Source organism: Lycorma delicatula, chromosome 7, assembly GCF_047948215.1.
Source record: "Lycorma delicatula isolate Av1 chromosome 7, ASM4794821v1, whole genome shotgun sequence".
Lineage (NCBI taxonomy): Eukaryota > Metazoa > Arthropoda > Insecta > Hemiptera > Fulgoridae > Lycorma > Lycorma delicatula.
The window spans coordinates 138,761,718-138,989,571 of NC_134461.1; the positions used below are offsets into that span (position 1 = coordinate 138,761,718).

The 227,854-nt window shown below is 28.4% G+C and overlaps 1 protein-coding gene and 3 long non-coding RNA genes across 15 annotated transcripts; all 4 read right to left on the bottom strand.

Annotated features, from left to right (window-relative positions):
- Positions 1 to 25,898: 25,898 nt before the first annotated feature.
- On the bottom strand, positions 25,899 to 185,698 carry LOC142327363 (uncharacterized). 12 transcript variants are annotated; one of them, XM_075370343.1, is made up of 11 exons: positions 185,121 to 185,698; positions 173,930 to 174,075; positions 170,859 to 171,004; positions 115,068 to 115,213; positions 55,825 to 55,970; positions 38,015 to 38,292; positions 35,945 to 36,006; positions 33,650 to 33,802; positions 30,165 to 30,308; positions 28,561 to 28,830; positions 25,899 to 26,373 (listed from the first exon to the last, which is right to left on the bottom strand). In XM_075370343.1, exons 6-11 carry the CDS (start codon positions 38,226 to 38,228, stop codon positions 26,248 to 26,250), a joined length of 969 nt encoding a protein of 322 aa, XP_075226458.1. In that variant the 5' UTR covers positions 38,229 to 38,292; positions 55,825 to 55,970; positions 115,068 to 115,213; positions 170,859 to 171,004; positions 173,930 to 174,075; positions 185,121 to 185,698; the 3' UTR covers positions 25,899 to 26,247. The 12 variants fall into 12 exon arrangements, with proteins under 12 accessions (XP_075226458.1, XP_075226462.1, XP_075226463.1 ...); XM_075370347.1 differs by lacking the exons at positions 170,859 to 171,004; positions 173,930 to 174,075; positions 185,121 to 185,698 and adding an exon at positions 126,281 to 126,861; XM_075370348.1 differs by lacking the exons at positions 170,859 to 171,004; positions 173,930 to 174,075; positions 185,121 to 185,698 and adding an exon at positions 126,016 to 126,122.
- Positions 72,139 to 87,556, bottom strand: LOC142327596 (uncharacterized). The gene is made up of 3 exons (XR_012757024.1): positions 87,437 to 87,556; positions 85,379 to 85,608; positions 72,139 to 72,937 (listed from the first exon to the last, which is right to left on the bottom strand). It is a non-coding gene; the product is annotated as an uncharacterized LOC142327596 (long non-coding RNA).
- On the bottom strand, positions 128,642 to 143,386 carry LOC142327647 (uncharacterized). Its single transcript, XR_012757049.1, has 3 exons — positions 143,094 to 143,386; positions 141,204 to 141,433; positions 128,642 to 129,448 (listed from the first exon to the last, which is right to left on the bottom strand). It is a non-coding gene; the product is annotated as an uncharacterized LOC142327647 (long non-coding RNA).
- Positions 185,699 to 187,625: 1,927 nt separating the features above from the next.
- On the bottom strand, positions 187,626 to 202,585 carry LOC142327624 (uncharacterized). Its single transcript, XR_012757034.1, has 3 exons — positions 202,449 to 202,585; positions 200,403 to 200,632; positions 187,626 to 188,286 (listed from the first exon to the last, which is right to left on the bottom strand). It is a non-coding gene; the product is annotated as an uncharacterized LOC142327624 (long non-coding RNA).
- Between the last annotated feature and the right edge of the window lie 25,269 nt (positions 202,586 to 227,854).

The window sequence follows — 227,854 nt, forward strand, 5'->3', positions numbered from 1 at the left end:
TTTTAATGCTATTTAAATTGCTTCTTCAGTATTCTTGTTTTTATAGAGTATTCTTTACCTTTAACAAATTTCAAGGAAAAAATGTATAAATGTAAGGTCTGTTGACTATACTGGAATTTCTGTGTAATCCCAATCATTCAAATCACTTATTATTAATGACTACTTCATCAGTGTAATTATATAGTGTGCTAGCTAATCTGTATCATTGTCTTGAATATAAACATTTTTTAATATTGTCATAACTTCTTTTAACAATGAAACAGCTTAAATAGACTACCTGTTTTACTGCTGTACAGTGGAACTTCCCTTCAGAACATTTTCTGTGAATAGATTTTTGTATTTCTCCAAATTGATACAGATATCCTAATTGTATTTTCATGATTAAAACTATAAAAATTATCTTAAAGAACATTTAAAATTGGTGCAAATGTTGGAAGCACAGGCAGTAGTATGCTTTCCTGTTACACCAAAGGTCCTGAGTGCAGTTCCCACTGGGGTTTAAAATAATAATTATGTGATTTAGTGATTTTTGTGTGATTTATGTATTTATTGTTGTTACTCATCTATGTTTATTCTTTATTGTTCCTGTTTCTTTATCGTTTATTTTTGTTGTTTTATACAATACTACATGATAGTCTTACTTTAGTTGCTGCTAATGACTATAATTGTTGATGCGACTGTAAATAAAAGCATTAAAAAAATAAATAAATAATTATGCCACATCAACTTCAGAAATGTTGATGCCTTAAAAACAGCAAATTAAAAAAAATATATATATTCATAATTGCTCTTTTTTTTTTTAATTTTATGGCAAGAATTATTTACATTTATGTTGTTTTAGTTACTTTTTTCTGAGTTGTATATGTTTTTAAATTGTTAATTCTAAGCTTTTTAAGAGACTGTTAAATACACAACAGCAAGCAAAACTGAAAGTATGAAAAGGATACTAAATCAGATACTGAAGATTTGTGTATTATTTCATTTAAAATAATTCTGCTTAATTATTGTTTACAGTTGAAAATTAAATTGATAACAGAAACAGGGCCAGCTAGAATAGGTTTATCAATATTATGATTTAGGGAATATTAAAAAGAAATAAAATACCATTTTCATTAAGCTGCAATAATAAACATGTTTTGTAAACATTAATTTTAGGATTACTATTTTATATTTCACATTTTAATAGGTGGTGGCATATGGGGGCATTTTATTCATTGAGCACACCACTACATAAAGTAGCTGAAGATGCAGTGAAAGTTTCATTGACTTATTAATATCAGTTTACTTATTTTGTTTACTGATTATTTACTTATTATTATTAATACATTGGTTATTTAAAATTAGTCCTTTATGAATAATTGGCATATTTTATTAATACAGTTGTTCTATGATGTCAAATGCTATGAACAAATACACTTATCAGAAATTATGTATTGTACTCACTACAAACCTGCTAACGTTTAATAACGGTTTAGCCTAACAATAAGTAATTTTTTAAATTGTTCTTTTATTTTAACAAATAGTAGAAAATATTTTTAAATTTCTATTAAAATTTTTTTGTTAACAACCCACAAATTAACCTACATAATATTTTTATTTCAGAACTACAGAACTACTTATTTTGGTTATGTGGATACATAGACTATCTTCAACAATCGTGTACTATAATTTTTTTTAATTGCCTCAATTCTCTAAATTCTTAGACACTTTTTTAAATGTTTCTTTCTTGTTAAATTTTATATGTAATTACAATTTGATTTTAAACTGTTATTTCAATAATAGTTATATATGATTAGTATTTTTATTATTTTTTAAAATGAATAATTTAATTCCATTCCAAATTGTATGAAACAATTTGATTTAATAAGAATAATAATTTTAATTTTATTTATAATTATTTTGAAAATTTTATGTTACTAGTCTTATAATTTTTTTTTGTTATTCTGTACAAATTGTAAGATATTGTGATTTTGTTGTATGTATTTTTATATATATATATATATATATATATATATTAGATAAATAGTACTTTATTATGGAGATTTAACTGTATTTTTTAAAAGATCTAAGAAAGAGTATGTATTTTTATAAATCATTTCATTAATTTTTGGAATTATAAAAAAAATGATTCCACGGCAGGTTAGATTAATAAAACCCATTCCTACCATTGTCCGATAGACTAAACTATTTTTTTATATAAGCATTCATCAATAATGATAGGAAAAATAATAAAGTAAATAAATTCACCCATTCAGTCATGTTTGACCCTTGACAATTCCAATTACTTGGCATTTTCCTGGCAGATTTTACAGGTGATTTGCCATTGCCTTCCCAATGTTGTTAATTGAAACCCAACCACCAAAGAACACCAGTATCCATAGTTTATATAAAAGCATAAGTACAAGGACTTGATCCTTAAAACTCTTGACTTTGAAAATCAGCTGATTATGCAATGATGAGTTTAACCACTATACTAACCCGGTAGGTTAGTATATAGGAAAAAATACAGATAAATAAATAAAACGTTGCATTTATAATGAATAAGAAGCTGCCAGTAAAGAAATAGATCAATGTCATTTCCAAATATAAGTGGAATGGACTTTATTTCTGTTGGTATATTGATTTATGTATCAATATTTTTGATACCAAATTACCTAGCCGAATTTTATGACACTGCATAATTTAAAAAAATCTTGTGGTAATATATATATATATATTATGTACATTATCTCGAACAAAAGATTATGATCATGATTATGATTATATACATATTATTATGTACTTATCTACTTATACATATATAAGTAGATTAATATATAAATTTCTTATTAAAAAAAGAAGCTTTTAACTTTACAGTATGGTATTAAAGCTTTTGTGCTTCATTGCACTGATAATGTCCATATATAACATCTTTGATAGTGGCATAACATAATGTAATGATATAACATTTAATGTGGCATAACATTTATTTCAAATGTCACCAACAACTTTAACATTTGTTTCTTCTCATCTGAAACTAACACATTTCTTTCCCAACTAATATCTAAAGTGCATGAATAAATAAAACAAAAATATCTATTCGCCTTGGCCATTTAAGTAATAATTGAAATTACATTAATCTCAATTATCAGCAGCATTCATATCTATAAAGTCAAAATTTTCTGAAATTATTGTATTATTTTACCTGTGTTTCTTTATGTTTACTGTTTTAAGTGTTCTGTAGTGTTCATTACTTAGAAATTAAATTGAATTATTTACTTTCATGCATTCAATGATTCTATGACATATTTAAATGCACTTCTTTCTAAGCTCATGCCTGATTTTTTTACCTGGTTGAGGATGCCATTGTCCATGAAGCTATTCCTTCAATCTTTACCCCTCATAATTAGAACCTTGAAGGATGTTTTTGTAAGTAAGATAAAGGTGGAGGAATAGCACTATTTTTTCATAAAATATTTCATTTAAAGTAAAACTATTAAATTGGATTGTAGAAAAGTGTATTGAAGGGGTTGTTGAGTTAGTGAGGATATTAGTAAAAATCGAGAACAAAGGCATTGACATTGTTGCAGTGCATCATTCGCCTAACTGCTCTGCTTCTGAAACATTAAACTTGTTCTGTATTTGTGTGAATATCTTGGATAAAAGTGCTGGGGACTATAATTGTTGTAGGGGATTTTAATATGTCTTTTTCTTCCTAAATACTAGTGTTGTCCATTGGTTCGTGGTTATACGGAGAAGGTTTGGTCTGGGAAGGAAAATCTACCTTGCAACCCAAATTACCAAGGAAACTGAGACTTGTATTGATAACATATTTACTAATATAGTTTACTATCAAATAGAAGTTATCTAAAAATTATCAGAAGTCATTTTGGATCATGAAGCTCTTATTGTCAAGATCGGATCTATTACAGCTTAATTAAAACCGTATGCATACAACAAGTCTAGATGTATTGAAGATTTTTGTGATTTCAATTTGAATAGATTGAATTTTTTGTTAACACTAGAAACAAAGAATAATATAATAATGGAACATGATACGGTCAAGAAATTTCATCTATTTCTAGATCGTTTTTAGGAAATTGTTAATCAGTAATGACCAACTACTTTGAGTTACCTTAGGAGGTCGCATAATCGAAAAAACCCTTGGTTACCCACAGATTTGTATTAGAATGTGATTATCTAAGAAATACATATAATGCCTTTAAAATGTATAAAGATATCAAAATATGGAATAATTATAAAAAGAAAAAACCTTTGAAAAAATATTAAGTTAGTGAAACAAACTTATCTTGATTGTAAAATTTCCCTTGCCAAGGGTAATTGTAAGAAAATACGGCAAATAATTAGTTGTGAAATTAAACATTTTGTTTGTGAAAAGAATATTGAGTAACATAGCAGGAAATCTTCTATAACAGACCCAAGGTTCATTGCTTCTTTCTTTTTCCTTTTTTTAGCCTTCAGTAATTACTGTTCAAATATTACTTCAGAGGATGAATGAGGATGATATGTATGAGTGTAAATGAAGTGCAGTCTTGTACAGTCTCAGTTCGACTATTCCTGAGGTGTGTGATTAATTGAAACCCAACCACCAAAGAACACCGGTATCCACAATCTAGTATTCAAATCCGTATAAAACAACTGTCTCTTAGGACTTGAACACTGGAACTCTCGACTTCCAAATCAGTTGATTTGATCTAGTGTTCACCACTAGACCAACCCAGTGGGTTAATGGTCATTGCTGGAAGTTGTAATGGTTATTTTGTAAATATTTGTGGTACCAGTAATAGAACAAGGGTAGAATGTTAATAAAAAGAAAAAAAAAAAAAAAAAAAAAAAAAAGATTGTTCTGTATTTGTGTGAATATCTTGGATAAAAGTGCTGGGGACTATAATTGTTGTAGGGGATTTTAATATGTCTTTTTCTTCTTCTTTTTTTTTTTTTTTTTTTTTTTTAATTAACATTCTGTTAATGATCATGTCAATACAGTATGAATTATTTTACCCCAGTAACAACTTCTGATGTAATAAATATTGCTAATAAATTAAAATTGAAGCACTCGTCTGATTTTGATGGCTTGTTTGAGTTTTTTGTAAAGAAAACTATTAAAGCTGTAGTGTTCCCATTGGCACACATAATAAATACTTCTTTTTGAAGTTGTATGTTTCCAACATCATTAAAAATAGCCAAAATCTGCCCTATATTTAAAAAAAGGTGATCCTAATTGTGTGGAAGATTATAGACCAATTGCTGTTCTACCAGGTTTCTCTAAGATTTTTGAAAAGGCAGCATTCGTACAACTTCTACAATTTTTGGAGACCAACCATCGAACAGACAACCTATTTGGATTATCCAAATAGATCTGTTAAACAAGCTATTGTCCAGTTTATTGAGAGACCATTTGTTGCTCTAAACTCAGGTCAAAGAGTGATGGTGTGCTTCCTTGGCTTGAGCAGAACCTTTGAAAGTAGGGTCTTGGTATGGGGTAATGTTCTCTTTCATCACCTTGAGTTCTGTCCGGATTGGGGGGAACTGTTTCAGTTGGCCTAGGAGCTACACTGATCGGAAAAAATATGTTGAAAATTGGTATAATCAATTGGGCCATTTAAATTATTACAAATCAGAATTGCAAAGTTTTAGGGCTGGCCACAAGGATCAATTCTTGGCCCCCTATTAGCCTTGATTTATGTAAAAACAGCATTATCAAAATTGTCTCAATGCTAATTTAACAATCTTTGCTAATGATACTAATTTAATAAATTTTAAACCAACTGATGAACAGTTGAAATTAAATACATTTATTAAATGAATTGTTTCAATATTTCCAAAGTATTGGTTTGTCGATTAACTAGAGGATCCTGGATTATCTAATTCTAATCTATTATTAAATAGAGGATAAAGTCATCTTTCTTGAGATTTACTTTTTTCTAGACGGCCAATCTTTGGAATACACCAAGTTTTTGTAAGTCTCAATTTATAACCAACTGAATTGTCGTTACATTGATACATTGTCCTCAACCTCTCCTATCCTCTATCTGATAAGTAAGGTAGACTTAACTTGGTTTACTGGGAAGAGTTAGAATTCTTACATGTTGTGGACACGTGCTGACAGTTTGCTCTTTAACTTTTGTATTTTTGGATGGTTTTATTTTCAGAATTTATTGATATGTACGACTGGAACTTGTGGTTTAAATTTTTGTGGATGTGTTTTGTGGTTTTTGGACGACGGACTACTTTTTTATTACAATTTTTGTGAGTTTGACCTTATTGCCTATAGTAATAAGGTCTATAATTGATCGATTTCTTGCACTGTAAGCCAGGACAAGAAAACAGTGCTGTAAACAAGGACTTTGAAACTTTTTCACCGATTTTATTGGCGAGTAAAATATTCTAAGTGTTTAGACTGTATTATAAAGGAAAACACCTTTTGTCCAATATCTCCTTCACTGTCCATCTTAGCCCCAAATATTTCCGATTCTATCTGAATCGGGTCCGCTCTGACCTTCTGAACCCCTCCCCCATTTTTATTTATTTTTTTACCCTTTTTTGGGGTGAATACATTTTTTGACCCCCCATTTTTTAGACCCCCAATTTTTTTATTCCTTTTTTGACTTCATACTATTTACCTCCCCCCAAACCCTCCTTTTTTTAGAACCCCGAATCCTATTAAGTGGGGTATCAAAGTACGCGTAATCGAGCGTAGTACACATTGGTGGCAGTTAAAAAATGTTAAACTTCACCTGTGACAACGAGAAGAGGAAAACTTGATAAAGCATCCGCTGCAACTTCGGACGGGACTAATGTTTCTAAAATAGCCACAAAAGAAAAAGGAAGACGCTCCACCTGGTGACATAAAGGAGTCGACAAATCGGCTGGGCCTTGCACTACACATACTCACACAGAATCATGATACTGGTTTGGTCGGCTTTATTAATACATATAAGAGAAAACTTCAATCAATTCTTAGCGGGCTGTAGGCATTGTTGGAAATTTCAGCTCCATTAAATTTAACACAGTCGGTCGAATCACATACAGTCGATATTAAAAACATCTTAGAAGAAAAATTTACAGATGAAGAACTGATTGGGTTCGCGACAAGGAGGTGGCCAACTGACCTGTCAATACATGTACAACAGGTGACCAATGCAGGATCGGCTGAGGGCGATATCTGCCAATTTAGAAACAGAGAACGTCGGCAGGGCCTACGGCTGCACAGAGCCCAGAAATTATGTCGGGTGATACAATAAAGGAAGAATCAATAATAATGGGGATAATCGAGGGCAAATCTATTCGAGAGAAATACAAGATCTTCTATGATCTGGAAGTGGGTGAAGGGAGCATATTACAAGCTATTCTGAAGGTAGTCAAGAAAGTGGTAGAAAAATCTCCGTCACCGACGGAGCTTCCGGAAGCATTCGTGCTTCCGAAAGGGAAGCTGGAAGCGGCAGTAAAAAGGATGTTGATATATACCTTCAGAGGATGGATTGGAAAATCAAAATGGTAACACCTCTTGTGGCGGCAAAAGTACAAGGCGATACGGTTCCGGCGATAAAACTAGCGCCTCCGACAGTAACAGATAGTACTACACTGGTTGTCAAATCATCGGGTAGAACACATGCAGATCTTCTCCGCACCGTCAAATAGTAAGTAACAAGGGAACAAGCCGGAGAGGTTTTGGCACTACGCAAAGGAGGCAACTATGAAATATGCATCAGGGTAAAAGGCCACACGAATACCGAAGAGCTAAAAACTATCCTGAGGGACAGAGCTGCTGAACTGCAAATTGACCTAAAAACACGTGGCAGTCGCAGGACGGTGGTACATTTGAAAGACTTAAGACAGAAACACGACGGAGGCGGAGGTCCGAAATGCTGTGGCCCAAATAATGGGGGACCAAGACGAGTTCTAGATATCATCGATTTGTCCTATCGAATTGTTACAACTTATCGAGCAGCGATGAAATTAATACAGGCGAGAGTCCGTGTTGGGTGGATCTTATGCAAAGTACAGATCAGATCCGACACCCACTGCTTCAGATGCTGGGGGATGGGTCGGGTCATTCCTACTCCCATCGGACCGATAGTGGAGCCCGTAAACAACCGACAAAATGAATATAATGCAATTGACTGCATTGATTACATGGGATTAGGAAGCCTGGCTTAACCCAATAAGCATAATCCCTATTGAATCAGAGCTGTTACCTACAGCTTTTTTGTGACATTTACAGATATTGTTTGATATGACTGTGTTTGACATACCTGTTGGTATGTTAAAGATATCATTTGTCAAATTTAAAAGTTTTACTGTATATTTTTTGTACTTTTGTAACATCAATTGACATCTGCAACAATCTGTGAATAAATAAATTTTTATTTATTTTAGTTTATAAACAAGCTTACCATTAATACTTAATGAAATCACTAATTTTTTAAAAACCAATTAACTATCATCTTACGGAGCAATTTTTTGTTATTTCATCTGGTATTAGTGTTATTATTTATTGTTTTCATTTGAATTTCTTTACAAATTGTTTTGATTTGCTATAAAATACTTTTTGTGTTTGTTTCATAATGTTACACTTGTTGGATACTTTTGCTTTTCTATTTTGAAGCTATAGCAATATTTTGTCAGAATATAACATTTTGTGTTATTTATTCTATCAACTACAGTAAATACCACAGTACAATGGAGTATCAGAATTTTCATTGAGCTAGAATAATTTTTTAGGTTTTTAAAGGTTTTTGCTACCCTATGTAGCAAAAACCTTTAAATTTCTAAAACAGAAAAATATAACAAGGTTATTCATTTATACATACCAACAAACAGGTAGATCGAACATAAGATTTACTCATAGTAAATCTCACTTAATATTTTATTTTTTTTAGAACTTTTTTAAGAAATGATCAGTTGCTAATGAAAGTACCAATGTGTTAAATACCTATCAATTAATTTACATATTTATTTGAACGTGAAGTTAATGTTTTGTAATTGATATATAAGTTGTAATGTAAAAGTGTCAACTTGGCTAAGAATTCTTGATAAATGATTATTTTGTTTTCAGTAAAGATGTAAGAACTATTTGTTGCGATATTATTAAAAAAACTAATAAGTCTCTTTCACCTGAAAATTGTTGGTTTAAACCCTATTAATGCTTTGGCTCTAATTACATATGTCATGTACCACATTCCAATAGATAAGTGCACATTCAGGCTTTCAGTATGTTTGAAGCGTATTCAGATAAATTTAGCATAATCTTAAAAATAATTTTATTGAAGTATTCAAAATAATATAAATAGGTTGTTTTTTCTTAAACCAATAACATACATGTTAGAGGAAAAAATTGATTTGATTTCAAATAAGGTTACTTCTAGAAGCAAAATAATAAAAAAATTATCTAACATTAGTGCTTTTTCAGAAAATTTTACAATTATCAAATTACTTTGAGATACACCTTAAACAAAACCAAAATTCTTATCTAACAAAATCATATACATAGTTATTTTTTTGTGTAAGTTATTAAGTTGCGCCCATCATTATTTATGCTTAATGATACGGCGAATGATTCACTGCTGACATTTTATCAATTTTTACATCCTTTTATTTTCAAGATGCTACTTTGAAAAATTATCAATCTAAAGTTATAGTAGATGTTATCATTTACTTATTTATTTATTACTGAAAAGAGTAGGGTGGGGGCCACCCCATTTTAGTTCTTAAACCATTAAGGTGTAGATGAGTAGTAGTTTCCACTTATCTTTTATTTGTTTACTCAAATAATAATTTATTTTACATAATATAATATTAAGCATGAGCTCTGTTCAAAAACATCCAAACTTTTTTTTTTAAAAAAAGCTGTTGAAATCAAGAAGCACATTCTATATTTACCTTGTTATGAATGCTTAATTTTTCTAGCTTTATTGATAATCAGTCACTGCTTCACAATGGAATGTTAAATAATTTCATTTTATTATATTTTGAGTGGTGACAGTAGATGTTGAACAAATTTAAGATAAGTTTTATTGTAAGCTAAATGGTACCCAAACTGAAACAACATGTACTAGTGTTGAAAGTTGGATGAACCAAAAATCAAAATTCATTCATCACCCTGTAAGTCTTCAAACATGTTCAGACAATCAAAAGCAAAGAACAAAGATGACTGTCAGAATAACAACAATATTTTTTTTACTACTGTGGAGATGTACATTGAATACATTCCATATGTCTAAACAGTTAATTAATATTATTTTAAGTTCTCCATTATCTTCATGACAGTTATTATTGATGTTATTTCTCAGTTTTATTAATTCTCATAATTGAACATACATCAAAACAGATCTCATGAGAATGTGCTGAATTTACACAAAAACTTATAAATTATGTCTGGTCTGTAGTTCAATAAAGAACCACAGATGAAGAGCAGGTTCACAGCACACAAACAAAACCAAGCGTGCACATAACGCTTATGACAATAGATTCAACACAAAAACATTATGATCACATAATAATTATTAAATTGATAAACTGCAGGTAATTTGTCCTAAAATACATAATATATACTTTTATTATGTATTACTCTACAATGTGTAATAAATACTTTTATAAGAATAAAATTTCAGTTCAATCACACAACTTATGATAATTTTGTCATTAATTTATTTCTGTTATTTGAAACTTCCAAAATCATTGCATAATAAACCTGAGCATACGAATTCATCATATCAACTTTACCTGTAAAAGATATTGTGATAGTTACTTCTAAAAATAAAAAGAGGACTATGAGTTTATATTAAGTGTGTTATCAAAAAATATATAATTAAGATCGAAACTAGAACCACCATGGTGAAGTAATAATGTTTCACCCTTTCATCCAGAAGGTCCAGAGTTTGAATCCCTTCCACACTCTATAAAATCTGTTTCATATACCCACACACAAGCTCTGAACTTATTTAGATAAAAATAAAAAATCTATAAAATATGTTCTGCTGAAAATTATTAATGTATTGCATGTTAATAAATATACTTTACTATTTATCTTAAACTAATGTTATTAAATAATATTTATTATTAATATTTACTCAGTATTAACATATTTTTTAATTTAATTATTGTTAAATATCTAATTTTATAGTAATGATATAACATTATTTTTATTATGCTGAATGAGAACAAATTATTATATCAGCATTGTTTTCATTACAAATATTTGTGCTTTTTATTCTCTCTAATATTTGCATGATAATAAGTAAGTAGTGGTTATATTGTAATATCTATCATTTAGCGTAATCTTTTTTTTTTTATTATTAAAGTAGTTCACTTGAAAATTAGATATATAAAATTAAAGTACAAGTATATTTTACTTACTTTACAGATATGTAGATCGAATTATTAGAAGTCAGTGATGATAAGATGTAAAAAATTATAATTACTGTTAATAGATGACAGAATAGATGAATTCATCATTTAATCAGAATATCAAATACATTGACTATACAGGTATTGGAAGGTTTTAATAAAATATGAAAAAAAGGTTTAGTTAATCCTGGTATGATCAAAAAAAAATTATATATAATCCTTTAAACAAACTGCAAAATTTCAGTAACAATTTAATTTTTTTTTTACATACATTAATGATTGGATTATTATACACAATGATTGAATTTTGTTTTTTATTATATATTTGATACATGCAATTAATACTACAAAATTATTTTGATAGCCTATCCAGCAATCCATAATTATCTGGAACATTGAGATTATTTACTTTCTTGTACATGATGATCAGCAATGTTATTAATTAGAATTTTAAACTTTAACAAATTATCAAACCAAATTGTGTAATAAAACGTTTTTAAAAAGCTTTCAAATCATTTTCAGTCATGTTTGCAATCATCTGATCCAGTGTGAAAAGAGCAGCACCAGTCAATGATCACGTAGACAACTGAAAACCTTTTGAAATTTTTTAAAAACATTTTATTATTCGATTTCTTTCAGTGAATCATTAAAAATTTTTAATTTAAATTTACAATAAAATTAAATAATTTTGTAAATAAGAATAAAATTATGAAATAAATATATTTATAACATCTAAAATTACAAAAAAAAACTAGGCCTAATAACTATCAAAATGAAAATTTCAAATAACTTTAAATAGTACGATTCCTTTTTTCTTAGTTTTAATTTGAGATTTTGTAAACTTCAAATTGTCATATGCAATCATCTGAACTAAACTGAAAGTTTTTATTTGTTTAAGTATCACATCATACAAAATGATAATTACTAAAAACAAACAAGTTTTTTACACTAAAACAATTTGACTTAATGAAATAAATTCATCGGTTTGGTTTCATTCTTTATTAAACTTAACAGTTTCATATAATTTTCTTTGGTGACCATCATGGACAACAAAAGTCATTCCTTTTTATAAATGAAAAATATGTTTTGAAATTAAACCACCAACATACAACAGACGGAAATACTCAATTACTCTTTTTTTATTGGTCTTAAATAGTTTTAGGAATTCAATATCATTATCAGAGCACATCAATAGTAAGATCTAATTAAAAATAAATATATTTTTCTATTAAATGTTACAATTGGTGCACCATTACATAACAGTTATAACAATTGATTTACTATGGTGCTAAGTATAAATCCAACTGATAATTATTCCAAAATGCCAATATATATTTTCATATGAACGTTAACCTCTGTTTTTGGCTAATTCTTTATTTTATTTATTAAAACAATGAATATATACAATTATATAAGAAGTATGGAATCAGAATGTTTTCTTCAGCATGAAGATGTTATATTTGAAGATTTGAACAAATGAATAAGACCAAAAAATGTTACTTTTATAAACAGTAATATTCATACTAAATATGTTTCACTTAGTTATTTGTTTACCAGTAATAATGTTAAGACAGATCCAATGTGATCAATATAAAGTATTATTACGGACCAATCAGAATGAAAGATTTATTTATTTAATATTTAGCGCAAAATTAACAAAAAATAAAATTATAATTTAATTTAAGGTTAAATGAGATAAAAGGTAAAGTGAGATTTAGATACACAGATTTTTATGTTATAAAATGTAATATTTTTATTAGTTCTGACTTTTAACCAGCAACTTTATAATTAACATTTATATTAGAATTTTGGTTGTTATATAGGTTAGATTAATTTTATATCAGAATTTGATGAAAGTTAAATTAAGTTGTGGAGAAAATGAAAAGGAAAGACAGAATGAAGAATAGAAGCAAGTGGGGAAAAGAAGAAAAAATTTGTAAGAATGATAAAGAGTAAAAACATTTTGGGCTGAGTTGCCCAACAACCATCCCCAAGTAATAAGTCAGGGATATTCAATGTTATATTATTTCTTAACCTTAAAAAAAAATATTGCATCCTGGTGGATCTATCTCCATCTACCAGTACAATGTACTTCATGTAAGGTGTCTACTTGTTCATTTGTTTTAAATGTACTGGATATTCTAGTAGTGAGCCAAAGCACAATTATCAGGTAGTGATGAGAAAAGAATGGGATGTCGCTTACTATCCAAACATGTTCTCAAAGATCCATTGAATTGCACTTTTACTTCTTTTTTCTTCCATATTTCAGATAATTATTCAGTTTGGTAGTTGAATATGTCTAATCCATATTGGAATAGTCTACAGTAAATGATCATGGAAAGAAAAGTAGAAGAAAATAATTGTATTAATGCTATAAATTGCAAAATAACAGGTTAGTTAATTGGAAGGACAGCAAATGAAGAAAGATGCTCAAATCTAAAAATATGGATATAGCTAGTAAATCAAAATCAAAGAATATAATTTTTTTCCTAATCAAGTAACAATACAATTATTATTCACATGTATTCTATATAACATTTATTTAAGGGGACATTATAACAAAAAAAACAAATATTAAAATACACATTGGATCATATATGTTACTTTTTTAACTTAGTAAATGTAATCAATTTATCTATTTTTATTTACTGATGAAGTTTTTAAATTGAGATTTTTGCTAACAATCTTATTTTAATAGTATAAATATATATTATATGTAACTACATGTCATAATATTCAAACTATTAAACATTATATGGTACAATAGTTATGTCATAATCATTAATAACCACACAGTAATACATTTTAGATAAATAGCTTTTCATAATATTGTAATTTTATTAATATATAGTATTAGTAGATTTTAGATAACAATTATTTACAATTTTTTTTTTTTTTTTGTCTTCAGTCATTTGACTGGTTTGATGCAGCTCTCCAAGATTCCCTATCTAGTGCCAGTCGTTTCACTTCAGTATACCCTCTACATCCTACATCCCCAACAATTTGTTTTACATACTCCAAACGTGGCCTGCCTACACAATTTTTCCCTTCTACCTGTCCTTCCAATATTAAAGCGACTATTCCAGGATGCCTTAGTATGTGGCCTATAAGTCTGTCTCTTCTTTTAACTATATTCTTCCAAATGCTTCTTTCTTCATCTATTTGCCGCAATACCTCTTCATTTGTCACTTTATCCACCCATCTGATTTTTAACATTCTCCTATAGCACCACATTTCAAAAGCTTCTAATCTTTTCTTCTCAGATACTCCGATTGTCCAAGTTTCACTTCCATATAAAGCGACACTCCAGACATACACTTTCAAAAATCTTTTCCTGACATTTAAATTCATTTTTGATGTAAACAAATTATATTTCTTACTGAAGGCTCGTTTAGCTTGTGCTATTCGGCATTTTATATCGCTCCTGCTTCGTCCATCTTTAGTAATTTTACTTCCCAAATAACAAAATTCTTCTACCTCCATAATCTTTTCTCCTCCTATTTTCACATTCAGGGGTCCATCTTTGTTATTTCTACTACATTTCATTACTTTTGTTTTGTTCTTGTTTATTTTCATGCGATAGTTCTTGCGTAGGACTTCATCTATGCCATTCATTGTTTCTTCTAAATCCTTTTTACTCTCGGCTAGAATTACTATATCATCAGCAAATCGTAGCATCTTTATCTTTTCACCTTGTACTGTTACTCCGAATCTAAATTGTTCTTTAATATCATTAACTGCTAGTTCCATGTAAAGATTAAAAAGTAACGGAGATAGGGAACATCCTTGTCGGACTCCCTTTCTTATTAGGGCTTCTTTCTTATGTTCTTCAATTGTTATTGTTGCTGTTTGGTTCCTGTACATGTTAGCAATTGTTCTTCTATCTCTGTATTTGAACCCTAATTTTTTTAAAATGCTGAACATTTTATTCCAATCTACGTTATCGAAAGCCTTTTCTAGGTCTATAAACGCCAAGTATGTTGGTTTGTTTTTCTTTAATCTTCCTTCTACTATTAATCTGAGGCCTAAAATTGCTTCCCTTGTCCCTATACTTTTCCTGAAACCAAATTGGTCTTCTCCTAACACTTCTTCCACTCTCCTCTCAATTCTTCTGTATAAAATTCTAGTTAAGATTTTTGATGCATGACTAGTTAAACTAATTGTTCTGTATTCTTCACATTTATCTGCCCCTGCTTTCTTTGGTATCATAACTATAACACTTTTTTTGAAGTCTGACGGAAATTCCCCTTTTTCATAAATATTACACACCAGTTTGTATAATCTATCAATCGCTTCCTCACCTGCACTGCGCAGTAATTCTACAGGTATTCCGTCTATTCCAGGAGCCTTTCTGCCATTTAAATCTTTTAATGCTCTCTTAAATTCAGATCTCAGTATTGTTTCTCCCATTTCATCCTCCTCAACTTCCTCTTCTTCCTCTATAACACCATTTTCTAATTCATTTCCTCCGTATAACTCTTCAATATATTCCACCCATCTATCGACTTTACCTTTCGTATTATATATTGGTGTACCATCTTTGTTTAACACATTATTAGATTTTAATTTATGTACCCCAAAATTTTCCTTAACTTTCCTGTATGCTCCGTCAATTTTACCAATGTTCATTTCTCTTTCCACTTCTGAACACTTTTCTTTAATCCACTCTTCTTTCGCCAGTTTGCATTTCCTATTTATAGCATTTCTTAATTGCCGATAGTTCCTTTTACTTTCTTCATCATTAGCATTCTTATATTTTCTACGTTCATCCATCAGCTGCAATATATCGTCTGAAACCCAAGGTTTTCTACCAGTTCTCTTTATTCCGCCTAAGTTTGCTTCAGCTGATTTAAGAATTTCCTTTTTAACATTCTCCCATTCTTCTTCTACATTTTCTACCATATCTTTTTTACTCAGACCTCTTGCGATGTCCTCCTCAAAAATCTTCTTTACCTCCTCTTCCTCAAGCTTCTCTAAATTCCACCGATTCATCTGACAACTTTTCTTCAGGTTTTTAAACCCCAATCTACATTTCATTATCACCAAATTATGGTCGCTATCAATGTCTGCTCCAGGGTAAGTTTTGCAGTCAACGAGTTGATTTCTAAATCTTTGCTTAACCATGATATAATCTATCTGATACCTTCCAGTATCGCCTGGCTTTTTCCAAGTGTATATTCTTCTATTATGATTTTTAAATTGGGTGTTGGCAATTACTAAATTATACTTCGTGCAAAATTCTATAAGTCGGTCCCCTCTTTCATTCCTTTTGCCCAGCCCATATTCACCCACTATATTTCCTTCCTTGCCTTTTCCAATGCTTGCATTCCAATCTCCAACTATTATTAAATTTTCATCTCCCTTTACGTGTTTAATTGCTTCATCAATCTCTTCGTATACACACTCTACCTCATCATCATCATGGGCGCTTGTAGGCATATAAACGTTAACAATCGTTGTCGGTTTAGGTTTTGATTTTATCCTTATTACAATGATTCTATCGCTATGCGTTTTGAAATACTCCACTCTCCTCCCTATCTTCTTGTTCATCACGAAACCTACTCCTGCCTGCCCATTATTTGACGCTGAGTTAATTACTCTAAAATCACCTGACCAAAAGTCGCCTTCCTCTTCCCACCGAACCTCACTAATTCCTACTATATCCACATTCACCCTATCCATTTCCCTTTTTAAATTTTCTAGCCTACCAACCTTTTTTAAGCTTCTAACATTCCACGCTCCGACTCGTAGAATGTTATTTTTTAATTTTCTGGTGACCCCTTCCTTAGTAGTCCCCACCCGGAGATCCGAACGGGGGACTATTTTACCTCCGGAATATTTTACCAAGGAAGGCGCCTCCATTGTTGCTATGTGAAAATGCAGAGAGCCACATTTTCTTGGAAAAAAAGCAGCTGTAGTTTTCCATTGCTTTCAGCTGCGCAGTACTCAGAGGACTGAGTGATGTTGATACGGCCGTTTAAGTCATTGTGACTCACGCCCCTAACAACTACTGAAAGAGCTGCTGCCCTCTTTCAGGAATCATTCCTTAGTCTGGCTCTCAACAGATACCTCTCCGATATGGTTGCACCTTCGGTCCAGCTACTCTGTATCCCTGAGCACTCAAGCCCCCTCACCAACGGCAAGGTCTCATGATTCATAGAGGAGGTATTTACAATAGTAAGTTTTTACTGTTTAATGGGCCCAAACAGTGAACTTATTTTATTGTTTTGTTGTTATTATTGTAGTTTAATTAAATGTTAATAATATCAGATATTGTAATTAATTATAAAAAATTAGCAGCAGAACATATTTTGATACTTTTTCTTTTCCTTATCTAGTACCCTGAGTTGGGAAATATTTGATAGATAGGCCATCTTGTTCTATCCCTCCTGAATTCTTTTCTATTTTTACTCCCAATTCTCCTTAATATTATTTAGCTATCTTTTCCTTAGCTTTCTCTTCCAATTTCCCATCCACTTCACCCTTTCAATATTGTTCTTTCTTCCACAATTACCTTAACATATCTACATCATTTACTTCTTGCTCACTCTATTTTGTTTCAATACACTTTCTGTATTTGTGAGAGCTTTTACTTCTACATTCTTCATGCAGTCACATTTCTGAGACCTACCGTACCACATTTCTAAGAAATCTCATCAGCATAACTCATACTTTAGTTTCCTTTATTCTTTTGAAAACTTTTATTTAAAGACTTGGGTTACATTTTCATATTTATCATGCAATTTTATTATTTATAACTATTAATTGTTACTACAGCCTTTAGTTTCATTAAACGACCTAAATAATTGTTTATTATGAAGATTTTATGTTGTCCAGTTATACCCAACAGAAACTATGTTTATTACATATTTCTTCTATTTATTGGTAACTAAAAGAACATGCTAAAAATTAATAAATTTTACCTTTTGTTAAACTTCTATTCTTATAATCTTGGCTTAGCTATTGCACATATTTTAGAAAAGAAGATCAGATAGGTAAAAAAGCTATATCCTAACTTAGTTCAAAGAAGCCTAACTACTATATCACCTGGATATTCCTTTGAACTTCTGTCAGTAGAGCAATATTAATACATCACATAGTTTAATGAGCACAATATACTTAAATAATTAATAAAATATAGAAAAATGAAACATTTCACTTAACTATTTACTCAGATTTATGAACCATTAAACATACTAATATAAAACTTTTATAAACTGACTAACTCTCCTTGAATTTTTTCATATTGTTTTTCAATTCCTTAAATTATAAGTTATTGTTTAAGACACTTCATCATACGATGGAATATCAATTATTAACTTTCAAATTATTTTCTTTATCTAGGTAAAAATTGCATATTACTATTTTATGAAAATATAATGTAATTGTAAACTATTCTTTAAAAATTGATCAAAACTGATTTAACCCATAACCGATTCATTAAAAAATATCTAAATAAACATTTTTTATTGTTATCTTTTTACCTCTTAATAAATTATAGATAACCACTTAAATAAGTGGAAACAGTTTTCTGGACAGAAATCCAAACATTAATTTTTTGCAATTCACTACCTGTCCCAATGTTTCTTATCAATGTAATAAATTTTAACCATCTGTAACATAAGTGGCATTAGTCAAATGTTTTCTCTGAGAATTTTGAGACTCATTATACAGCCAATCCCTGTGGTCCACAAAGTGAACATCTCATTTATAGAGCTGAACATAGTTTGCATTATGTGGGGCTGTTAAGTACGAATACATTTACCTTAGTGAAGAAGGCAGTAGGAAACAGCTTCAATTCTCTTTTATGAGTAGGCCTGGTATTAGATAATTGTTAATCATGAGAATGACAAGATTTTCAGAGATGACTTGCCTCATACCAGCAGTTTTATTACAACCTATTTCCCAATTACGACTTAATAGATACCCAAAAGATACAGATAACTGAAGTTAACAGTTGATAATTTTATTTAAATCAATATACCTTTTATACACACAGGTAACATCTTTAAAATAACTGAATAAATACAATATACTTTAGGTAAAAATGTTTTACTGAAATTATTTAAAATAGTTCTCATCCTATCCTGCTGGATTTTTTTTTATTGTATCTTTATTATATGCTTTTTATACTGTTTTTAGCAAAACACAATAATCTATATTTTATATATATATATAAATAATTATTATTATAACTTAGAATATTGGTCTGCATATTCCCAGATGAATTGAACAGTTTCAAGGATGAATACAGAATTATTTTATATGACTACTTTAATTTATATGATGAGCTTATCAATGACTGATTTTATTATTAGGAAATTAGCATTAAACTTCTATGACTTGAGTTCTGATTACATCTTTTTATACAATGTGTGATTCTAGTAATTGCTCGTATCATATGTTTTATTAGCTATTTCAAAGTTAATGTTTCTTATCAGAACCTGATAATCAAGCCAAGGTGGGGAACCTGATTAATATTATATTCCCTGGCTTTGATGCACCCTTCTTATAGAAATCCTGAATCTACAGTTAAAACATTCATTCTGCTCTCTCTCTCTCTATATATATATATAAAATAGATTCAACTTGATCTACCCAAGTACAGAACTGAAAAAAATAAAATGACATCTTATTTCAGCCCTCATTTTCAGTTGTAGATTTTTTCTTTTTTGTAAAATATTTAGTGTTAACAAATATTTGTTATATATTTAGTGTTTACAAAAAAGAAAAATCTACAACTGAAAATGTGGATCACCGCGAAAGCACTTTTGTAGAGATTGTATGAAAAAATAAGATGAGTGTCATTTTATTTTATTCAATTTTACTTGGGTGGATCAAGTTGAATTTATTTTACACATGCAATAATTATTAGTACAGAAGGTATATGGGTCTTGAAAAGTCGACTTTAGAAAAATATATACATATATCTTGTCTATGTTTTCATTCAGAAAATTTCTTCTTCAAAGTAATAAGCTTATTTTTTTCTTTTCTTTTTTCTATTTAACCGTAGAGCAACATTTTATTGCTTTCTTTGTACTTTTCACATGGCAATAACCTCTCTGATTCTTGACTTATAAATAAAGAAGATTCTTTCTATAGCAAATAAATTTATAGTGTTTTTATTATTCTTTTGAAAAACTGCTTTTCAGTTTTGTTAAACCGTTATTGAAATAAAATTGAAATCGTAAATAAAAATGTTCAGAAATTGTTTATAAACACAAAAATCTCAAAATAAATGCATATTTTTATAGATAAACAATCATTTTCAGTTGATGCAGGGGAATAAGGTAAATGTAAATATTTATAAAGTCAAGACTTTCTAAGAGATAAAAAAATAAATTAGTAATAATCATAATAATCTAATCAACAAATACTAAATTTCACAAACAAAAAGAGTATTTCTACCTCACACTAATAAATTAGATAAAATATCAGAATGTAAAATAAAGTACTAGTGACTAAAAGATTATACAATATCATTTTAGATATGCCAAGCTCAAAGCAGAAAAAAAAGCTTAAAAACAATTTAAATCATTTAACCTCCTCAAACTAATCATCTGTTAAGTAATTCAGACCATTATTAAGCTAATTCTTTACTTTAGACTTACGTTGCCTGAAACTATATTGAATAATTTTTTAGTTAAAAGTTTCCATTTTTATTATTTGACTACTGAGAACACCCTCCTCGCTCAATATCAACCAACAACAGAAAATTTAATATATGAAAATTAATATTATTATTTATTATCATTCATTGCTTGTGAAACATTGCCCTAGAATCTCCAGATGAATGATGCAGATGTTACCACTCTGCCAGAAAGATCAGAGGAGCGGTATATAATACAATATTAATTTATAAGTTCATTATAAAAATGCAATTAATTAAAACAGAAATAGAAAATTGGATAAAAAACATATTTTTAAAGCAGTCAGCATTTAAAGAATATATCCGATCACTGTAAATAATTTTATAAATTATTTATTATGCACCTCATCATATATGTATATAAATTGATTTTTATGAAAGAAAAACTATATTATATCAAATTAATAAGGTTTTTGTTTTATATTTTTATAAATAAACATTTAAAATTTAATTTACTATGTTTTTTTTTAAACTAATGACAGTTTTTGTTCACTATTAGTATTACAATACGTAATTATGATGTAAAATATATATGTTTACAATGTACATAATCTGTGTGTTAAAGAATTTAGTTATGTATGTTGTGTCTATATGTATAAGTGTAAATGGAAGGAAATTAAAGAAGTGAGTTACGATTAATTATAGATTGAAGGATTAAGGTAGATTATTTATACTGCAAGCAAATTATTAATGTTCTGTAAAATAATGTTTACCAAAAAATGAAAATTTATTGTTTATCATATCGTCATATTATTTATTTTATAAGAAAGTAATGTAAGATATTATATAAAAAATGTTTTTTAAGGTATTGTGATTTTATGTAATCTATAATAAAAAAAAAATTAAAAAAAACAAAAATGTTGGATTATTGATTGTATGGTTTTGTAAAATAAAATACTATGTTATTATCTAATTATTTATCAAAATAATTATAAAAATAGTTCAGTATCTTGAATTATTATTACTTAGAATGCATCATCTAATAAGTATATATATATATATATATTCATTCCAGTATAAATTAATAATAATTGTGTAAAATATTACAATATATTGTTCTATATTTTGTCAAAAGTAATTAAATTAATAAATTATGGTGCTGTGGTTTATTTTTAATATTTAAAACAATATTGCTTAAAAACAAGATTGTTTTTATTGATTTTTTTATTTTCTTCGCAAAGTACATCGCTGTGCAGGGTGCCCATTTTGAATATCTTTTATAAAAATGTGGTAAATATGTAAACTTTTGCTAATGTAAGCACAGAATTTAATTTACTTTTTTTTTTCATTTCATTCATAAAATGTTATTACATGCTGCAACTATGTTTAGTCTGTAGCAGTTTGATTTTAAAATGTTCATTGTACATTTTACTTCTTTCAAAAGGGTTTGTGTTAATTATAATTAACAACAAAACTTTAATCCTGCATGGCTAATCAATCATGAAGAATTCTGAAAATTATCAACCCATTGTCTTTTTTTGTGATAATTTTGATTCTGAAAATGATCAAGTAAAGACCCGATTCTGACAACCAATCAAGCTGCTTACCTCCACCTAGGCTTGTTCTCTTCACTTGGATCTCCCTTTCACAGAGGAATACCACCTTTGAAAATTTACCTCAGAGTTACAAAAATGTTGTAAATTTACTTTCCGAATACTCCTTGTATTAATATAATATAAATATTTTCATTTAATATAAATAAAAGATATTCTTTTGAAAATTTCTTCAGTTAATTTAACACTAAATGAAATATTTACAATGAGTTAGGTCCTTTCTGGCAAGCTCAGTCGTTGGTTTTCAGAGTGGTATATTGGAACTGAAAATAACTGTCTTGTCTATGATGGTGTGATCATAAACTAACTTATCAATCTTATAGGTTCAACTCATTTGAAGAACTACATTTTGATAGCTAATGAACAGGCAGCACATTCAAGGTTGTCTGGGGCCTAGAACTACAAAATTCAGAGTCTCATCTTACACAAAGACCAGTTAGCAAACTGCAAGATATCATGTATCTACCCAGGTTTATATAAGGTACGTTCAATAATTAACAAGACAAATTATGTAGAGAAAAAATGGTTCACTCAATGGCAATGAGACTTTTTGAGGGTCAAGTTGGCAATCTTGGGAACACATTTAATCAGCTGTTTGATCAAAATAAATCTAAACATATCCCTCTTTTGTTGATTTCAGAATGTCAGCTCCACTAGATGTACGCTGGAAGGGCAACGTTCAGTGATAAGATTTTTGCTATCAGAAGGTATGAAACAGGTGGAAATTTACTAAACAATGTTGAAACAGTATGGTGAAAAGTGTTTAAACCACAGTAACATGTATAAGTGAGTGGAACAGTTTAAAGACAGAACAAGGGTGATTGATCTTCATCGCTCTGGAAGATCAGTTGAGGTTTCAACTACCGTGCTGCAAAATCGCATAAATGATCTTATTCGCTAAGACAGGCAAGTCAGAATTTCCCAGATTTGTAGTTGTTAGAACTGCACATTCAATCATTCATGACGTGCTGAATTATTACAAAACATGTTTGAGATGGGTTCAAAGACAGTTGACTGAAGCTCATAAAGATACCTGGATTCGCATTTGTTCTGAGCTCAAAGAACCAAACCCGAATCTAAACGAGAACAAATCAAACAGCAAAGTCTTGAGTGAAAACATCCAGGTTTACCCGCCAAAAAAGATTCAAAATTCATGTGTCAACCAGTAAAGTGATGTTGACGGTCTTCTGGGTCTTGCAAGGCCCAATTTTTGGGGACTATTTAGAACAACATACTGTGATCAGGGAATACTATTTAAACATGCTCCAATAGAAAGTGAGACCTACGATAAGGTGAAAATGTCTCTCTCAAAAAGTAAGATTCTCTTGCATGACAATGCGCATCCCCACATCGCTCAGAAAATGAGTGTAATACTTGAAAAGTTGGGTTGGTAGGTGTTTACCACATCATTCTTACAGCTCAGATCTCACCTCATAAAATTTTAATTTGTTCAGCCCACTCAAAGACTTTTTATACGGCAACAAGTTCGATGACAACAAAACAATCAAAAAAGCGGTACACGAATGGTTCAAACAGCAAGGCAAAGAATTCTATACTGTAGGAATCAGAAAGCTCACATAATGGTGGGACAAGTATCTAATTGTTACTGGTGACTATGTTAAAAAGTAGTGTAAGTTTCATTGTCATTGAATAAATCAGTTTTTCTCTATATCAATTTGTCTCATTAATTATTGAACATCCCTCGTATATAAAATGTGCTTCAATTTATCATATCACAATAATCCCATGAAAGTATATTTAATTATTTTTAAGCAACAAACATATTCCATTTTTATTTAGCTCCACCACATCTGTGTTTAGTGAAACTGCTTGTTAAAATTATTTTAAAATACATCACACAATAACCAAGGCAAGTATCTTAACTACCTGCGATGGTAATTATACTTTCACAAGCTAAATTAAAATTCATCACTATTACTGACTAGATAACAACTGACCCATGATCGCTTCCAAAGAAGTTTTTGGACATGCACCAGGTGAAATGTGGAAGTAAAGATGTTGAACACAAGGACAGATCGATGCCTGAAAATGTACCTGATGAAGATGACATAAAAGTATAAGACCCGTTTATTCAATAAGCATAAATTCAAGTTCTGCCTCAGTTGATCAACTATAGTATCTCGAGAAGAACATGATAATGAGCCCCACGAATAACGGTGGACATTGCCAATTATTAGGCAGGGCAAAGGAATCTGTGAAAACAGATTGGGCAAATCATCCTCACTGATATCAGAGTTTGTGGAAAAGTATAAGTTGCAGATCTTCATTTTAAATGGGTACTGATTACCTTCACTGAGATTGTAGGGATGTTTGTAATCAGCAGAATTCACATGGCTATTACGACTTCCTTCAGGAAAATAGCCACATCTTCATGACCCCACCCTCCATTTGATAGTTCCGTCTCACAGGCGTAACCGCGAAGACATTCCACCTTGGAGACAGAGATGAGTTTCCTGCAAACACAGTATCTGAGGATTTTGACATCCTCATGGCGAGAACAGAGACTGAAAACATTCCACTGAATAATATTATTTGTATTCATAAAAATTAATTTTTTTCTGTTATAAGTAAAACTCTGTGTACAGCTCTTATTTATCAAGTATTATGCAGTTTTTCTTTCTGATGTTTAAAACTTTTAGGGAGTGTTTTGTTTTTTTTTGGGTACTTCAATCACCACCTTATCTTTGAAGAGAATTCAATGGTGGGGATTTTGAAGTCTGGGAGGCCTGAGATAAATTATCAGGCAACAATCTTTTAATAGATCCCTTCATAGGGATCTTAGTAGTTGGTGCAAAGGCAATTTTATTTGGTGGTGTACCAACTAAGGTAGTTTTTAGTTGACTGTCAGTTTTTCCACCAAAAATATCCTTCTTCTTGCCTATTCTCAATGCTGCAGCAGCAAAAGTGAGGGATTTTACTAGTACGACAAAGCCTGAACAATTTGGTCAGTTCTTTGTATGATGTACACTCGTTCTTTTGTGCACTGTTAGAAAGATTCTGGACAAAACTAATAATGGGCTGTACCAGATTCCTCATGTGTTGAGGGATTTTCTGTATTCCCAAAGAACCACAGGAAAGGACACTTTCTGTTCAGTAAAAATTCTTAATAATTGTCTGTTCCTTCTTATAAAGGGGACATTCTCAAGACGTTGCCAAATTTGAACTCTTACAATACATTTTCCAATTTCAGTAATGCGTTTTCATCATTTCCTATACAGCTGCAATGTGCACAAACTTGTTCCCTCAAGCAACCAATTTTGTTGTGACCAAAACCCTGACACTGATAAGTTGGTACTTAATAATATTAAATAATATAACATTTTTAATGAAAATAATAGATTTATTCATTAATCACATAACACATAAATAAATAAAAAAACTAATCATAATAAATATTAGTTTATCATTAGCAGCATTAATATATATTTTACCTTTCATTAATCACATAACACATAAATAAATAAAAAACTAATCATAGTATAATCATAATAAATATTTATTTATCATTGGCAGCGTTATTATATATTTTACACCTTTATATCGGCAGTTGAGAGAAATTTTTTTTCTAAAGCACATAAAGAATTTATTTTAATATAACATACTATCTTTAAATTAAACATTCTGTAACAAAATATAAATAAATATATCTTCCATGATGTTCAGAGAAATATATTTCTACACTTCCATAATTCCTTTCAAAGCATGTATATATGACAAAAGACTTTTTACAGCATCTTCATTTTCAATAGATGTCAGAATTTTATTTGTTTCCTCTTTTATTTCTTTAAGACTACAAATAAACTGCAAAAAATAACAAAAGAACTATATTAAAAAACTATATAAATAAAACATGAAGTAAAACAAATCAGTACCAAATGTAATCATATAATTAGGATTAACAAAAAAGAATGCTAGAATTAAAAAAAAACACAGCTCTACAAATATTGAGTATCAATTATTGGATGTGGTAGAATGTAAAGAAACCTTTTAAAATTTTGCCTTATGTACAGGAAATGGATTCAACATGACTTTGAGATATATAAACGAAACACATTCATGGTTGCTGAATCATGGGTACAACAAAAGTACCCATGGGTGTGCAACAAAAAATCAAAGTGCATTCAGCAGTGCGCAGAATTAGAATCAGTTGCATCTGTTCAACATTAATTTTTATGAATACATGAACAAGGAAAATCTGTTGATAAGGCTATTCAAAGATAGATTTAACATTTCATGAAATGGGAGATGCAAAGAAACAGAAATCTCCAAGAAATGAATTTCACAAAAATTGTACCATTTTAAATTTTATCAAGAAAATTTACTTATTCTTCTATATGAATTATATTCCCTTCAAAGTAGTGTTTCTTCCAATCCTCAAAACATTTATAGAAAGCATTTTTTAGTATAGCCTAAAGTTAGTTACTAAGCAATTTTCCTTTATCTCATCTATAGTCGCAATTTTTTTTCCTTTTAATCAGTGGAAACAAGAAAAAATGATGTAAGGAGAATGCAGAGGCTAAACAATCGGTCTGTTGTTCCTTTGTACTAAATAATCACAAATTAACAGTGAAGTATAAGTTGGAGCGTTATCCCGCTGCTAAAAGTGTTTCCTCACACATTTGTGGTTGTTTTCTTCAGAACTCATTTGCCTCATGTAAACAGCATAAAACTTCTAAGTAACACTTTTTGTTAACTGTATAATCTTGTGAGAAGAGTTCATATCACTGTAATTGATAAAAGCAGTAAGGAAAACATACATTCTTTTGAATGTGGCATGCTTTTTCAGTCTTCAACCCTTTTGTTCTGCTTCCCTTAGAATGATTGGACCTTCATTTCAATATCCTAACTGTACATCCATATTTCATCACTTGTTATGACATGTTCAAGTAATTCAGAGTCAACAGCAATTTCATCAACAACTGTTCTGCAATGCTACTTTTGTTAAAATTGAACAGTTTTGGAGTAAACTTTGTTCCTATTCATTTCATAACCAAAATATCAGTAAAAACTGTTTCACGAGCAACAAGAGATTCCTACCTCTTCAGCAACTTCTCTAATAGTAATTCGATAACTGATCTTATGTTCTTTATTTTGATATTTTTATTGATTGTAGTTGTGTTTGGATATCAACCCTGTTGTCAACTTCAACAACTCCACAGCCTTCTTAAAACCATTTTTAACACTCATAAACCCTTGTTGTCAACATAAAATCCTCACCAAAATACTTCTCTAACATCTTCACCATTTTACAACACTTTATTCAAGTTTTAATAAAAATCAATAGTTCCATCTTTTTCAGACAAAATAAATCATCACTTGTAATAAAATATGACCTAATTACTTGGCTGCCAAATTTGAGCTATGTGTTTAATATGGCTGAAAATATTACTACACATTGCAGATATTATTGCCATCGCATAGGTAAAAGATGGAACTCAGTCAAAAACCATAGTGAGCAGAATTAAAAAGTTCTCATTTTTTTATCATCCCTAGAACATGAAATTTATTTTCTAACATTCATGCTTATTTGGAACTGAATCGGCCCACATTATTTTGGTTAAACAAGGTTCTGTCTGTTGTACCCATTTTCTCCAATTTTTGTGCAAGTTCAAAATTGAAAAAACATAATTTCCATGACAAAGTAGTGAAATTATTTTAAATACCACCCCTAAACTACAAACAGTCTGGCTCCAACATTGTACACTATTCAGAATTTTCACTTTTTCAAGAAGTTATTACATCTAATGGAGAATTAAATTCTATAAGATAATAAATATATGAAATTTTTTTTTAGGAATTATGGATGTCACAATCCTGTAATTAACTGAATTGGCAGAGCAAAGAATAATGATCAGTAGTAGATTTTTAGAAGCATAAATCCAATTTTATTACTTATTCACACATTGTTCATTTTCTTCTGTAAAAAAAAAATATATACATATAAATTAATAGGCTTAATTCTAAAAATATATAAATTTCTATATCTACCTCTGAAACTGATTTACAATTATTATATAATAATAGTATTTTTGCACTGAAATCTTTATGAAACGAATCCTCAAAATTTGACTCATCATGGTCAGATTCATAACCAGATGAAAGCTGAGAAAAGTGAGCTACGTAATTCATGTCATGATGAAATGAACCTCTTGATTTGATATTATTAACCCATTCAGTTAAAAGTATATGAACAGTTTCATGATCACTCTTTTTTAACTCCTCTGTTACTGATAAAGGTGCTGAACTTTCATCAATATCCTTAAAATGAAAAGCTAACATAAGTACATTAAAAAACAAAAATTCTCTGTTTTACTAATAAATACACAGTAATTAATAACTTGTTCCATATTTCACTTTCTAGAATGCTTCAGGTAACTAGACATTATTGGAAATAACTAAATCTGAATTTTATAAAGATCTTTTATAAGATATGGAAACTTTACTTATAAGGCAAGCTGAAAAAAATTCTGTAAATATGCTACCAAAAAAAGAAATTCTTTATAAAAATATATAATGGATTAACTTATTTCACCACATCAGCCTAATACCTGATTATTAAGCATTAGCCCAATAATAAAATAGTACAGGTACCAATAAAAACAAAATGTATTTTTTTTTCAATGATAATAAAACCCCAGTGGGAAATAAATCCAGGACCAGCTTACAAGCCAACATGCTAATCACTATACAGCCTTAGAACTGCTCTATTTTTTATAAGAAAAATCAAATCAACCAAAAATACAACATTTTCATTAAATAAAAAACTTGGGAAAAGAGTTTTTCCCTTCATCTTTTCAAAGACAATTTTTGAGCTTAATAACTTTCATAAAACAAATCTGAAAAAGATCTAATTAACAAATTGACTGAAAGAGTTATTTTTATCTTCATTAAAATTCAGGTTATTTGGGTAATTATTTTATGAATAGTAGATCTTTAAACAATGATATCGCCAATAATCAATTTAAAAAAAGTTTAACAATATTCATCTGTATTAAAGCAAATAAAAAATCTAGTTCTCTTTCAATTAAATATTATTTAACAAGAAAGTCTAAAAGGTATTTATGCAGTTTTCATAAATTGTTTGTACAAAAAAGGAATTGAGCACATTGCATACTGCATAAATTCAAACCTACTACTAAAAACATCAACACTCTTAAGGAAGTGATCAGCTGAAATCACTGAAATAATAAATAATACATTGAAATTAATTTTTTTTTTAATTTCACAGGTAGTATATCAAATATATAAAAATATGTTGAAATGTTTTTATCAAATAACAATAAGAAATAGTATTATCGATATAGCTGGATCAATGAATAGTCTACAGTTGATTAATTAGATTCTGCAGATGCCAGTTGAAGTACATCTCTTACCAGACTCCTGCCATCTGCAAAGGCGTAACTCAAATTTCAACAAATTTTAATCCAAAATCAGCTAAGAATTAAATCAAACTAATTTCTTTTCTAATCTTCAGCACAACTGATTTTGTCAAATATTTTATCCTAAAAAGAAATAAGATAATTTATCAAAAGTTAACAACATAATAGTAATAGTAGGTTAGCTTACAAATAATTTAAATACATAAAACAAACCTCTTCATGTGATAATAGAATTTCATTTAATTCATTTATACTATTGTTAATTTCTAGAAGTTCTTCTCTAATATTATTTATGTTGATTAAATTTTTCTTAAATTCAACATTATTAACAACTGTTATACGTTTATTTAATGTTTCCTGTAAACATAAACAAATACACATTATTTTATGAAATCAATTCTCTTTACTACAAACACACAACGGTTTTCATTCTGGTAAAAAGTAATGAACCTTTTAACACATGATTCTACACATACGCTTATGGACCTTCAGTGTAACTTTATTCTAGTTAATCACATAAAACTTAATATTTACTACACTCACGCACTATTCATTCAATTATCAATCCAAATCAGAATAATTTTTCTGTTCATTTGTGAGCATAATCAGTTTTGTCAGAATTACAAAAATCATCAAAAAAGAAAAAGTGATCACACTTTTCAGTCTTTCACCAGTCTAGATCATATTTTTAAAGATATTCACATTTTATATGTCATCAGCAATTTTACCACTTTAAGATAATTTTTTTAAATAAAACAATAAAAGTTAAAAACTCTTAAAATTAAGTTGTCACACTAAATTGTTATTAATATAAAGCAGTATAAAGTAATAATCTAACATTAACCCACATTTTCATAATTAATTAACCCACAGTTTCTCACAATATTTCATAATATATTCATACGGTAATAGATTTATAAAGTAAATAATTAAATCATATAAATGAAAATTGATGTTTTTAATTGAACATTAAAACAGTTGAGTTAATTCACCTAAGACCATAGATAAATTTTATTAATCTAAATATAACGGTTAAAATGAATACTATATGTAAGGAAATGATCAGCTATCACTGAAATAATAAATATTAAATAATACATTCAAATTAATTTTTTTTTTTTTTTTTAATTTTGCAGGTAGTATATCAAATATATAAAAATATTCTGAAATGTTTTCATCAAATAACAACAAGAAATAGTAGTATAGATATATAGCTGGGACAATGAATAGTCTACAATTGATTAACTTGATACTGCAGATGCCAACTGAAGTACAGCTCTTCCAGACCCCTGCCATCTGCAAAGACTTAACTCAAATTTGACAAAATTTAATCCAAAATCAGCTAAGAATTAAATCAATCTATCTTAAATGCTATTGAAATAGATGAAAATGTGAATTTGACCACTTACTTCATGTTTAAAAATGTTTTTTTTTATTTCAATGAGTTGTTAAATGTAGAAATTAACTCACCAATTTAATCTAAACATGGCTCCAAAAAAAAGTTAAGTTTTAATCCTTTTTCAGCTTCATCCCATGAAAGATTATTCTGGTAATATCAGAAATAGTACTTCCATCATCAGAATTCTTTGTTCCTTCTGATGTATAAGTAGAAATTTAAATAAAGATTTCACATCAATATACCAGAAGTTGTAATGCTTTTATTTTAACTCCATAATCATCTAACTCAGCAAGTACATTTATCAAAAATATTAATGTTTTGGCTCCTAATCCACTCTGATAAAGAAATGTTATTCTCACTGAAGTCCATAACCAGGTTGAAATGGAATAAGTTTGCTTTTTTAAAGCACTTCTGCATGTAAATTGAAGCTAAATTGCACATTATTTGTAAATAAATTATAAGATATGTCTGAGATAAAATGAATCTCTAAAATATTCCAATCACACCTTGATCCATACATTGAAAAACAGATTTAATGTTTTGAAGTAAGAAACAAATTTGGTACACTGCTAAAATTTGTCAATTTGGGATGTGCGTGGTAGTTGCCTACCGTAACATTTTTTTTTTGTTTATAAAAAGCTTCTTCCCATTAATGAATTTTACTCATCATCTATGCTTTATTATTTGACAAATAAGTAATCAGGCTTTACACGATCCTTAAATGTTTGGGCTTTACTGATGTATCACATAAAGCTTTTAAGCTTTCATTGTCACTGCCCATCATATTTACATTAAATAGAACTATAACCATATTCCTAATGCTTATCTCCAGTGCACTTTTCATTTTTACTTGTACAAAGTAAAAAAAGTATTGTGATCATGAAAAATTTCAGATTTCAACGGAAATAACCATTTTTACTAGTTTCGATATGACGTCTATACATACTTATGTATGTACGTACATATGTATGTATCTCACATAACTCAAAAACGATTAGCTGTAGGATGTTGAGATTTTGGATTTAGGACTGTTGTGACATCTAGTTGTGTACCTTCCCTTTTGATTGCAATTGACTGAACCAAAAGTGTCCAAAATGCCCAAAATCCAAAAAAAAATTGGATTTTGGACTTTTTCCTAATTGCAGTAATAAGAACTCATTGAGAGCTTTTCAACAATATAAGTGGTACTTATATTGTTGAAAAACTTATAACATTGGACCAAACATTGCATTGTTCAGCTATACCCATATTACCCTGTAATAACACGTTAAGGTATCAAATAAATAACATTTTAATAAACATTAATTTAGAGCTTTTCAACAATATAAGTGGTACTTATATTGTTGAAAAGCTCTAAAAAATGAAATAACTGGTACTTATTTTCATCGGTTCCAGAGTTATGGCCAAATTAAATTTTAATTAATGAAATATTTGGATCTTAAACAGGGAAAGTACATTGGTTCGAATCAGACTTCATCCACTTTTTTATTTTTATTTAAATATATTGATTTATTAATAATTCTTCTGACTGAAAAAAAAATTACAATAATAATAATTCAATAATAACAATAAAAAATGAAATATGAAAAAATATCAGAAGTTATTAATGAAATAAAATTTTATGGACTTTTCATCTTAAAAAAAATGTGTACATTTCCTACAGCACCTTTACAGATGTTTAAAAAACAATACAATATGAAGGGACAGTAGTTGTGAAGAAATGACTGCTACAGTATTTAAGTATTGTTTATAACCGTTCAGTGTAACCGAATAGTTATTTACTCAGTTACAATTATTCACTCTTAATATTATATATAAGTTAATTTACTGCTAGAATATTTACAAAATTCTGAGGTTTTGTCATTTCCATCAATCAGCTAAAATCTGTTTCACTGTACACAAACAGATACAAAAACATTTTGTGCAAAACTAGTGCATGTAAATCCTTACAAACCAAATATTTTACTCAGATTTGTTCATTTCAACCAAAAATTACATCCTTTTTTAAATGTTCATTCAGAAACAACAAGATGCCCAATACAGTTTTTTCATGTTAGATAAATTTTGTAAAAAAATCATTTTTGAAAAATGTTAAATATTTTTAATACTTTTATCCCTTGAATGCATATAAATAACAATTTATAAGTTATTCTAAACATCACTAGATGAATTATTTTTGTTATAATTTTAACTAAATCTAAATTTTGAAATTATTTTTTATTTATTTTTATTTAAAAAATTTGTTTTTGAAATGAATACTTTACACATACCAACTTGCATATCACAGAATAAGTAATACCTTAAATGCAGGATTATGAATTATTTTATTAATAATTAGTCTCTGGTTACAGTTTTCATATTTTTCATTTAAACTGGGCTGACTCTGAAGACCCTTCAGACAACTTATAACATTGGACCAAACATTGCATTGTTCAGCTATACCCATATTACCCTGTAATAAAACGTTAAGGTATCAAATAAATAACATTTTAATAAACATTAATTTAATTTCTTTTATTTATTAAATTAATTTAAATTAAACTTACTAAATATTTTGAGAAATTATAGTTCAATAAAATGTTCATATTTGCAGTCAAAATGAAGTCAACCTATCTGAAATTAATTTGTTGCTTAACAATTAAACAACATTTTTTAGGATCATCTTGCAAACTTAAAAAATTTTGAAAGGAATTTTTTTTACATTTATTTATAATTTTAATTTTCTATAATGGCTATTTTTTAATAAAATTAGTGTTTACATAAGTCTTTAATGAGAGGCAGCTGAAATGTAATGCATACTGGACCATAATGAGAGAACAAAATGTCGCACAAAGCAACAGGTGCTGCCATCTGTGGCTTTATTTCCCCCTACTACTAACTCTCCAAAACTCAAAGAACCATGCCCTCTCATTTTTTCCAGCCCCCATTGATATGGAGTCAAATATTCCGGCTATGTCAATGCAACTAAATTAATGTGCAGCGATTTAGTTTTAACAGGCCAAAAAGTAACATTCATCATCTTCTAAAAGCCTTTTACAGCGATAAAACTGTGAATAGGTGGGCAATAAAATTTTTTACATCAGATGCTGATAAAGCAAGTATTAAGGATGAATTTTGCAGTGTTCAAATGGTCTGTAACTAATGAGAAGCACCAAAAGGAGATGAATATAAACTGATGAGTCAAAATGACCTTTGCATTACACAACAATGCATCCACCATCCAGGTACGCCTAGCCTATCGAAAGAACAAGAAGGGCACATTATTGTACAACTGGACTGCTGAAAAATCATGATGGGTGCCATGTAAACTCAAAGAAAAGAACAAAAAACGAAAGGAATGTTGTGAGCAGCTTCTGAAATGTTATTGTGACAAAGGAAATTACTTCCTTTGCAACATTGTGATGGGAATTGAAACTTGGACACTTTATTACATCCCTAAAGAAAAATGTTCACATCAATACAAAACAAGAAATATTCTTTCCACACACTAATTGGTGTATATTTTACCTTACACAATTTTTGAGCTGTGATAAGAAAATGCCCAAAAAGTCTAATGACAAAACATTACTTTAGCTTTTGTTTTCACTATAAAGGAAGAATGCCTCATTTATGACTACAATTTGATCTTATACAGTCTTTAAATAGGATAGATAAGGAAATGCCCAGAAAATTTATCTGAAAATAAACTTTAAAAAACACAAAGACTGAATTAAAGTTGAATTTATAAGTTTATAGAAGTTTTCCTGAATTTTTTTAATAAATCCTTATTTCTGGAAATATTTGAAAAAATGGAAATTTTCTCATTTTTCCCTATGGCTTCCCATCTCAATCATGCAGTGGACATTGATTTGTACTTTTTTCTTTTTAAATCTAATATTTTACCCTTAAAAAAACTTATCACATTACATCTCAAATCAGCCAAGTTTTTGTAAAAAGAATTTAAGATCATTTAAAAATCTTAAATTACTCATAATTTTGAGATCGGTAAACATTCTTAAGATTAACAATAAACTTTGAATTTTATACTTTTCAATTGGACTAAGCATGAGATTCAATTTTATTTGCTAGGCATGCTACAGCCTACGCAATATAGCTGTCAAATTAGTATAAGTCAATAATCAACAATATCGTACGTGTTTTAAATGTACAACAGGTTCAAGTTTGACCACAAAAATATCTTTAAAAATTTAAGCAATATTATACATTCCTCCTGAAAACTAGTAGTCACTGAGGGCAATTAGTGTCTTGTTACAGATACTTCTTTCTATACTTCCTACTTTTCAAATGTAGAGTATGCTTAAAAACTAATCAGTCAGGCTGAATAATTTAATTTAATAATAAAATTACAGATCATATTATTAAATATATAAATAATTTGTTTAAATACCATTTATGTCACTTGAAACTCTTAAAATAAACCCCCAACTTTGACAAACAATGTAGCGTTTCCATTTCCAAGCTTACATAAGTTTAGGCTTAAAAGGTTAATGTTACATAATTTTGAACAATAATAATTAATGAGCCTACTATGTGCAGGAAAATAAATGAAATAGAATCCACAAAAAAAATTTCAAGAACAAAATTTAGGACTCACTGATATAAATGGTTCTTCAGACTTTTTAATAAAACCCAATCCGAAATAAAACTGGATCAGTTCTGAAAAAAGACAATAATTAAATAATTTAAATAAAATTAAATTAAAACATCTCAATCATCAATCATCAATCTAAATAACTTGTGTAAAAACTTACATCAGAAATGGCTACAACTTACAATAACAGAATATCCATTGTATGAATTTGTACAGTAATGCCTAAATTAACAGAATGGAATGAACTAACACTAAAAAGATGAAATATGTGTATTTCAGAACAGGGCTTTTTTTATCTTTTGCTTTAAAGAATATTCTGAAATGGTTTTTCTAACAGGTAATACTTATACTAATATTTATTAGATAATTTCTTATTAACATTCTTCAATTTACTGTCACATTTTCTTTTCTATGTTCAACCAAAAGGTATTTTGTTTATTAACACCTTCTTCAACTTGATTTTCAATTAAGAATTTGAAAAAATTGTTAAAATTAATATTGAGAAATACTAACTTTATAATTAGTAAAAATAAGTTTTCAAATACATCACGTCATTCAGATGTTTAGAATGGATATAATGCACTACTATAGATTCCTTATACATAATTTCTTCTGATACCTTTTACAACACACATACTCTCACAGAGTATGAGAGGGAGGAGAGTGTGACTGAGAGATCATCAAATTCATTAAGTAACAGTATACAAAATTTGCTCTACTAAAGATAAATATTTATGAGAATGATTGGTCAATCTTATTAACACAATAAGACTCTTATAAACATAACAAATTTAAAAAAAAGTTTCTGCTTTTGTTTAGATCATTGATTCCCAAAGTGGTCCAGGTGGACCTCCAGGGGTCCACGGGAGACTCGACGGGGGTCTACGTTGACGTGACATAAAAATGGGGGTTCACAATTCGTAAGCGGGGGTCCACGAAAATTCATCTGGTTTCGATAGTGAAGAACTAAAATGTTGGCTTGACTTTGCGTATCAATCCAGGCAGATAATGTTTTAATTATATTATGACAACTTTATTATATTACATTGCAATATGATTAACAATAATAATTAATAGTGTAATGATTTTTTTTTTTTTGTCTTCAGTCATTTGACTGGTTTGATGCAGCTCTCCAAGATTCCCTATCTAGTGCTAGTCGTTTCATTTCAGTATACCCTCTACATCCTACATCCCCAACAATTTGTTTTACATGTGTAATGATTACATATTTGAATAAATGCAACACAAAAAAATATACTATATTTCTTTTGCTTTTTACCACTTTGAATGGGAAGTTTTCTAAATAAAATAAGTGAGAATTGATTGCTTTCTTGTGCTGTGAGTAGATGTCAAAAATGTAAAGTTGGATGGAAGCATTTTTTTTGATTTGCCAACTTTACTTTTTTGACATCCACTCACAGCACAGTCAATCAAAAATTAACCAATCAATTCTCACTTTTTTTCGAACCTGGTAGTTCGTGGAACTCAGCCGTAACGCAAATTTTCATAGTTAGATCTAATCTTCACATTTTCAGTTGACTGGAAATATGGTAAAAATGTAGCTGCAGGGGGTCCACCGGAACCAGCAAAATTATGAAAGTGGTCTATGAGAAAAATAAGTTTGGGAACCTCTGGTTTAGATAACAATGCAAAAATAAGTTACTTATATACCTCATTTATTTCAAGGAATGATATATAAGAAAATACATTATGATAACATTTTTGTTGTTTAAAACTCATAGCAAAGTACAAATTTGGAATGATCCACAATTTTTGTTTTTATTTTTTTAATGATTACTTGTGTATCCAGTTATGACAAGAATTCAAACCAAATACAAGAAAGCCATTACTCCAACACAGAGGTCAGAATTCCCTAAGGAAATTGTAAACAAATACCAATTAACAATAAAACTGGATAATTTAAATTACATAAAGACTATAACAGAAGAGTACCCAAGATTAAGATTAAATCTAATCATCAATACAAAGCAATAACAATACTGATATTGTAACTTAGTAAATTAATTTACACTGCACACAGAGCTAAATTAGAAAATTAATTCAAAAATATACCATTTTCAAGTTCATCCTTTTCTATATTTGCCAAATGCAATTTCAAATCGTTGTCAATAAAAGAAATAATTTCACACAATAGTTCTCTTCTTTCTTCACTTTGATTAAATAGAACATTATTGAATTCCACAATTCGTTCTCTCAAAACATTTACAAAAGGCAAATCCAATAAAAGCAAATTGCCAACAATATCGTCTGGATTGCAGCACATCATACTTCTTACACGTAGAACGGTTATTAATTAAACTTGACTATCTTTTATGCAGTTTTGACCTGTTCTAACAAGAAATACACTTTATTTTATGAAAAATACTATCTGTTCTAACCTCAAAACATTACATTGTACAAAATCCCTTTTCATGGATCAAAATTTTATACTTCACAACAATGAAAGCAGAAACTTTCATTTAATACTACGTACATACTACCAAACAAAATACCAGTGCAATACTTTAAGACGAAAGAAACTAAATCTTCCTGCATTCGTAAACGAAAATAACTACAAGAAAGTGCTTGCCGCCAAATTGTTTACATGATGACCAACATCTAATATTAAGTTGACGTTATATAAGTATTCAAAATTAATAATTTTATATATATATATCTAATAATAATAATAATTATTATTATTAAAATAATATATACTAATGATGAATACGTGGAATGATTTTTTTTTTTTGGAAATCAAACAAGAACTTATTGAACCCTGCATTTCAACTGCATGGGAGAATTTTGATAAAAATGTACCAATTTTAACTAATTCAAACCCAACAGTAGCAGGAATTTTAGAGGTAGTTAAATATATAAATGAACCGCTCATCTCAAGAACACAAACTCCTATCTCTTGGTGGAAAGAAAGGCAGTTAATTTATCAAAGATTATTCAAAATAATGCAAACTAGACTTGGCATTCCTGCTACCTCTGTTTCCTCTGAACGAATGTTTTCAAAAGCTGGATAGTTAATAACTGAATGGCAAAATAGACGAATATCAACAAATTTCAAAAAAATTATATTTTTCCATGTAAAAGTATTTATAATTTCTTTGAAAAGTATTAATAATTTTTTATTATTATTTTTCATTAATTTTTTGTGATAATAGAACCAACAAATTTTAAAAACAAAATGTTTGTGTGTGTGTCTGTGTAAGTATTAGTAAAAACATCAAAGTAAGTATAAATCATAACTATCGATGTAATAAAAAAAAAACAAAGACGGAATGAATGGCTCGCTCAAAAATAAGTACAGTACAGGCTATATTATTTTGAATGATTGATTTTGTCCTGTACAATTTGACATTGATGTCAGCTTAATTATTTATGTCATGTATAATAATTATTCATCTTGTCATTTACTATTTTAGAGAAATTAATTTAAGATAAATTTTCTATTTTAAATACTTTTACCTACCGGGTTGGTTTAGCAGTGAACATGTTGCCAATCAGCTGATTTCAAAGTCCAGAGTTCTAGTAAAGGCAGTTACTTTTATACGGATTTGAATACCGGTGTTCTTTAGTGGTTGGGTTTCAATTAACCGCACATCTCAGAAATGGTCAACTTGAGACTGTACAAGATTACACTTCATTTACACTCATACATATCACCCATATTCACCTTCTGAAGTAATTCCTGACGGTACTTCCAGAGGTCAAACAGAAAAAAAAGATATAAATACTTTTAATGATTTGAAATTTAAAAATATGTTACTTAGCTCTCATTTCGCTGTAGTTGGTGATAAAACATAAAAAATGTGTTTTGGGGCTTACAGATAAAATTTAATTGTTTAAGATTAACTTTGTTAAATAGCACAGTTACTGAAAATATCTTATAATCAGCAGTGTAATAAATTTGCCGAATGTTCAATAAACATTAGTGGTGGTGATGTAATAAGTTATGCATCACTTGTGGATATGAAGTAAACAATGCAAGCTAGAATTTATTATGGCAGGAGGATCCCCCATCACAAGCTATGCATAAGAAAGATTGATACGTATCTAATCGAATCATAACTGAGATAGATTTGGTTTCCTCTCGCATATCCAATTCATTGTTCATAATCGTAAAAAGAATCGGTTTCTCCTGCAAACCGATTAAAGAATCAAATCGAACGAATGACTCATTCCACGATTCTTCCAATTACTAGAGTACAACTATCTGTACAAAAAGTAATGCACTACGTAAGTAATGTAATTACTGCTTACCATCCTTAAATTATAACAAAATAATTATTATTTAATGGTAAAAATACCATTAAACATTTTGAAATATCATTATTTAATTTTTTTTCTCTCTATAACACCTAGTAATTACTAGTGTTAAATATTTAAGGATAATCTAGTATGTAATATCAGTCAGTGACATTGATGCATACATTTTGTACTAGAGTCAATACTTTATAAGGAAGGAAATATAAAATAAAATGAATATTTATAGCTGATTGTGTATGTCGAAAACTCTACAATACATCAAATTGTATTATAAAACATTTTTAAAAACTTGAAAACGTTTTCAGAGGTCTTTCAGACAACAGTAACGGTTTGAAGGGGTTCTTTTAACTTCTATTATCAAATTTGCTTCGGTTTTCATTGCTAAGTTAAAAATTTTAAATTAATGTCATCACTAATCGACATGGACAAAAACATAAACTTTATATACAGTTACCTCCCCTATGAATCATGAGACCTTGCCGTTGGTGAGGGGGCTTGAGTGCTCAGGGATACAGAGTAGCTGGACCGAAGGTGCAACCATATCGGAGAGGTATCTGTTGAGAGCCAGACTAAGGAATGATTCCTGAAAGAGGGCAGCAGCTCTTTCAGTAGTTGTTAGGGGCGTGAGTCAGGACGACTTAAACGGCCGTATCAACATCACTCAGTCCTCTGAGTACTGCGCAGCTGAAAGCAATGGAAAACTACAGCTGTTTTTTTTTTCCAAGAAAATGTGGCTCTGCATTTTCAAAAGCAATAATGGAGGCGCCTTCCTTGGTAAAATATTCCGGAGGTAAAATAGTCCCCCGTTCGGATCTCCGGGTGGGGACTACTAAGGAAGGGGTCACCAGAAAAGTAAAAAATAACATTCTACGAGTCGGAGCGTGGAATGTTAGAAGCTTAAAAAAGGTTGGTAGGCTAGAGAATTTAAAAAGGGAAATGGATAGGGTAAACGTGGATATAGTAGGAATTAGTGAGGTTCGGTGGGAAGAGGAAGGCGACTTTTGGTCGGGTGACTTTAGAGTAATTAACTCAGCGTCAAATAATGGGCAGGCAGGAGTAGGTTTCGTGATGAACAAGAAAATAGGGAGGAGAGTGGAGTATTTCAAGACGCATAGCGCTAGAGTCATTGTAATAAGGATAAATTCAAAACCTAAACCGACAACAATTGTTAACGTCTATATGCCTACAAGCGCCCATGATGATGATGAGGTAGAATGTGTATACGAAGAGATTGATGAAGCAATTAAACACGTAAAAGGAGATGAAAATTTAATAATAGTTGGAGATTGGAATGCAAGCATTGGAAAAGGCAAGGAAGGAAATATAGTGGGTGAATACGGGTTGGGCAAAAGGAATGAAAGAGGGGACCGACTTATAGAGTTTTGCACGAAGTATAATTTAGTAATTGCCAACACCCAATTTAAAAATCATAATAGAAGAATATACACTTGGAAAAAGCCAGGCGATACTGCAAGGTATCAGATAGATTATATCATGGTTAAGCAAAGATTTAGAAATCAACTCGTGGACTGCAAAACTTACCCTGGAGCAGACATTGATAGCGACCATAATTTGGTGATAATGAAATGTAGATTGGGGTTTAAAAACCTGAAGAAAAGGTGTCAGATGAATCGGTGGAATTTAGAGAAGCTTGAGGAAGAGGAGGTAAAGAAGATTTTTGAGGAGGACATCGCTAGAGGTCTGAGTAAAAAAGATAAGATAGAAAATGTAGAAGAAGAATGGGAGAATGTTAAAAAGGAAATTCTTAAATCAGCAGAAGCGAACTTAGGCGGAATAAAGAGAACTGGTAGAAAACCTTGGGTTTCAGACGATATATTGCAGCTGATGGATGAACGTAGAAAATATAAGAATGCTAGTGATGAAGAAAGTAAAAGGAACTATCGGCAATTAAGAAATGCTATAAACAGGAAGTGCAAACTGGCGAAAGAAGAGTGGATTAAAGAAAAGTGTTCAGAAGTGGAAAGAGAAATGAACATTGGTAAAATAGACGGAGCATACAGGAAAGTTAAGGAAAATTTTGGGGTACATAAATTAAAATCTAATAATGTGTTAAACAAAGATGGTACACCTATATATAATACGAAAGGTAAAGTCGATAGATGGGTGGAATATATTGAAGAGTTATACGGAGGAAATGAATTAGAAAATGGTTTTATAGAGGAAGAAGACGAAGTTGAGGAGGATGAAATGGGAGAAACAATACTGAGATCTGAATTTAAGAGAGCATTAAAAGATTTAAATGGCAGAAAGGCTCCTGGAATAGACGGAATACCTGTAGAATTACTGCGCAGTGCAGGGGAGGAGGCGATTGATAGATTATACAAACTGGTGTGTAATATTTATGAAAAAGGGGAATTTCCGTCAGACTTCAAAAAAAGTCTTATAGTAATGATACCAAAGAAATCAGGGGCAGATAAATGTGAAGAATACAGAACAATTAGTTTAACTAGTCATGCATCAAAAATCTTAACTAGAATTCTATACAGAAGAATTGAGAGGAGAGTGGAGGAAGTGTTAGGAGAAGACCAATTTGGTTTCAGGAAAAGTATAGGGACAAGGGAAGCAATTTTAGGCCTCAGATTAATAGTAGAAGGAAGATTAAAGAAAAACAAACCAACATACTTGGCGTTTATAGACCTAGAAAAGGCATTCGATAACGTAGACTGGAATAAAATGTTCAGCATTTAAAAAAAATTAGGGTTCAAATACAGAGATAGAAGAACAATTGCTAACATGTACAGGAACCAAACAGCAACAGTAGCAATTGAAGAACATAAGAAAGAAGCCATAATAAGAAAGGGAGTCCGACAAGGATGTTCTCTATCTCTATCTCTATTTAATCTTTACATGGAACTAGCAGTTAATGATGTTAAAGAACAATTTAGATTCGGAGTAACAGTACAAGATGAAAAGATAAAGATGCTACGATTTGCTGATGATATAGTAATTCTAGCCGAGAATAAAAAGGATTTAGAAGAAACAATGAACGGCATAGATGAAGTCTTACGCAAGAACTATCGCATGAAAATAAACAAGAACAAAACAAAAGTAATGAAATGTAGTAGAAATAACAAAGATGGACCACTGAATGTGAAAATAGGAGGAGAAAAGATTATGGAGGTAGAAGAATTTTGTTATTTGGGAAGTAGAATTACTAAAGATGGACGAAACAGGAGCGATATAAAATGCCGAATAGCACAAGCTAAACGAGCCTTCAGTAAGAAATATAAGTTGTTTACATCAAAAATTAATTTAAATGTCAGGAAAAGATTTTTGAAAGTGTATGTTTGGAGTGTCGCTTTATATGGAAGTGAAACTTGGACAATCGGAGTATCTGAGAAGAAAAGGTTAGAAGCTTTTGAAATGTGGTGCTATAGGAGAATGTTAAAAATCAGATGGGTGGATAAAGTGACAAATGAGGAGGTATTGCGGCAAATAGATGAAGAAAGAAGCATTTGGAAAAATATAGTTAAAAGAAGAGACAGACTTATAGGCCACATACTAAGGCATCCTGGAATAGTCGCTTTAATTTTGGAAGGACAGGTAGAAGGGAAAAATTGTGTAGGCAGGCCACGTTTGGAATATGTAAAACAAATTGTTAGGGATGTAGGATGTAGAGAGTATACTGAAATGAAACGACTAGCACTAGATAGGGAATCTTGGAGAGCTGCATCAAACCAGTCAAATGACTGAAGACAAAAAAAAAAACAGTTAATCATTAGAGATAATCCAACAAGGGAACTTTGCAACACATTGAAAATAGATTGTTGCAAAGACCATTTTGTTACACTTTAGAGATGGGGAATTTTAGATGCTTCTGTGATCAAGAATATTTCTTAACGCATTTATATTGTTTTTTTGTCATTTTAAAAATTATTAATTATTTTTATTCCTCTGTACTTGTTATATATAATGTTTTTAAGTACTTTATAACTAAAATTATCATATTTGTTATCGTATTTGTACTTTTACATAACCTTACTTTTGTTTTAATCTTGTATCAAGGTGCATTTTCTTTTTTATAGAGATAATGAGAACAGTACCTGTGTTTTTGAGTTCTAATATAAAAATTAATTTTGATGGTTTTTGAGAAGATTTTTTATGTCATGCTATCCAGAAAAGAATAGTAGCTTTTGTGGTGTGACTTGATTTGGGAAAGTATTACTTTATTTTATTAAAAATCTTTTCTTTTTTTATTGAAATGGAATTATTAATTCACTGATAAAATCTATTTTAAACTACTGTACTTTAGATTCTAGATACTGACTTCTTATAATTTCAATTGTTTATTGTTTCAATTGATTTAATATAATTATTTAAACTGTATGCTGGTATGACACAGCTGATAGAACATTTAACGTTTTGGTAATATCTTATGATTTTATTCATGTATGACTTCAAAACAGTGCTGTAGATAAGTGACTATAAATGATAATTTATTGGACTGAAATTATTAAGAACTGCTTACTAAAGCTTTATTGTATATGAGGTTTTATATAATAGTCTGTGTTTAGTATATAAACATTTATATATTGGTATACTGATAATTATCATTTAATCTCACTTGATAATATAATTAAATATTTGTTTGTCATTAAATTTAATTATGGCATTCAATTATGTGTGTTTAATCTGTAATAGATTTGTTAAGGCAGCTAGTATTTCTTGTTTGAGGTGTCATGCGTGGGTACACTTTAAATGTTACAATCTGAAACCATTGAATTTCCCCAATAAGGGCTCTAATTTATGTGTATATGGGGCATGTCAGATTAATTTGCAGTACCTTGCTGAGATGGAGAATGAATAGTTTACTATTCATGAATGTAATAATGATGCACTTATTGACTTACAGCAAGAGATTATAAACTTAAATAAAATAATAAGATTGTAGTTGCAGGATTTGGATGATCTTAGAAGGCAAAATGTTATCTCTCTAAACTTGTTTTAGTTAAAGAAGAAATTATATTGGCCGTGGAGCAGAGGTTAAAGAGGACATCTATTCAATGTAGTTGCAAATATTTAGATAAACAGAAAGATGAACAATGCACTTTTTCTCCTCTTTAAGTGTCATAGTAGTGATGAGATTGATAGTATAACTGAATTAATATTAAAACATTATCAGATCCAAGATGAATTAAAAACATTGTGTAATAACTCACACAAATTAAATAGTAATGATTTAGCTTTAAAGAAAAATTATAATTTAATGGTTGGTTGTGAGGATTCTGATGGTATTGAATCTTTCAAAGCCTCATTGAATAAGCTGGTAGGTAATAATGGGAATATCCACAGTAGGGAATTTGCAGCAATTCTTGAAAAGAAAATGGATGACATATATTATGTGGAATCTAAGATTTTACCTGGGGCCCCAATAAATACTGTTGCTCAGGAGGCTGTTCAGCTTGCTGTGAGACTCATAATTAATGACTGTTTAATTTTTTTTTGGGAGTAAATGGTGTGCTTTCTCGTAATAATTACAGTAAAATATTGTAGAGGCTTTGCATAAAATACCTTCAACTTTTTCAGTTAATTAAATTGTTCATCGCAAATCAGTTGATTTTGAAGTCGAGAGCTCTAAGGTTCAAATCCCAGTAAAGGTACTTATTTTATAAGGATTTGAATACTACATTTTAGATACTGGTGTTCTTTGGTAGTTGATTTCAATTAATCACATATCTCAGGAATAACAGACTTGAGACTACACTTTATTTACATTCATACATATCATCCTCTGAAGTAATGCCTTACGGTGATTCCAGAGGCTAAACAGAGAAAATTAATTTAATTGTTAATTGTATTCCATATCCAAGGAAAAATACAGTCATTAGTTATTTGGTGGAACATGCTAACTGTATTATTCATAAAGAAATAAAAAATTATTTAGGAAAAAAGTTAGTTTTATTAACAAAAGGTTATTGGAGAACTTTAGATATAGCAATCATGCTAATAAATAGAGTAAACAAATTATTTGTAATAGGTTGAAGGAAATTATTAATTTTAATAACGTAAATGTAACTAAAATGAGTGAACCTGGTAATTTAAAGTTGCATAAAAATTGAATTAAAAAAGGATTTGATTACATCTAGTAATGGCAATATTAAATGACTTCCCTTGAAAAGTGGCTATATACAAGTAGTATTAGTAAATTTAAAAACAAAAAAATGTCTGAAATTATCTAGTTACAAAAAGTAATAACAGGAAATAAATTGACAGCTTTGAATAGGTAGTTGCAGACTGGTAGAATTGTTAATGGTTCACAAAACAATTTTGTGTGGAAAATTGTTTATAACTAATGAATTGTCACATCATTAAGAAATTAATGAGATGAGTGATTAGGACAGTAATTTTTTAATTGTAAAATTCATTGTTTAACCCTTATTTTGCCGCACTCTACTTGCAAAATGATTTCTTAGGTTTATAGATGCTTACAAATCATATATGTGATTTTTTACTATCAGATATTTTAATGAAATGTTATGAAAATGCAACTTCAACAGGAAAGGGTATCTAAATTAACACAAACTCACTTGGCTTATTATTTTTTTATATTTTTTAAAATCTAGATAAAAACTAAACAACAGAAATTAGGATGCAATATAAATCAAATGTTTACATTTTAATTTTTAACAAGTCTATTTTTTATGGTAATCAATAAAGCATTTTGGGTGAAGTCCAACTTTACACTTATTATACAAAAATGCTGTTGTTCTTTTTCAACAGAAGATTCTTCTGTTAATTTACATTTTTTTCAGGAAGACGCTTGTCAACTTAGTGTTGCTGAGTTGTTGCAGTTGAAAACTATTGGTCACCTAAGTCTCTGCATTTATGGAATAGCAATTTCTTCCATGTTATTTGCCTTTGATGATAATGCGATAACTACAAATCATCAAAATTTTAGTTTCTTGACTTTTTCTTTGTGGACCTATTGATAAAGCTTCCACAAATTTACTAAAACTACATCAAGAAAGTTTAAAACAAAGGCCACCACATTTTTTTCCTTTCATTGTCACTCTATAGTTGCTGACACCATTGTCCAGTGAATCAACACCACCTGTATAGCAATACAACTGTTGGATTGAAATTTTCATTTTTTTTTACCTAAGAATAACTTTTGGAATTATTCAGAGGTTCACTGGAGTGAAAATTTGTAATTACAATAACAGGAGAGTTTTCATTCCACTTTATAATAAAAATTGAATTGGTAGTATCAAATAGATAATCATATGTCCCATGAGGTTCCTTATACACAGATAAAGTATCTTCCAAAGGGCAAGCTTTAATTCTATTTTCATTAACTGTTCCAGTTGCAAAAAAGTCTTCCTTCTTCAGTAAACTTAACAACTTATATGAACTAAAAAATCTAAATGCTGTGCTTTCCAGGATTGTCTACAAGTGCAATAAATTTTGAACAACTGAAGCACCTAATCCAAGGCTAGAATTTACTTCTGCTTCTTTTACTTGAGGAAAAGTTGAAAAGTATTTTTGTGAACAACATAAACAGTTTACCTTGTAGTCAAAGCACAAATGTTTTCCTTTCATAAACATTTTACAAGAATGGCAACCAAAGTATGGTATCATCTGTTCATCTTCTGAAAGGTGTTAAACAAATCCATACATATTAGCAAAGGTTTTTCTTCAGAAGATCAATGTAAGACAATGTTTTATGTGATGAATAAAGATGTCAATAACAATGAGACATTCTGAATATTCATTACTGCTGAAGTTGCAAAACCGCAACATTAATTTTTTTCTATCTAGATGTAGACATAATAAATAATTAAGGATAAGTTTACATAAAAAAACTATCGCTATTTTTGAGTATGTAATAATCAGTTAAAATAATATTGTACATCGGGAGTTATTCTAATATAAATTCATCTCAAAAAAAAAACAACAAATTATTAAATTTAGTGAACAATAAACATAAAATACTTATTAACCACAAAAAATGTTTTTGCTATTATTTAATATTATGCAAGATTGTTATTAAAACAGGTTCTTAAAAAGAGCAAACAAATATTATTTCGTGTAATAATTATGCAAAACAAAATACGTAGTGTTATTGCAACTTCAGCTGTATATGGGTTACGGAATAAGCTTTTGGTTCTTGGGCAGTTTTGGTATGACCATAAGCCTTGTGCAAGTCTTATCATAATGATAAGTGTTATCACTGTGCCACTCACCACAAGGGGATTTGGATGAATTACACAATCTTCTTAATCAAAGTTTAACCGAATTGGATAGGGGAAGGCGTAATATTGTCCTTTGCACTAATTTAAATGTAGATTTTAATAAGATTAACAAAAAGAGTGGCAGGATTGTGGATATTTTTAAATCCTATAATTTATATGTCTCTAGTTTAGAGCAGATTTGAGGACTCCTGTCTTCAATACATTATTTGTAGTTTTGCTGTAGGTAGATGTTAATGGGTGCAAGAGGTTGACCTTGGTTTGTTATTATTATTTTTTAAAATATGAAATGGATGATTAAAAAATTGAGGAGTGTGTGCACAATTGGTTGACAACTTGTAAACAACTTTTTATGACTTCAAAAGTTTCATAAACAAGGAATATTGAGACCTCCAAATCGGTGGCAAAAGTGTGTAGACCATGAAGGAGACTATATAGAGAAATGATGAAAGTATCAATTGTGAATATTATTAATCAAAAAATTTATTAAAAAAAATGACTGTTTATATTTGATTCACCCTCGTATTACAGATTCATGATTGTCTGGGCAGAGATATTCTTTATTTTCAGTATTTAAAAGTTAACTGTTTTGTGCACTTAAACCAACTTGTTTCTATTTGTTGTTCAGATCCACCATTTAAAATTAATATTCTTCTACTGAGTTAAATTTGTTGTTCTGTTTAAATATTGAGTTTGTATTTATGTATTTTGCATAATGTATTTAAAAACAGTACAAAGAGCTACAGGAAGTGTTAATTGCTGTATTTGTTGTAGTAATTTTCATGGTATGTTTGTTATGTTTTCTCAAAGACTTTCAATAAATACGAAAATAAAGATTGGAAGCAAGTATTAAAAAACAGAAGAAACACTATCTTGGAATATGCTGCAGGAGGCACTGTTTTTCTCAAGGATATAATAGAGAAATATTAAATAAAAAAGGAAGAGAGAATAAAGAAATGGAGAAGAATTTAGGTTCTAATTCACTGAAAGTGTGTCATGGTCAAATTGAGATGATTCTAAAACTTAGTGCTTTATCAAACAAAATTGCATGTATTAAACAGAATAGAGTGTTTATACCTTTTGTATTATGATAAAGGTTGAAAAAATTAAAGAGTGTGAATTAGTTTAATGGAATATTAATGTAGCAAACATGGAATACCTAAACAGAATAATAAAGACCTGGTATTGTTCAAATGTAGCTAAGGATTGGATTTTCCATAACTGAAAATGAGATAAATATTTATCACCAAATACCAAAAAGAATCTGGGAAAATTTCACTTTACTTGAAGAAATGTTAAAGAACATTTAATTTTTTTTCATTTCAAGAACATTTCAACATCCTGAATAGAGATGTGTTAAAATAGATTTTTCCTCAAAGGATTTGGAACTGACAGTTCTTCTGTGTATTTTAATGAATCTTCAGGTGATTGAAAGGTAGTACATGCTTTGGTAAGAGAAGTGGAAAAGCAGATAACATAGTAACAACATTTTTCTGCATAAATGGAGATTGAGAGCTCTTCTGTGTAAGATATAAAAAAAATTTGATTGTGTGAAATAAAAGAAAAAGTAAATTATTTAAGATACTTATCTCCTTCTTTTATTTTTTTATTTGTATATATATATATATTTGCAGGATATATCTTTTGCAGTAAGATCTGGAGACTATGATGCCCGGCAATCCACCCTTCTCATCTGACCCATTGCTGAGGAAATGTTTTGTTAAGAAAATGCTGCATGATTGTGACAAAATGTGGAGAAACTCCATCAAACTGGAAAATGGAATTCTCTGGTATTTGGGGTGCTGCATATCATTCTAACATATTGAGGAAGATTTTCCCCACAATAGTTTTTTCAGCATAAAAGAAGGGGATCAATAACTCTGTCTCATCCAATAGTGCATCACACATTTACTAAAACACATTTCACTTCATGCTGATGTTCAATAACGTTATGTGGAAGTTCAGTATCCCATATACAAACATTATGCCGATGTACTCATCCAGAAACATGAAATGTTGCTTCATCAATAAAATGAAATCGTTTAAAAAAATCATCATCCTGCTCTAACCTATCTGAAATGTCTACAGCAAAATCAAATCGTTTCACTTTGTCATGTGGGTAATATTGTTGTAACACCTGAATTTTGTATGCAGTGAAACATAACTATCTTACTGACATGATTTTGAAACCTAACACATTGTGAACAGTTGTTTTAGAAATGCCCAACTATCTAGAATAGTTCCACACAGATTTGATTTCTTCAGGCTATGCAAGAAACTTGTTCACACTGCTTCAATCCTTTAATCAGACACTGATGCCATCCTGGACGTGTTTGCTTCAGTAGACTGCCTGTTTCTTTGATTTGTTTGTTCCATTGTCAAATGTTATTTTCATTGAACTCACAATGGTATTCACTCTTAACACGTTTAACTTAAACTTAGCAAGCTACAATACACACTGAACATTCCTCTTCACCACAAACATGATGATTAACACACACATGCTGCTTGCATGTACTGAAAACACAATGCGCATGCGCTAGCTTTCACACACATAAACTTGGAGTATTTCTTTTTTATTTAACAATTCATATCTCTGCAGTGGTTTGTTCCAAAATTATCTCTATTTAAAACCTCACTATTATTTTATGAACAGACTGTATGTAAACTGCATATTCAACAATATTTTTTTAAGATCAGAATAATACAGGATACATATATAAGGTGTTTCATTGTAATCGCCACAGGTGATTTTCTCTTAAACTATACACAATACAAAAAAATAAGCTAAACAAAAGTTACTCAGATCAGAGGGGAACCCTTCATGGTGACCTTGATCCTACTTCAATGTCAATATGATTTTTTAAAATGGGATAACCTATTTCTGATCTCACCAATGAAAAGAGCAGAAAATTTTACATTGAAATATGTAGTCACACATATGACCATGGATCTTTTTTGAAGATCATAGACTAACAATCAGAGATAGTGTTGTACGAATTACACGTTTGTAAAGGTCATACAATATTCCTGGAATATTTATATTCCAGGTGGAAAGGAGCATAAAAATGACTTTACACTATTGTATAATACTATCTCTGATTGTTACCAATATGACCTTCAAAAAGATCCAAGGTCATATGTATGACAACATATTCCAATTTAAAATTTTCTGCTCTTTTCATTGGTGACGTCAAAAATCGGGTATTCCATTTGAAAAAATCATATTCAACATGAAATAAGAGGTCACCATGAGATACCCCTCTTCAAACTGAGTAATTTTTGTTTGGGTAACTTTTTGTGTTGTGTGTAGTTTACAAGAAAATTGCCTGGGACGATTAAAATGAAACACTCTGAAAAAAGGTCCAAGGTCATATTCTGACAACATATTTCAATGTAAAATTTTCTGCCCTTTTCATTGGTGGGGTCAAAAATAGGTGATTCCATTTGAAAAATTGTGTTAACCTTGAAATAAAGTTCAAGGTCAAGTTCAAATCCAAGGTCACCATAAGGTGCTCTCCTCCTATCTGAGTAACTTTTGTTTAGTTCATTTTTTTATATTGTGCGTAGTTTACGAGAAAATTGTCTGGGGCTATTAAAATGAAACGCTCAGTAAATAATTTATAAAAAAGTCCATACAAACATATGTCCAAAAACACTTTGTTTGAGTTACAGCTAGAGAAACATTTGCTCAGATTTCAGTTTCCCTGTGGAAATGAGTTCATAGTGAAATTTGTAAGGCATTACATATAAGAGGCAAACTTGTTGGGTTTTAAGTATTTTGAAATGAAAAATCAAATAAAATAGCTCTAAGAACTGCATCTCCCATAGTATTCATGACATTCAACATAAAACATTAACATGTGTTGATGAAAACACTTTATTTTATTTGAAGTACTACAACTTTTTTAAATGACTAATAAATATGTAAAGCCAATAAAAAACAAAACAAAATCAAATTTTATTAAAAACAGAACTAAATAAAACTTAACAGAAGAATGTTATGAATTTGTAAAAATTAAAAATCTGAGTGGACAACATACATGACTTCCTTATACGCCTATTAAATTATATTTACACATTTTTTTTTAATGAAAAGTACATAAAATTTTATTTCATTAAAAACTTCTGATATTTTTTCATATTTTTTTTTTTTGTTATTAATTATTATTCATCGTAAATATTTTTTTACAATAAGAAGTTAATAATTACACCGAGACAAAACAAATTTTTGTTACTGTGCCATTTTTTGAATTGCTTTTTTGCATACATTACAGATCTGTACAATTTAATTACAGTAAAGTACAATTTTTCTACACCTGTAGTTTTAAATAAATTATGCTTAAAAAAAATTAAGAGAAAATATAGTTAAAATCTGTAAAATTTATAATTTTGCATGACCATACCTGTGTTAGAATGATTTCGCTGATATTAGGTGGTTGATTTGCCAGCCCTCTAAATCCAAATCCATTTACCAGTAAATTTTTCATCTAAGAATTGTCTTACTTCATTTATGAAATTTGTAACGCTCCACCAAGATGATAGTACATGAAATGAATTTCATTTCACTGTAAGAAATTCATTGTTCAAAAAATAGATAATTTCTCCCTGTGACACACTGTTTTAGTGTCAAAGTGCCTACTAATTGGTTATCGATCATCCCACACCAAACAATTACCAAAAATCGTTGCTGGAAAATTGATTCAACTACAGCATGTGGGTTTTCTTCATATCACTATGCGAATTCCACGTGTTCTTTATGCCAATACAAGTAAAAATAGCTTTGTCTGAAAATTTTATGAACAGAATTAAGTGATGATCATTATTAACCCATTGACAAAATTGCATTCATCTGACACGGTCACCAAGCTAAAGGTCTTGAACTTTCTATACATGATAAGTCCATGAGCATGTAATGTCCTCCATATTATACTTTGTATAAGTGTTAAATCATATAGAGATTTTTCGCATGCTTGTTGTGGGACTAAGGTCTATCATCTGAAAAATGTTTTCCCTTTCATTACTATATATTGGTTGATGTTCAGATGAAACATTAGCGCTGGGAAGTGTACCATGCATACAAAGATTATTAAAAATTCTACAAAATACTTTACAGTTTGGAACTACTCTTCTGGAGGAAGAATATCTACATCGGTATTCTTCCTCCGCAGCTGGAGAATTTCCATCGTAAAAGCTGTACACAAAAAATCAGCATATTCTGCATGAATGAAGAGAGAGGCAGTTTTCGAAACAAAAAGTTCAAAATGGAATCTCACTTTTTTAAATTCAGATTCAGTTGGATAAATGTAGGTAGAACTATCGGCACGTAAGTTGGCACAAAAAACTAATAGCATTTAGCAAACATTTGGCACAGTGCTAGGCCAACTGAAAACATTGTCAGTTTAATATGAACGATATTTATAACCAAAAATACATACGATGCTATTTGAGTAAAACTAGTTTAGTATCCCAATTAATATTATTATTATTATTTTAAAGTATTTTAAATAATTATTTTTTCTACTCACTTTATTGCTGAAACTAGCAAATTTCAAAGTTGCTGTTGTCCATAGATTCTAAAGAGCTTGTGTCCGATTCTGAATTTGCATTTATCACAAAGTTATCAATGTGCACATCATATAAATGTTCATCTTCAATGTATTTTTTTCAAAATTGACAATATGCTCGCAGACATTACTCCACTCAGCTTCAGACACTTTATGAAATTCCTCTTCAGCTAACTTAAGAATGTCCAACATGTTAAAAGTTGTTTTTTTTAGCCACTTGCCCTTTCACTTAACTCCAAATCATTTCAATGGTATTAAGTCAGGGTGATAGGGTGGCAAGTGTAGAAATGTGTGACCATAATTTTTGAAAATGTTATCTATTAGAAATAATATGAAAAAATTGCCTTTTTTCAAAAAGCAAATGTACTGAAATCAGCTGTTTTTAATTTTTACAAATTCTTAACATTGTTAAGTATAATTATTCTGTTATATTTTTAAGAACGAAAGTTGACTCTTTTTTGCTTTTATAGATTTTATTACATTAATTTTCTTAAAATTAAATTTCCTAAAAGTTAAATGATCAAAAATGTTATCTATTAGACATTTCTTTTGATTTTCCTTATGTAATTTTATAATATCATATAATTCAGTCTTCATCACAGCAGAAGAACAGTTAATTTGTTAAGTGTTCTTTTACTGTGATAAAGAACACCAAAGGCAGCATGAACAATTATTAATAGTGAGCCCTTGGATACTGGTGTTTTCAATCCCTCATGAAGGTTTGTTGTGTCTACCCATGATTTTGGTGTCGCATGATTAGAGTAGACTATAAATAAGTATATGAAATTCTTAGAATTCCGTGTTGTGTTCACAATTCATAAATAGCACATTAGCCATGAATGAATTTATTTTGTTTGAAATTATGCTTCATCAGTTATTTAATAAAGTTATTGTACTTCAAAAATAAAGAAATTGTTTTTTTTTGTCACAGAATTTTTCTGTTTGATGTTAAATATAATGAAAACTACGGAAGATACATCATTTGATTTGGTTTTTCAGGTCAAAAAACAAAAGACACCATCAAGTTTATCCCTTACCCAAATTTCAGTATTCCCTTATCCAAATTTGCAAATTTCAGTATGACCTCATTTCAGTGAGGGATCTGAAATTCAAGCAAAATTCTTCTCTAGCCTTAACTTGATAAAGTGTTCTGGAACATAAGTTTGTATGAACCTTTTTCCTTATTTCAAGCTCTAAAATCAATTTCCAAATTATTTACCTTTACTCCTGAATCACTCTGGATAATATATAGGGATAAGTATTAATAGATAAACAAGTCGTAAAAAAAATTAATGTAAATTGTAAACATTAAATTTTGGGTTCCAAATTTGAAAGTATGATAGTATGTACATAGAAGGAGTAAACTTAAAAAGGAACATAGGGTGAATATAAAATATATGGATACAGTGGAAAAAGGAAGGATAGAATAGGATTCTTTACTTAGATCCTTAAGTTTTATTTTTAGGTACTTCATAGGTATACTTAAGTCTCTTGTATCCTTGGACTTCTTGAGTTAGTGAAGTTTTGCTTCAAAATAAATGGAAATATATTGTTATACTTACTACAGAGTAACTATGCAATGTAACTAGATAAAACAGTAATAATCAGCATGTTACTTCAAGCAGCTTGGTTCTAAAAAGTAAAAGAGCCGCTTGTTTTCTAATCCATCAGATTAGACTTAATAAATTTTGCAATGTAAAAGAATGAAATCTACCGATCTAAAAATTTGTTCTTTAGTAAAATTCATTCAACCAGTTTTGAGATAAATTATCTGCTAATACTAATTAAGAGCTTGACTGATTATACACCATTAATAATTATATCTTACATATTGATCAAATGGTGCAATTTTTGATTCAGAGTCCCAAAGCTTGTCACATAAGTCATTTAATCCAACTGCAGAACATAGCTTTTTGCTGCCAATTGATGATATAATAGACTTCTCTTCTCCATTTATTATAAACTTAATATCATCTAAAAATGAAAAAAGAAAAATGAAAATACGTTTACTGAAGAGAAAAAACACTCATACTAATTTGAACTGGAAAGTTCTAAAGATCTAAGTTAGAATTGACATTCTAAACATGAATTTTATTTTAATGCCTACTGCAGTATAGTCTTATTCCTAACTAAACTTTACTGCTTAACTCTCAGGAATCCTCTTGACAGAAGATTTTGTTCCTTTTCAGATTTAACTTTCCTTTAAACTTTCATAACTTTACTACAGAGGACCCAAAGTTTGTTAATAAAACAAGTTTTTTATCCTACAAAAACAGGATACATTTATTATTGTTTTTTTATTGATAAAAAAAAAATCATTTGTTTAAACATGAAATAATATTTATACATAATAAGAAAATATATATATATTTAAAAGATAGCTGAAGAGAACTAAATTTTTCTATGATATAATATTGGGCAGTAGAATAATCTTGTTGTAACCCGATTATAATTGTGAATGTTAATTCACCTTCTGTGTTAATTAAGAAGAGACTTTTAGAATTGTTTAATGTTAAATGTATAAGTTTTTTTGACTTATAAATACTAGATCGATCTTCAGTTAATTTACCCTTATAGAGTCAGTTTCAGGTATAACTTGTATACTATAACCTACATTAATGGTACATTATTATACCCTGAAATAAACAACAAAAAAACCACACCTAATTGTAACCATAACTGTTAAGATTGCTAACATGATATCTTGTTATAATGAAATTGATTAAGTTTTGTTCATTGTGAGATGTACATTTGTTCAGCTGAATCTTATTAAATGGATCTATTTTTTTATGAGATATTAAGGAACGTAGTGGGATGAAGTAGAGTGCTAATGCTAAAACTCTTTGGAATGAGGGAATATATATTTGTTTTTTACTCTGTCTTTGTAAAAATAAGAAAACAAATGCAGAGAAACAATGTAAAGAGACTGTTACAGAATATGAGGTAATTTTGTGAAACGCAGAAATAAGGATTATTTTTTCTTTAACTTGTTCCATTAATTTTCTTGAATTTTCACAAGAAAATACTTATGAAAATCACCATGACATCAGTCTATATAATATACTATCATCATCGCTTAATATTAGCTCTAAAGTAATGTTATGGTACAAAAAGAAAAACTAAGCAGTAATGACAAAAAAAATTTTCAAATTATCTATTTACTCAATGTAACTTTTTGTTTAAAAAATCTTTCACTTAAGTTACCTGGATACTAACTATGCAGTAACAAGTATCCTTTACAAAATAAAAAAAAAATTAAAATCTATTCATTCGGTACTGAGAAAGGCTTGAATGTATATGCAGCTACATAGTATGTAGTTAATGTTTTTTTTAGTTTTGAGGGGTTAAAATGATTAGTAATAACTACAATAACAATAAAAATAGAAAAAATACAATTTGAGTAAGTGGAATGTAGAGAATTTGGGAATTCTTTAATCTAAATCCTAAAAAAAAAATATTCTATAAAAAGTGTGGTAAGACAAACTAATGTGGAAAGTCATCTGGCAGAATGTTATACTCTTAAGTGAAAGCTTCCCTGGTTTCAAAAATTTTTTAAGCTTCTATTCCTTTTCAAGTGCTGAGCCCACTGTTTTAAATTGATCAAGTTCTTTCCTAATGGTGTAAGCTGGCAAACTAGATACTGTTGACAAATTGAAAATGAACCAAAATTCAGACTACACAATTTTCATATAGTCATTGTTTCTATAGAACAATTTTATATTTCTCGTAATGGCATGTTGTTCATCCCATCACAAATTTTTAGCAACTAAATGGCATGCTTTGAGATATGATTAATATTAAAAATCTGCCATTACTAGGTGTCATTTCAACTTAACAATTCAAAGATTTCTCTTTTCTCAAAAATCTTTATGTATAAAATTAATTCAATAATTCTTAAAAGTAAAAAAAGAAATAAATAAAAATGAAAGTAGTGGAAAAATTTTAAATAAATCAACTTGTTCCATATAAAAATACGGGTTATTAAAATAAACCAGAAAACTAGATTGACTAATTTATAAAGCTGTTTACAAAAATTTTACTTAAAATCTAAAACACAAAGATGAAGTATAAGAAAAAAACTGTTTATATGTCAATTAATAATTACATTTGCCTCTTTTATCACACATGTATTCATATTAATAATTTTTATAAATTGTTTTTGAATGGAATTTAATTTCCATCTTATGACTTATAACAATAAAAAAAAAGATCTTCCCTCAGAACCTATGGCATTAATGTATATGTGCATAGTTCCCTTGGAACTATGATATCACCTATGGCATCAGCGGCATTACTGTAGAGTGATATTTGCCTAATATTATTTATTTTTCTGCTAGAGTGTAGAATGGGATGAAATACTGTAATTCATGAATCAACAAGTTAGAAAGTTATTTATTACAAAATTACAAATTTGAACAAACAAGGATGAATTGGATTCATCACCATAATTCTTGAATTAGCTCAATTCTAAAAAAAGGGGACCTCCAGGAACTAATTTACATATGAAAATTAATGGAATTCACCCCTATAACCTTTACATTAAAGAAGTACTGATTCTACCATTCAGAAATTTTAACCCTTTAAATAATGCATAATGAATACAGCAAATTTAATAACAAATTCTTCATTTTAAAGCAATACATACAAACCTGGAAGCCAAACAAGTGTGAAATTCCTTGTTCCACCCATTAGAATTGTAAATTGTTTTATGTTGTTTATAGATGGAATCACTTCCACCCATTAAAATTACACATTCTAAAAATTTTCTGCCAATTTCATTTCCTACTGTCATAGCCCTCCTCTATGAAACATGAGACCTTGCCGTTGGTGAGGGGGCTTGAGTGCTCAGGGATACAGAGTAGCTGGACCGAAGGTGCAACCATATCGAAGAGGTATCTGTTGAGAGCCAGACTAAGGAATGATTCCTGAAAGAGGGCAGCAACTCTTTCAGTAGTTGTTACGGGCGTGAGTCAGAATGACTTAAACGGCCATATCAACATCACTCAGTCCTCTGAGTACCGTGCAGCTGAAAGCAATGGAAAACTACAGCTGCTTTTTTTCCAAGAAAATGTGGCTCTGCATTTTCATATAGCAATGATGGAGGCGCCTTCCTTGGTAAAATATTCTGGAGGTAAACTAGTCCCCCATTCGGATCTCCGGGTGGGGACTACTAAGGAAGGGGTCACCAAAAAATTAAAAAATAACATTCTACGATTCGAAGCGTGGAATGTTAGACGTTTAAAAAAGGTTGGTAGGCTAGAAAATTTAAAAAGGGAAATGGATAGGATAAATGTGGATGTAGTAGGAATTAGTGAGGTTCGGTGGGAAGAGGAAGGCGATTTTTGGTCAGGTGATTTTAGAATAATTAACTCAGCTTCAAATAGTGGGCAGGCAGGAGTAGGTTTCATAATGAACAAGAAGATAGGGAAGAGAGTAGAGTATTTCAAAACGCATAGCGATAGAATCATTGTAATAAGGATAAAATCAAAACCTAAACCGACAACGATTGTTAACGTCTATACGCCTACAAGCGCCCATGATGATGATGAGGTAGAGTATGTATACGAAGGGATTGATGAAGCAATTAAACAAGTATAAGGAGATGAAAATTTAATAATAGTTGGAGATTGGAATGCAAGCATTGGAAAAGGCAAGGAAGGAAATATAGTGGGTGAATACGGGCTGGGCAAAAGGAATGAAAGAGGGGCCGACTTATAGAGTTTTGCACGAAGTATAATTTAGTAATTGTCAACACCCAATTGAAAAATCATAATAGAAGAATATACACTTGGAAAAAGCCAGGAGATACTGCAAGGTATCAGGTAGATTATATCATGGTTAAGCAAAGATTTAGAAATCAACTTGTTGACTGCAAAACTTACCCTGGAGCAGACATTGATAGCGACCATAATTTGCTGATAATGAAATGTAGATTGGGGTTTAAAAACCTGAAGAAAAGGTGTCAGATGAATCGGTGGAATTTAGAGAAGCTTGAGGAAAAGGAGGAAAAGAAGATTTTTGAGGAGGACATCGCAAGAGGTCTGAGTAAAAAAGATAGGGTAGAAAATGTAGAAGAAGAATGGGAGAATGTTAAAAAGGAAATTCTTAAATCAGCAGAAGCAAACTTAGACGGAATAAAGAGAACTGGTAGAAAACCTTGGGTTTCACACGATATATTGCAGCTGATGGATGAACGAAGAAAATATAAGAATGCTAGTGATGAAGAAAGTAATAGGAACTATCGGCAATTAAGAAATGCTATAAACAGGAAGTGCAAACTGGCAAAAGAAGAGAGGATTAAAGAAAAGTGTTCAGAAGTGGAAAGAGAAATGAACATTGGTAAAATAGACGGAGCATACAGGAAAGTTAAGGAAAATTTTGGGGTACATAAATTAAAATCTAATAATGTGTTAAACAAAGATGGTACACCTATATATAATACGAAAGGTAAAGTCGATAGATGGGTGGAATATATTGAAGAGTTATACGGAGGAAATGAATTAGAAAATGGTTTTATAGAGGAAGAAGAGGAAGTTGAGGAGGATGAAATGGGAGAAACAATACTGAGATCTGAATTTAAGAGAGCATTAAAAGATTTAAATGGCAGAAAGGCTCCTGGAATAGACGGAATACCTGTAGAATTACTGCGCAGTGCAGGTGAGGAAGCGATTGATAGATTATACAAACTGGTGTACAATATTTATGAAAAAGGGGAATTTCCATCAGACTTCAAAAAAAGTGTTATAGTCATGATACCAAAGAAAGCAGGGGCAGATAAATGTGAAGAATACAGAACAATTAGTTTAACTAGTCATGCATCAAAAATCTTAACTAGAATTCTATACAAAAGAATTGAGAGGAGAGTGGAAGAAGTGTTAGAAGACCAATTTGGTTTCAGGAAAAGTATAGGGACAAGGGAAGCAATTTTAGGCCTCAGATTAATAGTAGAAGGAAGATTAAAGAAAAACAAACCAACATACTTGGCGTTTATAGACCTAGAAAAGGCATTCGATAACGTAGACTGGAATAAAATGTTCAGCATTTAAAAAAAATTAGGGTTCAAATACAGAGATAGAAGAACAATTGCTAACATGTACAGGAACCAAACAGTAACAGTAATAATTGAAGAACATAAGAAAGAAGCCGTAATAAGAAAGGGAGTCCGAAAAGGATGTTCCCTATCTCCGTTACTTTTTAATCTTTACATGGAACTACCGGTTAATGATGTTAAAGAACAATTTAGATTCGGAGTAACAGTACAAGATGAAAAGATAAAGATGCTACGATTTGCTGATGATATAGTAATTCTAGCCGAGAGAAAAAAGGATTTAGAAGAAACAATGAACGGTATAGATGAAGTCCTACGCAAGAACTATCGCATGAAAATAAACAAGAACAAAACAAAAGTAATGAAATGTAGTAGAAATAACAAAGAAGGACCACTGAATGTGAAAATAGGAGGAGAAAAGATTATGGAGGTAGAAGAATTTTGTTATTTGGGAAGTAGAATTATTAAAGATGGACGAAGTAGGAACGATATAAAATGCCGAATAGCACAAGCGAAACGAGCCCTCGGTAAGAAATATAATTTGTTTACATCAAAAATTAATTTAAATGTCAGGAAAAGATTTTTGAAAGTATATGTTTGGAGTGTCACTTTATATGTAAGTGAAACTTGGACGATCGGAGTATCTGAGAAGAAAAGATTAGAAGGGTTTGAAATATGGTGCTATAGGAGAATGTTAAAAATCAGATGGGTGGATAAAGTGACAAATGAAGAGGTATTGCAGCAAATAGATGAAGAAAGAAGCATTTGGAAAAATATAGTTAAAAGAAGAGACAGACTTATAGGCCACATACTAAGGCATCCTGAAATATTCGCTTTAATATTGGAAGGACAAGTAGAAGGAAAAAATTGTGTAGGCAGGCCATGTTTGGAATATGTAAAACAAATTGTTAGGGATGTAGGATGTATACTGAAATGAAACGACTAGCACTAGATAGGGAATCTTGGAGAGCTGCATCAAACCAGTCAAATGACTGAAGACAAAAAAAAAAAAAACTGTCAGCAATATTTATTCTTCCTGATATGAAGTGAGGCCCATAAAATTCATTCTTGGGTTCTAGTGACAATTCTGTAAAGCAGAAATAAAGATACTTGAAAAAATGTATTATATTCTAGCAGATACCAACAGTTACTAATCATGATCAGCAAATAAGAAAGGAAAGAAAAATAGATTCAGTAATGAAGTTTGAAAAGTACTATTTGTTTTTCTTAAACAGTTCAATGAGATGGTATTTCCGCTAATACTGATACAGTTCTACTAAAATTTTGAGGCCTTATGATTGTAGAATGAAATCTTAACAACCAATAGAGAACCTCACTGGCAATCAAATCCTTTTACATTTTAAGGTGGTGCATTTCATTTATTAGTTTCAATGATTTTAAAGTTAGAACTAAACCTCTCACATTAAGTTTTCAATAAATTCATGGTAGTCAATACTATGGGTCATGGTCACAGTTTTTTGTAATCTCCCTCTCTATGATTGATTGTTTGGTTGTAACTTTTTATTTTTGTGGTCAGATTCTATTAAGAGTATGGAAGACAAAAAAAACTTATTGTATTACAAAAAAAAGTTCTCAAATTGAAATAATAATGAAGGGTTTTGTTTTCTTTAATGTAACCAATGTTTCATGCACTCTTATATACTAATTAGAAAATAAAAACACACTTTACAGAAGATTTCCATTAATCTACATACTGGTATGGAATATTTAAATAGTTTAAGCAATTACCATAATGAAGTGAGTTTGTAAGTAAGTTTAAATTTGAAGTAAGTCCTGTATTGACTGGTGAAATATTAAAGAATTTGATTTTTTCACAAGTATTCACTGATTGTTGTGGATAGGCCAAGTGCAATTTATGTTATGACTTTAACTGGTACAGAATGTTTGGAATGCTTTCTTGTTTTAGTGTAACAATAGAACAACCATTATTACAAAAACTGAACATCTTAAATTATTATCAACAATAAAAATTACACTTACAATTCAATCTATTTGAAGTATACCAAAAAAACATAAGCTGGTTGCTTGACCGATTCAAAAATAATTGAAACTTTCCTACTTGTTTCAGGACCTTAAAATTATTTAAAAATAATTTTTTAATTATGCAGTTTACCTGTAGTGGGGATTTTTGTTATGGTGCCCACACCTATTTTTTTGTGATTATAAGGAAACTTAAAAACTATTGGTCCTGGAAGAATGAAACAAAAAGCAATTTATTCATATTTTCTCAAAGTAAAAGATTGGTCTAGTAGTTTATTTACCTATGTTTCTTATTTCTATGAGAAGATTACCCATAAAGTTGAACATGAAAAACAGTGAAATTTCTTTTTTGGTCATTTTTTTCAACAGGCAGGGATGGCATACACAGTTTGAATTATTTTGTTGAATGTAGGTATATGTTAATAATTTTACCATAAATAATATTAATGGTAATTTACTTACCTCTAGATCTTTATGATTATTTGAAAGCTAATTTTTTTAAAAAAATTTTAAATTTGGTTTCAAATAACTCTGAAGAGGCGGTGATAAAAATCTCAAATTTGCATAACTTGCAGTGTTTTTGTAGATGTTTATGGCAAATAAAAAAGTTTGTTGTGTATTGCATTAATAAAAAAGTTATAACCTCTCAAAAATCATGAAAAACCTCTTAAAAGAGATACCATTTTGACTCACTAAATAAGTGCTCCAAGGGGGTTTCTTGTCTTCTTTACACTTTACATTTTTTATATTCAGCCCTACGTTGTTGAAGTTGATATTTTCAATATTTTTAAAAGATTTTTTTTTAATTGTTAATGATAGGTCGTAATTTAATTATAACTAGCCAATACCAGTATCCTAATAAAATTTTGATTCAAAAATGCTTGTTAAACTTACCGAAACTGAAATTTCAATGAGTAGCCTACATCTTTCTACAAGAATTCATTTTTATTTTTATACTGGTTTATTTTTGTAAACATTATCAAAGAAAAAATTTATTGTAGCAAAATTTTAATTACTGTTCAATGAAATAGCCTGTTTTTGTAAAAATGAAAGTTTATTATTTAGTGTACTTAACCAACACCTGTGATATCTCTTCTGATAATTCTCTTGAAATTGGGTGAGAATGACCCGTCACTGTAGTTAGTTCAAGTGATGTCAACTTTCTCAGGACTTTAATAAGTTCTTTTGGCACTGTAACACACACTGTTTTATGACACTCTTCATTCAGATAAATTCCTGTGGAACATTTTTCTTCAATTTTTTATGTGAAATTACTTGAAAATAATGTAAAAATTTAAACTATTTTAAAATTTGCAAATATAATATTATTAAGTAAAATTTATTTATTTAATAAACATTTCCAAACACAGTTTGAAATTTGAGCCACTCGGTAAAGATGTGAACAGGTCACTGACTAATGTCAGACTGACCAGTCTGTAACTGTAAAGTTAAATAATGATACAAGCATAAATGAGAATGTTGCAATATAAATTTTCCTGACAACTGGAAATAACTTCAAGCGCCTATTATAACATGAACACTACAGTTAAATGGTACAAACAAGTCTATTTCAACTGTAGTAATAAGTAAAAAAATATTAAAGTGCCAAGAAGGCAAGAAACCCCCATGGAGCACTTATTTAGTGAGTCAAAATGGTATCACAAGAGCTTTTTCATGATTTTTAGAGGTTTTAACTTTTTTATTAGTGTTATACACAAGAAACGCTTTTATTTGCCATAAACATCTACTAAAACACTAAAGTGTGCAAATTTGAGATTGTTATCACCATCCCCATCACAGTTATTTGAAGCCAAAATCTGAATTTAAAAAAAAATTAGCTTTCAAAAATTCATAAAAATTAAGGGTTAAGTATATTACCATTAATATTATTTATGGTAAAACTACTAACATATACCTATATATAAAAAAATAATTCAAACTGTGTATGCCATCCCTGCCTCTTGAAAAAAAATTACCAAAAGTGAAATTTCACCATTTTTCATGTTCAACTTTATTGGTAATTTTCTCATGGAAAGAAGACATATAGGTAAATAAACCACTGGGCCAATCTTTTACCATGATAAAATATGATTAAATTGCTTTTTGTTTCATCCTTCCTGGAGCAATAGTTTTTTAGTTATGCATAAACCCTTACAATCGCAAAAATTTGTGCACCATAACAAAAATGACCGCCACAAGTAAACTGAATTAATTAAAAATTAAAAAAATTAGCTTTATGGTCCTGAGACATGTAGTAAACAAGTGGGAAAGTTTTATTTTTTTTTGAATTGATCAAGCAACCATCCTTGGGTCACTTCAAATGGTTTGGACCCTGCTATATTTTCAAAAAATGCACCTCTATGTGATTTTTTCATTTCTTTTTCGAGATGAAATTTCAATCCAGGAAATCTGTTCTTTCATGGAATCTGATCTTACCAATGCCATGAATCTACAATTTTTCTGGATAAACTGAAAGGAAGCGTAGGTTATCAAAACACATTTTGTAAAGTTGTCAAATTGGAATGCTTCTAGCTAATCTTACTACAGAATTGGCACAAATGCCTAAATTGGATTCATCAGGTAGCATCTAGCTATTTTCTTGACCAGAGTAGATTCAAAATTATATATGAATCAAGAGGTACCACTTAGTACAAATATTTTAAAACCCCCACTTAAGGGGTTTCATACAGTTGTTCTTCACCTACATTACCTACGTTACTTACATTAACATCCCAATATGATCTAGTATTTTCTAGTTTAACAATCAACATCATAATTAATATACTTAATAATTTATGCAATGTTGGGACAGAAAATATAAACAGTTGGTACTTACGTATTAACGCCACCGCAGCTACAGCTTTAATTAAAAACAAATTAGTCAATCTGATTTTGGTGGAAAATGGGCCGATATATAGAGTTTAACATAGATTCAAAACAGTCTCTTTATTAATTTTAATAAATGGTTATTTATATTTATTTATTTTATAAATATAATTTAACCAAACTTAACCTATGCTCGCTAACCTTGACTAATTAACAGGAGTGTTTTGATTATTTAAATAATAAATAATTGCAATAATTACTGAATTTATTATATAAATACTCAAAAAATTACGGTGCTAATTGGTCAAAGTTAGCGTGCAAAGGTTAAGTTTGGTTAAATTATATTTATAAAATAAATAAATATAAATAACCATTTATTAAAATTAGTAAAGAGACTGTTCATTTTCCACCAAAATCTGATTGACTACTTTGTTTTTAAATAAAGCTGTAGCTGCGGTGGCGTTAATACATAAGAACCAAACAGTTTATTTGGTTTAATTGTACATTAAGTGGTACATCAAAAAAGTATGAAAAGACTTGATAAGGTATGTAAATCATTAAAATCATATAAGTATGAGCTACCAGAAAAATCAATGTCGGTCAGTGCCTCAAATACTTTGGTTTTTCCAGATAGGTCTAACCTATTGAGAGTTGTACAGTTCAAATCCTAATAAAGGTAGTTTTATAAGGATTTGAGAACTAAATCATGGATATCTGTGTGTTTTGGTGGTTGGGTTTTAATTAACCACACTTCTCAGGAATGGTCGACTTGAGACTGTACAAGAGTACACTTCATTTACAATCATGCATATCATCCTCTGAAATTTAATACCTAACTGTGGTTCCAGAGGCGAAACAGAAAAAAATAGGTCTAACCTGGATGTTGAGAGGATTTGTTACCAAGTAGCTTTTCATTAATGATTGCATTATTTATACTATTGTCGGTATTGCAAACTTGTTGGTTTACATTATTTAAAAATAAGTTTTGCTTACATTATCACCAGTAATTCTACTTTGATTGTCAAACTTAACCTCATTATTTTTATCTTCGAAAACTTCTGGTAAATTCGCATTACTAAAACTAGGTGTTACCTCATTTTGACTATTAACAGTGTCTTAAATACTCTCAAAGTTTACTTACCAAAACAGAAGTTGTTTCGCAAACCTAATTATATAGTCACTGTCTACCGTCATTTCAAAATTTGTATTAATTAGCTCATCCAAAATATCATCACTTTAATGTTTACGCTTATCAAAAAAATTAATAAAAGATGATCATATTTTTTCACAAAATAAACACCTTTTAGTTCAAATAAGATGGTAAATTCAATCACGTACCACAAAACTACGAGAAAAAACTAACCTCACTTTTACAAAACATTCACATTTACTACGTACCGTTTGTCTGTTACACAATATTACAATTTTAGAAGTAGAATGCCGAAAAGTTGTTTAAATGATGTATAACATTTTTTAACTATTACAATTTTTTTATACAAGTGCAAATTGCAAGAATATTCAATTGTTTTTACCCATTATGATTAAATGAAAAAGGGACTATTGTTTGTTTGCTTTTTAAATGTTAAATTAATTAGCTGCAAAACGAAATAACAGTACATTATTTCTGCGCACATTCGTTAAAAACTTCTGATAGTTTTTTGTTATTATTGAATTATTATTATAATCCAAAAATAATCAAAATAACCTTACTTAACTACACGTGAGGTTATAACAGCTGTATGCACAAAGCGCCAACTGAAAACTGGATGTATTTAAAAAATGTTTAATTTTTAAGAAGTAAAATCAGATATTAATTAATAAATAAAATACTAATAATGTCTTAGTACATGTCTGGTAGTGGTCAGGTGTATACTTGTTATATTATAATATATATCGATATACAGCACATATATATATATATCGTAGTTTGGGAAAAATTTAGTACTTTTTAACAGGATCCGAATTTTTGGAAGAAAATCGCAAATATCTCAAAAAACGATCGGTCCTAGCCCTCTGAAAAATTGTCTCAACCCCCCTGGGCGATAATCCCATCCGTTCCCATCGGGGTGCCGTTCGGAAATTGGGGAGGGGGTGTCACCGTAATATTTCGGCAACCGCTGGTCCGATTTTTACGATTCAAACGGCGTAAGTACCGGCAGGTCGAACCGTTTAACTCATCGGGTACGCTCTTGATCGACCGGATCTCGGTTATCCGGAAATTAATTCGTTTAGCCCTGCGTTTTGATCGCACTCACCCGACGTAATACGTACAGATCCGATCTTTCGCTAAACACGCTCAAATCTGTGCGCTAGCGATTACCGGTCCGCAGGGTCTAGCTGCGGAGGGCGTGCCACAGGCATGCATCTGCAGCTAGTATATTCGCTAAATAGGGGCGACGGAAGCGTAGAAGAAATATAATCGCCGAATCCTTCGTAAAAAAAAAAAACAAAAAAACGTGTAAATATATTCTAATTAGAAAAAAAAAACGTGTACGCGCGCAGAAAGAAATAGGGATCAGGAAAGTTAAAAAAATCTGCATTACGGTGGGTTTTTAATTTTTTCCGCCGTATTGAATCATACTTAATTTTTTAAATAGAAAGGTTGACGTATGATACGTGATTTCGGTTTAAAATTTTACAACAAAATAATGGTGAACGCCGTTTTTCTGTTAACGCCTTCGTTTTCAAGTTTTAAGCGTGCAAATTTGGAACGATGGAAAAATCGTGTCAGTAATAAAACGCGATGCACGATCAATTTTATTGCATTTTCCATTCATAATGCAGACAATAGCTATGCTGTAATATCGGTAGTAATAAAATAACTAATAATTAACAATGAAACAACAAATTACATCGACTTATATCATTTTCTAAATAAAAATTAAGTTCCACTGCCAATATCGGCTGATATTTGTAAAATGAAACAAATCGGCTGGAAATAATTAAAAAATCTGATGTGGACACCACATGACTTCCTTGTACTCCTATTAAATCAGATATACACATTTTTTTTAAATGAAAAGTACATCAAATTTTATTTTATTAAATTTTTTTTTTTTTGAAGTCTCGAACCTAGGTGCCTTCCCCTTGTAAGATCCAAATATTTCATTAATTAAAATTTTATTTGGCTATAACTCTGGAACCAATAAAAATATGTATTTTTGACTTTTTCTTAATCGCAGTAAGCCCTCGTTGAGAGCTTTTTAACGATATATTATAAGCGGTACTTATTTTCATCGGTTCCAGAGTTATAGCTCAATAAATTTTTAATTAATGAAATATTTGGTTCTTACAAGAGGAAGGCATATCGGCTCGGATCAGACTTAATCTCTTTTTTTTAAATTTAAATATATTGATTTATTAATAATTATTAACCTCTGATTGTAAAAAAATTATAAACGTAGGGCTAAAACTGTGGCAGGGTTTGTTGTCTTTTCTCTTTTATACTTTTTTTTTCCTATTTAGCCTCCGGTAACTACTGTTTAGATAATTCTTCAGAGGATGAATGAGGATGATATGTATGAGTGTAAATGAAGTGTAGTCTTGTAGATTCTCAGTTCCTGAAATGTGTGGTTAATTGAAACCCAACCACCAAAGAACACCGGTATCCACGATCTAGTATTCAAATCCGTGTAAACGTAACTGGCTTTACTACGTCTTGAACGCTGTAACTCTCGACTTCCAAATCGGCTGATTTGGGAAGACGCGTTAACCATTAGACCAACCCGGTGGGTTAGGGTTTGTTGTCTGATGAAGTTTTCGGCAACGTTTACCTATCGGACAAATATCAGCCTTCAACTTCTGAGTCTGAAGTAGAGGAAGATGAACCACCTTCATCTTGATGAAAAGAGAATGTTCATTCAAAAAAACAGGTAGGCCTAGTCCTAGTATTACTATTGACAAAATTGATAATAATAATCATCCTCTTTTGCCGATTCCAAGTACATCGTTTGCGGAGATGATAAAGGTCAAAGGTCTGTTGCTACTAAAGTAACTATGGCCCTCATGACCGATCTACTGGATAAGGGGCGTACACTCTGCACTGATATCAGTACACCTCAGTAGCACTAACCCATGAGCTACTAAAACGAAACACTCACCTGGTTGGTACTTTGAAACGAAACAGAAAGAATAATCCCCAAGTGTAGTTAAAAAATAAATTCAAAAAGGGGAAAATTTTGTTGTTGAAAGCAATACAGGTGTAGTTGTGTTAAAATGGCATGACGGAAAAGATGTCCTAATGTTGACAACCAAACACACCGATGATAGAAGTTCAGAGACGAAACAATCCTGTTCAGAAACCGAAGTGTGTCATAGAATACAACACAGGAAAGGCATCAACAGTTATTGCTCATCTCTGAGACGTGGAGAGAAGTGGTACAGAAAACTTGCTGTGGAATTGCTTCTTGGAACCGATGTAGTAAATGCGCTATACTTATACAATCAGCTTACAAATGGAAACATGCAAATCATTGCATTCAAAGAATTGACAGGAATCAACGTTAGTGCCGTTGCTCCTCCTCCGACACCAGTAGACCAACCTCACCGCCTTGTCGATGTTGGCAGACAAGGAAGAAGGCGATGTCATAAATGTTATGAAGAAAAGCCAAAGGACGAAGGCAGGAAGATTGCCATGCAAAAAACTACTCAAACCAAATATAAATGTGTGGTGTGTGAAAAACACTTTTGCTTGGACTGTTTTTTGGTGTACATAAATATTTTGTCTGAAAAGTTTTTTTTTTTCTAGCAGATTTTTTGCAATTTGAAGATGAAAATTTTCCACTGTTTTTTTTAGAGATACTACCGTAAGAGCTTTAAAAAATTAAGATTTTCACATTTTAATGCAGTGGGTAACTTGCAAGATGGTTTTACATTTGTAGCCTAAAGAGTGGGATTGAAACACGCATAAGAAATGATTGGCAAAAACATCAAATTTGAGTCATTGTCTGTGATAAGGCATTGACCTCACTCCCAAATACGGTACAGAGCAAAGAGAGAAGGGTATGTTTTTATCAGACGCTTACTAAGCGTCTTTACCTTGTAAATCTGTTTCGAGGATTCTGAGTAAATTGAATTGTAGGACAAAACCGAGGTTGTTGCAGGCAAAACTTGTTTTGTTGCCATGAGGATAGTATTTTTGGCGTTTACAGACACTCAAAAATGACGAGTGCATCGTCTAATTGAAGTTAGGTATAGGAAGAATTTTTGTGTGAAACCTTTGCTGTTAGCAAAGGCGGGACCAAATATATCCCATTTAATAGAAAATAGTATGTCTGGAAATTAATTTATAACAAAATTAATTTTACATTTAGCAATTTTCGCTGATATTAACAAATTAATACCTTATTCTGTCTTAGAGAACATAATGTTACCAATTTTTTTTCTTAACTGAAAAAAAATATATCGGTGCAAAAAACAAAAGTTCAGTTCTGTAAATTACTATTGAAAAAAAATGTCTGTTAATTTTCGACTAGATCGGCAATTGTGATGACGTATTTGTTTTTATTAAGTAATATTATAATACAGGTAAAAGTTAAAAAAAAAACGTTTTGAAATTGCTTCCTTCTTTTATTTTAAATTCAAATATATATATATATATATTGAAGATTACTAAGTTAAGTCAGGAGGGATTCATTAGAACAATTAAACAACTGTAATACAATTGACCAGACACACAGAAAAGTAATTAACTTGTTTTTCAACTCTTATAACAAACAAAGTTGTTTGTCAAAATGTTAACGTTCGACGGATGAGATATGTCACGAGGGAGTCGCTCGGGTCTGTAACGAAACACTCCGATATGATTGACCAATCAGAAACGCAGAAACGTAATTAACTTGTTTTTCAATCTTCTAACCTCATACGAAGTAAAGACAGTGTCGTCGAAATCGTTGGACTATGTACATCTACTTCATGTGGTAACCTGAACAATCTTCTAGACTGGATAACCACATAATTTAGGACATTATTTTAAAGTGAGGAACATTTATTTTATTGCATACAACATAGTTTTATTTTTTTTTAATATATCGGTTTTAAATTAAACATTTTTTTTCTTAATTACAGTTTAATGAAAATTAAAATTTGAAGTAGATTTTTTAAAGCACGTTGCTACAGTTTAAATGATGATCTATTTTACGAAAAAAGATTTTATTTTTTGATGATTTTTAAAAATTTAAAATCTATTCTAGATAAATAATAATCTTCCATTTTACAAAATTTGTTTTATTAAAAAAAAGAGGGGTGATGTAATCTTTTTTTGAAATGGATTCATCAACATGGCAAAATTTTTATAAAATTAATTACCGATGAATTTTATGTAGGAACTAAAATGAATTTTATTCAAGAAAATGCTATAAAATGTATTAATATTTTCAATAATTTTATAGGAATTGCCTAATTTTTATATTACATCTGGATGCATTACTTGTATAAATAATTAAGTGTAATTTATATGTACTGAACAGGCATGTTTTTTCTTGCGCTTGGCTACCTTTAATGTGTACTGAAAAGAAGTACAATACCTTAGTACGATCAATATCTTGCAGGAACTATCAAATTTTATTGTTTGATGTATCGAACACTTTAATTATTAGGAAATACTTTTTAGAAACTGTATTAAGATAAGATTGTAGTTTGAATTAAAAAACAATAATGTGCAGTTATGTATCATATTTAAAATACTCTTATTCTTTTTTAGTTTTTTCAGATCATAATAATTGTGTTATTTCCCCACTTGAACAATCTTAATTTTCTTTCATACAAAATCATTGAACCAAATCTTATTGGACATCCTCACATTTTCACATCTATGTTGTTCAATTTCTTTTTTCTGTAATTCTCTAGAAAATTCTAGAAATAAAAGCCAATTATCACTTGTACAAATATTTTCCATTATTGCAGAGGTATTCTTCCTTTATTTCTCAAGAGTTTATAATAATAAGAAATTATCTTTTATCTTGATTAAAGATAATTTAAAATTTATTTTTGTTTCCCATATTTCTAAATTTTTCCTGGACGTCAGTTGTAGTTAACTGCATTCATTTCTGGGTCTCTTGATTGTAACCTGAAAAAGAAATCTTTTGTAAAGCTGTTTTATTGTGTAATCAACCAAACCTGTTTAAGCTAAATTTATTTTAATTTTTTTCAGCTCACTAATAAATAAAAACAGAATATTCAAATCCAAGTAATACTTGTTCTAATCCATTTTCAATATTTTCATTTGATCCATTATCATTTGTAGTGAATTGCCAACCGGCACACAAATTTCTGAATACTGTAATACAATCAAAAAGGTTTTATCATATTTTTTAATTATTTTCAAGCAGGTGCAATTTTTTTTATTTATTCTGATTATACAGATGACTAGGTAGAAAAAAAAATAAGGACTAAATTTTTTTAATTACTCATTTTTCTTCTAAATGAATTTTAGTCTACGCTTTAATATATTTTTGATGTAATTCTTAACTTTGTTTGATTAGGTACTTTGGTGGTTATGTTACTGATGTTACTATACCTTCTGATGTTACTATACCTCCTTTGTCACTACATCCATATCAAAATGTTAGCCAATTATTTCAAATAATTTCTTCATTAAAATCATTTACAATTTTTTACTCTGCTTTTTTCTTTTCAGTTACAATTATTTTACTGGAATTTATTTAATTATATATAGCCGTTTGTAAAACTTCATACAGGAAGAAAAATACAATCCCAGTTTATATTCATACCTTTAAGGAAATAGTGAAATGACCATATACTGTAAAGATTCCATTTATTTTCATAACAAGTAGTAGACTATAATCTTGTTCTTTATGTGAATTCTCTGTTTTTTAATGAAATGCAAACAATACAATTTTTTCAAAAATATTAATAAGCATTAGTTTCCTAACCTTTTAATTAAATATTTAAATTTAACCTCTTTGGAGAGAGATAAATGTTTTTACTATGTATATTTTGTATACAAATTATGTTTACACGGTTTTGTTGGCTCAAATACAGTAATTTTAATAATATACATAAAATAATTAGGTAGCTTGTAATTGCATGTACTTGTTATGAAGCTAGTAATTTCACGTGGCTTGTAATTGCATGTTTTTTTATGTAGCTTAGAAATATAACTGTTTTATCATAAAAAATTGTTTTACTAACATTGAGTAACTTACTAACATTAATCACTCTAATTTAAGTTTAGTTGATGGGTATTTTATGTATATCATTCATTCTGCTGTATTTGAGTTGAATATCTAAATTTAAATGTAATATAAATTGATTATCAATTTATATGATATGTGTCTTCAAAGAGGTTAAATTATAATATAATTGATTTTAAGGAACAGGGTTCATAAACCACTTAAAGGCTGTTCATACATTTCTCCAGTTTTGTTTAAATTTATTATTTTTAAATAAGGAGAAATTTGTGATTTACTAATTCATAGTATTGGCTTTTTTCAATCATATTTGATCTGTTTATGTAAAATAGCCTCGCATCTTATTTTCTTTGTGGATTTGCTTTTATTTTATAATTATCCTAAGTAATTTCTTAAATAAATACCCATATTTAACAAAAAAATTAATTCTAAAATGTCCCTTTGATTATCTATATGTAAACAAATTTAAGAATACAACACATCAGTTTTTTGGCATTAATTTAAAAAAACTTTTCACCCTAACCATCTAACTTTTCATAAATCTATTTTTGACACCATCAAACAGTATTTGAAAGTATACTGGACTTCTGCAGAGAACCATCAAGGAACTATTACAGTATATCCATCAGGAATCAGTCAGTGTTACCTTTGATAATTTTTACAACCTAAAAGTACACTATATTAAACCTTTCGTATGAGCAAACTATATATATAAACCCCCTGGTTTTAGTCTTCTAGAGTAGTATATGCCATATGCTGCCTGGTGGTTATCCACTGAAATTATTAGTTTATTTCTATAAATGTATATTTTTTATAAACCATTTTCCAAAACCATGTAACACTGAAATTGAGCACATTCTCTTTCTTATACAAGATTAGAATTTGTAATTTAATTGGTACCTGTCGCCTGCTATTAATCATTCTGCACCTCCCACTGTTCACATATAGAATTTCTTTGTAATTATATTTCATATTTTTGATGAAAAAAGACCTCCTTATAGATTACTGAATAATAAAATTTAATTTTTTTCTTTCATCAGACAGATAAAGGTAGCTTCAATATTACATTTAGTATTTGCATTATATAATACCCCCTTTTCACTTGCATTGTCATCAATCACAACTTGATTCCATTTGCTACCATTAGCAACTTACCTTTTTTTTCAATAATATAAATTATAGACTTTTTTTTAATTCCAGCCAGGATTGACCATATTATGCTGTGAAAATGCAATCTTAAGAGAATCTTAAAAGGGGTAATTAAGAGGTCTGGATAGTAATGCATACACCTGCCAAGTACAAAAGGGAAAAAAAGAAATATGTAAAATACAAGTAAATTCAATATTATTAAATACTCTCTGAGTAACTGATTTCTTTGAAAAATCTTCTATTTTTAATATTGAAAATAATAGAAAAATCCCTTAAGTTATGTTTCTTCAAATCCATAACATTTTTCTATTAAAATTATAAAACATCTTCTGATTAATATTTCCCTAGTTCAATCTTCTAATTCGGTTTCATTTTTAGAAATACAGCTTCAAATTATGTAACTGTAAAAACACATAGATTAGACTGTATTATACAGACAGAAAATTTTATATTCTCTGACACAGTTCAAGGTGTATCATTTTAGATTTTTTATCAACACAGCAAATCTGATATGCTCCGAAACAGTTCAGGGTGTATTATTTTAGATTTTTGCTCCACAGATGGCAAATCTTATATGCTCTGAAACAGTTCAGGGTGTATTATTTTAGATTTTTATCAACACCACAAATCTGATATGCTCTGAAACAGTTCAGGGTGTATTATTTTAGATTTTTATCAACACAGCAAATCTGATATGCTCTGAAACAGTTCAGGCTGTATTATTTTAGACTTTTGCTCAACATATAGCAAATCTTATATGCTCTGAAACAGTTCAGGGTGTATTATTTTAGACTTTTGCTCAACATATAGCAAATCTTATATGCTCTGAAACAGTTCAGGGTGTATTATTTTAGACTTTTGCTCAACAGATGGCAAATCTGATATGCTCTGAAACAGTTCAGGGTGTATTATTTTAGATTTTTATCAACACCACAAATCTGATATGCTCTGAAACAGTTCAGGGTGTATTATTTTAGATTTTTATCAACACAGCAAATCTGATATGCTCTGAAACAGTTCAGGCTGTATTATTTTAGACTTTTGCTCAACATATAGCAAATCTTATATGCTCTGAAACAGTTCAGGGTGTATTATTTTAGACTTTTGCTCAACATATAGCAAATCTTATATGCTCTGAAACAGTTCAGGGTGTATTATTTTAGACTTTTGCTCAACAGATGGCAAATCTGATATGCTCTGAAACAGTTCAGGGTGTATTATTTTAGATTTTTTATCAACACATAGCAAGTCTGATATGCTCTGAAACAGTTCAGGGTGTATTATTTTAGATTTTTATCAACACAGCAAATCTGATATGCTCTGAAACAGTTCAGGGTGTATTATTTTAGATTTTTATCAACACAGCAAATCTGATATGCTCTGAAACAGTTCAGGCTGTATTATTTTAGACTTTTGCTCAACATATAGCAAATCTTATATGCTCTGAAACAGTTCAGGGTGTATTATTTTAGACTTTTGCTCAACATATAGCAAATCTTATATGCTCTGAAACAGTTCAGGGTGTATTATTTTAGACTTTTGCTCAACAGATGGCAAATCTGATATGCTCTGAAACAGTTCAGGGTGTATTATTTTAGATTTTTTATCAACACATAGCAAGTCTGATATGCTCTGAAACAGTTCAGGGTGTATTATTTTAGATTTTTGCTCCACAGATGGCAAATCTTATATGCTCTGAAACAGTTCAGGGTGTATTATTTTAGACTTTTGCTCAACATATAGCAAATCTTATATGCTCTGAAACAGTTCTGGGTGTATTATTTTAGACTTTTGCTCAACAGATAGCAAATCTGATATGCTCTGAAACAGTTCAGGGTGTATTAGTTTAGATTTCTGATTCACAAAACGCAAATTGCTGTGACACAGTTCACGGTATATTACAACTTTTTCCTTAACGGATAGTAAATTCGATCTGCTCTTACACAGATCAGGGTGTATTATTCACATCTTAGCTTATTAGGTACCAAATATGATGCACAATTATTTTTAATATAGTTCTTGATTACATATTGAAATTGTAAATATCTATGTTGTATGCAATGAATAGTTTTCGCGATTGCTTCGTACATAAAGCATTCGTACCGCGTCAACCGCGTCGCGATCGTATTTCATCAACCCGATATCGTTGATCGGGTTCCGGTTGGGGGTTGCTGTGTATATAAATGTGTCTATATATTGTGGGGGGGGGGTGATATATAGAAATATTTTATTCATAATATTTATAATTATTGTATGTTTATTATGTTTCTTTGTCTTTTCAGCTCATCACTTCGCTACCAGTGGCTGAAGTCCTCCTTATAAATCAATTTAAATTCATAAAAAATTAAATTTTATAATTTAAATTTATATTTTAATTTTAAATTTAATCACATAAAAATTCCTTTGTGTAGTTTAAATTGCTTTATAAAATTTTATTTGAAATATTAATGAGTGAGTTTTTAAATTTCCTTTCTTATAAATTATTTAAATTTTATTCATTTGATTGACAAAATTAATCATTTAAATTAGTTCATGAAATTAAAAAAATAAGTAAATATATAGAGACAATTTCTTAATTAAATTCAGCTTTTAAATCTGTTTCATGTAGGATATAATATGTTTGTTTTTAAAAATATGTTTTTTTTATTTGATATTTATTATTTTACATAAGCTTTTTCTTAAATTTTTTTGGTAGGTGTTTAATTGAAGGTTAGAGCATTTTTATATCTAACTACAGTTTTAAAAATTTTATTTTTTTCTTTTATTTGAAATATTTAAAATTTTGAATACCCCTTTGCTTTCCCCAATCAGCGTTCAGCCACCTGCTTCAAAGAAGATGCATGCTTGCATGGTAGTTTAATTTTTTCAAACCAGGGTCAGCTGATTTTAGAGGTGCCATAATAAATTATTACATTTTATTCGCTAATTTTTTACTTACTTGCAAAATTAACCATTTTTTGTGGTAAAATCCTAAGTAGAATGTGAAAAAATCCATCTAGCATAACACAGAAATCCAAATTATTTCAAAATTTAATAATTTTTATATGTAATATATTTGCCTTGCATATTAAAAAGACATGAACTGACCCTGGTTTTTAGTATGTAATTATTTTATCTTTTTTACATATTTTTGAAATTGTGGGGGAAATAAGTGATTGGTGTAAATAAAGTGTGAAATTGAAGTGCGATCAAGATCAAAGTGTGAAATTAACATTATCTTCCTCACTACACAAATTTACAAACTATAAATATAAAAATGAGACTAGAAATAATACAGATTACCAGATTACATTCCACATCTCATCAACTCTTCACTTCATCCTGCATCCTATTTCTTCAGACTACCAGATCGACCGATCCTTTCAGCTGCTCGATGGATTTGATCTTTGGATTAGCTGTGGCGATAAATGTAAAGCTGTGTTGCCAAATGGTAAAATATTAAGGTACTACTAATTCTTTACTACATCATATAATTTCATGATAATACTAGTATTTATTAAGACTATAGTCTAGTGGTTAACTCATAATTGCAAGTCAAGAGTTCTAAGGTACAAATCCTAGTAAAGACGTTTAAATGGATTTGAATACTAGATTGTGGATATTAGTTTTCTTTCATGGTAGGGTTGTTTCGATTAACCACACACTTCAGGAATGGTCGACGTGAGACTGAACAAAACTACACTTAATTTGCATTCATACATACCATCCTCTGAAGTAATACCTCATGGTGGTTCCAGAGGCTAAACAGAAAAAGAGAGGGTCAGGGCCATTAGTTTAGACTCCAGTTTACATCATTGATAGGTAACTTTCTCTTTTGATACTGCAGTTACTTTTATTTCTAAATTTTTTAAAAATTTTAGGTAGATCTGGCATTAAATGTCATGCGAAACACAGAAATTTTGTGTGGCAAATTACAACATAAATGCAATAAAGGAAACAACAGTATAATAAAGAAAAGAAACTTAATTGCGTTACATATTAAGAAATACCAGTATCTGGTCAATGCCTAATTTGTCTCTGATAAATATTTTATTTGAAATATAAACCACCAAAACACAATAATTAGATAAGTTAAACTTGCCATATTAATTTCCACCGACTGTTTTTTGCAGTACCCTGCATCTCCAGTATGTATTAAATTCTATTTTTATTACATTAAAACTTATTTGTTTTAATGACATCTATTTTTTTATTATAAATTATAATGTTATCTATTGTGAAATTTTAAATGATATTACGAACATAAATGGGGTATACAACGTGTACCCTATTGTACAGGTACAATGTATACCAAAATGAAACGACTAGCACTAGATAGGGAATCTTAAAGAGCTGCATAAAAAACCAGTCAAATGACCTAAGACAAAAACAAAAGAACATAAATGTGCTTGTGAAAATATTTATAATTTACACAAAAATAATACAAATAAATTAAAAAGAATAAGATAGAATTTAATAGCAAGTGAAGGTGTAAGATACTGCACAAACCAGTTATTGGAAATAAATAATTAATTACTGTGTTTAGGTGGTTTATATTTCATATAATATATTTTATATATATATATACATATACAATATATATATATATATATATATATTTATACAAATTTTTATTAATTTTGTTAGTTACAGCAATGAAACTTCATTAGCTTATTATGTACATTTCTTGGCTTACGATATTTCAAGAAGGCTGTTCATATTTTTAACCTTTCTAATAGTATTTTGAGTATTTATCAGTTAACAGTACATCATTTGATTTTTTTGATCTAAAAAAAACTAATTTCAGAACCGCTAATTGAATTTGTCTTATTTTCTTTTGTTTCAGGTAACTCAACGGTTCATTTAATATTCTAAGGGAGAGCTGCAATGTAAGTGGCCCTCCTTACATTGCGGTACTTCCTTTTACTGTAGGATAATTTTCTACTAAAGGTACTTACTTTTGTTATTATTGTTTAATATTATAAATTTGCATGTTAAAAATAAGTTGTGTAGTTTTTAAGTTGATAGTATAATATTCTGATAAAATCGCGGTAGGTCCCAAATCCCAGTAGGGTTCCCTGATAGGAACTTATCTGTAGGAATTTTTTATGTGTATTTTTGTGTATGTTTCTATTTCAGGTTCGACATAAATTTTGTTTTTGTTATTATTGTTTAATATTATAAATATGCATGTTAAAAATAAGTTGTGTAGTTTTTAAGTTGATAGTATAATATTCTGATAAAATCGCGGTAGGTCCCAAGTCCCAGTAGGGTTCCCTGATAGGAACTTATCTGTAGTTATTTTTTATGTGTATTTTTATGTATGTTTCTATTTCAGGTTCGACATAAATTTTATTTTTGTTATTATTGTTTAATATTATAAATTTGCATGTTAAAAATAAGTTGTGTAGTTTTTAAGTTGATAGTATAATATTCTTATAAAATCGCGGTAGGTGCCTAGTCCCGGTAGGGTCCCCTGATAGGAACTTTCCTGTAGGGAATTTTTTATGTCTATTTTTGTGTATGTTTCTGTTTCAGGTTCAACGTAAATTTTACATTAAAATTACTTAGATAAGGAGTGTAAATTAAGTTTTATGAAAATATATTTAAATTTTGTATATGCTGTGTATTTTTTTCAGGTACAACATAGTTATTATTTTATTATTAGTTAGTTAAGTAGCGTCCGCGATCCCAATCCCTAATAGGGTCCTCCTCCCTAAGGGGGAGGTTTTTTAGTCGGTGAGAGCCCGACACTACCGTCTGTTGCGGGCGCAGACGGTGGCTGGAAGAGCTTTTTCCTCCTCCTACGCAAAAAAAAAAAAAAAAAAAAAAAAAACAAAACAAACAATTAACAGTTCATATTAAGTGCATTACTAATCTTTTTGCCAAGTGATTTTGAGTTGTAGGTCTGTACCAGGAGTACTTTTAAATTCATGGAAGCTGTGACAAAAAAATGGTTACTGATTCTCAAATGTAATATTGAAAGTGGAGAATAATTATGGAAGATAAGGAAAATTTTAATTAAAGTGACTATCAACCGTAGTTTCAAATCTGGATTGAATAAAAAGTAAGTACCGTAAATGTCTAATAGAATTTTTAAAACGCAGTAAAACATGAAAAAAATATGTATATCTAGAATTGTACATGGTGATTTTAACAAATTTTGGGTGCTGAATTCAAAACTTATAAAATTTTGTGTAATACATTGCATTTTTAGATACATACGTTTTATTTATCAATAAATGCATAATCAGTAGGATAACAATATTCCAAAAAAGTTATTTTATGTGTATTCATTTATAATTTATTTAAATCGCCTAAATATTTGTTTATTCAAATACAAATGAATTGAAATATATGCAATACAGTTTTTAAACATTTAAATCATTGGAATTGAATTTTTAAAATATGTTGACAAATTTTTTCACTCGTGCGATGTTTGATCAGTATCTCTAAATAAAAACCAACAATAGTCGTCAATCATTCTAGATCCCATCTTCCTTGGTACTGATGCTTCATGGTCAGAATATCCTGACAGAAACACTCTCCCTGCTCATCAGTGACAGAGCCCAAATTTTCAGGATAAAAGTCTAAGTGGAAATGTAGAAAATGAATTTTTAATGACATCCTACATGCTAAATGTTTGTAGTTTTTTAATAGCTTATTAACAAAATAACATAGTTTTCATATTTTCTGTTGCCTAAGAAATCACCAACAACGTCTTTGAAGAACTTCCATGCAGCTAATTCACATTTGCTAAGTTTATCCTCAAAAATATTTATTCATCACTCGATTTAGGAAAACTTATTGTTAAATAATTGTTACATAATCTATCACAATCACAATGCGGTGATGCATATAAAGCACAACAGATGCAAGAGATCTGTTGATCTGTCACTTTCATTAAGAATATCAATTTACATACGCGATCAGTCCCAGTGTTGAACAGAGTGAAGGTGTCACTTGTACAGGTGAAAGATTTCTTGTCTTTTAGTGGGCTTGGCCTACTCTGGGTAGAAGATCGCTTTCCTTATTAAGCCTGGCGTGAAATGCTTTTTTCTTGACAATGGCAATGGCATTTTGTGAGACTTGTATCTCGTATCTTATCACATTCAATACTTTGTTTATGGCAAATGACATATATAAATGTCTCTAATTATTTTATTGACTTTTTTTAAACTACAATTTCTTCCTAAGTAAGTAGAAATAAATTTTTAAAAAATTACCATAACGGCTGTGGTGCCTCTATCATGTTTTAAAATAAATATCTAAACTTCAATCAGGTTTAATGTAATTCTTAATTACAAAAAATTGTTCAGATCTTCTTATGCAATGTTAGGACAAATGGATAAAAACTGGCAAGTTTTACTTTAGTAAAAATCTAAAGCTATCGTGAAAAGTCCATTCTCCACAATGTATAGACAAATATGGCATTTACATGAATTCTGGTAAGAAAAAAAACAGTGTCTAAATATTTTGTTATTTGGATCACTATATCTTATAAACATATCTGCACTAGAGTTTCCTCTAGTCGATTTTCACTCTTGGGCACTTGTTACACCACAACACCGACTTTTGTAGAAATGACTTTAAAAATCCACCACTCATCCATTTCTGAGCCCCTTGTTAGTTTCATTATACCGATTAACAGACAAATCTTTATCTTAATAAAGAGAAGGTATTCAAGCAGTATCCAAACAATAAAAATCTTCAACTTCAACCGACAACTAAAGCCTTTGAGTGGCTTATAGCGTAAGGTTATGCATTTTCATTCAGGAAAATAACAGCCATCGAGAGCAGCCTGCACAGTTTGATTTGTCTAACATCCTTCAATTCATAATAAGACTCTGATACGGCTGCAGTCCCAAGCTCCATCAATTCTGCTAGTAGATTCTTTTGTTCCCAAAATGTTGTGACAATCATTTTTCAGTTCAATAATATCATCTGAATTTGTATGGTTCACTCTCTGATTTTCTGGCATCATGACTATGTCGCTCATAATATTAGTATAAACATGAGATTATCATCTGCAGATTTTAGTTTCACTGTATGCTTGCTCATAAAAATGAATTGCAAAACACTGAATTACAAGTTGGAAACGGCGATAACATCATGTCTTTCATCAATTGCTCCTTTACAAGCACTAAACAGAATGAAGAAGCGGTTGAACAAGTGATTACATAATAAATTCCTGATCTGTGACTTCTGTGTTATAAAAGTCATGCAAGATACAAGTGATACCACATAAAGTTGATTTCTTTACATTTATTATGACACAATATAACCATTCAATGTGAATTAGAGTAAAAGGACCAATTTCAGGGCTGAATATCAGCTACAGTTTAGTTAACTTCGTGCTGATATGCAATAATTTTGAGGCAAAGGCATCAGAAAAACTATTAAAATATCCATTTTCCTCAGCAAGCCTAATTCGTGATGTTGAGTTTTTATTAAGACTGGCTCAGCGTGTTTTTTTTGGGAATAGATATGTGTCATGTCAGGTTATCTGTTGAATTGCGACACCTTCAGAGACATATAAATATTAATTATTATTATTATTGTGAATTAGACTTCTTGAGTCGATTGGAACCCCTTTTCCTCATATGGATTCCATGAATATCAATTACATCTTTGAACTTCGTCTTTGATAAAATTCTGGATTTATCTCTTGTACAGAGGCAATAGCTACTTTCTTAATGTCCCCTTAACAGAGTGATATTTGTCTGCTTATGAAACTTATTTCCCAGGCAAATTATATATAATATAAAGCACAACATACTAGACTTGGATATCTTGATGAATTAATTTACATTTCTTATAATTTAATTCACTGAATTTCTTCATAACATAAAGCATAAAGATAATTTTATAATCTATTTATAAACTGTATTCACAATTATGTGTGAACTTATCATTAAACAAATATTTATACTAATACAACTTGTAGACTTCTTTGTTATTTATTTGCAATAATTTAATAATAACTAAACTGGTAATTTTTCTTTTTCAGCAATGTCAGAAGGAGTACTGATATGGAGGACTTTTATCCCAGAATTTAATCATAAATAGAATCTTCATATTCATTAAATTAGATTGGAGAGGAAACTGTAAATCGGTAAGTTTTTAATTTAATTATTATAATATATAAAATGTGCAACACAATAAGTAAAAACCATAAAAAATTAATGTAGAAAAGTGGTAACATCAACATACATTTAAGTGTCCAGCAGCTGTTAGAGAGGGGAAGACAGTTGTAACAGAAGATTGGAAGGGCTCTAAGAAAAAACATTCTATAGTTTTTTTAAGTTCAGAGAAAATACTTAAAAGGATTATGAAAACCTGGGATTAACTCATCGCTTCTTGATTCTACAAATTTTTATTTATTTTATTATATTTGAAGGATTAGCTCTATATCAAAGTTTATAAATGTAATTAAATTACATTATATCAAAAATTATTTGTCTTGAAGATCAATACAATATTAGTAATGAAGCGATTAATTTGGATAACATTGAAAGTTCCAAGTTAACTTCAAGTCTTTTAGATTACTTCATATAAGAAATGCAGCATATCCTGGTGGGTTTCAATCTATCTACCAAAGAGAGAAACGATCTACTTAATTTTAAAGGAAAAATTTTTTAAGTTTTTTGGGATAAGAGTGACATTTACACTTTCATCGTCCAGAAATTTCATTTATAATCACCGATATTCTTTAGCAGAATTTACAAAATTTGCTGGAATATTATAAGTTTCAAACAATATAAAAATCACTTATTCTTTTGAGTAAGTGTTAAGAGAATCAAGCTCATCAAATGAAAACACCTTTAAATCATTAATTCACTTTCAGGCATGATTTTTATTTGTAACTTACCTGTAAATTATGGTAGAAAATAATCTACTTTGTTATCCACTAAAAATTTCTGTACCTGCATTTGCATGTAGAATCTGCCATAACTTAGTTTAAAATTATATTTTAATAAATGATGTCATTTTGTTATTATAACATTTTTAACAGTTAAGCCCAAATATATAATTTTAATAGAACATATGAGATGAAGAGGTAATAATTGTTTGAAAATTAACATAATCATCACAGTTTACTTATTAACTAGTAAATAAAAATTTTATTTTAAACCAGACTTTTGGCATTTTGTAATATTGTTCAGGACAGGTACAGTGGTGGAAAGATTTGTTATCACACCATAATTCAAAAAAAAAAATGAACAAACCTTCCAGCTGCTGTTGATGTAACCTACCATAGACGTAATCTGTCAGTTCCAATCTATTCTCGGCAGTCATATAAAATACACTTTCATGATTTATTACACCTTCAAATCTAACATTTTTCTCTGAGATCATTCTGTTATTATGTAGCATTACTTTTTTCTTAGTAGTATATTACATTCTTAATTTTACAAATATTTTATTTTTCATTTGACCTTCAAATAACTTTTGTGAACTAAAAGAAAACAAAAACACAAAAAAATGGGGATAGGGTGGTTGTAACTTTTAAAATATTGTTACCATAAATTTATATGTAAATTACAATACAATACTATTGCAAACAATAATTCCATTTTACAATTTAATTTAATCTTCACTGTAGTTATTCTCTCTTTTTAGAGCTTAATTTATTGTTAAATTTATTACAAAATGAAGCTTTATTTGTCACAAATACTTGTTTATCAGAAAATGTAATAACTATATAAAATATTATCAAGATACCTCAAAACTTACTGAGAAATAAGTTTTAGAAAAACAAAAATGGGCAGATAATGTAGATACATAGAACTTTTGATGGTAATAAATGAACTTTTATTCTGTTTTTCATATACTGAATCTGTTCTTAAAGTATGTTCAGCATTACCTATCAAGTGCTACTTGACCAGAGTAAGATGTGTATATCACGTACTTAAAATATCATACTCAAATGTGTGATAACTAAAAGAAAGTATATACTTATATTGCTATGTTTATTCTTGATAAATATTATTGTGCAGTGTACTGACGGGGCAGCTTAACAGCAAATGCACCATTATATTTATAAGGTAATCTAATTTTTATATTTCCATTAGCATACATGTCTTAAAAGACGTAGCCATTTCACAGTTTTTGGAAAATATTTTAAATTCTTTAAGACAAAAAAAATTTCATTTTCAATTTTCTGAAATATTGGAAAACATTTATTTATACCGATAAAACAACTTAGTAGCTGTGGTATCAGTATCTGAAAAGAAACTTGCTTTTCAAGTCTTACCTCACAATTGTACACAAGTAGTAAGATTTTATCATTTGCCAAGAATACACATGTAAATTTAGGTCCTCGCTTCAAGATGTAGAGTGTGTAGTGCCTCAGGGAAAACTTTTTGCTTTCTTTATTGTTTATTAATGATCTGCTGCAAATTCTCGAGCCATTCATTACAACTCTTTTCACAGATGACACAGCTGTATCTATTTCTGAAGATAATTAATAAAAATGGATTGAATCTTTCACAATTGCAGCTTAAAAAAATTTTCACTGGATGGATTGAAACAATGTAACTTAAGATATGGATAAAACTGTCACATTGTGCTTCTTGGTTAAACATAACATTGCAGATTGTGTGGCCAGAATTCTCATTATATATATATATATATATATATAGTAATTTTGTTATTCACAAAGCAAAACTTTTGGGTTTTATATTTTATAAATTCTTGTGGGATGAAAATCTGATTTTGTTTACCAAAATGGAGTGAACAGTTTTACTCTGAAGCATCTTTATAAAACACTAAGCTTGTACTCATTATCGATTATTTTTATGCCTAAATATTTTCTCGTATAATGTGTAAAGTCAAATTTGTGGGCTTTTTAAAAACATAACCTTTTAGAATACAAAAAAGTGCTTTCAGATCATTATTGAGGCATACTTTATGAAAAAGGAAAACTATAATCAGTTACCAATCAGCTTATTTTACAATTAAAAGATTTAGTTTTACAGAAACAATATTGTTCTGTTGATGAATTAAAAAAAAGACGATTACATGATTTATCTACGTCCACTTCTACATGTACAGATATTAGTATATGCTCAGAATGATTTTCAGTAGCGATTTCTTTACTGTTAATATTTTATAATTAATTAATTTACCTTAACGTAATTTCATGTGTTTGATTAAATAATTAATATGAATTTTAAACACATCTATTTAGTTTTAATTTTATAATTTGTTTTGATCAGAAAAAAAACATTTATTTATAAAGTAGCAAGTTAGGTTAAATAATTTGTTATAAAAATCAACCTTACCAACTGTTTATATTATATCCCTAGCGTTTTGGGTCATTTGACCATCATCAGGAGTTAGATTTTTTGTAATTAAAATTTTAAAATTAAAAACGTAAACAAAAAATAACAAAATACGATTAACAAAACAAGACGTCATAACTAGATAATCAAGTTAGGCAACGTGCTAATTATTAATTTAAATAGAAAATCATCTTCAAATTTTATATGTCCCTTTATTAATTTATTGTTGTAAAAATATACATAATTTTTTTGAGATTGCTGGTTTTATAAAAATTGTTGGAAAATCTGATATATAAATAAAATTATCCGGGCTGTAATTATGTATATTTTATAAAATGTGTTTAGCATAATTGGATTTTTAGAAACAGCCTATCTTATACTATAAATATGTTGTTTAGCTCTAATAGAAAAAGAACTGTTGGTCATAACAATATATTGTTGACGGTAGTTTTCACGTTTTAAACTATACCAATCTTGTCTATCTAAGATATTTATTTCATTATTTTAGTAGAATCGCTATTGTATATAAAATTTATGTTCTACAAAGTAAACTTGAAAAGTAATAGAACTTTTAATACATCTTTATATATATATATATATATATTTTTTTTTTTTTCTTTAAATTGAGATTATACCAACCGGGTTGGAGTGGTGAACATGTCTGCAAATCAGCTGATTTCGTAGTCGCGAGTTACAACTTTCAAATCGTAGTAATATGATTTGTAATAAGTAATACCGTCTGTGATTCACGGAGACTACAGAAAACAAATTAGAAATTAAGATCACGTTATACAGATTGTGTATATCAAAATTTTTTCCGTGATTTTCATAACTTATTCTGCTTGTGAAATTAAAAAAATTAAAAATTTATTAAACACGGCTAAAATGTTTCGTTTGTAAATAAAGGTTAATGAACGATTTCGCTCGTGTTTCAGCAATCCCAGTGAAAGAGGTCGTACTGAAAATTTTTAGGACAATAATTAAGGGGCAGAATTAGTGATTTCTATGTGTTTTTTACCTTAAAAATAGAATAAAATAGCTACCAAAACAGTATCTGCAATAGGTTTTAAGAAATCTGGGATGAAAATCAATAATTTAGAGTAAAAAACCCGTTATTATGTTTGATCTAGAATAACTTTGTTAAATGCGTAAGAAACATGTAAAACCTTTTAATAAAACTAATAGAGAATGTAATTCTGTACATAATGGTGCAAGATAAGTCAAATAAAACAAAAAAAGTTTAGAAAAAATACAGTAAGTCATACCTACCAGTTTATAACAAATATTCAAAACCAAGCCCACCAGTTTTAAAACCTCCCTTCTGTACTGCTTTTGTAGTTCTTTATAATACTTCAGGGCTATCCTTAAGTTTCTCAGCAGCATCCATAATGCAAACAATTAATTCCTCACGAGAATGTATTTTAGTTTTATATATGATATTTATCATCTGACCCTAGATGCAAAAATCTAAAGGTGTTATAACAAATGTTCTTGGTGCCCAGAAATGTGGACCTCCACGACTGATCCATTTCTCAGTGAAATGATTGATACATTATCCTTTAGGTTTATTTATTTTATCTTTTTTTATTTAATGCAAGTATTTGAATGACTATTTATTTATCTTTGCAGATTTCATCAAGACAGAGAGAGTACAACACTTATAATTTAAGATCTGATCATATGATCATTGGATTCAAGAATTAAGAAGCCAAATCTTCCAATAACATCAATTTAGTTATTTCATATGGCAGTCATAAACTTCAAGATGATAAACTTCATAACTAAATTTTATGATGGCTGTATCATTATATTGATCGATATTACTGTGAAGTCAAGTAACAAACTTTTAAAAATTAAAAGCGTCAAGTACCATAAAACAATAAAAGTAAATGAATTACAGTCAAACTAAAAGAGATTGATGTGAAGTTAAAGCAAAATTAAGTAGGAACAAGTTTACAAGTTATTACAAAAGTAGATTCTATAGAAAGCCAAACGAATAAATTTAAAAAATAGAAATAATAAAGTCAGTAGAGTTAATATATTAGAAGGAACATGGAAGACAAAAGATGCAGTGAATGGTATCAAGTTAGATACATTCAACAGAAACCGGCTAAGGAAGATCGTTTGAAAGATACTGAGGTATAGGAATGACAATAATTAAAGGAAACTGATGTAACCAAAAGTAAGGAAAATTTTAGAGAAAACAAAGGTGAAATGAAATAGCAAAAGTGCATACGATAGCGTTTAGGGTGGAAGAAACATAGCAAATGACTATACAGAGTGTAAAGTTATAGTGGTGGTAGAGAAAATGAACCGATTTTGAAAAATCAAAATTTGATTAAGCATAAAGAGACTTGAACAAGTAGCAAGAACTGAAATGTACAATCACAGCAACTATGTTGTGTATGCAAAAGACATAAGACCTGTGTTGGCTGTGTAAGATGAGTCTGGTGAAGTACCATCAAGAATTTCAATAAAGTGTTTTTTTTTCTATATAAAAGTAAAGAAACTCCTGGTTTCTTGTACAAAGAACAAGAAACCAGGAGCATCAGGATGTATAACAGTTTTAGTGATTAGATGTTGTTAATACCTAATTAATATATAATTCTTATCATCTGTATTTCTGTTATTTTAACTCTTCTATCTGCTTGAATTTTTATACAGCTTCATTCCTGATGACCTAATATAATCGTATGGAAAATCATTAGGAAATTATTTAAATATAAAAATTATTAGTAAATAATTATAAAATGAATACAGAAAATCAATGTTTCAAGTAAAATGAAAAACATAATAATATATGATTTTGAATCGTGTTTTGTTTCATTATTAAATGTATTGTAATATTTTAAATTCTTATTTGGAAATATTGTGGAGAAATTATTCATTAAGATTACAATACTTAGTTTTATATTATGTAAAATTAATTTTTCTTTCGCTCTCGAAAGTAATATTGTTAATTATTATTAAAAGTACAATATTTTTTTATATTTATTTAATTAATTTCTTTTGGATTTTGTTGTATGTTTAATTTATATTAAGAAATATTTTTAAAATATTTTATTACTAAAAACATTTATTAACTTTTATACTCTTTATTTATGTAAATATGTTGTTATTTCTTCTACAAAAGAAAAACTAAAAATATTTTAAGTGTTATTACAAATATTTTGAAGAAAAATTTTCATGTTGCCCAACAAATATATTTTAAGGTACTAAAATATAATTTCTTGTATATCAAAACAAGGGTTTGTTCTTATTTGTATTTATAATCATAAATGTGTAAAGACAATTGTAAATGTTTGATGGTCACTAATGTAGGGCCCCTTCCTGATAAGAATATGTTAAAAAAATATGAGATTTTTCTTTCTTAATTGATTTTATTTCAGAACATAATATAATTGGAAGAACTTAAATTATTTCTGATTGTAACTTTTATTTTTTTTGTATAATGAATATTTTAAAATATTTTTGATGTTCTAACCAAGGTTTTACCATGGTTTCCGTTGGTTGTAAGACAAATGCCAGAAAAATTAATTTTGCTGCTTCCATGGTTTGTGCTTAAATTTTTTTGCGAGTGCATATTATAATTTAATCAGAATAATAAAACAATATTTGTTTTGTTATAACACAAATTTGTTCAAAAATATTTAATAATAATAATGAACATGTTATAAAACCATACAGGTAATTATTTAAGTCTATTTATTCAACTTCACCTTGTATACCTTTATTTATTTACAGTTTCTCTATTTGAGTAGGTACTCAAAATATAATATAGCGCAAATAATTATATTTATCTCCATTGCCTATTACATGTCTAAAAGTAAATGAGGGGCAGAGCTTTCATCATTTCAACACTGTTGTGAGAACACCAAACAACTTTGTTCGACGTTGCCATTCCATGTATAGTACAGTAGCACCACATGAAACATTAATGACTGTGTTGTTTACTTAAAATGTTACCGATAATTATCAATTTTCTAATCTTTTATCAATAATTACTGCTTATAGTAGGAAAACCAGGTTCATATACTATTCCTATAGTTTAACCTTTACAGGCCCTAATGTGTTTTATGCCATAATATTAAAACATTGATTGCGATTAATAAATGCATTTAAACCAAACCCAAATGAAAAAAATATCTTCATTTTGTATGCTATTTTAATTAAAATGAAAATATTACAAAGGTAAATTTAATGTAAGTGAATTTATAATGTAGATGTTTGTCACCAGAAGCATGCTGTATAAATTATGTTTTAAAATATTCACAACATCAATACTTAAATCGCTAGAAAATAAATTTTTTAACAACCCACTAATTTAATTTTGATAACAACTTATAAATAAAAACAACTTCTCCAGCAAAAATTATGAAAATGGATATTACAGCTAATAACTGATTTAGATTGTATATTAACCCAACAATGCATGAATTTTCAAATTTAAAAAATGTGTAATTTTTCAGAAAAATAGTTAAAAAATTAAAAATTGAGTTTTTAAATTATTTAGAAATTTTTTTTATATGGCTGACAAAAAGCTACTTTATGCATTTTGAACCATCTATTAGGTTCTAAATTATTTATATGTTGTTTATACTGTTAAATTTTATTAAAAAAATATTTTCTAATGGTAAATCTTATAAAAAAACTATCATTTTCAACAATGTAATTAAAAATGTGCAATTTTAATAAATTTGAAAAAATAAAAAACAAAATATAAATATAAATGTTAGATATTTTTAAAAGATGAATCTCAAATTATTTTTATTTTTAATTATTTTTTAGTTTTTAACAGATGCCTATAATCAGACTTTAAGAAAAACACTTTTTTAAAAATTAATACTCTATTTTTGATAAGCCACAAGCTATTTTTTTAAAATGATTTATATTGATAATTTTTAACATTATAATACTATCCTTTAGCCAACACAATAATTATTCTCTAAATCACTTTACATTATCTTCACAAATACACAGTCTAATTATGTTCAACAATACGACATTTCATAAAACAATTATTTTTGTTATTGAAACACAAAATAAAGTAAACACTGTGCACAAAGGATTTACAAGAGTAAATCCTTTACAATTTGGAATTTTACATTTTAATTTTTTTATACGTACAGGCCCCATTGTTCATATTTATCCAAACGAACATCAGCTAGAGTATCAGTTGACGATTTTAATTTTTTCTTTGCTGGAACTAGTATGACCTCTAGTCGATGTTGTATTTATACCAATTTTACATAATAATTAAGCTATCTCCAGTCTGAAAGCAAATGATGACAGGGTTTTTTGTTTACTACTGGTACCTGTATTTTCTAAAACTCTTCCTGTATAACAAAATATTTACAACAGTTTTATCGATTGTATGATAGAACAAACTGTAGTACCATTTTCTTGTTCTCTTCACAATTCATCCTCACCCATTTGAACTATTCATTAAGTCCACTCCACCTACGTGTTTATGTGACGATCATGTTTGGACAAGGTACCTATTCATGGGACTTTGTTTTTCTATTATAATGCACAACATTCTTCACAGGTTGGGTTCCAACAAATGATTAAAACATTGTGAAAACATGATTTTAATTTGTTTTTTGATGTTGAAAACGGATATGAACTCAGAATCTTTATATCACCTACAATTTTTGAAAAAAATTTAAATTTTAATTAAAAGATTTATTTTCGTTTTTCAACATATAGTTAGCATTTTAAGCTCCTATATTGTATTTTGTTAGCTCATTTTTTATTGTTTAACTTTGTTAACATAATTTTTAAGCCATAAATAAACAATACTAGACAAAGAATTAAATCATATAATAATCGCATATTATGACATAATATCTAATACTGAAAAGAGAGCCGTCATGGTCAAGATTAAACACGTCTGTGCTGGTCAAAATATGTAGCTGAAAGCACTGTTGTGTTGTTTGTATTAAGCATTGGATTTAAGAATGAATTAATTTTGTTCAGTCTTATTGCTGTCTAAAGTTTGTTAACAATGACTCAAAATTGTGTAAATGATGTGGATGCCTTTTTTTATGTATGTGGTGAGTTTACTGTAAAATTAAATTGAAAAAACATTACACCTTTAATTAAAAAAGCATATCATTTGTATTTTCAGTGTAAATTTTGATAGTAGTACAACTGAGGAAAAAATCATTGTAAGATTGTTTGGCGGGCAGTATCATCAGTCCTGAATGTTTTCCTTTCCTTTTTATTTTCAATATTACGATGCTTACTGTTCTTTTCTATAGATATAAACAAGTTTGTTATGTTGCTGGCATGGTTACCCAGCTGTTTATCTTTAGCATGTATGTTTCAAAATAAAAAATAAAAATTAATAGTTCTTCGTTTGTCCCCTTCCAAAAGTTTGCAAGTTTTTCACCTGGAGATAACTGAAAACAGCAAGACTTAACCAAACTTAACCGACGCTCAATTCGTTCGCTAACCTTACCGATTAACAGTAATGTTTTGAATATTTAAATAATAAATTGCGGTGCTGTGGTGACTGGGATCCCGCCACTACAGCAGCTGGTGGCAGCTCGTGCACAAATTTATCAGGGTGTGTCTAGTAACAATGCCAACACAACTGTTTACAGGGATTGGAAAGCCAGGTGGGATTTGTCCACGAAAGGGCGGTGGACGCATCGTTTTATTGCGCATATTGAGCAGTGTGCTGAACTGGAATTCTGGGAAGCGAGAAACTTATTGGGAAGCGAGTGGGTGAGGGACAGCTCCGTACGGGACTGCCGTTCGCCCGTTGACGGCGGTGATGAAGTGCGGGGACTCTCGAAAGCTAAAAGACTCTAAGCAATAATTACAAAAAAACTGTTCCCTGAGCTTAAAGACTGAGTCCCGGCGGGGTCGTCCCCATTAGAGGCGAAGCACAGAGAACCGACTTCCGGTTGCTGGGTGATGGAGGCTGGGAACGGCATAGCCGAGTCTGGCGACTTTATCTTTTTCGATATTTCCGTTTTACTTTGCTTTGATCAAAAGTTTCTTTTTACAACTATATCACCTCCAGGAACTTAAGACTAGCTCCTTTGGGATTATCAGAAGACAAGAGTAAATGCTACACACCCTTGGACATAAGATGATTTGAAATAACATTATGCGCAAAATCAATGGTATTGACAAGGCAATGCTCCATTGAACAACAGGAATGTTTCTCCTATGACTTACAGTCACAGCAGGAACATTGGAACCAGAGTTATGAATTGAGATGGATGGACATTTTCAACAGATGTAATAAAAATAAAGTAATCTCCAAAAGATACGTTACATTTGAAAACCAATTAAGCATTTATTGCACCATTATTGTTAAAATAACCACAATAGTAAAAGACAATCATGAGTTTTATATGAATCACCTAGTATAACAGTGTGTTGGTGATGGGAAGTCTATGATTAAAAGAACACATAGAATGACAAACAAATCTAATAAGTAACAACAGCTAACCACCCAATTACAGTTACTTATGAAAGATAAATTATGTAGTGTATGAAAAATGCCATTGTTCACTGGGATTCAAAAACCCATAACATTCAGAATGAAAGGCAGATGCTATTACTCCACTATATTGTTTATGAATTAATTAGAAAGTTTTCATTAATAAATGCTTTAACCACTGCTATCCTGTTGATTATTTTTTACATTTTTTTAAAAGTAATTTTCCTGAAGATAATCCAAAATGCAGTTTTTTATACCTAACTTTCCAAAATCTATTTTGTTAAATCCTTTAAATGACAAGTTATATTTCCTATTTATTTTATTATCTTTGTTTGTTGAAATAGGTAGATTAATGATGTACAATTTATCTATGTACTTACGTATATTTAGAAAATAAATTTTGTCATTATTATTTTTATTCTTATAACCGATTTTGGTGATGTTTTATAAAATATAACTGTATGTACGGTCTGACGTTCAACTGTCTGCCTTTCTCATGGTAAAATAAGTGCTAAACTTCCGCACCATGCCAACATCCTTTTTATAGAGTATTTATTTTCATATTTATCATTAAAAAGAAGTAAAAATCATTCTCTCTGATTAATATAGTAATAATGAAGCTTAAAAAAAAACTACAGTACGATTAAGTATAATATACTTATTTTATTTTAAATATAATAATTACATTGTATATTATGTACAATAATAAAATGGTAATTGCAATATATAACTGATCGCCAGTACTTAACATTTAAATAAATATACATCCTAATAATTATATAATGATAATTTAACTTATCGATACACAAATTCCATATTCAAAATTTTTTCTTTTAATTTTTATAATTACTGTGATATATATATGTATATACATATATATATATTTTAATTTCTATTTACAAAAATAACTTTAACTAATTTACTATCTATGTACACATTTAATGATCCATTAAGTGATTGCAATTTTACCTTAGTTATTATTAGATTTCTTAATTACTCCAATAACAAAGAAAATTTTTACTTACATTAAAGTATTTTACATTTATTTATTTACATATGAAATTATATTATTGATAACATGATAACAGTTAAAAAAAAAACATACATATTTTTTCAAAATTAGTAACTCCAATAACTTAAGAAAACAACAATTAAGTATTTTTACAAATTGTATGTAAGTAATCATCAATATATCTCATAATTAATCATTTATGTTTTGTGATTTTAAAATCACAAAAAACCGGTAAAAAATTATGCTGGTATTGGTATCACATTTATTATTTTTTGAAATAAAAAATAAGTATAAAAATTTAAGGAAAATTAATTTCATTTGAGTTTATATAGTAAAAAGATTGTATTACTTTTATAAGGACAAAATGATCATCATTGTTTTTAGTTATAGTTAAAACTTGCAAAGTTGTGATTTTTTTTCATTGATATATATTATTTTATATCCAATGGTTGTTTTACTAATAATTTAAGTAAGATACAAATTACTAAATCAAGCTTTAAAAACACAAACTATATCTAGAAACTCCTTTCAAGAAGTGTACAATTTATTGAATGTGTCAGGAAAGGATAGCGAAAATTTATTTGAGGGGTGCAGTCCCTCCTAACTGAAAACAAGTTGTTCCACTTTCCCATACAGGATGTATTCCACAAAAAGATTAATATAACAGCAATCAACATAACATTAAATTTTTTTTACATAAATCCTATTTTAAAATAATAAAATTGGGCTCCAACAACCCATCTTATCCAGAACAACGGGTTCACTATTAGTTTTGTTTTGCTTTTTCTGTTTACTTTTATATATTTTTGTTTCCTTAAAAAATCCTTCACTTAGAAATTTAAATTTTGTTATTTACTTTTGTCTTCTATTAACAAATTGAAAGCTAATCTGAGTAACTGTATTTGATGTTTACTTTTCTTCTCTATTGTTTGATTTTTTATTAACCTTATTTTATTTCCCACTGTCCTTTTAATAGTTTTGCTATTTTATCTTGTAATTTTGCGGCCACTTTAGTTTTATAATCACAAACAGTAACTTTGAGAGTTACTGATTACATTTATTATTATTAATTATATTTTAGCTGTAGCATGAAAAAAGTTGATTGAAAAATCGTAACCGATGCTACGCAATATATCACTTGAAAATAAGAAAAAAATGTGTTACTTTGTTAAATATACTTAATTCTAAAGAAAAAATTGTAAATTAAGAAACACCTTACACAAATGCTTACAGACATCTAAAAACTGTAATAAAATTGTTAAAATAGGTTAATAATTTTATAAACCATTCTCACTAAATTATAATTTTACATTTAATTTTTGGTAATCATTAAAAATATTCACATTCAATGATTCTTTTTTTGGAAGAGAGGCAATTATCCTGCAACTTTTCCCAGATCTAACAATGAAAGTAAAATGCATTTAAAAATTTTGCAACTTGTTCAGTCCAACAATCATCTAGTCTAAAATAAAAATAAACTCACTCCAAACATAATTTATATCACAATTAGAAAATTTGGTAAAACTTACATTTAGCTAAAAAAATTTCAGTTTTCTTGGAAAACTTTTGTTTTTTGTAAATTAGAAAATACTTCACAGTTTAACTTCAGTTTACTTCACTGGACAACTTAATCTAAAAGATTTAGTCATTTATTTCAGGGAAACAGAGAGTGAATGGTGGTAACCAGCATAAATGTAATGTAAAACATTATAATAAATATAAAAGTGAAAATAAGCAAAATATGTTTACTCAATTTTATTACACAAAATAACAAATGATGTTCATTTACTTAATACAAACAATTAAGCCTTCAGTCAAAAATTCTCAAAGTATTATGACAGTTAGCCAAGTTTAGTATGGCAATATTAGTACATGGAGATGTTTATTAGATAAGATATAGTACAGTGTAATATAGTAAAATAAACCTTGATAACTTGTCAACCTACATTGCTGTTTTTTCTCTTTCCAATGAATGATTTTTATGTGAAATAAACAGATGTCTACAATTAACTTTTTAACATGTTAAGTTCCACAGGTATTTTCATACACTGTAACTACAGACAAGAATTTCCATGACATATTTAGCTCATTTTTAGGTAATTTTTTAAAAAGAGAAATGGGGGTTTTAAATTCCACACTTTCTTTTCTGAATATTTTAACCCCCCCAGGAGTAATCGGGTAGTATAAATCTATATAAATTTAATTGAATAATATTTCCAAATTGGCTAACCCTTCTTATCACATATGATTAACAATATTTTCTTGTTTCCTACTTTTAGGTTATGGTTTTGTTTGTGCTGTTGTACGTTACTGTATTTCTGTGCCTCTTTTTAGTTAATTTCAGTACCTTAATTTTTAATTAAGAATCTGATGTGGACACTACATGACTTCCTTGTATACCTATTACATTACATATACAGATTTTTGCTGCACTTCACTTAACCTTATTTCATTTGAAAGGGAGATTGTGTTGGACCACATATCTTGTGGTGTCTTTACCAGCATTTTATATTAGTTTACATATTAATTTTGTTTCACGTCACTCAATTAGTTATCTGGTGTAAGTGAGAACATGTCGGATCTGTAGGCATGTATGCATAAATTCAAATCTGACTTCATATACATATTTTTTTTTTAATCTAAATATATTGGTTTATTAATAATTATTAAACTCTGTAAAAATTGTAGAATTAAAATGATCAGTACACAAAATTTTATTTCAGTAATAACTACTGATTTTTTTCATTTTTTTTTTTAATGTTATTATTGAATTATTATTGTAAAACTTTTTTACAATCTGAGGTTAATAATTATTAATAAATCAATATATTTAAATAAAAAAAATTAAGTTAAAAAATATATGTATATGAAGTCCGATTCAAACTAATGTGCCTTACCCTTGTAAGATCAAAATATTTCCTTACAGTTAGTTTCAAGCCGAAGCTAGCCAAAATGAATTCAGGGATGGTCAAAATGGATGTTTCCTTTGAAATGTTACATGGGCCATTAGATTTCATTTGGGATCTCATAATTTTAGATTTTAACTGTGCCGAATGATTTTAATTACAATAAATAATAATCAAAAAAAATTATAAAAATGTGGCATGACCTGGTAAACACTAACACAGTTCTGTAATGTGGCCAGTTAAGGAACCTGGGTGAGATCCCAAATGGGTTCTCATGGCAGTGAAGGCATTAATATGCAAGATAATAGATAACTGACTGTAAATAAGCATTAAACTTTTTAACTCATCTAGGGATAATTATATTAATGATTCTGTAAATATGTTTTTTATACATTTAGTATAGGATTCATAAAATACTCCAATCTATATGTATACACTACACAAAATACAGTATCTTTTTGAACAAATAAATTTTTTTCAGGAGACTAGGTATCCTAAAGCAGGTGTTATAAATAAATTGTAACACTGAGAAATAAGGGTAAGCAATTCAGTTATCTGTATCCATACAAGATGACAGTCAAAATTTTTGACAAATATCAGTCCAATAAAAGTTTTTAATTTACAATCATGGTAGTTATTAAACACGAGATAATATGAGATTAACTCTAAATAGCTTAGAATAGTTCTTATTTTGTACATTATTTTATTTTTAAATTTAATAAAAATTTCTTTGGTTTCCATGAGATCATGTACGCTTGCATAGAATTTGGTCCTGCACATTTTTAGCGCCAAATCATTTATTCACAATCATTAAGAATATGACTGAATGCCAATTGAAAAGTTGGGATTGTTTTTATGAAACTTAATAGTTTTTTACTATAAATTATTGAGGTGTTAATTTCATTTGGCTCAACCATGGGGCATCTGTTGTGTTCATTTTCTGTAATAAAATTCACAGTACACATTACATTGTAGATAAACTGGAGCTATTATCACTGTTATATCTGCTATATCACTTTGTTACTACTGAAAGGTAAATGAATTTACCTGAACAGAGTTTAATATCTTTCAGTTTTAGTTTTATATAACAATTTTTTGTTTGACTAATATGAAAAAAAAAAACTTATGTGCAGTAAATTTTCTATTACGTACAACAAATCCTTTAAAAAAATTTAATAAAAACAAGCAAATATTTTTTCCCAAATTTAGCAAGTTCTAATGACTTGTCATTTAAGTCTTGTTGTTTATATTCCTATAAAAAAAAGATTCATATAATGGAGTAGTGACTAATGTTATAATTACAATTTGCACCATTCTCATATCATTAGTTTAAATTTCTAAAATATTTCAGCAAGTTTATTAAAATATCTCTGAAATTTCTGTATTACATCTATATACAATCAATTTGAGACACGGTGTGTGTCACTCCAGCTAGGTAATGAATGTTCCAGTCCAGATTCAAGGAAGGAATTGTAAATTATTTGCCTATATTCATTCATTTCTCTTGTTAAATTTTTGTAATACTAAATTTTTTCTAAAATGTTTTTGTATTTGTCATTGAGTAGATAGTATATTGAAAAATTATTCCTTACTTTTATAGTACAGTAGATGGTATTCTATAGTGTATCTGTAATCTGGCTTGTCTCATCCAATACAGAAAATCCTGGAAATGTTATTTGGCATTTGTGAAGCGTTTAACAATGTAAATTGTAAGCAATCTGTCACAATTCAACATGTTTCGTTTAAGTAATGTCTATCTGCTTTACGTTTTAAATTAGTCCTAAATGGTGCAGCAGGTTCTATAATGCGAAGGCACAAACATTTTTACTGTTAAAGCAAGGTAAAAGAATCTATTCTGGGGAACAAGTTTTTATACTTTAGTTTTCTATACAGCATTTCAACTAAAAACTATCTTTTGTTGATAAATAAAAATTATTTTTAAGGAATACATATATATTACATAGGAATACATTTTGTTTATAGTTTTTATATAATATTTATCAAAAACTTTCTTTTTAGTTTTTTTATGTTATATTAACAAAGTATCCCACCCAAGATTATTTTAGGATTTTTATGGAAAAAACGTTTTATGTAAAGTCAATTAAAATATCTGGTTATAAAAAAAAACTGGCAAATCACACTGAGCAAACCTATCCCCAACTTTCAATGGACAAAAAATTTGACTTTCAATTAATAGTTACAGTTACTGAGCTACTTATTCAACTAGGAATGCTTTTTGAGTGGTCTTAATTTTGCTTATGATACTAAAATATAAAACTGCAAAAACTGAATGTATTTATCTTTATTTACATAAATAAGGATTAAGTATTTACAGAAATAGGAATAATTATAACTCGCATTAGTATAACTCACTCAGCTTAGTAACATGGACATTTTATGAGCTTTAAAAAAATTCATTATTTTTTATAACAAGTCTGGTTGAGCAGAACAAACTTTTTTTAAATTAATTAAACCAACGTTTGTGCATTGATTAAAACAATGCTTTAAACGATATTAAATGTAAGTAACTTCTAGGTAAGCCGTTTCTTTTTTCACTGATGTATAAATGAAAAAAAATCAAGAAGGTATGACTTAATTCGTTTTTAATAAATATTTTTATTTAAAGTACTAAATGAGACTCTTGCGATAATTATTAACTATTTTTCAAGATATTAAAAAAATACCTTACAATTTACAGAGTGAAAAAAATGGTTTTATAATTCACAAAATATAAATTGGAAACTATATAGAAGCAATAGTTTTTATACTGACAATACTATAAAAAAGTTACAGAAGTAATTCTCACTGCCGACAATAATGGATTTTTAACATAGGAAATAGCTTCTGAAAAAGCTAATGACTACATGTGATATGTTGTGTATATAAGTTTTATGCAACACCGATAGATTACTTTCATTGTATCAATGTATTCATATGAAATTGAAATTGATGAATTATAAATTAGGGATGAAAAACAAAAATGAAATTCCATTAAAAAAAGAATAGAATATTTAACATGAATGTAATTATACATTTTCATACAATGATAAGATAGTATTAAATGATCAATCTACAAAATAAAAACAATTTGTAACATGCAACTTTATTGATAACAGTCAATAAAATAGTACTAAAACTGTAAATCAAGATATTTGAAAATTTGTGTCCGAGGAATACGTTAGAATTTCAAAACTAGATTCAAAATACATAACCAAATTTCTTTAAGTCATTTGGAAGTTACAAATACTTGTTTTGAATAATTAAGTTGTTTTACTCAACAGGGTTGAGAGAGAGATAAGAGGGGAATTGTTTATAATGAAGTAGGAAACATAATCTACAAATTAAATATTAATCTACTGGAACTTTTCCAATATAAAAATAGCAAATAAAACCTTCATCCATCTTTATGACTTTAAAGGCTGACCTTGTGTAAAAAGGGAAAGATAAACAGTGATTTTAAAAACACTGAATATTAATTGTACACTCTTGTGGTACTAGGAATAAATGAACAAATAAAGTATATGTATCAGGTATAGCATCAAACAAAAGTAAAGAGATCGTATTAATTCCCTTATAAGTCCAATATTTATTGTTTCAGAAAAACAACAAATGTTTTGCTCATCAGATCAGATTACTGGTCCATTGATTAACCAGTACCTGATATTTTGGATGTTAACAAAAATCTAATTTATTTATTTTTTTCTTTAACTGATAATTGTACTTCTTCATCCCAAATCATTAGATAAGATGCTGGATGGATTTGCCTGAGGTTTGTATGTTAAACGCTTTAGCATAAAAATATCGTGTGTTAAATTTTGACAATGATTTTGTGTTTCATGTTTCTTTCATTATATTGAAGATTTTCATCCACGTAGATATTTATATATATTAATAATTTTCATAAAAATAAAATACTCATATTAAATTAACAGTTTTTAACTAGTAAAATGTTGTATTATTTTACAAAGCAAAGTAAATGACAAGTAAGGAGAAAACCTATAGGCGACTCCTTTTTGCTCTAAAAGAAAAAAGGTTCTTGAAGAAATGATCTAATCCAATAAATCCGATAATTTTAATTCATGGCATCGATAATGGCAGAGAATGATAATACAATTTAATTTTTATCTATTGATGGACAATACTTTTTTTGTAGATCCTCATCTATCTGGACTTTCTGCTAACCTAACTGTTACTAATTAGTAGTTGGCATGTCCTAGAATTGATCGATATAATAGCAAGAGTGTTGAAAATGACCTATATTGTCTGACCCTAAAGAGTAGAAATTCAGAACTCATTAACTTCAACCAAAATAGTTACATCAGAATAATTACCTACTAAGCACCACCATATGGGGAATCAAACTGTGAATGTTTTAACTATTATTATTCATTGTTGTTTTTACATTTTTTTTTTTTACCAGAGTGCTAAATCAAAAATATGTAAAGAAGAAAGAAAAACCATAGGCCTGGCTTATACAGCCGTTATAAAGATTTTTTAATTGTAATTATGAATAAAGGCTTTCATTTGGTCACAGAAACTTTCATGCTGATATCTTTAGTGAATTTTCTGTATCTTATCAAAATAAAACAGCATGAAATAGAATTACAATTAGACAGGGATTGTAGTTGATTGTAATTACAACTACAACATTTGTGCTTTTTTTACCGAAGCAAATGATTTTAAACATAGAATAATTAAATATTAAAAAAGTAATTACAAAATAAAGCCTAAGATAATTAAAAATGGTAATTAATTTATGGAAGGTTCAATGCAAACTGATTAGATGCTTAAAGGCTATCTTGAAAGGTGTACAGTGGTACAGCATGGTGTGCCTCTTTCATTGTATATGAATGCTGCATTCTTCAAACTTTGAAAACTTTCAATAAGTTTTAAGGAATATTTAAAATTTTTATTAAAATTTTGCAATGTAATGCATGAATTGCATTGCATGTACTGCTTGCAATGTTGTACACAAGATTTACAACAGAAGTTATAAAAGGATGCGCCTACTAAACAGAAAATTTTGAAAGCAGAACACAAATGAAGATCCATCCCTGCACAGGATAAAGTTGTAAAAATAAATATATTAATTAAAAAGTAAATAAGTTACATACATGCATAACCAGTATGTAAGGAGAGAGTGTAAAGAGCTCCCTGAAAAAATAAAATGAAAATAAATTATAACTCTCAACTAATTACAAGCAATTGAAATTTTTTCAATTTCTGCCAAAAACAGTGCCAAGCCTATGAGCTAATTTAACTCTACGACTGCATAATGCACACAAGTAAGTAGTATGTAACAAACATTTATGCAGCAATTATCTAGATCACATGAGAAATCTGTAGTTACTTCATGGTCTGATGACTTCCAAGGAAAATATATACTGAATAGAATTAGAAATAAATAATACTTAATAAATCAAGAATAAAAAAAAATATAATTATTTACTATTGCAAGAGTGGAAAAAAATTATCAATAACATATTATAAACCATTGGCTGGGGATCAATCCATCGTTTCTATAATCAAGAACATAATTGATGATTGGCAATTCAGCTTTACAGAACACACAGTTATTCCCATATTCCCAAAGAAATTTTGGAGAAATTTTCTGGTAAAATGTAAGAAACACTGTACTGTTTGCAATAAGATAAGTCTTTACTATTAGAAACGAGTAATATTACATATTAGTTTGTAGAAAATAAAAGTAAGGACTGTATTTGATACATTTTACAAATAATTTTTGTTAAAATTCTGAATAAATGTTTAAAAAAGTTTTTTAAGTTTGTTTCTTAAATGCAACAAGCATAAAGCAGTTTTAGTTGGCCAGGTCAACATTATTTTTGTTTAAGGTGAGTGTTATTAGAATTAATTAATTTTAACAAATACGTATGGCACTATAAACCTTAATAATTATTATTTTATTTTTATAAATAACAAAACAAGTTTATTGGGTATACTCTAAAGTTGTCTTTACAGTCACATCAATATTTTTCAAAATAAATTTAATACAAAATATAAGAAAAAAATGAAATTTTTTGTAGACAAGAACAGATTATATATATATATATATATATATATATGAACAATAGTTTTTTCCAAGAATCAAACGGTAGACATTTTTTAAAGTAATATTTTTTTATTATTAAAGAATTCAGAAAAACCTCTTTGTCCTAAAATCTAAAACTGGCTCTTGGAAGGATTAATTAAATTAATTATCTTTTATGATTAAAAGAATAATTTTAAATATTACTACTATCTAAAAATGAGGATAAATCCCTTAAATTTTATCACATTATAACAATTGTACAAATTATACTAAAAAGTAATAAAAATTAGGCACACATTTTATTTTACAATGGAAAAAACATTTTTTTTCAAAAAATCACAAACCATGACTAATAAATTTTATGATTCTAAACAATAAATCATAAAAGTATATCAAAAAATGTCAGAATAATCACAATTTAACTTAAAACTAAAAAGAAATTTCAGTCATTTTTCAAAGATTTACTTTTTTTATACATAATAACTTTCATAGAATGACAAAGAAAAAACTTTTTCAAGTTTTAACTTTTACTATTATGTATCATACAGTCATTACATTAAAACTAATTATTGTATAGTTTTAAAACACATTGTATAAAATAATGGCATACATACATACATACAAGTAATTTAGGGTAAATCATATTTTAATTTTTAAATGCTACATGATGGCCTATTTTAATCAATGCACCCATTTTTAATTTAAAAAATAAATAAATATAACAGTATAACAAACGTAGAAGTTTTTTTTTTAAACAAGACAATACTACTTGTTGAAAATCCTCACTATGTCAACCAATTAGATAATATATAGTCATTAAGAATATATTTATTTAATATAAAATGTTTTTAATGAAACTTCACTCACTCCCATTAGTACCAAACAAATTAAAGAAGCAAAAAAAATCAGTAACAAAATAAAAAGTTAAAATTTTAAGATTTTAATTAATTTTGTAATAATATAATTTAAAAAAAATTTTAATACAGTATTAACATCAGACTATCTGTGGTATACACCATCCTTACAGAGGATAATAGCAAGTATACAGCATTTACAAGCTCTTCATTAATAAAAAAAGAAGAAAAAGAAAAAAAATTTAATTTTATTAAGTGATTTCAAATAAGTTACCAATATGCTAATTTTAAAATTAAATAAAAAAATCACTTTATCACACATCAAATGAAAACAATTAAAGTCTTATTTTTTTAATCTAAAGCTAAACAAAAACATTAAAAACAGGGACTATAACTTTATGGCACATGTTTTTAGTCAAATAATAAACAATTCATGGTAAAAAATAATTTATTTAAATTTAAAACACATTTTTATGTTTTCCAAAGAAAATGACTAAAAAATGACCTGAAAATTAAAAAAAAGATGCTTTAAAATCATTTTAGCAACAGAAAAGGTTGATGGTGCAAACGTGTGAAAAAATAAAACCTTACTGATTTTTAGGCAGTTATTTTTATATCAAAGTTTCTCATTAGAACTTTTATCAAGTTTTTGTGATTCCTTTGTATTAACATTTTCTGAATACTATATACTATCAATCCTTGTCAGTGCTAACTAAACATACTGCATATTATAACCATTACTTTTGCAAAAATAAACTAAAGGTTTAAACTAAAAATATAAAATACCAATGATTATACAAATAGTAACATAATTATGGCATTAATCACTTTCTACTATGGACATGTTACCACATAAAAAAATTATTTTTAACAAACCATAGATGTTTGGCTGCAAAATACACTACTCAAATTTCAATACTGTTGACAATGATTCTATCAATCCCTTTCAAACAAACATTGAATTATTAAAAATAAAATGGAAAATCATTTTTTCCTATATAAATAGCTGTTTCAAACATCAGAAATTTTATTCTGTGTTCAACACAGAAAAAAATATAACAATAAACTTAATATTATTTTGTGCTATTAAAATAGATGGCTTTTCGAGTCACAATCTCTTTTGTTTCTAAGATACATAATGAAAAATATGACTGCAAAAATAAATTGGAAATATAACTCAATTTATAGTAAGTCAAAAATAACTCAATTCAATAATATAATTGTGAAGTACAAGCTATTATAAAACATTTGACACTATTATATATATGCAAATATTTTAATTTTTCAAATATTTTTTGACAAAAAAAACTTAAATTACAAATAATTTAAGGAAAGTTATTTTACAGAGTTAAACTAGGGATATCAATAAAAAATTTAAGTGTAAAAATTTAATTTTGTCTTTGTATCAAGGCATTGCCCATCTAATTTTTTTTATTAGAAGTGAACAGGTTATTAGAAAAACAATTTTCATCTTAAAATGGAAAAATTACATCTTAAAATTGGTAATTATAAAAGTAAGAACAGAAATTTTTATTAATAAATTAAATAGTAATAAAAAAGATATGCCTTTGCACTAAGAAAGATTGCACTAGTAAGCAATATGATTTTACATGGCAATAAAATTAATCTCATTAATTAGAGAAATTTAACTAAAATTGCCTTGTCTTGCAGTTAAACAAGAAAACACTACCAATGATCTAATTTCAATAAATTTTTTTTGTGCTCCTAATTCATAGATATATCATACTAAAAATCTTAATTTTTCAGGTAATGAAAACAATCTACACAGTTTTCTAAACAACCCAAATTATTCAAAATGAATTTTTTTTTCTTAATTATTAATTTCCTTATTACACAAAACACATTTGTAATAAAAAAATTCTAGTCTTTGATATTTAAGTTTCTACTTGCTATTTATCAAGAAAATTAATAATGGATAAGATTTGATCAGAGAAAAAAGGCAACAATTCTGACTTACTATACACCAATCTTGACTTAGTAGACAAGATTACATCATGGTCCATTTCTGTTTAATTTATTTTAATGGTCCTCAGATTTCCTTCAAAATTTAATTACTGCTCCCATATATATTTAAATTAGCAGTGCATCATTTCAAAAAAAAATCTCTATAACTAATAATTTCAAAAATTAATTTATTAAAAAATATATATACATTGCTATTTATGGGGGTGGGCTGAGAAGTTTCAGGCCTGACATATAGATGGCGCCGCAGGTTTAATTTCTTACTGGTATTCTATAGTATACTATCCTTCACTAGCTTATTCCTTCAAACTTATTGCAACGTTTGAGCAATCAAGTATAAAAAGAAAACGACCCAATCTAGCAAAAAAAATCTTGTTTCATATGACAATGCACCAGAACATTCATCAATTGACACAATAGCTAAAATCAACCGACAAGTTGTAATTGCTTTCCCAAGCGCCTTATTCACTAGATTTATCACCTATTTCCTAACCTCAGAAAAATGGCTTAGTGGATGATTTGAGAGTAATGAGTCACTGATAGTGTAAATGTATATTTTGAAAACTAGATGAATCTCATTATAAAGTTGGTGGTATAACTCATTACAGCACTATTATGAGAAGTATATTAGTCTTTGTGGAGATTATATTGAAAAAATAAAAGCAAAAAAAAAACAAAAACCTGTTTTTTTCTTTTTCAGGTCAGAGATTATTCAGCCCATCCTCCTAAGTCAACTAAATTTAATGATTCTGTAATGTTTTTCTAAACTATAAAATTTCATTATATTTTAAGAAAAATTAATAAATAATAACTTCATTTGTATGTATTAATAATTTAATTTATATAATCAGAACAATCACTTTTTTTAGAATAATTCATTAAATTTATGATTACAATTATTTCATTTTAAAAATTCAGTCTTCAAAGAATGGCATGGAAAATTAGCAGAATATAAATATAAATTTCAATGCTGAGATTTATTTTCACTCTCCTGGAAATTTTTTTTTTATACTATTAGTTAAACCTTTTTATGGAGGTCACTAGAGAATCATGTATCCAAAAACAAAGAATAACTTTAAATTCCCTTTAAAAGGGAAAGGTGACATAACATATTTCTCCATTATGATGCTTCAGGCAATGTAAATCTCAATTGGTTTCCAGCCTACAATGTATCACTGCATTAATGATCTTGGAAGAGAACAATAAGTTATTGATGAGTCTTTAGTATGTATATAGATTGTATTTTTATGGTTAACTTTGAATTTGTGATGGGTGTAAATGTAAATGGGCTGCATTAAGTGTTCCTAATGAAATATTTTGGGAAAATTAAGTAAAGGTTCTAGAGGCTCACGTTTGGTTCAGGAATATTGGTAATGTATTAATATAAAAAACAATTCTATACATTCATGGTGAACTAATTAGGAAGATGATACAATTTTTAAAAAAAATCATTTAATAAACTGGTTGATGAAGATTGGTAAAAAGCTGATCAATTATCCAGAAAACTGACTTCATCACCTTAATTTCCACTTTTTTTGGTTAATCATTATCTGTATTACTTCACAAATTTATAAAATAATAAAAATGAATAAAATCCAATTTATCATAAGTCATTTGAAATTTTAAAATGCTTTCTTATGCACTAATACGAGAGTTGTTCATTAAGTCCTAAGAAAATCCAAGAGATGGCGCTCGTACTATCGAAAATGGTTTGCTTTTAGTAAGCGTCATTTGTCGCTAGAGTGCAGTTAAAGTTTCAGCTTTATCTTCATCACATGGTTTCAAAGTCATAGTTGATTGAAGCAACAAACTATTGTTTATTTAGAAAAATGGAAAAAAAAAGTTTTGAATGATGATTAAACACTTATATTTAAAAGGCTTAACACCGAAAGAGATCAAAGCTGAGTTGGATGAAGTTCGTGGCACATCTGCTCCTGTGTTTGCAACCATTTACACAATTGGGCAAATGAGTTTAAACGTGGCCATATATCCACAAAAGATGAACATTGTTTAGGACGTCCAGTGAAAATGACCACCCCTGAAATGATTGACAAAATTTATGATGTGGTTTTGAGAGATCGATGAATCAAATAGTGCAAATAGATGAATCAAATCTGCAAAATATTTGAGGCCACAGGCATATCACAAGGTGTTTTCAATTTTGCACAAAAAATTCGGTGAAAAAAATTTTGGCAAGATGGGTGCCGCATTTGTTCTGTGGAGAATAAATGTAATCGTGTGGTCGACTCTGAGGATGTTTTGGTGCTTTTCCGTTGCAACCCTGATGAGTTTCTGCATCGATACATAACTGTGGACGCTACATTAATACACTATTATACTTTACACACAAAGGAACAGTCAAAACAGTGGGTTTTTGAAGGGGAACAGGCTCCAAAGAGGGTGAAATTGGCTAGCAAGGTGATGGCCACGGTTTTGTGGGATGCATACGGTATCTACACTGATTACTTGGAAAAAGGACAAACAATAACTGGAAAGTATTAAGTGTCATTATCGCACCGGTTGAGCAAAGAAATCAAGAAAAAACATCCTCTTCCATCAAGACAATGCACAGGTGTACACCCGTGCAATTTCGATGGCCAGAATAAAGGAACTAAAGTTTGAATTATAACAAATTCACTGTACTCATCGGATTTGGCCCCTAGTGATTGTTTTTTATTTACAAAATTGAAAAAAATCACTTGGCGGGCAACAGTTCATGTAAAACGAGGAGGTCATCGCCCAAAAAGATGCTTATTTTGAGGACCTTCTGAAATCCTACTTCTTGGACGGCTTAAATAAGTTGGAGAAACGTTTGGAAAAGTACATAGAGTTAAAGGTAGATTATGTTGAAAAATACAGAAAAATTTACACAAAATAATTTTTTTCTATCTTTTTCTAAGGACTTATCGAACAATCTCATAATTATTTTTAAAAAAGTAATAATAATGTATATATATATATATATATCTGCCAAGAACTATACTTGGTACAGCGCTAGCATAATGATGTTAATTCATCAGTAACCAGATTATAAAATAGAACCAGACAAATACAGCCTAGTGTACCTTGATGTAATGAAGAAATTTTTCAATGTAAAAGGAAAAAACAATAAAATAAAATATGAAGTGAAATGAGTTACAATTCTGCTCATTTGAGTTAAAACAAAAGAACTGACAAACTAAATTATCATAATTTAAGTTGTGTACTCAAGGACACCAGGATACCTTTCTTGTATTCAATTAGTAATTTAACAGATCCCACCCAAACCTTCTTCAAGGATCTCTTTAGTAATAAATATTCCATAAGTCAGTACAAATTGTTTTAGGTCTAACAAACATTATTATCATTAAATTACTCATTTTATCAGAAAAAATTATTATTTTGTTTTAAGTTTGATAGAATCCTAACTAGTTAGTACTCTTAAATAGAAAAATACTAAAAATAATAATGTCACAAAATTAATCAAATAAAACGATCAACAGAAATAATGTCATATTTTATAATGATAAATTTTAACATTAATTTATGGCTTTATATTTAATAATAAGGCAAAAGAGAGCAGACTAACAGAAATTTAGAGCTTGGATTATAATAGTACCAACCTGTATAATCTATTTTACCAAATTTTGTAAAAAATAAAAAAATTTAATACTTATGTTATTGAATATGCATTGTGAAAATACACCAATGTTAATTACATGCAAAGTGACTGAAAAACATTACAAATTTTAATGATAATAACTTTTACATTTTCATATAGCTAACTGTGAAGAAATATGATTCAATTTTTAAAAAAATCTAATTTTATTAAAATTTATAAAACACAAAGAAAAAATTTCATTGGGATATTTTTGCTGATGTAAGACAGGATTTAAACTTTTAAAAACTGATGTCACGTATACATATCAGCTATACATTTAGCGTATTGAAGAACAAACTTATTTTAAAACTTTGTCACTTAATAACATGAACAGAATAATTTTTGCATGTGATTATTAGATTTCACTATTGATTTTAAAATATACTAATTATTTCTCATATGAATATACTAAATTTAACATCAAATTTACATATGGTGAAGAAAATCAGGTCACCAATATCTTTAATGTAATCAACAAGCACTATGTGTAAATAAAACTAGTGGGCAATTGTATTCATTTATTTACGTTTATGAATTATATAGATAGTACAAATAATTAAAATTAAATTTTATTAAAGGTTGCATCAGACTAAAGATAAATAAGTAATTATTATTATTAGTTCATAAGTAAGTGATGATTAGGCTGGGAATAATGAGAATTATTCACTTTTCATGAAAAAAACGACTAATAAAATTGAAAACTTTCAAAAGAATTAGTTAAATTGTGAATTTTCAATTTCTAACATAAAAAAAAGTAGTCTACATACTAATAGCTTACTATGTGTTATCTATTGCACTTCATAAAAATATAGTATTGAAAAAATTAATGTTACCAAATGCTACAAATAAAATATACCATATTGCAACATTAACTGGTATCTAAGAATGGTTGCACTCACTTCATTAAATCAGTTCCCAAACCATATCTATTATAATCATTCAGTTCTTCAATGAAAAGTATACTGCATTTTGCTAAAATGCAGTATACTACATATAAAAAAATGAAACATTATTCGTAATTTAAAAAAAATTATTTTATAGAAAGGTGGATCTATAAAATGGTGGCCGATTAATGTATTATATAGGACCACTGAACATTTTTTTTAATTTTATGTTCTTATTAACAGTTGATGACTGATAACTTTCAAGTTAAGATCTGCAATGTAAAAAAAATTAACTTCAACTGAAATTACTTGTATTTCATTGACAGCAACACAAAACAATAACATTATTACGAATAAATAATATTGAATAATAATAATAATATAACAATATTTAAGTATTTATATAACAAAATAAAATTTTACTGATAAAACAAAATTATACAATAAAATGTACTAAATACAAGGAACTAAAATAAAATGTTTTTAATAATAATAAAACAAAAAGTTAAATAACATTTAAATTCTATACAATAATACAGATATAAATAACAAATTAATTACAACTATCAATAAAATAATATTAATGAAATACAAAATTAAAATAAAATTTACATTCTTTCTCCTAAAATATTTTCCTTTGCAATAGAAGAGAATTATATTTAAAAAAAAATTATTTATATATATATGTATATACACATGTAATCCTAAAAAGTAAGTAAAATATAATATATAAGTAGAATTTAAAGATAGTTTAACATTAAAATCATCACAATAATATTACATTATACTTAAACAAATGTTACTACGATAACTACAAACTTTTCCGCTTTCTGAGCAAAATACAAAATATTACATTACCAACCAAAACTTACTGTTTTTACAAAAAAACACCATGATAATTTTAAAAAGATAACATTTAAAAAGCAATGGCTGAAAAAATTATACGCTCAAGTAATTCTAAAAATGATATTATTACCACATGATCGTTTTTCTTAGATTACCACACACTCTATTTTAACCAACTTAAAAAACTATTAATGACAATTAAAATTAGGTATACTATTAAGTATATTAATTGTTTATATTCTTAAATAAATGTAACCCAAAAAAAATATATATATAAATTATAAACTTGATTTTTTTTCCAGTATGTAACCTATAAAAACTGAAAGTATTGTAACCTATAAAAACTGAAAGTATTGTAACCTATAAAAACTGAAAATACCCCTTTCTATATCACTAAACTAGGGATGGTGAATTCATGGCACACATCCTGTGAGGAAATTATGTAAACATGATGTAGGAATATGGTAGGAGGGGCATGCAATATACGTAAGTATAATTTTTTATGTTACATATTTTAATTGGTAACATTTCAATCTATTCAGGGCAATAAGTTCAATAAAAATAACACAAAATAAATTAACTAAAAAATAGTTCTCTAAAAATCATCAAGGTTAACCTTATCCCATTGACCAGAACACTAATACATTTATGATACCTACTTGTCTATAAATTACACTCGTAGCAGAATCTATAAAAAAAATTAACAATTTTAAACATAACCTGTAAAAATAAAAACATAAAATTTAGAAGGTTATTGTGCATATGATACCACCTGAACCAGGCTAGCTTTTATTTAGATGTGTAAGGGGCATTCTGCTTAATTCTCCATCACAATTTCATAATCTTTATGAGATGATGAAATAAAAAAAAATGATTTTTAAAAAAACAGATGAAAATTGTTTGAATGAACACCAAAGGCAGCATGAACAATTATTAATAGTGAGCCCTTGGATACTGGTGTTTTCAATCCCTCATGAAGGTTTGTTGTGTCTACCCATGATTGTGAAATTATGCTTCATCAGTTATTTAATAAAGTTATTGTACTTCAAACCTAAAGAAATTGTTTTTTTTTGTCACAGAATTTTTCTGTTTGATGTTAAATATAATGAAAACTACGGAAGATACATCATTTGATTTGGTTTTTCAGGTCAAAAAACATAAGACACCATCAAGTTTATCCCTTACCCAAATTTCAGTATTCCCTTATCCAAATTTGCAAATTTCAGTATGACCTCATTTCAGTGAGGGATCTGAAATTCAAGCAAAATTCTTCTCTAGCCTTAACCTGATAAAGTGTTCTGGAACATAAGTTTGTATGAACCTTTTTCCTTATTTCAAGCTCTAAAATCAATTTCCAAATTATTTACCTTTACTCCTGAATCACTCTGGATAATATATAGGGATAAGTATTAATAGATAAACAAGTCGTAAAAAAAATTAATGTAAATTGTAAACATTAAATTTTGGGTTCCAAATTTGAAAGTATGATAGTATGTACGTAGAAGGAGTAAACTTAAAAAGGAACATAGGGTGAATATAAAATATATGGATACAGTGGATAAAGGAAGGATAGAATAGGATTCTTTACTTAGATCCTTAAGTTTTATTTTTAGGTACTTCATAGGTATACTTAAGTCTCTTGTATCCTTGGACTTCTTGAGTTAGTGAAGTTTTGCTTCAAAATAAATTTTTTGTTAATCATAAATAAATGGAAATATATTGCTATACTTACTACAGAGTAACTATGCAATGTAACTAGATAAAACAGTAATAATCAGCATGTTACTTCAAGCAGCTTGGTTCTAAAAAGTAAAAGAGCCGCTTGTTTTCTAATCCATCAGATTAGACTTAATAAATTTTGCAATGTAAAAGAATGAAATCTACCGATCTAAAAATTTGTTCTTTAGTAAAATTCATTCAACCAGTTTTGAGATAAATTATCTGCTAATACTAATTAAGAGCTTGACTGATTATACACCATTAATAATTATATCTTACATCTTGATCAAATGGTGCAATTTTTGATTCAGAGTCCCAAAGCTTGTCACATAAGTCATTTAATCCAACTGCAGAACATAGCTTTTTGCTGCCAATTGATGATATAATAGACTTCTCTTCTCCATTTATTATAAACTTAATATCATCTAAAAATGAAAAAAGAAAAATGAAAATACGTTTACTGAAGAGAAAAAACACTCATACTAATTTGAACTGGAAAGTTCTAAAGATCTAAGTTAGAATTGACATTCTAAACATGAATTTTATTTTAATGCCTACTGCAGTATAGTCTTATTCCTAACTAAACTTTACTGCTTAACTCTCAGGAATCCTCTTGACAGAAGATTTTGTTCCTTTTCAGATTTAACTTTCCTTTAAACTTTCATAACTTTACTACAGAGGACCCAAAGTTTGTTAATAAAACAAGTTTTTTATCCTACAAAAACAGGATACATTTATTATTGTTTTTTTATTGATAAAAAAAAAATCATTTGTTTAAACATGAAATAATATTTATACATAATAAGAAAATATATATATATATATTTAAAAGATAGCTGAAGAGAACTAAATTTTTCTATGATATAATATTGGGCAGTAGAATAATCTTGTTGTAACCCGATTATAATTGTGAATGTTAATTCACCTTCTGTGTTAATTAAGAAGAGACTTTTAGAATTGTTTAATGTTAAATGTATAAGTTTTTTTGACTTATAAATACTAGATCGATCTTCAGTTAATTTACCCTTATAGAGTCAGTTTCAGGTATAACTTGTATACTATAACCTACATTAATGGTACATTATTATACCCTGAAATAAACAACAAAAAAACCACACCTAATTGTAACCATAACTGTTAAGATTGCTAACATGATATCTTGTTATAATGAAATTGATTAAGTTTTGTTCATTGTGAGATGTACATTTGTTCAGCTGAATCTTATTAAATGGATCTATTTTTTTATGAGATATTAAGGAACGTAGTGGGATGAAGTAGAGTGCTAATGCTAAAACTCTTTGGAATGAGGGAATATATATTTGTTTTTTACTCTGTCTTTGTAAAAATAAGAAAACAAATGCAGAGAAACAATGTAAAGAGACTGTTACAGAATATGAGGTAATTTTGTGAAACGCAGAAATAAGGATTATTTTTTCTTTAACTTGTTCCATTAATTTTCTTGAATTTTCACAAGAAAATACTTGTGAAAATCACCATGACATCAGTCTATATAATATACTATCATCATCGCTTAATATTAGCTCTAAAGTAATGTTATGGTACAAAAAGAAAAACTAAGCAGTAATGACAAAAAAAATTTTCAAATTATCTATTTACTCAATGTAACTTTTTGTTTAAAAAATCTTTCACTTAAGTTACCTGGATACTAACTATGCAGTAACAAGTATCCTTTACAAAATAAAAAAAAAATTAAAATCTATTCATTCGGTACTGAGAAAGGCTTGAATGTATATGCAGCTACATAGTATGTAGTTAATGTTTTTTTTAGTTTTGAGGGGTTAAAATGATTAGTAATAACTACAATAACAATAAAAATAGAAAAAATACAATTTGAGTAAGTGGAATGTAGAGAATTTGGGAATTCTTTAATCTAAATCCTAAAAAAAAAATATTCTATAAAAAGTGTGGTAAGACAAACTAATGTGGAAAGTCATCTGGCAGAATGTTATACTCTTAAGTGAAAGCTTCCCTGGTTTCAAAAATTTTTTAAGCTTCTATTCCTTTTCAAGTGCTGAGCCCACTGTTTTAAATTGATCAAGTTCTTTCCTAATGGTGTAAGCTGGCAAACTAGATACTGTTGACAAATTGAAAATGAACCAAAATTCAGACTACACAATTTTCATATAGTCATTGTTTCTATAGAACAATTTTATATTTCTCGTAATGGCATGTTGTTCATCCCATCACAAATTTTTAGCAACTAAATGGCATGCTTTGAGATATGATTAATATTAAAAATCTGCCATTACTAGGTGTCATTTCAACTTAACAATTCAAAGATTTCTCTTTTCTCAAAAATCTTTATGTATAAAATTAATTCAATAATTCTTAAAAGTAAAAAAAGAAATAAATAAAAATGAAAGTAGTGGAAAAATTTTAAATAAATCAACTTGTTCCATATAAAAATACGGGTTATTAAAATAAACCAGAAAACTAGATTGACTAATTTATAAAGCTGTTTACAAAAATTTTACTTAAAATCTAAAACACAAAGATGAAGTATAAGAAAAAAACTGTTTATATGTCAATTAATAATTACATTTGCCTCTTTTATCACACATGTATTCATATTAATAATTTTTATAAATTGTTTTTGAATGGAATTTAATTTTCATCTTATGACTTATAACAATAAAAAAAAAGATCTTCCCTCAGAACCTATGGCATTAATGTATATGTGCATAGTTCCCTTGGAACTATGATATCACCTATGGCATCAGCGGCATTACTGTAGAGTGATATTTGCCTAATATTATTTATTTTTCTGCTAGAGTGTAGAATGGGATGAAATACTGTAATTCATGAATCAACAAGTTAGAAAGTTATTTATTACAAAATTACAAATTTGAACAAACAAGGATGAATTGGATTCATCACCATAATTCTTGAATTAGCTCAATTCTAAAAAAAGGGGACCTCCAGGAACTAATTTACATATGAAAATTAATGGAATTCACCCCTATAACCTTTACATTAAAGAAGTACTGATTCTACCATTCAGAAATTTTAACCCTTTAAATAATGCATAATGAATACAGCAAATTTAATAACAAATTCTTCATTTTAAAGCAATACATACAAACCTGGAAGCCAAACAAGTGTGAAATTCCTTGTTCCACCCATTAGAATTGTAAATTGTTTTATGTTGTTTATAGATGGAATCACTTCCACCCATTAAAATTACACATTCTAAAAATTTTCTGCCAATTTCATTTCCTACTGTCATAGCCCTCCTCTATGAAACATGAGACCTTGCCGTTGGTGAGGGGGCTTGAGTGCTCAGGGATACAGAGTAGCTGGACCGAAGGTGCAACCATATCGAAGAGGTATCTGTTGAGAGCCAGACTAAGGAATGATTCCTGAAAGAGGGCAGCAACTCTTTCAGTAGTTGTTACGGGCGTGAGTCAGAATGACTTAAACGGCCATATCAACATCACTCAGTCCTCTGAGTACCGTGCAGCTGAAAGCAATGGAAAACTACAGCTGCTTTTTTTCCAAGAAAATGTGGCTCTGCATTTTCATATAGCAATGATGGAGGCGCCTTCCTTGGTAAAATATTCTGGAGGTAAACTAGTCCCCCATTCGGATCTCCGGGTGGGGACTACTAAGGAAGGGGTCACCAGAAAATTAAAAAATAACATTCTACGATTCGGAGCGTGGAATGTTAGACGTTTAAAAAAGGTTGGTAGGCTAGAAAATTTAAAAAGGGAAATGGATAGGATAAATGTGGATGTAGTAGGAATTAGTGAGGTTCGGTGGGAAGAGGAAGGCGATTTTTGGTCAGGTGATTTTAGAATAATTAACTCAGCTTCAAATAATGGGCAGGCAGGAGTAGGTTTCATAATGAACAAGAAGATAGGGAAGAGAGTAGAGTATTTCAAAACGCATAGCGATAGAATCATTGTAATAAGGATAAAATCAAAACCTAAACCGACAACGATTGTTAACGTCTATACGCCTACAAGCGCCCATGATGATGATGAGGTAGAGTATGTATACGAAGAGATTGATGAAGCAATTAAACAAGTATAAGGAGATGAAAATTTAATAATAGTTGGAGATTGGAATGCAAGCATTGGAAAAGGCAAGGAAGGAAATATAGTGGGTGAATACGGGCTGGGCAAAAGGAATGAAAGAGGGAGCCGACTTATAGAGTTTTGCACGAAGTATAATTTAGTAATTGTCAACACCCAATTGAAAAATCATAATAGAAGAATATACACTTGGAAAAAGCCAGGAGATACTGCAAGGTATCAGATAGATTATATCATGGTTAAGCAAAGATTTAGAAATCAACTTGTTGACTGCAAAACTTACCCTGGAGCAGACATTGATAGCGACCATAATTTGCTGATAATGAAATGTAGATTGGGGTTTAAAAACCTGAAGAAAAGGTGTCAGATGAATCGGTGGAATTTAGAGAAGCTTGAGGAAAAGGAGGAAAAGAAGATTTTTGAGGAGGACATCGCAAGAGGTCTGAGTAAAAAAGATAAGGTAGAAAATGTAGAAGAAGAATGGGAGAATGTTAAAAAGGAAATTCTTAAATCAGCAGAAGCAAACTTAGACGGAATAAAGAGAACTGGTAGAAAACCTTGGGTTTCACACGATATATTGCAGCTGATGGATGAACGAAGAAAATATAAGAATGCTAGTGATGAAGAAAGTAAAAGGAACTATTGGCAATTAAGAAATGCTATAAACAGGAAGTGCAAACTGGCAAAAGAAGAGAGGATTAAAGAAAAGTGTTCAGAAGTGGAAAGAGAAATGAACATTGGTAAAATAGACGGAGCATACAGGAAAGTTAAGGAAAATTTTGGGGTACATAAATTAAAATTTAATTGTTTAAATTTAATTGTTGTATTTAATTGTACAAAGATGGTACACCAATATATAATACAAAAGGTAAAGTCGATAGATGGGTGGAATATATTGAAGAGTTATACGGAGGAAATGAATTAGAAAATGGTGTTATAGAGGAAGAAGAGGAAGTTGAGAAGGAGGAAATGGGAGAATCAATACTGAGATCTGAATTTAAGAGAGCATTAAAAGATTTAAATGGCAGAAAGGCTCCTGGAATAGACGGAATACCTGTAGAATTACTGCGCAGTGCAGGTGAGGAAGCGATTGATAGATTATACAAACTGGTGTACAATATTTATGAAAAAGGGGAATTTCCATCAGACTTCAAAAAAAGTGTTATAGTCATGATACCAAAGAAAGCAGGGGCAGATAAATGTGAAGAATACAGAACAATTAGTTTAACTAGTCATGCATCAAAAATCTTAACTAGAATTCTATACAAAAGAATTGAGAGGAGAGTGGAAGAAGTGTTAGAAGACCAATTTGGTTTCAGGAAAAGTATAGGGACAAGGGAAGCAATTTTAGGCCTCAGATTAATAGTAGAAGGAAGATTAAAGAAAAACAAACCAACATACTTGGCGTTTATAGACCTAGAAAAGGCATTCGATAACGTAGACTGGAATAAAATGTTCAGCATTTAAAAAAAATTAGGGTTCAAATACAGAGATAGAAGAACAATTGCTAACATGTACAGGAACCAAACAGTAACAGTAATAATTGAAGAACATAAGAAAGAAGCCGTAATAAGAAAGGGAGTCCGAAAAGGATGTTCCCTATCTCCGTTACTTTTTAATCTTTACATGGAACTACCGGTTAATGATGTTAAAGAACAATTTAGATTCGGAGTAACAGTACAAGATGAAAAGATAAAGATGCTACGATTTGCTGATGATATAGTAATTCTAGCCGAGAGAAAAAAGGATTTAGAAGAAACAATGAACAGTATAGATGAAGTCCTACGCAAGAACTATCGCATGAAAATAAACAAGAACAAAACAAAAGTAATGAAATGTAGTAGAAATAACAAAGAAGGACCACTGAATGTGAAAATAGGAGGAGAAAAGATTATGGAGGTAGAAGAATTTTGTTATTTGGGAAGTAGAATTATTAAAGATGGACGAAGTAGGAACGATATAAAATGCCGAATAGCACAAGCGAAACGAGCCCTCGGTAAGAAATATAATTTGTTTACATCAAAAATTAATTTAAATGTCAGGAAAAGATTTTTGAAAGTATATGTTTGGAGTGTCACTTTATATGTAAGTGAAACTTGGACGATCGGAGTATCTGAGAAGAAAAGATTAGAAGGGTTTGAAATATGGTGCTATAGGAGAATGTTAAAAATCAGATGGGTGGATAAAGTGACAAATGAAGAGGTATTGCAGCAAATAGATGAAGAAAGAAGCATTTGGAAAAATATAGTTAAAAGAAGAGACAGACTTATAGGCCACATACTAAGGCATCCTGAAATATTCGCTTTAATATTGGAAGGACAAGTAGAAGGAAAAAATTGTGTAGGCAGGCCATGTTTGGAATATGTAAAACAAATTGTTAGGGATGTAGGATGTATACTGAAATGAAACGACTAGCACTAGATAGGGAATCTTGGAGAGCTGCATCAAACCAGTCAAATGACTGAAGACAAAAAAAAAAAAAACTGTCAGCAATATTTATTCTTCCTGATATGAAGTGAGGCCCATAAAATTCATTCTTGGGTTCTAGTGACAATTCTGTAAAGCAGAAATAAAGATACTTGAAAAAATGTATTATATTCTAGCAGATACCAACAGTTACTAATCATGATCAGCAAATAAGAAAGGAAAGAAAAATAGATTCAGTAATGAAGTTTGAAAAGTACTATTTGTTTTTCTTAAACAGTTCAATGAGATGGTATTTCCGCTAATACTGATACAGTTCTACTAAAATTTTGAGGCCTTATGATTGTAGAATGAAATCTTAACAACCAATAGAGAACCTCACTGGCAATCAAATCCTTTTACATTTTAAGGTGGTGCATTTCATTTATTAGTTTCAATGATTTTAAAGTTAGAACTAAACCTCTCACATTAAGTTTTCAATAAATTCATGGTAGTCAATACTATGGGTCATGGTCACAGTTTTTTGTAATCTCCCTCTCTATGATTGATTGTTTGGTTGTAACTTTTTATTTTTGTGGTCAGATTCTATTAAGAGTATGGAAGACAAAAAAAACTTATTGTATTACAAAAAAAAGTTCTCAAATTGAAATAATAATGAAGGGTTTTGTTTTCTTTAATGTAACCAATGTTTCATGCACTCTTATATACTAATTAGAAAATAAAAACACACTTTACAGAAGATTTCCATTAATCTACATACTGGTATGGAATATTTAAATAGTTTAAGCAATTACCATAATGAAGTGAGTTTGTAAGTAAGTTTAAATTTGAAGTAAGTCCTGTATTGACTGGTGAAATATTAAAGAATTTGATTTTTTCACAAGTATTCACTGATTGTTGTGGATAGGCCAAGTGCAATTTATGTTATGACTTTAACTGGTACAGAATGTTTGGAATGCTTTCTTGTTTTAGTGTAACAATAGAACAACCATTATTACAAAAACTGAACATCTTAAATTATTATCAACAATAAAAATTACACTTACAATTCAATCTATTTGAAGTATACCAAAAAAACATAAGCTGGTTGCTTGACCGATTCAAAAATAATTGAAACTTTCCTACTTGTTTCAGGACCTTAAAATTATTTAAAAATAATTTTTTAATTATGCAGTTTACCTGTAGTGGGGATTTTTGTTATGGTGCCCACACCTATTTTTTTGTGATTATAAGGAAACTTAAAAACTATTGGTCCTGGAAGAATGAAACAAAAAGCAATTTATTCATATTTTCTCAAAGTAAAAGATTGGTCTAGTAGTTTATTTACCTATGTTTCTTATTTCTATGAGAAGATTACCCATAAAGTTGAACATGAAAAACAGTGAAATTTCTTTTTTGGTCATTTTTTTCAACAGGCAGGGATGGCATACACAGTTTGAATTATTTTGTTGAATGTAGGTATATGTTAATAATTTTACCATAAATAATATTAATGGTAATTTACTTACCTCTAGATCTTTATGATTATTTGAAAGCTAATTTTTTTAAAAAAATTTTAAATTTGGTTTCAAATAACTCTGAAGAGGCGGTGATAAAAATCTCAAATTTGCATAACTTGCAGTGTTTTTGTAGATGTTTATGGCAAATAAAAAAGTTTGTTGTGTATTGCATTAATAAAAAAGTTATAACCTCTCAAAAATCATGAAAAACCTCTTAAAAGAGATACCATTTTGACTCACTAAATAAGTGCTCCAAGGGGGTTTCTTGTCTTCTTTACACTTTACATTTTTTATATTCAGCCCTACGTTGTTGAAGTTGATATTTTCAATATTTTTAAAAGATTTTTTTTTAATTGTTAATGATAGGTCGTAATTTAATTATAACTAGCCAATACCAGTATCCTAATAAAATTTTGATTCAAAAATGCTTGTTAAACTTACCGAAACTGAAATTTCAATGAGTAGCCTACATCTTTCTACAAGAATTCATTTTTATTTTTATACTGGTTTATTTTTGTAAACATTATCAAAGAAAAAATTTATTGTAGCAAAATTTTAATTACTGTTCAATGAAATAGCCTGTTTTTGTAAAAATGAAAGTTTATTATTTAGTGTACTTAACCAACACCTGTGATATCTCTTCTGATAATTCTCTTGAAATTGGGTGAGAATGACCCGTCACTGTAGTTAGTTCAAGTGATGTCAACTTTCTCAGGACTTTAATAAGTTCTTTTGGCACTGTAACACACACTGTTTTATGACACTCTTCATTCAGATAAATTCCTGTGGAACATTTTTCTTCAATTTTTTATGTGAAATTACTTGAAAATAATGTAAAAATTTAAACTATTTTAAAATTTGCAAATATAATATTATTAAGTAAAATTTATTTATTTAATAAACATTTCCAAACACAGTTTGAAATTTGAGCCACTCGGTAAAGATGTGAACAGGTCACTGACTAATGTCAGACTGACCAGTCTGTAACTGTAAAGTTAAATAATGATACAAGCATAAATGAGAATGTTGCAATATAAATTTTCCTGACAACTGGAAATAACTTCAAGCGCCTATTATAACATGAACACTACAGTTAAATGGTACAAACAAGTCTATTTCAACTGTAGTAATAAGTAAAAAAATATTAAAGTGCCAAGAAGGCAAGAAACCCCCATGGAGCACTTATTTAGTGAGTCAAAATGGTATCACAAGAGCTTTTTCATGATTTTTAGAGGTTTTAACTTTTTTATTAGTGTTATACACAAGAAACGCTTTTATTTGCCATAAACATCTACTAAAACACTAAAGTGTGCAAATTTGAGATTGTTATCACCATCCCCATCACAGTTATTTGAAGCCAAAATCTGAATTTAAAAAAAAATTAGCTTTCAAAAATTCATAAAAATTAAGGGTTAAGTATATTACCATTAATATTATTTATGGTAAAACTACTAACATATACCTATATATAAAAAAATAATTCAAACTGTGTATGCCATCCCTGCCTCTTGAAAAAAAATTACCAAAAGTGAAATTTCACCATTTTTCATGTTCAACTTTATTGGTAATTTTCTCATGGAAAGAAGACATATAGGTAAATAAACCACTGGGCCAATCTTTTACCATGATAAAATATGATTAAATTGCTTTTTGTTTCATCCTTCCTGGAGCAATAGTTTTTTAGTTATGCATAAACCCTTACAATCGCAAAAATTTGTGCACCATAACAAAAATGACCGCCACAAGTAAACTGAATTAATTAAAAATTAAAAAAATTAGCTTTATGGTCCTGAGACATGTAGTAAACAAGTGGGAAAGTTTTATTTTTTTTTGAATTGATCAAGCAACCATCCTTGGGTCACTTCAAATGGTTTGGACCCTGCTATATTTTCAAAAAATGCACCTCTATGTGATTTTTTCATTTCTTTTTCGAGATGAAATTTCAATCCAGGAAATCTGTTCTTTCATGGAATCTGATCTTACCAATGCCATGAATCTACAATTTTTCTGGATAAACTGAAAGGAAGCGTAGGTTATCAAAACACATTTTGTAAAGTTGTCAAATTGGAATGCTTCTAGCTAATCTTACTACAGAATTGGCACAAATGCCTAAATTGGATTCATCAGGTAGCATCTAGCTATTTTCTTGACCAGAGTAGATTCAAAATTATATATGAATCAAGAGGTACCACTTAGTACAAATATTTTAAAACCCCCACTTAAGGGGTTTCATACAGTTGTTCTTCACCTACATTACCTACGTTACTTACATTAACATCCCAATATGATCTAGTATTTTCTAGTTTAACAATCAACATCATAATTAATATACTTAATAATTTATGCAATGTTGGGACAGAAAATATAAACAGTTGGTACTTACGTATTAACGCCACCGCAGCTACAGCTTTAATTAAAAACAAATTAGTCAATCTGATTTTGGTGGAAAATGGGCCGATATATAGAGTTTAACATAGATTCAAAACAGTCTCTTTATTAATTTTAATAAATGGTTATTTATATTTATTTATTTTATAAATATAATTTAACCAAACTTAACCTATGCTCGCTAACCTTGACTAATTAACAGGAGTGTTTTGATTATTTAAATAATAAATAATTGCAATAATTACTGAATTTATTATATAAATACTCAAAAAATTACGGTGCTAATTGGTCAAAGTTAGCGTGCAAAGGTTAAGTTTGGTTAAATTATATTTATAAAATAAATAAATATAAATAACCATTTATTAAAATTAGTAAAGAGACTGTTCATTTTCCACCAAAATCTGATTGACTACTTTGTTTTTAAATAAAGCTGTAGCTGCGGTGGCGTTAATACATAAGAACCAAACAGTTTATTTGGTTTAATTGTACATTAAGTGGTACATCAAAAAAGTATGAAAAGACTTGATAAGGTATGTAAATCATTAAAATCATATAAGTATGAGCTACCAGAAAAATCAATGTCGGTCAGTGCCTCAAATACTTTGGTTTTTCCAGATAGGTCTAACCTATTGAGAGTTGTACAGTTCAAATCCTAATAAAGGTAGTTTTATAAGGATTTGAGAACTAAATCATGGATATCTGTGTGTTTTGGTGGTTGGGTTTTAATTAACCACACTTCTCAGGAATGGTCGACTTGAGACTGTACAAGAGTACACTTCATTTACAATCATGCATATCATCCTCTGAAATTTAATACCTAACTGTGGTTCCAGAGGCGAAACAGAAAAAAATAGGTCTAACCTGGATGTTGAGAGGATTTGTTACCAAGTAGCTTTTCATTAATGATTGCATTATTTATACTATTGTCGGTATTGCAAACTTGTTGGTTTACATTATTTAAAAATAAGTTTTGCTTACATTATCACCAGTAATTCTACTTTGATTGTCAAACTTAACCTCATTATTTTTATCTTCGAAAACTTCTGGTAAATTCGCATTACTAAAACTAGGTGTTACCTCATTTTGACTATTAACAGTGTCTTAAATACTCTCAAAGTTTACTTACCAAAACAGAAGTTGTTTCGCAAACCTAATTGTCTAATTGTCACTGTCTACCGTCATTTCAAAATTTGTATTAATTAGCTCATCCAAAATATCATCACTTTAATGTTTACGCTTATCAAAAAAATTAATAAAAGATGATCATATTTTTTCACAAAATAAACACCTTTTAGTTCAAATAAGATGGTAAATTCAATCACGTACCACAAAACTACGAGAAAAAACTAACCTCACTTTTACAAAACATTCACATTTACTACGTACCGTTTGTCTGTTACACAATATTACAATTTTAGAAGTAGAATGCCGAAAAGTTGTTTAAATGATGTATAACATTTTTTAACTATTACAATTTTTTTATACAAGTGCAAATTGCAAGAATATTCAATTGTTTTTACCCATTATGATTAAATGAAAAAGGGACTATTGTTTGTTTGCTTTTTAAATGTTAAATTAATTAGCTGCAAAACGAAATAACAGTACATTATTTCTGCGCACATTCGTTAAAAACTTCTGATAGTTTTTTGTTATTATTGAATTATTATTATAATCCAAAAATAATCAAAATAACCTTACTTAACTACACGTGAGGTTATAACAGCTGTATGCACAAAGCGCCAACTGAAAACTGGATGTATTTAAAAAATGTTTAATTTTTAAGAAGTAAAATCAGATATTAATTAATAAATAAAATACTAATAATGTCTTAGTACATGTCTGGTAGTGGTCAGGTGTATACTTGTTATATTATAATATATATCGATATACAGCACATATATATATATATCGTAGTTTGGGAAAAATTTAGTACTTTTTAACAGGATCCGAATTTTTGGAAGAAAATCGCAAATATCTCAAAAAACGATCGGTCCTAGCCCTCTGAAAAATTGTCTCAACCCCCCTGGGCGATAATCCCATCCGTTCCCATCGGGGTGCCGTTCGGAAATTGGGGAGGGGGTGTCACCGTAATATTTCGGCAACCGCTGGTCCGATTTTTACGATTCAAACGGCGTAAGTACCGGCAGGTCGAACCGTTTAACTCATCGGGTACGCTCTTGATCGACCGGATCTCGGTTATCCGGAAATTAATTCGTTTAGCCCTGCGTTTTGATCGCACTCACCCGACGTAATACGTACAGATCCGATCTTTCGCTAAACACGCTCAAATCTGTGCGCTAGCGATTACCGGTCCGCAGGGTCTAGCTGCGGAGGGCGTGCCACAGGCATGCATCTGCAGCTAGTATATTCGCTAAATCAAAAATGAGTGCATCGTCTAATTGAAGTTAGGTATAGGAAGAATTTTTGTGTGAAACCTTTGCTGTTAGCAAAGGCGGGACCAAATATATCCCATTTAATAGAAAATAGTATGTCTGGAAATTAATTTATAACAAAATTAATTTTACATTTAGCAATTTTCGCTGATATTAACAAATTAATACCTTATTCTGTCTTAGAGAACATAATGTTACCAATTTTTTTTCTTAACTGAAAAAAAATATATCGGTGCAAAAAACAAAAGTTCAGTTCTGTAAATTACTATTGAAAAAAAATGTCTGTTAATTTTCGACTAGATCGGCAATTGTGATGACGTATTTGTTTTTATTAAGTAATATTATAATACAGGTAAAAGTAAAAAAAAAAAAGTTTTGAAATTGCTTCCTTCTTTTATTTTAAATTCAAATATATATATATATATATATATTGAAGATTACTAAGTTAAGTCAGGAGGGATTCATTAGAACAATTAAACAACTGTAATACAATTGACCAATCAGACACACAGAAAAGTAATTAACTTGTTTTTCAACTCTTATAACAACCAAAGTTGTTTGTCAAAATGTTAACGTTGGACGGATAAGATATGTCACGAGGGAGTCGCTCGGGTCTGTAACGAAACACTCCGATATGATTGACCAATCAGAAACGCAGAAAGGTAATTAACTTGTTTTTCAATCTTCTAACCTCATACGAAGTAAAGACAGTGTCGTCGAAATCGTTGGACTATGAACATCTACTTCATGTGGTAACCTGAACAATCTTCTAGACTGGATAACCACATAATTTAGGACATTATTTTAAAGTGAGGAACATTTATTTTATTGCATACAACATAGTTTTATTTTTTTTTAATATATCGGTTTTAAATTAAACATTTTTTTTCTTAATTACAGTTTAATGAAAATTAAAATTTGAAGTAGATTTTTTAAAGCACGTTGCTACAGTTTAAATGATGATCTATTTTACGAAAAAAGATTTTCTTTTTTGATGATTTTTAAAAATTTAAAATCTATTCTAGATAAATAATAATCTTCCATTTTACAAAATTTGTTTTATTAAAAAAAAAGAGGGGTGATGTAATCTTTTTTTGAAATGGATTCATCAACATGGCAAAATTTTTATAAAATTAATTACCGATGAATTTTATGTAGGAACTAAAATGAATTTTATTCAAGAAAATGCTATAAAATGTATTAATATTTTCAATAATTTTATAGGAATTGCCTAATTTTTATATTACATCTGGATGCATTACTTGTATAAATAATTAAGTGTAATTTATATGTACTGAACAGGCATGTTTTTTCTTGCGCTTGGCTACCTTTAATGTGTACTGAAAAGAAGTACAATACCTTAGTACGATCAATATCTTGCAGGAACTATCAAATTTTATTGTTTGATGTATCGAACACTTTAATTATTAGGAAATACTTTTTAGAAACTGTATTAAGATAAGATTGTAGTTTGAATTAAAAAACAATAATGTGCAGTTATGTATCATATTTAAAATACTCTTATTCTTTTTTAGTTTTTTCAGATCATAATAATTGTGTTATTTCCCCACTTGAACAATCTTAATTTTCTTTCATACAAAATCATTGAATCAAATCTTATTGGACATCCTCACATTTTCACATCTATGTTGTTCAATTTCTTTTTTCTGTAATTCTCTAGAAAATTCTAGAAATAAAAGCCAATTATCACTTGTACAAATATTTTCCATTATTGCAGAGGTATTCTTCCTTTATTTCTCAAGAGTTTATAATAATAAGAAATTATCTTTTATCTTGATTAAAGATAATTTAAAATTTATTTTTGTTTCCCATATTTCTAAATTTTTCCTGGACGTCAGTTGTAGTTAACTGCATTCATTTCTGGGTCTCTTGATTGTAACCTGAAAAAGAAATTTTTTGTAAAGCTGTTTTATTGTGTAATCAACCAAACCTGTTTAAGCTAAATTTATTTTAATTTTTTTCAGCTCACTAATAAATAAAAACAGAATATTCAAATCCAAGTAATACTTGTTCTAATCCATTTTCAATATTTTCATTTGATCCATTATCATTTGTAGTGAATTGCCAACCGGCACACAAATTTCTGAATACTGTAATACAATCAAAAAGGTTTTATCATATTTTTTAATTATTTTCAAGCAGGTGCAATTTTTTTTATTTATTCTGATTATACAGATGACTAGGTAGAAAAAAAAATAAGGACTAAATTTTTTTAATTACTCATTTTTCTTCTAAATGAATTTTAGTCTACGCTTTAATATATTTTTGATGTAATTCTTAACTTTGTTTGATTAGGTACTTTGGTGGTTATGTTACTGATGTTACTATACCTTCTGATGTTACTATACCTCCTTTGTCACTACATCCATATCAAAATGTTAGCCAATTATTTCAAATAATTTCTTCATTAAAATCATTTACAATTTTTTACTCTGCTTTTTTCTTTTCAGTTACAATTATTTTACTGGAATTTATTTAATTATATATAGCCGTTTGTAAAACTTCATACAGGAAGAAAAATACAATCCCAGTTTATATTCATACCTTTAAGGAAATAGTGAAATGACCATATACTGTAAAGATTCCATTTATTTTCATAACAAGTAGTAGACTATAATCTTGTTCTTTATGTGAATTCTCTGTTTTTTAATGAAATGCAAACAATACAATTTTTTCAAAAATATTAATAAGCATTAGTTTCCTAACCTTTTAATTAAATATTTAAATTTAACCTCTTTGGAGAGAGATAAATGTTTTTACTATGTATATTTTGTATACAAATTATGTTTACACGGTTTTGTTGGCTCAAATACAGTAATTTTAATAATATACATAAAATAATTAGTTAGCTTGTAATTGCATGTACTTGTTATGAAGCTAGTAATTTCACGTGGCTTGTAATTGCATGTTTTTTTATGTAGCTTAGAAATATAACTGTTTTATCATAAAAAATTGTTTTACTAACATTGAGTAACTTACTAACATTAATCACTCTAATTTAAGTTTAGTTGATGGGTATTTTATGTATATCATTCATTCTGCTGTATTTGAGTTGAATATCTAAATTTAAATGTAATATAAATTGATTATCAATTTATATGATATGTGTCTTCAAAGAGGTTAAATTATAATATAATTGATTTTAAGGAACAGGGTTCATAAACCACTTAAAGGCTGTTTATACATTTCTCCAGTTTTGTTTAAATTTATTATTTTTAAATAAGGAGAAATTTGTGATTTACTAATTCATAGTATTGGCTTTTTTCAATCATATTTGATCTGTTTATGTAAAATAGCCTCGCATCTTATTTTCTTTGTGGATTTGCTTTTATTTTATAATTATCCTAAGTAATTTCTTAAATAAATACCCATATTTAACAAAAAAATTAATTCTAAAATGTCCCTTTGATTATCTATATGTAAACAAATTTAAGAATACAACACATCAGTTTTTTGGCATTAATTTAAAAAAACTTTTCACCCTAACCATCTAACTTTTCATAAATCTATTTTTGACACCATCAAACAGTATTTGAAAGTATACTGGACTTCTGCAGAGAACCATCAAGGAACTATTACAGTATATCCATCAGGAATCAGTCAGTGTTACCTTTGATAATTTTTACAACCTAAAAGTACACTATATTAAACCTTTCGTATGAGCAAACTATATATATAAACCCCCTGGTTTTAGTCTTCTAGAGTAGTATATGCCATATGCTGCCTGGTGGTTATCCACTGAAATTATTAGTTTATTTCTATAAATGTATATTTTTTATAAACCATTTTCCAAAACCATGTAACACTGAAATTGAGCACATTCTCTTTCTTATACAAGATTAGAATTTGTAATTTAATCGGTACCTGTCACCTGCTATTAATCATTCTGCACCTCCCACTGTTCACATATAGAATTTCTTTGTAATTATATTTCATATTTTTGATGAAAAAAGACCTCCTTATAGATTACTGAATAATAAAATTTAATTTTTTTCTTTCATCCGACAGATAAAGGTAGCTTCAATATTACATTTAGTATTTGCATTATATAATACCCCCTTTTCACTTGCATTGTCATCAATCACAACTTGATTCCATTTGCTATCATTAGCAACTTACCTTTTTTTCAATAATATAAATTATAGACTTTTTTTTAATTCCAGCCAGGATTGGCCATATTATGCTGTGAAAATGCAATCTTAAGAGAATCTTAAAAGGGGTAATTAAGAGGTCTGGATAGTAATGCATACACCTGCCAAGTACAAAAGGGAAAAAAAGAAATATGTAAAATACAAGTAAATTCATTATTATTAAATACTCTCTGAGTAACTGATTTCTTTGAAAAAATCTTCTATTTTTAATATTGAAAATAATAGAAAAATCCCTTAAGTTATGTTTCTTCAAATCCATAACATTTTTCTATTAAAATTATAAAACATCTTCTGATTAATATTTCCCTAGTTCAATCTTCTAATTGGGTTTCATTTTTAGAAATACAGCTTCAAATTATGTAACTGTAAAAACACATAGATTAGACTGTATTATACAGACAGAAAATTTTATATTCTCTGACACAGTTCAAGGTGTATCATTTTAGATTTTTTATCAACACAGCAAATCTGATATGCTCCGAAACAGTTCAGGGTGTATTATTTTAGATTTTTTATCAACAGATAGCAAATCTGATATGCTCTGAAACAGTTCAGGGTGTATTATTTTAGATTTTTACTCCACAGATGGCAAATCTTATATGCTCTGAAACAGTTCAGGGTGTATTATTTTAGATTTTTTATCAACACAGCAAGTCTGATATGCTCTGAAACAGTTCAGGGTGTATTATTTTAGATTTTTATCAACACAGCAAATCTGATATGCTCTGAAACAGTTCAGGCTGTATTATTTTAGACTTGCTCCACAGATGGCAAATCTTATATGCTCTGAAACAGTTCAGGGTGTATTATTTTAGACTTTTGCTCAACAGATGGCAAATCTGATATGCTCTGAAACAGTTCAGGGTGTATTATTTTAGATTTTTTATCAACACATAGCAAGTCTGATATGCTCTGAAACAGTTCAGGGTGTATTATTTTAGATTTTTGCTCCACAGATGGCAAATCTTATATGCTCTGAAACAGTTCAGGGTGTATTATTTTAGACTTTTGCTCAACATATAGCAAATCTTATATGCTCTGAAACAGTTCTGGGTGTATTATTTTAGACTTTTGCTCAACAGATAGCAAATCTGATATGCTCTGAAACAGTTCAGGGTGTATTAGTTTAGATTTCTGATTCACAAAACGCAAATTGCTGTGACACAGTTCACGGTATATTACAACTTTTTCCTTAACGGATAGTAAATTCGATCTGCTCTTACACAGATCAGGGTGTATTATTCACATCTTAGCTTATTAGGTACCAAATATGATGCACAATTATTTTTAATATAGTTCTTGATTACATATTGAAATTGTAAATATCTATGTTGTATGCAATGAATAGTTTTCGCGATTGCTTCGTACATAAAGCATTCGTACCGCGTCAACCGCGTCGCGATCGTATTTCATCAACCCGATATCGTTGATCGGGTTCCGGTTGGGGGTTGCTGTGTATATAAATGTGTCTATATATTGTGGGGGGGGGGGGGTGATATATAGAAATATTTTATTCATAATATTTATAATTATTGTATGTTTATTATGTTTCTTTGTCTTTTCAGCTCATCACTTCGCTACCAGTGGCTGAAGTCCTCCTTATAAATCAATTTAAATTCATAAAAAATTAAATTTTATAATTTAAATTTATATTTTAATTTTAAATTTAATCACATAAAAATTCCTTTGTGTAGTTTAAATTGCTTTATAAAATTTTATTTGAAATATTAATGAGTGAGTTTTTAAATTTCCTTTCTTATAAATTATTTAAATTTTATTCATTTGATTGACAAAATTAATCATTTAAATTAGTTCATGAAATTAAAAAAATAAGTAAACATATAGAGACAATTTCTTAATTAAATTCAGCTTTTAAATCTGTTTCATGTAGGATATAATATGTTTGTTTTTAAAAATATGTTTTTTTTATTTGATATTTATTATTTTACATAAGCTTTTTCTTAAATTTTTTTGGTAGGTGTTTAATTGAAGGTTAGAGCATTTTTATATCTAACTACAGTTTTAAAAATTTTATTTTTTTCTTTTATTTGAAATATTTAAAATTTTGAATACCCCTTTGCTTTCCCCAATCAGCGTTCAGCCACCTGCTTCAAAGAAGATGCATGCTTGCATGGTAGTTTAATTTTTTCAAACCAGGGTCAGCTGATTTTAGAGGTGCCATAATAAATTATTACATTTTATTCGCTAATTTTTTACTTACTTGCAAAATTAACCATTTTTTGTGGTAAAATCCTAAGTAGAATGTGAAAAAATCCATCTAGCATAACACAGAAATCCAAATTATTTCAAAATTTAATAATTTTTATATGTAATATATTTGCCTTGCATATTAAAAAGACATGAACTGACCCTGGTTTTTAGTATGTAATTATTTTATCTTTTTTACATATTTTTGAAATTGTGGGGGAAATAAGTGATTGGTGTAAATAAAGTGTGAAATTGAAGTGCGATCAAGATCAAAGTGTGAAATTAACATTATCTTCCTCACTACACAAATTTACAAACTATAAATATAAAAATGAGACTAGAAATAATACAGATTACCAGATTACATTCCACATCTCATCAACTCTTCACTTCATCCTGCATCCTATTTCTTCAGACTACCAGATCGACCGATCCTTTCAGCTGCTCGATGGATTTGATCTTTGGATTAGCTGTGGCGATAAATGTAAAGCTGTGTTGCCAAATGGTAAAATATTAAGGTACTACTAATTCTTTACTACATCATATAATTTCATGATAATACTAGTATTTATTAAGACTATAGTCTAGTGGTTAACTCATAATTGCAAGTCAAGAGTTCTAAGGTACAAATCCTAGTAAAGACGTTTAAATGGATTTGAATACTAGATTGTGGATATTAGTTTTCTTTCATGGTAGGGTTGTTTCGATTAACCACACACTTCAGGAATGGTCGACGTGAGACTGAACAAAACTACACTTAATTTGCATTCATACATACCATCCTCTGAAGTAATACCTCATGGTGGTTCCAGAGGCTAAACAGAAAAAGAGAGGGTCAGGGCCATTAGTTTAGACTCCAGTTTACATCATTGATAGGTAACTTTCTCTTTTGATACTGCAGTTACTTTTATTTCTAAATTTTTTAAAAATTTTAGGTAGATCTGGCATTAAATGTCATGCGAAACACAGAAATTTTGTGTGGCAAATTACAACATAAATGCAATAAAGGAAACAACAGTATAATAAAGAAAAGAAACTTAATTGCGTTACATATTAAGAAATACCAGTATCTGGTCAATGCCTAATTTGTCTCTGATAAATATTTTATTTGAAATATAAACCACCAAAACACAATAATTAGATAAGTTAAACTTGCCATATTAATTTCCACCGACTGTTTTTTGCAGTACCCTGCATCTCCAGTATGTATTAAATTCTATTTTTATTACATTAAAACTTATTTGTTTTAATGACATCTATTTTTTTATTATAAATTATAATGTTATCTATTGTGAAATTTTAAATGATATTACGAACATAAATGGGGTATACAACGTGTACCCTATTGTACAGGTACAATGTATACCAAAATGAAACGACTAGCACTAGATAGGGAATCTTAAAGAGCTGCATAAAAAACCAGTCAAATGACCTAAGACAAAAACAAAAGAACATAAATGTGCTTGTGAAAATATTTATAATTTACACAAAAATAATACAAATAAATTAAAAAGAATAAGATAGAATTTAATAGCAAGTGAAGGTGTAAGATACTGCACAAACCAGTTATTGGAAATAAATAATTAATTACTGTGTTTAGGTGGTATATATATATATACATATATGTATATATACATATACAATATATATATATATATATATATATTTATACAAATTTTTATTAATTTTGTTAGTTACAGCAATGAAACTTCATTAGCTTATTATGTACATTTCTTGGCTTACGATATTTCAAGAAGGCTGTTCATATTTTTAACCTTTCTAATAGTATTTTGAGTATTTATCAGTTAACAGTACATCATTTGATTTTTTTGATCTAAAAAAAACTAATTTCAGAACCGCTAATTGAATTTGTCTTATTTTCTTTTGTTTCAGGTAACTCAACGGTTCATTTAATATTCTAAGGGAGAGCTGCAATGTAAGTGGCCCTCCTTACATTGCGGTACTTCCTTTTACTGTAGGATAATTTTCTACTAAAGGTACTTACTTTTGTTATTATTGTTTAATATTATAAATTTGCATGTTAAAAATAAGTTGTGTAGTTTTTAAGTTGATAGTATAATATTCTGATAAAATCGCGGTAGGTCCCAAATCCCAGTAGGGTTCCCTGATAGGAACTTATCTGTAGGAATTTTTTATGTGTATTTTTGTGTATGTTTCTATTTCAGGTTCGACATAAATTTTGTTTTTGTTATTATTGTTTAATATTATAAATATGCATGTTAAAAATAAGTTGTGTAGTTTTTAAGTTGATAGTATAATATTCTGATAAAATCGCGGTAGGTCCCAAGTCCCAGTAGGGTTCCCTGATAGGAACTTATCTGTAGGAATTTTTTATGTGTATTTTTATGTATGTTTCTATTTCAGGTTAGACATAAATTTTATTTTTGTTATTATTGTTTAATATTATAAATTTGCATGTTAAAAATAAGTTGTGTAGTTTTTAAGTTGATAGTATAATATTCTTATAAAATCGCGGTAGGTGCCTAGTCCCGGTAGGGTCCCCTGATAGGAACTTTCCTGTAGGGAATTTTTTATGTCTATTTTTGTGTATGTTTCTGTTTCAGGTTCAACGTAAATTTTACATTAAAATTACTTAGATAAGGAGTGTAAATTAAGTTTTATGAAAATATATTTAAATTTTGTATATGCTGTGTATTTTTTTTCAGGTACAACATAGTTATATTTTATTATTAGTTAGTTAAGTAGCGTCCGCAATCCCAATCCCTAATAGGGTCCTCCTCCCTAAGGGGGAGGTTTTTTAGTCGGTGAGAGCCCGACACTACCGTCTGTTGCGGGCGCAGACGGTGGCTGGAAGAGCTTTTTCCTCCTCCTACGCAAAAAAAAAAAAAAAAAAAAAAAAAAAAAAAACAAACAATTAACAGTTCATATTAAGTGCATTACTAATCTTTTTGTCAAGTGATTTTGAGTTGTAGGTCTGTACCAGGAGTACTTTTAAATTCATGGAAGCTGTGACAAAAAAATGGTTACTGATTCTCAAATGTAATATTGAAAGTGGAGAATAATTATGGAAGATAAGGAAAATTTTAATTAAAGTGACTATCAACCGTAGTTTCAAATCTGGATTGAATAAAAAGTAAGTACCGTAAATGTCTAATAGAATTTTTAAAACGCAGTAAAACATGAAAAAAATATGTATATCTAGAATTGTACATTGTGATTTTAACAAATTTTGGGTGCTGAATTCAAAACTTATAAAGTTTTGTGTAATACATTGCATTTTTAGATACATACGTTTTATTTATCAATAAATGCATAATCAGTAGGATAACAATATTCCAAAAAAGTTATTTTATGTGTATTCATTTATAATTTATTTAAATCGCCTAAATATTTGTTTATTCAAATACAAATGAATTGAAATATATGCAATACAGTTTTTAAACATTTAAATCATTGGAATTGAATTTTTAAAATATGTTGACAAATTTTTTCACTCGTGCGATGTTTGATCAGTATCTCTAAATAAAAACCAACAATAGTCGTCAATCATTCTAGATCCCATCTTCCTTGGTACTGATGCTTCATGGTCAGAATATCCTGACAGAAACACTCTCCCTGCTCATCAGTGACAGAGCCCAAATTTTCAGGATAAAAGTCTAAGTGGAAATGTAGAAAATGAATTTTTAATGACATCCTACATGCTAAATGTTTGTAGTTTTTTAATAGCTTATTAACAAAATAACATAGTTTTCATATTTTCTGTTGCCTAAGAAATCACCAACAATGTCTTTGAAGAACTTCCATGCAGCTAATTCACATTTGCTAAGTTTATCCTCAAAAATATTTATTCATCACTCGATTTAGGAAAACTTATTGTTAAATAATTGTTACATAATCTATCACAATCACAATGCGGTGATGCATATAAAGCACAACAGATGCAAGAGATCTGTTGATCTGTCACTTTCATTAAGAATATCAATTTACATACGCGATCAGTCCCAGTGTTGAACAGAGTGAAGGTGTCGCTTGTACAGGTGAAAGATTTCTTGTCTTTTAGTGGGCTTGGCCTACTCTGGGTAGAAGATCGCTTTCCTTATTAAGCCTGGCGTGAAATGCTTTTTTCTTGACAATGGCAATGGCGTTTTGTGAGACTTGTATCTCATATCTTATCACATTCAATACTTTGTTTATGGCAAATGACATATATAAATGTCTCTAATTATTTTATTGACTTTTTTTAAACTACAATTTCTTCCTAAGTAAGTAGAAATAAATTTTTAAAAAATTACCATAACGGCTGTGGTGCCTCTATCATGTTTTAAAATAAATATCTAAACTTCAATCAGGTTTAATGTAATTCTTAATTACAAAAAATTGTTCAGATCTTCTTATGCAATGTTAGGACAAATGGATAAAAACTGGCAAGTTTTACTTTAGTAAAAATCTAAAGCTATCGTGAAAAGTCCATTCTCCACAATGTATAGACAAATATGGCATTTACATGAATTCTGGTAAGAAAAAAAACAGTGTCTAAATATTTTGTTATTTGGATCACTATATCTTATAAACATATCTGCACTAGAGTTTCCTCTAGTCGATTTTCACTCTTGGGCACTTGTTACACCACAACACCGACTTTTGTAGAAATGACTTTAAAAATCCACCACTCATCCATTTCTGAGCCCCTTGTTAGTTTCATTATACCGATTAACAGACAAATCTTTATCTTAATAAAGAGAAGGTATTCAAGCAGTATCCAAACAATAAAAATCTTCAACTTCAACCGACAACTAAAGCCTTTGAGTGGCTTATAGCGTAAGGTTATGCATTTTCATTCAGAAAAATAACAGCCATCGAGAGCAGCCTGCACAGTTTGATTTGTCTAACATCCTTCAATTCATAATAAGACTCTGATACGGCTGCAGTCCCAAGCTCCATCAATTCTGCTAGTAGATTCTTTTGTTCCCAAAATGTTGTGACAATCATTTTTCAGTTCAATAATATCATCTGAATTTGTATGGTTCACTCTCTGATTTTCTGGCATCATGACTATGTCGCTCATAATATTAGTATAAACATGAGATTATCATCTGCAGATTTTAGTTTCACTGTATGCTTGCTCATAAAAATGAATTGTAAAACACTGAATTACAAGTTGGAAACGGCGATAACATCATGTCTTTCATCAATTGCTCCTTTACAAGCACTAAACAGAATGAAGAAGCGGTTGAACAAGTGATTACATAATAAATTCCTGATCTGTGACTTCTGTGTTATACAAGTCATGCAAGATACAAGTGATACCACATAAAGTTGATTTCTTTACATTTATTATGACACAATATAACCATTCAATGTGAATTAGAGTAAAAGGACCAATTTCAGGGCTGAATATCAGCTACAGTTTAGTTAACTTCGTGCTGATATGCAATAATTTTGAGGCAAAGGCATCAGAAAAACAATTAAAATATCCATTTTCCTCAGCAAGCCTAATTCGTGATGTTGAGTTATTATTAAGACTGGCTCAGCGTTTTTTTTTGGGAATAGATATGTGTCATGTCAGGTTATCTGTTGAATTGCGACACCTTCAGAGACATATAAATATTAATTATTATTATTATTGTGAATTAGACTTCTTGAGTCGATTGGAACCCCTTTTCCTCATATGGATTCCATGAATATCAATTACATCTTTGAACTTCGTCTTTGATAAAATTCTGGATTTATCTCTTGTACAGAGGCAATAGCTACTTTCTTAATGTCCCCTTAACAGAGTGATATTTGTCTGCTTATGAAACTTATTTCCCAGGAAAATTATATATAATATAAAGCACAACATACTAGACTTGGATATCTTGATGAATTAATTTACATTTCTTATAATTTAATTCACTGAATTTCTTCATAACATAAAGCATAAAGATAATTTTATAATCTATTTATAAACTGTATTCACAATTATGTGTGAACTTATCATTAAACAAATATTTATACTAATACAACTTGTAGACTTCTTTGTTATTTATTTGGAATAATTTAATAATAACTAAACTGGTAATTTTTCTTTTTCAGCAATGTCAGAAGGAGTACTGATATGGAGGACTTTTATCCCAGAATTTAATCAGAAATAGAATCTTCATATTCATTAAATTAGATTGGAGAGGAAACTGTAAATCGGTAAGTTTTTAATTTAATTATTATAATATATAAAATGTGCAACACAATAAGTAAAAACCATAAAAAATTAATGTAGAAAAGTGGTAACATCAACATACATTTAAGTGTCCAGCAGCTGTTAGAGAGGGGAAGACAGTTGTAACAGAAGATTGGAAGGGCTCTAAGAAAAAACATTCCATAGGTTTTTTAAGTTCAGAGAAAATACTTAAAAGGATTATGAAAACCTGGGATTAACTCATCGCTTCTTGATTCTACAAATTTTTATTTATTTTATTATATTTGAAGGATTAGCTCTATATCAAAGTTTATAAATGTAATTAAATTACATTATATCAAAAATTATTTGTCTTTAAGATCAATACAATATTAGTAATGAAGCGATTAATTTGGATAACATTGAAAGTTCCAAGTTAACTTCAAGTCTTTTAGATTACTTCATATAAGAAATGCAGCATATCCTGGTGGGTTTCAATCTATCTACCAAAGAGAGAAACGATCTACTTAATTTTAAAGGAAAAATTTTTTAAGTTTTTTGGGATAAGAGTGACATTTACACTTTCATCGTCCAGAAATTTCATTTATAATCACCGATATTCTTTAGCAGAATTTACAAAATTTGCTGGAATATTATAAGTTTCAAACAATATAAAAATCACTTATTCTTTTGAGTAAGTGTTAAGAGAATCAAGCTCATCAAATGAAAACACCTTTAAATCATTAATTCACTTTCAGGCATGATTTTTATTTGTAACTTACCTGTAAATTATGGTAGAAAATAATCTACTTTGTTATCCACTAAAAATTTCTGTACCTGCATTTGCATGTAGAATCTGCCATAACTTAGTTTAAAATTATATTTTAATAAATGATGTCATTTTGTTATTATAACATTTTTAACAGTTAAGCCCAAATATATAATTTTAATAGAACATATGAGATGAAGAGGTAATAATTGTTTGAAAATTAACATAATCATCACAGTTTACTTATTAACTAGTAAATAAAAATTTTATTTTAAACCAGACTTTTGGCATTTTGTAATATTGTTCAGGACAGGTACAGTGGTGGAAAGATTTGTTATCACACCATAATTCAAAAAAAAAAATGAACAAACCTTCCAGCTGCTGTTGATGTAACCTACCATAGACGTAATCTGTCAGTTCCAATCTATTCTCGGCAGTCATATAAAATACACTTTCATGATTTATTACACCTTCAAATCTAACATTTTTCTCTGAGATCATTCTGTTATTATGTAGCATTACTTTTTTCTTAGTAGTATATTACATTCTTAATTTTACAAATATTTTATTTTTCATTTGACCTTCAAATAACTTTTGTGAACTAAAAGAAAACAAAAACGCAAAAAAATGGGGATAGGGTGGTTGTAACTTTTAAAATATTGTTACCATAAATTTATATGTAAATTACAATACAATACTATTGCAAACAATAATTCCATTTTACAATTTAATTTAATCTTCACTGTAGTTATTCTCTCTTTTTAGAGCTTAATTTATTGTTAAATTTATTACAAAATGAAGCTTTATTTGTCACAAATACTTGTTTATCAGAAAATGTAATAACTATATAAAATATTATCAAGATACCTCAAAACTTACTGAGAAATAAGTTTTAGAAAAACAAAAATGGGCAGATAATGTAGATACATAGAACTTTTGATGGTAATAAATGAACTTTTATTCTGTTTTTCATATACTGAATCTGTTCTTAAAGTATGTTCAGCATTACCTATCAAGTGCTACTTGACCAGAGTAAGATGTGTATATCATGTACTTAAAATATCATACTCAAATGTGTGATAACTAAAAGAAAGTATATACTTATATTGCTATGTTTATTCTTGATAAATATTATTGTGCAGTGTACTGACGGGGCAGCTTAACAGCAAGTGCACCATTATATTTATAAGGTAATCTAATTTTTATATTTCCATTAGCATACATGTCTTAAAAGACGTAGCCATTTCACAGTTTTTGGAAAATATTTTAAATTCTTTAAGACAAAAAAAATTTCATTTTCAATTTTCTGAAATATTGGAAAACATTTATTTATACCGATAAAACAACTTAGTAGCTGTGGTATCAGTATCTGAAAAGAAACTTGCTTTTCAAGTCTTACCTCACAATTGTACACAAGTAGTAAGATTTTATCATTTGCCAAGAATACACATGTAAATTTAGGTCCTCGCTTCAAGATGTAGAGTGTGTAGTGCCTCAGGGAAAACTTTTTGCTTTCTTTATTGTTTATTAATGATCTGCTGCAAATTCTCGAGCCATTCATTACAACTCTTTTCACAGATGACACAGCTGTATCTATTTCTGAAGATAATTAATAAAAATGGATTGAATCTTTCACAATTTCAGCTTAAAAAAATTTTCACTGGATGGATTGAAACAATGTAACTTAAGATATGGATAAAACTGTCACATTGTGCTTCTTGGTTAAACATAACATTGCAGATTGTGTGGCCAGAATTCTCATTATATATATATAGTAATTTTGTTATCCACAAAGCAAAACTTTTGGGTTTTATATTTTATAAATTCTTGTGGGATGAAAATCTGATTTTGTTTACCAAAATGGAGTGAACAGTTTTACTCTGAAGCATCTTTATAAAACACTAAGCTTGTACTCATTATCGATTATTTTTATGCCTAAATATTTTCTCGTATAATGTGTAAAGTCAAATTTGTGGGCTTTTTAAAAACATAACCTTTTAGAATACAAAAAAGTGCTTTCAGATCATTATTGAGGCATACTTTATGAAAAAGGAAAACTATAATCAGTTACCAATCAGCTTATTTTACAATTAAAAGATTTAGTTTTACAGAAACAATATTGTTCTGTTGATGAATTAAAAAAAAGACGATTACATGATTTATCTACGTCCACTTCTACATGTACAGATATTAGTATATGCTCAGAATGATTTTCAGTAGCGATTTCTTTACTGTTAATATTTTATAATTAATTAATTTACCTTAACGTAATTTCATGTGTTTGATTAAATAATTAATATGAATTTTAAACACATCTATTTAGTTTTAATTTTATAATTTGTTTTGATCAGAAAAAAAACATTTATTTATAAAGTAGCAAGTTAGGTTAAATAATTTGTTATAAAAATCAACCTTACCAACAGTTTATATTATATCCCTAGCGTTTTGGGTCATTTGACCATCATCAGGAGTTAGATTTTTTTGTAATTAAAACTTTAAAATTAAAAACGTAAACAAAAAATAACAAAATACGATTAACAAAACAAGACGTCATAACTAGATAATCAAGTTAGGCAACGTGCTAATTATTAATTTAAATAGAAAATCATCTTCAAATTTTATATGTCCCTTTATTAATTTATTGTTGTAAAAATATACATAATTTTTTTGAGATTGCTGGTTTTATAAAAATTGTTGGAAAATCTGATATATAAATAAAATTATCCGGGCTGTAATTATGTATATTTTATAAAATGTGTTTAGCATAATTGGATTTTTAGAAACAGCCTATCTTATACTATTAATATGTTGTTTAGCTCTAATAGAAAAAGAACTGTTGGTCATAACAATATATTGTTGACGGTAGTTTTCACGTTTTAAACTATACCAATCTTGTCTATCTAAGATATTTATTTCATTATTTTAGTAGAATCGCTATTGTATATAAAATTTATGTTCTACAAAGTAAACTTGAAAAGTAATAGAACTTTTAATACATCTTTATATATATATATATTTTTTCTTTAAATTGAGATTATACCAACCGGGTTGGAGTGGTGAACATGTCTTTGCAAATCAGCTGATTTCGTAGTCGCGAGTTACAACTTTCAAATCGTAGTAATATGATTTGTAATAAGTAATACCCTCTGTGATTCACGGAGACTACAGAAAACAAATTAGAAATTGAGATCACGTTATACAGATTGTGTATATCAAAATTTTTTCCGTGATTTTCATAACTTATTCTGCTTGTGAAATTAAAAATTTATTAAACACGGCTAAAATGTTTCGTTTGTAAATAAAGGTTATTGAACGATTTCGCTCGTGTTTCAGCAATCCCAGTGAAAGAGGTCGTACTGAAAATTTATAGGACAATAATTAAGGGGCAGAATTAGTGATTTCTATGTGTTTTTTACCTTAAAAATAGAATAAAATAGCTACCAAAACAGTATCTGCAATAGGTTTTAAGAAATCTGGGATGAAAATCAATAATTTAGAGTAAAAAACCCGTTATTATGTTTGATCTAGAATAACTTTGTTAAATGGGTAAGAAACATGTAAAACCTTTAAATAAAACTAATAGCGAATGTAATTCTGTACATAATGGTGCAAGATAAGTCAAATAAAACAAAAAAAGTTTAGAAAAATTAGAATTCAATTTAGAAAAAATACAGTAAGTCATACCTACCAGTTAATAACAAATATTCAAAACCAAGCCCACCAGTTTTAAAACCTCCCTTCTGTAGTTCTTTATAATACTTCAGGGCTATCCTTAAGTTTCTCAGGAGCATCCATAATGCAAACAATTAATTCCTCACGAGAATGTATTTTAGTTTTATATATGATATTTATCATCTGTCCCTAGATGCAAAAATCAAAAGGTGTTATAACAAATGTTCTTGGTGCCCAGAAATGTGGACCTCCACGACTGATCCATTTCTCAGTGAAATGATTGATACATTATCCTTTAGGTTTATTTATTTTATCTTTTTTTATTTAATGCAAGTATTTGAATGACTATTTATTTATCTTTGCAGATTTCATCAAGACAGAGAGAGTACAACACTTATAATTTAAGATCTGATCATATGATCATTGGATTCAAGAATTAAGAAGCCAAATCTTCCAATAACATCAATTTAGTTATTTCATATGGCAGTCATAAACTTCAAGATGATAAACTTCATAACTAAATTTTATGATGGCTGTATCATTATATTGATCGATATTACTGTGAAGTCAAGTAACAAACTTTTAAAAATTAAAAGCGTCAAGTACCATAAAACAATAAAAGTAAATGAATTACAGTCAAACTAAAAGAGATTGATGTGAAGTTAAAGCAAAATTAAGTAGGAACAAGTTTACAAGTTATTACAAAAGTAGATTCTATAGAAAGCCAAACGAATAAATTTAAAAAATAGAAATAATAAAGTCAGTAGAGTTAATATATTAGAAGGAACATGGAAGACAAAAGATGCAGTGAATGGTATCAAGTTAGATACATTCAACAGAAACCGGCTAAGGAAGATCGTTTGAAAGATACTGAGGTATAGGAATGACAATAATTAAAGGAAACTGATGTAACCAAAAGTAAGGAAAATTTTAGAGAAAACAAAGGTGAAATGAAATAGCAAAAGTGCATACGATAGCGTTTAGGGTGGAAGAAACATAGCAAATGACTATACAGAGTGTAAAGTTATAGTGGTGGTAGAGAAAATGAACCGATTTTGAAAAATCAAAATTTGATTAAGCATAAAGAGACTTGAACAAGTAGCAAGAACTGAAATGTACAATCACAGCAACTATGTTGTGTATGCAAAAGACATAAGACCTGTGTTGGCTGTGTAAGATGAGTCTGGTGAAGTACCATCAAGAATTTCAATAAAGTGTTTTTTTTTCTATATAAAAGTAAAGAAACTCCTGGTTTCTTGTACAAAGAACAAGAAACCAGGAGCATCAGGATGTATAACAGTTTTAGTGATTAGATGTTGTTAATACCTAATTAATATATAATTCTTATCATCTGTATTTCTGTTATTTTAACTCTTCTATCTGCTTGAATTTTTATACAGCTTCATTCCTGATGACCTAATATAATCGTATGGAAAATCATTAGGAAATTATTTAAATATAAAAATTATTAGTAAATAATTATAAAATGAATACAGAAAATCAATGTTTCAAGTAAAATGAAAAACATAATAATATATGATTTTGAATCGTGTTTTGTTTCATTATTAAATGTATTGTAATATTTTAAATTCTTATTTGGAAATATTGTGGAGAAATTATTCATTAAGATTACAATACTTAGTTTTATATTATGTAAAATTAATTTTTCTTTCGCTCTCGAAAGTAATATTGTTAATTATTATTAAAAGTACAATATTTTTTTATATTTATTTAATTAATTTCTTTTGGATTTTGTTGTATGTTTAATTTATATTAAGAAATATTTTTAAAATATTTTATTACTAAAAACATTTATTAACTTTTATACTCTTTATTTATGTAAATATGTTGTTATTTCTTCTACAAAAGAAAAACTAAAAATATTTTAAGTGTTATTACAAATATTTTGAAGAAAAATTTTCATGTTGCCCAACAAATATATTTTAAGGTACTAAAATATAATTTCTTGTATATCAAAACAAGGGTTTGTTCTTATTTGTATTTATAATCATAAATGTGTAAAGACAATTGTAAATGTTTGATGGTCACTAATGTAGGGCCCCTTCCTGATAAGAATATGTTAAAAAAATATGAGATTTTTCTTTCTTAATTGATTTTATTTCAGAACATAATATAATTGGAAGAACTTAAATTATTTCTGATTGTAACTTTTATTTTTTTTGTATAATGAATATTTTAAAATATTTTTGATGTTCTAACCAAGGTTTTACCATGGTTTCCGTTGGTTGTAAGACAAATGCCAGAAAAATTAATTTTGCTGCTTCCATGGTTTGTGCTTAAATTTTTTTGCGAGTGCATATTATAATTTAATCAGAATAATAAAACAATATTTGTTTTGTTATAACACAAATTTGTTCAAAAATATTTAATAATAATAATGAACATGTTATAAAACCATACAGGTAATTATTTAAGTCTATTTATTCAACTTCACCTTGTATACCTTTATTTATTTACAGTTTCTCTATTTGAGTAGGTACTCAAAATATAATATAGCGCAAATAATTATATTTATCTCCATTGCCTATTACATGTCTAAAAGTAAATGAGGGGCAGAGCTTTCATCATTTCAACACTGTTGTGAGAACACCAAACAACTTTGTTCGACGTTGCCATTCCATGTATAGTACAGTAGCACCACATGAAACATTAATGACTGTGTTGTTTACTTAAAATGTTACCGATAATTATCAATTTTCTAATCTTTTATCAATAATTACTGCTTATAGTAGGAAAACCAGGTTCATATACTATTCCTATAGTTTAACCTTTACAGGCCCTAATGTGTTTTATGCCATAATATTAAAACATTGATTGCGATTAATAAATGCATTTAAACCAAACCCAAATGAAAAAAATATCTTCATTTTGTATGCTATTTTAATTAAAATGAAAATATTACAAAGGTAAATTTAATGTAAGTGAATTTATAATGTAGATGTTTGTCACCAGAAGCATGCTGTATAAATTATGTTTTAAAATATTCACAACATCAATACTTAAATCGCTAGAAAATAAATTTTTTAACAACCCACTAATTTAATTTTGATAACAACTTATAAATAAAAACAACTTCTCCAGCAAAAATTATGAAAATGGATATTACAGCTAATAACTGATTTAGATTGTATATTAACCCAACAATGCATGAATTTTCAAATTTAAAAAATGTGTAATTTTTCAGAAAAATAGTTAAAAAATTAAAAATTGAGTTTTTAAATTATTTAGAAATTTTTTTTATATGGCTGACAAAAAGCTACTTTATGCATTTTGAACCATCTATTAGGTTCTAAATTATTTATATGTTGTTTATACTGTTAAATTTTATTAAAAAAATATTTTCTAATGGTAAATCATATAAAAAAACTATCATTTTCAACAATGTAATTAAAAATGTGCAATTTTAATAAATTTGAAAAAATAAAAAACAAAATATAAATATAAATGTTAGATATTTTTAAAAGATGAATCTCAAATTATTTTTATTTTTAATTATTTTTTAGTTTTTAACAGATGCCTATAATCAGACTTTAAGAAAAACACTTTTTTAAAAATTAATACTCTATTTTTGATAAGCCACAAGCTATTTTTTTAAAATGATTTATATTGATAATTTTTAACATTATAATACTATCCTTTAGCCAACACAATAATTATTCTCTAAATCACTTTACATTATCTTCACAAATACACAGTCTAATTATGTTCAACAATACGACATTTCATAAAACAATTATTTTTGTTATTGAAACACAAAATAAAGTAAACACTGTGCACAAAGGATTTACAAGAGTAAATCCTTTACAATTTGGAATTTTACATTTTAATTTTTTTATACGTACAGGCCCCATTGTTCATATTTATCCAAACGAACATCAGCTAGAGTATCAGTTGACGATTTTAATTTTTTCTTTGCTGGAACTAGTATGACCTCTAGTCGATGTTGTATTTATACCAATTTTACATAATAATTAAGCTATCTCCAGTCTGAAAGCAAATGATGACAGGGTTTTTTGTTTACTACTGGTACCTGTATTTTCTAAAACTCTTCCTGTATAACAAAATATTTACAACAGTTTTATCGATTGTATGATAGAACAAACTGTAGTACCATTTTCTTGTTCTCTTCACAATTCATCCTCACCCATTTGAACTATTCATTAAGTCCACTCCACCTACGTGTTTATGTGACGATCATGTTTGGACAAGGTACCTATTCATGGGACTTTGTTTTTCTATTATAATGCACAACATTCTTCACAGGTTGGGTTCCAACAAATGATTAAAACATTGTGAAAACATGATTTTAATTTGTTTTTTGATGTTGAAAACGGATATGAACTCAGAATCTTTATATCACCTACAATTTTTGAAAAAAATTTAAATTTTAATTAAAAGATTTATTTTCGTTTTTCAACATATAGTTAGCATTTTAAGCTCCTATATTGTATTTTGTTAGCTCATTTTTTATTGTTTAACTTTGTTAACATAATTTTTAAGCCATAAATAAACAATACTAGACAAAGAATTAAATCATATAATAATCGCATATTATGACATAATATCTAATACTGAAAAGAGAGCCGTCATGGTCAAGATTAAACACGTCTGTGCTGGTCAAAATATGTAGCTGAAAGCACTGTTGTGTTGTTTGTATTAAGCATTGGATTTAAGAATGAATTAATTTTGTTCAGTCTTATTGCTGTCTAAAGTTTGTTAACAATGACTCAAAATTGTGTAAATGATGTGGATGCCTTTTTTTATGTATGTGGTGAGTTTACTGTAAAATTAAATTGAAAAAACATTACACCTTTAATTAAAAAAGCATATCATTTGTATTTTCAGTGTAAATTTTGATAGTAGTACAACTGAGGAAAAAATCATTGTAAGATTGTTTGGCGGGCAGTATCATCAGTCCTGAATGTTTTCCTTTCCTTTTTATTTTCAATATTACGATGCTTACTGTTCTTTTCTATAGATATAAACAAGTTTGTTATGTTGCTGGCATGGTTACCCAGCTGTTTATCTTTAGCATGTATGTTTCAAAATAAAAAATAAAAATTAATAGTTCTTCGTTTGTCCCCTTCCAAAAGTTTGCAAGTTTTTCACCTGGAGATAACTGAAAACAGCAAGACTTAACCAAACTTAACCGACGCTCAATTCGTTCGCTAACCTTACCGATTAACAGTAATGTTTTGAATATTTAAATAATAAATTGCGGTGCTGTGGTGACTGGGATCCCGCCACTACAGCAGCTGGTGGCGGCTCGTGCACAAATTTATCAGGGTGTGTCTAGTAACAATGCCAACACAACTGTTTACAGGGATTGGAAAGCCAGGTGGGATTTGTCCACGAAAGGGCGGTGGACGCATCGTTTTATTGCGCATATTGAGCAGTGTGCTGAACTGGAATTCTGGGAAGCGAGAAACTTATTGGGAAGCGAGTGGGCGAGGGACAGCTCCGTACGGGACTGCCGTTCGCCCGTTGACGGCGGTGATGAAGTGCGGGGACTCTCGAAAGCTAAAAGACTCTAAGCAATAATTACAAAAAAACTGTTCCCTGAGCTTAAAGACTGAGTCCCGGCGGGGTCGTCCCCATTAGAGGCGAAGCACAGAGAACCGACTTCCGGTTGCTGGGTGATGGAGGCTGGGAACGGCATAGCCGAGTCTGGCGACTTTATCTTTTTCGATATTTCCGTTTTACTTTGCTTTGATCAAAAGTTTCTTTTTACAACTATATCACCTCCAGGAACTTAAGACTAGCTCCTTTGGGATTATCAGAAGACAAGAGTAAATGCTACACACCCTTGGACATAAGATGATTTGAAATAACATTATGCGCAAAATCAATGGTATTGACAAGGCAATGCTCCATTGAACAACAGGAATGTTTCTCCTATGACTTACAGTCACAGCAGGAACATTGGAACCAGAGTTATGAATTGAGATGGATGGACATTTTCAACAGATGTAATAAAAATAAAGTAATCTCCAAAAGATACGTTACATTTGAAAACCAATTAAGCATTTATTGCACCATTATTGTTAAAATAACCACAATAGTAAAAGACAATCATGAGTTTTATATGAATCACCTAGTATAACAGTGTGTTGGTGATGGGAAGTCTATGATTAAAAGAACACATAGAATGACAAACAAATCTAATAAGTAACAACAGCTAACCACCCAATTACAGTTACTTATGAAAGATAAATTATGTAGTGTATGAAAATTGCCATTGTTCACTGGGATTCAAAAACCCATAACATTCAGAATGAAAGGCAGATGCTATTACTCCACTATATTGTTTATGAATTAATTAGAAAGTTTTCATTAATAAATGCTTTAACCACTGCTATCCTGTTGATTATTTTTTACATTTTTTTAAAAGTAATTTTCCTGAAGATAATCCAAAATGCAGTTTTTTATACCTAACTTTCCAAAATCTATTTTGTTAAATCCTTTAAATGACAAGTTATATTTCCTATTTATTTTATTATCTTTGTTTGTTGAAATAGGTAGATTAATGATGTACAATTTATCTATGTACTTACGTATATTTAGAAAATAAATTTTGTCATTATTATTTTTATTCTTATAACCGATTTTGGTGATGTTTTATAAAATATAACTGTATGTACGGTCTGACGTTCAACTGTCTGCCTTTCTCATGGTAAAATAAGTGCTAAACTTCCGCACCATGCCAACATCCTTTTTATAGAGTATTTATTTTCATATTTATCATTAAAAAGAAGTAAAAATCATTCTCTCTGATTAATATAGTAATAATGAAGCTTAAAAAAAAACTACAGTACGATTAAGTATAATATACTTATTTTATTTTAAATATAATAATTACATTGTATATTATGTACAATAATAAAATGGTAATTGCAATATATAACTGATCGCCAGTACTTAACATTTAAATAAATATACATCCTAATAATTATATAATGATAATTTAACTTATCGATACACAAATTCCATATTCAAAATTTTTTCTTTTAATTTTTATAATTACTGTGATATATATATGTATATACATATATATATATTTTAATTTCTATTTACAAAAATAACTTTAACTAATTTACTATCTATGTACACATTTAATGATCCATTAAGTGATTGCAATTTTACCTTAGTTATTATTAGATTTCTTAATTACTCCAATAACAAAGAAAATTTTTACTTACATTAAAGTATTTTACATTTATTTATTTACATATGAAATTATATTATTGATAACATGATAACAGTTAAAAAAAAAACATACATATTTTTTCAAAATTAGTAACTCCAATAACTTAAGAAAACAACAATTAAGTATTTTTACAAATTGTATGTAAGTAATCATCAATATATCTCATAATTAATCATTTATGTTTTGTGATTTTAAAATCACAAAAAACCGGTAAAAAATTATGCTGGTATTGGTATCACATTTATTATTTTTTGAAATAAAAAATAAGTATAAAAATTTAAGGAAAATTAATTTCATTTGAGTTTATATAGTAAAAAGATTGTATTACTTTTATAAGGACAAAATGATCATCATTGTTTTTAGTTATAGTTAAAACTTGCAAAGTTGTGATTTTTTTTCATTGATATATATTATTTTATATCCAATGGTTGTTTTACTAATAATTTAAGTAAGATACAAATTACTAAATCAAGCTTTAAAAACACAAACTATATCTAGAAACTCCTTTCAAGAAGTGTACAATTTATTGAATGTGTCAGGAAAGGATAGCGAAAATTTATTTGAGGGGTGCAGTCCCTCCTAACTGAAAACAAGTTGTTCCACTTTCCCATACAGGATGTATTCCACAAAAAGATTAATATAACAGCAATCAACATAACATTAAATTTTTTTTACATAAATCCTATTTTAAAATAATAAAATTGGGCTCCAACAACCCATCTTATCCAGAACAACGGGTTCACTATTAGTTTTGTTTTGCTTTTTCTGTTTACTTTTATATATTTTTGTTTCCTTAAAAAATCCTTCACTTAGAAATTTAAATTTTGTTATTTACTTTTGTCTTCTATTAACAAATTGAAAGCTAATCTGAGTAACTGTATTTGATGTTTACTTTTCTTCTCTATTGTTTGATTTTTTATTAACCTTATTTTATTTCCCACTGTCCTTTTAATAGTTTTGCTATTTTATCTTGTAATTTTGCGGCCACTTTAGTTTTATAATCACAAACAGTAACTTTGAGAGTTACTGATTACATTTATTATTATTAATTATATTTTAGCTGTAGCATGAAAAAAGTTGATTGAAAAATCGTAACCGATGCTACGCAATATATCACTTGAAAATAAGAAAAAAATGTGTTACTTTGTTAAATATACTTAATTCTAAAGAAAAAATTGTAAATTAAGAAACACCTTACACAAATGCTTACAGACATCTAAAAACTGTAATAAAATTGTTAAAATAGGTTAATAATTTTATAAACCATTCTCACTAAATTATAATTTTACATTTAATTTTTGGTAATCATTAAAAATATTCACATTCAATGATTCTTTTTTTGGAAGAGAGGCAATTATCCTGCAACTTTTCCCAGATCTAACAATGAAAGTAAAATGCATTTAAAAATTTTGCAACTTGTTCAGTCCAACAATCATCTAGTCTAAAATAAAAATAAACTCACTCCAAACATAATTTATATCACAATTAGAAAATTTGGTAAAACTTACATTTAGCTAAAAAAATTTCAGTTTTCTTGGAAAACTTTTGTTTTTTGTAAATTAGAAAATACTTCACAGTTTAAAATACACTGGACAACTTAATCTAAAAGATTTAGTCATTTATTTCAGGGAAACAGAGAGTGAATGGTGGTAACCAGCATAAATGTAATGTAAAACATTATAATAAATATAAAAGTGAAAATAAGCAAAATATGTTTACTCAATTTTATTACATAAAATAACAAATGATGTTCATTTACTTAAGACAAACAATTAGGCCTTCAGTCAAAAATTCTCAAAGTATTATGACAGTTAGCCAAGTTTAGTATGGCAATATTAGTACATGGAGATGTTTATTAGATAAGATATAGTACAGTGTAATATAGTAAAATAAACCTTGATAACTTGTCAACCTACATTGCTGTTTTTTCTCTTTCCAATGAATGATTTTTATGTGAAATAAACAGATGTCTACAATTAACTTTTTAACATGTTAAGTTCCACAGGTATTTTCATACACTGTAACTACAGACAAGAATTTCCATGACATATTTAGCTCATTTTTAGGTAATTTTTTAAAAAGAGAAATGGGGGTTTTAAATTCTACACTTTCTTTTCTGAATATTTTAACCCCCCAGGAGTAATCGGGTAGTATAAATCTATATAAATTTAATTGAATAATATTTCCAAATTGGCTAACCCTTCTTATCACATATGATTAACAATATTTTCTTGTTTCCTACTTTTAGGTTATGGTTTTGTTTGTGCTGTTGTATGTTAATGTATTTCTGTGCCTCTTTTTAGTTAATTTCAGTACCTTAATTTTTAATTAAGAATCTGATGTGGACACTACATGACTTCCTTGTATACCTATTACATTACATATACAGATTTTTGCTGCACTTCACTTAACCTTATTTCATTTGAAAGGGAGATTGTGTTGGACCACATATCTTGTGGTGTCTTTACCAGCATTTTATATTAGTTTACATATTAATTTTGTTTCACGTCACTCAATTAGTTATCTGGTGTAAGTGAGAACATGTCGGATCTGTAGGCATGTATGCATAAATTCAAATCTGACTTCATATACATATTTTTTTTTTAATCTAAATATATTGGTTTATTAATAATTATTAAACTCTGTAAAAATTGTAGAATTAAAATGATCAGTACACAAAATTTTATTTCAGTAATAACTACTGATTTTTTTCATTTTTTTTTTTTAATGTTATTATTGAATTATTATTGTAAAACTTTTTTACAATCTGAGGTTAATAATTATTAATAAATCAATATATTTAAATAAAAAAAATTAAGTTAAAAAATATATGTATATGAAGTCCGATTCAAACTAATGTGCCTTACCCTTGTAAGATCAAAATATTTCCTTACAGTTAGTTTCAAGCCGAAGCTAGCCAAAATGAATTCAGGGATGGTCAAAATGGATGTTTCCTTTGAAATGTTACATGGGCCATTAGATTTCATTTGGGATCTCATAATTTTAGATTTTAACTGTGCCGAATGATTTTAATTACAATAAATAATAATCAAAAAAAATTATAAAAATGTGGCATGACCTGGTAAACACTAACACAGTTCTGTAATGTGGCCAGTTAAGGAACCTGGATGAGATCCCAAATGGGTTCTCATGGCAGTGAAGGCATTAATATGCAAGATAATAGATAACTGACTGTAAATAAGCATTAAACTTTTTAACTCATCTAGGGATAATTATATTAATGATTCTGTAAATATGTTTTTTATACATTTAGTATAGGATTCATAAAATACTCCAATCTATATGTATACACTACACAAAATACAGTATCTTTTTGAACAAATAAATTTTTTTCAGGAGACTAGGTATCCTAAAGCAGGTGTTATAAATAAATTGTAACACTGAGAAATAAGGGTAAGCAATTCAGTTATCTGTATCCATACAAGATGACAGTCAAAATTTTTGACAAATATCAGTCCAATAAAAGTTTTTAATTTACAATCATGGTAGTTATTAAACACGAGATAATATGAGATTAACTCTAAATAGCTTAGAATAGTTCTTATTTTGTACATTATTTTATTTTTAAATTTAATAAAAATTTCTTTGGTTTCCATGAGATCATGTACGCTTGCATAGAATTTGGTCCTGCACATTTTTAGCGCCAAATCATTTATTCACAATCATTAAGAATATGACTGAATGCCAATTGAAAAGTTGGGATTGTTTTTATGAAACTTAATAGTTTTTTACTATAAATTATTGAGGTGTTAATTTCATTTGGCTCAACCATGGGGCATCTGTTGTGTTCATTTTCTGTAATAAAATTCACAGTACACATTACATTGTAGATAAACTGGAGCTATTATCACTGTTATATCTGCTATATCACTTTGTTACTACTGAAAGGTAAATGAATTTACCTGAACAGAGTTTAATATCTTTCAGTTTTAGTTTTATATAACAATTTTTTGTTTGACTAATATGAAAAAAAAAAACTTATGTGCAGTAAATTTTCTATTACGTACAACAAATCCTTTAAAAAAATTTAATAAAAACAAGCAAATATTTTTTCCCAAATTTAGCAAGTTCTAATGACTTGTCATTTAAGTCTTGTTGTTTATATTCCTATAAAAAAGATTCATATAATGGAGTAGTGACTAATGTTATAATTACAATTTGCACCATTCACATATCATTAGTTTAAATTTCTAAAATATTTCAGCAAGTTTATTAAAATATCTCTGAAATTTCTGTATTACATCTATATACAATCAATTTGAGACACGGTGTGTGTCACTCCAGCTAGGTAATGAATGTTCCAGTCCAGATTCAAGGAAGGAATTGTAAATTATTTGCCTATATTCATTCATTTCTCTTGTTAAATTTTTGTAATACTAAATTTTTTCTAAAATGTTTTTGTATTTGTCATTGAGTAGATAGTATATTGAAAAATTATTCCTTACTTTTATAGTACAGTAGATGGTATTCTATAGTGTATCTGTAATCTGGCTTGTCTCATCCAATACAGAAAATCCTGGAAATGTTATTTGGCATTTGTGAAGCGTTTAACAATGTAAATTGTAAGCAATCTGTCACAATTCAACATGTTTCGTTTAAGTAATGTCTATCTGCTTTACGTTTTAAATTAGTCCTAAATGGTGCAGCAGGTTCTATAATGCGAAGGCACAAACATTTTTACTGTTAAAGCAAGGTAAAAGAATCTATTCTGGGGAACAAGTTTTTATACTTTAGTTTTCTATACAGCATTTCAACTAAAAACTATCTTTTGTTGATAAATAAAAATTATTTTTAAGGAATACATATATATTACATAGGAATACATTTTGTTTATAGTTTTTATATAATATTTATCAAAAACTTTCTTTTTAGTTTTTTTATGTTATATTAACAAAGTATCCCACCCAAGATTATTTTAGGATTTTTATGGAAAAAACGTTTTATGTAAAGTCAATTAAAATATCTGGTTATAAAAAAAAACTGGCAAATCACACTGAGCAAACCTATCCCCAACTTTCAATGGACAAAAAATTTGACTTTCAATTAATAGTTACAGTTACTGAGCTACTTATTCAACTAGGAATGCTTTTTGAGTGGTCTTAATTTTGCTTATGATACTAAAATATAAAACTGCAAAAACTGAATGTATTTATCTTTATTTACATAAATAAGGATTAAGTATTTACAGAAATAGGAATAATTATAACTCGCATTAGTATAACTCACTCAGCTTAGTAACATGGACATTTTATGAGCTTTAAAAAAATTCATTATTTTTTATAACAAGTCTGGTTGAGCAGAACAAACTTTTTTTAAATTAATTAAACCAACGTTTGTGCATTGATTAAAACAATGCTTTAAACGATATTAAATGTAAGTAACTTCTAGGTAAGCCGTTTCTTTTTTCACTGATGTATAAATGAAAAAAAATCAAGAAGGTATGACTTAATTCGTTTTTAATAAATATTTTTATTTAAAGTACTAAATGAGACTCTTGCGATAATTATTAACTATTTTTCAAGATATTAAAAAAATACCTTACAATTTACAGAGTGAAAAAAATGGTTTTATAATTCACAAAATATAAATTGGAAACTATATAGAAGCAATAGTTTTTATACTGACAATACTATAAAAAAGTTACAGAAGTAATTCTCACTGCCGACAATAATGGATTTTTAACATAGGAAATAGCTTCTGAAAAAGCTAATGACTACATGTGATATGTTGTGTATATAAGTTTTATGCAACACCGATAGATTACTTTCATTGTATCAATGTATTCATATGAAATTGAAATTGATGAATTATAAATTAGGGATGAAAAACAAAAATGAAATTCCATTAAAAAAAGAATAGAATATTTAACATGAATGTAATTATACATTTTCATACAATGATAAGATAGTATTAAATGATCAATCTACAAAATAAAAACAATTTGTAACATGCAACTTTATTGATAACAGTCAATAAAATAGTACTAAAACTGTAAATCAAGATATTTGAAAATTTGTGTCCGAGGAATACGTTAGAATTTCAAAACTAGATTCAAAATACATAACCAAATTTCTTTAAGTCATTTGGAAGTTACAAATACTTGTTTTGAATAATTAAGTTGTTTTACTCAACAGGGTTGAGAGAGAGATAAGAGGGGAATTGTTTATAATGAAGTAGGAAACATAATCTACAAATTAAATATTAATCTACTGGAACTTTTCCAATATAAAAATAGCAAATAAAACCTTCATCCATCTTTATGACTTTAAAGGCTGACCTTGTGTAAAAAGGGAAAGATAAACAGTGATTTTAAAAACACTGAATATTAATTGTACACTCTTGTGGTACTAGGAATAAATGAACAAATAAAGTATATGTATCAGGTATAGCATCAAACAAAAGTAAAGAGATCGTATTAATTCCCTTATAAGTCCAATATTTATTGTTTCAGAAAAACAACAAATGTTTTGCTCATCAGATCAGATTACTGGTCCATTGATTAACCAGTACCTGATATTTTGGATGTTAACAAAAATCTAATTTATTTATTTTTTTCTTTAACTGATAATTGTACTTCTTCATCCCAAATCATTAGATAAGATGCTGGATGGATTTGCCTGAGGTTTGTATGTTAAACGCTTTAGCATAAAAATATCGTGTGTTAAATTTTGACAATGATTTTGTGTTTCATGTTTCTTTCATTATATTGAAGATTTTCATCCACGTAGATATTTATATATATTAATAATTTTCATAAAAATAAAATACTCATATTAAATTAACAGTTTTTAACTAGTAAAATGTTGTATTATTTTACAAAGCAAAGTAAATGACAAGTAAGGAGAAAACCTATAGGCGACTCCTTTTTGCTCTAAAAGAAAAAAGGTTCTTGAAGAAATGATCTAATCCAATAAATCCGATAATTTTAATTCATGGCATCGATAATGGCAGAGAATGATAATACAATTTAATTTTTATCTATTGATGGACAATACTTTTTTTGTAGATCCTCATCTATCTGGACTTTCTGCTAACCTAACTGTTACTAATTAGTAGTTGGCATGTCCTAGAATTGATCGATATAATAGCAAGAGTGTTGAAAATGACCTATATTGTCTGACCCTAAAGAGTAGAAATTCAGAACTCATTAACTTCAACCAAAATAGTTACATCAGAATAATTACCTACTAAGCACCACCATATGGGGAATCAAACTGTGAATGTTTTAACTATTATTATTCATTGTTGTTTTTACATTTTTTTTTTTTTACCAGAGTGCTAAATCAAAAATATGTAAAGAAGAAAGAAAAACCATAGGCCTGGCTTATACAGCCGTTATAAAGATTTTTTAATTGTAATTATGAATAAAGGCTTTCATTTGGTCACAGAAACTTTCATGCTGATATCTTTAGTGAATTTTCTGTATCTTATCAAAATAAAACAGCATGAAATAGAATTACAATTAGACAGGGATTGTAGTTGATTGTAATTACAACTACAACATTTGTGCTTTTTTTACCGAAGCAAATGATTTTAAACATAGAATAATTAAATATTAAAAAAGTAATTACAAAATAAAGCCTAAGATAATTAAAAATGGTAATTAATTTATGGAAGGTTCAATGCAAACTGATTAGATGCTTAAAGGCTATCTTGAAAGGTGTACAGTGGTACAGCATGGTGTGCCTCTTTCATTGTATATGAATGCTGCATTCTTCAAACTTTGAAAACTTTCAATAAGTTTTAAGGAATATTTAAAATTTTTATTAAAATTTTGCAATGTAATGCATGAATTGCATTGCATGTACTGCTTGCAATGTTGTACACAAGATTTACAACAGAAGTTATAAAAGGATGCGCCTACTAAACAGAAAATTTTGAAAGCAGAACACAAATGAAGATCCATCCCTGCACAGGATAAAGTTGTAAAAATAAATATATTAATTAAAAAGTAAATAAGTTACATACATGCATAACCAGTATGTAAGGAGAGAGTGTAAAGAGCTCCCTGAAAAAATAAAATGAAAATAAATTATAACTCTCAACTAATTACAAGCAATTGAAATTTTTTCAATTTCTGCCAAAAACAGTGCCAAGCCTATGAGCTAATTTAACTCTACGACTGCATAATGCACACAAGTAAGTAGTATGTAACAAACATTTATGCAGCAATTATCTAGATCACATGAGAAATCTGTAGTTACTTCATGGTCTGATGACTTCCAAGGAAAATATATACTGAATAGAATTAGAAATAAATAATACTTAATAAATCAAGAATAAAAAAAAATATAATTATTTACTATTGCAAGAGTGGAAAAAAATTATCAATAACATATTATAAACCATTGGCTGGGGATCAATCCATCGTTTCTATAATCAAGAACATAATTGATGATTGGCAATTCAGCTTTACAGAACACACAGTTATTCCCATATTCCCAAAGAAATTTTGGAGAAATTTTCTGGTAAAATGTAAGAAACACTGTACTGTTTGCAATAAGATAAGTCTTTACTATTAGAAACGAGTAATATTACATATTAGTTTGTAGAAAATAAAAGTAAGGACTGTATTTGATACATTTTACAAATAATTTTTGTTAAAATTCTGAATAAATGTTTAAAAAAGTTTTTTAAGTTTGTTTCTTAAATGCAACAAGCATAAAGCAGTTTTAGTTGGCCAGGTCAACATTATTTTTGTTTAAGGTGAGTGTTATTAGAATTAATTAATTTTAACAAATACGTATGGCACTATAAACCTTAATAATTATTATTTTATTTTTATAAATAACAAAACAAGTTTATTGGGTATACTCTAAAGTTGTCTTTACAGTCACATCAATATTTTTCAAAATAAATTTAATACAAAATATAAGAAAAAAATGAAATTTTTTGTAGACAAGAACAGATTATATATATATATATATATATATATATGAACAATAGTTTTTTCCAAGAATCAAACGGTAGACATTTTTTAAAGTAATATTTTTTTATTATTAAAGAATTCAGAAAAACCTCTTTGTCCTAAAATCTAAAACTGGCTCTTGGAAGGATTAATTAAATTAATTATCTTTTATGATTAAAAGAATAATTTTAAATATTACTACTATCTAAAAATGAGGATAAATCCCTTAAATTTTATCACATTATAACAATTGTACAAATTATACTAAAAAGTAATAAAAATTAGGCACACATTTTATTTTACAATGGAAAAAACATTTTTTTTCAAAAAATCACAAACCATGACTAATAAATTTTATGATTCTAAACAATAAATCATAAAAGTATATCAAAAAATGTCAGAATAATCACAATTTAACTTAAAACTAAAAAGAAATTTCAGTCATTTTTCAAAGATTTACTTTTTTTATACATAATAACTTTCATAGAATGACAAAGAAAAAACTTTTTCAAGTTTTAACTTTTACTATTATGTATCATACAGTCATTACATTAAAACTAATTATTGTATAGTTTTAAAACACATTGTATAAAATAATGGCATACATACATACATACAAGTAATTTAGGGTAAATCATATTTTAATTTTTAAATGCTACATGATGGCCTATTTTAATCAATGCACCCATTTTTAATTTAAAAAATAAATAAATATAACAGTATAACAAACGTAGAAGTTTTTTTTTTAAACAAGACAATACTACTTGTTGAAAATCCTCACTATGTCAACCAATTAGATAATATATAGTCATTAAGAATATATTTATTTAATATAAAATGTTTTTAATGAAACTTCACTCACTCCCATTAGTACCAAACAAATTAAAGAAGCAAAAAAAATCAGTAACAAAATAAAAAGTTAAAATTTTAAGATTTTAATTAATTTTGTAATAATATAATTTAAAAAAAATTTTAATACAGTATTAACATCAGACTATCTGTGGTATACACCATCCTTACAGAGGATAATAGCAAGTATACAGCATTTACAAGCTCTTCATTAATAAAAAAAGAAGAAAAAGAAAAAAAATTTAATTTTATTAAGTGATTTCAAATAAGTTACCAATATGCTAATTTTAAAATTAAATAAAAAAATCACTTTATCACACATCAAATGAAAACAATTAAAGTCTTATTTTTTTAATCTAAAGCTAAACAAAAACATTAAAAACAGGGACTATAACTTTATGGCACATGTTTTTAGTCAAATAATAAACAATTCATGGTAAAAAATAATTTATTTAAATTTAAAACACATTTTTATGTTTTCCAAAGAAAATGACTAAAAAATGACCTGAAAATTAAAAAAAAGATGCTTTAAAATCATTTTAGCAACAGAAAAGGTTGATGGTGCAAACGTGTGAAAAAATAAAACCTTACTGATTTTTAGGCAGTTATTTTTATATCAAAGTTTCTCATTAGAACTTTTATCAAGTTTTTGTGATTCCTTTGTATTAACATTTTCTGAATACTATATACTATCAATCCTTGTCAGTGCTAACTAAACATACTGCATATTATAACCATTACTTTTGCAAAAATAAACTAAAGGTTTAAACTAAAAATATAAAATACCAATGATTATACAAATAGTAACATAATTATGGCATTAATCACTTTCTACTATGGACATGTTACCACATAAAAAAATTATTTTTAACAAACCATAGATGTTTGGCTGCAAAATACACTACTCAAATTTCAATACTGTTGACAATGATTCTATCAATCCCTTTCAAACAAACATTGAATTATTAAAAATAAAATGGAAAATCATTTTTTCCTATATAAATAGCTGTTTCAAACATCAGAAATTTTATTCTGTGTTCAACACAGAAAAAAATATAACAATAAACTTAATATTATTTTGTGCTATTAAAATAGATGGCTTTTCGAGTCACAATCTCTTTTGTTTCTAAGATACATAATGAAAAATATGACTGCAAAAATAAATTGGAAATATAACTCAATTTATAGTAAGTCAAAAATAACTCAATTCAATAATATAATTGTGAAGTACAAGCTATTATAAAACATTTGACACTATTATATATATGCAAATATTTTAATTTTTCAAATATTTTTTGACAAAAAAAACTTAAATTACAAATAATTTAAGGAAAGTTATTTTACAGAGTTAAACTAGGGATATCAATAAAAAATTTAAGTGTAAAAATTTAATTTTGTCTTTGTATCAAGGCATTGCCCATCTAATTTTTTTTATTAGAAGTGAACAGGTTATTAGAAAAACAATTTTCATCTTAAAATGGAAAAATTACATCTTAAAATTGGTAATTATAAAAGTAAGAACAGAAATTTTTATTAATAAATTAAATAGTAATAAAAAAGATATGCCTTTGCACTAAGAAAGATTGCACTAGTAAGCAATATGATTTTACATGGCAATAAAATTAATCTCATTAATTAGAGAAATTTAACTAAAATTGCCTTGTCTTGCAGTTAAACAAGAAAACACTACCAATGATCTAATTTCAATAAATTTTTTTTGTGCTCCTAATTCATAGATATATCATACTAAAAATCTTAATTTTTCAGGTAATGAAAACAATCTACACAGTTTTCTAAACAACCCAAATTATTCAAAATGAATTTTTTTTTCTTAATTATTAATTTCCTTATTACACAAAACACATTTGTAATAAAAAAATTCTAGTCTTTGATATTTAAGTTTCTACTTGCTATTTATCAAGAAAATTAATAATGGATAAGATTTGATCAGAGAAAAAAGGCAACAATTCTGACTTACTATACACCAATCTTGACTTAGTAGACAAGATTACATCATGGTCCATTTCTGTTTAATTTATTTTAATGGTCCTCAGATTTCCTTCAAAATTTAATTACTGCTCCCATATATATTTAAATTAGCAGTGCATCATTTCAAAAAAAAATCTCTATAACTAATAATTTCAAAAATTAATTTATTAAAAAATATATATACATTGCTATTTATGGGGGTGGGCTGAGAAGTTTCAGGCCTGACATATAGATGGCGCCGCAGGTTTAATTTCTTACTGGTATTCTATAGTATACTATCCTTCACTAGCTTATTCCTTCAAACTTATTGCAACGTTTGAGCAATCAAGTATAAAAAGAAAACGACCCAATCTAGCAAAAAAAATCTTGTTTCATATGACAATGCACCAGAACATTCATCAATTGACACAATAGCTAAAATCAACCGACAAGTTGTAATTGCTTTCCCAAGCGCCTTATTCACTAGATTTATCACCTATTTCCTAACCTCAGAAAAATGGCTTAGTGGATGATTTGAGAGTAATGAGTCACTGATAGTGTAAATGTATATTTTGAAAACTAGATGAATCTCATTATAAAGTTGGTGGTATAACTCATTACAGCACTATTATGAGAAGTATATTAGTCTTTGTGGAGATTATATTGAAAAAATAAAAGCAAAAAAAAACAAAAACCTGTTTTTTTCTTTTTCAGGTCAGAGATTATTCAGCCCATCCTCCTAAGTCAACTAAATTTAATGATTCTGTAATGTTTTTCTAAACTATAAAATTTCATTATATTTTAAGAAAAATTAATAAATAATAACTTCATTTGTATGTATTAATAATTTAATTTATATAATCAGAACAATCACTTTTTTTAGAATAATTCATTAAATTTATGATTACAATTATTTCATTTTAAAAATTCAGTCTTCAAAGAATGGCATGGAAAATTAGCAGAATATAAATATAAATTTCAATGCTGAGATTTATTTTCACTCTCCTGGAAATTTTTTTTTTATACTATTAGTTAAACCTTTTTATGGAGGTCACTAGAGAATCATGTATCCAAAAACAAAGAATAACTTTAAATTCCCTTTAAAAGGGAAAGGTGACATAACATATTTCTCCATTATGATGCTTCAGGCAATGTAAATCTCAATTGGTTTCCAGCCTACAATGTATCACTGCATTAATGATCTTGGAAGAGAACAATAAGTTATTGATGAGTCTTTAGTATGTATATAGATTGTATTTTTATGGTTATCTTTGAATTTGTGATGGGTGTAAATGTAAATGGGCTGCATTAAGTGTTCCTAATGAAATATTTTGGGAAAATTAAGTAAAGGTTCTAGAGGCTCACGTTTGGTTCAGGAATATTGGTAATGTATTAATATAAAAAACAATTCTATACATTCATGGTGAACTAATTAGGAAGATGATACAATTTTAAAAAAAAATCATTTAATAAACTGGTTGATGAAGATTGGTAAAAAGCTGATCAATTATCCAGAAAACTGACTTCATCACCTTAATTTCCACTTTTTTTGGTTAATCATTATCTGTATTACTTCACAAATTTATAAAATAATAAAAATGAATAAAATCCAATTTATCATAAGTCATTTGAAATTTTAAAATGCTTTCTTATGCACTAATACGAGAGTTGTTCATTAAGTCCTAAGAAAATCCAAGAGATGGCGCTCGTACTATCGAAAATGGTTTGCTTTTAGTAAGCGTCATTTGTCGCTAGAGTGCAGTTAAAGTTTCAGCTTTATCTTCATCACATGGTTTCAAAGTCATAGTTGATTGAAGCAACAAACTATTGTTTATTTAGAAAAATGGAAAAAAAAAGTTTTGAATGATGATTAAACACTTATATTTAAAAGGCTTAACACCGAAAGAGATCAAAGCTGAGTTGGATGAAGTTCGTGGCACATCTGCTCCTGTGTTTGCAACCATTTACACAATTGGGCAAATGAGTTTAAACGTGGCCATATATCCACAAAAGATGAACATTGTTTAGGACGTCCAGTGAAAATGACCACCCCTGAAATGATTGACAAAATTTATGATGTGGTTTTGAGAGATCGATGAATCAAATAGTGCAAATAGATGAATCAAATCTGCAAAATATTTGAGGCCACAGGCATATCACAAGGTGTTTTCAATTTTGCACAAAAAATTCGGTGAAAAAAATTTTGGCAAGATGGGTGCCGCATTTGTTCTGTGGAGAATAAATGTAATCGTGTGGTCGACTCTGAGGATGTTTTGGTGCTTTTCCGTTGCAACCCTGATGAGTTTCTGCATCGATACATAACTGTGGACGCTACATTAATACACTATTATACTTTACACACAAAGGAACAGTCAAAACAGTGGGTTTTTGAAGGGGAACAGGCTCCAAAGAGGGTGAAATTGGCTAGCAAGGTGATGGCCACGGTTTTGTGGGATGCATACGGTATCTACACTGATTACTTGGAAAAAGGACAAACAATAACTGGAAAGTATTAAGTGTCATTATCGCACCGGTTGAGCAAAGAAATCAAGAAAAAACATCCTCTTCCATCAAGACAATGCACAGGTGTACACCCGCGCAATTTCGATGGCCAGAATAAAGGAACTAAAGTTTGAATTATAACAAATTCACTGTACTCATCGGATTTGGCCCCTAGTGATTGTTTTTTATTTACAAAATTGAAAAAAATCACTTGGCGGGCAACAGTTCATGTAAAACGAGGAGGTCATCGCCCAAAAAGATGCTTATTTTGAGGACCTTCTGAAATCCTACTTCTTGGACGGCTTAAATAAGTTGGAGAAACGCTTGGAAAAGTACATAGAGTTAAAGGTAGATTATGTTGAAAAATACAGAAAAATTTACACAAAATAATTTTTTTCTATCTTTTTCTAAGGACTTATCGAACAATCTCATAATTATTTTTAAAAAAGTAATAATAATGTATATATATATATATATCTGCCAAGAACTATACTTGGTACAGCGCTAGCATAATGATGTTAATTCATCAGTAACCAGATTATAAAATAGAACCAGACAAATACAGCCTAGTGTACCTTGATGTAATGAAGAAATTTTTCAATGTAAAAGGAAAAAACAATAAAATAAAATATGAAGTGAAATGAGTTACAATTCTGCTCATTTGAGTTAAAACAAAAGAACTGACAAACTAAATTATCATAATTTAAGTTGTGTACTCAAGGACACCAGGATACCTTTCTTGTATTCAATTAGTAATTTAACAGATCCCACCCAAACCTTCTTCAAGGATCTCTTTAGTAATAAATATTCCATAAGTCAGTACAAATTGTTTTAGGTCTAACAAACATTATTATCATTAAATTACTCATTTTATCAGAAAAAATTATTATTTTGTTTTAAGTTTGATAGAATCCTAACTAGTTAGTACTCTTAAATAGAAAAATACTAAAAATAATAATGTCACAAAATTAATCAAATAAAACGATCAACAGAAATAATGTCATATTTTATAATGATAAATTTTAACATTAATTTATGGCTTTATATTTAATAATAAGGCAAAAGAGAGCAGACTAACAGAAATTTAGAGCTTGGATTATAATAGTACCAACCTGTATAATCTATTTTACCAAATTTTGTAAAAAATAAAAAAATTTAATACTTATGTTATTGAATATGCATTGTGAAAATACACCAATGTTAATTACATGCAAAGTGACTGAAAAACATTACAAATTTTAATGATAATAATTTTTACATTTTCATATAGCTAACTGTGAAGAAATATGATTCAATTTTTAAAAAAATCTAATTTTATTAAAATTTATAAAACACAAAGAAAAAATTTCATTGGGATATTTTTGCTGATGTAAGACAGGATTTAAACTTTTAAAAACTGATGTCACGTATACATATCAGCTATACATTTAGCGTATTGAAGAACAAACTTATTTTAAAACTTTGTCACTTAATAACATGAACAGAATAATTTTTGCATGTGATTATTAGATTTCACTATTGATTTTAAAATATACTAATTATTTCTCATATGAATATACTAAATTTAACATCAAATTTACATATGGTGAAGAAAATCAGGTCACCAATATCTTTAATGTAATCAACAAGCACTATGTGTAAATAAAACTAGTGGGCAATTGTATTCATTTATTTACGTTTATGAATTATATAGATAGTACAAATAATTAAAATTAAATTTTATTAAAGGTTGCATCAGACTAAAGATAAATAAGTAATTATTATTATTAGTTCATAAGTAAGTGATGATTAGGCTGGGAATAATGAGAATTATTCACTTTTCATGAAAAAAACGACTAATAAAATTGAAAACTTTCAAAAGAATTAGTTAAATTGTGAATTTTCAATTTCTAACATAAAAAAAAGTAGTCTACATACTAATAGCTTACTATGTGTTATCTATTGCACTTCATAAAAATATAGTATTGAAAAAATTAATGTTACCAAATGCTACAAATAAAATATACCATATTGCAACATTAACTGGTATCTAAGAATGGTTGCACTCACTTCATTAAATCAGTTCCCAAACCATATCTATTATAATCATTCAGTTCTTCAATGAAAAGTATACTGCATTTTGCTAAAATGCAGTATACTACATATAAAAAAATGAAACATTATTCGTAATTTAAAAAAAATTATTTTATAGAAAGGTGGATCTATAAAATGGTGGCCGATTAGTGTATTATATAGGACCACTGAACATTTTTTTTAATTTTATGTTCTTATTAACAGTTGATGACTGATAACTTTCAAGTTAAGATCTGCAATGTAAAAAAAATTAACTTCAACTGAAATTACTTGTATTTCATTGACAGCAACACAAAACAATAACATTATTACGAATAAATAATATTGAATAATAATAATAATATAACAATATTTAAGTATTTATATAACAAAATAAAATTTTACTGATAAAACAAAATTATACAATAAAATGTACTAAATACAAGGAACTAAAATAAAATGTTTTTAATAATAATAAAACAAAAAGTTAAATAACATTTAAATTCTATACAATAATACAGATATAAATAACAAATTAATTACAACTATCAATAAAATAATATTAATGAAATACAAAATTAAAATAAAATTTACATTCTTTCTCCTAAAATATTTTCCTTTGCAATAGAAGAGAATTATATTTAAAAAAAAATTATTTATATATATATGTATATACACATGTAATCCTAAAAAGTAAGTAAAATATAATATATAAGTAGAATTTAAAGATAGTTTAACATTAAAATCATCACAATAATATTACATTATACTTAAACAAATGTTACTACGATAACTACAAACTTTTCCGCTTTCTGAGCAAAATACAAAATATTACATTACCAACCAAAACTTACTGTTTTTACAAAAAAACACCATGATAATTTTAAAAAGATAACATTTAAAAAGCAATGGCTGAAAAAATTATACGCTCAAGTAATTCTAAAAATGATATTATTACCACATGATCGTTTTTCTTAGATTACCACACACTCTATTTTAACCAACTTAAAAAACTATTAATGACAATTAAAATTAGGTATACTATTAAGTATATTAATTGTTTATATTCTTAAATAAATGTAACCCAAAAAAAATATATATATAAATTATAAACTTGATTTTTTTTCCAGTATGTAACCTATAAAAACTGAAAGTATTGTAACCTATAAAAACTGAAAGTATTGTAACCTATAAAAACTGAAAATACCCCTTTCTATATCACTAAACTAGGGATGGTGAATTCATGGCACACATCCTGTGAGGAAATTATGTAAACATGATGTAGGAATATGGTAGGAGGGGCATGCAATATACGTAAGTATAATTTTTTATGTTACATATTTTAATTGGTAACATTTCAATCTATTCAGGGCAATAAGTTCAATAAAAATAACACAAAATAAATTAACTAAAAAATAGTTCTCTAAAAATCATCAAGGTTAACCTTATCCCATTGACCAGAACACTAATACATTTATGATACCTACTTGTCTATAAATTACACTCGTAGCAGAATCTATAAAAAAAATTAACAATTTTAAACATAACCTGTAAAAATAAAAACATAAAATTTAGAAGGTTATTGTGCATATGATACCACCTGAACCAGGCTAGCTTTTATTTAGATGTGTAAGGGGCATTCTGCTTAATTCTCCATCACAATTTCATAATCTTTATGAGATGATGAAATAAAAAAAAATGATTTTTAAAAAAACAGATGAAAATTGTTTGAATGAACACCAAAGGCAGCATGAACAATTATTAATAGTGAGCCCTTGGATACTGGTGTTTTCAATCCCTCATGAAGGTTTGTTGTGTCTACCCATGATTGTGAAATTATGCTTCATCAGTTATTTAATAAAGTTATTGTACTTCAAACCTAAAGAAATTGTTTTTTTTTGTCACAGAATTTTTCTGTTTGATGTTAAATATAATGAAAACTACGGAAGATACATCATTTGATTTGGTTTTTCAGGTCAAAAAACATAAGACACCATCAAGTTTATCCCTTACCCAAATTTCAGTATTCCCTTATCCAAATTTGCAAATTTCAGTATGACCTCATTTCAGTGAGGGATCTGAAATTCAAGCAAAATTCTTCTCTAGCCTTAACCTGATAAAGTGTTCTGGAACATAAGTTTGTATGAACCTTTTTCCTTATTTCAAGCTCTAAAATCAATTTCCAAATTATTTACCTTTACTCCTGAATCACTCTGGATAATATATAGGGATAAGTATTAATAGATAAACAAGTCGTAAAAAAAATTAATGTAAATTGTAAACATTAAATTTTGGGTTCCAAATTTGAAAGTATGATAGTATGTACGTAGAAGGAGTAAACTTAAAAAGGAACATAGGGTGAATATAAAATATATGGATACAGTGGATAAAGGAAGGATAGAATAGGATTCTTTACTTAGATCCTTAAGTTTTATTTTTAGGTACTTCATAGGTATACTTAAGTCTCTTGTATCCTTGGACTTCTTGAGTTAGTGAAGTTTTGCTTCAAAATAAATTTTTTGTTAATCATAAATAAATGGAAATATATTGCTATACTTACTACAGAGTAACTATGCAATGTAACTAGATAAAACAGTAATAATCAGCATGTTACTTCAAGCAGCTTGGTTCTAAAAAGTAAAAGAGCCGCTTGTTTTCTAATCCATCAGATTAGACTTAATAAATTTTGCAATGTAAAAGAATGAAATCTACCGATCTAAAAATTTGTTCTTTAGTAAAATTCATTCAACCAGTTTTGAGATAAATTATCTGCTAATACTAATTAAGAGCTTGACTGATTATACACCATTAATAATTATATCTTACATCTTGATCAAATGGTGCAATTTTTGATTCAGAGTCCCAAAGCTTGTCACATAAGTCATTTAATCCAACTGCAGAACATAGCTTTTTGCTGCCAATTGATGATATAATAGACTTCTCTTCTCCATTTATTATAAACTTAATATCATCTAAAAATGAAAAAAGAAAAATGAAAATACGTTTACTGAAGAGAAAAAACACTCATACTAATTTGAACTGGAAAGTTCTAAAGATCTAAGTTAGAATTGACATTCTAAACATGAATTTTATTTTAATGCCTACTGCAGTATAGTCTTATTCCTAACTAAACTTTACTGCTTAACTCTCAGGAATCCTCTTGACAGAAGATTTTGTTCCTTTTCAGATTTAACTTTCCTTTAAACTTTCATAACTTTACTACAGAGGACCCAAAGTTTGTTAATAAAACAAGTTTTTTATCCTACAAAAACAGGATACATTTATTATTGTTTTTTTATTGATAAAAAAAAAATCATTTGTTTAAACATGAAATAATATTTATACATAATAAGAAAATATATATATATATATTTAAAAGATAGCTGAAGAGAACTAAATTTTTCTATGATATAATATTGGGCAGTAGAATAATCTTGTTGTAACCCGATTATAATTGTGAATGTTAATTCACCTTCTGTGTTAATTAAGAAGAGACTTTTAGAATTGTTTAATGTTAAATGTATAAGTTTTTTTGACTTATAAATACTAGATCGATCTTCAGTTAATTTACCCTTATAGAGTCAGTTTCAGGTATAACTTGTATACTATAACCTACATTAATGGTACATTATTATACCCTGAAATAAACAACAAAAAAACCACACCTAATTGTAACCATAACTGTTAAGATTGCTAACATGATATCTTGTTATAATGAAATTGATTAAGTTTTGTTCATTGTGAGATGTACATTTGTTCAGCTGAATCTTATTAAATGGATCTATTTTTTTATGAGATATTAAGGAACGTAGTGGGATGAAGTAGAGTGCTAATGCTAAAACTCTTTGGAATGAGGGAATATATATTTGTTTTTTACTCTGTCTTTGTAAAAATAAGAAAACAAATGCAGAGAAACAATGTAAAGAGACTGTTACAGAATATGAGGTAATTTTGTGAAACGCAGAAATAAGGATTATTTTTTCTTTAACTTGTTCCATTAATTTTCTTGAATTTTCACACATATTATTACCACATGATCGTTTTTCTTAGATTACCACACACTCTATTTTAACCAACTTAAAAAACTATTAATGACAATTAAAATTAGGTATACTATTAAGTATATTAATTGTTTATATTCTTAAATAAATGTAACCCAAAAAAAATATATATATAAATTATAAACTTGATTTTTTTCCAGTATGTAACCTATAAAAACTGAAAGTATTGTAACCTATAAAAACTGAAAGTATTGTAACCTATAAAAACTGAAAATACCCCTTTCTATATCACTAAACTAGGGATGGTGAATTCATGGCACACATCCTGTGAGGAAATTATGTAAACATGATGTAGGAATATGGTAGGAGGGGCATGCAATATACGTAAGTATAATTTTTTATGTTACATATTTTAATTGGTAACATTTCAATCTATTCAGGGCAATAAGTTCAATAAAAATAACACAAAATAAATTAACTAAAAAATAGTTCTCTAAAAATCATCAAGGTTAACCTTATCCCATTGACCAGAACACTAATACATTTATGATACCTACTTGTCTATAAATTACACTCGTAGCAGAATCTATAAAAAAAATTAACAATTTTAAACATAACCTGTAAAAATAAAAACATAAAATTTAGAAGGTTATTGTGCATATGATACCACCTGAACCAGGCTAGCTTTTATTTAGATGTGTAAGGGGCATTCTGCTTAATTCTCCATCACAATTTCATAATCTTTATGAGATGATGAAATAAAAAAAAATGATTTTTAAAAAAACAGATGAAAATTGTTTGAATGAACACCAAAGGCAGCATGAACAATTATTAATAGTGAGCCCTTGGATACTGGTGTTTTCAATCCCTCATGAAGGTTTGTTGTGTCTACCCATGATTGTGAAATTATGCTTCATCAGTTATTTAATAAAGTTATTGTACTTCAAACCTAAAGAAATTGTTTTTTTTTGTCACAGAATTTTTCTGTTTGATGTTAAATATAATGAAAACTACGGAAGATACATCATTTGATTTGGTTTTTCAGGTCAAAAAACATAAGACACCATCAAGTTTATCCCTTACCCAAATTTCAGTATTCCCTTATCCAAATTTGCAAATTTCAGTATGACCTCATTTCAGTGAGGGATCTGAAATTCAAGCAAAATTCTTCTCTAGCCTTAACCTGATAAAGTGTTCTGGAACATAAGTTTGTATGAACCTTTTTCCTTATTTCAAGCTCTAAAATCAATTTCCAAATTATTTACCTTTACTCCTGAATCACTCTGGATAATATATAGGGATAAGTATTAATAGATAAACAAGTCGTAAAAAAAATTAATGTAAATTGTAAACATTAAATTTTGGGTTCCAAATTTGAAAGTATGATAGTATGTACGTAGAAGGAGTAAACTTAAAAAGGAACATAGGGTGAATATAAAATATATGGATACAGTGGATAAAGGAAGGATAGAATAGGATTCTTTACTTAGATCCTTAAGTTTTATTTTTAGGTACTTCATAGGTATACTTAAGTCTCTTGTATCCTTGGACTTCTTGAGTTAGTGAAGTTTTGCTTCAAAATAAATTTTTTGTTAATCATAAATAAATGGAAATATATTGCTATACTTACTACAGAGTAACTATGCAATGTAACTAGATAAAACAGTAATAATCAGCATGTTACTTCAAGCAGCTTGGTTCTAAAAAGTAAAAGAGCCGCTTGTTTTCTAATCCATCAGATTAGACTTAATAAATTTTGCAATGTAAAAGAATGAAATCTACCGATCTAAAAATTTGTTCTTTAGTAAAATTCATTCAACCAGTTTTGAGATAAATTATCTGCTAATACTAATTAAGAGCTTGACTGATTATACACCATTAATAATTATATCTTACATCTTGATCAAATGGTGCAATTTTTTATTCAGAGTCCCAAAGCTTGTCACATAAGTCATTTAATCCAACTGCAGAACATAGCTTTTTGCTGCCAATTGATGATATAATAGACTTCTCTTCTCCATTTATTATAAACTTAATATCATCTAAAAATGAAAAAAGAAAAATGAAAATACGTTTACTGAAGAGAAAAAACACTCATACTAATTTGAACTGGAAAGTTCTAAAGATCTAAGTTAGAATTGACATTCTAAACATGAATTTTATTTTAATGCCTACTGCAGTATAGTCTTATTCCTAACTAAACTTTACTGCTTAACTCTCAGGAATCCTCTTGACAGAAGATTTTGTTCCTTTTCAGATTTAACTTTCCTTTAAACTTTCATAACTTTACTACAGAGGACCCAAAGTTTGTTAATAAAACAAGTTTTTTATCCTACAAAAACAGGATACATTTATTATTGTTTTTTTATTGATAAAAAAAAAATATTTGTTTAAACATGAAATAATATTTATACATAATAAGAAAATATATATATATATATTTAAAAGATAGCTGAAGAGAACTAAATTTTTCTATGATATAATATTGGGCAGTAGAATAATCTTGTTGTAACCCGATTATAATTGTGAATGTTAATTCACCTTCTGTGTTAATTAAGAAGAGACTTTTAGAATTGTTTAATGTTAAATGTATAAGTTTTTTTGACTTATAAATACTAGATCGATCTTCAGTTAATTTACCCTTATAGAGTCAGTTTCAGGTATAACTTGTATACTATAACCTACATTAATGGTACATTATTATACCCTGAAATAAACAACAAAAAACCACACCTAATTGTAACCATAACTGTTAAGATTGCTAACATGATATCTTGTTATAATGAAATTGATTAAGTTTTGTTCATTGTGAGATGTACATTTGTTCAGCTGAATCTTATTAAATGGATCTATTTTTTTATGAGATATTAAGGAACGTAGTGGGATGAAGTAGAGTGCTAATGCTAAAACTCTTTGGAATGAGGGAATATATATTTGTTTTTTACTCTGTCTTTGTAAAAATAAGAAAACAAATGCAGAGAAACAATGTAAAGAGACTGTTACAGAATATGAGGTAATTTTGTGAAACGCAGAAATAAGGATTATTTTTTCTTTAACTTGTTCCATTAATTTTCTTGAATTTTCACAAGAAAATACTTGTGAAAATCACCATGACATCAGTCTATATAATATACTATCATCATCGCTTAATATTAGCTCTAAAGTAATGTTATGGTACAAAAAGAAAAACTAAGCAGTAATGACAAAAAAAATTTTCAAATTATCTATTTACTCAATGTAACTTTTTGTTTAAAAAATCTTTCACTTAAGTTACCTGGATACTAACTATGCAGTAACAAGTATCCTTTACAAAATAAAAAAAAAATTAAAATCTATTCATTCGGTACTGAGAAAGGCTTGAATGTATATGCAGCTACATAGTATGTAGTTAATGTTTTTTTTAGTTTTGAGGGGTTAAAATGATTAGTAATAACTACAATAACAATAAAAATAGAAAAAATACAATTTGAGTAAGTGGAATGTAGAGAATTTGGGAATTCTTTAATCTAAATCCTAAAAAAAAAATATTCTATAAAAAGTGTGGTAAGACAAACTAATGTGGAAAGTCATCTGGCAGAATGTTATACTCTTAAGTGAAAGCTTCCCTGGTTTCAAAAATTTTTTAAGCTTCTATTCCTTTTCAAGTGCTGAGCCCACTGTTTTAAATTGATCAAGTTCTTTCCTAATGGTGTAAGCTGGCAAACTAGATACTGTTGACAAATTGAAAATGAACCAAAATTCAGACTACACAATTTTCATATAGTCATTGTTTCTATAGAACAATTTTATATTTCTCGTAATGGCATGTTGTTCATCCCATCACAAATTTTTAGCAACTAAATGGCATGCTTTGAGATATGATTAATATTAAAAATCTGCCATTACTAGGTGTCATTTCAACTTAACAATTCAAAGATTTCTCTTTTCTCAAAAATCTTTATGTATAAAATTAATTCAATAATTCTTAAAAGTAAAAAAAGAAATAAATAAAAATGAAAGTAGTGGAAAAATTTTAAATAAATCAACTTGTTTCATATAAAAATACGGGTTATTAAAATAAACCAGAAAACTAGATTGACTAATTTATAAAGCTGTTTACAAAAATTTTACTTAAAATCTAAAACACAAAGATGAAGTATAAGAAAAAAACTGTTTATATGTCAATTAATAATTACATTTGCCTCTTTTATCACACATGTATTCATATTAATAATTTTTATAAATTGTTTTTGAATGGAATTTAATTTTCATCTTATGACTTATAACAATAAAAAAAAAGATCTTCCCTCAGAACCTATGGCATTAATGTATATGTGCATAGTTCCCTTGGAACTATGATATCACCTATGGCATCAGCGGCATTACTGTAGAGTGATATTTGCCTAATATTATTTATTTTTCTGCTAGAGTGTAGAATGGGATGAAATACTGTAATTCATGAATCAACAAGTTAGAAAGTTATTTATTACAAAATTACAAATTTGAACAAACAAGGATGAATTGGATTCATCACCATAATTCTTGAATTAGCTCAATTCTAAAAAAAGGGGACCTCCAGGAACTAATTTACATATGAAAATTAATGGAATTCACCCCTATAACCTTTACATTAAAGAAGTACTGATTCTACCATTCAGAAATTTTAACCCTTTAAATAATGCATAATGAATACAGCAAATTTAATAACAAATTCTTCATTTTAAAGCAATACATACAAACCTGGAAGCCAAACAAGTGTGAAATTCCTTGTTCCACCCATTAGAATTGTAAATTGTTTTATGTTGTTTATAGATGGAATCACTTCCACCCATTAAAATTACACATTCTAAAAATTTTCTGCCAATTTCATTTCCTACTGTCATAGCCCTCCTCTATGAAACATGAGACCTTGCCGTTGGTGAGGGGGCTTGAGTGCTCAGGGATACAGAGTAGCTGGACCGAAGGTGCAACCATATCGAAGAGGTATCTGTTGAGAGCCAGACTAAGGAATGATTCCTGAAAGAGGGCAGCAACTCTTTCAGTAGTTGTTACGGGCGTGAGTCAGAATGACTTAAACGGCCATATCAACATCACTCAGTCCTCTGAGTACCGTGCAGCTGAAAGCAATGGAAAACTACAGCTGCTTTTTTTCCAAGAAAATGTGGCTCTGCATTTTCATATAGCAATGATGGAGGCGCCTTCCTTGGTAAAATATTCTGGAGGTAAACTAGTCCCCCATTCGGATCTCCGGGTGGGGACTACTAAGGAAGGGGTCACCAGAAAATTAAAAAATAACATTCTACGATTCGGAGCGTGGAATGTTAGACGTTTAAAAAAGGTTGGTAGGCTAGAAAATTTAAAAAGGGAAATGGATAGGATAAATGTGGATGTAGTAGGAATTAGTGAGGTTCGGTGGGAAGAGGAAGGCGATTTTTGGTCAGGTGATTTTAGAATAATTAACTCAGCTTCAAATAATGGGCAGGCAGGAGTAGGTTTCATAATGAACAAGAAGATAGGGAAGAGAGTAGAGTATTTCAAAACGCATAGCGATAGAATCATTGTAATAAGGATAAAATCAAAACCTAAACCGACAACGATTGTTAACGTCTATACGCCTACAAGCGCCCATGATGATGATGAGGTAGAGTATGTATACGAAGAGATTCATGAAGCAATTAAACAAGTATAAGGAGATGAAAATTTAATAATAGTTGGAGATTGGAATGCAAGCATTGGAAAAGGCAAGGAAGGAAATATAGTGGGTGAATACGGGCTGGGCAAAAGGAATGAAAGAGGGAGCCGACTTATAGAGTTTTGCACGAAGTATAATTTAGTAATTGTCAACACCCAATTGAAAAATCATAATAGAAGAATATACACTTGGAAAAAGCCAGGAGATACTGCAAGGTATCAGATAGATTATATCATGGTTAAGCAAAGATTTAGAAATCAACTTGTTGACTGCAAAACTTACCCTGGAGCAGACATTGATAGCGACCATAATTTGCTGATAATGAAATGTAGATTGGGGTTTAAAAACCTGAAGAAAAGGTGTCAGATGAATCGGTGGAATTTAGAGAAGCTTGAGGAAAAGGAGGAAAAGAAGATTTTTGAGGAGGACATCGCAAGAGGTCTGAGTAAAAAAGATAAGGTAGAAAATGTAGAAGAAGAATGGGAGAATGTTAAAAAGGAAATTCTTAAATCAGCAGAAGCAAACTTAGACGGAATAAAGAGAACTGGTAGAAAACCTTGGGTTTCACACGATATATTGCAGCTGATGGATGAACGAAGAAAATATAAGAATGCTAGTGATGAAGAAAGTAAAAGGAACTATTGGCAATTAAGAAATGCTATAAACAGGAAGTGCAAACTGGCAAAAGAAGAGAGGATTAAAGAAAAGTGTTCAGAAGTGGAAAGAGAAATGAACATTGGTAAAATAGACGGAGCATACAGGAAAGTTAAGGAAAATTTTGGGGTACATAAATTAAAATCTAATAATGTGTTAAACAAAGATGGTACACCTATATATAATACGAAAGGTAAAGTCGATAGATGGGTGGAATATATTGAAGAGTTATACGGAGGAAATGAATTAGAAAATGGTTTTATAGAGGAAGAAGAGGAAGTTGAGGAGGATGAAATGGGAGAAACAATACTGAGATCTGAATTTAAGAGAGCATTAAAAGATTTAAATGGCAGAAAGGCTCCTGGAATAGACGGAATACCTGTAGAATTACTGCGCAGTGCAGGTGAGGAAGCGATTGATAGATTATACAAACTGGTGTACAATATTTATGAAAAAGGGGAATTTCCATCAGACTTCAAAAAAAGTGTTATAGTCATGATACCAAAGAAAGCAGGGGCAGATAAATGTGAAGAATACAGAACAATTAGTTTAACTAGTCATGCATCAAAAATCTTAACTAGAATTCTATACAAAAGAATTGAGAGGAGAGTGGAAGAAGTGTTAGAAGACCAATTTGGTTTCAGGAAAAGTATAGGGACAAGGGAAGCAATTTTAGGCCTCAGATTAATAGTAGAAGGAAGATTAAAGAAAAACAAACCAACATACTTGGCGTTTATAGACCTAGAAAAGGCATTCGATAACGTAGACTGGAATAAAATGTTCAGCATTTAAAAAAAATTAGGGTTCAAATACAGAGATAGAAGAACAATTGCTAACATGTACAGGAACCAAACAGTAACAGTAATAATTGAAGAACATAAGAAAGAAGCCGTAATAAGAAAGGGAGTCCGAAAAGGATGTTCCCTATCTCCGTTACTTTTTAATCTTTACATGGAACTACCGGTTAATGATGTTAAAGAACAATTTAGATTCGGAGTAACAGTACAAGATGAAAAGATAAAGATGCTACGATTTGCTGATGATATAGTAATTCTAGCCGAGAGAAAAAAGGATTTAGAAGAAACAATGAACGGTATAGATGAAGTCCTACGCAAGAACTATCGCATGAAAATAAACAAGAACAAAACAAAAGTAATGAAATGTAGTAGAAATAACAAAGAAGGACCACTGAATGTGAAAATAGGAGGAGAAAAGATTATGGAGGTAGAAGAATTTTGTTATTTGGGAAGTAGAATTATTAAAGATGGACGAAGTAGGAACGATATAAAATGCCGAATAGCACAAGCGAAACGAGCCCTCGGTAAGAAATATAATTTGTTTACATCAAAAATTAATTTAAATGTCAGGAAAAGATTTTTGAAAGTATATGTTTGGAGTGTCACTTTATATGTAAGTGAAACTTGGACGATCGGAGTATCTGAGAAGAAAAGATTAGAAGGGTTTGAAATATGGTGCTATAGGAGAATGTTAAAAATCAGATGGGTGGATAAAGTGACAAATGAAGAGGTATTGCAGCAAATAGATGAAGAAAGAAGCATTTGGAAAAATATAGTTAAAAGAAGAGACAGACTTATAGGCCACATACTAAGGCATCCTGAAATATTCGCTTTAATATTGGAAGGACAAGTAGAAGGAAAAAATTGTGTAGGCAGGCCATGTTTGGAATATGTAAAACAAATTGTTAGGGATGTAGGATGTATACTGAAATGAAACGACTAGCACTAGATAGGGAATCTTGGAGAGCTGCATCAAACCAGTCAAATGACTGAAGACAAAAAAAAAAAAAACTGTCAGCAATATTTATTCTTCCTGATATGAAGTGAGGCCCATAAAATTCATTCTTGGGTTCTAGTGACAATTCTGTAAAGCAGAAATAAAGATACTTGAAAAAATGTATTATATTCTAGCAGATACCAACAGTTACTAATCATGATCAGCAAATAAGAAAGGAAAGAAAAATAGATTCAGTAATGAAGTTTGAAAAGTACTATTTGTTTTTCTTAAACAGTTCAATGAGATGGTATTTCCGCTAATACTGATACAGTTCTACTAAAATTTTGAGGCCTTATGATTGTAGAATGAAATCTTAACAACCAATAGAGAACCTCACTGGCAATCAAATCCTTTTACATTTTAAGGTGGTGCATTTCATTTATTAGTTTCAATGATTTTAAAGTTAGAACTAAACCTCTCACATTAAGTTTTCAATAAATTCATGGTAGTCAATACTATGGGTCATGGTCACAGTTTTTTGTAATCTCCCTCTCTATGATTGATTGTTTGGTTGTAACTTTTTATTTTTGTGGTCAGATTCTATTAAGAGTATGGAAGACAAAAAAAACTTATTGTATTACAAAAAAAAGTTCTCAAATTGAAATAATAATGAAGGGTTTTGTTTTCTTTAATGTAACCAATGTTTCATGCACTCTTATATACTAATTAGAAAATAAAAACACACTTTACAGAAGATTTCCATTAATCTACATACTGGTATGGAATATTTAAATAGTTTAAGCAATTACCATAATGAAGTGAGTTTGTAAGTAAGTTTAAATTTGAAGTAAGTCCTGTATTGACTGGTGAAATATTAAAGAATTTGATTTTTTCACAAGTATTCACTGATTGTTGTGGATAGGCCAAGTGCAATTTATGTTATGACTTTAACTGGTACAGAATGTTTGGAATGCTTTCTTGTTTTAGTGTAACAATAGAACAACCATTATTACAAAAACTGAACATCTTAAATTATTATCAACAATAAAAATTACACTTACAATTCAATCTATTTGAAGTATACCAAAAAAACATAAGCTGGTTGCTTGACCGATTCAAAAATAATTGAAACTTTCCTACTTGTTTCAGGACCTTAAAATTATTTAAAAATAATTTTTTAATTATGCAGTTTACCTGTAGTGGGGATTTTTGTTATGGTGCCCACACCTATTTTTTTGTGATTATAAGGAAACTTAAAAACTATTGGTCCTGGAAGAATGAAACAAAAAGCAATTTATTCATATTTTCTCAAAGTAAAAGATTGGTCTAGTAGTTTATTTACCTATGTTTCTTATTTCTATGAGAAGATTACCCATAAAGTTGAACATGAAAAACAGTGAAATTTCTTTTTTGGTCATTTTTTTCAACAGGCAGGGATGGCATACACAGTTTGAATTATTTTGTTGAATGTAGGTATATGTTAATAATTTTACCATAAATAATATTAATGGTAATTTACTTACCTCTAGATCTTTATGATTATTTGAAAGCTAATTTTTTTAAAAAAATTTTAAATTTGGTTTCAAATAACTCTGAAGAGGCGGTGATAAAAATCTCAAATTTGCATAACTTGCAGTGTTTTTGTAGATGTTTATGGCAAATAAAAAAGTTTGTTGTGTATTGCATTAATAAAAAAGTTATAACCTCTCAAAAATCATGAAAAACCTCTTAAAAGAGATACCATTTTGACTCACTAAATAAGTGCTCCAAGGGGGTTTCTTGTCTTCTTTACACTTTACATTTTTTATATTTAGCCCTACGTTGTTGAAGTTGATATTTTCAATATTTTTAAAAGATTTTTTTTTAATTGTTAATGATAGGTCGTAATTTAATTATAACTAGCCAATACCAGTATCCTAATAAAATTTTGATTCAAAAATGCTTGTTAAACTTACCGAAACTGAAATTTCAATGAGTAGCCTACATCTTTCTACAAGAATTCATTTTTATTTTTATACTGGTTTATTTTTGTAAACATTATCAAAGAAAAAATTTATTGTAGCAAAATTTTAATTACTGTTCAATGAAATAGCCTGTTTTTGTAAAAATGAAAGTTTATTATTTAGTGTACTTAACCAACACCTGTGATATCTCTTCTGATAATTCTCTTGAAATTGGGTGAGAATGACCCGTCACTGTAGTTAGTTCAAGTGATGTCAACTTTCTCAGGACTTTAATAAGTTCTTTTGGCACTGTAACACACACTGTTTTATGACACTCTTCATTCAGATAAATTCCTGTGGAACATTTTTCTTCAATTTTTTATGTGAAATTACTTGAAAATAATGTAAAAATTTAAACTATTTTAAAATTTGCAAATATAATATTATTAAGTAAAATTTATTTATTTAATAAACATTTCCAAACACAGTTTGAAATTTGAGCCACTCGGTAAAGATGTGAACAGGTCACTGACTAATGTCAGACTGACCAGTCTGTAACTGTAAAGTTAAATAATGATACAAGCATAAATGAGAATGTTGCAATATAAATTTTCCTGACAACTGGAAATAACTTCAAGCGCCTATTATAACATGAACACTACAGTTAAATGGTACAAACAAGTCTATTTCAACTGTAGTAATAAGTAAAAAAATATTAAAGTGCCAAGAAGGCAAGAAACCCCCATGGAGCACTTATTTAGTGAGTCAAAATGGTATCACAAGAGCTTTTTCATGATTTTTAGAGGTTTTAACTTTTTTATTAGTGTTATACACAAGAAACGCTTTTATTTGCCATAAACATCTACTAAAACACTAAAGTGTGCAAATTTGAGATTGTTATCACCATCCCCATCACAGTTATTTGAAGCCAAAATCTGAATTTAAAAAAAAATTAGCTTTCAAAAATTCATAAAAATTAAGGGTTAAGTATATTACCATTAATATTATTTATGGTAAAACTACTAACATATACCTATATATAAAAAAATAATTCAAACTGTGTATGCCATCCCTGCCTCTTGAAAAAAAATTACCAAAAGTGAAATTTCACCATTTTTCATGTTCAACTTTATTGGTAATTTTCTCATGGAAAGAAGACATATAGGTAAATAAACCACTGGGCCAATCTTTTACCATGATAAAATATGATTAAATTGCTTTTTGTTTCATCCTTCCTGGAGCAATAGTTTTTTAGTTATGCATAAACCCTTACAATCGCAAAAATTTGTGCACCATAACAAAAATGACCGCCACAAGTAAACTGAATTAATTAAAAATTAAAAAAATTAGCTTTATGGTCCTGAGACATGTAGTAAACAAGTGGGAAAGTTTTATTTTTTTTTGAATTGATCAAGCAACCATCCTTGGGTCACTTCAAATGGTTTGGACCCTGCTATATTTTCAAAAAATGCACCTCTATGTGATTTTTTCATTTCTTTTTCGAGATGAAATTTCAATCCAGGAAATCTGTTCTTTCATGGAATCTGATCTTACCAATGCCATGAATCTACAATTTTTCTGGATAAACTGAAAGGAAGCGTAGGTTATCAAAACACATTTTGTAAAGTTGTCAAATTGGAATGCTTCTAGCTAATCTTACTACAGAATTGGCACAAATGCCTAAATTGGATTCATCAGGTAGCATCTAGCTATTTTCTTGACCAGAGTAGATTCAAAATTATATATGAATCAAGAGGTACCACTTAGTACAAATATTTTAAAACCCCCACTTAAGGGGTTTCATACAGTTGTTCTTCACCTACATTACCTACGTTACTTACATTAACATCCCAATATGATCTAGTATTTTCTAGTTTAACAATCAACATCATAATTAATATACTTAATAATTTATGCAATGTTGGGACAGAAAATATAAACAGTTGGTACTTACGTATTAACGCCACCGCAGCTACAGCTTTAATTAAAAACAAATTAGTCAATCTGATTTTGGTGGAAAATGGGCCGATATATAGAGTTTAACATAGATTCAAAACAGTCTCTTTATTAATTTTAATAAATGGTTATTTATATTTATTTATTTTATAAATATAATTTAACCAAACTTAACCTATGCTCGCTAACCTTGACTAATTAACAGGAGTGTTTTGATTATTTAAATAATAAATAATTGCAATAATTACTGAATTTATTATATAAATACTCAAAAAATTACGGTGCTAATTGGTCAAAGTTAGCGTGCAAAGGTTAAGTTTGGTTAAATTATATTTATAAAATAAATAAATATAAATAACCATTTATTAAAATTAGTAAAGAGACTGTTCATTTTCCACCAAAATCTGATTGACTACTTTGTTTTTAAATAAAGCTGTAGCTGCGGTGGCGTTAATACATAAGAACCAAACAGTTTATTTGGTTTAATTGTACATTAAGTGGTACATCAAAAAAGTATGAAAAGACTTGATAAGGTATGTAAATCATTAAAATCATATAAGTATGAGCTACCAGAAAAATCAATGTCGGTCAGTGCCTCAAATACTTTGGTTTTTCCAGATAGGTCTAACCTATTGAGAGTTGTACAGTTCAAATCCTAATAAAGGTAGTTTTATAAGGATTTGAGAACTAAATCATGGATATCTGTGTGTTTTGGTGGTTGGGTTTTAATTAACCACACTTCTCAGGAATGGTCGACTTGAGACTGTACAAGAGTACACTTCATTTACAATCATGCATATCATCCTCTGAAATTTAATACCTAACTGTGGTTCCAGAGGCGAAACAGAAAAAAATAGGTCTAACCTGGATGTTGAGAGGATTTGTTACCAAGTAGCTTTTCATTAATGATTGCATTATTTATACTATTGTCGGTATTGCAAACTTGTTGGTTTACATTATTTAAAAATAAGTTTTGCTTACATTATCACCAGTAATTCTACTTTGATTGTCAAACTTAACCTCATTATTTTTATCTTCGAAAACTTCTGGTAAATTCGCATTACTAAAACTAGGTGTTACCTCATTTTGACTATTAACAGTGTCTTAAATACTCTCAAAGTTTACTTACCAAAACAGAAGTTGTTTCGCAAACCTAATTATATAGTCACTGTCTACCGTCATTTCAAAATTTGTATTAATTAGCTCATCCAAAATATCATCACTTTAATGTTTACGCTTATCAAAAAAATTAATAAAAGATGATCATATTTTTTCACAAAATAAACACCTTTTAGTTCAAATAAGATGGTAAATTCAATCACGTACCACAAAACTACGAGAAAAAACTAACCTCACTTTTACAAAACATTCACATTTACTACGTACCGTTTGTCTGTTACACAATATTACAATTTTAGAAGTAGAATGCCGAAAAGTTGTTTAAATGATGTATAACATTTTTTAACTATTACAATTTTTTTATACAAGTGCAAATTGCAAGAATATTCAATTGTTTTTACCCATTATGATTAAATGAAAAAGGGACTATTGTTTGTTTGCTTTTTAAATGTTAAATTAATTAGCTGCAAAACGAAATAACAGTACATTATTTCTGCGCACATTCGTTAAAAACTTCTGATAGTTTTTTGTTATTATTGAATTATTATTATAATCCAAAAATAATCAAAATAACCTTACTTAACTACACGTGAGGTTATAACAGCTGTATGCACAAAGCGCCAACTGAAAACTGGATGTATTTAAAAAATGTTTAATTTTTAAGAAGTAAAATCAGATATTAATTAATAGATAAAATACTAATAATGTCTTAGTACATGTCTGGTAGTGGTCAGGTGTATACTTGTTATATTATAATATATATCGATATACAGCACATATATATATATATATATCGTAGTTTGGGAAAAATTTAGTACTTTTTAACAGGATCCGAATTTTTGGAAGAAAATCGCAAATATCTCAAAAAACGATCGGTCCTAGCCCTCTGAAAAATTGTCTCAACCCCCCTGGGCGATAATCCCATCCGTTCCCATCGGGGTGCCGTTCGGAAATTGGGGAGGGGGTGTCACCGTAATATTTCGGCAACCGCTGGTCCGATTTTTACGATTCAAACGGCGTAAGTACCGGCAGGTCGAACCGTTTAACTCATCGGGTACGCTCTTGATCGACCGGATCTCGGTTATCCGGAAATTAATTCGTTTAGCCCTGCGTTTTGATCGCACTCACCCGACGTAATACGTACAGATCCGATCTTTCGCTAAACACGCTCAAATCTGTGCGCTAGCGATTACCGGTCCGCAGGGTCTAGCTGCGGAGGGCGTGCCACAGGCATGCATCTGCAGCTAGTATATTCGCTAAATCAAAAATGAGTGCATCGTCTAATTGAAGTTAGGTATAGGAAGAATTTTTGTGTGAAACCTTTGCTGTTAGCAAAGGCGGAACCAAATATATCCCATTTAATAGAAAATAGTATGTCTGGAAATTAATTTATAACAAAATTAATTTTACATTTAGCAATTTTCGCTGATATTAACAAATTAATACCTTATTCTGTCTTAGAGAACATAATGTTACCAATTTTTTTTCTTAACTGAAAAAAAATATATCGGTGCAAAAAACAAAAGTTCAGTTCTGTAAATTACTATTGAAAAAAAATGTCTGTTAATTTTCGACTAGATCGGCAATTGTGATGACGTATTTGTTTTTATTAAGTAATATTATAATACAGGTAAAAGTAAAAAAAAAAAACGTTTTGAAATTGCTTCCTTCTTTTATTTTAAATTCAAATATATATATATATATATTGAAGATTACTAAGTTAAGTCAGGAGGGATTCATTAGAACAATTAAACAACTGTAATACAATTGACCAATCAGACACACAGAAAAGTAATTAACTTGTTTTTCAACTCTTATAACAAACAAAGTTGTTTGTCAAAATGTTAACGTTGGACGGATAAGATATGTCACGAGGGAGTCGCTCGGGTCTGTAACGAAACACTCCGATATGATTGACCAATCAGAAACGCAGAAAGGTAATTAACTTGTTTTTCAATCTTCTAACCTCATACGAAGTAAAGACAGTGTCGTCGAAATCGTTGGACTATGAACATCTACTTCATGTGGTAACCTGAACAATCTTCTAGACTGGATAACCACATAATTTAGGACATTATTTTAAAGTGAGGAACATTTATTTTATTGCATACAACATAGTTTTATTTTTTTTTAATATATCGGTTTTAAATTAAACATTTTTTTTCTTAATTACAGTTTAATGAAAATTAAAATTTGAAGTAGATTTTTTAAAGCACGTTGCTACAGTTTAAATGATGATCTATTTTACGAAAAAAGATTTTCTTTTTTGATGATTTTTAAAAATTTAAAATCTATTCTAGATAAATAATAATCTTCCATTTTACAAAATTTGTTTTATTAAAAAAAAAGAGGGGTGATGTAATCTTTTTTTGAAATGGATTCATCAACATGGCAAAATTTTTATAAAATTAATTACCGATGAATTTTATGTAGGAACTAAAATGAATTTTATTCAAGAAAATGCTATAAAATGTATTAATATTTTCAATAATTTTGTAGGAATTGCCTAATTTTTATATTACATCTGGATGCATTACTTGTATAAATAATTAAGTGTAATTTATATGTACTGAACAGGCATGTTTTTTCTTGCGCTTGGCTACCTTTAATGTGTACTGAAAAGAAGTACAATACCTTAGTACGATCAATATCTTGCAGGAACTATCAAATTTTATTGTTTGATGTATCGAACACTTTAATTATTAGGAAATACTTTTTAGAAACTGTATTAAGATAAGATTGTAGTTTGAATTAAAAAACAATAATGTGCAGTTATGTATCATATTTAAAATACTCTTATTCTTTTTTAGTTTTTTCAGATCATAATAATTGTGTTATTTCCCCACTTGAACAATCTTAATTTTCTTTCATACAAAATCATTGAACCAAATCTTATTGGACATCCTCACATTTTCACATCTATGTTGTTCAATTTCTTTTTTCTGTAATTCTCTAGAAAATTCTAGAAATAAAAGCCAATTATCACTTGTACAAATATTTTCCATTATTGCAGAGGTATTCTTCCTTTATTTCTCAAGAGTTTATAATAATAAGAAATTATCTTTTATCTTGATTAAAGATAATTTAAAATTTATTTTTGTTTCCCATATTTCTAAATTTTTCCTGGACGTCAGTTGTAGTTAACTGCATTCATTTCTGGGTCTCTTGATTGTAACCTGAAAAAGAAATCTTTTGTAAAGCTGTTTTATTGTGTAATCAACCAAACCTGTTTAAGCTAAATTTATTTTAATTTTTTTCAGCTCACTAATAAATAAAAACAGAATATTCAAATCCAAGTAATACTTGTTCTAATCCATTTTCAATATTTTCATTTGATCCATTATCATTTGTAGTGAATTGCCAACCGGCACACAAATTTCTGAATACTGTAATACAATCAAAAAGGTTTTATCGTATTTTTTAATTATTTTCAAGCAGGTGCAATTTTTTTTATTTATTCTGATTATACAGATGACTAGGTAGAAAAAAAAATAAGGACTAAATTTTTTTAATTACTCATTTTTCTTCTAAATGAATTTTAGTCTACGCTTTAATATATTTTTGATGTAATTCTTAACTTTGTTTGATTAGGTACTTTGGTGGTTATGTTACTGATGTTACTATACCTTCTGATGTTACTATACCTCCTTTGTCACTACATCCATATCAAAATGTTAGCCAATTATTTCAAATAATTTCTTCATTAAAATCATTTTCAATTTTTTACTCTGCTTTTTTCTTTTCAGTTACAATTATTTTACTGGAATTTATTTAATTATATATAGCCGTTTGTAAAACTTCATACAGGAAGAAAAATACAATCCCAGTTTATATTCATACCTTTAAGGAAATAGTGAAATGACCATATACTGTAAAGATTCCATTTATTTTCATAACAAGTAGTAGACTATAATCTTGTTCTTTATGTGAATTCTCTGTTTTTTAATGAAATGCAAACAATACAATTTTTTCAAAAATATTAATAAGCATTAGTTTCCTAACCTTTTAATTAAATATTTAAATTTAACCTCTTTGGAGAGAGATAAATGTTTTTACTATGTATATTTTGTATACAAATTATGTTTACACGGTTTTGTTGGCTCAAATACAGTAATTTTAATAATATACATAAAATAATTAGGTAGCTTGTAATTGCATGTACTTGTTATGAAGCTAGTAATTTCACGTGGCTTGTAATTGCATGTTTTTTTATGTAGCTTAGAAATATAACTGTTTTATCATAAAAAATTGTTTTACTAACATTGAGTAACTTACTAACATTAATCACTCTAATTTAAGTTTAGTTGATGGGTATTTTATGTATATCATTCATTCTGCTGTATTTGAGTTGAATATCTAAATTTAAATGTAATATAAATTGATTATCAATTTATATGATATGTGTCTTCAAAGAGGTTAAATTATAATATAATTGATTTTAAGGAACAGGGTTCATAAACCACTTAAAGGCTGTTTATACATTTCTCCAGTTTTGTTTAAATTTATTATTTTTAAATAAGGAGAAATTTGTGATTTACTAATTCATAGTATTGGCTTTTTTCAATCATATTTGATCTGTTTATGTAAAATAGCCTCGCATCTTATTTTCTTTGTGGATTTGCTTTTATTTTATAATTATCCTAAGTAATTTCTTAAATAAATACCCATATTTAACAAAAAAATTAATTCTAAAATGTCCCTTTGATTATCTATATGTAAACAAATTTAAGAATACAACACATCAGTTTTTTGGCATTAATTTAAAAAAACTTTTCACCCTAACCATCTAACTTTTCATAAATCTATTTTTGACACCATCAAACAGTATTTGAAAGTATACTGGACTTCTGCAGAGAACCATCAAGGAACTATTACAGTATATCCATCAGGAATCAGTCAGTGTTACCTTTGATAATTTTTACAACCTAAAAGTACACTATATTAAACCTTTCGTATGAGCAAACTATATATATAAACCCCCTGGTTTTAGTCTTCTAGAGTAGTATATGCCATATGCTGCCTGGTGGTTATCCACTGAAATTATTAGTTTATTTCTATAAATGTATATTTTTTATAAACCATTTTCCAAAACCATGTAACACTGAAATTGAGCACATTCTCTTTCTTATACAAGATTAGAATTTGTAATTTAATCGGTACCTGTCACCTGCTATTAATCATTCTGCACCTCCCACTGTTCACATATAGAATTTCTTTGTAATTATATTTCATATTTTTGATGAAAAAAGACCTCCTTATAGATTACTGAATAATAAAATTTAATTTTTTTCTTTCATCCGACAGATAAAGGTAGCTTCAATATTACATTTAGTATTTGCATTATATAATACCCCCTTTTCACTTGCATTGTCATCAATCACAACTTGATTCCATTTGCTATCATTAGCAACTTACCTTTTTTTCAATAATATAAATTATAGACTTTTTTTTAATTCCAGCCAGGATTGGCCATATTATGCTGTGAAAATGCAATCTTAAGAGAATCTTAAAAGGGGTAATTAAGAGGTCTGGATAGTAATGCATACACCTGCCAAGTACAAAAGGGAAAAAAAGAAATATGTAAAATACAAGTAAATTCATTATTATTAAATACTCTCTGAGTAACTGATTTCTTTGAAAAAATCTTCTATTTTTAATATTGAAAATAATAGAAAAATCCCTTAAGTTATGTTTCTTCAAATCCATAACATTTTTCTATTAAAATTATAAAACATCTTCTGATTAATATTTCCCTAGTTCAATCTTCTAATTGGGTTTCATTTTTAGAAATACAGCTTCAAATTATGTAACTGTAAAAACACATAGATTAGACTGTATTATACAGACAGAAAATTTTATATTCTCTGACACAGTTCAAGGTGTATCATTTTAGATTTTTTATCAACACAGCAAATCTGATATGCTCCGAAACAGTTCAGGGTGTATTATTTTAGATTTTTTATCAACAGATAGCAAATCTGATATGCTCTGAAACAGTTCAGGGTGTATTATTTTAGATTTTTGCTCCACAGATGGCAAATCTTATATGCTCTGAAACAGTTCAGGGTGTATTATTTTAGATTTTTTATCAACACAGCAAGTCTGATATGCTCTGAAACAGTTCAGGGTGTATTATTTTAGATTTTTATCAACACAGCAAATCTGATATGCTCTGAAACAGTTCAGGCTGTATTATTTTAGACTTGCTCCACAGATGGCAAATCTTATATGCTCTGAAACAGTTCAGGGTGTATTATTTTAGACTTTTGCTCAACAGATGGCAAATCTGATATGCTCTGAAACAGTTCAGGGTGTATTATTTTAGATTTTTTATCAACACATAGCAAGTCTGATATGCTCTGAAACAGTTCAGGGTGTATTATTTTAGATTTTTGCTCCACAGATGGCAAATCTTATATGCTCTGAAACAGTTCAGGCTGTATTATTTTAGATTTTTATCAACACAGCAAATCTGATATGCTCTGAAACAGTTCAGGCTGTATTATTTTAGACTTTTGCTCAACATATAGCAAATCTTATATGCTCTGAAACAGTTCAGGGTGTATTATTTTAGACTTTTGCTCAACATATAACAAATCTTATATGCTCTGAAACAGTTCAGGGTGTATTATTTTAGACTTTTGCTCAACAGATGGCAAATCTGATATGCTCTGAAACAGTTCAGGGTGTATTATTTTAGATTTTTGCTCCACAGATGGCAAATCTTATATGCTCTGAAAAAGTTCAGGGTGTATTATTTTAGATTTTTTATCAACACATGGCAAGTCTGATATGCTCTGAAACAGTTCAGGGTGTATTATTTTAGATTTTTATCAACACAGCAAATCTGATATGCTCTGAAACAGTTCAGGCTGTATTATTTTAGACTTTTGCTCAACATATAGCAAATCTTATATGCTCTGAAACAGTTCAGGGTGTATTATTTTAGACTTTTGCTCAACATATAGCAAATCTTATATGCTCTGAAACAGTTCAGGGTGTATTATTTTTTATCAACACATAGCAAGTCTGATATGCTCTGAAACAGTTCAGGGTGTATTATTTTAGACTTTTGCTCAACAGATAGCAAATCTGATATGCTCTGAAACAGTTCAGGGTGTATTATTTTAGATTTCTGCTTCACAAAACGCAAATTGCTGTGACACAGTTCACGGTATATTACAACTTTTTCCTTAACGGATAGTAAATTCGATCTGCTCTTACACAGATCAGGGTGTATTATTCACATCTTAGCTTATTAGGTACCAAATATGATGCACAATTATTTTTAATATAGTTCTTGATTACATATTGAAATTGTAAATATCTATGTTGTATGCAATGAATAGTTTTCGCGATTGCTTCGTACATAAAGCATTCGTACCGCGTCAACCGCGTCGCGATCGTATTTCATCAACCCGATATCGTTGATCGGGTTCCGGTTGGGGGTTGCTGTGTATATAAATGTGTCTATATATTGTGGGGGGGGGGTGATATATAGAAATATTTTATTCATAATATTTATAATTATTGTATGTTTATTATGTTTCTTTGTCTTTTCAGCTCATCACTTCGCTACCAGTGGCTGAAGTCCTCCTTATAAATCAATTTAAATTCATAAAAAATTAAATTTTATAATTTAAATTTATATTTTAATTTTAAATTTAATCACATAAAAATTCCTTTGTGTAGTTTAAATTGCTTTATAAAATTTTATTTGAAATATTAATGAGTGAGTTTTTAAATTTCCTTTCTTATAAATTATTTAAATTTTATTCATTTGATTGACAAAATTAATCTTTTAAATAAGTTCATGAAATTAAAAAAATAAGTAAATATATAGAGACAATTTCTTAATTAAATTCAGCTTTTAAATCTGTTTCATATAGGATATAATATGTTTGTTTTTAAAAATATGTTTTTTTTATTTGATATTTATTATTTTACATAAGCTTTTTCTTAAATTTTTTTGGTAGGTGTTTAATTGAAGGTTAGAGCATTTTTATATCTAACTACAGTTTTAAAAATTTTATTTTTTTCTTTTATTTGAAATATTTAAAATTTTGAATACCCCTTTGCTTTCCCCAATCAGCGTTCAGCCACCTGCTTCAAAGAAGATGCATGCTTGCATGGTAGTTTAATTTTTTCAAACCAGGGTCAGCTGATTTTAGAGGTGCCATAATAAATTATTTCATTTTATTCGCTAATTTTTTACTTACTTGCAAAATTAACCATTTTTTGTGGTAAAATCCTAAGTAGAATGTGAAAAAATCCATCTAGCATAACACAGAAATCCAAATTATTTCAAAATTTAATAATTTTTATATGTAATATATTTGCCTTGCATATTAAAAAGACATGAACTGACCCTGGTTTTTAGTATGTAATTATTTTATCTTTTTTACATATTTTTGAAATTGTGGGGGAAATAAGTGATTGGTGTAAATAAAGTGTGAAATTGAAGTGCGATCAAGATCAAAGTGTGAAATTAACATTATCTTCCTCACTACACAAATTTACAAACTATAAATATAAAAATGAGACTAGAAATAATACAGATTACCAGATTACATTCCACATCTCATCAACTCTTCACTTCATCCTGCATCCTATTTCTTCAGACTACCAGATCGACCGATCCTTTCAGCTGCTCGATGGATTTGATCTTTGGATTAGCTGTGGCGATAAATGTAAAGCTGTGTTGCCAAATGGTAAAATATTAAGGTACTACTAATTCTTTACTACATCATATAATTTCATGATAATACTAGTATTTATTAAGACTATAGTCTAGTGGTTAACTCATAATTGCAAGTCAAGAGTTCTAAGGTACAAATCCTAGTAAAGACGTTTAAATGGATTTGAATACTAGATTGTGGATATTAGTTTTCTTTCATGGTAGGGTTGTTTCGATTAACCACACACTTCAGGAATGGTCGACGTGAGACTGAACAAAACTACACTTAATTTGCATTCATACATACCATCCTCTGAAGTAATACCTCATGGTGGTTCCAGAGGCTAAACAGAAAAAGAGAGGGTCAGGGCCATTAGTTTAGACTCCAGTTTACATCATTGATAGGTAACTTTCTCTTTTGATACTGCAGTTACTTTTATTTCTAAATTTTTTAAAAATTTTAGGTAGATCTGGCATTAAATGTCATGCGAAACACAGAAATTTTGTGTGGCAAATTACAACATAAATGCAATAAAGGAAACAACAGTATAATAAAGAAAAGAAACTTAATTGCGTTACATATTAAGAAATACCAGTATCTGGTCAATGCCTAATTTGTCTCTGATAAATATTTTATTTGAAATATAAACCACCAAAACACAATAATTAGATAAGTTAAACTTGCCATATTAATTTCCACCGACTGTTTTTTGCAGTACCCTGCATCTCCAGTATGTATTAAATTCTATTTTTATTACATTAAAACTTATTTGTTTTAATGACATCTATTTTTTTATTATAAATTATAATGTTATCTATTGTGAAATTTTAAATGATATTACGAACATAAATGGGGTATACAACGTGTACCCTATTGTACAGGTACAATGTATACCAAAATGAAACGACTAGCACTAGATAGGGAATCTTAAAGAGCTGCATAAAAAACCAGTCAAATGACCTAAGACAAAAACAAAAGAACATAAATGTGCTTGTGAAAATATTTATAATTTACACAAAAATAATACAAATAAATTAAAAAGAATAAGATAGAATTTAATAGCAAGTGAAGGTGTAAGATACTGCACAAACCAGTTATTGGAAATAAATAATTAATTACTGTGTTTAGGTGGTTTATATTTCATATAATATATTTTATATATATATATACATATACAATATATATATATATATATATATATATTTATACAAATTTTTATTAATTTTGTTAGTTACAGCAATGAAACTTCATTAGCTTATTATGTACATTTCTTGGCTTACGATATTTCAAGAAGGCTGTTCATATTTTTAACCTTTCTAATAGTATTTTGAGTATTTATCAGTTAACAGTACATCATTTGATTTTTTTGATCTAAAAAAAACTAATTTCAGAACCGCTAATTGAATTTGTCTTATTTTCTTTTGTTTCAGGTAACTCAACGGTTCATTTAATATTCTAAGGGAGAGCTGCAATGTAAGTGGCCCTCCTTACATTGCGGTACTTCCTTTTACTGTAGGATAATTTTCTACTAAAGGTACTTACTTTTGTTATTATTGTTTAATATTATAAATTTGCATGTTAAAAATAAGTTGTGTAGTTTTTAAGTTGATAGTATAATATTCTGATAAAATCGCGGTAGGTCCCAAATCCCAGTAGGGTTCCCTGATAGGAACTTATCTGTAGGAATTTTTTATGTGTATTTTTGTGTATGTTTCTATTTCAGGTTCGACATAAATTTTGTTTTTGTTATTATTGTTTAATATTATAAATATGCATGTTAAAAATAAGTTGTGTAGTTTTTAAGTTGATAGTATAATATTCTGATAAAATCGCGGTAGGTCCCAAGTCCCAGTAGGGTCCCCTGATAGGAACTTTCCTGTAGGGAATTTTTTATGTCTATTTTTGTGTATGTTTCTGTTTCAGGTTCAACGTAAATTTTACATTAAAATTACTTAGATAAGGAGTGTAAATTAAGTTTTATGAAAATATATTTAAATTTTGTATATGCTGTGTATTTTTTTTCAGGTACAACATAGTTATATTTTATTATTAGTTAGTTAAGTAGCGTCCGCAATCCCAATCCCTAATAGGGTCCTCCTCCCTAAGGGGGAGGTTTTTTAGTCGGTGAGAGCCCGACACTACCGTCTGTTGCGGGCGCAGACGGTGGCTGGAAGAGCTTTTTCCTCCTCCTACGCAAAAAAAAAAAAAAAAAAAAAAAAAAAAACAAACAATTAACAGTTCATATTAAGTGCATTACTAATCTTTTTGTCAAGTGATTTTGAGTTGTAGGTCTGTACCAGGAGTACTTTTAAATTCATGGAAGCTGTGACAAAAAAATGGTTACTGATTCTCAAATGTAATATTGAAAGTGGAGAATAATTATGGAAGATAAGGAAAATTTTAATTAAAGTGACTATCAACCGTAGTTTCAAATCTGGATTGAATAAAAAGTAAGTACCGTAAATGTCTAATAGAATTTTTAAAACGCAGTAAAACATGAAAAAAATATGTATATCTAGAATTGTACATTGTGATTTTAACAAATTTTGGGTGCTGAATTCAAAACTTATAAAGTTTTGTGTAATACATTGCATTTTTAGATACATACGTTTTATTTATCAATAAATGCATAATCAGTAGGATAACAATATTCCAAAAAAGTTATTTTATGTGTATTCATTTATAATTTATTTAAATCGCCTAAATATTTGTTTATTCAAATACAAATGAATTGAAATATATGCAATACAGTTTTTAAACATTTAAATCATTGGAATTGAATTTTTAAAATATGTTGACAAATTTTTTCACTCGTGCGATGTTTGATCAGTATCTCTAAATAAAAACCAACAATAGTCGTCAATCATTCTAGATCCCATCTTCCTTGGTACTGATGCTTCATGGTCAGAATATCCTGACAGAAACACTCTCCCTCCTCATCAGTGACAGAGCCCAAATTTTCAGGATAAAAGTCTAAGTGGAAATGTAGAAAATGAATTTTTAATGACATCCTACATGCTAAATGTTTGTAGTTTTTTAATAGCTTATTAACAAAATAACATAGTTTTCATATTTTCTGTTGCCTAAGAAATCACCAACAATGTCTTTGAAGAACTTCCATGCAGCTAATTCACATTTGCTAAGTTTATCCTCAAAAATATTTATTCATCACTCGATTTAGGAAAACTTATTGTTAAATAATTGTTACATAATCTATCACAATCACAATGCGGTGATGCATATAAAGCACAACAGATGCAAGAGATCTGTTGATCTGTCACTTTCATTAAGAATATCAATTTACATACGCGATCAGTCCCAGTGTTGAACAGAGTGAAGGTGTCGCTTGTACAGGTGAAAGATTTCTTGTCTTTTAGTGGGCTTGGCCTACTCTGGGTAGAAGATCGCTTTCCTTATTAAGCCTGGCGTGAAATGCTTTTTTCTTGACAATGGCAATGGCGTTTTGTGAGACTTGTATCTCATATCTTATCACATTCAATACTTTGTTTATGGCAAATGACATATATAAATGTCTCTAATTATTTTATTGACTTTTTTTAAACTACAATTTCTTCCTAAGTAAGTAGAAATAAATTTTTAAAAAATTACCATAACGGCTGTGGTGCCTCTATCATGTTTTAAAATAAATATCTAAACTTCAATCAGGTTTAATGTAATTCTTAATTACAAAAAATTGTTCAGATCTTCTTATGCAATGTTAGGACAAATGGATAAAAACTGGCAAGTTTTACTTTAGTAAAAATCTAAAGCTATCGTGAAAAGTCCATTCTCCACAATGTATAGACAAATATGGCATTTACATGAATTCTGGTAAGAAAAAAAACAGTGTCTAAATATTTTGTTATTTGGATCACTATATCTTATAAACATATCTGCACTAGAGTTTCCTCTAGTCGATTTTCACTCTTGGGCACTTGTTACACCACAACACCGACTTTTGTAGAAATGACTTTAAAAATCCACCACTCATCCATTTCTGAGCCCCTTGTTAGTTTCATTATACCGATTAACAGACAAATCTTTATCTTAATAAAGAGAAGGTATTCAAGCAGTATCCAAACAATAAAAATCTTCAACTTCAACCGACAACTAAAGCCTTTGAGTGGCTTATAGCGTAAGGTTATGCATTTTCATTCAGAAAAATAACAGCCATCGAGAGCAGCCTGCACAGTTTGATTTGTCTAACATCCTTCAATTCATAATAAGACTCTGATACGGCTGCAGTCCCAAGCTCCATCAATTCTGCTAGTAGATTCTTTTGTTCCCAAAATGTTGTGACAATCATTTTTCAGTTCAATAATATCATCTGAATTTGTATGGTTCACTCTCTGATTTTCTGGCATCATGACTATGTCGCTCATAATATTAGTATAAACATGAGATTATCATCTGCAGATTTTAGTTTCACTGTATGCTTGCTCATAAAAATGAATTGTAAAACACTGAATTACAAGTTGGAAACGGCGATAACATCATGTCTTTCATCAATTGCTCCTTTACAAGCACTAAACAGAATGAAGAAGCGGTTGAACAAGTGATTACATAATAAATTCCTGATCTGTGACTTCTGTGTTATACAAGTCATGCAAGATACAAGTGATACCACATAAAGTTGATTTCTTTACATTTATTATGACACAATATAACCATTCAATGTGAATTAGAGTAAAAGGACCAATTTCAGGGCTGAATATCAGCTACAGTTTAGTTAACTTCGTGCTGATATGCAATAATTTTGAGGCAAAGGCATCAGAAAAACAATTAAAATATCCATTTTCCTCAGCAAGCCTAATTCGTGATGTTGAGTTATTATTAAGACTGGCTCAGCGTTTTTTTTTGGGAATAGATATGTGTCATGTCAGGTTATCTGTTGAATTGCGACACCTTCAGAGACATATAAATATTAATTATTATTATTATTGTGAATTAGACTTCTTGAGTCGATTGGAACCCCTTTTCCTCATATGGATTCCATGAATATCAATTACATCTTCGAACTTCGTCTTTGATAAAATTCTGGATTTATCTCTTGTACAGAGGCAATAGCTACTTTCTTAATGTCCCCTTAACAGAGTGATATTATTTGTCTGCTTATGAAACTTATTTCCCAGGAAAATTATATATAATATAAAGCACAACATACTAGACTTGGATATCTTGATGAATTAATTTACATTTCTTATAATTTAATTCACTGAATTTCTTCATAACATAAAGCATAAAGATAATTTTATAATCTATTTATAAACTGTATTCACAATTATGTGTGAACTTATCATTAAACAAATATTTATACTAATACAACTTGTAGACTTCTTTGTTATTTATTTGGAATAATTTAATAATAACTAAACTGGTAATTTTTCTTTTTCAGCAATGTCAGAAGGAGTACTGATATGGAGGACTTTTATCCCAGAATTTAATCAGAAATAGAATCTTCATATTCATTAAATTAGATTGGAGAGGAAACTGTAAATCGGTAAGTTTTTAATTTAATTATTATAATATATAAAATGTGCAACACAATAAGTAAAAACCATAAAAAATTAATGTAGAAAAGTGGTAACATCAACATACATTTAAGTGTCCAGCAGCTGTTAGAGAGGGGAAGACAGTTGTAACAGAAGATTGGAAGGGCTCTAAGAAAAAACATTCCATAGGTTTTTTAAGTTCAGAGAAAATACTTAAAAGGATTATGAAAACCTGGGATTAACTCATCGCTTCTTGATTCTACAAATTTTTATTTATTTTATTATATTTGAAGGATTAGCTCTATATCAAAGTTTATAAATGTAATTAAATTACATTATATCAAAAATTATTTGTCTTTAAGATCAATACAATATTAGTAATGAAGCGATTAATTTGGATAACATTGAAAGTTCCAAGTTAACTTCAAGTCTTTTAGATTACTTCATATAAGAAATGCAGCATATCCTGGTGGGTTTCAATCTATCTACCAAAGAGAGAAACGATCTACTTAATTTTAAAGGAAAAATTTTTTAAGTTTTTTGGGATAAGAGTGACATTTACACTTTCATCGTCCAGAAATTTCATTTATAATCACCGATATTCTTTAGCAGAATTTACAAAATTTGCTGGAATATTATAAGTTTCAAACAATATAAAAATCACTTATTCTTTTGAGTAAGTGTTAAGAGAATCAAGCTCATCAAATGAAAACACCTTTAAATCATTAATTCACTTTCAGGCATGATTTTTATTTGTAACTTACCTGTAAATTATGGTAGAAAATAATCTACTTTGTTATCCACTAAAAATTTCTGTACCTGCATTTGCATGTAGAATCTGCCATAACTTAGTTTAAAATTATATTTTAATAAATGATGTCATTTTGTTATTATAACATTTTTAACAGTTAAGCCCAAATATATAATTTTAATAGAACATATGAGATGAAGAGGTAATAATTGTTTGAAAATTAACATAATCATCACAGTTTACTTATTAACTAGTAAATAAAAATTTTATTTTAAACCAGACTTTTGGCATTTTGTAATATTGTTCAGGACAGGTACAGTGGTGGAAAGATTTGTTATCACACCATAATTCAAAAAAAAAAATGAACAAACCTTCCAGCTGCTGTTGATGTAACCTACCATAGACGTAATCTGTCAGTTCCAATCTATTCTCGGCAGTCATATAAAATACACTTTCATGATTTATTACACCTTCAAATCTAACATTTTTCTCTGAGATCATTCTGTTATTATGTAGCATTACTTTTTTCTTAGTAGTATATTACATTCTTAATTTTACAAATATTTTATTTTTCATTTGACCTTCAAATAACTTTTGTGAACTAAAAGAAAACAAAAACGCAAAAAAATGGGGATAGGGTGGTTGTAACTTTTAAAATATTGTTACCATAAATTTATATGTAAATTACAATACAATACTATTGCAAACAATAATTCCATTTTACAATTTAATTTAATCTTCACTGTAGTTATTCTCTCTTTTTAGAGCTTAATTTATTGTTAAATTTATTACAAAATGAAGCTTTATTTGTCACAAATACTTGTTTATCAGAAAATGTAATAACTATATAAAATATTATCAAGATACCTCAAAACTTACTGAGAAATAAGTTTTAGAAAAACAAAAATGGGCAGATAATGTAGATACATAGAACTTTTGATGGTAATAAATGAACTTTTATTCTGTTTTTCATATACTGAATCTGTTCTTAAAGTATGTTCAGCATTACCTATCAAGTGCTACTTGACCAGAGTAAGATGTGTATATCATGTACTTAAAATATCATACTCAAATGTGTGATAACTAAAAGAAAGTATATACTTATATTGCTATGTTTATTCTTGATAAATATTATTGTGCAGTGTACTGACGGGGCAGCTTAACAGCAAGTGCACCATTATATTTATAAGGTAATCTAATTTTTATATTTCCATTAGCATACATGTCTTAAAAGACGTAGCCATTTCACAGTTTTTGGAAAATATTTTAAATTCTTTAAGACAAAAAAAATTTCATTTTCAATTTTCTGAAATATTGGAAAACATTTATTTATACCGATAAAACAACTTAGTAGCTGTGGTATCAGTATCTGAAAAGAAACTTGCTTTTCAAGTCTTACCTCACAATTGTACACAAGTAGTAAGATTTTATCATTTGCCAAGAATACACATGTAAATTTAGGTCCTCGCTTCAAGATGTAGAGTGTGTAGTGCCTCAGGGAAAACTTTTTGCTTTCTTTATTGTTTATTAATGATCTGCTGCAAATTCTCGAGCCATTCATTACAACTCTTTTCACAGATGACACAGCTGTATCTATTTCTGAAGATAATTAATAAAAATGGATTGAATCTTTCACAATTTCAGCTTAAAAAAATTTTCACTGGATGGATTGAAACAATGTAACTTAAGATATGGATAAAACTGTCACATTGTGCTTCTTGGTTAAACATAACATTGCAGATTGTGTGGCCAGAATTCTCATTATATATATATAGTAATTTTGTTATCCACAAAGCAAAACTTTTGGGTTTTATATTTTATAAATTCTTGTGGGATGAAAATCTGATTTTGTTTACCAAAATGGAGTGAACAGTTTTACTCTGAAGCATCTTTATAAAACACTAAGCTTGTACTCATTATCGATTATTTTTATGCCTAAATATTTTCTCGTATAATGTGTAAAGTCAAATTTGTGGGCTTTTTAAAAACATAACCTTTTAGAATACAAAAAAGTGCTTTCAGATCATTATTGAGGCATACTTTATGAAAAAGGAAAACTATAATCAGTTACCAATCAGCTTATTTTACAATTAAAAGATTTAGTTTTACAGAAACAATATTGTTCTGTTGATGAATTAAAAAAAAGACGATTACATGATTTATCTACGTCCACTTCTACATGTACAGATATTAGTATATGCTCAGAATGATTTTCAGTAGCGATTTCTTTACTGTTAATATTTTATAATTAATTAATTTACCTTAACGTAATTTCATGTGTTTGATTAAATAATTAATATGAATTTTAAACACATCTATTTAGTTTTAATTTTATAATTTGTTTTGATCAGAAAAAAAACATTTATTTATAAAGTAGCAAGTTAGGTTAAATAATTTGTTATAAAAATCAACCTTACCAACTGTTTATATTATATCCCTAGCGTTTTGGGTCATTTGACCATCATCAGGAGTTAGATTTTTTTGTAATTAAAACTTTAAAATTAAAAACGTAAACAAAAAATAACAAAATACGATTAACAAAACAAGACGTCATAACTAGATAATCAAGTTAGGCAACGTGCTAATTATTAATTTAAATAGAAAATCATCTTCAAATTTTATATGTCCCTTTATTAATTTATTGTTGTAAAAATATACATAATTTTTTTGAGATTGCTGGTTTTATAAAAATTGTTGGAAAATCTGATATATAAATAAAATTATCCGGGCTGTAATTATGTATATTTTATAAAATGTGTTTAGCATAATTGGATTTTTAGAAACAGCCTATCTTATACTATTAATATGTTGTTTAGCTCTAATAGAAAAAGAACTGTTGGTCATAACAATATATTGTTGACGGTAGTTTTCACGTTTTAAACTATACCAATCTTGTCTATCTAAGATATTTATTTCATTATTTTAGTAGAATCGCTATTGTATATAAAATTTATGTTCTACAAAGTAAACTTGAAAAGTAATAGAACTTTTAATACATCTTTATATATATATATATATATATATTTTTTTTTTTCTTTAAATTGAGATTATACCAACCGGGTTGGAGTGGTGAACATGTCTGCAAATCAGCTGATTTCGTAGTCGCGAGTTACAACTTTCAAATCGTAGTAATATGATTTGTAATAAGTAATACCCTCTGTGATTCACGGAGACTACAGAAAACAAATTAGAAATTAAGATCACGTTATACAGATTGTGTATATCAAAATTTTTTCCGTGATTTTCATAACTTATTCTGCTTGTGAAATTAAAAAAATAAAAAATTTATTAAACACGGCTAAAATGTTTCGTTTGTAAATAAAGGTTAATGAACGATTTCGCTCGTGTTTCAGCAATCCCAGTGAAAGAGGTCGTACTGAAAATTTTTAGGACAATAATTAAGGGGCAGAATTAGTGATTTCTATGTGTTTTTTACCTTAAAAATAGAATAAAATAGCTACCAAAACAGTATCTGCAATAGGTTTTAAGAAATCTGGGATGAAAATCAATAATTTAGAGTAAAAAACCCGTTATTATGTTTGATCTAGAATAACTTTGTTAAATGCGTAAGAAACATGTAAAACCTTTTAATAAAACTAATAGAGAATGTAATTCTGTACATAATGGTGCAAGATAAGTCAAATAAAACAAAAAAAGTTTAGAAAAAATACAGTAAGTCATACCTACCAGTTTATAACAAATATTCAAAACCAAGCCCACCAGTTTTAAAACCTCCCTTCTGTACTGCTTTTGTAGTTCTTTATAATACTTCAGGGCTATCCTTAAGTTTCTCAGCAGCATCCATAATGCAAACAATTAATTCCTCACGAGAATGTATTTTAGTTTTATATATGATATTTATCATCTGACCCTAGATGCAAAAATCTAAAGGTGTTATAACAAATGTTCTTGGTGCCCAGAAATGTGGACCTCCACGACTGATCCATTTCTCAGTGAAATGATTGATACATTATCCTTTAGGTTTATTTATTTTATCTTTTTTTATTTAATGCAAGTATTTGAATGACTATTTATTTATCTTTGCAGATTTCATCAAGACAGAGAGAGTACAACACTTATAATTTAAGATCTGATCATATGATCTTGGATTCAAGAATTAAGAAGCCAAATCTTCCAATAACATCAATTTAGTTATTTCATATGGCAGTCATAAACTTCAAGATGATTAACTTCATAACTAAATTTTATGATGGCTGTATCATTATATTGATCGATATTACTGTGAAGTCAAGTAACAAACTTTTAAAAATTAAAAGCGTCAAGTACCATAAAACAATAAAAGTAAATGAATTACAGTCAAACTAAAAGAGATTGATGTGAAGTTAAAGCAAAATTAAGTAGGAACAAGTTTACAAGTTATTACAAAAGTAGATTCTATAGAAAGCCAAACGAATAAATTTAAAAAATAGAAATAATAAAGTCAGTAGAGTTAATATATTAGAAGGAACATGGAAGACAAAAGATGCAGTGAATGGTATCAAGTTAGATACATTCAACAGAAACCGGCTAAGGAAGATCGTTTGAAAGATACTGAGGTATAGGAATGACAATAATTAAAGGAAACTGATGTAACCAAAAGTAAGGAAAATTTTAGAGAAAACAAAGGTGAAATGAAATAGCAAAAGTGCATACGATAGCGTTTAGGGTGGAAGAAACATAGCAAATGACTATACAGAGTGTAAAGTTATAGTGGTGGTAGAGAAAATGAACCGATTTTGAAAAATCAAAATTTGATTAAGCATAAAGAGACTTGAACAAGTAGCAAGAACTGAAATGTACAATCACAGCAACTATGTTGTGTATGCAAAAGACATAAGACCTGTGTTGGCTGTGTAAGATGAGTCTGGTGAAGTACCATCAAGAATTTCAATAAAGTGTTTTTTTTTCTATATAAAAGTAAAGAAACTCCTGGTTTCTTGTACAAAGAACAAGAAACCAGGAGCATCAGGATGTATAACAGTTTTAGTGATTAGATGTTGTTAATACCTAATTAATATATAATTCTTATCATCTGTATTTCTGTTATTTTAACTCTTCTATCTGCTTGAATTTTTATACAGCTTCATTCCTGATGACCTAATATAATCGTATGGAAAATCATTAGGAAATTATTTAAATATAAAAATTATTAGTAAATAATTATAAAATGAATACAGAAAATCAATGTTTCAAGTAAAATGAAAAACATAATAATATATGATTTTGAATCGTGTTTTGTTTCATTATTAAATGTATTGTAATATTTTAAATTCTTATTTGGAAATATTGTGGAGAAATTATTCATTAAGATTACAATACTTAGTTTTATATTATGTAAAATTAATTTTTCTTTCGCTCTCGAAAGTAATATTGTTAATTATTATTAAAAGTACAATATTTTTTTATATTTATTTAATTAATTTCTTTTGGATTTTGTTGTATGTTTAATTTATATTAAGAAATATTTTTAAAATATTTTATTACTAAAAACATTTATTAACTTTTATACTCTTTATTTATGTAAATATGTTGTTATTTCTTCTACAAAAGAAAAACTAAAAATATTTTAAGTGTTATTACAAATATTTTGAAGAAAAATTTTCATGTTGCCCAACAAATATATTTTAAGGTACTAAAATATAATTTCTTGTATATCAAAACAAGGGTTTGTTCTTATTTGTATTTATAATCATAAATGTGTAAAGACAATTGTAAATGTTTGATGGTCACTAATGTAGGGCCCCTTCCTGATAAGAATATGTTAAAAAAATATGAGATTTTTCTTTCTTAATTGATTTTATTTCAGAACATAATATAATTGGAAGAACTTAAATTATTTCTGATTGTAACTTTTATTTTTTTTGTATAATGAATATTTTAAAATATTTTTGATGTTCTAACCAAGGTTTTACCATGGTTTCCGTTGGTTGTAAGACAAATGCCAGAAAAATTAATTTTGCTGCTTCCATGGTTTGTGCTTAAATTTTTTTGCGAGTGCATATTATAATTTAATCAGAATAATAAAACAATATTTGTTTTGTTATAACACAAATTTGTTCAAAAATATTTAATAATAATAATGAACATGTTATAAAACCATACAGGTAATTATTTAAGTCTATTTATTCAACTTCACCTTGTATACCTTTATTTATTTACAGTTTCTCTATTTGAGTAGGTACTCAAAATATAATATAGCGCAAATAATTATATTTATCTCCATTGCCTATTACATGTCTAAAAGTAAATGAGGGGCAGAGCTTTCATCATTTCAACACTGTTGTGAGAACACCAAACAACTTTGTTCGACGTTGCCATTCCATGTATAGTACAGTAGCACCACATGAAACATTAATGACTGTGTTGTTTACTTAAAATGTTACCGATAATTATCAATTTTCTAATCTTTTATCAATAATTACTGCTTATAGTAGGAAAACCAGGTTCATATACTATTCCTATAGTTTAACCTTTACAGGCCCTAATGTGTTTTATGCCATAATATTAAAACATTGATTGCGATTAATAAATGCATTTAAACCAAACCCAAATGAAAAAAATATCTTCATTTTGTATGCTATTTTAATTAAAATGAAAATATTACAAAGGTAAATTTAATGTAAGTGAATTTATAATGTAGATGTTTGTCACCAGAAGCATGCTGTATAAATTATGTTTTAAAATATTCACAACATCAATACTTAAATCGCTAGAAAATAAATTTTTTAACAACCCACTAATTTAATTTTGATAACAACTTATAAATAAAAACAACTTCTCCAGCAAAAATTATGAAAATGGATATTACAGCTAATAACTGATTTAGATTGTATATTAACCCAACAATGCATGAATTTTCAAATTTAAAAAATGTGTAATTTTTCAGAAAAATAGTTAAAAAATTAAAAATTGAGTTTTTAAATTATTTAGAAATTTTTTTTATATGGCTGACAAAAAGCTACTTTATGCATTTTGAACCATCTATTAGGTTCTAAATTATTTATATGTTGTTTATACTGTTAAATTTTATTAAAAAAATATTTTCTAATGGTAAATCATATAAAAAAACTATCATTTTCAACAATGTAATTAAAAATGTGCAATTTTAATAAATTTGAAAAAATAAAAAACAAAATATAAATATAAATGTTAGATATTTTTAAAAGATGAATCTCAAATTATTTTTATTTTTAATTATTTTTTAGTTTTTAACAGATGCCTATAATCAGACTTTAAGAAAAACACTTTTTTAAAAATTAATACTCTATTTTTGATAAGCCACAAGCTATTTTTTTAAAATGATTTATATTGATAATTTTTAACATTATAATACTATCCTTTAGCCAACACAATAATTATTCTCTAAATCACTTTACATTATCTTCACAAATACACAGTCTAATTATGTTCAACAATACGACATTTCATAAAACAATTATTTTTGTTATTGAAACACAAAATAAAGTAAACACTGTGCACAAAGGATTTACAAGAGTAAATCCTTTACAATTTGGAATTTTACATTTTAATTTTTTTATACGTACAGGCCCCATTGTTCATATTTATCCAAACGAACATCAGCTAGAGTATCAGTTGACGATTTTAATTTTTTCTTTGCTGGAACTAGTATGACCTCTAGTCGATGTTGTATTTATACCAATTTTACATAATAATTAAGCTATCTCCAGTCTGAAAGCAAATGATGACAGGGTTTTTTGTTTACTACTGGTACCTGTATTTTCTAAAACTCTTCCTGTATAACAAAATATTTACAACAGTTTTATCGATTGTATGATAGAACAAACTGTAGTACCATTTTCTTGTTCTCTTCACAATTCATCCTCACCCATTTGAACTATTCATTAAGTCCACTCCACCTACGTGTTTATGTGACGATCATGTTTGGACAAGGTACCTATTCATGGGACTTTGTTTTTCTATTATAATGCACAACATTCTTCACAGGTTGGGTTCCAACAAATGATTAAAACATTGTGAAAACATGATTTTAATTTGTTTTTTGATGTTGAAAACGGATATGAACTCAGAATCTTTATATCACCTACAATTTTTGAAAAAAATTTAAATTTTAATTAAAAGATTTATTTTCGTTTTTCAACATATAGTTAGCATTTTAAGCTCCTATATTGTATTTTGTTAGCTCATTTTTTATTGTTTAACTTTGTTAACATAATTTTTAAGCCATAAATAAACAATACTAGACAAAGAATTAAATCATATAATAATCGCATATTATGACATAATATCTAATACTGAAAAGAGAGCCGTCATGGTCAAGATTAAACACGTCTGTGCTGGTCAAAATATGTAGCTGAAAGCACTGTTGTGTTGTTTGTATTAAGCATTGGATTTAAGAATGAATTAATTTTGTTCAGTCTTATTGCTGTCTAAAGTTTGTTAACAATGACTCAAAATTGTGTAAATGATGTGGATGCCTTTTTTTATGTATGTGGTGAGTTTACTGTAAAATTAAATTGAAAAAACATTACACCTTTAATTAAAAAAGCATATCATTTGTATTTTCAGTGTAAATTTTGATAGTAGTACAACTGAGGAAAAAATCATTGTAAGATTGTTTGGCGGGCAGTATCATCAGTCCTGAATGTTTTCCTTTCCTTTTTATTTTCAATATTACGATGCTTACTGTTCTTTTCTATAGATATAAACAAGTTTGTTATGTTGCTGGCATGGTTACCCAGCTGTTTATCTTTAGCATGTATGTTTCAAAATAAAAAATAAAAATTAATAGTTCTTCGTTTGTCCCCTTCCAAAAGTTTGCAAGTTTTTCACCTGGAGATAACTGAAAACAGCAAGACTTAACCAAACTTAACCGACGCTCAATTCGTTCGCTAACCTTACCGATTAACAGTAATGTTTTGAATATTTAAATAATAAATTGCGGTGCTGTGGTGACTGGGATCCCGCCACTACAGCAGCTGGTGGCGGCTCGTGCACAAATTTATCAGGGTGTGTCTAGTAACAATGCCAACACAACTGTTTACAGGGATTGGAAAGCCAGGTGGGATTTGTCCACGAAAGGGCGGTGGACGCATCGTTTTATTGCGCATATTGAGCAGTGTGCTGAACTGGAATTCTGGGAAGCGAGAAACTTATTGGGAAGCGAGTGGGTGAGGGACAGCTCCGTACGGGACTGCCGTTCGCCCGTTGACGGCGGTGATGAAGTGCGGGGACTCTCGAAAGCTAAAAGACTCTAAGCAATAATTACAAAAAAACTGTTCCCTGAGCTTAAAGACTGAGTCCCGGCGGGGTCGTCCCCATTAGAGGCGAAGCACAGAGAACCGACTTCCGGTTGCTGGGTGATGGAGGCTGGGAACGGCATAGCCGAGTCTGGCGACTAGAGGCAAAGGCATCTCCCGGAACCGTGTTCATGCTTAATTGGGGGTCTGGTTCCGGGAGGTAGGGGGGAAAAATTCAGTAATTATTGCAATTATTTATTGTTTAAATAATCAAAAGATCACCACTGTTAATTAGTTGAGGTTAGCGAGCGTAGGTTAATTTTGGTTACATTAATAAATTTTTAATAAATTCAGTAATTATTGCAATTATTTATTATCTATAGAATCAAAATATAGTGTTAATTAATCGACGTTGGCGATGGAAGCGAGCGTAGGTTAAGTTTGGTTAGATTATACTTATCAATATTGCTTATATTTTTAATATGTAAAATATATTAATTTGGAGAATGTTTAAAATGGCCGGTATAAAACAGCATGTTGTGTTATCGGGTTATTTCTCCAACTTGGTTGTTAATATCAATTTCCTGCTTTTTTGAGTTATTTCCTGCTATTTTGAAACATGCATATTCTCACCTAATTCTTTTTGGATATTAAAAATAAATCGATTTTTGGCCCATTGGTTAAAAAATTGGTTTTTTTTGGGGGGGGGGAATTCCGAAAAAGATCCACTTGCACCAATATTTTTTTTTTTTCATAATTTTATTCACAATTTATTTTGAATATTTTGACAAGGCTGGGGGCAAGCCGGCCACTTAGTGTTTTGGTTAGTATAATAACTTTTAATCCTTAAACTTGGAAAAAACCGCACTCTCGTAAACCATTTTCTCGGGGATCGAGAAAATCAGACTTCGACTGATGTTCCACCGTGTCTGGAAATAGAGATGTGCAGGCCAACTTGAGACAAAAACAATATCACATAATTTCCAAATTCGGTTTGAAATTATCAACCATATAACCTGTATTACGACGCAAGAATTCGTATGAGACTCGGATGCCAGCTAAATACAAGATAATTCGTGTTTTTAACGATCGCTCGTTACTGTTTGTTTTAAGAGGGAAATGCTTATCAAATGCACGCGGCGGAATGCAGATCTTCATTTTTTTTCAGTAGCATTTATCGCTTAAGTATTCAGCTACATTGGAACCTCGTAGCAAATTCACTTCAATTGAAGACACTTTTAACAGACTTTTTAACACTTTTAGTCAAACCCGAGTTCATGGGGAAGATGTGGAAAACGTCCCGACTCAGACTACCGTTTTAAAAGAATCAGGAGACATCGCAGTGCATTTGAATGTCGATATAACTGCCACTCGTTTTGTTTGCATCGACAAATCATCCGGCCAAAACACCATCCGAATTTAGGTTTTAATAATTTTTTAAATGCCTTATTCTATCATATCGTTATAAGTCAGATTTTATGCAGACAAATCACCTGCATTTTCACTGATAAATTTCCAAATTGGATTTCAAAATATAGAACTAGAAAAGGAAGCGACAAACATTATCGAGGTTTTAACAAATAGAGAATCGTTTTCTCCGACTACTATAGAGCGGCTCTGCTGATATTGCTTTCACAACCCTTCATTTATGTTTCTTCTTCCAATAAAAAATTAGCTAAGAAACACCATAAGGGTAAACGGGGTACCTATGTTAAGAAACTTCACAAAATTTAACCTTTGCCTTTTTCATTATTACCATATTCCCTTTTATCTTTTTCGATATTTCCGTTTTACTTTGCTTTGATCAAAAGTTTCTTTTTACAACTATATCACCTCCAGGAACTTAAGACTAGCTCCTTTGGGATTATCAGAAGACAAGAGTAAATGCTACACACCCTTGGACATAAGATGATTTGAAATAACATTATGCGCAAAATCAATGGTATTGACAAGGCAATGCTCCATTGAACAACAGGAATGTTTCTCCTATGACTTACAGTCACAGCAGGAACATTGGAACCAGAGTTATGAATTGAGATGGATGGACATTTTCAACAGATGTAATAAAAATAAAGTAATCTCCAAAAGATACGTTACATTTGAAAACCAATTAAGCATTTATTGCACCATTATTGTTAAAATAACCACAATAGTAAAAGACAATCATGAGTTTTATATGAATCGCCTAGTATAACAGTGTGTTGGTGATGGGAAGTCTATGATTAAAAGAACACATAGAATGACAAACAAATCTAATAAGTAACAACAGCTAACCACCCAATTACAGTTACTTATGAAAGATAAATTATGTAGTGTATGAAAAATGCCATTGTTCACTGGGATTCAAAAACCCATAACATTCAGAATGAAAGGCAGATGCTATTACTCCACTATATTGTTTATGAATTAATTAGAAAGTTTTCATTAATAAATGCTTTAACCACTGCTATCCTGTTGATTATTTTTTACATTTTTTTAAAAGTAATTTTCCTGAAGATAATCCAAAATGCAGTTTTTTATACCTAACTTTCCAAAATCTATTTTGTTAAATCCTTTAAATGACAAGTTATATTTCCTATTTATTTTATTATCTTTGTTTGTTGAAATAGGTAGATTAATGATGTACAATTTATCTATGTACTTACGTATATTTAGAAAATAAATTTTGTCATTATTATTTTTATTCTTATAACCGATTTTGGTGATGTTTTATAAAATATAACTGTATGTACGGTCTGACGTTCAACTGTCTGCCTTTCTCATGGTAAAATAAGTGCTAAACTTCCGCACCATGCCAACATCCTTTTTATAGAGTATTTATTTTCATATTTATCATTAAAAAGAAGTAAAAATCATTCTCTCTGATTAATATAGTAATAATGAAGCTTAAAAAAAAACTACAGTACGATTAAGTATAATATACTTATTTTATTTTAAATATAATAATTACATTGTATATTATGTACAATAATAAAATGGTAATTGCAATATATAACTGATCGCCAGTACTTAACATTTAAATAAATATACATCCTAATAATTATATAATGATAATTTAACTTATCGATACACAAATTCCATATTCAAAATTTTTTCTTTTAATTTTTATAATTACTGTGATATATATATGTATATACATATATATATATTTTAATTTCTATTTACAAAAATAACTTTAACTAATTTACTATCTATGTACACATTTAATGATCCATTAAGTGATTGCAATTTTACCTTAGTTATTATTAGATTTCTTAATTACTCCAATAACAAAGAAAATTTTTACTTACATTAAAGTATTTTACATTTATTTATTTACATATGAAATTATATTATTGATAACATGATAACAGTTAAAAAAAAAACATACATATTTTTTCAAAATTAGTAACTCCAATAACTTAAGAAAACAACAATTAAGTATTTTTACAAATTGTATGTAAGTAATCATCAATATATCTCATAATTAATCATTTATGTTTTGTGATTTTAAAATCACAAAAAACCGGTAAAAAATTATGCTGGTATTGGTATCACATTTATTATTTTTTGAAATAAAAAATAAGTATAAAAATTTAAGGAAAATTAATTTCATTTGAGTTTATATAGTAAAAAGATTGTATTACTTTTATAAGGACAAAATGATCATCATTGTTTTTAGTTATAGTTAAAACTTGCAAAGTTGTGATTTTTTTTCATTGATATATATTATTTTATATCCAATGGTTGTTTTACTAATAATTTAAGTAAGATACAAATTACTAAATCAAGCTTTAAAAACACAAACTATATCTAGAAACTCCTTTCAAGAAGTGTACAATTTATTGAATGTGTCAGGAAAGGATAGCGAAAATTTATTTGAGGGGTGCAGTCCCTCCTAACTGAAAACAAGTTGTTCCACTTTCCCATACAGGATGTATTCCACAAAAAGATTAATATAACAGCAATCAACATAACATTAAATTTTTTTTACATAAATCCTATTTTAAAATAATAAAATTGGGCTCCAACAACCCATCTTATCCAGAACAACGGGTTCACTATTAGTTTTGTTTTGCTTTTTCTGTTTACTTTTATATATTTTTGTTTCCTTAAAAAATCCTTCACTTAGAAATTTAAATTTTGTTATTTACTTTTGTCTTCTATTAACAAATTGAAAGCTAATCTGAGTAACTGTATTTGATGTTTACTTTTCTTCTCTATTGTTTGATTTTTTATTAACCTTATTTTATTTCCCACTGTCCTTTTAATAGTTTTGCTATTTTATCTTGTAATTTTGCGGCCACTTTAGTTTTATAATCACAAACAGTAACTTTGAGAGTTACTGATTACATTTATTATTATTAATTATATTTTAGCTGTAGCATGAAAAAAGTTGATTGAAAAATCGTAACCGATGCTACGCAATATATCACTTGAAAATAAGAAAAAAATGTGTTACTTTGTTAAATATACTTAATTCTAAAGAAAAAATTGTAAATTAAGAAACACCTTACACAAATGCTTACAGACATCTAAAAACTGTAATAAAATTGTTAAAATAGGTTAATAATTTTATAAACCATTCTCACTAAATTATAATTTTACATTTAATTTTTGGTAATCATTAAAAATATTCACATTCAATGATTCTTTTTTTGGAAGAGAGGCAATTATCCTGCAACTTTTCCCAGATCTAACAATGAAAGTAAAATGCATTTAAAAATTTTGCAACTTGTTCAGTCCAACAATCATCTAGTCTAAAATAAAAATAAACTCACTCCAAACATAATTTATATCACAATTAGAAAATTTGGTAAAACTTACATTTAGCTAAAAAAATTTCAGTTTTCTTGGAAAACTTTTGTTTTTTGTAAATTAGAAAATACTTCACAGTTTAAAATACACTGGACAACTTAATCTAAAAGATTTAGTCATTTATTTCAGGGAAACAGAGAGTGAATGGTGGTAACCAGCATAAATGTAATGTAAAACATTATAATAAATATAAAAGTGAAAATAAGCAAAATATGTTTACTCAATTTTATTACATAAAATAACAAATGATGTTCATTTACTTAAGACAAACAATTAGGCCTTCAGTCAAAAATTCTCAAAGTATTATGACAGTTAGCCAAGTTTAGTATGGCAATATTAGTACATGGAGATGTTTATTAGATAAGATATAGTACAGTGTAATATAGTAAAATAAACCTTGATAACTTGTCAACCTACATTGCTGTTTTTTCTCTTTCCAATGAATGATTTTTATGTGAAATAAACAGATGTCTACAATTAACTTTTTAACATGTTAAGTTCCACAGGTATTTTCATACACTGTAACTACAGACAAGAATTTCCATGACATATTTAGCTCATTTTTAGGTAATTTTTTAAAAAGAGAAATGGGGGTTTTAAATTCTACACTTTCTTTTCTGAATATTTTAACCCCCCAGGAGTAATCGGGTAGTATAAATCTATATAAATTTAATTGAATAATATTTCCAAATTGGCTAACCCTTCTTATCACATATGATTAACAATATTTTCTTGTTTCCTACTTTTAGGTTATGGTTTTGTTTGTGCTGTTGTATGTTAATGTATTTCTGTGCCTCTTTTTAGTTAATTTCAGTACCTTAATTTTTAATTAAGAATCTGATGTGGACACTACATGACTTCCTTGTATACCTATTACATTACATATACAGATTTTTGCTGCACTTCACTTAACCTTATTTCATTTGAAAGGGAGATTGTGTTGGACCACATATCTTGTGGTGTCTTTACCAGCATTTTATATTAGTTTACATATTAATTTTGTTTCACGTCACTCAATTAGTTATCTGGTGTAAGTGAGAACATGTCGGATCTGTAGGCATGTATGCATAAATTCAAATCTGACTTCATATACATATTTTTTTTTTAATCTAAATATATTGGTTTATTAATAATTATTAAACTCTGTAAAAATTGTAGAATTAAAATGATCAGTACACAAAATTTTATTTCAGTAATAACTACTGATTTTTTTCATTTTTTTTTTTAATGTTATTATTGAATTATTATTGTAAAACTTTTTTACAATCTGAGGTTAATAATTATTAATAAATCAATATATTTAAATAAAAAAAATTAAGTTAAAAAATATATGTATATGAAGTCCGATTCAAACTAATGTGCCTTACCCTTGTAAGATCAAAATATTTCCTTACAGTTAATTTCAAGCCGAAGCTAGCCAAAATGAATTCAGGGATGGTCAAAATGGATGTTTCCTTTGAAATGTTACATGGGCCATTAGATTTCATTTGGGATCTCATAATTTTAGATTTTAACTGTGCCGAATGATTTTAATTACAATAAATAATAATCAAAAAAAATTATAAAAATGTGGCATGACCTGGTAAACACTAACACAGTTCTGTAATGTGGCCAGTTAAGGAACCTGGGTGAGATCCCAAATGGGTTCTCATGGCAGTGAAGGCATTAATATACAAGATAATAGATAACTGACTGTAAATAAGCACTAAACTTTTTAACTCATCTAGGGATAATTATATTAATGATTCTGTAAATATGTTTTTTATACATTTAGTATAGGATTCATAAAATACTCCAATCTATATGTATACACTACACAAAATACAGTATCTTTTTGAACAAATAAATTTTTTTCAGGAGACTAGGTATCCTAAAGCAGGTGTTATAAATAAATTGTAACACTGAGAAATAAGGGTAAGCAATTCAGTTATCTGTATCCATACAAGATGACAGTCAAAATTTTTGACAAATATCAGTCCAATAAAAGTTTTTAATTTACAATCATGGTAGTTATTAAACACGAGATAATATGAGATTAACTCTAAATAGCTTAGAATAGTTCTTATTTTGTACATTATTTTATTTTTAAATTTAATAAAAATTTCTTTGGTTTCCATGAGATCATGTACGCTTGCATAGAATTTGGTCCTGCACATTTTTAGCGCCAAATCATTTATTCACAATCATTAAGAATATGACTGAATGCCAATTGAAAAGTTGGGATTCATTTTATGAAACTTAATAGTTTTTTACTATAAATTATTGAGGTGTTAATTTCATTTGGCTCAACCATGGGGCATCTGTTGTGTTCATTTTCTGTAATAAAATTCACAGTACACATTACATTGTAGATAAACTGGAGCTATTATCACTGTTATATCACTTTGTTACTACTGAAAGGTAAATGAATTTACCTGAACAGAGTTTAATATCTTTCAGTTTTAGTTTTATATAACAATTTTTTGTTTGACTAATATGAAAAAAAAAACTTATGTGCAGTAAATTTTCTATTACGTACAACAAATCCTTTAAAACAATTTAATAAAAACAAGCAAATATTTTTTCCCAAACTTAGCAAGTTCTAATGACTTGTCATTTAAGTCTTGTTGTTTATATTCCTATAAAAAAAAGATTCATATAATGGAGTAGTGACTAATGTTATAATTACAATTTGCACCATTCTCATATCATTAGTTTAAATTTCTAAAATATTTCAGCAAGTTTATTAAAATATCTCTGAAATTTCTGTATTACATCTATATACAATCAATTTGAGACACGGTGTGTGTCACTCCAGCTAGGTAATGAATGTTCCAGTCCAGATTCAAGGAAGGAATTGTAAATTATTTGCCTATATTCATTCATTTCTCTTGTTAAATTTTTGTAATACTAAATTTTTTATAAAATGTTTTTGTATTTGTCATTGAGTAGATAGTATATTGAAAAATTATTCCTTACTTTTATAGTACAGTAGATGGTATTCTATAGTGTATCTGTAATCTGGCTTGTCTCATCCAATACAGAAAATCCTGGAAATGTTATTTGGCATTTGTGAAGCGTTTAACAATGTAAATTGTAAGCAATCTGTCACAATTCAACATGTTTCGTTTAAGTAATGTCTATCTGCTTTACGTTTTAAATTAGTCCTAAATGGTGCAGCAGGTTCTATAATGCGAAGGCACAAACATTTTTACTGTTAAAGCAAGGTAAAAGAATCTATTCTGGGGAACAAGTTTTTATACTTTAGTTTTCTATACAGCATTTCAACTAAAAACTATCTTTTGTTGATAAATAAAAATTATTTTTAAGGAATACATATATATTACATAGGAATACATTTTGTTTATAGTTTTTATATAATATTTATCAAAAACTTTCTTTTTAGTTTTTTTATGTTATATTAACAAAGTATCCCACCCAAGATTATTTTAGAATTTTTATGGAAAAAACGTTTTATGTAAAGTCAATTAAAATATCTGGTTATAAAAAAAAACTGGCAAATCACACTGAGCAAACCTATCCCCAACTTTCAATGGACAAAAAATTTGACTTTCAATTAATAGTTACAGTTACTGAGCTACTTATTCAACTAGGAATGCTTTTTGAGTGGTCTTAATTTTGCTTATGATACTAAAATATAAAACTGCAAAAACTGAATGTATTTATCTTTATTTACATAAATAAGGATTAAGTATTTACAGAAATAGGAATAATTATAACTCGCATTAGTATAACTCACTCAGCTTAGTAACATGGACATTTTATGAGCTTTAAAAAAATTCATTATTTTTTATAACAAGTCTGGTTGAGCAGAACAAACTTTTTTTAAATTAATTAAACCAACGTTTGTGCATTGATTAAAACAATGCTTTAAACGATATTAAATGTAAGTAACTTCTAGGTAAGCCGTTTCTTTTTTCACTGATGTATAAATGAAAAAAATCAAGAAGGTATGACTTAATTCGTTTTTAATAAATATTTTTATTTAAAGTACTAAATGAGACTCTTGCGATAATTATTAACTATTTTTCAAGATATTAAAAAAATACCTTACAATTTACAGAGTGAAAAAAATGGTTTTATAATTCACAAAATATAAATTGGAAACTATATAGAAGCAATAGTTTTTATACTGACAATACTATAAAAAAGTTACAGAAGTAATTCTCACTGCCGACAATAATGGATTTTTAACATAGGAAATAGCTTCTGAAAAAGCTAATGACTACATGTGATATGTTGTGTATATAAGTTTTATGCAACAGCGATAGATTACTTTCATTGTATCAATGTATTCACATGAAATTGAAATTGATGAATTATAAATTAGGGATGAAAAACAAAAATGAAATTCCATTAAAAAAAGAATAGAATATTTTACATGAATGTAATTATACATTTTCATACAATGATAAGATAGTATTAAATGATCAATCTACAAAATAAAAACAATTTGTAACATGCAACTTTATTGATAACAGTCAATAAAATAGTACTAAAACTGTAAATCAAGATATTTGAAAATTTGTGTCCGAGGAATACGTTAGAATTTCAAAACTAGATTCAAAATACATAACCAAATTTCTTTAAGTCATTTGGAAGTTACAAATACTTGTTTTGAATAATTAAGTTGTTTTACTCAACAGGGTTGAGAGAGAGAGATAAGAGGGGAATTGTTTATAATTAAGTAGGAAACATAATCTACAAATTAAACATTAATCTACTGCTCATCAGATCAGATTACTGGTCCATTGATTAACCAGTACCTGATATTTTGGATGTTAACAAAAATCTAATTTATTTATTTTTTCTTTAACTGATAATTGTACTTCTTAATCCCAAATCATTAGATAAGATGCTGGATGGATTTGCCTGAGGTTTGTATGTTAAACGCTTTAGCATAAAAATATCGTGTGTTAAATTTTGACAATGATTTTGTGTTTCATGTTTCTTTCATTATATTGAAGATTTTCATCCACGTAGATATTTATATATATTAATAATTTTCATAAAAATAAAATACTCATATTAAATTAACAGTTTTTAACTAGTAAAATGTTGTATTATTTTACAAAGCAAAGTAAATGACAAGTAAGGAGAAAACCTATAGGCGACTCCTTTTTGCTCTAAAAGAAAAAAGGTTCTTGAAAAAATGATCTAATCCAATAAATCCGATAATTTTAATTCATGGCATCGATAATGGCAGAGAATGATAACACAATTTAATTTTTATCTATTGATGGACAAAACTTTTTTTGTAGATCCTCATCTATCTGGACTTTCTGCTACCCTAACTGTTACTAATTAGTAGTTGGCATGTCCTAGAATTGATCTATATAATAGCAAGAGTGTTGAAAATGACCTATATTGTCTGACCCTAAAGAGTAGAAATTCAGAACTCATTAACTTCAACCAAAATAGTTACATCAGAATAATTACCTACTAAGCACCACCATATGGGGAATCAAACTGTGAATGTTTTACACTTTTATTATTCATTGTTGTTTTTACATTTTTTTTTTTTTTTTACCAGAGTGCTAAATCAAAAATATGTAAAGAAGAAAGAAAAACCATAGGCCTGGCTTATACAGCCGTTATAAAGATTTTTTAATTGTAATTATGAATAAAGGCTTTCATTTGGTCACAGAAACTTTCATGCTGATATCTTTAGTGAATTTTCTGTATCTTATCAAAATAAAACAGCATGAAATAGAATTACAATTAGACAGGGATTGTAGTTGATTGTAATTACAACTACAACATTTGTGCTTTTTTTACCGAAGCAAATGATTTTAAACATAGAATAATTAAATATTAAAAAAGTAATTACAAAATAAAGCCTGAGATAATTAAAAATGGTAATTAATTTATGGAAGGTTCAATGCAAACTGATTAGATGCTTAAAGGCTATCTTGAAGGGTGTACAGTGGTACAGCATGGTGTGCCTCTTTCATTGTATATGAATGCTGCATTCTTCAAACTTTGAAAACTTTCAATAAGTTTTAAGGAATATTTAAAATTTTTATTAAAATTTTGCAATGTAATGTATGAATTGCATTGCATGTACTGCTTGCAATGTTGTACACAAGATTTACAACAGAAGTTATAAAAGGATGCGCCTACTAAACAGAAAATTTTGAAAGCAGAACACAAATGAAGATCCATCCCTGCACAGGATAAAGTTGTAAAAATAAATATATTAATTAAAAAGTAAATAAGTTACATACATGCATAACCAGTATGTAAGGAGAGAGTGTAAAGAGCTCCCTGAAAAAATAAAATGAAAATAAATTATAATTCTCAACTAATTACAAGCGATTGAAATTTTTTCAATTTCTGCCAAAAACAATGCCAAGCCTATGAGCTAATTTAACTCTACGACTGCATAATGCACACAAGTAAGTAGTATGTAACAAACATTTATGCAGCAATTATCTAGATGACATGAGAAATCTGTGGTTACTTCATGGTCTGATGACTTCCAAGGCAAATATATACTGAATAGAATTAGAAATAAATAATACTTAATAAATCAAGAATAAAAAAAAATATAATTATTTACTATTGCAAGAGTGGAAAAAAATTATCAATAACATATTATAAACCATTGGCTGGGGATCAATCCATCGTTTCTATAATCAAGAACATAATTGATGATTGGCAATTCAGCTTTACAGAACACACAGTTATTCCCATATTCCCAAAGAAATTTTGGAGAAATTTTCTGGTAAAATGTAAGAAACACTGTACTGTTTGCAATAAGATAAGTCTTTACTATTAGAAACGAGTAATATTACATATTAGTTTGTAGAAAATAAAAGTAAGGACTGTATTTGATACATTTTACAAATAATTTTTGTTAAAATTCTGAATAAATGTTTAAAAAAGTTTTTAGAGTTTGTTTCTTAAATGCAACAAGCATAAAGCAGTTTTAGTTGGCCAGGTCAACATTATTTTTGTTTAAGGTGAGTGTTATTAGAATTAGTTAATTTTAACAAATACGTATGGCACTATAAACCTTAATAATTATTATTTTATTTTTATAAATAACAAAACAAGTTTATTGGGTATACTCTAAAGTTGTCTTTACAGTCACATCAATATTTTTCAAAATAATTAAATTTAATATAAAATATAAGAAAAAAATGAAATTTTTTGTAGACAAGAACAGATTATATATATATACATATATATATATATATATGAACAATAGTTTTTTCCAAGAATCAAACGGTAGACATTTTTTAAAGTAATATTTTTTTATTATTATAGAATTCAGAAAAACCTCTTTGTCCTAAAATCTAAAACTGGCTCTTGAAAGGATTAATTAAATTAATTATCTTTTATGATTAAAAGAATAATTTTAAATATTACTACTATCTAAAAATAAGGATAAATCCCTTAAATTTTATCACATTATAACAATTGTACAAATTATAATAAAAAGTAATAAAAATTAGGCACACATTTTATTTTACAATGGAAAAAACTTTTTTTCAAAAAATCACAAACCATGACTAATAAATTTTATGATTCTAAACAATAAATCATAAAAGTATATCAAAAAATTTCAGAATAATCACAATTTAACTTAAAACTAAAAAGAAATTTCAGTCATTTTTCAAAGATTTACTTTTTTATACATAATAACTTTCATAGAATGACAAAGAAAAAACTTTTTCAAGTTTTAACTTTTACTATTATGTATCATACAGTCATTACATTAAAACTAATTATTGTATAGTTTTAAAACACATTGTATAAAATAATGGCATACATACATACATACAAGTAATTTAGGGTAAATCATATTTTAATTTTTAAATGCTACATGATGGCCTATTTTAATCAATGCACCCATTTTTAATTTAAAAAATAAATAAATATAACAGTATAACAAATGTAGAAGTTTTTTTTTAAACAAGACAATACTACTTGTTGAAAATCCTCACTATGTCAACCAATTAGATAATATATAGTCATTAAGAATATATTTATTTAATATAAAATGTTTTTAATGAAACTTCACTCACTCCCATTAGTACCAAACAAATTAAAGAAGCAAAAAAAATCAGTAACAAAATAAAAAGTTAAAATTTTAAGATTTTAATTAATTTTGTAATAATATAATTTAAAAAAAATTTTAATACAGTATTAACATCAGACTATCTGTGGTATACACCATCCTTGCAGAGGATAATAGCAAGTAAACAGCATTTACAAGCTCTTCATTAATAAAAAAAGAAGAAAAAGAAAAAAAATTTAATTTTATTAAGTGATTTCAAATAAGTTACCAATATGCTAATTTTAAAATTAAATAAAAAAATCACTTTATCACACATCAAATGAAAACAATTAAAGTCTTATTTTTTTAATCTAAAGCTAAACAAAAACATTAAAAACAGGGACTATAACTTTATGGCACATGTTTTTAGTCAAATAATAAACAATTCATGGTAAAAAATAATTTATTTAAATTTAAAACACATTTTTATGTTTTCCAAAGAAAATGACTAAAAAATGACCTGAAAATTAAAAAAAAGATGCTTTAAAATCATTTTAGCAACAGAAAAGGTTGATGGTGCAAACGTGTGAAAAAATAAAACCTTACTGATTTTTAGGCAGTTATTTTTATAACAAAGTTTCTCATTAGAACTTTTATCAAGTTTTTGTGATTCCTTTGTATTAACATTTTCTGAATACTATATACTATCAATCCTTGTCAGTGCTAACTAAACATACTGCATATTATTACCATTACTTTTGCAAAAATAAACTAAAGGTTTAAACTAAAAATATAAAATACCAATGATTATACAAATAATAACATAATTATGGCATTAATCACTTTCTACTATGGACATAAAAAAATTATTTTTAACAAACCATAGATGTTTAGCTGCAAAATACACTACTCAAATTTCAATACTGTTGACAATGATTCTATCAATCCCTTTCAAACAAACATTGAATTATTAAAAATAAAATGGAAAATCATTTTTTCCAATATAAATAGCTGTTTCAAACATCAGAAATTTTATTCTGTGTTCAACACAGAAAAAAAATATAACAATAAACTTAATATTATTTTGTGCTATTAAAATAGATGGCTTTTCGAGTCACAATCTCTTTTGTTTCTAAGATACATAATGAAAAATATGACTGCAAAAATAAATTGGAAATATAACTCAATTTATAGTAAGTCAAAAATAACTCAATTCAATAATATAATTGTGAAGTACAAGCTATTATAAAACATTTGACACTATTATATATATGCAAATATTTTAATTTTTCAAATATTTTTTGACAAAAAAAACTTAAATTACAAATAATTTAAGGAAAGTTATTTTACAGAGTTAAACTAGGGATATCAATAAAAAATTTAAGTGTAAAAATTTAATTTTGTCTTTGTATCAAGGCATTACCCATCTATTTTTTTTTATTAGAAGTGAACAGGTTATTAGAAAAACAATTTTCATCTTAAAATGGAAAAATTACATCTTAAAATTGGTAATTATAAAAGTAAGAACAGAAATTTTTATTAATAAATTAAATAGTAATAAAAAAGATATGCCTTTGCACTAAGAAAGATTGCACTAGTAAGCAATATGATTTTACATGGCAATAAAATTAATCTCATTAATTAGAGAAATTTAACTAAAATTGCCTTGTCTTGCAGTTAAACAAGAAAACACTACCAATGATCTAATTTCAATAAATTTTTTTTGTGCTCCTAATTCATAGATATATCATACTAAAAATCTTAATTTTTCAGGTAATGAAAACAATCTACACAGTTTTCTAAACAACCCAAATTATTCAAAATGAATTTTTTTTTCTTAATTATTAATTTCCTTATTACACAAAACACATTTGTAATAAAAAAATTCTAGTCTTTGATATTTAAGTTTCTACTTGCTATTTATCAAGAAAATTAATAATGGATAAGATTTGATCAGAGAAAAAAGGCAACAATTCTGACTTACTAGACAAGATTACATCATGGTCCATTTCTGTTTAATTTATTTTAATGGTCCTCAGATTTCCTTCAAAATTTAATTACTGCTCCCATATATATTTAAATTAGCAGTGCATCATTTCAAAAAAAAATCTCTATAACTAATAATTTCAAAAATTAATTTATTTAAAAATATATATACATTGCTATTTATGGGGGTGGGCTGAGAAGTTTCAGGCCTGACATATAGATGGCGCCGCAGGTTTAATTTCTTACTGGTATTCTATAGTATACTATCCTTCACTAGCTTATTCCTTCAAACTTATTGCAACGTTTGAGCAGTCAAGAATAAAAAGAAAACGACCCAATCTAGCAAAAAAAATCTTGTTTTATACGACAATGCACCAGAACATTCATCAATTGACACAATAGCTAAAATCAACCGACAAGTTGTAATTGCTTTCCCAAGCGCCTTATTCACTAGATTTATCACCTATTTCCTAACCTCAGAAAAATGGCTTAGTGGATGATTTGAGAGTAATGAGTCACTGATAGTGTAAATGTATATTTTGAAAACTAGATGAATCTCATTATAAAGTTGGTGGTATAACTCATTACAGCACTATTATGAGAAGTATATTAGTCTTTGTGGAGATTATATTGAAAAAATAAAAGCAAAAAAAAAAAACAAAAACCTGTTTTTTTCTTTTTCAGGTCAGAGATTATTCAGCCCATCCTCCTAAGTCAACTAAATTTAATGATTCTGTAATGTTTTTCTAAACTATAAAATTTCATTATATTTTAAGAAAAATTAATAAATAATAACTTCATTTGTATGTATTAATAATTTAATTTATATAATCAGAACAATCACTTTTTTTAGAATAATTAATTAAATTTATGATTACAATTATTTCATTTTAAAAATTCAGTCTTCAAAGAATGGCATGGAAAATTAGCAGAATATAAATATAAATTTCAATGCTGAGATTTATTTTCACTCTCCTGGAAATTTTTTTTTTATACTATTAGTTAAACCTTTTTATGGAGGTCACTAAAGAATCATGTATCCAAAAACAAAGAATAACTTTAATTCCCTTTAAAAGGGAAAGGTGACATAACATATTTCTCCATTATGATGCTTCAGGCAATGTAAATCTCAATTGGTTTCCAGCCTACAATGTATCACTGCATTAATGATCTTGGAAGAGAACAATAAGTTATTGATGAGTCTTTAGTATGTATATAGATTGTATTTTTATGGTTATCTTTGAATTTGTGATGGGTGTAAATGTAAATGGGCTGCATTAAGTGTTCCTAATGAAATATTTTGGGAAAATTAAGTAAAGGTTCTAGAGGCTCACGTTTGGTTCAGGTATATTGGTAATGTATTAATATAAAAAACAATTCTATACATTCATGGTGAACTAATTAGGAAGATGATACAATTTTTAAAAAAAATCATTTAATAAACTGGTTGATGAAGATTGGTAAAAAGCTGATCAATTATCCAGAAAACTGACTTCATCACCTTAATTTCCACTTTTTTTGGTTAATCATTATCTGTATTACTTCACAAATTTATAAAATAATAAAAATGAATAAAATCCAATTTATCATAAGTCATTTGAAATTTTAAAATGCTTTCTTATGCACTAATACGAGAGTTGTTCATTAAGTCCTAAGAAAATCCAAGAGATGGCGCTCGTACTATCGAAAATGGTTTGCTTTTAGTAAGCGTCATTTGTCGCTAGAGTGCAGTTAAAGTTTCAGCTGTATCTTCATCACATGGTTTCAAAGTCATAGTTGATTGAAGCAACAAACTATTGTTTATTTAGAAAAATGGAAAAAAAATGAGTTTTGAGTGATGATTAAACACTTATATTTAAAAGGCTTAACACCGAAAGAGATCAAAGCTGAGTTGGATGAAGTTCGTGGCACATCTGCTCCTGTGTTTGCAACCATTTACACAATTGGGCAAATGAGTTTAAACGTGGCCATATATCCACAAAAGATGAACATTGTTTAGGACGTCCAGTGAAAATGACCACCCCTGAAATGATTGACAAAATTTATGATGTGGTTTTGAGAGATCGATGAATCAAATAGTGCAAATAGATGAATCAAATCTGCAAAATATTTGAGGCCACAGGCATATCACAAGGTGTTTTCAATTTTGCACAAAAAATTCGGTGAAAAAAATTTTGGCAAGATGGGTGCCGCATTTGTTCTGTGGAGAATAAATGTAATCGTGTGGTCGACTCTGAGGATGTTTTGGTGCTTTTCCGTTGCAACCCTGATGAGTTTCTGCATCGATACATAACTGTGGACGCAACATGAATACACTATTATACTTTACACACAAAGGAACAGTCAAAACAGTGGGTTTTTGAAGGGGAACAGGCTCCAAAGAGGGTGAAATTGGCTAGCAAGGTGATGGCCACGGTTTTGTGGGATGCATACGGTATCTACACTGATTACTTGGAAAAAGGACAAACAATAACTGGAAAGTATTAAGTGTCATTATCGCACCGGTTGAGCAAAGAAATCAAGAAAAAACATCCTCTTCCATCAAGACAATGCACAGGTGTACACCCGCGCAATTTCGATGGCCAGAATAAAGGAACTAAAGTTTGAATTATAACAAATTCACTGTACTCACCGGATTTGGCCCCTAGTGATTGTTTTTTTATTTACAAAATTGAAAAAAATCACTTGGCGGGCAATAGTTCATGTAAAACGAGGAGGTCATCGCCCAAAAAGATGCTTATTTTGAGGACCTTCTGAAATCCTACTTCTTGGACGGCTTAAATAAGTTGGAGAAACGCTTGGAAAAGTACATAGAGTTAAAGGTAGATTATGTTGAAAAATACAGAAAAATTTACACAAAATAATTTTTTTCTATCTTTTTCTAAGGACTTATCGAACAATCTCATAATTATTTTTAAAAAAGTAATAATAATGTATATATATATATATATCTGCCAAGAACTATACTTGGTACAGCGCTAGCATAACGATGTTAATTCATCAGTAACCAGATTATAAAATAGAACCAGACAAATACAGCCTAGTGTACCTTGATGTAATGAAGAAATTTTTCAATGTAAAAGGAAAAAACAATAAAATAAAATATGAAGTGAAATGAGTTACAATTCTGCTCATTCGAGTTAAAACAAAAGAACTGACAAACTAAATTATCATAATTTAAGTTGTGTACTCAAGGACACCATATCATATTCTTGTATTCAATTAGTAATTTAACAGATCCCACCCAAACCTTCTTCAAGGATCTCTTTAGTAATAAATATTCCATAAGTCAGTACAAATTGTTTTAGGTCTAACAAACATTATTATCATTAAATTACTCATTTTATCAGAAAAAATTATTATTTTGTTTTAAGTTTGATAGAATCCTAACTAGTTAGTACTCTTAAATAGAAAAATACTAAAAATAATAATGTCACAAAATTAATCAAATAAAACGATCAACAGAAATAATGTCATATTTTATAATGATAAATTTTAACATTAATTTATGGCTTTATATTTAATAATAAGGCAAAAGAGAGCAGACTAACAGAAATTTAGAGCTTGGATAATAATAGTACCAACCTGTATAATCTATTTTACCAAATTTTGTAAAAAATAAAAAAATTTAATACTTATGTTATTGAATATGCATTGTGAAAATACACCAATGTTAATTACATGCAAAGTGACTGAAAAACATTACAAATTTTAATGATAATAATTTTTACATTTTCATATAGCTAACTGTGAAGAAATATGATTCAATTTTTAAAAAAATCTAATTTTATTAAAATTTATAAAACACAAAGAAAAA

Bases quoted from the DNA above. Each gene is read 5' to 3' on its own strand.
- LOC142327363 (XM_075370343.1), bottom strand. From the start codon at position 38,228: ATGATGTGCTGCAATCCAGACGATATTGTTGGCAATTTGCTTTTATTG. The intron at 28,831-30,164 runs GTTTGTTTTATG...TTTCATTTTAAG, and splicing joins TTCTATTATCACATGAAGAG to GATATTGATGAAAGTTCAGC. The intron at 26,374-28,560 runs GTAGATATAGAA...TATTTTTTGCAG, and splicing joins ATTGTAAATCAGTTTCAGAG to TTTATTTGTAGTCTTAAAGA.